Consider the following 261,161-nt stretch of genomic DNA (forward strand, 5'->3'; position numbering starts at 1 on the left):
AAAGCAAGAGAGACAACCAAGATGGAAGCATACGTAAACCCCTGAACTTGCTGCCACACACAACCATATCAAAACTACAACTAAAAGACAAAATATATATCATCCAGAACCATGGGAAAGCTGGCTGAGTGGAAATTCTACAACTAGAAGGAAAGAGAAAAGCGCATTGAGTCTGGTAGGAGGTACGGAGGTGTGGAAGTGTGGAGGTTCAGAGGTACATGCAAAAGGGGATGGCAACTAGGTACACTGTTGTTTTTTTCAATCAGGAGGGAGATACAAGCTCCCAACTGTGCTGAACTCCAGTTCCAGGTAAGACTCTGGGGACCCTGACTCATACAGAGAGAAACTGGAGTGTCTGTCATCAGGCCAGAACACAAGGGTGGCTTTCTCTCAGAGGTGCTTACAGCGATCATTGCTCCTGCATGGTGCCATGGGACACAGAGACCCGGGGGCCTCTTCTGGGCAGGGCTGATGGGAAGCCATTGCTGTTTGTTCTGCCATGGTGATTCCCTGAGACCCCACCCCACCCAACTTACAACCCCACCCAAGCCGTCCCCACAGGCTTTTGCATATGAATGGCCAGGCCTTTTGCAATATAAAACCTAACAAACTGCAGCTGGGTCAGAGAGCTCCAGAGCTTCCAAAAGAAGGCTCAAGACTCCACAGCAGCTTGCATTGCTTCACAGCTGGGCCTCATTTGGGCACATCCAAACCCAAAACCAAGAGGAGAAAACTGCAGATCTCTCTGTAGCTCCTGCTGGGTGGCCTCAGGCAGTGGCTGATTTTGCACCTCCTTGGAGAGCCAGTGTACCCAGTGGTCAGAGTGAGACCATTCAGATTACAACTCTTCACATTCATAAGAAACACACTCTGGGCCCACTGAAGCAAGTTTTGCCCCTTAAGGGTGTCTCCAGCACAGAAGTTATCCCATTGTAGACACAAGTTATCCTCACAGCCAGTTGGCCTGAAGGTCAATTCAATGATACCAACAGCAAGCAAGGCTTAACTACAACAAGACTGTACACAGAGCCCACAAAGGGGTGCCCAAGAATGTCAACTTCAGGTAACTGGGGAGGCTGAGCCACTGGGCCATATAAGATACCTAGCACACAAAGCCACTCTATCAACACTGGGAAGCAGCCAAAATGTGGAGACAAAGAAACAGGTCACAAATGACAGAAATGGAAGAAAGCAAACTATTAGATATAGAATTCAAAACAACGGTTATAAGATTACTCAATAGTCTAGAAATCTCCAAGAAATATAGTGAGACCCTCAAGGATATGAAAAAGGACCAATCAGAAATTAAGCATACACTGACTGGAATAAAGAATAATATACAGAGATCCAATAGCAGACTGGAGGATAGAAAGAATCAAGTCAAAGATTTGAAATACAAAGAAGCAAAAAACACCCAACCAGAAAAGCACAAAGAAAAAAGAATCCAAAACTATGAAGATAGTGTAAGGAGCCTGTGGGACAACTTCAAGTGTATCAACATCTGAATTATAGGGGTGCCAGAAGAAGAGAGAAAGCAATATATTGAAAACCTAATTGAAGAAATATGACAGAAAACTTCCCCTACCGGGTGAAAGAAATAGACCTACAAGTCCAGGAAGCACACAGAACCCCAAACAAAGGGAATCCAAAGAGAACCACACTAAGACACATCATAATTAAAATTCCAAGAGCAAAAGACAAAGAAAGAATATTAAAAGCATCAAGAAAAAAACAGTTACCTACAAGGGAGTACCCATACAACTATCAGCTGATTTCTCAACAAAAACTATGCAGGCCAGATAGGAGTGGCAAGAAATATTCAAAGTGATGAATAGCAAGAACCTACAACCAAGATTACTCTACCCAGCAAAGCTATCATTTAGAATTGAAGGTCAGATAAAGAGCTTCACAAATCAGAAAAAGCTAAAGGAGTTCATCACCACCAAACCAGTATTATATGAAATGCTGAAAGGTATTCTTGAAAAAGAAGAAGAAGAAGAAGAAGAAGAAGAAGAAGAAGAAGAAGAAGAAGAAGAAGAAGAAGAAGAAGAAGAAGAAGAAGAAGAAGAAGAAGAAGAAGAAGAAGAAGTAGAAGAAGAAGAAGAAGAAGAAGAAGAAGAAGATGGAGAGTCAAGGAAGCAGAATAAGGTCAAAAAGCTGCAGAGGAACTGCAGGATGGCCTGTGGACTGGGGAGCCTTTGCAAAAACTCTGAGTCTTGCCCCAAATGCGATAGGACCCACTGAAAGGCATGAGTGAAGGGATGGCATAACCTGATTTTTACTTTAAAGGAAGCCTTTGGCCACCTGGTTACAAAAGGACTTAGAGGGCCAAGGTCAAAGCAGAAAAGCGGATTAGGATAATCTGGGTGGGAGTCTGTGGGGACCTGGACCAGTGGCAACTGTGGAGGCAGAGCCTGGGGAAATGGTTGGCTTTAAATGTATGTAGAAGCACAGCTCTGGGAGTCCCCACAGGTGGTGGGAACAGCCGAGGAAGGACCCAGGAGGTGCTGATTGATGGCTTGTACAAACTGGAAGGCCAGTCGCTGTCAGGAGTGGCTGACAGAATGATTTTTGAGCGAAAATCAAAATAGGTTTTTGAGAGATCATTTGCTTTGGAAATGTTTCATTGGACATGAGTCTAGGACATGCAAGTGCTGATTTGTGAAAGCTGCTGGCTACAGAGGGGAGAGGTCTGGAGAGGTTGGCTGGCAGGAGCTGGAGACTTGACAAATTAGCAGCCTGTGGGTGGTATCAAAAACTGGGAGACCTGCCAAAACTGGTTTGGCTCAGTGGATAGAGCATTCGCCTACGAACTGAAAGGTCCAGGTTTGATTCTGGTCAAGGGCATATACTTTGGTTGCAGACACATCCCCAGTAAGGGGTGTGCAGGAGGCAGCTGATTGATGTTTCTAACTCTCTCTATCCCTCTCTCTTCCTCTCTGTAAAAAAATCAATAAAATATATATTTTTTTAAAAAATGGGAGACCTGACCCATTGCCAACGCGTGAAAGTGGTCCCAGGACTGATGTCTAGGGCAAGTCAAGGATAAGTCAGGGAAATGGGGAGGGGATGCAAAGTAAGAGGAAAACTAGGGGTGTTCTGGAAACCAGTTGAAGAGAGATGTCAGGAAGGAGGGAGCTATCAGTAATGAGCAGGGTCAGATCCTTCCGGGCCAGGAAGCATGAAGACTAAGGATTTACCTGTGAATGCAGCAACAAAGTTACCAGTGACCTGCAAGGAGCCTGGGAGTAAATGGGGGAGAGGACATCAAGAGAGAATGAGACAGAAGAAATGAAAACACTGAGTATAGATAATTTTTGAGAAGCTTTGTAGTAAAACAGGTACATAAAAATGGGCAAAGATAGGGAAAGTGCAAAGAAAAGTAATACATGTGACTTTTTAACCTACGGGAAGAAGCTAACTTCACAATCTAATAAATGTGCATGTAAACGACAAAGAGGTGTCTGTTTTCAGCTATCACATCAGGGGAGATTAGAATGTTGGTACCACACTGCCAGAAAGGAGAGAATCAACTTGTGGCCGCTGTTCTTAGCAGTTTATTCACAAGCCTTTCTGGTCAGTAAAAAGGCGAATACACTTCAGCCCAGTAATTCTAGTCCTCAGAAGTTGTCCCAATGGACAGAGGCACACATGTAGTCAGTGACCATATGCAGGACATTCACAGCATTCTGTGTGTATCGGCAAAGTCCTGGAAAAAAATCCGGGTGTCCACACGGTGCAGCCAAAAATGGAACAAAGCTACTGTGGGGACAGATGTGGCACAAATGGGCAAACTGGTCAACAAAGAAAGCAAGTGCATACCCTCTCTCCTGGTGTGCTACCAGAAGAGACACCTATGTGTATGCCTGGGTAGGTCTGGGGGTTTCTGGGAGCACACACTAGCAACTTAAAACAGGGATGACCTAGCAGGGAGGACTGAGGTTCAAAGGTGGGAAGCACATTTTATTTCTTATCCTTTGCACTGTTCAAAATTTTAATCATGAACATGTAATGTTAAATTTAAAATAAAAACTTATGCAGGAGTGTTATACCATGGAGAGTTGGAGGGAACTTTCAGTTCATCCAACCCAGTGGTTCCCACAAGGACTGATGTGCAGGTTCCACCCCTGTTTCCAGGCTGGGGAGCAGATGGCCGCTCTGAAACATGGGCAGGAGAAGGCACTGGGCACCGCGCTCTGCAACACTCAAGTCCCTGGAGCAATTGAGGGCCTCCCAGGTGTCACTTTGCTCGAGGCTTTCCCCACAGTGAAGAACAAGGAGTTCCCCTGCTATCAGAAGAGATGGCTGATAAAATTATTTAATAGCTCAAATTAACAATTTTATAGAAAATAATTAATACTCCCAATGGCCCTAAGAAAGCATACCATTGTTATGAGTAACAGAGCCACAGAAAACTCACACAGTAGTAAGTGGTTGAGGTAAGATTTGAACAATAGCAGTCTATCTCTTAAGATTAGACATACAAAACAAAACAAACAAAAATGGTGGTGGAATAAGTGGAAGCTGCACTGACACTCTTCCAGGACCAAACTGGAAATAAAACTAAAATACAGAAAAATCACCATGAAAAATCAACTGAAGACTAGCTGGAGAGTCTGACAACCAAGGATGGAACGTGGAGACCACATAGAGACTGAAAGAAAGTGCAGAGGTGTGAAAGGCTGGTCAGGCTCCCACAGACAGCAGCTGGAGTTCCAGAGAGATATCTCAGCTGTGAGGGGTTTCCACTCAGAGTTCTCTCCAGTCCAGAGCACCAGAACTGAGAAAGGTGCCCACAAAATATCTGGCTGCAAAAAGCAGCAGGGTTGCTATCTGCCAGAGAGAGATGGCTGGAAATGCAGGCACCCTCTTAAAGGGCCAATACACAAAATTTGGTGTGCAGCCACTCACCTAGGGCTCCAACAGAGGGACGGAGTGGATTGGAGTTGTGTGAGCAAAAGTCAGGTTTGGGGTCTCTGGGGTGGGAGCTTGGAGTATAGCCACCCTGGTTTCCTGTGCTGAGCACTCTCTCACACTGCACAGGACATCTTTCTCCAATGAACCTTTCTATTTAGGCAGTTTTGGCTAGAGAAAGGCAGTTGTTCCATGTTGTTGGAAGACTTCTCACCCACCTTGTGGTTGATATCCCGAGGCTAATCAAAACTGAGTGTCAATAGGACTGCAAGCAGAGGCATAACTCTGGAGGCTTTAAATCTTTGTCTAATCTAATCCAGAGTCTGGGGCTAGGAAAAGCAGACCTTGGTACAAATCATGGTCCTTCCCAAAGGCACCCAGCCCCAGGAGAAGGAACCACAAGCTGTGAATTGCTGATAGTGCCAAACAGGGTACTCTGAGCCAGTTACAAAAGTGTCTGACATGTTCTTGCACTAGAGATTGGAATTCATAGCAGATCTCCCTAATACAGAGACATAAACCCAAATAGGCAGCCAAAATGGGGAAAGACAAAGAACAAGCCCTACATGAAAGAACAAGAGAATTCTCCAGAAGAAGAGCTAAACAAAATGGAGATAATAAATTTATCAGGCTTAGAGTTCAAAATAATGATGGCAAAGATGTTCAATAGCTTGAGAAAAAATAGACTAACTATGAAGAACGAAATAGCACTAATAGAGAACACAGTGAAAGGAATAAACAGCAGATTATGGGAAGCCAAGGATCAGATCAGTGAATTAGAAGACTAGTTAGAAAAAACAAACAAAAAAAAAAAAACAACAACGCTCAATCAGAGAACCCAAAAGAAAAAACAATTAAAAAAAAAATAGGACAGCTTAAGAGAACTGTGAGACAACATGAAACATAACAATAATCACATAATAAGAGGGCCAGAATTGGGGAAAGGGGAGCAAGGGATAGAAAATGCTTTTGAAGAAATAATGGCAGAAAACTTCCCTAACCTGGTGAAGGGAAAAGTCACACAACATAGATTCAGAGACATAGAAGTTCAGGAGGCATAGAGAGTCCCAAGCAAGAACCCAAACAGACCCACACCCAGACACATCATAATTAGAATGTCAAAAATTAATGACAAAGAGAGAATCTTAAGTCCAGCAAGAGAAAAGCAATTTGTTACCTATAAAAGTGCTCCCATAAGGCTTTTAGCTGATTTTTCACCAGAAACTCTACAGGCCAGAAGGAAATGGCATGAAGTATTCAAGGTAATGAAAAGCAAGGAGCTGAAACCAAAACTACTATATCCAGCAAGGCTATCATTCAAAATAGATGGTGAAATAAAGAGCTTCTCAGGCAAAAACCAAAAAAACAAAACAAAAACTAAAGTAATGCAAGTAATGCTAAAGGGACTGCTGTAATGGGAAGAAGAAATAGAGAGAAACAAATGAGACTACATCAAAATAAAAAGCTTCTGGACAGAAAAACAAAAGAAAACAAAAAACCATCAACAAAAATGAAAAGGGAGCCCACTGTATTAGAGAATATATTTGGCAATGATACATCTGATAAAGGGTTAATATCCAAAATATATAAGGAACTCATACAACTTAACAAAAGAAAGATAAACAATCCAATAACAAAAATGGGCAAAGGACCTATCACTTCTCCAAAGGGAACAGACAGATGGCCAACAGACATATGAAAAAAGTGCTCAGTCACTGGTCCTCAGAGAGATGCAAATGAAAATGACAATGAGGTATCACCTCACACCTGTCAGAATGGCTACTATCAACAAATCAACAAATGACAAGTGCTGGTGAGGATGTAGAGAAAAGGGAACCCTAGTACACTGCTGCTGGGAAGGCAGACTGGTGCAGCCATTATGGAAAACATATGGAGTTTTCTCAAAAAACTAAATTTGGAACTGCCATTTGACACAGTGATCCTACTTCTAGGAATATATCCTAAGAAACCCAAAACACCAATCGGAACGAATGTATGCACCAATATGTTCATAGCAACACAATTTACCATAGGTAAGATCTGGAAACAGCCTAAGTGCCCATCTTGGTACTTTTATACCATGAAATACTATGTAGCTGTAAAAAAAAAAAAAAAAAAAAAAAAAAAAAAAAAAAAAAAAAAAAAAAAGGAAGGATCTATTACCCTTTGAGACAGCATGGAGGGACCTGGAAAATATTATGCTAAGGGAAATTAGCCATTCAGAGAAAGACAAGTATCACATGATCTCACTCATATATAGACTCTAATGAACAAGTAAACTGATAAACAACATAGATTCAGAGACATAGAAGGCTGGAACACACTGTCAAATCACAGAGAGAAGGCAGAGGTGGGTGAGGGAATGGGTGGATGGAGGAGAGTTCAACCAAAGAACTTGCATGCAAATATGCATATCCACACAATTGTAAAACCACACAGAGTGGGGGTGGGCAATAAGGGGTCAATGGGAGAAAACAAAAGGGGACAAATGTAATACTTTCAGCAATAAATATTTTTTTTAAAAAAAATTAGAAATACAATGTCAATAAAAGGATTCAGACTGGCAAGTGTTGTAGGGCACTTCTGGGTCTGGTGGTCCTCTCTGAGACCCAGACTACAGGGGAAGCTCTGGAGGGAGAGACTACTGCCAAGCACAAGACCATCTGATGGAGAAGACAACTGGATGCTCATGAAACAGGAAGAAGACCAGTGTGCCAGCTGTGGGGATGGAGAATGAATAGTGGAAGGGCTGACTGAGTGGATGTCTGATCGTCTATGCTCTCATGGTGTGACTCCTTCCTCAGTGGCCAGGAGCACACTGCCTATTCCATTACATGACAGTTGTGCTCCTGAGGGATTCTTCCTTGGCTTGAGCTCTGCTGTATTTCCTGCAATGGCCATTCTGTCTTCCATACTAACAGAAATCCTCCTTTTCCAGCTGGGAATATGATTACATTTTGCAGCTTCCCTTGCATAAAACATGGTCATTTGACTAAGTTCCAGCCAATGGGCCATAAGCAGAGTTATATGTGTATCTTCCCTTTCTCAACCCTGCAGATTGGACAAGCCGTGAGCCAAGTTGGATCTTGTGGTTGGGATGACAAGAGAGAGAAAGGCTAAATTCCTGAGTGGAGAGCAGCAGCCATAGTAGCTCTGGAATGTCCCATGGCAGAGAAGTAAACCATCAACAGGTCTCAACCTTGACTGTACATTATAATCACCGGGGGAACATTAAAAAACTATTGATGACTGCCTTGGACAGGTACCTCAGTTGGTTAGAGCATCATCTCAATACATCAAGGTTGCAGGTTCAACCTCTGGTCAGGGCATAAGCAAAAATCAGCCAATGAATGCATAATAAATGGAACAAAAAATGAGATTTCTCTCTCTCTCCTTTCCTCATCTCTAAAATCAATCAATAAAAAACAAAATATTGATGACTGCTCCTCCTCCTCAATTTCTGATGTAATTGGTGTGGAGTACTGTCTGAGCACTAAATATTTTAAAGTTCTTCAGCAGGGATTGAGAGCCATTGGTTTATGACATTATTGATTGGGGTTTGTGTTACATACACCTAAGCTTGTGTCCTAATTGGTCCAAGTTCAGGTGGGCTTGACTCTTAAATGTGGTGCTCAGGGAACAGTCATACTCCTCTCACTGGACAGTTCTTCAAATCGAAAGTCAGGTGGCACTCCTCCTCCGATGGCATTTCACTGGGATGAGGGATGATCAGTAGGTGATTCACCATAATCTTGACAGTTAACCTGGGATGGACAATTTCCAGGGGATGAAGATTATCATGGGCACAGGGAGTAGAGATAGGGTGACAGAGAAGCTCAGGAGCATGGCAGCTTGGGGAAAGGTCAGTGGTTCAGTCATTATTCCTGAACAGAAAGTGGGAGGTAATCAAGAACTGAGGTTTAGCTGGGTTTGTTGGTAGAAGGACTTGAATTTAAGCTCATGTTGAAGAAAAAGGGATACTGTAATAATTTAATCAAAAGTGATCTGATCGTAAACTCCAAACTGGGAAGATTATAGTGGGTCATCATGCCCCAGGCATATAACTTCTTCTTAAAAGACTTGACTTTGCCTTAAGCAAGCCCTGTTCATTGTTTTTTGCATTTAGGTTATCCCTCCTTTGAAATGCCTCTTTTTCAGACCCCTTTGAAATGTAACCATTCTCAGAGCTCACTTTTGTTAACTATCTTATAATGCAATACCTGTCCTGTTTTCTCCCACCTTCATGTAATCTTTATGTTCCTTCCTTAATTACCAATGTATTGATATATAAGAAACAGCAAAACTGTCATTCGGCATTTGAGATCTTCCTTCTTGTCATGCTGTCATTTGGCTCAAATAAAATTTTCTAAAAATTCTCTACACCCCGAAACCGGTTTGGCTCAGTGGGTAGAGCGTCGGCCTGTGGACTGAAGGGTTCCAGGTTCGATTCCGGTCAAGGGCATGTACCTTGGTTTCGGGCACATCCGCAGTAGGGGTGTGCAGGAGGCAGCTGATCGATGATTCTCTCTCATCGATGTTTCCAACTCTCTATCCCTCTCTCTTCATCTCTGCAAAAAATCAATAAAACATTAAAAAAATAATTCTCTACAGGTTTGGACATTTCTTACGTTGACATTTACTTAGTGTAGCCAGTAGGATGCTGAGGAAGCCCACCCAGGATCACCCCAGCAGGGGTGCCTGTGCTCCACCGACTCCCTGCTTCGCATAAGGCAAACTTGAGGGAGCTTTCTCTTGGAATTCCGGGCCTTCCTGCTTTAAGTAGCAGGTCTTGATTTTATTTGAGCTATTCTTAGAAAATCCTCAGGTGAATAACAGTTGTGGTAACCCTGGGAAAGAAAGATAAAAGGGGTTGCTGCTTTTAATTTTGTTTTTTATTGGATTGCTTATGGAGAGTCTGAACAAAATCTTTGTGGTTAAATTAAAAGCTGAACTCTCTTTAGCTGCAAAAAGAAAGGACATTTGCTTACCCAACCCAAATCTTGGGTATTCTTAGGTAACTAAGGGTCTTTGTGGGGATGCCTGAGGGAAAATTTCCTCTAGTGTATGAAGTGCTCTTATAAGGATATACACCATATCTGGTTCATTTGGAGACATGAACATAAGGCAGCATAGAGATTTGTTTAGACTCTACAGATCTCAAAGGAGAAACCAAAATTAACATGGAAATCATGCTGCCAAAACCAACAAGTCCCAGGACAGTCAGCCTCCCATTAACTTTAGCCACCATTCCAGGGAAAAGCAGACCCTGTGCTTGGAAGGTAGTAGATAGTATAGACCCAACACTGGCTATGCTGAACAGATTTCCCATTTGGGCAGACTTTTGCTGAGATATCTTGCCCAATACATTCATTGGGCCTCCCAGAGTTTTGCAGTGTATCTATAGTCTTTGAATGGAGCACTCAGGTCATTAAGGAGGAGCCACAGATGAACAACTACCTTTAGTGCATTACAAAAATAGAGGTTTATGTGTAACTGGAGGAAAAGATAAAAGAATGGAAGTGGACACAGATGGATGATGGACACATCACTCCCCATGTTTGCTTGTGTTGCAGGTACATCTTCCTCTCAGTGGCTCACTTTATGTCTGGTACAGGTAGTGGATTTTCATTACTTTCCTAATAAAATCAAAAGGAAATATCAAGTAAATATTCCTTCAAAAAATCCCCTACAGTTACAAAAGACTTTCTGAAGAGAGCGAGTGGTAAAGGAACCTTGAGGCAAAGCAGTACCTTTGTCCCAGCAGACAGGCACTGCCCCATGGTGGCTCCATGAGAAATGGCAAGAGAGCTGTCAGGAATCGCAGCCAAAACAGTGAGCCATTTCCCCAAGCTTTCCTTTAAACGAATTACAGTTTGTAAAATTCAATGTTTGTTGAGTGCATTTTAGTGCAAGTCAACATCTTGGCGTTTCTCACTGTGAAAACATAGGCTGGTTCCCAGGTGCAGTATTTCAGGGAGCACTTATTGTGCATCTGAGCCAGACCCTGGGTCCCAACATAGCAAATAGAGAGGGAAAGAGTTGGGAATAACCTGTCTACCTCACAGCTTTGTATGTCTGCTTTAAAATACATACATACAGCCGAAACCGGTTTGGCTCAGTGGTAGAGCATCCATCTGCGGACTGAAAGGTCCCAGTTTCGATTCCGGTCAAGGGCATGTACATTGGTTGCGGGCACATCCCCAGTAGGGAGTGTGCAAGAGGCAGCTGGTCGATGTTTCTCTTCATCGACGTTTCTAGCTCTCTCTCTCTCTCTCTCTCTCTCTCTCTCTCTCTCTCTCTCTCCCTTCCTCCAGAGTTTTGCAGTGTATCTATAGTCTTTGAATGGAGCACTCAGGTCATTAAGGAGGAGCCACAGATGAACAACTACCTTTAGTGCATTACCTGTCGGGGAAAAAACTGTCTACCTCACAGCTTTGTATGTCTGCTTTAAAATACATACATACAGCCAAAACCGGTTTGGCTCAGTGGTAGAACATCCGTCTGCGGACTGAAAGGTCCCAGTTTCGATTCCAGTCAAGGGCATGTACATTGGTTGCGGGCACATCCCCAGTAGGGAGTGTGCAAGAGGCAGCTGGTCAATGTTTCTCTCTCATCGACGTTTCTAGCTCTCTCTCTCTCTCTCTCTCCCTTCCTCTCTGTAAAAAATCAATAATATATATATAGTTTTAAAATACATACATACATACATACATACATATATATTTGTTAAATCTTCTTGATCATATCAACAATAAAATATTTTTAAATGGTAAAGACTACAACTCAACATATCTGTATAATGCCATCTAACTTCATAAAGAGTTTTTTAAAAAATGGGATCACTATATCTTCAGTTTTTCACTCTATATAAGCAATTATCTCATTCCTTTCAATTTCTATAAAATATGTTTCATTGTTGCATAGTATTCCTTCTAAACTCTTGTACATGAATGACCTGCTTCTATCATTCCTGTGTTCATCTTCCTCCAGCCATCAAGTTCCTTTTTCTCTGAAAGTAGACCTCGCCTGCAGTCATCTCCAGTCACCTTCACCATCTAGAATTATTCACTGAACTTGCAGAGTCTTCCCACTTGTTTGCTTTCTCCCAGGATGCCAGGCATGTCACACCATGCCTTACTGTCTTTGTGCCATATGGAGCTTCTCCAGGCCAACTGCTGCTCAATCAAAACATACTTAAGCCCTTAGTACAGCACTTGGCATATTGTAAATGCTCATGATTGGTTTAAAACACACTAGGAACCTAAATGAGTTACTCACTGTGGCAGAGAACATTAGTTCTCCATCAAAATCCATTCTCTTCTTGCCCAATCAACGTGGTTCAGTGGTTGAGCATTGACCTATGAGCTAGAAGGTCACAGTTTGATTCCCAGTTGGGCCACATGTTTGGGTTGTGGGCTCGATCCCCAGTGTGGGGCTTGCAGGAGGCAGCCAATCAAAGGTTCTCTTTCATCATTAATGTTTCTATCTTTCTCTCCCTCTCCCTTTCTCTCATGAAATCAATAAAATATATATATTTTAAAATTCATTCTCTTCTCTCGGGGCCTACAACAGGACTGTCTTTCCCAGACTCATGGACACATGACAGTGTTATTCTTTGCCAATGCAAGAGGAAAGCAACTGCATTACAGACCTGGCTTGTGAAAACCTCCCGCATGCATTTCCCATGATCTCCCACTTCTGATGGATGCTGAAGGCATGGAGAGGTCACATTGTTGGAAAAGTCTGGTTTCCTGAATGACCATGTGAAAAAGTGCAATCTCTCCAAGCTTAATGCCCATGCAGCATTGGTATTTGCAATCATATGTGGTGATGTCCTGCTGAAATTGTGGAAGTTATGTGCTTGGAAGGTAGTAGATAGTATAGACCCAACACTGGCTATGCTGCATAACTTAAAAGGTAGAGTGGTTCAGGTGACTGCTCCAGTAGACTTCTGGCACCAACAGACAGTCTTGAGAAAAGACAACAGCTAATAAATTCTGGGGTAGAAAGACAGAAGGCCTCCTGTTAAGATGGACAGTCAACTCTCAGTAGGGATGGTCCATGGCCATAATTATCTTCCATGACAAGCACAGGATTCTCCCTCTTGTCTGAGTTTTTGGCTCTGTGTAGGGAAATACAATATTAAGAAAAGTTCTATCTTTACCCTGAAGAACTGTGTGAACCTGGATGAGTCACTTCTCATCTCTGGGATACAACCTTATATTGACCATGGCAGATGCAGGGGTGACATTGCCCATAGAATTCTGAAGACCCAGTTTTCACCAGTTCCACATTCATTTCATCTACCAGTAGTTCCTGACTCTGTTTCTTTTTGGGAAACTATGCCTCCTTCCTTGGTCCACACAGTAAAGCGAAACTGAAACCTTTTCTTGGCTGCAGGACAGAAAGTCCTGCTGAGCCATGGGAGCAACTCTACCCTTGAGGAAGGCCAGAGGGTGCTATTGATGCCCCTGCAACATCAGTCACAGGGAGCTGGGACCTTGGACTGCATCCATATTGAATGCAGGTTTAGCAGTTCTTTGTCCAACTCACCACTATCCAATTAGGAAACTGAGGCCTTGAGAGATGCATGACAGGCCAAGGCCACACAGGGGCAGAATTTTTAGATGGAGAATATGAGTCTTCAGGCCAGGGTTGAACTTCACCCATGCAATTAGCTTTGGAATGAGAGCTGTCAGGACTGTAGCCCCCTCATCCCCACCCAGATAGGCTCTTTCATACTAGAGAACCATATTGGCACACACACTACACTCAACCACTCACATCAGAAGAGGGGAAATTAAGGCATGGGGTCAGAGGAGGTGTGAGGCTTTGGCAGGTGACTAAGCCAAAAGAAGAAAAAAGTTGTAAACAGCTCTGCCATGGGACAGCAGTATCTGGTCTCCCAGAACATGACAGGGCCCAAAGCACGGGGCGGGAGGATGTCAGGATGATGGGTATAAGGAACCCCAAGGTGTTGTGGTCTGCCTGGGCAAGGACCATGCCCAGGACATGCAGAAGAAAAGTGGGTCTAAAATCCACCACTCCGGATAATCTATGTTTTTGAAAACCACATTTCTATATAAAGCCTGTTTAAAAAATGTAGAACCAATGTAAATCACATATATTTGCAGAGTTCAAGTACACATTTAATTTTGTTAAGGAATACCATTAATAAAAACAGATGAGAAGAGATATAAATATGCATACTAATAAAGTATTCAGTAAATACACTCTGGTCTTATTAATACAAGAGAAAAGTTTTTTCTTCAATTATTATGTGAATTATGAACATTGTCATATATAAATTATAGGAATAGAGAGGTAAAGATAACTAATTAAATGGGACAAAGGTAGATAGATGCTTGACCAAGTTTTTTTTTTTTAATATATTTTATTGATTTTTTTAAAAAAATATCTTTTATTGATTTTTTACAGAGGAAAGGAGAGAGATAGAGAGCTAGAAAAGTCGATGAGAGAGAAACATCGACCAGCTGCCTCCTGCACACCCCCTACTGGGGATGTGCCCGATGTACATGCCCTTGACCAGAATCGAACCTGGGACCTTTCAGTCCACAGACCGATGCTCTACCACTGACCAAACCGCTTTCGGCCCAAGTTTTATTTTTACTTGATTTGTTTGAGCAGAATGGGTTACTGTTAATATTCTATTCAAAAAGTACAGCATAAAACACACAAGGAAAAAAGAAATGAAGATGGAAAGGGAAGCAAGATGATATCCTAGGTAAACAAGGTTCTTGCTGACTCACATCAAAATTTACAATTTAGCCCCACTGGTGTGGCTCAGTGGTTGAACATCGACCTATGATCCAAGTGGTCTCAGTTTGATTCCCAGACAGGGCACATGCCCCAGTTGTGGGCTTGATTCCCAATAGGGGGTGTGCAGGAGGCAGCCAATCATTCTTTCATCATTGATGTTTCTATCTCTCTCTCTCCTTTTTTCTCTGAAATCAATAAAAAATATATATATATTAAAAATTTAAACTAGAAGGAGAAACCAAGATGGTGGCAAAAGTAAACGCCTAAACTGCCACCTCGCACAACAATTTTAAAACTACAACTAAAAGACAAAATGTCTATCACCCAGAACCATGGAAAAGCTGACTTAGCAGAAGTTCTACAACTAAGAAGGAAAGAGGAAAGAGCACAAGTGCTGAAAAACTGAGTTACAGAGGAACGCGAATCAGGTTGGTGGCGGGCAACTGGATGTGCTGCTTTTTTTCAACTCTGAAATCCAGTTTCTGGGGAGACACGGGGGACTCAGATGCCTACGGGGAGAAGCTGGTCTGTCCGGCATCGGGTCAGAAGAGAGGATAACTATTTTGCAGAGGTGCTTGCAGCAATCATTGTTTACTGAGCTGGGTCGCTGGGACGAGGAGACTTGGAAATTCGGGAACTTGAAAAGGCAAAAAGGCAGAGAAGGCTGGCTGGCAGCCATCGTTGTTTGCCATGCCCTAGCTTAGGGACACCCTGAGATCCCACCCGGCACAATCTACAAACACACCCAAGCTCTGTGAAGGCTTTTGCATATAAATGGTCTGCCCTGTGGCAGCTTAGCCAAATAAACTACAGCTCCAATCAGACAGCTCCAAAATCTCCAAATTCCAAGCAAAGAGAAAACTGCAGTTCTCACAGTAGCTCCTGTGAGGTGGCCTCAGACAGTAGCTGACTTGCATCCAATTGGGAATCCAAAAACTAGTGTATCTAGTGGTCTGTGTGAGATGACACCAGATTTCAACTATTCTCAAAAGGGACACTTCAAGAGGCAGACTCAGTGAGCACCAAAGCCCCACTAGAACAAGTCCTGTCCCATAAATGTGTCTCCAGCACATCAATTCTTCAGTTTTAGACACAGTAGGTCCTCACAGCCAATTGGCCTGGAGGTTAATTCTTCCCAGTGACACCAACAACAATCTAGACTTAATTACAGCAAGGCTGTACACACAGTCCACAAAGGGGTTCACCAACAGTGTCCACCTCAGGCAACTGGGAGGCTGACCCACTGAACCATATAGGACACCCAGGCCCGCAAAGCTACTCTACCAACTCAGGGAAACAGCGAAAATGAGACAAGGAAACAGATCACAAACAAAAGAAATGGTGGAGAACAAGTGACTGGATATAGAGTTCAAAACCACAGTTAAAAGGTTTTTCAAGAATTTCCTAGAAAAGGCCAATAAATTTAATGAGACCCTTAAGGATATGAAAAAGAACCAACTAGAAATTAAACATACACTGACTGAAATAAAAAATATTATACAGAGACCCAACAGCAAACTAGAGGAACACAAGAATCAAGTCAAAGATTTGGAATACAAAGAGGCAAAGGACACTCCTCTGGAGAAGTAAGAAGAGAAGAGAATTCAGAAAGTTGAATATAGTGTAAAAAGCCTCTGGGACAACCAAGTGTACCAACATCAGAATTATGGGATGCCAAAAAAAGAAAGCAAGATACTGAGAACCTATTTGAAGAAATAATGACAGAAAACTTCCCCCGCCTGGTCAAAGAAATAGACTTACAAGTCCAGGAAGCGCAGAGAACCCCAAACAAAAGGAATCCACAGAGGACCACAACAAGACACATCATAATTAAAATGCCAAGGGCAAAAGACAAAGAGAGAATCTTACAAGCAGCAAGAGAAAACACAGTTACTTACAAGGGAGCACCTATATGATTATCGGCTGATTTCCCAACAAAAACTATTATATGCAAGCCAGATGGGAGTGGCAAGAAATATTCAAAGTGATGAATAGCAAGAACCTACAACTAAGATTACTCTACCCAGTAAAGTTATCATTCAGAATTGAAATAAAGATAAGAAAAAGCTAAAAGAGTTCATCACCACCAAACCAGTATTATATGAAATGCTGAAAGGTATTTTGTAAGAAGAGGAAGAAGAAGAAAAAAGTAAAGATAAAAATTATGAAGAACAAATACATAACTATCAAGTGAATCTAAAAGTCAAGTGAATTAAAAATCTCAGGAACAGAATAAACTGGTGAATATAATAGAATCAGAGGCATAGAATGGAAGTGAATTGATAATTCCCAGGGGGAAAGGGGTTTCTGTATGGAGGGTATGGGAAGAGACTGGATAAAAATCATACACCTATGGATGAGGACTGTGGGGGGAGGTAAGGGCAGAGGGTGGGGTGACCGGGTGGAGGGGAGCTATGGGGGAAAAAATGAGAAACAATTGTAATAATCTGAACAATAAAGATTTATCATAAATAAATAAATGCTTATATGCGTGCATACAGGTCCTACGGTTGATCTCTTTCCCTCCTCCTCTGCCTTCCCTCTGAAGTCTGACAGTCTGTTTGATGCTTCTCTGCCTCTGGATCTGTTTTTGTTCATCAGTTTATATTGTTCATTATATTCCACAAATGAGTGAGATCATGTGATATTTATCTTTCTCTGACTGGCCTATTTCACTTAACATTATGCTCTCTATGTCCATCCATGTTGTTGAGAATGTTAGAGTCCTTTCTTTTTTACAGGAGCATAGTATTCCATCAGTAGATGTACCACTGTGTGTGTTTTTTTCTTTATTGATTAAAGTATTACATGTGTCCTTTTTCCCATATTATCCTCCCACCCACCCCACTCCTGCCTTCACCTCCCTGATGTCTGTGTCCATTGGTTAGGCTTATATGCATGCATACAAATCATTTTGTTGATCTTTCCCCATTATCCCCCCCTCCCCACTTTCCCTCTGAGGTCTCATCAGTGCTTCTCTGTCTCTGGATCTGTTTTTGTTAATCAATTTATATTGGTCATTATATTCCACAAATGAGTAAGATCATGTGATATTTATCTTTCTCTGATTGGCTTATTTTGCTTAGCATAATACTCTCCAATTCCATCCATGATGTTGCAAATGGTAATAATTCCTTCTTTTTTACAGCAGCATAGTATTCCATTGTGTAGATGTACCACAGTTTTTTAATCCCCTCATCTGCTGATGGGCACTTAGGCTGTTTCCAAATCTTAGTTATGGCAAATTGTGCTGCTATGAACACATATCCTTTCTAATTGGTGTTTCTGATTTCTTGGGATATATTCCTAGAAGTGGGATTATTGGCTCAAGTGGGAATTCTACTTTTCACTTTAAAATATATATATATTCTATTGATTTTTTTTTTTTTTTTTTTTTTGCAGAGAGGAAGGGAGAGATAGCGTTAGAAACATCAATGAGAGAGAAACATCAATCAGCCGCCTCCCGCAGACCCCCCACTGAGGATGTGCCCGCAACCAAGGTACATGTCCCTGACCAGAATCGACCCCGGGGACCCTTAAGTACACAGGCCAACGCTCCATCCATTGAGCCAAACCAACTTACACTTTATCCCACTGAGTCAGGGATATTTTTCACTTTTTGAGGAAACTCCATACTGGGGGTTTTGTTTGTTTGTTTGTTTGTTTTTGTTTTTATTTTTTAAATATATTTTATTGATTTTTCACAGAGAGGAAGAGAGAGGGATAGAGAGTAAGAAACATCGATGAGAGAGAATCATCGATCAGCTGCCTCTTGCACACACCCCACTGCGGATGTGCCTGCAACCAAGGTACGTGCCCTTGCCCGGAATCGAACCTGGGAACCTTCAGTCCCCAGGCCGACGCTCTATCCACTGAGCCAAACCGGTCCCAGCTCCATACTGTTTTTAATAATGGCTGCACCAGTCTGCATTCCCACCAGCAGTGCACAAGGGTTTCTTTTTTTCGCCAGCACTTGTCATTTGTTGATTTGTTGATAATACCCATTCTGGCAGGTGTGAGATGGTACCTCATTGTTTTTTGAATTTGCATCTCTTGGAAGATTAGTGACTTTAAGCATGCTTTCACATGTCTCTTGGCTTTCTGTGTATTCACTTTTAAAAAGAGTCTATTTAGCCGAAACCGGTTTGGCTCAATGGATAGAGCGTCGGCTTGGGGACTGAAAGGTCCTGGGTTCGATTCCGATCAAGGGCATGTACCTTGGTTGCGGGCACATCCCCAGTAGGGGGTGTGCAAGAGGCAGCTGATCAATGACTCTCTCTCATTGATGTTTCTAACTCTCTATCTCTCTCCCTTCCTCTCTGTACAAAATCAATAAAATATATTTTTTTAAAAAAAGTCTATTTAGGTCCTCTGCCCATTTTCTTTTTTTATTATTGGATTGTTTGTCTTCCTTTTGTTAAGTTGTATGAGTTCCCTATAAATTTTGGGGATTAAACCCTTATTGGAGATAACATTGGAAAATATGTTCTCCCATGCAGTGGGCTTTCTTATTGTTTTGTTGATGGTTTCTTTTGCTGTGCAGTAGCTTTTTATTTTGATGTAGTTCCATTTTTTTTTTTTTTTTCTCCTTAGGTTTTTATTGCCCTAAGAGCTGTACTGGTAAAAATATTGCTGATATGACATATGTCTGATATTTTGAAGCCTATGGCTTCTTCTAATATTTTTATGGTTTCCCATCTTACATTTAAATCCTTTAATCATTTTGAGTTTATTTTTGTGTATAGTGTAAGTTGGTGGTCTAGTTTCATATTTTTGCATGTATCTGTCCAGTTTTCCCAACACCATTTATTGGAGAAACTGTATTGACTCCATTGTATGCTCTTGTCTCCTTTGTCAAATATTAATTGAGGATAATCACTTGGGTCGATTTCTGGGTTCTCTGTTCTGTTCCATTGGTCTGAGAGGATCTTGCTATGATTTCAATCTTCTTTAATTTGGAGAGATTTTGCCTGTGTCCTAATATGTGGTCTATCTTGGAAAATGTGCCACCAGGCAGTTTCTCTTAAAGGGCACATGCACTGACTTACTCTGACACACTCCACTCTGAGCTACAGCACTGGGGCAGTAGCTTGAAAGGAACCTGGGACATCTAGGGAGGAACTAACTTGTCTGGAATCAGGGCAAGTGCTGGAAGGGCAGCTTTCTCCCAGAGAGAATTGCTGGCAGAAGCCAGTATTCCTTTGCTTACCCCTCCCTGCCACAGAGCCAGCTAGCATGGTACCATATCTGAATTTCCATCAACCTAACTCACACTTTTCGCCTATCCTGGTGATTCCCTGAGACTCTGCTTCTCTCTATTTATAGACTTATCCAAGCCATTTCCAATGGTTTTTCCATACAACTGACCTCTCTTGCCTCATGCTTTGGACTTTCCTAAAATCTCTCATACATCAGTGTGTCCTGTATTTCCCAATAAGTGGCCCCAGGCCCAGAACTAGCGGCAGCTCATCCTGATTCACAGCTTGGCCTATCCTTGGCACCTCCAAGCACAACACAGGTAGTAGCCATCTACAGATTGCTTTGTAACTTCTGCTGGGTGACCCTGGGAAGGGCTCAGGAAGAGGCTGACTTTGCACCTCCTGGGAGGCCCCAGAGTCAGTGCATTCGTGGTCAACTTTGACCATACCAGATTATAACCCTACCACCTCCATGAGTGACACACTCAAGAGGAGGATTCATTGAATATTAAAGCCCCACTGAAGCAAGTCCTGCTCTATTGGGGTGTCTCCTGCACAGCAGATCTTCCCCTATAGTTAGTCCTACCATCCAGTGATGCCAACAGCAATCAAGGATTAACTACAACAAGACTGTGCACACAGCCCAACAGGGACATACCTAGGGGCAGGTCTTGCACTGCTGACAATAAATGTGCCTCAGTGTCTAATGAGAACTCCTAAACATGCCTAATTTATATTTTTATTCTTGAAATTTGCTTCTTATGTTTATAGAACCTAAAGTAGAATTTTATCTTTCACTTTAGGCGATTTAGAAATTGCATATTCTAACATGTAGGCTAAATATTTTCAGTTTTAAATAGTATATTATAGCCTAGTATTAGTTGTATTAAAATTGTAGATTATAATTTGAAAGTTTTACTAGTGAGCAAAAAGGATGCTATTTCTAGCATAGAGACAATTCTTCCTAATACTCCATTTTATCTTTTGCTTAGTACTGATTACTAAATTATTGGTTAATTGTTGGCAATTTAGAAAATATAAAATTATAAAAAACAAAGCATTCATTAGTCTATCATGCATAAACATTATTTCTTTTACTTCCTTTTAATTTTTTAACATATTTTTATTGATTTCAGTGAGGAAGGAAGGGGGAGATAGAAACATCAATATGAGAATCATTGATTGGCTGACTCCTGCATGCCTCCTACTGGCCCCCTACTAGGGATGGAGCTCACAACCTGGCCATGTGTCCTTGACCATAATTGAACCTGGAACCTTTCAGTTGTCAACACTCTGTCTACTGATCCAAACTAGTTAGAGCTCCTTTTAATTTTTTTTAAAAAGCACAGTTTTAGATAGTTGAGATCAGACTGGATATACAATTTTATATCTTGATTATTTTTTTCTTATTAGATTATAAACAATTTCCTCAGTGTTTTTTTGTTTTTTTAAAGATTTTTTTTAAGGGTGTCAAAAAACAGATCTGATTTTTGGCTTTTATTCAGTAGTTGTATGCTTTTGGGTAAGTTAATTGCCTTCATTTCCTCATCTGTAATGGATGAAGATAAAAATAGTACTTTTCTCACAGTGAAATCATGCACATAAATTTTTTAGTTCTGTTTGGTTCATGTAAAAGTAATGAACCCATTTTTTAAAATGGTGATTGGTTCACTTTTGGAGTGTCATAGTATTTCCAACTATTTCCCTATTGCAGGACATTTAGATATATATATATTTTTTAATCACGGTTGTTGTTGTTGTTGTTGTTTTTAAATATATATTTTATTGATTTTCTTACAGAGAGGAAGGGAGAGAGATAGAGCTAGAAACATCGATGAAAGAGAAACATCGACCAGCTGCCTCTTGCACACTCCCTACCGGGGATGTGCCAGCAACCAATGTACATGCCCTTGACCGGAATCGAACCTGGGACCTTTCAGTCTGCAGACCAATGCTCTTCCACTGAGCCAAACCGGTTTCGGCACATTTAGATATTTTAAATCTTATTCTTATCACTACTACGATAAATATTTCTAAGCTCTTTTGCTAATTTTGAGTAGTACTACCCTGTTTCCCCGAAAATAAGACAGTGTCTTATATTAATTTTTTCTCCCAAAGTTGCGCTAGGTCTTATTTTCAGGGAATGTCTTATCTTTCCAAGCGCTAGGTCTTATTTTCTGAGGATGTCTTATTTTCGGGGAAACACGGTAGAAGAGCATTACAAAGTCAAAAAGAAAGACATTTTCAAAATTCCTTGATGATAGATAGATAGATAGATAGATAGATAGATAGATAGAATATAGTCAAATTCCTTCATAGAGAAAATTGCACCCAAATATAGCTCCATCAACAGTATATGAAGGTGCCTATCTCCTGTCTTCACAAACATGCAATATTATAAAATTCTAAGAGATTTTCTAATCTAAAAAAGCAAAAATAACCTTTTAACCTGCATAATTATTACCACTGTAGTACATCTTCCATATAATAACCATAAATGTTTTCCTATGGTGAATTTATTATTTCATGGTTCCATGAAAATTTTTGTAATATTAGTTCTAGTTCTGTGAAGTATGCCATTGGTACCTTGATAGGAATTGCATTGAATATACAGATTGCTTTGGATATTATGGACATTTGAATGATGCTATTTCTTCCTATCAATGAACATGGTATAAGTTTCCACTTGTTTATATCTTCTTCAATTTCTTTCTTCAGGGTCTTATAATTTTCTAAGTACAAGTCTTTTACATCCTTGGTTGAATTTATTCCTAGGTATTTTTTTAAAACAACTGTACATGGGATTTTTTTTACTTTTAGTTTTTAGTTTCCCTTTCTGATAGCTCATTATTGGTGTATAAAAATGCAACTTATTTATGGATATTTACTTTTATCCCGCTATTTTACTGAATTCATTTATTATAGTAGTTTCTTGATGGAATCTTTAGGGTTCTCTATATACAGTGTCATGTTATAAAGCAAATAAAAACAGCTTTACCTCTTTCCAATTTAAATGCCATTTATTTCTTCTTCTTTTTTATGTTAGCCCTCACCCAAGGATATTTTTCCATTGATTTTTAGAGAGAGTGGAAGGGAGGGGGAGAGGCAGAGAGAAACATTGATGTGAGAAAGACACATCAATTGATTGCCTCTCACATGCGCCCTGTCCAGGGCCAAGGATTGAGCCTGGAACCTGGGTATGTGCCCTTGACTGGAATCGAATTTGGAACCCTTCAGTCCACAAACCAATGCTATATCCACTGAGCCAAACTGGCTAGGGCTATCTAGTATTTCTTTTCCTTATCTGATTGCTGTGGTAAGGACTTCCAGTACTATGGTGAGAAGTGTGGTAAAAGTGGACATCCCTGTCTAATTCCTGATTTTAAGGATAATGCTTGTACTATTTGTCCATTGAATATGATGTTGGCTGTGGGTTTGTTATATATGTATGGCCTTTATTACATTGAGGTATGTTCCCTCTATTCCTACTTTGCTGAGTTTTTAGTCTAAATGGATGCTGGGTTTTATCAAATGCTTTCTCTGCATCTATTGAATGATCATGTGGGGGGTTTTTTGTTTTTTTTTCCCCCCGGACTTCTTTTTTTAATTTTAATTTTATTTATTTTATTTTATTTTTTTTTACATATTTTATTGATTTTTCCCCCCTCCCTCCCTCCTACACATCCCCTCCCTCCCCAGAGTTCCATGTCCATTGGTTGTACTTATATGCATGTATACAAGTCCTTCAGTTGATCTATTATCTCCCCCAGATCCTCCTCCCCTCCCCGCTGAAATTTGACAATCTGCTTGTTGCTTTACTGTCTCTGTATCTATCTTTTGGTTCATCAGTTTATAATGATCTTTATTATCCACAAATGAGTGAGGTCATGTGGTGTTTCTCTTTCATTGATTGGCTTATTTCACTCAGCATGATGTTCTCCAATTCCATCCAGGTTGCTGCAAATGATGAGAATTCCTTCTTTTTTATGGCAGCATAGTATTCCATTGTGTAGATGTACCATAGTTTTTGGATCCAATCATCTGCTGACAGGCACCTAGGCTGTTTCCAAATTCTGGCTATTGTAGATTGTGCTGCTATGAACATAGGGGTGCATATATCCTTTCTGATTGGTTTTTCTAGTTTCTTGGGATATATTCCTAGGAGTGGGATTACTGGATCAAATGGGAGTTCCATTTTCAGTTTTTTGAGGAAATTCCACACTGTTCTCCACAGTGGTTGCACCAGTCTGCATTCCCACCAGCAGTGCACGAGGGTTCCTTTTTCTCCGCAACCTCGCCAACACTTGTCGTTTGTTGATTTGTTGATGGTGGCCATTCTGACAGGTGTGAGATGGTACCGCATTGTTGTTTTGATTTGCATCTCTCTGATCATGAGGTTTTTATGCTTCATTTTGTTTATGTGGTGTATCACATTTATTGTTTTGTGGATATTGTACCACATTTGCATCCCAAGAATAACTCCCACTTGATCATGGTGTATAATTTTTTAAAAATTATTGCTGGATTTGGCTTGTTAATATTTTGTTGGAGTTTAGCATCTATGTTCATCAGGGATATTGGCCTATAATTTCCTGTAATCCAATTCCCTTCTTGCTTTTTCCCACCTCCATGTAATCTTCTTTACATTCTTCCTTAATTTCAAATGAATAAAAGAAGTTGCAAAACTGTCGTTCTCTGTAGTATCTGAGATCTTGCTTCTGGCATTGTTGTCAGTTTGACTCTAAACTCATAAAAAATTTCCTATTGATTTGGACATTTCCTGTGTCAACCCTCATGAGTTTGACTTTTAACTTGAGGATGACCAGGAGCTTTCAGAAGATAGTAAACAGAATAAATACTAGCATGGCCAGCTTTGTGCAGTAAAATATTCTTTTTCATGTCAGCATGAGTGGTTTAAGACTAGAGGTGGGAAGACCGGAGATGGAGACCAATGAGTACAACCTATTGGATTCTAAAGTTTTACCAGATGCCTCACATTGTTGATTTGCTTTCAGCATCTAATCCACCTGGAGTTCTGATAAGTCTGCATTTGAACTGTTCTCAGGCCAGTTCTCCCTCAACCTGAGTCTGCCCGGATTTTAGGGATGTGAAAGAAGAGCTATAGCTTCCTCTAGAACTGCCCCTTTCCCACAGGAGTTGCTCAGGAGATAGGAGTAAATTGTCCATGGGCCAGCTGCAATAGTGGCAGGAGGCTGGGGCGAGGCTGAAATGAAACCTCCTATCCAGCAGATCTGGGGTGGGACCTGAGAATCTGTGTTTCTGCCAGTGCTCCTGGTCCAGCAGCCACACTAAGGTGGCAAGGCCTGTGGCTCTTAGTCTTGACTGCAACCTGGGCATCACCTGGGAGCTTTACAAAAAGCTGATGCCTGGGTCCCATGCTCAGAGATTGTGATAAATAGGGCTGGAGTGTAGTGTGGATATTGTAATTTTTTAAAAGGCCCAGTAGTCTCATATTCTATCAAGATAGAAAAGTTGTGTTTTAGAATCATGAAGGGAGCTTTTAAAATGTAGATTCTAGTGCAAACACCCTTAAAGTTTTTTTCACTCTTCAAATCTGGGGGGGGGGGGGGGGGGGGGAAAGCCCCTCTCCTGTGCATTTTAGCCAGCACCCCTGCAGATTCTGCATGTAAACAGTACTCACCTGCAGCCTTCCCCTCAGAAGACACCCTGGGGCAGTGATCACCTGAGTCAGAGTGGATAGCCCCCTCCTCCCCATTCGGCTGCTGCAGGGTAACAGAACACACTTAAAGAAATAATCCCTTTACTTGCCATTCCCACTAAGGTTAACACTTGTGTGATTATTTCTGAAGAATTTATTCCAAAAAAGGAATTGTTGTGTCAAGAGGAGTTAGCTTTCAAATTTAGACAGATACTGGCCAAAAAGTTCATGGAAATGCATGCCTATCTGCATTCCTCATGATATGTAGAAGAGGTTTTCTTCTTTTTTTCATTTTTCTTTTTTTTTCTAAAAGTACGTTTTATTAATAAGGTCTAGCACCTGGCAAAATTCAGATCCTGTGTGCAGAATAAGAAACTGTATTTTATTCCCCTTTTCTCTGATCTAATCGGGTGCTTTCATAATTATTAAACTTTAGGTATATAAATAGAAAAAGAGTTACTCAAATTTCATTGTTCATAAACTCATGAATATTCAGGATTAAGGTGATGGTTTAACTGGTACTACAATAGATAAAAAGTATTCTCTACCCTAGAGTATCATATAAATTCAACTATAAATTAGAAAGTTTTGTTAGCAGCAAAATGGTGATATTCATTAACTTAAGATTTTTAGCTTTTCTTTAGTCTTAACAACTGTTTTCCCCCCAGATTTCTGAGTCACAGACCTTTACTCTAAAGACTATTCTCATTTTTTACATTACTGCTTACATTGTGTAAAAACTACACTAACTGATTTTATTTTTTAAAATATATTTTATTGATTATTTTACAGAGAGGAAGAGAGAGGGATAGAGAGCTATAATAGAAACATCAATGAGAGAGAAACATCGATCAGCCGCCTTTTGCACATCGATCAGCAGCCTCTTGCACACCTGCAACTAAGGTACACTCCCTTGACCGGAATTGAACCTGGGACCTTTCAGTCCGCAGGCCAACGCTCTAGCCACTGAGCCAAACCAGTTTCGGCTACACTAACTGATTTTAATACACTTGGCAAAATCTAAAAATATTTTGGGAAAAGAATAATGTATCACTGCCATATGGAATTTTTATAAACAATATTAACTGGGTTAAGAATGTAGCCTTAACATAATTTTTTATTTTGTCTAAAACAGCACAATAAAAGCATCCATAAACAATACATAAACTTACATATAAAATATAGAATATCTCCAATATTTTTTCCATTATATAGTATCATGACCGTATATGCAGGAGAAAGTATTGTGAATGGGACAAGAGGAAACTAATTTAGGCAGTGACCTAATTAGTCAGACATTAACATTCAAAGATCAGGTGGACAACTTCAGCCAGAAAAGTAGTATTAAAGAGCTCCTATGAAATTGGAATTTACATACTACATTCTCCATTCCTGGTCACTTCATGCATAGCTGGATTATTCTCAATCATGGTTTTTGCCTTCTTTTGTAGAAGAAAGGTAAGATTATTTGGAGGACTGATTCTATAAAGATACAGGGAATGCCTATCCCAGCATCAAATTTCCACCATGAGAAATCAGAATAGAAAGGACAAAGCTTAAAAAAGAAACAACAACAGAAAAAACGGGCCCAGATGACATGGCTCCACCTATGGGGTAAATCTTCCGTGAGCCTGAGTTTCTTCTCTATAAAATGGGGTGATAATATCCAAGTTGTTGTGAGGTCTAGATGAGAGTCCATGGACATACAGTGCTTAGTATAGGACTTGGTATGCAGCGGGCCATCCATGAATGTTTGCCTCCCACGGAGGAGTCTAATCCACAGAGAGGTTGGGGGGGAGGGGCGTAATTGATGACCGGAGGGCGCGGCTCCTCCCTTCCACCTACTCCTCCTGGGGTGCAGGGTTGCACACCCCAGCACCACACCTCCATTATCCCTGGCACTCACTGCCTCTGTCCCAGGGAACTGTGATACAAAGTCCCCTCAAAGTCCAGGGCACCCCAGTCTTTCTTCAGTGTCTTGTCACCCCCATATGGCCAGTCTAAGCTCTTCCTCTTGGCCAGGTCTCTGCACCAATTCTTGGCGGGGCTCCCAGTGGCCCAGGAACCAGGAGCTGGATTCCCCGCCCCAGCTGCATAGCTTTGATCCCCAAACCCTTTGGCCCTGCTGTGCCTGAAACCCTCCAAGTCAAAACGGGGCTGATTTTCAGGCTGCCAGTTGACAGACAGCTTAGGGTTAAAGCCCTAGAAGAAAGGAGAAGTTCCCAGCACACAGACACACACACACACACACACACACACACACACACACACACACCTCCACGGGAGCTCCAATCCCCTCAGTATAACATAGGACATTTCTAGATTACTTTACCTTCATATCAGCATAACACTTTTCCACACATATCAAATGCCAGCCTTGTCATATGTCTAGTCAATGTCTACATTTTCACAGTAACATAAGGCTTCATATATTGTACTTATATTGCATATACTTGCATTATTTTACTATGACATTGTTTTTCTTTCCTTCTTCACCTCTTGTTTCCTTCCTTTCCATTTATTGAGTGCCCAATAGTAACAGCCAGGGATTCTTTCTATTTCCCCCCATCTTATAATCATAGAATCTTATAATCATTTGCTTACATTTTTGTCTAACTTTAAACCACATTATGTCATTTAATCCCCAGAATAACTCTTGACCAATTATGCCTATTTTAGAGTTGAAGAAACTAAGTTTATGAGTTAATTTTAAACCTCTATTTATTACTTAGTACTTACCACCTTCTATGCTAAACATTTCCTATCTTATCCCTTGATCTTCAACCGAGGTATCTGCTGTGCGGAGATCACTGAGTTCAGGGAAAGCTGTAAACAGAGCAGCAGGCTGTAATTGCAGAGCCAGGGTGATCTCCCCACCCCTCCCTCCTTCCTCCAAAATGCCCTCTGGACTGAAGGGAATTCAAAGCGAAAATTGTTATGCAAAGAGAGTGATGGAATAAGTGGATTATTACAAGTGTCCTATTTTGCTATTCTAGTTCCTTTAATAATTGTATTGTTTCCTCAATATAAAAACAGCAGTAAAAATTTCTGAATTGCAAAGGTCCTAGTAGAATTAAATGAGACCATTAAACTATAAAGCAGGATACAAAGAAGAGATCATTTAAAACATTGTAGATGCGGTTTATTCGTTTCCTTTCTCCTTTTATTAATAGTACTAATCCCCAAGTTGGAAGAAGTCAAACAATGACTGAGCTGCATTTGAAGTTAACCTTCATCTCCCGTATGGCCCTCTCCCAATTCTACTCTCTTACGGCAACCAGTATGGGGTTTGGTGTGGATACTTGTAAACGTTCTATGCCCATGCAAATATTTCATTTAAACACAGAGAGACGCTGTCTCCTTTGGCTGCAGTCATGCTAGTCAAGTTCCTCTGTAACTTGCAGATTTGCCATTTAGTGGACAATCAATCCACTTATACTGTCACTCATTTGCATAATATCCATTGTACAAATGCCCTTCATTTACTCAGTCATTACCCTGATTTTTCTTCAAAAAAATTCTTTTGGAGAGAGAACACCCTTTCCCCCTTCATTACTTCTCAGTATCAAACCCTCTCAACCCTTCTCTAGGCAGCTTTGTGACCTTTTTGGGGAGTGAACATTCTGCTGCCAGGCTCCTCCCTGGGCCCCTGAGCTATTTCCAATCCTCTTCCCACCCACATTCCCCTGCCCGTTTCTGACAAAGTCTCTGGGTGCCTTCTGAAAGCTCACGTCATTTCAGAAGGCAGCATGTGCCCAGCCACGCAGCCCTGAAGAAATCTTTCAGAAGTCTGCACTAGCCCTGGCCGGCAGCTCAGTTGGTTGGAGCCTCACTTCAATTCACTTGGGTTTCAGGTTCAGTCCCTGGTCAGAGCACATACTAGTACAAGAATCAGCCAATGAATGAAGAAATAAGTGGTACAACAAATCAATGCCTCTCTCTCTCTCAGAAAAAAATAAAAAATATTTTTTTAAATTTAATTTTTAAAACTTGCACACTAGAAGGCAATAACAGAGGGTGGCCTCTGGCTGTTGAGGACCAGCATACCTTTAGCCACGGGTCCCGGGATGTCTCTGGGCTCCCAACGACGTGGCTGGGTCCTCTGACCTCTACCTGGACAGAGGCCTCTGCCAGGTTCTGTCCTGGCTCCTCTCTCCCGTTACCCCCTCCTCACTTGCCGCAGTGATCTCAGCATCTCATATCCTTCCTCAGCCCACAGACTTTCAAGGGCTTCACATTCTGTCCAGTAAAACCCCAACTTTTCTTCACAGTTCTGTGAACTCACCGTTTTCACAAGACCGCCTGTCCTCTATCAAAGGTCAAGCCACAAAGCAGGAGCCATTTCCCCTCCTTCACCTGTATCCAGTTAATTCCAGAGTCCCAGCCTCTCTCCTCAAAAATATTCTCAAATTGATCCATTTCTCTGTGCTGGCACTATTGAGAAAGTTTTCCTAACTCCTCAAACCTTCCCGAGGGAGTAGGGACCCACAACTCTTGGAAGTACTGAGCACACTGCTCCCATGTTTATCATTTTAAGTCACTGCCCATTTGAGGAACTTAAAGGCAGTTCACGGCAAAAACATTGTGGGACTTGGTAGGTATGTTTAGGTCAGTCACCTTTAATCATGATTGTCATGCTATCCTTGTGTTTGGAGGAGGGGACTATCCTGACAGGTGGAAGTAAGGTTTTTATTTCAGCCCTCAACTATTTACTTCTTGTGGGAAAGGTGGAAATGAGCCATCTAGTGGCAGCTACTTCTCAATTGGGGCAGAGTCCAGGAGGGGGAAGTCTCCTTAAGCAACGCCCTGCATTATCTAGTTGTGGGAAGAGCAGGGCCCCAGAGGTGGGCCAGGAAGCATCCCGAGTTCCGGCTCAGCCCTTGGTGGTTGTTACACTGGAAGCTCCTCCACTTCTTTGGAGAAACAATAGCTTTTGGTGTAAATGCACCCAAAGTATCAATGAGAAATCACATGGAAAAAGGAAACCACCCAAACATAACACATTTCAATTTTTCTGTCGGCTACTAGGAGGCAAAGAGCAGGGTAGGTAGCTAATTTTCAGACAGACCTCCTAGTCTTTCTGATCTGGAGACCAGTACTCACATCAGTACTGTCACCTCCCTGAAAGGCAGAACATGGACCCTGGGGGATGTGTGTAGGCCCAGATGGAGGTGGGGTGTGATACCCTCCAGTGGAAGAGGAAGAAAGGGGACAGAGCTATGTGGGTGCTAAGTGTCCCAGGTCATTTCTCCCCTCATTTAAATTAAAGCATAAGGGCCCTGGCTGGTGTGGCTGAGTGACAGAGCATTGGCCTGTGCACTGAAGGGTTTCCGGTTTGATTCTCAGTCAAGGATGTAGTACCTGGGTTGCAGTTTCCATCCCCTGTGCGGTCAGAGCACGTGGGGGAGGTAACCAACAGATGTGATTCTCTCACATCAATGTTTCTCTCTCTCTTTCTCTCCACCCCCCCCCCCAAATCAATGGAAAAATATCCTCAAGTGAGGATTAACAAAAATAAAACACACACACACACAAAATTAAAGCATAAGATCTCCTTCCTTTAGAAAACATTCACAATTTGAGCCTTTATCTGTTTTTAGCATTGGAATTGTTCAAACACCTTTTCTCCTTAAACCTTTGCCAAATATTTATTGCAGTGACTGGCACATTCCTCATTTGGCTATTTCCTGCAGCTATGTCAGAGTTATGTTCTTCAAATTCAATTCCACAAATATATAATCCAGGACTAGGTTTTATGCTATGCCTTGCTGGCATCACAAGGTATGCCCCTAGCCCTGGGACCAATTACTGTGGCCATGACCATGGTAAGTGCTGTTAGGCACAAAGTGCTTAAAGGAGAGGCAAGTGTGAAGGGAAGGGCTCAGAAAGATGTCAGAAAAGCAATGACTTGAGAGGAGAGTAGGTCTGGAGTCAGCAGAAAGGGCTCTGGATGAGAACACACTGTTCTGTCTGCCATCAAAGACTCGCGAGGTTCTGCTGGTCCAGTCCTGAACTTCCTGTGCCTCCTTTCCTCCTGAGGCCAGTGAAGGCATAAACAGAATGAAAATGAAGGCAGGACTGATTATATTGTGCAAAAATTTTGCAAATGATTAAGACAGTGTGGGACAGGGAGTAGGCAAAATTCTGACTGGAAGTCAGAATAATAGTGGTTTGGTCCCAGTTCTGCTCTTGCTGGCTTTGTGATCTGGAGCAAGCTCAACACCTTTCTGGACCTGAGCTTCCCCACAGGTAGAACATCTATCCTAAAACCTGCCAAGGACAGCCCTCAGGGTACCTGTAAGGATTGCAGGATCTGCAGCTGTAACTGTGGGGTGAAGAAGAAAAGAAGTAGGGGAGGAGCAATGGAAGCAGTCTGACCAAGAGAAGAGAGGTGGGATGGAGCCTGGGGACAAAGACGATGGTCAGGCTGCACTAAGGAATTGAGGTCTGAATAGAGGCCATCTAATGCCAGACATTGGGTGCCATTAAACAATGGTGGTCTTGATCTGGCATCTAGAAGGGTTCAGCAAACCTGGAGAAGGGGCTGTGCATAAATTAATAAAGAGTCCAGAGACAAAACATAATTTTAAAAGGCATACTGGGCGGGTGGGCAAAGAAGCTTGGCTGAGGAAACCAAGTTCTTCTGGTCTCATGACTCCTTGCTTTTTATTAACACAAATTGTCCTAAGGCCAGGTGGAGATATACACTTCAAAGGGTAGGGTTTAGTACAGAAGCATTGTCAGATTGGGGAACTGTCTTTGGCTGTTCATGTGTTGGCCAACAGGAGGCAATAACATGTAGATTAAGATGCCCTGAGCTGTCTGGCAGCAAACAATCAATTTAATGCATCCTTTTCATGTTTGGGGAAATGCCTTTAGCCATTCCCAATAGGCGATAAAATATGTGACTCAGCCCTTGTTGAGTCCCCAAGTTCTATCAACCGTTCGATGAAACTCTTGCAATTAGGACATGCTGAAATTGGCTTTTCGCAGCCATCCATGTCTGTGATGTGATTTCCAGCTTGCAAACTGCTCATAACTTTGTGGGACAGACATTACCTGTCTGAGAAATGGAAGTAAGCATGCACCTTGACCTTAAAGGTTATCTGGCCAGAATGTACTAATCACTCAGCATGTCACGAGCCTTCGCGTGGCACACAGCAGACACACAGTGGCATCAGTAAAGCCAGCAAGGCCCTGCCCTGGCCTTGAGGTCTCCCTCCCGGGCAGGGTCCTCTTCAGTGCCCAGGCCAGCTGAGTGGGGCTGAGCTCATGTCTCTGGACTCAGCCCTTGGTTTCTGAAAAGGATAAGGCCCTGGTCAAATCTTTGGAAAAGAACAGAGAAGTCACGTGTTTGGAACAGGTTGGGGGTGAGTTTGAAGGTAATGACCCTTCTTAGATGCAGGATCACATTTTATAAATTTGAAAAACTACCATTTGGGGCTAATTCCCCCAAATCAGAGTCAACTATAAGTAATTAATAAAAGTTTTATTAAATCATTTAGACTTGAAAGAAGTCACAATAGTTAACACACTTAAGTGTGTTCTATGTACCACCAATCCAAACGGATTGAGTTCAGAATTTTTATAAATAAAAAATAAACTTATTTACAGTGAAAATAAAAAAACAAGTTAGATGATTAAACTGTTTTCTATAATCAGTTTTGGGAAACTACCTGTCTATAGAATTACATATAAGACACTTAAGATTTTACTTGGTTTAAAGTCCATAAGTAAAAAAGTTAAGCATAAAATGTGATTAATTTCTTGCTATGGCCTTTTTTCATCCCCAAACCAGAACTTCTGACAATTTACATAAAAGCTTCATTCCCTTTTTTGGAGGTAAAGTACAGAGCTCTTACACCCTCCCAAAACCATCTGAGAAACACAGCTATAATGCTACAAAGGCCACTACAGGACTAGCTATGGACATAAACCATTGTGCAGTTTGTGCTACTTGTCCTCCTAAATAGTGCAGATTCCCAATTTACCCACCAGGGACAAAAATGGAGTCAGCTTTTTGGAAATCAGTCTTAAAATCAGCAATATCTCTAGAAAGTATATTTCTAGAACAATATAGCTACCATATGTAGGGATTTTCATGATTCTGTGATAAATGGGTCAGATGAAGAACTCTAAACAGTCCCTTAGTTCAAGAATCAGCAAAATTTTTCTGTAAATATATTGTTTGCAAGCCAGTTTCTGCTGCAACTTCTTGCTCTCCCACTGCAGTACAAAAGCAGCCATAAACAGTATAAAAATATCTCTCTATTAATTTTAGGGATTGCTTGACCTCTCCAGGCAACAGGTGAGGGCTACAGAGTATCACCAGCCAGTGTCAAGCAAGAGATCCACTAAGAAAAAGGACCACACGTGATTTAGTGGTAGTTCTCTCCTCAAGGACAGCAAAAATCAAGAGTTGGCTCAAATTAGGTTATGCCCCAAAGTTCAGTTTAAATTTGACTTAGAAAAAGTAGTTCAAAATAAAACTGAGCAAAAAACAAAGTTCTCAAGTCTAGAATTTTGGAAGGTCACATCCTAAGCAGAGACTATTCTGTGTCACCTGTGAGGGCACAGGCACAACCTAAGGTGAGCTGCTTGGCAAAGGGCTATGGGAGTCGCTGGAGTGTCTTGACTGTTTTGTTCCTGATGAACTCACGGAGCGGGACCTCTGCCTGAGCACAGTTTTTCCTGGAAACTCCAAGTCCTCAAATACAGTATTTTCAATGATGTGTGCAGCTTCAGGCCGCTCCACAGGAGATGGAGAGAGCATGTCTTGAACCATCATATACTGAAACATAAAAATTGTTTTGTGATAAATGGGTCAGATGTAGAACACTAAACAGTCCCCTAGTTCAAGAGTCAGCAAAATTTTTCTGTAAATATATTAAGTTTGCAAGCCAGTTTCTGCTGCAACTTCTCAGCTCTGCCACTACAGTACAAAAGCAGCCACAGACAGTATGCAAACAAATGGGCATTGCTGGGTCCCAAAACTTTATTCCAAAAACTAGAGGCCCAGTGCACAAAATTCATGCACAAGTAGGGTCTCCAGTGGCTGCTGGCTGCCAGCCGGGGCCTTCCTTTGTTCTGGGCTGCCCTCTGGTGGTCAGCGCACGTCATAGTGAGAGATTAAACTCCTGGTCTGTCAAACTCCAGAGAGGACACTTTGCATATTAGGCTTTTAGATAGGCAGCAGGCTAGGTTTAGCCAACTCCTGCTCCAAGTAAATATGGGCCATTGTGGGTAATTGCTTGTTATCTAACATGTAATAAAGAGTCCTAAATCACATCATTGAAACACAGACATAATCTGACTTTAAAAACAAATTCATTACAACTGCACATGAATATACAATCTCAATATTCAATTCAAATATAACTACACCATAGATCAACACCTGACACCTTTAAGAATTTTCTGAACCCCTATTTATGTAACATATTCTCATGAGCCACCTTTGGAATTGAGTCATTAAATCTGTGAAATATATAGCAAAATGATTTTTAGTAAAAATATATTTCAGCCAAAACCAGTTTGGCTCAGTGGATAGAGTGTCGGCCTGCAGACTGAAAGGTCCCGGGTTCGATTCTGGTCAAGGGCATGTACCCTGGTTGCGGGCACATTCCCCAGTAGGGGGTGTACAAGAGGCAGCTGGTCGATGATTCTCTCTCATCGATGTTTCTAACTCCATATGTTTCTAACTCTATTCCTCTCTCCTCCTCTCTGTAAAAAAATTAATAAAATAAAAAAATATTTAAAAAAAGATATTTAATATATATGTATATTTCATTTAGGTTAGTGTATCTATTATAAAATTCATTTAATGCAATCCTTTATTATACTTATAATACTGAAAGATAACTTTAAACTTCAATCTGTGATAAGTCTAATTTATTCAACTTAATTAAGAAAATTCAAGAGTAATCAATGTATAAATTTTAAAGTGTATGTGGAAAAACATTTTATGAAATAAAAATTTAAAAAGCTGAAAAAATAAACTGTCAAAGGTTCATCACATATAACTTTCACCATCCAAGACTAGCTTATGTCCCAGCCCCTTTCCTGACATTCTCCTGTGGCATTCTGAGCCGTCTGACTCCAACACACAATCAGTAGGACCTAGTGTCCCCCACCCCAAAGAAGCCAGTGTTTAAGATGGATCCCCAAATTCACAAAGATAAAGCAATTAATGGCATGGTAACAACAGCAACTCTGTCCTGCTGGAAAGGAAAGGTGGCCACAATCCACAGGCAGAATGCCAGCAGCTTGGGAGCACAGACCAGGCCCCCGGCCCTGACGAGCTCCAGTCTTGTTTTAAGTCTTGCTCTTGGAATCAGGTTCCTGTCCTCCCCACACCTGTAGCTTCATCAGTAAAATGGGGCAATTGACGAACTGACCGCTAAGGACTCTTTAAGTTCTAAATATGTTTCTAAAGAAAAGATGAGAATTATACAAACCTCACGAGGATATTTCTGAGTAAACAGTGGTGGAAATCTGAGATTTCTTACATCAGTTAAGACCTAAAAAAGAAAGAAAAGGTGTTACTTACCTTTAAATCTATTTTGATATATACAATAGATCTATTTAACATGAAGTACTTTTGATACTTTAGAGGAATAACCAAGGAGAGAGGGTGAATATTAACGGGTGGAGAACTCACAGTAGCTTTTCCAGATGATAGCCTACACATCAATGTTTCCTGGACCCAGGTGCACACACCATCCAATCACCAAAACCAGAGACTCACTCAGCTGTAATCACACTTGAACTCTGCGCATGATGCCAAGACCTGGCCTGCGGCTGAGCACAGGCTGATGAGTACCAAAGTGACTCAGCTCTCAGGAACCCGGTGACCTTCAGTGGGTAACCTTTCTTGTTAGCTCCTAACATCTCTGCACTTGATTAAAAGAAAAAAGCATATTCTTTTCCTTTTTATTTTTTTGAGTGATGGAAACCAAACAATTATGCTAAATACAGAGTATAAAACTAAGCTTTTTAAAGCTGTCTGAGAATTTTTCAGATAAATTATTACTCTTCATGTTCCAGTTTCCTCGTTTACAAAACAAAAACAATAGGGCCCGTCCTATACAACTGTGAGAATTAAATGAGGTTAATTTAAGTCAGCACTTGCACAGTACCTGGCACTTTTTTTTTTCTTTTTCATCTTAACTTAAAAAAAATCTTTATGGTTGAAAGTATTACATAGGTCCTCCTTTCTCTCCCATTAACCTAGTACTTCTGTAATGAGGACAAAACCAGTTTTGTTGCTGTTTTATTTTTTAATAATTATTTATTGTTGAAAGTATTACATATGTCCCCTTTAGACAAAACTAATTTTTAGAAATGAAATAAAGCAAATAAGTGTTTATATTTCTTAAGAAATAAGCTGAAACAGGAGTGTGTGGAGGTAGAAGAAGAGGGTAAAGGGAGGATAAATGGTAGTGGAGGAAGACATTAATTGGGGTGGTAAACACTATACAATATACAGATGATGTATTGTAGAAATGTACATATGAAACCTGCAAAATTTTATTAATGTCACCGCAATAAATTTAATAAAAATAAAAAATTAAAATTAGAGAGAGAGAAAGAGAGAGAGAAGAGAGAGAGAGAGAGAGAGAGAGAGAGAGAGAGAGAGAGAGAGAGAGAGAAGCTGGAGTGTACTTAAAAAAAAAAAAAAAAGTGGAACTAGGTTGTCATTTGTTACTTCCCCTTGAAGAAAACAGAAACTTAACCAGACGAGCCTGTGCCACAGGCCCGAGGAAGAGAGTTCCATGTGCTAACAGATGGTTCACACCAAACTGAGTGCAGGTAACGCTGGAGAGTGAACTCACTGAACAACTTTTAATTATACAATATTTTAAAACAAAGGTTTTTATTTAAAACTTAGAATTGAAAAAAAGACAACTATCTAATTCCAGAACTGAAACATATGTGCTGGCAAGGATGTTAAAGGACCAGAACTCTCCTACACTGGTGTGGGAATGTAAAATGGCACTTGCTTATGACTTTAAACCACTTCACACACAGCTTATCAATCCTTCCTAGGTCAAGTACAAAAGACTTGTTCACAAATATTCACGGTATCTTTATTCATAAGTGTTCTCAACAGGTAAATGGATAGATGAACTGTGGTATACATACAATGGAATTTTACTAATAAAAATTAATGAACTACTGATACACTGAGTAACATGAATGAGTCTCAAAAACTTTTTGGTGAGTCAAAAAAGGGAGACACAAAAGAGTATGTTTTGAAAGACTCCATTTATATGAAGCTTTAGAAAAAAAATAGGAAATAGATGAGCAGATGTCTGGGATGATTGGGAAAGAGCAAAGGAAACCTTCTGGGGTGATAGAAATGGACTGTTTTGAATGTAGTGGAATATAAACTTGTCAAAACTCATCAAACTGTACACATAAAGTGGGTACACTTTACTGTATGTAAATTGTGCTTCAATAACACTTATTTAAAAAGGACCTTGTTCAAATCATCAAATGGTCTGTTTCACATGCACTAGAGAATTCCGGAGAGATTCTGGCTCAACATGGCATATTTCCTACCACATGTTCAGTAGACATTTGCACTAAAAAAGTGTAACAGAATGTAAAATGTATACTAAATCTATAAGGATGAGTGCACTTGGAGAAAAGTCAAATTTCTGTAAGATAGAAAGTGGATGGCGCATAGCAACTACCTCAGCAGAAGAGAGGAAGGTAGGCCAAGCTGCCTAGAGGGATAATGCCAATGAACTGGGAGTGGACGACCTGAAAGTATGTACACAGAGTGACACATCTGCATGCAAACATATGAGGCTTATTCTCTGGAGAAACTGAACCAAGAAAGTCCCGATTTGGAATACTCAGTAGAAAGGAGGCATACGTTGTGGTGGGCACAGAACAGCAGGATGAGGTGCACACAACCCCAACACCCACACTTTCTCCTCAGGAGAACGAGACACTGCTCCGGAGAAAACGGTTCTAGAGGAAAGCCTACAGAAGTGGATGTGGGAGTTCTCCACTACACCCAAGATAAGCACTGAATTGTAGCCCTACAGTGAAGTCCTGCCAGTCTCCACCTGAGAGCCCTCTCCCTAAATATGAATGAACAGGTAAAGATTATCAACATGATAAGAAAATCATTAAAAACCCAAGTTAGCGATTTTAGCAGGGTGGGAAGTGTGACTATGAGGGGAGCAGGAGGGAGTTTCTGTGGTGATGGAACAGTTCTGTGTCTACATTGCAGTGGTGGTTTCACAAATCTATACCTGAGGCAAAATAACACGGAGCTATACACATACGTTGTACCCAGGTGAAATTCCTGGTTTTGTTATTGTGCTGTAATTTATGTGAGATGTAACCATTAGGAGACATTGGGTGAGGGGCACATTGAATCTCTCTGTATTACCTTTGCAACTTCCTGTGGCTCTGTATTAATTTTAAAAAATTAAAAAAAATTAAAAACCCAGAGGAAAGAGACAATACAGGGAGAAGAAAACTTAGAACACATACACACACACACACACACACACACACACACACACACACACCTGAAGTGGTCAGAAATAAGTAAAGATACAAAAATCTATGTAAAAAGAGTAAAGTGTGATTAAAAAGGAACAATCTTGAACAATAAAAACTGGATGGTCAAAATTAAAATTAAAAAGTTATTAGAAAAGTTGAAATAACAAGTTAAAGAATTATTTTTTAATGTACCGTATTTTTCGGACCATAAGACGCACCGGACCATAAGACGCACCAGTTTTTAGAGAAGGGAAATGAAGAAAAAAAGATTCTGAAACAAATAGTGTCCTAAAATATTTTATGTGCATTAAAACCCAACATCACAGTCATAAACACATGTAATCAACCCTGTAAAGTAAACAGCAGCATTTAGAACCATTTAGAACCATTATTAACAAATACAGTCAGCAAAAGACAAAATGTACTGTAGAACACAATAACGAGAGACTTCAGTAATAAATTAGAATAAAGTTGAAGATTTATGGTAAAGGTTCTGCTGAGATCTACAGTACGCCTACCCAGTAGTCAAGCATGGCAACAGAGGGTGGAGAGGAATGATTGGGGGAATAGACGCGGCATTCTTCCGGGCACAGAGTACGGGCCAGCAAGGGGCACAGGCGATGATTACGGTTTGGATTACACAGTTACCGTACACCGCACCTGGGCTGACATGGAGATATGGCTGCAGCGAGGGCATGGAGGCTGACTACCATACATGGGAACTCCTCTACCACTCGGGGTTTACAGAGTGGGGCAGACACTCTGGGCACGGAGGAATGGACAGTGGCTGCAGCAAGCACACAGAGCCGGGCAAGTAAAAAAACTTTTTTTAAAAAGTATATGTGTAGGCTATATTTGGACCATAAGACGCAGGGACTTTTTCCCCCCACTTCTGGGGGGAAAAAAGTGCGTCTTATGGTCCGAAAAATACGGTCATTTTATTGATTTCAGAGAGTAAGAAATAGAAACATCAATGATGAGAAAGAATTCCTAACATTGATTCTCTGACTGAGAATTGAACCAGTGACCTCCTGTTTCCTAGGTCGATGCTCAACCGCTGAGACACACCAGCTGGGCAAGTTAAGGAATGCTTGCAAAGAACAATATTAAAAGACAAAAAGATGAAAATAGGAGAAAAAATTAATAAGTGTTTAAGACTATTTCAGGTATTTCAGGAAAAGGAAACAAAAATTAGAGAATTTATTTTTGAAAAATTTATTAGACCTGAAGGTTTCATATCGTTTAACTGAAAGGACCTACCAAGTGTCAAGCTCTGTAAGGGAGCAGGGAGGGAAAAGGTCAATGAGGACTAAATTTCATAACAACACTGTTAAAGGTAAAGCCCTAAAACTTCAACAAAGAGAAAAATAAAACAGGTCAAACACCCCAGATAAATAATTCAGGTATCAGCTTCTGGACGCTACATGGAAGCTACATGAGTTGATCAATGCCCTCAACATTCTGAGGGAAATTCCAATCTAGAATTGGAACCTGGCCAATTTATTTATCAATTATGTGTGAAGATGAAACACACACACACACACATTTTCACATCCTTGAGGATTCTAAAAATGTATCTCTCATATATTCCTTCTGAGGAATTTATTGCAGAATATACTCTAGCAAAATAAGCAAGTGATGCAAGAAAAAAAGGAAAACTTGGAATCCAGGAAACAAGGGGTGGGGGTGGGGCAGGCTAGGAAGGTAAGAAAGTATGTCCTTGGCTGATGACTTATAGAAAGTCTAGGGGCGATCAGAACAGAGTGAAGGACAAAGGCTTTGAGAAGAAGACTACAGAAAAAGAAGAAAAAAAAATCTAGCTAGCTAGCTAGCTATCATCTATCTGTCTGCTTACCTACTTACCCACTTTCCCGACTGATAGGTAAGTAAATAAGCTATATTGAAATACAGAGAAAATATTGTGCTAACTGAAAGATGCCAGACACAAAAGACCAATATTGTATGAATTCATTTATATGAAATATACAGAACAGACAAATCTGTATATTTGACATATTTTAAACACTTGTTAAAAATTACAACCAAGGTTCATAGGAAACTACGTAATTGAGAAAAGGCAATTCTGGGAAAAAGGATTGCATCAAAAAGAAATAGTCAGAGTATACTTGATCTAACCAGAACAATATTTGCATGGTCAAGAGAAATACTAACTTCACTTAACCAAAACTTTTTTGCACAGCTAAATGTTTTTTATTTACATGTTTAAACTGAAATAAAACTCACCTTTTAAACCATTTAAAAGTATATAACCCAGTGCTTTTTATTCTATTCACATGTACAGCCATCACCACTAATTCCAGAACATTTCCTTTCCATCTCCCAAAAGAAACCCCATACCCATAACCAGTCACTCTCTACCCCTTCCACCTCCAACTCCTGGGAACCATTAATCTACTTTGTCTTTATAGATTTGTCTGTTCTGTATATTTCATATAAATGAATTCATACAATATTGGTCTTTTGTGTCTGGCATCTTTCAGTTAGCACGTTTTCAAGGTTCATTTGTGTTGTGGCATAGATCAATATTTTATTCCTTTTTTTTGTTGTTGAATAATATTCCATTGGGCATACCAAATTTTGTTTTGCCATTCATTAGCTGGTTGGGTTGTTTCTACTTTCTGGCTATTAAAAAAATGCTTCTATGAACATCTTTGTACACATTTTTTGTGTGAATATGTTTTCACTTCTCCTGGGTGTATACCTCGGAGTAAAAATGCTGGTCATTTGTAACTCTATTTAACTATTTAACTCTGAGTAACTATTAAACGGTTTTCCACAGCAGCTGTACAATTTTAAATGAATGAAGGCTCTAATTTATCCACATCCTTGCCAACACTTGTTATATTTTTTATTATTATTATTATATCCATCAATATGGTATGGATTAGTATTTCATTGTGGCTTAATGAGCTTATTGGACATTTGTAAAACTTCTTTGGAGAAATGTGTAAGTCCTTTCCTCATTTTTAAATTGAATTGTCTTTTTGTTGTCGAATTGAATAGTTCTTTATATATTCGGGATACTAGAACCTTATCAGATATACCATTTCCCCGAAAATAAGACAGTGTCTTATATTAATTTTTGCTCCCAAAGATGTGCTAGGTCTTATTTTCAGGGGATGTCTTATTTTTCCATGAAGAAGAATACGGTACACATTTATTGTTAAATGAAAATAAAGGAAATTTATACCTGTATACGGTACGGTAGTAAGGTAGTTGTCAAAACAAACCAGACAAACTGTGAATCCTACAGTATCAAGAATTTACTCATTTATTCAATGACAATCATGTCATCATCTTCTGGAACATCATCATAACAATCCAATTCCTGAATTTCCTAGTGAATTTCTTGTGACTCCATTTCTTTCAGAATCAGTGGACCAAATCTCTCATGTTTAGCCTGGGGGGGTCTTATTTTCGGGGGATGCCTTATATTTCACTCAGAAGGAAACCTGTAAGTAGGTCTTATTTTCGGAGGATGTCTTATTTTTGGGGAAACAAGGTATGATTCACAAACATCTTCTCCCATTTTATAGACTGTATTTTTACATTCTTAGTAGGGTCCTTTGACGCCATATGATTCCTGATCCTTTTCATAGGTTGGGCCTGTTTAATATCCCTTTCTGGAGGCTTTTAGGATGTTCTGAAATTGACTCATTTTGACAGGTCCTAATGGTTAGAAGATCTGAGTCCTTTGGCAATCTGTGAGACCTACATCCTCTTCTACCATGGCCGGGAGTCAATAAGTAAGGTCTAAAACTGATGAAGAAATGGTGATAATAGCTTAAGTTTTGGAAATAGCTTAAGTTTAAGTTAAGTGCCAGGGACAGCAGCTACAAAAGCTGAGGATGACCATTTAATGAAGGATGGGGAAGACAGGGACAGAGGTACTTGTAAACACTTTCACTACTGTCTTCCTTAAAAGCCATGGCTGTGGTTTGAAAGGGGAAAAAATAAGTATGCTTAGTTTGCCAGCTTTTAAGTGTATGAGTAAGTGGCAATTTGTCCTCAGAACAGGCCCCTGTGACCACCCACTGCTGCCACCACTCCCTTCACCACTCCCATCCCATGGGTCCCCTCACTCTGCACTTACTACACAGACACTCAGTATTAAATACTGTTAAGTTAGGATCAATTTTAGTAACAACAAGGAACTAAAATATTCAACTAAATAATTTGTTTAAATTGAGCTTTAAATGGAAGCAAACTGTCTACAAATCCTCCCTTATAGCTCACATCACCTCCTTCACTTGTAGTTAAGCAATCTGCTGGTATTAAGAATAACTTACTGCCTGCCCCCCCCCCCCCCCCAAAAAAAAGAATAACTTATTCTCCGTTTAAATTCTTTTATAAATTTAAGAGTATTTTATTTTTCCACCATTTTTGAGGCGGGGAGAACTTACCCTGACTCTCTCCATCTGAGTGCCAAATGGGTACAACAACTCAAACAGAATGAGGCCTAAAGAAAAGATGTCCACTTTATGAGAGTAGTTGTTTCCATGAATCTGAAATCCCACATAAACAAGAAATGTTAGAAAAACATTAACAGAGATAATACAATCGATAATATGACATTGGTAAATCCCCAAATTGACTTAGTCACTCCTTAGTTTAAATGTACTTGTAAGTACAAAAATGTTAGCAAAGAGTTAATTAGCTCACAAGCCTCTTTTCTTCAGCTCTTTATAGCAGAGTAATTAACCTAGTCAGCATCACAGAAGGGAAGCCAGGACAACTCAGAGATATGCATCAGTAAAACAGGCCTGGCAGGACCCTGGAGCCTCTGGATGCTGGAAAGGTTTGTGAGAGTAGTAAAAACTACTCCACTACCCTGAGGTGAGGTTTTTCAAAGTGAACACTATCTAAAGCAGATCTCTCATTCCTACCCATCTTAGTCCTCACCCATTTTTATGAGAAAATCTTCATTACTCCAAACCACTAATCAACGATGGTTAGCCCTCATTAGGGCACTTAACTATGGACCACTCTGCATTCCTAGTTGTATGTTTCATGTGCATATTTCCTATTCACAACTAGAGATGAAGTCCTGCAGGGAAGGGACCTGCCTCTTTTGTATGCCCACCACCCAGCACTGGGTTAAGTACAGAGAAGGCTCTCAATAAACACTTGTTAAAATGAAGTCATGAATTACAACCCAAGCACTCTTAAACTAAGCCTCATTCAAATTAAGGTGACCTTGGGGAACTGAATTGAACGCTTTTATTTGAGAAATTTACTCTGAGCCCCTAACTTGACATTTGTCAAACTAAGAAGGTGTTACTCTGGGACCCACATAGCATTTCCTCCTGGGGAGTCACAGGGAGCAGCCTGGATGATAAACTCTCACAGACTTCTCTCTCAACAGCACTTGCTGCCTGTCTCCCTGTGTGCTCTCACAGGCCACCTGCCCCTGTGCTTACAGAACACAGAGCGTCAGGTGGGAAGTCTCCACTTCCACACCAGCTGTATCACCTTCTGCTCATCCCTTACCTCTTATCCCTGGGATTCAACAACAGAGCTCACAGGGGACAGAGAAAAAGACATTCTCATACAATATTGAGAGAATATATACTAACACACCTTCATGAAAAGCAACTGGCAATAATTGTTTGCTCCCACTTGATGGCCATAATTAATCCCATCAACCCTAGGGAAGATGGAAATGTGGACAGAGTCTGTGCACAAGGGATGTTATCTAAGAAATATTCCCAACAGCAAAATTTACAAGTAACTAAAATGTCCAAAACAAATGTTGAATAAATTGCTTAAAATAGAGAATACTATATAGCCCAAAGGTTTTCCAGGAACACTCAATAATGTGGGAAATGCTCACATTTTACTATTATATTCAAATATTTGCAGATGAGAATCCCAATTTTGTTTTCTAAAATTAGGTAAAAATGTTATAAAATATATATACACACATGCATCTTGTGCATGTATTATAAAAAAGGAAATGACTGTTTCAGAATGTTCATTAGTAGTTTTTAATTTTTCTTTATACCTTCCTGTATTTCCATATTCCATACATAAAGAATAGATTAACATATAATGAGGAAAAGCCTCCTGTGGCTCAGTGATTGAGCGTTGACCTATGAGTCAGGAGGTCACGTTCAATTCCCAGTCAAGACACAGGCTGGGCTCAAAGGAAGGGGGTCTACACAGGAGGCAGCCAATTGATGATTCTTTCTTCTACCTCTCTTTCCCTCTCCCTTTCTCTCTCTGAAATCAATAAAAAACATAATAGGAGGAAAATGCATTGAATACATTTAAAAAACAAATACGGTTCATGAACACACACAAAGTGATCTTTACAAAACATGTAAAAAAATAAGAAATTAAGTGTAATTTTGAAGGGGTGCAGAATAAAAGACATCCTTTCAGAGTTTAACTAATTAACACTGTGTAATACTACAACATGACCTGCATTTCCTGCTAATTACAACAGGAACAAAGTAACTGTGGTATCTGTTCCTTAGAAAGAAACTAGAAAGAAAATTAAGAATTTTGTTAAAAAATAGTTTAAAACAATGTACAGCCTCAGAGGCTTGAATAAGAAGATTCATATAGTGTTCTGAGAGACTTTTCAAAGCAATCCTATATAATAAAAGCCTAATATGCAAATTGTCCCCTCGGGCGGTCGTTTGAGAGACAGAGAGGTCAACCTGTCTCTATGACGTGCACTGACCACCAGAGGGTGGTGTGAAACACGGCAGGTGTCGGCGATGTGCTGTGCCCTCTTGCTGGGAGCAGGAGTGATGGGGACAGAGGTGTAGTGAGAATGAGGAGTGTCTACTGAGCTCATTCTCACACCCCCTGCAACGCTCCCCTGGGACACCAGGGCTCACGCACCAGGAAAGCCCATGTGCTCAGGTGCGTGAGGAGCCCACCCCCCACCTGTGCAGCCTCTTCTGGGTGACCCAGGCTGCAACTGTCAGTCAGGCTCCCTTTGGGTTCTCACAGGAGCTGGTCTACGAGGCCAGTTGGGAAAGAGCGTGCTTCCCACCTGGCTTCCAGAGGCCCAGGCTGCACCCCGGTGTGAGGTGTCTGAACGCGCTCACCACATCTCTGATGGGAACTCGGGCACTGTGACTCAGGCAGAAGGAAGGGGGAGTGCAGGGGCTGGGGGGTCCAGGTGCTGCCCAGGGCCCGGAGGTCAGCTGCACCGCCCTTCCTCACTAGATGCTCACACTTCACTGGCCAGGTCTAGAAACTATACCCATTCACAGATTTCATGCACCGGGCCTCTAGTATTTTGTAAAGTGACAGCTTCTTTATTTAAAAATACTGAAAAATAGCCCTGGCTGCTGTGGTTCAATGGTTAGAGCGTTGGCCCAAGCACTGAAGGGTGTGGGTTCAATTATGGTCAAAGGCATGCACCTGGGTTTTATGTTTGATTCCCAATCCCAGTTGAGGTGCGGGTGGTAGCAACCAATCGATGTGTCTCTCTCCCATTGGGAAATGCAAGGGCATGAGATTTGGGATATTTAATCCTCTGACAAAAGGAATTTTCTCTCTTGCTCTCTTGTGCTATTGGTATGTTGTGCTTAAGTCCTGGCTTGTGTGGCTCTCCCCCCTGAATTCTGAGCCCAACTCCTGCTCCCCTGAATTTGCCTCAAGGCCCATGGCTATGTTGTAACTGCCGCCCCCACTCCCCAATCCACTCCCAGATACAAACACTCAATGGAATAATGGACTAGCCTGATGCTGAACCCAACTTGGCTGCAACATGAAACAGAAACTCTGGACACTGGCTTTGCTTCTAGCTCTACTGAAACCCCAGATACAGTTCTTCTATAATTGGACACTGAGAACTAATTCCACACAAACAAAAAGTGCTCATCCTCCCGCGCAAGTCTCAGAAAAGTCTTTTTCTCAAGATATCATAAAAACCCCACCCTCAGCACCCAGTAGGGAAGAGGCTACCCCAATTTCCCCAATAAAAAAGTATATCTTATTTTAATTTACTTATTAGTAAATGTTCAAATACCAACTATAAATAAAGCCTAGTATATTTTTCATCTAGCTTCCCTGCATTGGTAAAAGATCCAATCGGAGGACAAAATAAGCACTGACCAGTGTGGCTCAGTTGGTTGGAGCATCATCCCATGCACCGAAAGGTCATGGGTTCAATTCCCAGTCAGGGCTCATAGTTCGATCCTCAGTCAGGGCATGCATAGGAGGAAACTGATCTATGTTTCTCTTCACATCAGTCTCTCTCTCTCTCTCTTTCTCTCTCTCTCTCTCTCTCTCTCTCTCTCTCTCTCTCTCTTTCCCCACCCCCCTCATTTCCTGTCTCTCTAAATCCCCAGTTGAGGATTTTTTAAAAAGTGCAAAATGAACTAAGGATATTAAATTAACTGAGTAAAAAACGCTCAATGATATAGTTTTAGACTCCATAGGGCAAATGACTTTTAAGAAACTATCACTTATTGAATTCTGATATACTATACAGAAATACCCAGAGTTCCCTGAAAATGCTATTAAAACATCCCTCCCTTTCCAACTACATATTATCTTTATGGGATCAGATTTTCTTCATTCACTTCACAAAATATAATATATTGCAACAAACTGAATGCAAAGCAGATAGGAAAATTTAGCTCTTTTAAGTCAGATATTAAAGAGATCTATTAAAATGTAAACAAATGTCACTCTTCTCAACAATGCTTTTTTGTTTTGGGAAATATCATAAAATTATCTTGGGGATAAGATAGGTTTAATATTATTAAATTAATAAGTTTTTTAGTTTTAATCTTCAATATAGCAAATACTGATAAATAAAATCCCATTAAGAAAAACTCTTGGGTTTTCAATCATATTTACATGTATAAACAGGTACTGATGTTACCATCATTAGCTAGTTATTAATAGGAAGAGAGCAAGCGAAGTCAAACATTGGTAAGCATGATCAGCTGGGAAGCATAAGCCTGTTTGCCTCACTAGGAAGCTACAGCTTCACAACCCAAGGAATTGTAGCATTGTCCCTCCAAAGAGATTAACATCCCTCCCTTCTCTCCTCCCGTACTGGATTGTGTATGGAAGTGGACCAGAGGGAGGTAAGCACATATGCAATAAAGTCAAAATGGTGCAGGGGAAGATGCTTGACCCTAGAGGCCTGTCAGTCTAACCTGGGAAAGGGATCAATGGACCCATCAGAAGCCTGAAAACCTTGGCAAATTGAAAAAGCTCCTGGTTAAAAATCCCAAGAGAACAAAGCACGTGACCCTGTTTCCTGTTCCTCTCTCTCTCTCTCTCTCTCTCTCTCTCTCTCTCTCTCTCTCTCTCTCTCTCTCTCTCTCAGACCTACACTCACCTCATTTTGTTTGCATCTCTCCTGCCAGAGATTATGCAACTATGCGTTTCTAGTGGCCACCTGGAGCCTGCTGCAGACTGCTCAGGCTCCAAAGGGCTCTGAAGCAGAAACTCTGGGCACTGGGTTTTGTTTTGGCCCTGATGAAGAGATGGTGGGACTTATGCCATGGCAGGATGGAGGCAGGTAGGACATGGGAAGCCAGGAGGAGAACTCCTTTGATTTTGCATCAGACTTGCCACAATACAATCTTCTCTGCATGGGTCTTTAAAATGCTTTTCTTGAAATCCCTGGAAGGGCCTGTTTCCCACCCACAACACTGAGACCAGAAAATGTGAGAATGGCTGATCTAAGCATAAATAAGCTTGTGAACATCATTATCCTGATGGTGACTGGGCATGCTATTCTGAAGCTCCCAGCACAGTCTGTTCCCACCACTTTTCCAGGCTGTGGGAGACTCAGCATCCACGGACAAGATATTCCAACCTTTATCTCCTGTCACAGTACGTTCTGGAAGTTGCCTGTGAATTACTATAGACAATAGCTCAATACTGTACCTCTGGCTCTAATTTCTTTGATAACAGTTCCTACACCATTTACACAAGGTGAACTGGAGTTAAGTATGGGAGGGGTTCAAAGTCTATAAATTTCTGGTTGCTGTTAGGTTATGGTTGAAAGAGTGAGCATGTTTTATGCACTGGGTATGTTTTTAACCCATCCCCAATGCAAGTTGTAGAAACTGTCCCCTAGCTGTACTACATGTAGAAAACTACTACCAGTTTTCATACTTTTCAGATTTCATTTTATTGGGTATTTTAAGTAGAACATAGATGGAGATTCATGGGACATATCTAGCTTGCTGTCACCCTAACTAAAAATCTGTGGGGGTGGGGGGTTTGTTTTGTTTTTATATTTTGTTGATTTTTTTATAGAGAGGAAGGGAGAGGGATAGAGAGCTAGAAACATCTATGAGAGAGAAACATCGACCAGCTGACTCCTGCACACCTCCCACTGGGGGTGTGCCCGCAACCAATGTACATGCCCTTGACCAGCATCAAACCTGGGACCTTTCAGTCCTGAGCCAAACCAGTTTCGGCTAAAAATCTGTTTTTAATTAAGAAAGAAAACAAAAATACTCACCTGTTCTGGGCTCATATAAAGTTTGGTCCCTACTTGTCCCGTGTGCCGAGCATATGCTGGCATTGGGGTCAGAACCATTGGCTCTTCCTCATCCTGGTCCATTGCTGTCACTAATCCAAAGTCTCCAACTTTGACCACGTCATCCATTGTAAAGAATATGTTGGAAGGCTAGAAAAAAATAAAACAGACAAAAGCACAATGGATGTATACAGAAAAAGAAAGTGAAGGGAATTTATTAAAATGACAACAGAAAATAAATACAAGAAACTAGATATCCTCAGGTATGAGTTAATATGAAAATACCACTAATCCTTCTATGCTGGACAAGTGCTGTGAGTCAAGAAAAGCTAGCACAGGGGTCAGCATTTTCCTTAGCCATTTACCACATGAATGAGCAAACAGCATCTACTTAAACCCTTAGAGACTCACATTACCTAGGGCCCAAGGTATTTAATGCTCAGTCTTATTATTCTATATATTCTCCCCCCGGGCAAGCTTCTCTACATTTATAACTGAAGTGATGAATATAATAATAGTAACAATACTATCAAATGCATAAATAGCACTTAAAATATGCCAGAAGCCAGTCTAAGTTGGTTACTACTATTAACTCATGCAATACTCACTTAGTTCTATTAGTCTTTCATTTACAAATGTGCAAACTGAGGCCCAGAGAAGTTAGGTAAACTGCCCAATGTTATCCAGGTAGTAGTAAGTGATGGAGCAGAAATTCAAACTCAGGCAGTCTGGCTCCATGAGAAGAGGATGTCTGCTTCAATACCACAGGTCCAGCATTCAGTATAGCATGTGCCTTACTAATCACTATTGTTTGATGAATGAATAAAACAGACTGATTTTGGGTTTATGTCCGAGAGGGGGAAAGCAGGCTATTACAGAGAACAAGAGCTCTTAACTGCAACCAATGCTGCCTCTCTAATATCCATATGCTCTCATGTATTCCAAGGCCGCTGGTCCAAATTATAAATGCTCACATGCAACTGTTTGAGAGAGCTAACCAAATTTCTCAAAGTCCACCACATGAACTATATCATCTTCCTTCAGAGCCTACTCTAACCCCTGCTAACAGGATCACCATTTATAGCCCTTAAAATTAGGAAAAAGAAATCCATTTAGCTCAGGAAATTGTATTTCATCAGGCTTGAAATCCTACCAGAGAAATAATATTTTATTCCCAAACTCTAAAATGGCATTATACAATTGTGACTTTTGCACATAACCAAAATCTATGGTAATAATAACCTTTTTGCTCTCCCACAAATAACCTTGGAGAAAGCTGCCTTAAATTTTACTGCTCCTGTCCTCCCATCATCTGGTGTTATTACTGAACACTGTAATATACTTTCTTTTTTAATTTTTTTTTAATTTTTAGGCTCTCCAGCATCTACTCCCCTATACTTCACCAGAAGCATCCTGACTGGACTTTGGGAACCCTTCTTCTCAGCTGTGCAGCAACCCATGGCTGCACATCCTGAGGATGCATAAACCATCAGTGTAATCCTATCCCCTGGCCAGGATACTGGTTTAGGGATGGGTATGTGTCCTTGACTTTTCAGTTAGGAGGAAACTCAGGGCTTCTGGTCAATGGTAGGGAAGAGGGATACTTTCCTCCCACGCCCTATCTCATCACTCCAAAAGACTTAAAACGCGCAGCCCTGCACATAACTAACAGCGGTCCTTAAACTGTGAAGGGAGAGCCTGCCTGAAACTGGAACAAGAAACAGGGCAAGGAGAGACCATGTTCTGGCCACATCACTGAATCTTTCCTTGAATCTTGGACAATTCAGTTACTTCAGCCAATATATTTCATTTCTGATTAAATTATTATAAGTGCTTTTGATTGCAAACAAGAGAATAAAAAAAAGTTATATGAGTATATAGAATGTATCAGACATTGTGCTTCTGCCCTGTGGAAACCAGGGGATAAATAATAGAACTGTAATGAGAATTATGAAAAAGAACCACCAGGTTCTATGAGAACACTGAGAAACACCCAGTGCAGCTTGAGTAAAGAGAGGATTAGAAGTCAGTCTGAAGAATTTGACCAAAATATAAAAAGGAGAGAGTGTTTAGGAGGTTTCACATTGAGCTCAAAGATTTAGGTCAGAATGGACAGGACACACAGCTTTTTGACTAAGAATAAAATTATTGGGAGAATTTCTTTCTGGTTCACTAGAAATCTTTAAGAGAAGTTCATTTTTACAAAATAATACTTTTTTTGATATCTACAAAAACTAAAGAAATTAATTTTCTTGACATTTTTTTTGATGCACAGAGAAATACAAGACAAACTTTTAGACAACATTGTAACATTAAACAAATATTCACCAATCCTATATAATAAAAGGCTAATATGTAAATCAACGGTGGAACGGCTACTCGCTATGATGCACATTGACCATCAGGGGACAGATGCTCAACATCTGCACTCCCACAGGGGGAGCGATGCTCAGCCAGAAACCAGGTTCACAGCTGGCGAGTACAGCAATGATGGCAGGAGCCTCTCTTGCCTCCACAGCCCTAAGGATGTCCAACTACCGGGTTAGGCCCACAAGCAGGCCTAAGCCATCAGTCAGACATCCCTCAAGGACTCCCTGACTGCAAGAGGGTGCAGACCAGGCTGAGGGCTCCCCACAACCAAGTGCACGAGTTTTGTGCACCTGGCCTTTAGCATCTTATAAACACTGTAAAATCAGCAGAATGTTCAAAAATAGTAAGAACATAATTACATGGCTTTCAACATAACATTTTGGTTGTACAGTAAGGGTTCAGTACAAGAAGAATGTGCACATTGGATAACTGTTCCTACCAAATGATAAAACTGTACCCATATTCCAATAGCCAACACTCACTTGGGTTAGGGGCATCTGAACTCATGGAAGTTGTCTTCTCCCTTCCGACCAAAACCAACCATCTCTGAACTTCTCACTCATGCAGAATGACTCCTGGCAATTAGTTCTGGCCACATCCAGAATGTGGTTATTAGGTATATATAATTCAATAACTATTACTTGGGAAAATAGGAATTATTTCTAATTTTAGTTCCTATTATTCCAAACTCTTAAAAAAACAAAACAAAAACCCACTGCTGACTTTATAAAGAAAATTATTCGTACAAATAGCTACTTTGGTGCCTGAAACAAGTTTTTGGTTACATAAAACAAAACTGAAAATACCTAAAATGAGTCCAAATCTCTCAAAGAATTTAACCAACTTCCATCAGAAAAATATTTATGATTTCACTAAATATCTATGTTTACTATGATAATCACTATGAGCATATGGAATATGTCAGAAATTAGTTACTAAAAGTTCCATAGAGGTATTTCAGAAGCACACACTGAAGACACACTACATGTTCTAGTAGGAATCTTAGGTAATGCAGCATATTGCATGGCTACAATATTCATTACTGAAATAGAATCAAAGGTGTTAGAGCTGCAAACATCACGTGGCTAACCATTTGTCACCTTTTATCATCCGGCTTCTCACCTCCTTCCCCAAAACCTGAACAGCTCAGGAATAGGGGCAAAAGAATGGCAACTGGCTCTAATTCAGAGCTGGCTAATGAAGGTAGGAACTGTTATCCAATGTGCACATGTCTCTCCTTCCACTTGAGCCCTTTCAGTATGCTACTGAGGACTCTCTGGGAACCTGTGCCAACGTTACTGAAAGCCATAGAAAATGGTATTGAATTTTACGTAAGATTTTTTTTTTTCCAGATTGGGAATGCTTTTTACTGAAAAAACAAACATAAACATATTATAAAGGATAATTCATGATTTGCCTGAGATCTTTATTTTTTTAAATATGTTTTTATTTATTTCAGGGAGGAAGGGAGAGGGAGAGAGAGATAAGAGATCAAGCTTGCAACCTGGACATGTTTATAGGTTGATGCTCAACCATGGGGCCTACCTGAGTTTTTTAAATCATTACATTCCCAGATCTCTGCTCTCAATGCCTACACTCTCCTTCACTCTTAGGGTACTTCCATTAAAAAGTGACAAATACTGCAAGTACTGCATAAAACATCAGCTTGAAACCCATGGGTGAGGTTCCACAGTACCAACCTTGAGGTCCCTATGCATGAGCCCCTTACTGTGCAGGAACTCCACAGCCTCTGCGATCTGCAGGAAGATGTGCAGGCACGTGGCCCACCCTCTCTCCTCCATGCTGCACCGGCTGTTCATCCAGTCCTTTAGATTCTCTTTTCTGCACAGCTGCATCTGAATGTAAAGATACACTTTTGGGGAACTGGGCTGCAGCTTTTCTGCAGTGTTTTTAGTGAGATCTAGACTTAAAGTGGTTGGTCTTGGAAGAGAAATAGACAAACTAGGTTCCGAAGATTTGCTACTGGAATGCTTGGCAGCAGTTAGTTTATTAGCATAATGGTTGCTAACATGCAGTTGGTTAGCTTTGGGCCCTTCTTTACTGGATGCATTATCACAGCCTGAATCTTCAAACACTATGGAAGAGGAGGTTCTCTCCCTGGACTTTACATAAGAAGAAGTTTCAGAGGGACAAAGTTCAAAGGAGTGCCCCTCTTCACTGCCTTCCATGGTGCCATCTTCCACTTCACAGTCTGTAAGGCAGCTGTCCTGAAGGTTGTGCACTGCACCCACTGACGCACTGGTATCTCCATGGCCTAGTCCTGAAAATTCCAGTGGAGAAAAGTTGCTCTCAGATGAACTTGTCTGGCCACAGGAAATCCCTACAGAAAAAGACCTGCTTCTTTGTGGTGAAGGAGCTATGATTTCAATACGTTCTTTTGTAGAGAAAGGATCCATTCTGCATATTTTAACCGATGGTGCATCTACTGGACTGGGAGAGCTGAGTGGCCAGTCTGTGCTAAAAGTGGAAGAAGTATAAAAGAATGAGCGTAAACAAGTGTTGATTGAATTATGTGAAATATACCCTTTGTTTTAAAAGCTTCAACTATAATAAAGCCAGTTACCAAAATACAAGCCACATACAAATTAAAATAAAAATATGCTATGAGACAAAGAATATCACATCACACTCATTCCTTCTAAAAAGCTTAATTTAAGACATTAATTTATATTTGGAACCATTATCTGGGATTGTCACACGGAAGCAGCCACGGCCTTTATGTACAACACAAAACAGTGAACGAAAAACAAGGACAGGAACCCTCAATGGCCGTGACTCTGAAGCTCCGGTCCCTTCAGGGCCGAAGCTCACAGGCCTGGAGACAAGAGGCCACCTCATGGGATCCTTCCATGGACTGGCTGTAACACTTGTCACTGTAACAAGGGTTGTGTCCTACTTTAAGGCAGGAACTTTACTCCACCTGATTGGTAAACAGTCTATTTGCAATTAGCTTCGTCTTCGTTTTCATTTAATAGTTTTTAAAAGGCCCTTCCCTCTTCCACAGCATATTTTACATAAGAATTATCTTCAGGTTACACCAGTTTATGTATTTTTAACTGCAAACAATTAAAAACTACTTTAAAAAAGAGTCGCAAATTATAAGTACTAAGAAATGACATAAAAATGTTAAATATGTAGACAGCCTAGCTGGTGTGGCTCAGTAGCTGAGCATCAACCCATGAACCAGGAGGTCACAGTTCGATTCCAATGCCTATGTCTGGGTTGCGAGCTCGCTCCCCAGCAGGGAGCATGCAGCTAATAAATGTTTTTCTCTTATCATTAATGTTTCTCTCTCTCTTTCTCTCTCACTCTCCCTTCATCTCAGAAACCAATAAAAACATATAAAAAATAAAATAAGTAGACCTAATTGAGAAAAGCCACTGTAAATCCCCTAGTGAATTACAATTCATAGAGTCCTATGAAGTTACAACAGAATGGACAGCTGTAATCAACAAATGACCATTTCTCTATTCAACACATAAACACACCTGAGAGATACATGCATTGAGACATCTGGCCATAATGAGCCTATCAGGTGAACAGGAGAGACAGGATGGGGAAGGATAAAGATAAGAGTTGCAGACCCAATCAGGCACTGCAGGGCCCCAGCTGATACACTACCAGTGAAGGGTGATAGTGGGAGGGGTTACACAGAGCACACTGAAAAGGTAGAGACAGCAATGGAGGCTAGGCCTGCACACATGAGGATGATCTCAGGGCCGGGGCAGATAAACAGTGCAACAGGTGTCAGCACTCCAAACCCATCATCATCAGACAGAGGATTCCAGATTCAGGAACCTGCCCACTCGTCTTCCTCTGGCCTGCCAGCAGTAAAATCCTCTTGGCAGATCACCGAAAGTCAGGAAAAATTTTCCAGCCTAAGTGGTCTTATATTCATTGCAGCTAAACCTATCAAAAAGAAAAAAATCTATAGACACCCAAACCTGTTTCCCCCCCACTACTTGATACCCAGTAGGGGGCGTGCAGGAAGCAGTTGATCAATGATTCTCATCATTGATGTTTCTATCTCTCCTTCTCCCTTCCTCTCCAAAATCAATAAACAATATATTTTAAAAAATCCAAAACTGAGACACATAATGTAAAAAGATGGGAAACAGAGGGGAAAAATCATAGAATAACTGACAGGAACACAAGGATAAAAAAAATAATGGCGGCACAGAATCCCCCACACATCCTGTAGGCCTGGTAGTAGCCTTGTCAACTCAGACAGATGGGCTCTGCCTGCAACTTCTGGCTACCGGGAGAAGGCAGTGGAAATAAGGCCAAGAGACCCATAGAGACCCGTCACATCCCACCACCAGGGTGGTGCCTGTAGACCAGGGCAACCACTTCATAAGGGCATTGCCCACTTCCTAAGGAATATGGGCACAACCAAGGCCACATTACCCCATAGGTAACCCTAAAGCACATGTGTCAAACACAAGGCCCGCGGGCCAAATCCAGCCTGCCAGGCCTTGCAATGTGGCCCGCACCGCGCTGTCATCACTGCACTCCACTGTCAGTTTATGACATTGTCAGTTTATGACTGTTCAGTAAACCATTCGGCCCGCGATTTAGGCTGGATTTTAGATTTTGGCCCCTTCTCTGATTGAGTTCGACATCCCTACTAAAGTCAGGTAAGAAAAAATTAAAACTTGTGCTTCAGCACCACCTTCTGGAAAACAAAAGAAAGACATCTACTTATTAACCTGCTAAACAGTGAAGAGTAAAATACTTTTAAAAAAATATTTCATTACCATAAATTCCCAGGCAGAAAAATAATCTATCAATGACAACAAATAACCAAGGTAACAAAGAAGTTCAGAAAGAAAATGAAAAATCTCCAGAAAATAAATTTAAAGACTTGGAAGACTATGATTTAAATGACAGAGAACTCAAGATTGTTGTTCTGAAAAAACTCAATGAGATATAAGAAAAGTCCGAGGAGTAATTCAAAGAGCACAGAAATAAAGACAAGAGATAAAAAGAGTCCCTTGCCAAAGACACTGAAACTATAAAAAAAAAAAAAAAAAAAAAAAAAAAAAAAAAATAGAAATTTTGAAGATTAAGAAATTAGTAAAAATCTAGAACTTAGCTCTAGCTGGTTTGGCTCAGTGAATAGAGAGTATCAGCCTATAGATTGAAGGGTCCCAGGTTTAATTCCGGTCAAGGGGACATGCCCGGGTTGTGGGCTTGATACCCAGTAGGGGGCGTGCAGGAAGCTGTTGATCAATGATTCTCATCATTGATGTTTCTATCTCTCCCTCTCCCTTCCTCTCCAAAATCAATAAAAAATATATTTTAAAAAATCCAAAACTGAGACACATAATGTAAAAAGATGGGAAACAGAGGGAAAAAATCATAGAATAATTGACAGGAACACAAGGATAAAAAAAATAATGGCAGCACAGAACTATCAGAAAACAAAAGATAAAATGGAGATAGGACAGCCTTATATATCCATAATCACCTTAAATGTAAATGAACTGAATTCACCAATTAAAAGGCACAGAGTAGTGGGATGTTTGTTTTGTTTTTGTTTTAAAAAAAACCCAACTATATATGCTTGCTGTTTTTAGGAAAAACATTTCAACTGCAAAGACAAACATGGATTCAAAGAGAAGGGGTGCAAGGTTATACTCCAAGCAAATGGCATCCAGAAGAAAGCAGGAGTAGTCATAATTATATCATACAAAATAGATTTCAAGATAAAAAAGGTAACAAGAGACAAAGATGGCCATTTTATAAAGATGAAGGAGACAATACATCAGTAAATCATAATATTTATTAAGAAATATGTATTCAGCCTGGAGGCACCAAAATATTCAAAACAACTACTAACAGAACTAAAGGGAGAAACTGACAAAAAACTACATTAATAAAAGAGAAAGATGCAAATTGACCGTATCTTCACAACACCTACCAGCCAATCAGGAGTGAGTATGCAAATCAACCCAACAAAGATTGCGGGTTAATTTGCATACACAGGCATCGAGTGGCCAGGGGCAGGATGCTTGCACCATCACCACAGCAATGATGCCAGTGTTCCACACTGTCCTAGCAGCTCTGGGTAGCGTGGGAAGGCAGAAAGGCTGCTCCAGCTGGAGTGAATGTGGTGCTGGCAGCCAGGGAAGGCCCATTCTTGCATGAATCTTCATGCATCAGGCCTCTAGTACAATTATAATAGGGGAACTCAATACCCCATTGAGAACAATGGATAGATCATCCAAACAGAAAATCAAAACAGCTTTAAATAACACATTAAACCAAATGAACATAATATTTACAGAGCTTTTAATCCCAGAACACCATTTTATACATTCTTTTCTAGTACACAGGGAACATTTTCAAGGCTAACCCATATTATGTAGGAGCACAAAACTAGTTTCAACAATTTAAGAAGATTGAAACGATACCAAGCATATTCTTTGATAACAACAATTTAAACCTAAAAATCAACTGCTAAAAGAAAGCTGAAAAAAACCACAAACATGTGGATATTAAACAACATGATACCAAACAACTACTGGGTAACAGGAGAAATAAAAGGAGAGTTCAAAAGATACACAGAGTCAAATGAGAATGACAATAGGAAATATCAAAATTTGGGGGATGGAGCAAAAGCAGTAGTAAAAGAAAAGTTTACAGCATTTCAGGCCTACCACAAGAAACAAGGAAAAGGAAAATAACAAATGAAGCTGAAACCCAGTAGAAGGAAAGAAATAAAAATTAGAGAATTAAATTAAACAGAAAACAATAGAAAAAATAATGCAACAAAGAGCTGGTTCTTTAAAAGAATTAATAAAATTAACAAACCTCTAGCTAAAGATGCAAAAATCACCAATAAAAGTCTCAAATAAACAAAATTATAAATAAAAGAGAAGTTACAACAGACACTACAGAAATACAAAAGACTATACAAGCATATCACGAAAAGCTGTACGTCATCAAATTCAATAACCTAGAATAAATGAACAAGTTCTTAGGACTACTAGTATATAAACTTCCTAGACGAATCATGAAGAACTGGAAAATCTACAGACTTAATTAAAACAGTCATCAAAAATTGTCCAAAAATAAAAGTCTAGGCAAAGCCGGTTTGGCTCAGTGGTAGAGTGTCAGTCTGAGGACTGAAAGGTCCCAGGTTTAATTCCGGTTAAGGGCATGTACATTGATTGCGGGCACATCCCCGATAGGGGGTGTGCAAGAGGCAGCTGGCCGATGTTTCTCTCTCATCGATGTTTCTAGCTCTCTATCCCTCTACCTTCCTCTCTGTAAAAAATCAATAAAATATATATATTTTAAAATAAAAACATAAAAATAAAAAATAAAAGTCTAGGAACAGATGGCTTCACTATTGAATTCCACGAAACATTTAAAGAAGACTTAATACAGATTCTCCTTATACTCTTCCAAAAATTTGGAAAAGAGGCAATAATTCCTACTTCATTTTATGAAGCTAATATTACCCTGATTCCAAAATCTGACAAGGATACCATACATACAAATTACAGACAAATATCTCTGATGAATATACATGCAAAAATCCTAAACAAAACACTAGCAAATCAAATATAATACATTAAAAGAATCATAGTTCACAATCAAGTGGGGTTCATTCCAGGGGCAAAAGGATGGAATGCAAATCAATAAATGTTAATACACCACATTAACAACTAAAGGAGAGTATTAAAAATGGTGGTAGAGTAAGTGAATGTTGCACGAACATGCTCCCAGAACAAACTGGAATTTACAATTAAAATACAGAAAAACTTCCTGAATGATCAACCAAAAACTCACAGGAGAGAACCTGATACCTGAGTACCAAATGTGGAGACTGGTAGGAGGGGCGAAGGTGCCAAAGGGCTAGCTGGACACCCACAGACAGCAACTGAAGTCCTGGAGAGATATCTCAGCTGTGGGGGGTTGCCACTGAGAACTCTGGGATCTAATCCCAAGCTAGACCCCCAGCAGAGAGCACCAAAACTGAGAAGGGTACCCACATAACATTTGGCTGTGAAAAGCAGCAGGGTGTTATCTGCCAGGGAGTGACAGCTAAAAATTCAGGCACCCTCTTAAAGGGCCAACATACAAAATTCCCTGTGGAGCCACCCACCTTGTGCTCTGCCAAAGAAAAGGTGAAGTGGATTGGATCTGTGAAAGCAGAACCCAGAACTGGGGGTTATAGCTCAGAAGGCAGACACCCCAAGTTTTCTGGGCTGAGGCATTCCCTCACACAGCAGAGGACATCTTTCCCACACAGACATTTGCCTTGCCTGGGGGGAAGACAGTTGACAGACCCTACTGAAAAACCCTTGCCCTGAGGCCACTTAAGAGATTAAAAATAACAATTAGTCTCCAGGCAAAAGCAACTACCCCACCCAGTTGAAATAAACTCTCCCCACACCTACAGATTGTTAGGTGGTCTCCGGAGGCATTGTGCCTTTGCCTGATCTAATTACTCAGAAACAGCCTTTAACACTGTTGGACACTAGAAATTGAGAGGTGTAAAGGAGTTACCTAATATGTAGTCACAGACCAAAACAGACAGCTAAAATGAAGAGACAAAGAACCTCCAAATGAAGAAACTAGAGAATTTTCCAGAAGAAAAGATAAATGAAGCAGAGATAAGAAATTCATCTGAAACAGAGTTCAGAGTAATGATGGTAAACATGCTCAACAGCATGAAAAAAGATATAGTAACGATGAAAAAAAAAAAAAAACAGTCAGAGATAAAGAATGACATAACACAAATGAATAACACATTGGAAGGAATACACAGCAGATTAGGGAAAGCTGAGGATCGAATTGATGAATTAGAAGACAGAGTTGAAAATATCAATCAATCAGAGAATAAAAAAAAATCAATTAAGAAAACAGGAGGACAGCTTAAGGGAGCTGTGGGAAATATGAAATGTTACAACATTATAATAGCAGGTATGCCAGAAGAGGCAGAAAGGAATAGAGAATGTGTTTGAAGAAATAATGGTAAAACCTATCCTAACCTAGTAAAGGAAAAAGTCACACAAGTTAAGGAGGCAAATAGAACCCAAGCAAGACTGCAAACAGGTCCACAACCAGACACATCATAATTAAAATGCCAAAAATTAAAGACAAAGAGAGAATGTTAAAGGCAGCAAGAGAAAAGTTACCTACAGAGGAATTCCCATAAGGCTGACACCTGATTTCTTATCAGAAACTCTACAGGCCAGAAGAGAATAGCATGAAGTAAAGTACTCAAGGTAATGGAAGGCAAGGATCTGAGACCAAGATTACTATATCCAGCAAGGCTATCATTCAAAATAGATAATCAAATAAAAAGCTTACCAGAAAAAAAAAAGATAAAGAAATACATCACCACCAAGCCAGCATTACAAGTAATGCTAAAAGGACTGCTGAAATGAGAAAAAACAGAGAGAGAAACCTAGCCATACATAATTAAAATGGAAAATAAATAAGTACCTATCAATAATAACCCTAAATATAAATGGATTAAATGCTCCAATCAAAAGGTGTAGGATACCTGAATGGATAAAAAAACATGACCCAACTATATGCTGTTTACAAGAGAAGCACCTCAAAAGACACACAGTTGATGAGAGTGAAGGGATGGGGGGGAAAATTTCCATACAAATGGAAAAGAAAAAAAAAGCTGGAGTAGCAATACTCATATCTGAAAAATAGACTTTAAAATGAAGGTCATCATGCCAAAACTGGTTTGGCTCAGTAGATAGAGAGTCGGCCTGCAGACTCAAGGATCCCAGGTTCAATTCCGGTCAAGGGCATGTACCTTGGTTGCAGGCACATCCCCAGTAGGAGGTGTGCAGGAGGCAGCTGGTCAGTGTTTCTCTCTCATCGATGTTTCTAACTCTCTACCCCTCTCCCTTTCTCTCTGTAAAAAATAATCAATAAAATATATTTTTAAAATATCAAGGAGAGATATTTAAAAAAATAAAATGAAGGCCATCACAGGAGACAACAAAGGTCACTACATAATACTAAAGGGATTATTCAAAAAGAGGATATAACCCTGGTAAAAACAAATATGCAACCAATATAGGAGCACCTAAATATATATTTTTTAAAAACTTCTAGGGAACTTTAACAAAGACATCAACAACAATACAGTCATAGTAGGGAACTTTAACATTCCTCTGACAGCATTGGATAGATTTCTAGACAAAGACCTAGTAAGGTAACAGAGACTCTAAAGGACACACTGGATCAGACAGATTTAATTGACATTTATAGAACATATCACCCCAACACAACAGAATATACCTTTCCCACTGCACATGGATCATCCACAAAGATAGACCACATGTTAGGACACAAAACAAGTCTCTACAAATAAAAGAACATTGAAATCACATCAGCATCTTCTCAGATAACAGTGAAATTAAATTCGAAAACAACTACAGTAAAAATACCCAAAAACATTCAAACATATGAAGGCTAAATAGCATGTTATTAAAAAATGAATGAATTACCAATGAGATCAAGAAAGAAATCAAAAACTTTCTGGAAACAAATGAAAATGAACACACAACAACCCAAAATGTCTGGGTCAGAGCAAAAGCAGTCCTGAGAGGGAAATTCATAGAACTACAGGCATATCTCAAAAAACAAGAAAAATCAGCAATAAACTATTTAACCCTACAACTTAAAGAATTAGAAAGAGAAAAACAAGAAAAGTCCAGAGTAAGTAGAAGGAAAAAATAAAGCTTAGAGCAGAAATAAATAACAGAGACTAAAAAAAAAAAAAAATCAATGAGACCAAGAGCTGGTTCTTTGAAAGGATAAACAAAACTGATGAACCATTAGCCAGATTCATCAAGAAACAAAGAAGGTACAAATAAATAAAATCAGAAACAAAAGTGGGGAAGTATTTACTAACACCATAGAAATACAAAGAATTGTAAGAAAAATACAACAAACAACTAGTATATGCCAACAAGCTGGACAATGTGGATGAAACAAATTCCCAGAAAAATATAATCTCCCAAAACTGAATCAGGAGAAATTAGAAAACCTAAATAGGCAATAACAACTGCTGAACTAGAAGCAGTAATCAAAACACTCCCACCAAACAAAGCCCAGGTCCAGACGGCTTCAAAGGGGAGTTTTACCAAATATTCAAAGAAGAACTAATACCTATATTCCTCAAACTATTTCAGAAAATCCAAGAGGAAGGTATAATTCCAAACTCTATTTATGAGGCCAACATTATCCTAATTCCAAAAACAGATAAAGATACTACAAAGAAAGAGAATTACAGGCCAATATCCCTGATGAACACAGATGCTAAAATCCTCAACAAAATAGCAAATTGCATCCAGCAATCCTAAATAATAAAATCCTAATATGCAATTCTACCATACTTCGGAATGACCGGCCACTATGATATACACTGACCACAAGGGGGCAGACGCTCAACACAGGAGCTGCCCCGGGTGGTCACTGCACTCCCATAGGGGGAGTGCCACTCAGCCAGAAGCTGGGCTCATGGCTGGCAAGCACAATGGCAGTGGTGGGAGCATCTCCCGCCTTCTGCTGCAGGCAGGTGGTAAAGAGCGAGGAGTCCTGGACTGCAAGAGCCCCAGACCGCTAGAGGGATATCTGACTGCCAGCTTAGGCCCGATAGGGAGGGGGCCTAAGCCAGAAAGCAGACATCCCCCAAGGGGTCCCAGACTGTGAAAGGGTGTAGGCCAGGCTGAGGGGCCTCTAGTATATTAAAAAGATCATACACCATGACCAAGTGGTATTTATTCCAGGGATGCAGAGCTGGTACAACATTCACAAATCAATAAACATGATAGATTACATAAACAAATTCAAAGACAAATATCACATGATCAGCTCAATAGATGCAGAGAAAGCATTAGAAAAAATCCAACACCCATCCTACCTAATAAAAGAGTAAAAATCCTAATAAATCCTATCTAATAAAAGAGCAATATGCAAATTAACCCAACCAAGATGGCAACAGCCACAGAGAGCAGGAGGGAGGCATTTCCCCAGCAACGAAGGAAGCCAAGCTTTCCGCCTGCCCTTCCGGCCTAAGCCTCCACTCAAGGCTACAAAGTGTCAATTATAGAAGGTAAACAAATCCAAACAGAAATGGCTGCCGCCACAGGGTGAGCAGGAGGCTTGGCTCCACTCCAGGCTATAAAGTTTCAATTGTAGAAGATAAATAAATCCCAGACACCAGGGCCTCTGCTTGGGTCACTGGGGGGAGTAGCCGGCCTGCAAACCACCAGAGGCCTCTTACTCAGGCTGCCCCATATCCCAAGGGAACTCCCACCCTGATCTGGGACACGCTCCAAGGCAAACCAACTGGTCCTCACCCGTGCACCAGGCCTCTATTCTATCTAATAAAAGAGTAATATGCAGATTGATCATCACTCCAACACACAATATGGCTGCCCCAATATGGTCAAAGATCCTGCCCCTATGTGGACACAAGATAGCCAGCAGGGGAGGGAAGTTAGGGGTGACCAGGCCAGCTTGGGGGCAAACGGGCTGGCAGGGGAGCAGTTAGACATCAATTAGGCTGGCAGTGGAGTGGTTAGGGGGTGATTAGGCTGGCAGGAAGAAGCGGTTAGGGGCAATCAGGAAGGCAGGCAGGCAAGCAGCTGGGAGCCAGCAGTCCTGGATTGTGAGAGGGATGTCCGACTGCCCATTTAGGCCCGATCCCACCGGGCAGTCAGACGTCACTCGAGGGGTCCCAGATTAGAGAGGGTGCAGGCTGGGCTGAGGGACAACCCCCCCCTCCGTGCACAAATTTCACGCACCGGGTCTCTAGCATATAAATAAGTAGATGAATATACATGTTCCTGGAATGGTAAAATTAATATCATCAAAATATCCATATTATCCAAGGCAATCTACAAATTCAATGCAATTCCTATTAAAATACCAACAGCATATTTCCCAGATCTAGAACAAATACTCCAAAAATTTATATGAAACCAAAAAAGATACTGAATAGCTGCAGTAATCTTGAGAAAGAAGAAATTATAGGGATCATAATAACAGATATAAAGTTTTATTACAAAGCCACTGTAATCAAAAGAGCCTAGTACTGGCACAAGAACAGACATACAGATCAATAGAACAGAACAGAGATCCTGGAAATCCACTCACACATTGCATTCAATATTTGACAAAGGAGGCAAGAGAATACAATGGAGTCAAAATAGTCTCTTTAATAAATGGTGTTGGGAAAAATTGAACAGGTACATGCAAAAATATGAAACTAGATCACCAACCTATACCTTACATAAGAATAAACTCAAAATGGATAAAATACTTAAATGTAAGTCAGGAAACCATAAAAATCCTAGAAGAAACCATAGATCACAAAATCTCTGGCCTCTTTTGTAGCAATGTATTTACAGATACATCTTGGAGGGCAAAGGAAACTAAGGAAAAAATAAACAAGTGGGACTACGTCAAAATAAAAAGTTTCTGCACAACAAAAGAAACCATTCACAAAATGAAAAGTGAGCCCACTGTATAGGAGAACATATTTTTGGCCATGATACTGGTACATCTCATAAAAGTTTAATTACACAGATATTAATACATGCAAAAATATGTATAAGGAGTATACAAGGAACTCATACAACTTCACAAAAGGAAGATAAACACTCCTATTAAAAAGTGGGCAAAGGACCTAAATAAACACTAATCCAAAGAGGACATACAGATGGCCAAGGGACATGAAAAAGTGCTCAAAGTCACTGATCATCAAAGGTGCAAATTAAAATGACAATGAGGTATCACCTTACACCTGTCATAATGGCTACCATCAACACATCAACAAATGACAAGTGCTTGTGAGGATGTGGAGAAAGGGAACATTAGTACACTGCTGGTGGGAATGCAGACTGTGCAGCCATTATGGAAAACAATATGGAGTTTCCTCAAAAAATTAAATATGGAACTACCATTTGACCCCATAATCCCACTTCTAGGAAAACACACTGAGTGGCCAGATTATTATGACCTCTGAATGCACAATAATCTGACCACTCAGCATATATATATGCACACACACACACACACACACACACACACACATATTAGAGGCGTGGTGCATGAATTCGTGCATGGGTGGAGTCTGGCCAGCCTGGCCAGGGGGAAGGGACATGGGACATGGGTGGTTGGCCAGCCTGCCTGCTGGTCGAACTCCTGGTCAAGGGGACAATTTGCATATTAGCCTTTTATTATATAGGATATACACTGAGTGGTCAGATTGTTATGCATTCAGAGATCATAATAATCTAGCTACTCAGTGTATACTAAGAAACCTGAAACACCAATTGGAAAGAATGTATGCACTCCTATGTTCATAACAGCACAATTTATAATAGCTAAGATCTGGAAACAACCCAAGTGTCCATCAGTAGATGAATGGATAAAAAATTATGGTACATTTACACCATGGAATATTATGCAGCAGTAAAAGAGAAGAATCTCTTACCCTTTGAGACAGCATGGGAGGGACCTGGAGAGTATTATGCTAAGTGAAATAAGCCAGTCAGAGAAAGACAAGTATCACCTGATCTCACTCATATGTGAAATCTAATTAATAAAATAAACATATTAACAAAATAGATTTAGAGACATAGAAGCATGGAACAGAAAGAATGTCAAATCTCAGACAGAAAGTGGAGGTAGGTGGGAAGAACTTGTATGTGCATATACATAACTCTAGGACACAGACAATAGAGTGGTGAAGGCCAAGGAGGGAACAGCAGGGTGGGTGTGGCCTAGAAGGGTCAATGGCAGAAAAAAGGGGACATGTGTAATACTTTCAACAATAAAGACTGTGGGGGGAAAAAAAAACCCATGAAAACGAATGAACAAACAAAAGCATACAACTTAACAAGCAAATAATCCAATTAAAGATGGGCACAGGACCCAAGAAGACATACAAATGGCCAACACACATATGAAAAGATGCTCAACTTCACTAGCTATAAGGGAAATTCAAATAAAATCCAAAATAAATTACCATCTCATAGCTGTTTGGATGGTTACTATCAATAAGATAAGAAATAAAAAGAGTTGGAGAGGATGTGGAGAAAAAGAAACCTTTATATATGGCTGGTGGGAATGTATCTATTCTAGAAATAGATAAGATATCCAAAAAATTAAGATTAGGCATGATTATCTAACTATCATGCTGTACATCTAAAACTAATACAGAATAATATTGAATGTAAACTATAATTAAACAATTTTTTCAAAATTTAAAAACAGAGGTACCATACTCAATAATCCCTCTTTTGTGTATCTACCTGAAAAATTTGAAAACACTTATTCATAAAGATATATGTACCCTTATGTTCATTGTACAATTATTTACGGTGTCCAAAACATGAAAACATCTAGTAAGTGCCCTTCAATGGATGCTTGGATAAAGACAATGTGGTACATATATACAATGGAATACTACTCAGCCACAAGAAAGGATGAAATGCTGCCATTTGCTATAACATAGATGAATCTTGAAAATATCACACTAAGCAAAATAAGTCAGATGAGAAAAGACCATATTATTTCACTCATATCTGGAGTTATAAAATAAATCTACAAACAAACAAAAAAATTAATAAACTCATAAACACAGAAAAACAGAAGGATGATTATTCAGAGGGGAAGAGGAGGATGAAGAGAGCAAAGGGGGCAAGTATATGATGAACAGAGGAAGAACTGACCTTGGGTGGGGAGCACAAAATGCAATTTATAGATTCTGTATTATAGAATTACACACTTTAAACTTGTATAATGTTATCAACCAATGTTAGCCCAATAAATTTAGTAAGAAACTCATGTTCTGGACAAAAAAAGGAAAAAAAATCATGTTTAAATACTAAATGAACTTTCACCTAACAAGTGACTAGAGAATGTTTCAAAACATGATGAGAGAGAATAATAATCTGTTATTTTTCTTTTTTATAAAATCATCTATAAGTTACAGAAATATCTTGTTTGCATAAGCAAAAAACTAACCTGAAAGGATATACTAGCTTTTAAGTCTATGTCTAACAATGTTACCTTTCATCTTTCAGCCAAATTTCATCCATTTTTTCTTGCCATTTCTCTGGTGGTGCTTCCAACCAAGCATTGAAATATCTGACAATGCCTGGGTGTTCCAGCTTGGCTAAGGCTTTAACTTCTCGCATTACCTTCTCCCGAGCCAATTCCCTTTAAAAAAAATAAAGAAAGAAAGAAGATATGTTTAGAGTTTTGTTTTGTTTTTTGCTATAAGCATATCTATTGCTTCATTTAATTTTTTTTTTTTAAAGCTGTCCTGGCTCACTAAAAATGGATGACTACAGACCTTTAAAGATTATTGCTTAATGTTTTTTAATGAATAGGAGGGTGATTAGGAACAAAGTCAAGTATTCAGAAAACAGAGCTCAGGAGGATGGAGAACGACCACCCAACAGGGAGCATATTACAATCCAAAAAGCTTGTCCAAGCATGTTTGTTTAAAGCAAGCCTCAACCACTAACTATCACGGCATGAAGTTTAACTTAAAAGCATCTGGATTTAAAATTTGCTGGGACAGCTTTTCAGATAGTTGTAATCTCACATTTCTAAGGATCCTACTCTCACCTGAAACAATGTAAATACAAATTATATTCTATTCCTGCCCCAGGAGGTGGTCAGCTACTCCCACTTTTCTCCTGTGCTTTGTGATTGCTGTCCTAACTCTGAGAATCCTGGTATGCCTCTGAATTCAACTTCTAGGTCCTCACATTCAGCTAGTTATCAAATTCGATTAGCTCCTCCTTTTCAATTCTTTACACTCATTCCTTTCTCATCTGTCCCCACTGCTGTTGTACTAATGTTCTATATCTTAAGACTAAACTTTTGCAAAAATAAATCTCCTAACATTCTCATCTATGAACTTTTCCTCATGTCAACTATCTACACACCCTCTCCAGAGTCACCTCCACTTTGAGCACGTCATTCTTCTGTTCAAAGACACAACTGTCTATGAAATGAAATCTAAACTCCTTTGCTTGACATTTAAGGTGCTCCAAACCATCTTTTCTATCTTCTCTTCCACCCCACTTCTTACCTTTTGTTCCACCCTTGCCAGAACACTCCCTGGTCCTTTACCACCTAAGTCCCAGCCTACAGCCTTTGCTCAGGCCTCTTCATGTACAATACTTGGCCATCCCTCCCCTATACATCTGGCTACTGAGGGACAGACTACTCTTTTCTTTTTTTAATACATACATATGTATACATACATACATATATATATGTATATATCGCTTATCTAATAAAAGAAACATGCAAATTGCCATATCTCCATTATACCCATACTAAGCCAAAACCGGTTTGGCTCAGTGGATAGAGCGTTGGGCTGCGGACTGAAAGGTCCCAGGTTCGATTCCGGTCAAGGGCATGTACATTGGTTGCAGGCACATCCCCAGTAAGGGGTGTGCAACAGGCAGCTGGTCGATGATTCTCTCTCATCGATGTTTCTAGTTATCTATCCCTCTCCCTTCCTCTCTGTGAAAAATCAATAAAATATAAATAAGGAAAAAAATGTAAAAAAAAAAAAAAAAAAAAAAAAAAGAATCCATACTAAGTGAAATAAGCCAGTCAGAGAAAGATAAGCACCATATGATTTCACTCATATATGGAATCTAAAGAATGAAATAAGCTAACAAACAAAACAGAAACAGACTCATAGATACAGGACTGACAACTGTTAGAGGGGAAGGGGTTTGGGGGCTGGGTGAAAAAGGTGAACGAACTAAGAAACAAACAGGAATCAACAACTCACAGATAGAGACAACAGTATGGTGATTATCAAAGGGAGGTTTGGGGAAGGTAGAAGACAGTAAAAGGGGATAAATGGTGATGGAAGGAGACTTGACCTGGGGTAGTGAACACACAATATATAGATAATGTATTATGGAACTGTACACCTAAAACCTATATAATTCTATTAGCCAATGTCACCCCAATAAAAATTTTTTTAAAAAGAAAAGGGGAAAAATCTATAGGAGCCTTCTATAATATGTGGAAAGGAAGGCATTTCTGAAAGATCATCATCTTAAGTATAACACTGTTCTGAGTCAGAAATTTTACTTCTAGGAATCTGTCCCAAGGAAACAGATGTGACCAAATCCTATATAATGAAAACCTAATATGCTAAGTGTTCAGTCATCCATTCAACCAATCAAAGTGCAATATGATAACGATATGCTAAGGCCACTCAACTGCTCGATATGACGTGCACTGACTACCAGGGGACAGACAGGTGACCAGTCCCTATGACATGTACTGACCACCAGGGGAGCAGACAGTCAACTGGTCAACCAGTCACTATGATGTGCACTGATCACCAGGGGACAGACACTCTGACTGTAGGTTAGCTTGCTGCTGGGGTCCGGCTGATAGGAACAGGCTGGACATGTCCTAGAGTCCTCCTGCGGTCCTTCCCCAGCTGGCCAACCTCTCACATCCCTCCCCACCCCTGATCATGCATCGATGGGGTCCCTCAGCCTGGCCTGCACCTTCTTGCAATCCAAGATCCCTTGGGGAATGTCAGAGAGCCAGTTTCCACCCTATCCTGCAGGCATGCCAGGCTGAGAGACCTCACTGGTACACCAGGCCTCTAATATTTATATAAAAGATGAACACTGAAAAGTTATTTTTAATTGCACAAATTGGAAACTTAAATGCTGAACAATAACAAATGGTTAAACATAATATGGCACATGTATTAACTGGACTATTATCCAGCGTTAAAATACTTTTAACGTATTTTAACATTTTACTAAAATACTAGTACTCTCTTTTTTTTTTTTTTTAATATATTTTATTGATTTTTTACAGAGAGGAAGGGAGAGAGATAGAGAGCTAGAAACATCGATAAGAGAGTAACATCGACCAGCTGCCTCTTGCACACCCCCTTCCGGGGATGTGCCCACAACCAAGGTACATGCCCTTGACCGGAATCGAACCCGGGACCCTTCAGTCCGCAGACCAACGCTCTACCATTGAGCCAAACCGGTTTCCGCACTAGTACTCTTATTAACATGAAAAATGCTAAGGATACAAAGATTAAACTATTCTGGATTGATAATTAGGAAAAAAATCAAAAGGAAATACTTTTAAATTTAATAAATGATATTGCTGAGTAGAAAAAAATAGAATTTTTTTATTTTAATACTTTTCCTAATTTTCCACAATAAATGATATTTTAAAATGATGCCATGTATTAAAATTATAGTCACTATAATTCACTATAGGAAAATTATGAGTTGTTAAAAATAAAAAAGGGGGCACATTTTAGAAAGCAGATTCAAAACAACCAAAGTAGATCACATTTTTAGACAACTGGTTACATCAGTGTTTCCCAAACTTCTCTCATGATGAGAATCACCTGGTGGAGTTGTTAAAACACAGATTCCTGAATCCCAACTAAGAAGTGCTAAACTATAATAGAATTTTTGGGAACATATAGGTAAAATTGTATACTTAACTAGTGCTCTAAGACAGATTTTATATACAGAGCACTAAGTTAGGTATGCAATTTTACCTATATGTTCTCAAAAATTCTAGTTTAGCACTTCTTAGTTGGGATTCAGGAATCTGTGTTTTAACAACTCCACCAGGTGATTCTCATCATGAGAGAAGTTTGGGAAACACTGGGTTACATGGTAGCACTTAAAACATAAGATTCAGTAGTTTAGAAACTGTTTTCTATAGTCTCTCTGGAGTATAGAAAGGACATACTGCCTACAGATTAGGTCATACAGCTCTAACCCCAAGTTGACTAAAAGTACCATTCATTACCTGTTGGGGAGACGGATTCTCTTGATAGCATAATTGCAGTCATCTACTTTGTTTCTAGCTTCAAAGACAACTCCAAACCCACCACGACCCAAGCACTGAATTGGTTCAAAATCTGTTAGATATCTAAAAAAAAAATTAATTAAGTAGTTTTACATTTTATAGTACGGTAATAATCAGTTCAATCTAACTTTGTGATATTTAAAATGTATAAATTCAGTAAATCTGCCAGAACATATTAATAAAAATTACAAATTCTACTAAATGCATTCTTTGTTCTTATGTTTGTATAAATTAAGCAAAAACATTCTAATTCTTTCCTCAGGAAACTTATAAAAATATAAAAGCTTCTGCTTCATTGGGAATACTTGTTAAGCCCTTGTTCTTAAAGCAACTGTAGTACTGTTCTGTCTTATCCAATATTTTATCATTTACCAAAATATTCTATCCTTACTTCTCTAACCTTTTATTTCCTGTAGTATTCTGTATTCAATTAAAAAATGTATCTTATTCTTACGTCAGTACCTGATAGTTTTATGAACAAATCTAATCAATCCTATTACAATTAAGTACTTTTCAAGCCAGAAATTGCTCTAGGAACCAAAACAATCTATAATTGGCGGGGTTGCCTCATGAGCTGATATATGCTCATAGCTAAGAGTATTCAGACAGAAGCTAACTCACCATCAGTTACTTACAGATGGACCTCCATACTGTAGCCTATTTCCCTTTTGGTGCCCGATCTCACTTACCTGCACTGTATATTCCAACCAACTTTTGCACCATGTCCTCTCACAATATCAGAGCTTTTCCTTATGCTATTTGTTCCACTGGGATGGCCTAATTCTTTGTATTCTTCCTTCATTCTGCTAATCTTCCTACACCCCAGTCTTAATGTTCTTCTAGCACTTTGCATAGAGTACTTTGAACTATTTAAACTTAATCCCAACATTTTGCAGTTATTTGTATGCAGTTCACTCTCCCACTGCCACTGGGAGGACCTTGAACGCAGGAGCACATTCTCATTTCTCTTTGTATTTTCAGAGCATGGGCTTACCTGGCAAATAGAAGGTCTAGCAAATATCTACTGAATAATGCATGAATTAATAAGTGAATGAATGAATGCATGCATGCCTGCTATGGTAGTTATCCTTCCAGCCACATGGAGGAAGAATTGAATTAGGTCATATTTGATATCTCTTATAAGGCTAAATTTATGATTTAGCACACTCAAGTTAATTTAGTAGTTGGCTCAGCTGGTTAGAATATGGAGTTCATGAGTAAAGGTAATGGATTCCAACCCTCCATGGACCAATTACTTTCGCAGAGAATGAAGAATAAAAATATGTACCCCTAAGAATAGCTGGTCAAGGTATTTCAGTACAAATCCATCTCCCCAACTGCAAAAGCCCATAAAGTTCATGTCCTGCTCTTGGAGGGCCAATTGGATTACCTTCCTATGTTAGAGAAAACACCCAAATGGAAATGTTTTCTGAAAAGAAAAACATCTTATATATGCTTATAGACCCTATAAATATATGTAACAGCTTGCCTAAGGTCCCAACTGACAAATGAAAAGTTGGGACTCAGACTCAGGACTGAATCCAGAACACTGAATCTTAATAATGTAATATACACGCAGCATACATTAGGTATTATTACAGAACTCCTACATTTAAAAAAAAATCAGCTCTATTCTTCAAAATGAATAACACTAAAGGAAAATTAAGTCATTCAACTTAGGAATACATTATTCTAATTCTCTTCACAGCAGCCTTGAAAATATATTTATTCATCATATCTCACTCCTACTCCTGTTTCTTAACTACCTAACTTTTACTTATATATGATTTAAGCTTCAATTAAAATGTGGCCTCACAGCCTATCAATGATTTTCTCTCATCATTTATGTTTCTATCTCTCCATCTCCCTTCCTCTCTAAAATAAATAAAATAAAATAAAATAAAATAAAATAAAATAAAAATATATATTTAAAACTAGAGGCCTGCTGCATGAAAATTCATACACTGGAGGGGGGCACTCAGCCCGGCCTGCCCCCTCTCACTGTCTGGGAGACCTCTGGAGTGGGAGGTGACCCAGCGATCAGGGGAAGGCGAGGCCCCATCACACCTCTGCCGCTGCCACTGCCAGCAGCACAAGCCTCGGCCAGCCCTGGTTACCTGAGCCTTGGGCAGCCCTGGGCAGCTGGACAGCCATCATCCAAGACTTGCCTGCACCTTGGGCATCGGCTGGGCAGCCACCATTCAAGACTTGCCTGTGCTTTGGGCCGGCCCTGGGCGGCTGGGGGCTGAGAATACTGGGGGATTTATGGAGGCAGGCGGGGCTGAAGGAACTGGGCACTGCCATCTTGTGGCTGTGGGCACCACCATCTTTGAGGACATGGCAGTCAATTAGCATATTCCCTCCTTAATGGCTGTGGGCGCTGCCATCTTTGCAACAGCGTGAGGTTTAATTAGCATATTCCCTCTTTAGGAGATAGGATATGGCCTCATTTATGGTGTCCTCTTGAATCATCACAACCAGAGTTAGTCACTTAGTTCATGGCTTTTTCTCATATGTTTGTTTTTTTACCCAGTATTACCTCCCCCATAGACTTTTAAGTTCCTCCAGGACAGGCTCTGTCTTTCTCTTTCTCTCAAAGCCTGAAATACTTTCCTGCACAGTGTTCAAAGTAAATGCTAAATAAACAATGAATGGCTTCATGGCAGATTACCCATCAGGAGTTACTGGATCTCTTCTCTCGCTGTCCTTTTCTCACTGCCTACTGGTATTGCTGGCCACTGACAAAATAATCAGCATCTTCATTAGCAAGGGTCTTAAAATCCTTACCATTTGTTAGGCACTTAGTAAATTCTGCTTCAAGAAACTAGCAGTAAGCCTGGCTAGCGTAGCTCAGTGGTTGAGCGTCAACCTATGAACCAGGACACATGCCTGGGTTGGGGGGTTATTCCCCAGTGTGGGGTCTGTAGGAGGCAGCCGATCAATGATTCTCTCTCATCATTGGTGTTGCTATCTTTCACTCCCTCTCCTCTCTGAAATCAATTAAAAAGTTTTTTTTTTTTAAGTAACTGGCAGTTAAACTTCTGTAACACTCTATTTCTATCCATTTTAGGGTATATCCCACTTTGTTTTTGTTTTTAAATATATATTTTTATTGATTTCAAAGAGGAAAGGAGAAGGGGAGAGAGATAGAAACATCAATGATGAGACAGAATCATTGATCAGCTGCCTTCTGCACACCCCCTATTGGCATGTGCCCTGAACGGAATTGAACCGTGACCTCCTAGTTCATAGGTCAATGCTCGTTTGAATAAGTTTAAGTGACAGGAAGGTTGAGTCTACATTTTATTTACCTATTCACACATTTAAAAAATAGATAAGCAAGATCTTACTTTGTAGGTCATTTCTTAGATCTAAATAGTCGCCACCAGAAGCTACAGCATCCATACATATTTTATGACAAGATTCTTACCGTGATATATATCCAGAATTTTTTATGTCATTCCAGCTACTATCATTAGCTTCTCCACTTACAGAATCATATTTATTTTCAGTTTGACATTGAGTTTCAGATTCCTTTCTTTGCTGATAAAATGGGAGGAGAGGGGAAATCACTATTAGTACAAATCTGAATTAAAGCTAGCTAATTACCTTAAGCTATAAAATAACATTAAAAAACAAATAATATTGAGAAAAAGAAAAGCATTATAAGAACACAAAATACCACCTGTCCTTTGTGAAAGGAAGGGGAATAATAGGGTGGGAGCCATACTGCAATGGTTAAAGAGTAAACAAAAGATAAGAAAGTGGAAACAGCATGTGGGCAACAATGACTTCACAGTAAAACTTAAGTAAATGTACTTCTCAAATACACACACTTTGGTTTTGAAACTCACAACACTGACATAAATGAGATTTTAAAATATGTCTTACTCTGTGAGGATGAGGATGGAAAAGTCTGCGCACAATAAAAGTTGTTGTAATGATACAGAACAGAATAGTCCCAGCTATTTCTTTCCACCAGTGTAGGAGGAGAACAGGGTCCTTTCTGCGGACATTCTTGCTGTAGTCCGGGCTCTCCAGAACTCGGACTGTGATTTGGGTGCTCCCTATGCTCCGTCTGCTCCTCTCCCTCTGGTAGTATGGTAGATAATAACCATTATCTGCAAAAACAAATATTAAAAGATAATATTTAAAGTTGTATTAATTTTTAAAAAGATAAACCAAAGTAGATTCATCTTTATTAAAAATTATCAATGTTCCGCCGAAACCGGTTTGGCTCAGTGGTAGAGCGTCAGTCTGCGGACTGAAGGGTCCCGGGTTCGATTCCAGTCAGGGGCATGTACGTTGGTTACGGGCACATCCCCGGAAGGGGGTGTGCAAGAGGCAGCTGGTCGATGTTTCTCTCTCATCGACATTTCTAGCTCTCTATTTCTCTCCCTTCCTCTTTGTAAAAAATCAATAAAAAATATTTTTAAAAAATTATCAATTTTCCTATGACTTATAACATAACATTTCTTCCTTTGGTAAAAGTCTCATCTCTTCCTTAAGACATTTGATAGCCTCATTTATTTGATTTTTTTCTTTTTTATTATGCAAATATATTTTTTGCATAATATATTTATTCCATGAGTATCATTAATTTTCCTTATATTTAATAATAAAACTAGAAATAATGTAAGGAGCATCCCACTGATTAACTCATTAATAACTCATTAACTCATTAAAGGATTAATTCATTAATCCTTTAAATGCAAGAAAAGAATTAGACAGCACTCAACTTCCTTGAAGGATTTTAAACTTTGCTTTCATTTAGGGTCAATCAAATGCCAGATTTTACCATGAATCATTCTTCACAGGCTGAAAGGAAAACATCTCTATCATACTCCCTGGTTCATTCCACACTAAGTGAGTTTGTCTCCTTTACTGAATTTTGTGGGCAGATTACACAGTTCTCTATTACCCAGAATTTTGGTCAAATCAGATAAAGGCTGCTGTTTCTAGTTCAGAGCCCTCTGTTTTATTTTGTTTTTATCAATTTAAGTTCTACAATCATTTCCCAGTCCTAGCATCTAAGGTTACTGATGAGGAACCTGTTTTGTCTAATGCAGATGTGAGGACTTTTTTATATCTAACTGTTCAAAAGACTTTTGTATATAAATATATCCTAACTTTTGCCGAAACCGGTTTGGCTCAGTGGTAGAGCGTCGGTCTGCGGACTGAAAGGTCCCAGGTTCGATTCCCGTCAAGGGCATGTACCTGGGCTGCGGGCACATCCCCAGTAGGGGATGTGTAAGAGGCAGCTGGTCGATGTTTCTCTCTCATCGACATTTCTAGCTCTCTATATCTCTCCCTTCCTCTCTGTTAAAAATCAATAAAATATATTTAAAAAAAAAAAAAAAAATATATATATATATATATATATATATATATATATATATATATCCTAACTTTAAATATATATGAATGTATTTCATGACAGGGTTCACTTATTTTTTTAAAAAAATGTATTTTATTAATTTTGTACAGAGAGGAAGGGAGAGAGATAGAGAGTTAGAAACATAGATGAGAGAGAGTCATCGATCAGCTGCCTCTTACACACCCCCTACTGGGGATATGCCTGCAACCAAGGTACATGCTTTTGACCGGAATCGAACCCGGGACCCTTCAGTCCCCAAGACGACACTCTATCCATTGAGCCAAACCAGTCCCGGCAGGGTTCACCTATTCTTGACTTTTGCAATAATTTATCTTGTCTGCGAACAAAATTAAAACCTCATTTTACAGCATTTTCACATAGCTCTATGGAAACACCTGTTTTCTTCATTATACTGTCTGATTTTATTTTGACTACATTATATATGCTGATAACTGAATAAGAACTAGTAAGAATAGCTAATGCCTACTGAACACTTACTTGCCAGGCACAATGTTAACACTGTATGCGCATTATCTCACCTAGATCTCACAACACCCCAAGAAACAGACACAAGGGTCACCATCCTTGTTTTACAAATGAAGGAACCAAGACAGTAAAATTAAGTTCCCATCTCAGTATGTGGCAAAACTAATTTGAACTCTGGCAATCTGACTTTGGAGTTTGCAACTTGGCTGACATTCACAATATTGCCTTTCACAGTATTTTATTTTCTAACCCCACCCCCAAATAACTACTTTTCATTTGAATTACATAATTAATTTCAAATCAATACATAAATTAGAAACAAAACAGCATTTTCAATCCAAGCGTAATCATACTTACCATATGGATACTGCAAGATTGAAAGTGCGCCATTACTGTACTCTTCATGAGAAAACTTATCATTACTAAGACATTTGTCAAATTCATCAGACCCTACCAAGATAGGCGTTCTTGAAGGAGAATCTAAAAGAAAATATAAAAAGCTTAACTGCAATGACTTTCATGAAAACACATGTACCGCATTCATTAAAAAAACAGCTATTCAACTACAGTTTAGTTCAAACATGGAAGTCAAACAAATGGCTCAAGGTTCTTTCCCTTAAAAAGCAGTCTTGTAGAGAAGACGAATCCTATAAACAAATTAAAAGCATGTGATAAAAAATATACAAAAGGGACAAAAAGATAACTGAAGAAAGTAGGTAGCCTAGTATTTTATTTTAACTCATTAAATGTTTCAAAAAATTTGATATGACCAGATAATTTTTTCATAAATATTGTTGATATAGGTAGGTTAAGAGCTGACACACAGGCATGGTTGGTGAATGGTTAAAAGTTTTTCTAAATTGTAGAGAGAAATATTTTATTAACATTGCATTCTAGTGAAGCAACTGCTATTTTAATGAAACCATGTTCTAAATGCTAATTAAAATTCATTGCCCAGTCATAGTGACTCAGTGGTTGAGCACTGACTATAAACAGGAGGTCTCAATTCAATTCCCATTAGGGCACATGCCTAGGTTTCAGGCTCGATCCCCCATTAGGGGGGTGTAGAATCTTATCAAAGATTCTCTCTTATCACTGATGTTGCTAGCTCTCTCTTCCTCTTTGAAATCAATAAAAATATATATTTAAAAATAATAAAATAAAATAAAAAATTCTTTAACAATTGCCCAGCTGGAGTGACTCAGTTGGTTGAGTGTCATACTGTATACCGAAAGGTTGCCAGTTCGATTCCTGGTCAGGGTACATACCTGGGTTACAGGTTTGATCCCAGTTGGGGTGTGTAGGGAAGGCAACTGATCAATGTTTCCCTCTCCTGCCACCTCCTTCCTCTCTGTAAACATGTGCTCAGGTGAGGATTTTAAAAAATGCATAACATCTGAAATATCTTTCTAGTTTATCAGAGAATATAATGTTGTAATTTCTGTGACAGTCAAAACTAGGAATAGACATCATCATCAGCCCTGTGAACATGTTAATAAACTTTTAAGAAGTTTACAACTCACGTATTAAGGGTTTCCATTTGATTGTTGGCAAAGGAATAATTTCATTTTTATTATTAACAGATTCCAAGGCCTTGGGATTTGTAGGAAACTTTTCTGAAATTCTGACAGATGTCTGCAGATATGGCTGGCCTCTGTACGTTCCTGAATCAACCAGAACATTATCAATTATGTTTGGAATCAAACACCAATAATTCTTTTTCAAAAAGGCTCACTTTGATTTAATAATATTAGGTTAATTATAGTTATCTTTCATGTATTACATAACTCTTCTCAGAGAAGATCATGCTTGATGCACTCAAAGGACCCAAAGGCTATTCAATAAAAATATGGGAAGAAAGTTATACATAAGGTCCAATCAATGTTTCTCACTGAATAACAACTTTCAGTCATTACTGGAAAACTCAGTAGGAAAATTTGAAGAAGTCATTGTACTCTTATGAGGTTAATAATTTAGATGAAGTAACATTCTCCTTAAGGAAACTTAAATATCTATAATTCCAGAGACATTGCTAACAATTCAGTTAAATATTACCATAAAACATATGTGACACGTTAATCTTTCAAATTCATGCATTTCATTGAGAAGAGTGGTGAGCTTAAAGAAATTTGTATCTGACCACCAACACTAGTTCAAAAATTAGATTCAGGGTTTTTTAAAGTTATTATACTAAAGGCCTTCAATTGCCTAGAAGCACTTCAAAATTTTATTTTTATTTTTCAGATAAGTTGTATAGATGCAAAAAAAAAAAAAAAAAGCCCTAGCTGGTTTGGCTCAGTGGATAGAGCGTTGGCATGCAGACTGAAGGGTTCCAGGTTTGATTCCAGTCAAGGTCACATGCCTGGATTGCAGACTCAATCCCAGGTGGGGGATGTGCAGAAGACAGTCGATCAATGATTCTCTCTCATTATTGATGTTTCTTATCTCTCTTTCCCTCTCCTTTCCTCTCAGAAATAAATAAAAATATATTTTTAAAAAATTCATCCATGTCTTTTAAAAAAAATCAATAAACATAATCTTCAAGGGAGGAACAAATTGTAAGTACAAATACAAATGTAAGAAGTTTTAGACTTTAAAGACATATCAGTAATTTGAAATCATCCTATATAATAAAGAGCTGATATGCAAATGGTCATCAGGCCCTCATGTCATCATGCCATAAGGACTGAGACACTCAACACTGGGAAGAGAGGAATGGGGACCAGCCAGACTGTGGCCTGCGAGAGGAACAAGCCACCCACCCCATAGTCCTGGGTACTAGTGGCTATGCCTGCAGCTGCAGCCCAGGAGAGGGACAAACCGCCCCTTCCACAGTCCCCTACAGCTGTGGCCGGCCTAGGCGAAGCTGGCCCGGGTCCTGGGTGCCTGCTGTAGGCCAGAGAGAGGGACACCTGGGTCCCGGGTACCTATGAGTGGCCAGAAGAGGGAATCCTGGGTCCCGGGTGTGGGGAGATGCAGAGGCAGTTAGGGGTGATCAGGCCAGCAGGGGAGCAGTTAGGGGTAATCAAGTAGGCAGGCAGAGGTGGTTAGGGATGATCAGGTAAGCAGGCAGAGGGGTTAGGGGCGATCAGGTAGGTAGGCAGAGGGGTTAGTGTTGATCAAGCAGGCGAGCAGTTAGGAGCCAGTGGTTAAGCCAGCCGTCCCAGATTGCAAGAGTCAGTCGAGCATCCCCTGAGGGGTCCAGGATTAGAAAGGGTGCAAGCTGGGCTGAGGGACACTCCCCCCCCCCTCAGTGCATATCATAGCAACCAGTCATTCTGCTGTCCGGTTGATTTGCATATTAGCCTTTTATTATATAGGATATATATAATGGCAACATTTCTAAGCCTTCCTAATACAGGTCTCAGAGAGTAAAAAAGCTATAGTAATTGAAAGTTTCAGAATTGGTTAAATGAAACAAAATAGCATGAATGGAAACCAAAGTATAAATCTCAGTGCAATCTAAGGCAGAGAACGTACTTAGGAATTAAAATTATTATCAGCACTGTGTAGAAATCAAATCTAGATGTTAATTTGTATTATCATTAGATAAGAGACACTCACCCAAGTAAACACTACTTTCTGTGGCTCCTCGGGCAGCTTCTACAATATCTTCTTCATTTTCTAAAACACCATCATTAGATGTATAAGTTGTATCATCAAAAAGACTGATGGGAATGACTTTGCCATCCTTCACCAACCAGGCAGATGCAATGGGAGTACAAAACTAAACAAAAGTGGAAAAAAAGTTTAAAATCATTCTTTATGTATTCCAGCTTATAAAATGCTACTTAACATCACAAATTTATTTTAATTTTTTTATTTTTCTAGATTTATTAAGGTATAATTGACAAAAATGTATATATAAAGCAAAATGTGATATGTTGATATATGTATACATTGTGGAATTATTAGCATAATTAAGCTAATTAACATACTTATCACCTCACACAGTTACTGTGTATGTATGGTAAGAATTTCACAATGTGTATATACATCAAATCAGCACAATGTACAAACCAAATAGATACAATTTTTACTTGTCAATTTTACTCAATAAAGCTAGAAAGTTTTTTTTTTTTTAAAAAGATCTTTACTCATGCAAATTTCAAGTATACAAACAGAATTACCAACTACACTCGTCACTATGCTATACATTACATCTCCAGAATTTAGTCATCCTGCATAACTGAAACTCTGTACCCCTGACCAACATCTCCCCATTTCTCCTTTTTCCTAACCACCTACCCTCTGCTTCTATAATCTCAACTTTTTTTAGATTCCACATATAGGTGAAATGATGCAATATTTAAATTTTTGTGCCTGGCTCATTTCACTTGGCATAATGTCCTCCAGGTTCATCAATGTTGCAAATGACAGTATTCCCTTTATTAAGGCTGGATAATATTCTACTATAAAAAGATACACCACATTTCCTTTAACCATTCATCCAATAATGGACACTTAGACTGATTCCATATTTGGGCTACTGTGAATAATGCTATAGTGAACATGGGAGTGAAAATATTTCCTTGAGATACTAATTTCACTTCCTTTGCTAATTTACCCAGAAGTGGGATTGCTGGATCATATGGAAGGTCTATTTTTAATTTTTTAAGGAAGCTCATACTGTTTTCCACAGTGGCTGCACCAATTCACCTACATTCCCACCAACAGTGCACATAGATACACTATTATACACCATTCATCAACAACTCTCTTTCGTCTTTTTCATAATAACCATTCTAACAGGCATAAAACCACAAATTTCTTAATGCATAGAGAACAAGTTAAAAATCCAAATTGGGATCACTTCCCAATATTCAATATGTTTGGTCAAACTGAAAAAGGAAGAAACAGTTCATAAATTCTCAGTGGTTTCAGTTACCTGATATTCCCATTCTAGATGTCCTCCCTTTTTATTAAAGGCCTTAACTTTCCAATCCGCAACAGAGATTTTTATCACTGTGTCCACTATGGCAGCTTCCTGTTCTTCCACATCTGAGGTAATTTCAGACTCTTTGTTCTGACTGGGTTTTACAGTGCTTTCAATAAATCCGGCTCTAGTTTCCATGTCTGGAATATACTGAAGTTCAAAGTGGCCAACACTGAAATTCCACCTTAAATTTACAAATGCATGTTTTAGAAATTTACACTTGAAAAGAGGGGACCAAATAAATAACTTTTCTAGAGGGAAATTGCAAACATTAAGATTTGGTGATGAAAAAAAGAAAACATAATCTTCAAGAAAGAAGCACTGCTAATTTATGCCACTAGAGGGCATAACTTTGTCCTGACTCTTTAGAGCACAGGTTCCCAAACTTGTTTGTGCCGTAGACCCCCTGCCATGTTTTTCGGTTTCGGGTAGACCCCCTACTTACCTGATATTGATTTTTTTGTAAATTTCTAACTGTAGTGAAGTTTAGTGTTAAAATTTAATAAAAAATAATGTACCTACTTTTCTCCCGCATTCTCAAACAAAATAACACTGATTCACTATAATTTGTATGATAAACTACCAGTTTATATTTTTTTAAATATTTTCTCAGCACTTTCCTATTCAAGATTCAGGAAACGAATGAACGTATTTTTCTCACATTCATATTTATAGAGTGACGAATTGAACAAGTCGGTGCAAGTTCGCGAAGCTTTGAGATAAAAATTGGCAAGAATGTTTACTGCGCGTATGCTTGTAACAAGATGATACTGGTATATCATTATGTGCAGGTTTTTATCCTACAACTTACACAATTTTATAAACATATATAATAAATTTTTTACTTCATAGGTACTTTTATAAATAATTTATATGTTTTTATATTATAAGATAATATGATGTAAGTAAATAGGTACTATCAGTGTATGTTGAGATCCACTATCGTGGACCCCCATTTTCATTTCATGGACCCCCAAATTTTTTTTTCGCTGATGCAGACCCCTTGCAGGTTGTCATAGACCCCTGGGGGTCGATATAGACCACTTTGGGAATCACTGCTTTAGAGCCAGGTTTTGGAAAGTTGTGAGCTGACATCAGCTATGGGACAGATTTTCTCTCAAAAATTAACAAATGTTTACAATTCCAAATCAGGATGATTAAAAAAACAACAACACATAAAAGTCATATTAAAATGAGATAGCATGCAGTCAGACTTACTTCTTAATTCAAGTCTGGCCATATTTCATTCAAGTGCAAAGAAATTAGTATCTCCCAATAAACCAATGTAAAAGGCAAGATGGATACATCAATTTTAAAATTATGTGGAAACACGTCCTGAATGGCAATGTGACCAGGTATATCCTGAAGGTCACACACCTTACCTCCAATCTCTATTGACTGAGAGCTGGCAAGTCATGTACCCTTTTCTGAGTTTTGATGTCCTTATTCATAAAGTGATAATAATAATATTCCCTCCATATTTAATTTACAGAAAAATCAACTATTAACAGTATAATATCTTGTCACTTACATATAAAATGGCCTTAAAATTACATCTACTAAAAAATATATACTTAAGAAACATGAGTCTTAGACCTTAGACCACAGACTCTTCCTTTATAGTGACTCAAAATTCTAATTAATTTGAACATCTGTTCCTATGGTGGCTGAGCAACGGGCAAGCACTCAAACACTTAAAAAATAAACAAAAAAGCAAATTCCTATCAAGGATACAAAAGTTTAGGTTGCCAGCAGATACAAAATGTTACTCACAGTCCAATAAATGTAAGAAAATAAAAATTTTAAAAATGCATTCTTAACAGAGTTAGAGAAAACAATTTTTAGGAAAAGAAAATGAATTAATACTGCATCATATATAACTAAATTTGAAAGACTGGATTAGCCCTAGTTGGTTTGGTTCAGTGGATATAGCGTTGGTCTGCGGGTTGGTCCCGGGTTCGATTCCTTACAAGGGCATATACCTTGGTTACAGACTCCTCCCCAACCCGAGCCCTGGTCAGGGCTAGTGCAGGAGGCAACCAATTGATGTTTCACGTTGATGTTTCTCTCTGTCTTTCCCTCTCTCTTCCACACTCCCTAAAAATCAATGGGAAAATATCCTCAGGTGAAGATAAACAACAACAACAAAAATGAAAATCTGGTTTACTTTCCAAAGATAAAGATAGGATCGAAAATTATTATTACTACAAAGGCAATTTAACATTTAAATATTAGGTTTTTAGGCCTAGCTGATTTGGCTCAGGAGATAGAGTCCCAGGTTCGATTCCAGTCAAGGGCACATGCCCAAGTTGTGGGCTCAATTCCCAGTGGGAGTGTGAAGGAGGCAGGTGATTAATGATTCTCTCTCATCATTCATGTTTCTTTCTCTCTCTCTCTCTCTCTCTCTCTCTCTCTCTCTCTCTCTCTCTCTCTCTCTCCCCCTGCCTCTCTAAAATCAATTAAAAAAATATTTTAAAATAAATAAAAATAAATGCTAGGTTTTTAAAAATCACACATGTATATAATTTAAGAACAGCATATCTTATCCAACCATCTTATTTTTAATCATATATTTAAAAGTAAAAATTATGTAAGAATTTATTATTTGAAAAAAAATTTGACCAAATAAATTGTATCTTCATACTTTAAGAAGAAAATAGACTAAATTATTATTTTAAAATCAGGGTAATCAGAAAAACTATAAAACTACTACATAACAGAGAGAACTCAAAGTCAAAACAGTCCAAGCTGAAATAAAGCACATTAACTTTCTCTTGAGAGATTTTTGTATTGAAAAAATGTTGATCAGTAAGCTTGCTCTGAAAAATATCATTATCCTAAGACTAAACTCATATATCAACATTGTATGAGACTCCTTCTAGTTACCAAATCCTGAGCATATGGATAGAAACCCAGTACAGAATTTGTTAATAATCATGAGGCCATTTTTAATTTAGGGCTTACATTTTTCTTTAAAGAATAGTATGCTTCTAGGGAAGCAAAAGAATTCAGAAAATCTGCAAAGAAAAATCTGAATAGTTTCAGTCTTGGTGTGATTCTAAATAATACTAGCAGCAACATGATCTGAATACACACTTCTCATTGCCCTTGCGAGGCCCAACAGCTCTAACAGTTTTCTGGGTGCGTTGCAGAAGCAGGATGTCTTCTTGTTCCATTTCATCATTATCCCATCGGCGACAACCCAACGCTGAACAGATGTACCTCACCTGAAAAAACATATAAAATTAGTTTAGCCCTAGCTGGTTTTGTTCAGGTGATAGCGTGTCAGCCTATGGACTGGAGTGTCCCAGGTTTGATTCCACTAAAGGGTACGTGTCCAGGTTGCAGGCTCAATCCCCATCCCCAGCAAGGGACATGCAGGATGCAGCCGATTAATGATCTCTCTCATCATTGATGTCTCTCTCTCTCTCTCCCTCTCCCTTCCTCTCTAAAATTAATAAAAATATATTTTTAATTAGTTTTTAAAAATACAAGTTACAGGAGGCCAGGGCTATTAAAAGAATCTATCATTTATATTTTTAAAAAAGAAAAGTATGGATGAAGCACCCAACTATTAAGAAGCATCTTAGATTACCAACCCCTAAAATTAGTTATTTTGAACCATAAAAGCAGCAATGAATATTCCAGGGACTTAGATCATTTTAGTCTTACTTTGAGCATTCCATAGAAGATACAAAAAGAAATGGGTAACCAATCTTGATATCTTAACAAGATCAATATAATTTCTGATGAATTAAAAACATAATCAACCTCAGAGTTTCCACATTACAGAAGTAGTTGGTTTTTAAAAATGTGAACCTCTTCTAATAGCTGTAGTATTTCAAAGTACTTCCTTCAAATCTTCATTAAAAGAAAAAGGAAAACTCTTAATATGAACCAAACTAAAATCCTAACAGAAAGAAGCATATTTACTAGAATACCAGAATTTTGCAGAAGCACATCAAATCAGGGACCTGAGGATCTGGTTCATGGCTGTGTTTAAAAAAAATTCTGAAATACACAGAGGACTTGAGGCCTCCTCAGTGCACTGCAGTATCAGGAGGTGGAGAAGTAGAAGGATCTGCAGCAAGTGCTACGGACCTAACACTTACACAGGGAATTGCCCAAGTATGAAAAACTCAGGTTCAAAAGGTAATTTTTCTATTTTTCCTTGTTTTAGTCTTAAATCTATATATAAGATAGTCAAATAACAGGTGTTAGGAATTAAAAAAAGATTTTTACCTTTCTAAAAAATGTTTTTAATTAGTTATTCCTAATGATGGATTTTAATTGCAAGATGCAATTTTATTTTTTATTTATTTTTTAAATATATATATATATTTTTATTTCAGACAGGAAGGGAGAGGAACAGAGAGATAGAAACATCAATAATGAGAAAGAATCACTGCCTCCTGCATGCCCCCTACTGGGAATCAAGCCCGGAACTGGGCATGTGACCTTTCCAGAATAGAACCCGGGATCCTTCAGTCCGCAGGCGGATCCTCTATCACTGAGTCAAACCCACTAGGGCACAAAATGCAAATTTAGAAGATTATGATCACATCATAAGAACTAATAATGGACGAAGTCTAGGGCTTATCAGCACGACTGTCACCAGACAGATCAAGTCAAATCTGACCTTGGAAACTTCTGACTCTTTTAAAGTCTCAGTTTCCTCAACTTTAACATAAGTACAACTTTCTTCTTGAATCCTCTTATTATAAGATCAAACTACTAGTAGATAAAGAAATAAGCGGTATATTATTCTCAGAATAGTTATTAATCTTTGGAGGGCTCTTCATCTGTCCAAATGCAAACAAAAATATGTAACCCTTAGGAATAATGTGAGGATTTCAAAATAATGTGCAATAAATGCACCACCACAGAGAAGAACCTCTTGTCTTGCTCCTGCTGTCCTGGCTCTGCTGTTCATTGTTATCTTGGATAAATCTAGTTTCTTTTAGTAATATTTCCCTGTTCTACTTTATAGTTCTTTTATTATACCAAATGATATCCTTGGGGGAAATTTTAATAAACCTCAACCAGAAATAGAATAGTTTAAGAAATTACTTCTATTACTATTTATTCTGATTTCTCCCCAAATAAATTCAGTATTTTCACTCACCTTTCCACTATATGCACTGAGTCCATATGTAGTGAGAGTCTGTCCTCCAACCAAAACAACATCATCTCCAAACTTGTAAGACGATTCAAGAAGTGATTCAACTGTAAAAGGGACTATTTCCATGCTCTGACGGTCTTGGTCCAACTGGAAGAGGTCTCCATCCAGGGAAGGAATGATTATCTTATTCCCGAAAACCTAAAATAAAAGCTACATTTGAAAAGGACCTTTGCTGTAAGAGGAATAACTACGAGCTGGAGGGACTCCAGCTTCCTTCTCAGCAGCACAGGTCACCATTGTGCTGGTGGTATTTTGTATCATCATAGTAAAAACAGAAGTAATTAAAAAGAACTGCCACCTCTCCAGGGGCCTCCATGAAGTTCTCCTGTTTGCTTTTTCTCAAATTGTTTGCCAGGAGTGTCCCATATGATATGTGAGTTACCAAAGAGAGTTCTGTGATCAAGTGAGTTCAAGAAGAGGTTACTATTAATACAGGGGTTCTTATAGTGATTAACATGCTAATGTAGATTTTTCTAGCAGGGGACAGCATATGCAGTACTTTCCAGGCCTATTTTATCCAGGCCAATTGCAGTCATAGACTCAGATCCAAGAACACAAGTTGATTCATGCAGTAGCCCATCCTTTCTTGTACTTACTTTCTCAAGTCAGCTGTGTATTAAAAGCCTAGAAACCAACTGGTAACTTAGTGATTTTATGTTCTCAGTTATCCTTCCTCCTTAACAATGTTTACTGAGGGCCTACTATGTGCCAGATACTATTCTATTGCTTAGGACAAACTAATGAGCAAAATAAATATAATAAAATAAAAACAATTTCTGCCACTCTGGAGCTCAAACTCTAGTGTCTGCAGACAAATTAATGAATAATTATAGGGTAAGTTAGGTGATAAATGCCAGAGGGGGAAAAATAGAACAAGATAAAGGGGACTGGAAAATATGCATGTGGTAGGGGAAGAGCCAGTCAGTGGGGTGTTAAGGGTAGACCCTGCTGAGAATGCAATATTTGAGCAAAACCTAAACCTGAAAGTTAACCATGCTTACTTTTGGAGAACACCTTTTACCAAGAAGGACTTAAGGTTCAAGTGTGCCCATCATAAGGAAAGCAAACTGTATTTAAAGTATTGCTGTCCTATAAACTGAGACACCATTATATCCTCAAGAAGTGCTTATTGTAAGTCTAAGAAATATTTACCAGTTATGCTAATGATCTTACATTTGTTTATAAAATGGGTATAACAATAATGCACTCAAATCTAGTGCCCAGATTTTGTTATTTAATTCCAGTCCTCACCAAAGGCAACAAGGCTTCCCAGACAAGTGGTTGATACCAAGACTGACAGGGTAGGTATAAGTTCAGCCTTTAACATCGGATTAATTATTCTAGAAAGAACAGATGTAATTTTTTTAACAAAAAAAGAACAACAACAACAAAAAAAAGATAGGAATATGCCACCAACAACATTTGGAAGAGTTTAAGTACCAAAATAATTAAGTACCGAATTATAAATCATTAGGGAAAATAAAGGAATTCATGAGTCATACTGATAATAAATAGATAAAATAAATAACATATAGAGGAAAGGGAAGACTCTTATTGCAATAAAATGCCAAGTTTCTACCAGTAAATATGAAGGGAGAGGTGCAGTTGTAAAAATTAGCATTTTGTATTATCATAATAAAGATTGAATCAGGTCAAAAATCAGCTATGTTAATCAGCTTAACAATAACCCACAACCTTCGGACCAACTAAAATCAGCTATGGTGTTAAATCTAGGTGAAAATTTAATGAGAAGCAGGATATTTGAATGGTCTTAAAGTATTCCCCACACACTTCTTATTTACAAGAATTTTTAAAAAAGTAATTATATAGGGAAGAATTCAGACAATACCTTGACTAGTGACCAAAATTAATAGCATCCCTGAATGATAAACTGATGCCCTAAGGGAGGACACATCACCTATGTAGAATCCTCACCAAGTATGCACAAACTGCATCTGAGCACAAGAAACACCAGACAAGCACAGAAGGAAATTTCAATTCTTAAATAAAAGGGCAGAGAGACTGTATTCTTAAAAAATGTCAATATCATAAAGGACAAAGTCTGGATGACAAGATGTACTGAGATGGAGAATGCTACAATAGACATACATTATTAGGTCAACTGATTAAATTGGAATATGAATGGTAAATTAAAATATCAATATAATTTTATGAAGTTGATAACTGTACTGTGATTATGTAAGAGAATGTCTCTATTAGGAAGTATTTAATGGTACAGGGCCATGATGAAGATTTAATATATCTTCAAATGTTTCAAGAAAAAGGTGTATGAGGGATAAGGGGAAGGGGAAGAGAGAGGCACTCAGATGATAACGCAAGCAGGAGGTTTGGGCAGATAAATTTGGGTATATAAGGGTTAGGTTAGGGAGAGATCATTTTTGTTTGGGCAAGTTTTTGAAGTTTGAAATTACCAAGATGGTTGCACTCACAGTGGAGGCAGGGATTCTGTAACACAAGATGGCTGTACCCACAATGGAGGCCGAGTTCCTCTTAAAGTTCCCCTTAAAGAGCCTTAATGAGCAGCGTCCAGTCCCGGTGGGGCTTGACAGGGGACCTCAGGCCACGAACCCGCCCAACAAAGCTTGACTGGAACCTCGGGCAGCACTCCTACCGGAAGACAGGCCCCGGGACCTGAGGCAGTGCCTCCCACTATTCAGGGCTTGATGGGGGACCTCAGCCTGTGTGCCCCGCCCATGGGGCTTGATGGGGTGGGTCCAATATTTAAGCAAGGTTATGTGTTAAGTGCTGTTACATGTCAGATGGCTATTGAATATTTGACAAAAGTCCTGAACTACAAAGGAAGAGCATATGCAAATGTCACAGACTAAGGGAATGTAATATCTAGCAGGTTTATCTAGTAGTGCTATTTTCCTTCATTATATCCACAATACACTTGCTACAACAGGTCGCGATGGATTTGTAAATATTTGGGGCCCAGTTACCATTCCATTGACATGCCCTTCACCATGATGTCACTTTCCTTTAGCAATGAGGGGACCACACTTACAGCAGGTATGTATGAGAGGATGAGATAGGTGACACGGGCAGGCATCCTGAAGATGTTGTCGGCGTGCACTAAGGATCAGAACCCATGTCCACCCACTATCCAGTAAGAGTAGAAATTACCACTGCGGAAAGCTATGTCCACTTCCTCAAACATGTGCATATCCCAGAAGGGACTAATATGGACACATTATTAGGCACCTGGGTGTTCTCTCTCTCTCTCTCTCTCTCTCTCTCTCTCTCTCTCTCTCTCATACCTTATTAGGAATTTATACACTGAGTGGCCAGATTATTATGATCTCTGAATGCATAATAATCTCGCCATTCAGTGTAGACTGACCACATAATTGGGATTTTAAAAATCATGTTTTTTCCATGTATAAATACTGCTTTGTGGGTAGTTTGAAAGAAGCAGAGGACTTACTAGCCAGAGGCTGGGGGCATTATCTCCTAGTCCCTTGATATATCAAGATTTGCAAGCTTTCCCTTATACATAAGCATATTGAGTGGCCAGATTATTATGTGTTCAGAGATCATAATAATCTGGCCACTTGGTGCATATAACAAGGGTGCTTATGTTGCTTAGAGTTGTGCTGGAACCTGAAAAATTTTTTTTCTTTGGAAATTGCTTTTCCAGCAATTAGTCAATGTGCTTTGACTATATTTATTCTATACAAGCAGTTTGAGCTCATATACCTTGTTTTTAAAATCTTTTTCCTCAGATATCTTATTTTAAACTATTATATCTGTACTGTCCTTTAAATCATAGATTTAAAACTTAAAAATAACTAATGTTTTTAACTACTGGCTGTGCCCTGGATACAATTCTAGTCCCTGTATACAAGTGGGCAAGGAGGAGGTTATTTGCTACATCAAAAGCTAGGAAACCGGAGGTGAGCTGTAGTATTAGAAAATGGATTCCCTCTGTGGGGCCTCATACTGGGGGCCTCCTACATAGTTCTGGACAGGACTGAAATAAAGCAAACTATAGTGGAACTGGAAACTTCTACTTTCAAAGCTGAACTATTTTTTATTTTTGTTATTTAAAAAACTTCACAAATTTATCTCTTTGTCAGTTGTATTGTGATGAATTGGCATTGCAGGGTATAAATTTAAAGTGTATAATGTGTTGATTTCATACATTCATATATTGCAAAATGATTATCACCACAGCATTAGCTAACACCTCCATTACACAACCATTTTCTATTTGTGTTGAGAATATTTGAGATCTACTATCTTAGCAACTCTCAAATACTGGTATATAATCACCATGCTGCACATTAGATCCCCAGAACTTGTTATTCTTGTAACTAGAAATTTGGCCAGTATATTCCATTTCCCCACCCTTAGCCCCTGGTAACTACCACTCTTTTTTTCTCTATGTAAAGCTGAATGATTTCTCTATGAATTATACATTCCCTTTTGCTTGGTACTATTTTTATATATATCTATACTTATATTATTATATTATAACCTTAATAACAATATTATTACATATTATTATTTATATTGTATATTTAAATATATTTAAATACTTATATATATAACCCTATCTAATAAAACAATAATATGCAAATTAACCATCACTCAACTATACCCAAAAGCCATGCCCACAAGCCAATCAGGAGCAAATATGCAAATAAACCCAACCAAGATGGCTATGCCACAGAGAGCAGGAGGGATGCTTGGGTTTCCCCAGCTATGCAGGAAGCCAAGCTTTCCACTGCCCTTTCTGGCCTAGGCCTCCACTCAAGGCTATAAAATTTCAATGATAGAAACACATGAATCCAAACAGAAATGGCAGCAGCCACAGAGCTGGAAAGAGCAGAAGGCTAAGATTGACCCCAGCAATGGAGGAAACCAAGCTTTCTGCACACCCTGGGCAGCCCAGGCCTCTGCTTAAGACTACAAAGTTCCAATTATAGAAGTTACATAAATCCCAACAGAAATGGCAGCAGCCCAGGCTGGGAGCGGCCAGGCCCGGAGCAGCAGCAGCCAGGCTGGGAGCGGCCAGGTCCGGAGCAGCCGAGCCCGGAGCAGCCAGGTTGGGTGCGGCCAGGCCCGGAGCAGCAGCAGCGACGCCCGGAGCAGCCAGGTCGGGAGCGGCAGTGGCCAGACCCGGAGCAACTGGTTGTGGAACAAACCAGAGCAACAGAGGCCAGGCCCGGAGCAGCCAGGCCCGGAACAGCACGCTCCTCGCCTGCCTCAGCCCCAAGGCTGCCTCTCAGACATGGCTGGAAACTTTTGGGGGAACTTGAGGGTCTGCTGAATCAAATGACGAAGGCTTAGATCTGGATGTGTTGAGTTAGTATAGTGCTGGGGTGTTGATCTGTGAGTGCCTGGTGTGGGGCCTGGATGAGGTTGGTTGACCTATTTGGAAATGTCTTTTGTGTGAAGTGTATCCTTGGGCATGTGGAGGTATTATTGATTTGAGAAAATGCTAAGTAACTGATTTACTATCTGAAAAATTTAAAGTTCTGAAAGTTTAAGGTCTCTTGCCAAAAAGAGGTTTTAAAGCTAACACCTTAATTTTAATGGAGAAAGGGAATGACAAGCCCTTCCCACCCAGGACAGGTAATCCAATTCCAACCAGCAGCTATGTTTAAACAATGTGTCCATTTACACTTAAATGGCTATACCTTTTGATAGCCTAAGGGCAAGTTTACATGTAAACAAGTTTGCTCTCAATTCCCAGGGCAGAAAAAAAATTAAAATTATTAGATTTTAAAATTTATTCTTAGAAGTGTAAAAGTTTATTAATTAAACAAAACAAAACAAAAAAAAACAACAACAAAAAAAGGAGATTGAAAATCCTGATGAACAATAATAGCGGTTCATTGTAGTAGAGTCCGAGATATGGGAGGGGAGTGGACTGATATGGGGGGGGGGGGGGGGCGGGGAAGGGAGGGAGGAAGAGACTGAACATAAACTGTAAACCTATGGATGAGGACAATGAGGGGTGGGGAGGGGGGGGAGGGGGGGGTGGGGACCTGGTGGAAGGGAGAAGAAATGAGGAACCTTTGTAATAATAGGAACAATAAAGATTGATATAAAAAATTAAAAAAATTAAAAAAAATTTTTTAAAAAGGATTAAAAAAAATAAAAAAGAAATGGCAGCAGCCACAGAGCAATCAGAAGGCCTGGCTCCACTCCAGGATACAAAGTTTCAATTGTAGAGGAAAACAAATCCCAGATACCAGGGCCTCCACTTGGGTCATCCACGGGGCATGGCCAGCCTGCAAATTGCCACAGGCCCCTCGCCCAGGCTGCCCCACACCCAAGGAAACCTCCACCCTGATCCAGGACACCCTTTAGGGCAAACCAGCCAGCCTCCACTCCTGCAACAGGCCTCTATCCTATCTAATAGAAGAAGAATATGCAGATTGACCATCACTCCAACATACAATATGGCTGCCCCCATGTGGTCAAAGATGGCTTCCCGCATATGGATACAAGATGGCCACTACAAGATGACTAGCAGGGGAGGGCAGTTGGGAGAGACCAGGCCTGCAGAGGAGGGAAGTTGGGGGCAAACAGGCTGGCAGGGAGCAGTTAGACACCAATCAGGCTGGTAGGGGAGTGGTTAAGGGGTGATCAGGCTGGCAGGCAGAAGTGGTTAGGGGCAATCAGGAAGGCAGGCAGGTGAGTAGTTGGGAGACAGCAGTCCTGGATTGTGAGAGGGATGTACGACTGCCTGCTTAGACCTGATCCCAGGTAGTCGACATCCCTCAAAGGATCCCAGATTGGAGAGGGTGCAGGCTGAGCACCCCCCTCCTGTGCATGAATTTTGTGCCCCAGGCTTCTAGTATATAGATAACATTCTATGAAATCAGAAAAGAGCCCTTCAGTCCCAAACTCACTGAACACATGTGCTCCTCCTGGGGCCCTCCCTGCACCTGGGTCTTGGGGGCGGGCCTTCACAGGTTACCTTTCAGGTGCTGAGAGGGGCTGGGAGACCCAGCCCGTCCTCTGCTCATGGGTGCCAGCAGAATCTGCTCCTATGGGACCATTCTGTCCCATGTCTCTGCCTAAGCCACTGCCAGCTGCCAGAGGCCTCCAGAAAACCTTGGTCTGTGATCCCTTTCTCTAGCCTCAAAGCCAGCAATGCATGTTGAGTCCCTCCCATGGCATCTCTGACCCACCCTCCTGCCCACTTCCCACTTTCAAGAACACCTGGTCACTGAGGGCCAGGACCTCAGAGTGGGGCCACAACTTCAGCACGTTCAGTACAGGGTCTGGGATTTGGTGCTCAATAAATGTACAATCACTGATTTAAACACAAAGAAACACCTGGTTAACTTCACCACCTGCCTAACCCAAGACAGTTGCCAGGTTACCTCTGTAACCTGTCTTATCATTGTGACCTGTCTTAGTTCTGTGACCTGTTGCCACATGACACCCCACAAGGCTGTTTAGACCTGATCCCAGGTAGTCAGACTCCCTTGCAGGCTCAGGAAGAGCTCCCCAAGATCTTGTCATATTTAAACTCAGACTTGGCTGTTGAGACAGAGCTGGCCACATGGAGAAAGGGGAAGCCACCACCAAAGGAGCAGCAAGTGCCCCCAGGGCAGGGAGAACCAGGCTGGCTGGGTGCAGGAGAGGACGGGTGAGTAAAGGGCCCTTGTGTGGGGAATTACATGATCAGGTTTATATTTTTTAAAGGTCATTCTGTGATTTGGCATTTAAAATTACATTTGAGGGCGTAGAATCCATACAAATGAAGAGGGTGAGATGTGCTTCAGGTACAGAAAGTGGGAACATGGCCTGGAGGTAGGAGAGATGAACACTGGAGACCTGAGCACACACCTCTCAGAGGCCAATAAGTGAGGGACAGGGCAGGGCAACAGAAGACCCTCCATTGAGGGTGCAGGGCAGGGGGGACAGAGGACCCTCCATGGGGGGTATAAGGCAGGGGGATAGCGGACCCTCCATTGAGGGTACAGGACAGGGGGGAGGGACCCTCCATGGAGGGGGCAGAGCAGGGAGGATAGGAGAGGAGGGAGGGATGACATGGGACACTGCCCCTTCCAAGGAGCGTCCCCTTTCCCCCCAAGAACTTTCCCTGTTCCCCCAGCCCTGCCCCTTCCCATAGTCCCCTGTTCTTCCTGCCTTCCCATGGAGGACCCACAATCTCCCTTGTTTGACCACTCTATGGTTGGTTCCTTTTCTCCTCAGCCTTGCCCCTTCCATGGAGGGTCTTCTGTTTCCCTCTCAGGTCCCCTCACTGACAGGCATCTGAGGGGCATGTGCTCTGGTCTTTCCGGTCTTCATCTCTCCTGCCTCCAGGCCACGTGCTCACTCTCTGTACCTGAAGCACATTCTCACCCTCTTCAACTATCTAAATCCTACCTGTGCTCTCAAGGCACATCTCAAATGTCATTTCAAATGTCAAATCATAAAGTGATCTCCACAGGGGATGGGGATGGGGGAAAGTAGGAGATAGCCAAGGGGGGACAGATTGTGATGGAAGGAGACTTGCCTTGGTGTGGTGAACACACAATACAATCCTACCTAATAAAGGAGTAATATGCAATTAACCACCACTCTGCTACACTCACCAGCCACCCCCACCAGCCACGCTCACCAGCCACACCCACCAGCCAATCAGAGAGAGTATACAAATTAACCCTAACCAAGATGGATGCAGCCACAAAGAACAAGAGAGAGGCTTGGGTTTCCCTGGCAATGGAGGAAGCCAAGCTTTCCACACACTCCAGGTGGATCCAGGCCTCCACTCAAGAGTACAAAGTTTCAATTATAGAAGGTAAGTAAATTCCAACAGAAATGGCAGCAGGCACCGAGCTGAAAGAGCAGGAGGCTAGAGTAATGGAGGAAGCCAAGCTTCTGCCGCTCTGGCTGGCTCAGGCCTTCATTCCAGGCTACAAAGTTTCAATTGTAGAAGATAAATAAATTCCAGATACCAGGGCCTCTGCTTGGGTCACTGGGGAGCATGGCCGGCCTGCAAACCACCACTGGCCCATCTCCCAAACCACCCCATACCCTAAGGGAATTCCCACCCTGATCCGGGACACCCTTCAGTGCAAACCAGCTGGTCTCCACCCATGCACCAGGCCTCTATCCTATCTAATAAAAGAGTAATATGCAGATTGACCATCACTCCAACACACAAGATCAAGATCCTGCCCCCAGTTGGACACAAGATGGCCACCACAAGATGGCCAGCAGGTGAGGGCAGTTGGGAGGGGCCAGGCCTGCACGGAAGGGCAGTTGTGGGCGATTAAGCCAGCAGGGAAGGGCAGTTGAGCGGAACCAGGCCTACAAGGGAGGGCAGTTGGGGGCAATCAAGCCTGCAGGGGAGAGCAGTTGGGGGCAATCAGGCTGGCAGAGGAGCAGTTAGACATCAATCAGGCTGGCAGGGGAGTGGTTAGGGAGTGATCAGGCTGGCAGGCAGAAGCAGTTAGGGGCAATCAGGAAGGCAGGCAGGTCACCAGTTGGGAGTCAGCAGTCCTGGATTGTGAGAGGAATGTCCCAGATTGGAGAGGGTGCAGGCTAGGCTGAGGAATACACACCCCTGTGCATGAATTTTGTGCACCAGGCCTCAAGTTTTTTGTATGATAAGCTATAATGTGAAAAATTGACTTGTTTAAAAACTTAAATCAATGAGAAAAGTAGAATACCCAAATCAACAACAGAAAAGCATTATAATTCAATGCTGATTCATCATGTATTTCTGGGTTATGATTTTAAAACTTCACCCTTAAAGCCCTGCTCTTCGCTGAGACCGGTTTGGCTCAGTGGATAGAGCGTCGGCCTGAGGACTGAAAGGTCCCGGGTTCGATTCCAGTCAAGGGCATATACCATGGTTGTGGGCACATCCCCAGAAGGGGTGGTGCAAGAGGCAGCTGATCGATGATTCTCTCTCATCGATGTTTCTAACTCTCTATTCCTCTCTCTCCCTCTCTGTAAAAAAATCTATTAAAAAAAAAAAAAAGCCCTGCTCTTCACTAATTGGACACTTATAAGTTATACACATGTATGCTAACCTTTGCACCACTGTGAATTTTGCAGACTACATATGTGAAAGCAGATGGTGCTTTTCCTTGAGAGCCACAGGAAGCAGTACATGTATTCAGTTCAGGTGGAGAGATGACATCAACCCTCACAAGAGCATTACCTCACTTTCCAGCAGAGGAATGAGTCACCCAGATAGTCAGCAGCAAATCTCTTGGAGGAAGAAAATGTAGGTTACCCTGATGCATTTTCATATTCCACAGACTGGTCCCTGTAAGCAGCTATTTGCTCTGATTTGCTGCTCTGCATCTCAAACTAATTATGCAACTTGCTTCCCCACTTCAGTCATTTTATAAACATAAATTCTTGTTTTCTGTGTGTTTTCCCCCATTTGCTTTTTCTTTCATAATTTTAAAGTAAGAGGTTTGTCAGATTGGCTAGCAAACTAGTACCAAAGGTCCAACAAGGTCTTCATGCAATCACAAATCAACTTGGTAAAGAAACTCAATTTGTTTCTGAACAAGATCTACATGGCACAATGAATAGTCTCATGTAACCAGAGACTGCTATTTGAAATCAGAATGTGAAAATAACTCTTATTTTCCAGTGGCAGAAGGAACTTCAACTGAGAAAATGTAGAAAGTACTACTAGTAAAATGAACATAACCAGCAATAAAAACAAAAATTCCTTTAACCATGCAACCCACCACCTCCCACCCACGTATCATCCACACATACATTTTTCAGGGTATAGGCAACTTCATGTTAACTTATATAAAAATTTTTAAACATATAAAATATAAAATACATATTTTACTTATTTCTTTTCCTTATCCGAGGTCATTTTTTCATTGATTTTTAGAGACGGGAAGGGAGGGAGAGAGACTCAGAGAAACATGGATTGGCTGCCTCTGGTAAGCACCAGGACTGGTACCGGGAATGAAACCCATGACATTTTGGTGTATGGGATTACATTCCTGCCAGCTGAGCCACACCAGATGAGGCATAATAAATATTTTAATAAAACTAACAATATAATAAACCCCTATGAATCTATCACACAGTTTCAACGATTATCAACATTCCATATATTTGTTTACTAAATTATTTTATTTAAAGTTACAGACATCATGTTATTTTCCTATAAATACTTCATTGCTAAGAAATAATTATCATACCAACATTACATAATAGAATTAACATTAATTTTCCCCTTAAGAGCACTTTCCACTCCCTTTTTTGTGCACTGATTTACTTGAGAAAAGATATTCAGTCTTCCTCTACAATGTCCTACAGTCTAGATTTTGAACTGGTTCCTTTATCCCAGTATTTGTTGAAAAGTAAAATCCACCCTGGAGCTTTGATCTGATGCAGGTTCAATTTTTTTTTTTACAAGACTACTTCATATATGGTGCTATAAACTTCTTACTAAATTAGAGGTCAGCAAACTATAGCTCATGGACCAAAACCAACTATGTGTTTTGGTAAATAAAGTTTCATTGCCACACAGTCTATATCTATAACTGCTTTCCCACTACCCCTACAGAGATCAAGCGGCCCACAAAGCCCAAGATGTTTACTATCTAGCCCTTTATAGAAAAGTTTGCCAACCCCTGTGTTAGGTCATATTTGTTAATCAATGGATTCAGAGGAGTCAGTCTGCTCCCTGTTTTAAAGTGTCCCATCAGCCAAAACTGGTTTGGCTCAGTGGATAGAGCATCGGCCTGCGGACTGAAAGGTCCCAGGTTTGATTTCGGTCAAGAGCATGTACCTGGGTTGTGGGCACATCCCCAGTAGAGGGTATGCAAGAGGCAGCTGATCGATGATTCTCTCTCATTGATGTTTCTAACTCTCTATCCCTCTCTCTTCCTCACTGTAAAAAAATCAATAAAATATATTTTTTTAATAAAAAAATAAAGTGTCCCATCAACTTTTTACCATTTTAGTATCAATTGATATTACTAGTTCAATAAAGAGGATAAAGTAATGATTTCTAATTCTATCATTCTTTCTACATTTATTAGCTAGAATTTTTCTATAAAGAACTTCCCCTCATTCACTTTGGAAGCTGGATTTGCATTTTCTCAAGAAGTGACTCAACATTCTCAAATCCAAAAAGTTGTATCCAATGTATTCCCTAACCAAGAAGGAGGGAAAAGCAATGCACTGTCCTGGTGGTTATAAAAGCCAAATCTCAAGTATAAGCTAAGAAGCAGTAAGAGTTAAAAGGTTTTGAAAATCGAGGTGGTGAGGCAACAGCAGGGATCCAACACATGAAATGGAAACATGTCCACAGCGAGATGATCACCTCACAGCCCCCTCCTCCCACCCCACTTCTGGGTCCCCTCCCCGACTCCACCAGCCACTATGTAACCTTGGAATAAAACTAACACTTTACCATTTTACAAAATTCTTCACATTAATTTACTATACTTGATCCTCAAAATCAATCTCCACAACTTTTTAAAAAGGTTATGTCATTTGGTCCCAAAATTACTGATTAATGTTTCTGCCACTTTGGTGATATGTTAGCCTGCTGCTTATCCCCCATCTTTTTCCTGCTCCCCCAACACCTCCACAGCCAAAGCAGCTCTAGCTGGTTTGGCTCAGTGGCTTGAGTGTCCACCTGCGGACTGAAGGGTCCAAGGTTCATTTCCAATCATGTGCCCACGTTTCAGGCTTTATCCCCAGTGGGAGGCCAGCAGAAGGTAGGCGATCAAAGATTCTCTCTCATCATTGATGTTTCTATCTCTCCTTCTCCTTCCTCTCTAAATTATGAAAACAAAACAAGATACAAAAAAAAGTTTTTTACATTCTCTTTTACTGTGAGACTTTCAAGGAGACAGATGAATGAATCAAAGGGTCGTTTCAGTGAGGCATTTTCATTATAAGCCAGTTATTTCTAATTATGGAAGTATTTCTATGTATTAAATATTCACACACCAACGTGCTATCTACATGATGTATTTGAGAAGGTATTCTTGATAAAGTACATTAAGAATTATAATTATTAGTATAGGTAATACAAATACATTGGTAAGTATTGAGATATTTCAAAAAAATAAAATATTGAAAAGAAAACAATAAATAAGTCCAAAGATCAGTGAGTCTCACCTTTACTACATCAGACAAATTTCTGAACAATTTTGAGTCTAATTTTCTGGGGGGGAAATGGGAGCTAATAAGAATATCTTATAAGCCTATGTTAAGGATTAAATAAGAATTGATTTGCGAGGGGCGGAGCTTGAAGATGGCGACCGAACAGTCGGACTTGTTCTGACTCTGGTCCCAGAACGGATAAAAGTAACATCTGAGTCGCTCAGGGAGGGTTGATTGGCAGCTGAGGGGCAGCAGAGGTTTCAAGGAAGCTAGGCAGCGATCCGCTGGACAGGATTTCCAGCCAGTGGCCAGCACTGCCACAGCGGCGGCCGCGGCGGCTGCGGCGGCGGCAGAAGCAGCGGCGGCGGCGCTGTGAGAAAGGAGTGGCTTCTCTGAGGCCGGGAAAGCCCACAGCGGAGAGGTCCATCCAGTAGCTGAGACGCCCGAGTTGGCGCTGGCGCGTGGATTCAAAGGAGTTCTTCGGTCACCCACGGAAAGGTCAGAATTTGCGGGGAAAGCCTGAGAGATCGCGGTCCCGCGGTGCCGGCAGCCACGGTAGCCGGGGAGTTCCGGCCCCGCCTCCATGGAGCGCCCGCAAAGCTGAGCCCTAAGAAGGCTGCAGCGACATCTAGTGCTGGGTTTGGCATAAGCTTCCCCAGAAGCGGGAATTTTTTTTATTTTATTTTAAAAAAAAGCCAGGGGACACGGGACAGATTGTTAAGAATCGCGGCTGTCCCGCCAAGGGCGGAACATCTGGACACCTCGGCGCCTGATCCCCTTCACCCCCTAGCTTCAGAATACTAGGGAAGGACAGCCTAGTTGGGCATATCCGGGGAATTTGCAGTGAGAAAGTGCCTCCCTGGAAACAAGGGATCGGAGCCAGAAGAGATAGTCTGGGAGCCAGCTGGCACCCTGCCAGCTAGAGCCATAGAGAAAGAAGGCCGGAGCAACCAAAAAGACTGGGAGGTCAAACCGGAAACACTGACACCTAAGAGCTGAATTACAAACTGCCCTTTTTTTTTTTTTTTTTTCTCTTTTTTTTTCTTTCTTTTCTTTTGTCTTTTAATTAATCAAAAATAAATGGACACAAATAACTAAGATATAGTCTACTAAAAATTAAGGATTATCTTACAAAACTGAGGTGCAGTGGAAAGCTGGGAACTGCAAGACTGTCTGGTCCGAGAATCAGAAGTGCCAAATACATTAACTGAGGAAGTGAGTGACCAGTACTGGTCATTTTTATGCTAATTTTGCTATTCTTTATTTTATTTTCATTTTTTACATCTTTTATTTAATTTTCATTTTTCATATCTTTTACTTAAGAAACAATTTTTTTTTCTTTTTTCCTTACTTGATTTTACCTTTTCAATTATTACATTTTTCAATCTCCATCATCACTATTACTACTGCTATTTTGCAATTTTTTAAAAAAAAATTTTATTTATTTTTTTTTCTTTTCTTTTTTTTCTCTCTCTAGTACCATTTTATTTTTTCATTATTTTACATTGGGAGTAACCTTCATTCTATTTTAATCTCTACTATAGCATCATTCAACCCTATCTCAACTCAACCTTTACACTATCACTCTCTTACTAAACTTTACCCTTTAGTCTACAGTTTATCCTATCCCTTTCCGGCTTTAGTTTTTCCTCTATTCTCTCTGTATATCCCCTGCTAAAGCTCTCACTATACTTATAGACCTAAGTTCCAACCCCTGATCCAAGTGTATAAATACCAATCTCTGCACTGTATTAACTAGTTAAAAAAAAAAAATCCATTCTCCCCTCTATCCTTTTCGCATTATATGTGTGAAGGTTGATTATTGTAAATTTTTATGCCTTTTAGTGAAATTGTTATGCTTATTCCTGTATTGTTATTGTTGCTTTGTATTTTTTTTTAAATCCTCTGTTTTTGTTTGTTTCTTTTACTTCTGTATATCATAGCCTTACTTAATAATAGTGGATATTGTAGTTTGTATTAATCTCCAAGTATTGTTACTGGCATTGGCTGGGTCCAGAGGTTTTTCTATGGCAATATTCTCGACATATATATAGTTTGTTTCCCATTTCTCTTTTAGTTTGCTTCTTCTCTCTCTTTCTCTCTCTCTCTCTCTCCCTCTTCTTTTTTTCCCTGTTTTACAACTTCATTTTGTCATTACTTTTTTTTTCTTCTTCTTTTTCTATCTCTTTATCCCTCTTTTTTTTTTAATTTACTTAATTTTTTTTTAATTTTAATTTAATTTTTTTTTTAATTTTTCTTTATTTTATTTTTACCTTTATTCCTTCTCTCCTATCCCCTAAGTTGCCTTTCTCTAGTGCTCACCTTTATTAGAGGTTATTAATATTGTAAATACATTCCTGTTAAGTGCCTCTTGTGTTGTACCTGGTAGTGTTGTATTTTGTACCTCAAAATCAACGCAGGAGAAGGAATACCACATAACCAGACATCCTGAAAAGAGAGGCCATGGGGAGACAAAAACATAGTCCGCACGTGAAAGAAAAGCAGGCATCACCAGAAAAGGAAGTAAACGAGCCAGAGGTAAGCAGCCTGCCAGAGCAAGAATTCAGAATAATGATCATAGCATGGCTAAAAAGAATGGAAGAGAAATTTGACAAAAGCCAAGAAGAAATGAGAAAGAACCATGAGGAAATGAAGAAGAGCCATGAGGAACTGAAGAAGAACCGAGAAGAAATGAAAAGTGACATCGCTACCATGAAGAACTCAATAGAAAGCATCAAGAGTAGACTAGATGAAGCAGAGGACCGCATCAGTGAGCTAGAAGATACGATGGGAAAAAATATCCAAGTAGAGCAACTTCTAGAAAAAAAGATTAAAAAGCAGGAGGAGAGCCTACGGGAGCTTTGGGACAAAACAAAACAAAATAATATTCGAATAATAGGGGTTCCAGAAGGAAAGGAAACTGAGGTAGACATGGAAAAAGTATTTCAAGAAATAATGTCAGAAAACTTTCCTGAAATAGAAAAGAAAAAACCCACACAAATCCAAGATGCCCGCAGAGTCCCAAGCAAAATGAATCCCAGAAGACAGACTCCAAGGCACATTATAATTAAATTGGCAAACAACAACGACAAAGTAAGAATCTTAAAAGCAGCCAGAGAGAGACAGAAAGTTACATACAAAGGAACCCCCATCAGACTAGCAACTGATTTCTCAACAGAAACTTATCAGGCCAGAAGGGAATGGGATGAAATATACAAAGTCATGCAAAGGAAGGGTCTGAATCCAAGAATACTGTACCCAGCAAGGCTATCAATCAGAATTGAAGGGGAAATCAGGAGCTTCACAGACAAAAAAAGACTGAAGGAATTTATCTCCACCAAACCAGCAATGCAAGAAATGCTAAAGGGTCTACTGTAAAAATAAAGAAATAAGAAGTGAAGAAGCAACACGGGTATAGAATAAAAATGGCGTCAAATGAGTACCTATCAATAATAACCTTAAATGTAAATGGATTAAATGCTCCAATCAAAAGACATAGGGTAACAGATTGGATAAGAAAACAAGACCCATACATCTGTTGTCTACAGGAAACCCACCTCAGAAAAAGAGATGCACACAGACTGAGGGTGAAGGGATGGAAAAAAGTTTTCCAGGCAAATGGAAATGAAAAAAAAGCTGGGGTAGCAATACTTATATCTGACAAATTAGATCTCAGAGTGAAGGACATAACAAGAGATAATGAAGGCCACTTCATAATACTAAAGGGAACAATCCAACAAGAAGAAATAACCCTGGTAAATATATATGCACCCAATACAGGAGCAACCAAATACATTAAAAAACTCCTGGAGGACATTAAGGGAGAGATTAATAGCAATACAATCATAGTAGGAGATTTTAATACCCCACTGTCACCCTTCGACAAATCATCTAAACAAAAAATCAGCAAAGAAATATCAATCCTAAATGACTCACTAGACCAGATGGAATTAATTGACATCTTCAGGACAATCCACCCCAAAGCCACAGAATATACATTCTTCTCAAGTGCACATGGGACATTCTCAAAGATAGACCACATTTTGGGACATAGGCAAAGTCTCTTCAAATTCAAGAAGATAGAAATCATATCAAGTATCTTCTCAGACCATAATGGCATAAAACTGGAAATTAACTACAATAAAAATAATCCAAAGAAATCAAACACATGGAGACTAAACAGCATGCTATTAAACAAGGACTGGGTTACCAGAGAAATCAAGGAAGAAATTAAAAACATCCTGGAAACAAATGACAATGAAAGCACAACAATCCAAAATCTTTGGGACACAGCAAAAGCAGTTTTGAGAGGGAAGTTCATATCCTTACAAGCCTACTGCAAAAAACTAGAAAAAATAGTAACAGATGATCTAACTCTACAACTCAAAGAGTTAGAAAAGGAGCAACAAGAAAAACCCAGTGTAAGCAGAAGGAAGGAAATAACAAAAATCAGAGCAGAGATAAACGACATAGAGACCAAAAAAACAATACATAAGATCAACAAAACCAAGAGCTGGTTCTTTGAAAGAATAAACAAGATAGATGGACCTCTAGCCAGGCTAACCAAGAAACAAAGAGAGAGGACCCAAATAAACAAAATCAGAAATGAAAGAGGTGAAATAACAACAGACCCCACCGAAATACAATGGATTGTTACAAAATACTACGAACAACTCTATTCCAACAAACTGAACAACCTGGAGGAAATGGACATATTCCTAGAAAAATACAAACTTCCAAAACTCAATCAGGAAGAATCTAAAAATCTCAATAGACCAGTGACTTGGGAAGAAATTGAAACAGTCATCAAAAATCTTCCAGCAAACAAAAGCCCAGGGCCAGATGGCTTCACAGGAGAGTTTTACCAAACATTCAAGGAAGAACTAAAACCTATCCTCCTCAGACTATTCCTAAAAATTCAAGAGGAAGGAACACTTCCAAACTCCTTCTATGAAGCCAGCATCATCCTAATACCAAAACCCGATAAAGACAACTCAATGAAAGAGAATTACAGGCCAATATCCCTCATGAACATAGATGCCAAAATCCTCAACAAAATTCTAGCAAATCGGCTCCAGCAGAGCATCACAAAGATCATACACCATGACCAAGTAGGATTTATTCCAGGAATGCAAGGTTGGTACAATATCCGCAAATCAATAAACGTGATACATAACATAAACAAGTTGAAAGATAAAAATCATATAGTCATATCAATTGATGCAGAAAAAGCATTTGATAAAATCCAACACCCTTTCCTGATAAAAACTCTTAACAAGGTGGGAGTACAAGGATCATACCTCAACGTAATAAAAGCTATATATGATAAACCCACAGCCAACATCATACTCAATGGGCAAAAACTAAAACCATTCCCTCTAAGAACAGGAACAAGACAGGGATGCCCACTATCGCCACTCCTCTTTGACATAGTACTGGAAGTACTAGCCATTGCAATTAGACAAGAGGAGGAAATAAAAGGCATCCAAATTGGAAAAGAAGAAGTAAAGTTATCCTTATTTGCAGACGACATGATATTGTATATAAAAAACCCAAAAGACTCCATTAAAAAACTAATTGGCTTAATAAATGAATTTGGCAATGTAGCAGGATACAAAATTAACACCAAGAAATCTATGGCATTTCTATACACCAACAGTGAAACTACAGAAACAGAGACTAAAAAAGCAATTCCATTTACCATCGCACCAAAAAAATTAAGATACCTAGGAATAAACTTAACTAAGGAAGTAAAGGACCTATACGCGGAAAACTACACGACACTGAAAAAAGAAATAGAGGAAGATGTAAACAGATGGAAGAACATACCATGTTCATGGATTGGTAGAATCAACATCATCAAAATGTCCATACTTCCTAAAGCAATCTATAAGTTCAATGCACTCCCCATTAAAATACCAACGGCATATTTCACTGACCTAGAAAGAACTCTCCAAAAGTTCATTTGGAACAATAAAAGACCCCGAATAGCCACAGCAATCCTGAGAAAGAAGAGTAAAGTAGGAGGTATCTCAATACCAGACTTCAAACTGTATTACAAAGCCACTGTTCTCAAAACAGCCTGGTACTGGCACAAAAACAGACATATAGATCAATGGAATCGAATCGAGAACCCAGATATCAACCCAAATCACTATGCTCAATTAATATTTGACAAAGGAGGCACTAATATACAATGGAGTCAAGACAGTCTCTTCAATAAATGGTGTTGGGAAAATTGGACAGATACATGCAAAAGAATGAAACTAGATCACCAACTTACACCATACACAAAAATAAACTCAAAATGGATACAGGACTTAAACATCAGACGGGAAACCATAAAAATACTTGAAGCATCCACAGGCAACAAAATCTCAGACGTATGCCAAAAAAACTTCTTCACTGATACTACCCCTAGTGCAATGGAAGCTAAAGAGAAAATAAACAAATGGGACTACATCAAAATAAAAAGCTTTTTTACAGCAAAAGAAACCATCAACAAAACAAGAAAGCCCACTGTTTGGGAGAACATATTTGCAAATGTTACCACTGATAAAGGTTTAATCTCCAACATCTACAAACAGCTTATACAACTAAATAAAAGGAAGATGAATGATCCAATTAAAAAATGGGCAATGGACCTAAATAGAATATTTTCAAAAGAAGACAGAAGGAAGGCCAAAAAGCACATGAAAACATGCTCAAAGTCACTAATTATCCAAGAGATGCAAATCAAAACAACAATGCGGTACCATCTCACACCTGTCAGAATGGCCAACATCAACAAATCAACAAACGACAAGTGTTGGCGAGGTTGCGGAGAAAAAGGAACCCTCGTGCACTGCTGGTGGGAATGTAGACTGGTGCAACCACTGTGGAGAACAGTGTGGAGTTTCCTCAAAAAACTGAAAATGGAACTCCCATTTGACCCAGTAATCCCACTGCTAGGAATATATCCCAAGAAACTAGAAACACCAATCAGAAAGGATATATGCACCCCTATGTTCATAGCAGCACAATCTACAATAGCCAGAATTTGGAAACAGCCTAAGTGTCCGTCAGCAGATGATTGGATCCAAAAACTATGGTACATCTACACAATGGAATACTATGCTGCCATAAAAAAGAAGGATTTCTCATCATTTGCAGCATCCTGGATGGAATTGGAGAACATCATGCTGAGTGAAATAAGCCAGTCAATGAAAGAGAAACACCACATGACCTCACTCATTTGTGGATAATAAAGAACATTATAAACTGATGAACCATAAGATAGATATAGAGACAGTATATCAACAAGTAGACTGTCAGTTACAGTGGGGACGGGAGGAAGATCTGGGGGAGATAATAGATCAACCGAAGGACTTGTATACATGCATATAAGTGCAACCAATGGACACAAAACTCTGGGGAGGGAGGGGATGTGTGGGAGGGAGGGAGGGGGTCAAAAAAAAATCAATAAAATATATAAAAAAAAAAATAAAAATAAATAAATAAAAATAAATAAAAAAAATAAAAAAAAGAAGCTGAGTAAAAGAGATTCTTTATCTCAAAAAAAAAAAAAAAAAAAAAAAAAAAAGAATTGATTTGCTATCACTCAGAAAACTATAGATGCTAATCAAACAATAGTTGTTATGTCATGTAATAATCCAGGGCTGTTATTTTGAACCTCTCACATACTTCATATGTGTGAGTATGTATGTGTATACCATATATGTATATATATGTCCATGGTGTGTGTGTGTGTGTGTGTGTGTGTGCATACACACATATATATACTTATTAAGAAAAAGTATTAATATATATCCATCCATCACAAGGCTTTTTTTATTTTCTGTAAGAAAACTTCAGCCAAAACCGGTTTGGCTCAGTGGATAGAGCGTCGGCCTGTGGACTAAAGAGTCCCAGGTTCGATTCTGGTCAAGGGCATGTACCTTGGTTGCGGGCACATCCACAGTAGGAGGTGTGCAAGAGGCAGCTGATGGATGTTTCTCTCTCATCGATGTTTCTAACTCTCTCTCTCCCTTCCTCTCGATAAAAAAATCAATAAAATATATTTTTTTAAAAAATTCAGAAAATAACTATGGATCATTAACACCAAATTTCAAACATTTCAAAAGAAGCTTATAGAATTTAAGTAGCTGCTGCAAAAGTAAATTCAAGGTGTAGGAAGCTTAACTATGCCATGTCAATTATTTCTTTCCCAACCCCGCATCCACAACATCCATTTAAAAACAAAGACTCAAGCCGAAACCAGTTTGGCTCAGTGGATAGAGCGTCAGCCTGCAGACTGAAGGGTCCCAGGTTCGATTCTGGTCAAGGGCATGTACATTGGTTCCAGGCACATCCCCAGTAAGGGGTGTGCAAGAGGCAGCAGATCGATGATTCTCTCTCATCGATGTTTCTATCTCTATTTCTCTCTCTTCCTCTCTATAAAAAATCAATAAAATATATTTTTTAAAAGACTCAAAACTAACCAAAGATGTAAGAATTAAATATATTGGGCCCTGGCTGGGTAGCTCATTTGGCTGAAACATCATCCTGATATACCAAGATTGAGGATTCAATTGCCAGTCAGGGCACATAAAAGAATCAACTAGTGAATGTATAAATATGTGGGACAACAAATTAATAATTCTCATCAATGTTTCTCTCTCTCTCTCTTTCAAACCAATTTTAAAAAATCAAACCTATAAAATTGTTACCAGAAATCTCTATCAGCCCTAAAATTCTCCTTTGATTATAATATAGACTAGAGGCCCAGTGCATGAAAATGCATGCACTGGAGGAGGGGGGTCCCCTCAGCTCAGCCTGTCTCCTCTCACAGTCCAGGAGCCTTCAGGGATGGAAGGCAATGTCCCATCACATTTCTGCTGCTGCCACTACTAGCAGCGCAAGCCTTGGCCGGCCCTAGTTACCTGTGCCTCAGGCAGCCCTGGTTGGCTGGGCAGCCACCATCTGAGGCTTGCCTGCGCCTCGGGACAGACCTGGGCAGCTGGGGGGTGGAAGGGACAGGGGGACTTCAGAGGCAGGCGTCTGGCAAGGCTGGGCCTACCTGGGGGCAGGCCCAGCCTTACTGCATGCCTGCTGCCCTGGCAGGGCACTGACATCTTGTGGCTGTGGGCACCACCATCTATGAGGGTGGGGCAGTCAATGACCATATTCCCTTCTTATTGGCTGTGGGCACTATCACCTTTTGGGATGGAGTAAGGGTCAATTGGCATATTCCCTCTTTATTAGATAGGATGTTCTGCCAGATTATAAAGTACTTTATCATAAAAATAAGCAACATGAAGTAAAATTAACAGGCATATTTTTTTATATTGTATTTCAGTTCTTCAAAAATTATGCACAATGTATACAACATAAAATGGTAAGTTATAATAAATCAAAATGAGAAACTGACCAGACTACTACATGCCAGAACTGACTATTTGTGAGTTTAAAAAAAGTTTAAAAACATTATTGTGTTGAGAAAATACTTTTTTTTTATTTCCCTGAAAACATTTAAATTACCATGATGGGGAGAGTAAGGGAGGCTTAATTGCTAAAAGAACAGTGTTCCTGGGAAATCATATCTCAAAGACTAAGAAAGATGATCTAATGTAAGAGTTTGTGAGATTTTAGCAGATCTGAACAATAGCTGCAGAAGTCACTCTGTGTGATGTGCATAAAAGAAAATGTAAATTTGAAATAGAAGTAATGGAGGAGAAAAAAATAAGTCATAAATGATTTAGTATTTATTATCTTCAAAAATTGTTAACTCATGCCCAAGAGCAGCGAAATACCAATTAAAAACTGTTTCATCCTTTCTTTCCTTAACCTAAACTTAACCTACAAAACAAAATCTGCAAGGAAAATTACCAGACTAATTTCTTAAGCATATTTTTCATATTCAGATTTTAGAAACATCTCTGACTTTACTTAGACTAATATACATTCATGAAGTACAAAAACAATGTGCATGAGAAGTCAATTTCTTAAAAAATTAGGTCAAATCAATTTTTCACTTGGTTATAGTTTAAATAAATTGGTTTGGTTCACAGCACTGCTTGCAGCCATGCTAAGGGATTAATAAAACAAAATTGAATCAAAGCAATACTTCATTCCTATAATTAAAAGAAAAGCAATTAACTGAAGCAATTATTTAAATGCTAAAGGCCAAGTGCACAAAATTCGTGCTCTGGATGGGGGGGAGGGGTGTCCCTCAGCCCAGCCTGCCCCCTCTCACAGTCCGGGAGCCCTCAGGGGATGTCCTACTGATGGGAGGCAACAGGGCTGATCAGGGGAAGGCACAGCCCCCATTATCCCTCTGCTGCTTCCACTGCCGGCCACTGCAGCCGCCAAAGTGTTTTCATCAACATGGACTCAGTCCCTTCACCACAAAAAAAATGAAAACTTTCTTTAGACATTTTCAAGAGTCTCTTTCATAGGATATGACATTTCTTTCTTTTTTTCTTTTTTTTTTTTTTTAATCCTTGCATGAAGATATTTTCCCATTGATTTTTAAAGAGCATGGAACAGAGATAAACATCAATGTGAGAGGCAAACTATGATTGGTTGCCTCCTGCATGAGTCCTGACCTGGGCCCCGGCCAGGGAGGAGCCTGCAACCAAGGTACATGCCCTTGTTCATAATCGAACCTGGCCCCCCTGCGGGTTGTTCTCTCCAGCTCCGGGGCTGGGCATAGACTGCCCTGTCTGTTGCTCTCTCAAGCTCTGGGCCTGTGCCAGACCCCTCCTCCTGAGCTGGTCATGATTGATACGGTGTCCCAGCCTAATCTGCGTATTACCTCTGTGTGTGTGTGTGTGTATGTGTGTGTGTATGTGTGTAGATGGGTTTGCTACATGGTTGACAGTGAGTTTTCACAATAAACCACCACATCCATGACACAGCCAGGCTGAATATATGCTAGTTAATGTACAAATAAAAACTCTAAAATGACCTGGCATTTTTCAATATAAGTTTGAGAATCATTCTTTTTAAAGATTTTTTAATTTATTTTTACAGAGAGAGAAAGGGAGAGGGACAAGGATAAACACTGATATGAGAGCGAAAGATGGATCAGCTGTCTCCTGCACACCCCCTCCTAGAGATTGAGCCCACAACCAGGCATGTGTGCTAACCGGGAATTAAACCAGTAATCTTTCGGTGCATGAGGAGATGTCCAATCAACTCAGCCACACTGGCCATAGCATAAGCTTGAGAATCTTTAAAAACTTCTTTTAATAAAGTAATACTCAAAAGGGTTTACTAATGGACTCTTTTGTGAACCATGAATCAGTAACCATAAAAAGTGTATTCTCTCCAAAGGCTCCCCCACCTGGGAAGACCCTTCTTTTTCTTTTTCTTAAATATATTTTATTGATTTTTAACAGAGAGGAAGAGAGAGGGATAGAGAGTTAAAAACATCGATGAGAGAGAATCATCGATCAGCTGCCTCTTACACACCCCTTACTGGGGATGTGCCTGCAACCAATGTACATGCCCTTGACCAGAATCGAACCTGGGACCCTTCAGTCTGCAGGCTGACGCTGTATCCTTCTGAGCCAAACCAGTTTTGGCAAGACCCTTCTTAATGAATGTAGTCTGAGTCAGTGGGCAGGCTGGAGAGCTCCAGCTTCATGGCTGTCTGTTTTGAAACTGTCTGAAACAGAAACGCAGTGTCCCTTGGGGAAGAACAAGTCTAAAATAAAACAAAACCCCAAACTCTAACTATAGACATGTTTGTTCTTTTTAAGAGAGGGGAAGGAAAAAAAACAAAACAAAGGCAATTTAACAGAAAACTGAAACAAAAAACAAATATATCTCTAAATAAAGGAAAATATAAAGCTATTCATCTAAGGACAAACTTGTTATATGCACACAATTATAATGTGCATTCTAAGTAAATATAAGATTTTTGTATTTATGAATGTGTTCCAAGACATAGACAAGTAAACAGTTCAAGGATATTGTACCTAATTAGATTTGGCAAAGTGTAGTCCAAATGCTACCCAAAGACCTAAAGAAAAACTATGCTGATATGTTACATATTTGGCTCTGTTGACTAATGAGTTTGCCGACCACTGTACTATAGCATTCAGGTTATTAGCACTACTTGCACCCTACTCTGTTCATACCAAGCAATTTATATTTCATGAATGTATATGTTTTACTTTGCAAACACATACATGCTTTGCAACCCTGCAGCACATTGTAATATTACCTCAGATATAAACAGCTTATAATCTTCTGATTTTGCTGATCCTCTTTTAGGTCTAGTTTAAAAATAAAACAAAATGTGCAGCCGAAACCAGTTTGGCTCAGTGGATAGAGTCACATGGCAGAGTAGTTTTGAAAGCAGGTCTCTTGTTGCAAATAACCAAATTTGTCTAAAATTACATTCTAAGAAAATTTCGGATGAATTATGCTTACAATAAGGATGCACACTGGAGGGAAAATGTACAGAAAGAATCATTTATGAAATTTTGCAGTATGTATAGGGTGGGGCAAAAGTAGGTTTACAGTTGTTTGGCTAGAAAATAATGCAATAATTAATAAATAATAGTACAAGAATTAACTCTTGCCCTGGCCAACGTGTCTAAGTGGTTAGAGCATCGACCCATGCACTGAAGGGTCTTGGGTTCGATTCCCAGTGTAAGGCACCTCCCTGGACTGCAGGTTCAATCCCCCTGATGAGGGTGCATGTGAGAGGCAACCAATCAATATACACTGATGTTTAAAAAAAGAAAAGAAGAAGAAACTTTTACATACTCACAACTGTAAACCTGCTTTTGCTCCACCCTCATATTTCTAACTATTAAAGCACAGTTAAGTTAATTACATTTATTTTATTATTTAGGGAAAATGTGACAATAACAAATGATCATGTTACAGCTTAAATAATAAGCTATACTGATATAGCAGATAGTATCCTTAGTTATTCATTTATATAATTATAGATAATTCATGTCCAAAACAACCCTAAAAAGTAAGTGATTAATATTATCTACCTCATTACAACAGGGGAACTGAGGAATAAAAAAAGTAATTGCCCCAAGGGGACATAGTAAGAGGCACACAGGCCTCACAGCTAGGCAATGGGGCCCTGAGCCCCAACTCTAAAAGCAAATAAATAGTACTAATATCAGCAATTGCTCATTACAGCTGAGTTTTTCTGTTAAATGAAAATTCTTACCTCTGGTTTGCTAAAGCTGGATGAAACCAAGGAGCCGGATCCCACATCCAAATCCCATTGCTTTTTACCATGATTCTCTGGATCCAAGGCAGCAATTCGCCCATCTAAAGTGCTGATAATCACTAATGATCTGTAAGTTTAAAAACAGAAAAAAGTTTAAAAGATATCTAAGATATTGAGGCCCTACTCCACACACTTGAAAGAAAACCAGCCCCTCCCAGGCTTCTACTTGCAGGAGAGAAGCAAGGCCCACCTCCTCATATCTCTTACTGTCCTGCCACTACTATCTGCCTTTAGCCTCCAAGACAATTGCACTGTGACCTTTATCTGTTTACGTCACTTATGAAAAGTCTCTGTCTACTACTAGGGCACCCCTCATTCCCACACTCTAATCCCAATATGAAACTCAACATTCTCTGCTCTGTCTCTTCTACCTTCCCCAATCCTGAAGTCTTCCCTGAATGCTCACTTTCCTTCTTGCTCTAATGAAATCTGACTTTCCCTGAGAACACTGCTCTGGAAGCAATAACTGTTTTCTCCATACCCTTGACTGCAGGGTCTAGTGATAAGGTAGGTGCATTCCTTGTATCTTGTCACTGTCCCCAGACTACTTTCTTTCTCTCCCCTCTAAAAATCCTCAGGATCAGACTATTCCAACTATTATCCCTCTAGCAATTGTTTACTGACCCTCAGGTCACTAGCCCCATTCCATGCGCATTTTAGGTCCTGGTTTACTGTCACCATTAACAAATTCTTTCAGTTACCATGATCTGTCTACCTTGCCTCAATCACTCACAAGTTCAGATCCTTGTCCTTGTTATTGTCAAGCACAACTTCCTGTCCCACTGAAATTTCAAGCATCCTACCCCGAGCCCACAACCCCTTTCCAGCTCACCTCCTCTATCTTCCTGACTCCTACAAACCACTGACCACACCAAACCTACAAACTATTACCTATCTTTGATACCATTATTCTTTCACTTCTTTCTCATCCAGTCCTTCATTTTGAGCACTTCCTTTCTTACACCTTCAACCCCTATTCCTCTTTTGCATGTCACACCTGACTGGCAGAACTCCAAACCTAGTTAAATTTAACTTTGACTTTTTTTTTTTCATTCTTGCATCTGTGCAGTTGGATATGGCTAAAGAAAACTGTAACCATGCTAACTGATCTCACTTTAATTATTACCACCAAACCTCAAAGGGACTATCAACAATCATATGCTCAACAATCATATGACACTTCCCTAGTCTATCCACTTGCCCAGTGTCCTAGGTTGACTATCAAATTTTTCATTTTTCCTCAAATTTCTGACACCAGCTCTTCCAAGCTCATGCACCTCAGGGATTATGCTACCTATTTCTCGGAGAAAATCAGAAATAATCCAACAAGACTGTTTCCCACCATCACATCTATTCATTTATCTGCACCTGGACCCATGTATTCTTCTCCTCCTGTTTCTGTGGGGAAAGTCCACATCCCACCCCCACCACCATTTCCACATAGGCATACACGAGGAATCACACCTGCAAATCTCTCCTCTTGCCCCAGACCAATTATTCTCCTCTACCAGACCATTCCTCTTAGTATTCCAATCTGCTATGATTTCTCCCAACATAAAAACCAACCCAGATTGCACAGAAATAACCTCTAGCTTCCAATTCATTCCTTGCCCCTTTTGGAGCAAATTTCTTGAAAGAGCTGTTATATACTCTATATCTCCAAATCTAACTATTTCTAATCAACTTTTTGTCTCTACCACTCCAATGAAACGGTTTTTGCTGGAGTCACCTGTCCCCTTCATATTGATAGCCCCATGGTCAGGTCTCAGTTCACTTGACCTCTGATCAGCTACTTCTCCTGCCCACCACAAAACACACTCTTAACTTGGTTTCCAGAACACCGCCTTCTCCTGATTATGACTTGCTTACAAATGTTCCTCACTTTATTGCAGTGGTCTGGAACCAAATCCGTAAAATCTCCCAGGGCTGCCTGTATGGCTAGCTCACCTAGCTCAGAGGAACGCAAATACCCCTGATCATAAAAGTCAGGTGGAATGCCTGTACAAACCAGTAAAGGTTCACAGGTTCCAGACCCACAGGGTCTTAACAAGTACCCCAGGTGAGTCTCATATTAAGGCCGGTTTTGGCAAACATGATTTAACTAAAAGGACTATTTCCTTATAGTGATATTATTATTATTATTATTATTATTATTATTATTATTATTATTACCTGAAAGAAGGCCTATTGATCAATTCTGTCAGTAAACTCTATCTCTTACCTAACCTTGCTTTAGTTTCCTAAGGCAATGTTTGGATGACTGAACAACAAGCACTACTAGCTCCTCTCCAGAAAGGTCATCAGCAACCTCATCTTCCAATGGCCAGATCCATTCTCCTAGTCAGGTGTCTCCCTGTGGCAGAAGGTGACAATGTGTGGCTCTTATTCTGGGCATTCCTCTTTCCCTGGCTTCCACAGCACCAGCCCTGCATCCACCCTCATTTGCATTCCTGCTCTCAATCATGAACAAGCAGGCATGGAGTTCTAGCTTTCTCCAATGCCCACAGCTTCACCTATTACATGACAGCTCCTCCCTCTCCCAACTCTGCTATGGCATTTTCAGCAGGACATACTTGTTCTTTGCCACAAAGCATGCAGAAAACTTAACTTTTTCCCACAAATTCCACACATTTCTCTATCCACCCTGTCTCTTGTCAACTCTACCTGCTCCCTCACACTCAACATTTAAACAACAATCATGTACTCTTGATTCTATAACTTTAGCCTCTTCTAAATCTTTCCCTTCTAGTTCATTACCACTGCCCTTCCCCTTGAACAGTCTCATTAATTATTAGAACACTATAAAAGCCTTTCTGACATATTCTCTTTCCCTTCTGCTCTTCCAACAGTTTTGTTTCCACAAAAGAAACCATGTAAACTTCTGACGCTCCATGTGCCCATTAAATAAAGTCCACATGCTTAGGTATGGCCCACATCTCTGCCTGCCCTCCCCACACACAGACAGACACACACACACACACACTCATTTCTAACCTTTTCAACAAAGTTCCCTGTTAATTCATTTTGTCTCAAGTCTTAAATGATTCCATTTGCCCAATAAACACCACTTCTAATGAATTCCCATACTTTAGGGGAAATATTTAACTACCAAACAAAATATTCAAGATTTCTGGAAAGAAGTAACTAAAATTACTATATTAAGTTTGATATAATTCTAGCTCAAAGCAAATGAAAATTGACTTTTAATTTTTTTCCTGGTGATATATATTTTAAAATTTTGCCGAAACCGGTTTGGCTCAGTGGTAGAGCGTCGGTCTGCGGACTGAAAGGTCCCAGGTTCGATTCCGGTCAGGGGCATGTACATTGGTTGCGGGCACATCCCCGGTAGGGGTTGTGCAGGAGGCAGCTGGTCGATGTTTCTCTCTCATCGACGTTTCTAACTCTCTCTCCCTCTCCCTTCCTCTCTGTAAAAAATCAATAAAATATATTTAAAAAAAGAAAAAAAGAAAAAATAAATAAAATAAAATAAAATTTTATTTTTAGCCCTAGCCAGTTTGGCTCAGTGGATAGAGCGTCAGCCTGCAGACCAAGAGGTCCCAGGTTCAATTCTGGTCAAGGGCATGTACTTTGGTTGCAGGTTCCTCCCTGGCCTGGGCCATGGTTGGGGCTTCTGCAGGAAGTAACAGTTAATGTGTTTCTCTCAGATCAATTTTTCTCTCTGACTTCCCCTCCCTCTTCCACTCTCTCTAAAAATAAATAAATAATAATAATGGGAAAATCCTCGGAGCATTAACAAAACAATTAAAATTTTTATTTTTAATTACATTCAATATTATTTTGTATTAGTTTCAGCTGTTCAGCATAGTGGTTGAACAGTCATATACTTCACAAAATGCTCCCCCGATATTTTCAGTGCCCACCTGGCACCATACATACTTATTACAATACTAGTGTCCAGGTGCATGGATTTGTGCACAATGAAAGGAAATTAATTGGAAGAAATATTTTAATATTGCTATTTGTCCTTTCTCTATAATAGAAGTGATAACCAAATTCACGATCGACAATGACAGATCGAAACACACACATGTGATTGGCACCAGCAAGAACTTTATATGTATCGTGTATGCGAGAGTCAACTTAGCATTTTATAGATACAGAATAATCTTGCTTAATTAGACCTGCTTTCTAATTGAGCTAAACTTTTTCCAGCCCAGTGAAGCACCCTAACTTCTCTTTTAGGTAATTGTCAGAAACACAGCAGTAAATGTCAGCACAAAGCAGATTATTATTATAGATCATGCAGGGAGAACAAAGGGTAAAATATTTAACTGTAGCAGTGTTTTACTATATTCTGCACATTGAGAAAACCTGAAGTAATTTTCAAGGTCCACCATTATTTACTTCTTTTCAGTTGGGTCAAGTTTCTAAGCTTTCTAAATTTGTTTCTGGCTAATGAAAAAAAAAAGGATTTCACACCTACTCCAGTACTCCAGGACTTCTATCAGGATCAAATGAGATGAGGCATGGGAAAACACTTCACAGACATTTGGTTAAAGTGTAAAATGTTTGCACCTGAATATAAAGCCAGCCGTGTTCCTGGGCTCAAGAAACTCCAAGAAGGGTAGTCGCCAGGAAGAGGAAGCTGGGCATTGCTATGTGACGTCATTACCCGGCACCCACAGCAATCGTTTTCGGGATGGGCTGTGGGTCACATTTTGCGCCATGGGGTCTTGGCAGCATTGGCTGAGATTTGGTGGGGTGTCACTCGGGGGTGGTGGCAGGGCCTGTGTCCCACTTGGAGGAAGCCAATGTCCCTTTGTCGGCACCAGGTGCGTGATGCTGTTTATTTTTAAACTAGAGGCCAGTGCACTCAGTTGTCAGCTTCAGACCACATTAAAGCACCACTCAACCACCTCTACAAAATGATGCACTCAAGGGCCCTGCTGAAGGAAGGCCTGCTCTATGTGGTTGGCCCCTACACAACTGAACCTCCTGGATGGTAGGAGTCCATCTTGCAGCCTATTGGCCTAAGGGTAAATCCCTCTCACTGATATGCCAATAGCAATCAAGGTTCAATTACACCAGAATACACAGCCCTCAGTTGTGTGTGTGTGGAGGGGGGAGGGTTGCACCTGGAGCTCCCAGTTTGGGTGACTGGAGAAACTGTGCCACTGGGCCCTACAAGACACCTAATACAAAAGGCCACTCTACCAAGTCTGGTAGATGTAGAAGCTCCACCTAACACGTGGATACCAACACAAGGAGGCTGCCAAAAGAGGAGACAAAAAGACACGTCCCTAGCTTTGCACAGTGGCAGTATCGTAGCCAATGAGGTATATCCGAGGCGCGATTATTGCTAATTGAAAACAAAAAGACATGTCCCTAATGAAAGAACAGAACAAACTCCAGAAAAAGAACTACACAAAATGGAGACAAGCAATTGACCGGATGCAGAGCTCAAAACACTGATTACAAGGATCCTCAATGATCTCAGTGAATATGTCAATAAAGTGATAAGAAAATAGCCCAGGCTGGTGTTTCTCAATGGTTAGAGCATTGGGGATCACACCCTAGGGTCATGGTTTTGATTCCCAATCCAGAGCACTTAGCTGGGTTGAGAGTTCACTCCCAACCCCCAGTGTGCAAGGAAACCAATCAAAGTGTCTCTCTCACATTGATATTTCTCTCTCTCCCTCACCCTCACTCCCTTGCACACTCTCTCTGAAAAGCAAATGGAAAAAATATTCTCCGGTGAGGATTAGCAAAAACAAAAAAGACAGGAAAAAGCCCTGGCCATTATGTCTCAGTTGGTTGGTAATTGTATCATGCACTGAAAAGTTGCTGGTTCAATTCCTGGTTGGGGCCCATGACCAGGTTGTAGGTTCGATCCTGTGAGGAGCATACAGGAGGCACGTTCACATCGACATTTCTCTCTCTGTCTCTCTCTCTCCTCTCTCTAAAAATCAATAAAAATATTTTTTAAATAGAAAACATAAAAATGAAACTAGAAAACATAAAAAGGACTAGTCAGAAATTAAGCATACACTGACTGAAATAAAGAATAATACACAGAAATTTAACAGTAGAGGATTTTGAGAATCAAATCAACAATTTGAAATATGAGGAAGCAGAAAACACCCAATCAGAGGAACAAAAAAAAAAAAAGAATCGAATTTTGGGGAGGAAACCAAGATGGCTGCATAGGTAAACGCCTAACTGCAGCCTCACACAACAATTTCAAAAAATACAACTAGAATATAAAGTGGACATTATCCAGAACTACAGGAAAGTTGGCTGACTGAAAATTCTACAACTAGAAAAAAAGAGAAATACAGAAGGAAAATCAGAGGAGCTGTAAAAGCCTAAGGTACGGAGACACAGTGCACACGGGGAGAGGACGGAGCCGGAGAGGAGGGGTGGCTGAGTGCCGGGCTGGCGTTCCCTAGCGGGAAGGAGATAAAAGCTCCAGACTGTGCTGAATCCCAGTTCTGACAGCACTGAACCCCAGTTCTGGGCGAGACCCTGGGGTCCTAGACTCATACAGAGGGATTCTAGGCTGTAAGGCAGAAACTCAGGGGAGCTGCGAAAGGCAGAGCCCCAGAGTCACACACATTGCCCGCAGAGGAGGGACTGCTGACTGTGCCGCTAGATTGCCCTAGCGGGAAGGAGACAAAAGCTCCGGACTGTGCGGAGCCCCAGTTCCGACTGCACTGAACCCCAGTTCTAGACCAGACCCTGGGGACCCAAGCTCATATGGAGGGAATCTGGGCTGTAAGATGGAAACTCAGGAGAGCGGCGAAAGGCAGAGCCCCGGAGTCGTGCACATTGAGCACAGAGGACTGACGGTTGACTGTGCCACTGGATTGCCCTAGCGGGAAAGACAAAAGCTCCGGACTGCACTGAACCCCACTTCCAACTGCACTGAACCCCAGTTCCGGGCTCATTGGGGGAGAGACTAGACTTTCCGGTAGTGGGCGAAACTTGAGGGCACCTTTCTGTCAGAGGGGCTTGCAGTGAGTACCAAAGGACACTGAGGAACACTGAGACTCAGGAACCTCATAGGGCGGGGCTGACAGGAACCCAAGGCTACAGGCTCCACACTGAAACTCCTCCCCATCCAAGCTGAGCACAGAGGCTTTTGAATAAGGTGTCTCCTGGCATAGACACAGCTGATCCTCACAGCCAATTGGCCTGGAGGTCAGTTCCTCCCAGTGATACTAACAACAATTAAGACTTAACTACCGTGTTTCCCTGAAAATAAGACATCTTCCGAAAATAAGACCTAGCGCATGGAAAGATAAGACATCCTCTGAAAATAAGACCTAGCGCAACTTTGGGAGAAAAAATTAATATAAGACACTGTCTTATTTTTGGGGAAACAGGGTACAAAAGACTGTACACACAGTCCACAAAGGGGTGCACCAAGAGTGCCCACCTCAGATAACTAGGAGGCTGACCCACTAAACCATATAGGACACCTTAACACACAAAGCCACCCTACCAACTCAGAGAAACAGCAAAAATGCCGAGACAAGGAAACAGATCACACAAAAAAAAGTAATGGAGGACAACAAGCGACTGGATATAGAGTTCAAAACCATGCTTATAAGGTTTTTCAAGAATTTCCTAGAAAAGGCCAATAAAATAAATGAGACTTATGAGGATATGAAAAGGGATCAACTAGAAATAAATAATACATTGTCTGAGCCGAAGCCAGTTTGGCTCAGTGGTAGAGCGTCAGTCTGTAAACTGAAAGAATACATTGTCTGAAATAAAAAATATTATACAGAGTCCTAAAAACAGAATGGAAGATCACAAGAATCAAGTAAAAGATTTGGAACACAAAGAGCCAGCGGAAACTCCTCCGCAGAAGCAAGAAGAAAAGAGAATCCAGAAAGTTGAAGATAGTGTAAAAAACCTCTGGGACAACTTTAAGTGAACCAACATTAGAATTATAGGGGTCCCAGAAGATGAGAGAGCGCAAGATACCGAAAACATATTTAAAGAAATAGTGACAGAAAACTTCCCCCACCTGGTGAAAGAATTAGACTTACAAGTCCAGGAAGCGCACAGAACTCCTAACAAAAGGAATCCAAAGAGGACCACACCAAGACAAATCATAATTAAAATTCCAAGAGCAAAAGACAAAGAGAGAATATTAAAAGCAGCAAGAGCAAAGCAGGTAGTTACCTATAAAGGAGCACCCATACAATTGTCAGCTGATTTCTCAACAGAAACCATGCAGGCCAGACGTGAATGGCAAGAAATATTCAAGGTGATGAATAACAAGAACCTACAGCCAAAAATACTCTACCCAGCAAAGCTATCACTCAGAATCGAAGGCCAGATAAAGAGCTTCACAAATAAAAAAAAGCTAAAGGAGTTCATCACCGCCAAACCAGAATTATATGAATTGCTGAAAGGGGTTCTTTAGGAAGAGGAAGAAGATAAAGATAAAAATTATGTACAACAAATATGTAACTGTCAACAAGTGAATCTAAAAACCAAGGGAATTAAAAAACCTGATGAACAATATGAACTGTTGAATATAATAGAATCAGAGGTATGGAAGGGGATTGGACTGACGATTTCGGAGAAAAGAGGAGTGGGGGCGTGTGGGAAGAGACTGAACATAAACTGTGCACCTATGGATGAGGACAATGGGTGGTGGGGAAAGGGCAGAGGGTGGGGTGGAAACCTGTTGGAGGAGGGGAAAATGAGGAACTTTTGTAACAATATGAACAATAAAGATTTATTTAAAAAAAAAAAAAAGAATCAAAAAAATAAGAAGATAGTGTAAGGAGCCTCTGAGACAACTTCAAGTGTGCCAACATTCGCATTATGGGGGTGCCAGAAAGAGAAGAGAGCAAAATATTGAAAACTAATTTGAAGAAATAATGAAACTTTTCCTACCTGGTGAAAGAAATAGACTTACAAGTTCAGGAAGCACAGAAAGTCCCAAACAAGAAGACTCCAAAGAGGCCCACACTAAGACCCTCATAATTAAAATGCCAAAAATTAAAGACAAAGAGAGAATTTTTTTAATAATAAATCTTTATTGTTCAGATTGTTACAGGTGTTCCTTTTTCCCCCTCCTCCCCATATCTCCCCCCTTCCCCTGATTCCCAGCTCCACCCCATGCCCTTACCCCCACCCGTCTTCATCCATAGGTGTAAGATTTTTGTTCAATTTCTTCCCGCACCCCTCAGACCCCTATCCCCCTGAGAATTGTTAGTCCAATCGCTTTCTATGTCCCTGATTCTATTATATTCACCAGTCCATTTTGTTCTTCAGATTTTTTATTCACTTGATTTTTAGATTCACTTGTTGGTAGGTATGTATTTGATGTCTTTTTGTTGTTCATAGTTTTTATCTGTACCTTTTTCTTCTTCTTCTTCCTCTTCTTAAAGAATACCCTTCAGCATTTCATGTAATCCTGGTTTGGTGTTGATGAACTCCTTTAACTTTTTCTTGTCTGTGAAGCTCTTTATCTGACCTTCAATTCTGAATGATAGTTTTGCTGGGTAGAGTAATCTTCGTTGTAGGTTCTTGTTGTTCATCATTTTGAATATTTCTTGCCACTCCCTTCTGGCCTGCATAGTTTCTGTTAAGAAATCAGCTGACAGTCGTATGGGTACACCCTTGTAGGTAACTAGCTGTTTTTCTCTTGCTGCTTGTAAGATTCTCTCTTTGTCTTTTGCCCTTGACATTTTAATTATGATGTGTCTTGGTGTGGTCCTCTTTGGATTCTTCTTGTTTGGGTTTCTGTGTGCTTCCTGAACTTGTAAGTGTATTTTTTTTTTTTTTTAACCCGGTAGGAAAAGTTTTCTGTCATCATTTCTTTCAATAGGCCCTCAATATCCTGCTCGCTCTCTTCTGGCACCCCAATAATCCGGATGTTGGTACGCTTTAAGCCATCCCAGAGGCTCCTTACACTATCCTCACACTTTTGGATTCTTCTTTCTTTCTGCCTCTCTGCTTGGGTGATTTTTTTCTTCCTTACATTCCAGATCTTTGGTTTGATTCTTGGGGTATGTTGACCTATAGTTGAGCTTCTGTATATTCTTTATTTTAGACATTGTATGCTTAATTTCTGATTAGTCCTTTTTCATTTTTTTGGTATTCTCATTAAGGTCCTTGAAGGTCTCACAAAGCTTCTTGGAGGTCTCATCAAGTTTCTCAGCGGTGTTTAGAAGATTCTTGAGTAACCTTATAAATGTGATTTTGAACTCTGTGTCGTCCAGTAGTTTACTTTCCTCCATCTCTCCCATTCATGACATCTTTCTGTGTCTCCTCATTTTGGCTGCTTCCCTGTGTTGATGGAGTGGCTTTGTGTGGTAGGTGACCTATAGGAGCCAGTAGTTCAACTTCCCCAATCACCTGAGGTGGTCCCTTTTGGTATATCCCTTTGTGGGCTGAGTGCAAAGTCTTGGTATAATTAAGTCTTGTTTGCTGTTGGTACTCTGGGAGGAATTGATCTCCAGGCCAATTGTCTGTGAGGACCCGCTCTGTCTATAAAGGAAGAACTGCTGCACTGGAGACACGCTTTGTTTCAGTGGGGCTTTGGTGCTCACTGAGCCCGTCTCCCGAATATGTCACTTATGGGTGTGAGTTGTTGAAATTGACCAGTAGGAATACTGACTTCTGGATCTCCAATGGGGTGCAGTTCAGTTACTGTTTGAGGCCACCCTGCAGGAGCTACCGTAAGAACTAGTTTTCTCCTGTTTGCTTGGGACTTGGCAGTCTTATTGCTGGAGCCACAGTTTATATCATTAAGCTGCCACAATACAGGCCATTTATATGTAAAAGCAGTTGTGTGGTGCCTGGACGGGTCTGTAGAATGTGTGGGTGGGGCCTCAGGGCAGGGCCTCAGGGTGGGGAGGGGTCTCAGGATGTCACTAGGTTGGAGTGTGGCTAACAGCGATGGCTGCTGTCAGCCCTCCCTGCCCTTCCATGTTCCCAAGTCCCCAGGTTTCCAAGTTCCTGCTTCCCTGCGATCCAGCTCAGTAAACAGTGATTGCTTCGCGCACCTCTCTAAGAGAGTCACCCTCACTTTCGGACCGGATGGCCGACAGATCAGCTTCTCCCCATAGGCGTCTGGGTCCCCCACGTGGCCCCAGAAACTGGATTTCAAAGTGATCGGGAGCTTGTTTCCTTTTGGGTTGAACAAAAAAAGCCACCTGCCCAGTCGCCCCACACCAGCCCAATTCGCATGCCTTCGTACCTAGGCTCCTCAGCTTCTCAGAGCTTGTGCTCCTTTCTCTTTCAGCCAGTCTCCCCGTGGTTTTGGGTGATAGGTGTCCTTTATATTAGTTTTAATTTTTAAAATTGTTGTGTGAGGCGGCAGACAAGTTGTTTACCTACGCCGCCATCTTAGTTTCCCAAAGAGAATTTTTTTTTTATTTCTTATTTTTTTATATATTTTATTGATTTTTTACAGAGAGGAAGAGAGAGGGATAGAGAATTAGAAACATTGATGATAGAGAAACATCGATTAGTTGCCTTTTGCACACCCCTTACTGGGGATGTGCCCGCAACCAAGGTACATGCCCTTGACCGAAATCAAACCTGGGACCTTTCAGTCCACAGGCCGACGCTCTACCCACTGAGCCAAACCAGTTTCGGCCCAAAGAGAATTTTTAAAGCAGCAAGAGAAAAGCAGTTAGTTACCTACAAAAGAGCTCCCATATGACTGTCAGCTGATTTCTCAAAAGAAACTTTGCAGGCCAGAAGGGACTGGCATGAAATATCCTATCCTATATAATAAAAAGCTAATATACAAATCAACCAAACAGCAGAACGACCAGTCGCTATGATGCGCCCTGACCACCAGGAGGCAGACACTCAATGAAGGAGCTGCCCCCTGGTGGTCAGTACGTTCCCACAGGGGGAGTGCCACTCAGCCAGAAAGGCTAATGACTGGCGAGTGCAGCGGCAGTGGGGGGAACCTCGCCTGCCTCCTTGGCAGTGCTAAGGATGTCTGACTGATGGCTTAGGCCGGCTCCCTGGAGAAATCCTCTGAGAGCTCCCAGACTGTGTAAGGGCGCAGGCCAGGCTGAAGGACGGCCGCCCCCCTGAGTGCATGAATTTCATACACCAGACGTCATGTTCAAAATAATGAAAAATAGCCGAAACTGGTTTGGCTCAGTGGTAGAGCGTCGGTCTGCAGACTGAAAGGTCCCAGGTTCAATTCCGGTCAAGGGCATGTACATTGGTTGCGGGCACATCCCCAGTAGGGGGCGTGCAAGAGGCAGCTGATCGATGACTCTCTCATCGATGTTTCTAACTCTATCTCTCTCCTTTATCTCTGTAAAAAATCAATAAAATATATATTTAAAAAAATAAATAAATAATGAAAAATAAGATTAGCCAGTAAAGCTATCATTTAGAATACAAGAACAGAAAGTTAAAGGAGTTTATCACCATCAAACCAGTATTACATGATATGTTAAAGGAAAAGATAAAAAAATATGAACACCGTCAAATTCAGAGGGAAGGTAGGGGAGCAGAGATCAACCAAAGGGCTTGTATGCATGTATATAAGCATAACCAATGGACACAGACGCAAGGGGGATGAGGGGATGAGCAGGGGGTAGGGAGAGCAAAGAGGGAATAAGGACACATATGTAATACCTTAATCAATAAAAAAGTAAATATATAAAAAATAAAAAATATGAACAATAAATGGCAATAACACATATCTAAAACAACTGAATCTAAAAAGACAAAAACAAAACAAAAACAAAATAAATAAGCAGAAGAGAAACAGATTCATAGATACAAAAAACATTGGGACATTTTCCAGACAGGAGGGGGTTTGAAGCTGGGTGAAAAAGGTGAGGGGATTAAGAATTACCAAGTGGTTGTTACCAATAGTCATGGGGATGTAAAGTACAGCAAAAGAAATGTAGTCAATAACAGTCTAATAACTATGTATGGTGTCAAATGAGTGAGAAATTTATTGGGATTACCACTTAGTAAGTTGTATAATGTCTAATCACTGGGCTGTACACCTGAAACTAATAGTGTATCTCAACTATAATTGAACAATAAAAAATGATTTAAAAATAAACATGTTCTTGTTCAAAAACAAACTAATACTCACTGTACTTTACTTCTTAGTCCCCACCTACTAAGTAAATATTCAAATCAAACCTCCTTTATTTAAACATATCACAAGACTATCCAGGTCCCAAATGAAAACAAATATAATGTCAAAAGTTACCAACAAGCCCTACCCGGTTTGGCTCAGTGGATAAGAGCATCGGCCTATGGACTGAAGGGTCACAGGTTCGATTTTGGTCAAGGGTATATGCCCAGGTTGTGGGCTCAATACACAGTAGTGCAGGAGGCAGCCAATCAATGATTAGCTCTCATCATTGATGTTTCTATCCCTCTGTCCCTCTCCCTTTCTCTCTGAAATCAATAAAAATATATTTTAAAAAAATTAAAAGTTATCAACTATACTTTATAACTTTGACATATCTACTAGATATGTCAAAGTGGTCGGCAAACTCATTAGTCAACAGAGCCAAATATCAACAGTACGACGACTGAAATTTCTTTTGAGAGCCAAATTTTTTAAATTTAAACTATATAGGTAGGTACATTGTTATTAATTTAATTAGGGTACGTGGTATTTTGTAGAAGAGACACATTCAAGGGGCCAAAGAGCTGCATGTGGCTTACGAGCTGCAGTTTGCCGACCATGGCACTAGACCTTAAAGAAACACAATCTAAGTTTTCAGTGTTATAAACAACATGCAAGTGACAAATATCCTTTTCCTACTAGATTAAGACATTTTTGGAAGCACATTTTTTTTACTTTAAGAAACATTTTTAATCAAAATGGTTATTTACAAATAGAACAGGGTGAAAAAATAAAAGTAACATTACCCTCTCATATTTAGTCCTGTAACCTACAAGTTGTCCTCTTTGTATTTTAAAACATTTTCTAATAAAAATATAAAGTAGCCCCTCTCTTACAAAAAAAAAAGGAAAGGGAAAAATAAAACAGATGGAATTCCTAGGCAGTAAAGCATGAAGAGCCACGTCCAAGCTACAGATTACAGCAGCTGACAAAGACAGGACGCCCTGTACAAATTAAGTAGAGTCCCCTCAATCCTGGCACATATCATATCCAGAGTTCAGATGTCAATAAAACTAAAAAGACAATTGTAGACAGGAAGGCTTGTCCATTGCTTGCATAAAGTCTGTTTATTTTGTTACGCATAAGTTCTTCTTTAAATGTGCATTTTAGTCAATGTTAAAAGTCTAGAGTTGAAAAAGTTTCAACACTGCATTCTGAGATTCCATCATTCTATGGTCATATTTTTTTAAAGCATGACTATGAATCTGAAAACCTATACAATTTCTGGTTCACAAAATCTATACCACTGGTTCACATCAGATCCGTTTGTGAAAGGACAGAGAGAGGAATAAAGAAGAACAAAATCATCTGGCAGAGTATTTTCATGCTATCTCCTTAAATTTAAAAAATCAAATTAAATATGCACAAATTGAAGGAGCACCATAGATTATCAAATTTTGTAACTTTTGTTATAGGGGAATTAGAGGCAGAAAAAAAGGAAACAAATACTTTACAAATTAGAGTGACTGTTAAAATAAAACTAGTTCTTGACAATTTCTGAGTTTGTCAGATGTCCTCAATAGGAAGATGCCCATCCCATCCCAAGAACCACCACCAGTAACACTTTTAAATTGCTATTTCTGTTGGAGTCAGAAAACTGGTATCTCAAATTATGCCAACTTGTATAAAACCTAACAATGAGGTGATTGTCACTTTCTTCCCAACTTTGTGCAATGGCCATCCCATTTAAATTTCAAATAAATGTAATATTTAATAAACATACGTTAGCACTAACAAGACTGCTATCAGAAAACTACCTTTATTTTAGCTACTTTAAAAAAAAGTTTTTAAGTTATTCATTCACATGCTTGAGGTGCAGAATAAGCATTTAGAATGAAGCCAATGAAAATGCCATCAAAAGAAAAAAATGGCTGGCCTTGTAGCTCAGTTGATTAGAGTGTCATCAAGATACACAAGATTTTGGATTCAATCCCTGGTAAAGGCGCATATCAGAATCAACCAATGAATGCACAAGTGGAACAACAAATTGACCTTTCTGTTTCTCTTTCTCACCCCTTTCCTCCCTTCTTTTCTCTCTCTCTCTAAAATCAAAAGAAAGGAAGAAAGGAAAGAAGGAAGGAAGGAAGGAGAGAAGGAGGGAGGGAGAGAGGGAGGGAGGGAGGGAGGAATGGAGGGAGGGAGGGGAAGAAAGGAAGGAAGGAAGGAAGGAAGGAAGGAAGGAAGGAAGGAAGGAAGGAAGGAAGGAAGGAAGGAAGGAAGGAAGGAAGGAAGGAAGGAAAAAGAAAAGAAAAAGAAAAAGAAAAGGAAAAAGAAAAGGAAAAGGAAAGGAATTAGTGACCCTTATATTGCTTCTTGGGCATCAAGACAACATGCAAAAATGACCATCTTTGCCCTGACTGGTTTGGCTCAGGGGATAGACTGAAGGACTGGATGGTCCCAGGTTCGGTTCTGGTCAAGGGCATGGTCAAGGGCATGTACCATGGTTGTGGGCACATCCCCAGTAGGGGGTGTGCAGGAGGCAGCTGATGGATGTTTCTCTCCCATCCATGTTTCTAACTCTCTATCCCTTCCTCTCTGTAAAAATCAATAAAATATATATTTTTTGCTGAAACCGGTTTGGCTCAGTGGATAGAGCGTCAGCCTGCGGACTGAAAGGTCCCCGGTTTGATTCCAGTAGAGGGCATGTACCTTGGTTGCGGGCACATCCCCGGTAGGGGATGTGCAGGAAGCAGCGGGTCGATGTTTCTCTCTCATCGATATTTCTAGCTCTCTATCCCTTGCCCTTCCTCTCTGTAAAAAATCAATAAAATATATTTAAAATAAAATAAAAATATATATATATTTTTAAATGATCATCTTAATTCCCTACCTCCCTCTTTTTAAAAGTTTGCAAGTGGCAAAATTCTTCATAGCTGTTTGTAATAAACACTTGGTTAATTCAAATCTTTCTCCTAATTCTCCTCTTGAAACATAATATTAGCCTATTATTATGAATTGATATTCTCTCTCTCTTTTTTTTTTTAAGAAAATCTAGAAAAAAAAGTTCTATAAACACTGCATACTTACCTCCTGATGACTCTATCAATTTACTTATCCAAAGTTTCTCAAACTTCCCACGTTATCTTAAACTACCAGGCAGACTCCTGAATCTGGGCCTATGTCTTCCTAGACAATTGTTTGCCAAAAGTCACTCACATTCTGCCAGGCAAAATTCCTCTATTTTCATTTTGTTTCTGAGAAAAGTGAACCTCCTGCTTGCCAAGTAGTATCTTCCCAACTACCTTCACCTCCTCCTCCAATCTTCTTTATCAACCTGTGCAAATAGGCTCTCTCCTCTGTGTGTGTAATTAAGATCAGAGGTCCCTGTTCCTAAAACTGTGAGGGAAGAAGGAGCTGGGAATGAAAAGGAGGAATTTTTAACCCCCCTCTTGCTATCTGAGTACCCTATTGCTTTAATAAACCCTTTAAGTGCACTCATCACCAAATCCCTCAGTCTTCTCAGTCCTTACTCTACACCACCAACTTAGCCAGTAGTAGTTGTCTCCTTTGCTGTCATGTCTCTTCTAAAAATAGAGCATTTTCTGAGGATTTATTATGAGCCTCATTTTCTCACAGCTTCAACTATTTATTAAACTTCAGTCACTCATTTCCACTTGCCTACCCAAATATCTTCCGCTAGACCAGTGGTTCTCAACCTTGCTAATGCCTCGACCCTTTAATACAGTTTCTCATGTCGTGGTGACCCCCAACCATAAAACTGTTTTCGTTGCTACTTCAGAACTGTAATTTTGCTACTGTTATGGATCTGAATGTAAATATCTGTGTTTTCCGATGGTCTTAGGCTCTACAGTCTAATACTGCTTCCTGGGCATCAACCTGTGAGTTGCCTAAGACCATCGGAAAACACAGATATTTACATTACGATTCATAACAGTAGCAAAATTAGTTATGAAGTAGCAACGAAAACAATTTTATGGTTGGGGGTCACCACGACATGAGGAACTGCATTAAAGGGTGGAGCATTAGAAAGGTTGAGAACCACTGCTCTAGAGCCTAGAGTCTTGCCTGAACCTACAAGTCACCATGTCCATCATCAAACCCCTTCTCTTTTCTTCCCTGCTCCCCTAATCCTCTCACTTTCTGGCCACCCAGTCCCAATCTTTGGATGGGAGTACCAAGGTAGGTAGAACTGATTCATTTGCTAGGAACCAAGACGCTACCTCAAACATATTCCCCCTGTTCTACATCCATTTAACAGCAAACCTCTCCTCTGAACTGTTACAACACTGTCCTTGTGGTATCACATCAAGCTTTCAGTACATGTTATTGCTGGAGAAACATTTCTTAAGTACAAACTTTAATCAGGACTGGCACTTAAGATACTTCACACATCTCTTATCCAACTGTAATGTGCATGTGAAGCACACGGTAATCTTATTAAAACACAGATACTTCCTCAGTAGGTCTGAGTAGTGCCTGATTCTGGACTTCTAACATGCTTCCTAGCGATGGCCATGCTGTTAGTGTGAAGCTAGATCTATACAATATGGCCCCAGCTATTTTTCTAGTCTCATTTTTTACTCCTCCTTGCCCAGCACTCCTGAATGTCTGTCTATATCTCTCACATACACACAGGTCTCACACAGATGTATATGAATAAGAGATTCCCTAGCCCAGCCAATGTGGGGTGTGGGTGTGGGATGTGGCTCAATGGTTGAGCACTGACCTAAGAACCAGGAGGTCACAATTCAACTCCAGGTCGGGAGCACATGCCCAGGTTTCAGGCTAGATCCCCAGTGGAGGATGTGCGGGAGGCAGCAGATCCATGATTTTCTCTCATCCACTGATGTTTCTGTCTCTCCCTTTCCCTTCTTCTCTAAAACCAATTAAAATATATATATATATTTTTTTTTTTTTAAGTTTCCCTAAACGTATTTTCCAGCTTTTGTGCCTTTTGCTGTTTCCCCAAGTTTTGTGTCTGCCCATCATAATTCTAACCACTTTTCAGGAACCACCTCATTCTTCCTCAGCCTTTTCTTATCTTTTCATCTATCTCATCGCCTATACCCCACCAAATGAAAATCACAAATACCTCCAGACACTGGTGGCACTTAATTTGCACTGCTTCTGCTTTGTAATGTCATGGATCACCTCACATAATCCTAGGGGCTAGACTCCACACTCTTCCAGGAGGGCTGGATCTGCACATCCGTCGGAACCCCATAGCATCATGCAGGCCTTTGTAAGTGCCCACAATAACCTGCTTCAGTGGATTTGTAATCTAAGAAAAATTAAACATCTTAATTCATGGAACTTACTTTGAGTAGGCACTTCAGAAGTTTCAAGATAAAACACTCTTCCAGGGAAGTTAATTAATTAGCAAAGCCTATGAAAATTGTCAAGCATTTGCTATTTAAAAAAAAAAATCCTATATAATAAAGAGCTAATATGCTAATTAGACCAAACAGCAGAATGACTGTCTGGATGACAAGCAGGGGCTGTGAGGGCAGAGCCCCTTGCACAATTTCATGCATCGGGCCTCTAGTTTACATATAAGCATTCAAGTGGTGAGACTTTTATTACTTACTATCCTATTTATAGTTTGCAGGTACATAGATCAAGGTTCCAATATTTAACGAAAATCAAATCTATTTGTTATGATCTTCTAATCAGTATGTTATAAACCTACAATACTTTGTGACCTACAATTGTAGCCAACCCCTGTTTTAATTTACCTAACACTGCTTTTATCATCCCATTTGTTAAATGGGACATCACTTTCTCTCCAGGTGTGTTAAGACAGCTGTCTGAAAAATACTTTACCATTAAAATGCTTTACATTTGTGACCAGACTTAGAAAAGTGCTTTAAAACATGTATCTTTAAGTACCATTTTCAAGGAGGCTAATCAACTCAACCAAGACAGTCCTATATTTAACGTTTATATGGTAAATTCTCTACATATCAAAACTGCCAAAATTCAAGAACCTACCTATAGCTCTTAAACTTTATCTAGTGTGCTCAAAAATTGTCTGGTTTGCTTGTTAAATTTGCAGATTCGAGGTTCTTACCTAGAAAAAGTCTGATTCAGTGGATCTGGAGTGGAGTTTACTAGCATCCCCAGGTATTCTGATGCAGGTTTTCCCAGATCTCAATCTGAGAAGTACTGACATTACCCCCTGCTCCGGGGCACGACAGGGTTGTGTTTAAAGGGGAATGTAAAGCCCGGTAGGCTTGGCTCAGTGGTTGAGCGTGGACCTAACAACCAGGAGGCCAAGGTTGGAATCTCAGGAAGGGCTTATGCCCGGTTGCGGGTTCCATCCCCAGTGTGGGCGTGCAGGAGGCAGTCGAGCAGTGATTTTTTTTTCTCTCTCTCCTTCTACCTTCCTCTCTAAAATAAAAAAAAAATAATATATATATATATATATATATATATATATATATATATTAACAAATAAAAACGGGAATGTAAAAATCTCTCCGTAAAGTCCTCTCCCAAAACAGCTGTCACACCAGCACAGAAAACTGGTGACTCACAGAAGAAAAGAGGGTGGGGTGGGGCTGAAAGTTCCTTGGAGTAAGAAAAAAGCCCAAAACAATCGAGCGGGGGAAACGTTTCTTTCCCATCTCTGCGCTCTTCTGAGATCATCCCCAAAGCACCCTCCGGACAGACGGGAAGGCGGCTCGCGCTCGCCCCGTCTCCTCCGGTTCTCCGCCGGGGAGAGGTCGGAGCCTGAGGACCCGGTCCCCCAACCCTCGCGGCGCGCGCAAACCAGCTGCTCCCCGAGCCGGCGCCCCTCACCTGCCATGCGGCTGCAGCTCTGGCTCTTGGTCGGGCTCGGACTCCCATGGCTCCCGCTCGCCCGAGGCCGCCGGCAACGCCTCTGCATCCTCCACCGTCACCTCAGCCGTCAGCGCCGCAGGAGGCACCCGCGCGGCCCAGGTGGGAGCCGCCGCGGCCCCCAGGCCAAACGCCGCCTCCACCGTCGGGGCGGGCAGGTCTTGGGCGCGCCCCGCAGCTTCCGTCAGCGCCCAGAGCCCCAGCAGCAGCAGCAGCAACGGCCGCGGCCCCGCGAACGGCCCCGAGCGGGCAGCGCGTTCCATCAGCGGCCCGCCCGGCGCGCGCGCATGGAGGTGAAGTCGCCGCAGACCCCGCGCAGCTGAGCTGGGATCCCAGCAGCCTGACAGCCAGCCCGGTCCTCCCGCCACGTCTCACCTCGGTCTCTGCCACCGCCCCTTGAGTGACAGTCGTCCTCGGACTTCACTCATTGAGCAAACTTTCCGCGCGTCTCCTCTCCGATTGGCCGCGGTCACTGCCACTCTGGGAACCCGAGCTAGTCCTGTTGGAGAAGGTGGGCTTTCCCCGATTGTCAACATCACGCCTGCCAATCAACTCTCACTGTCCCCTCCGAGGCCCCGCCCTGTTCCGGAAGCGGTTACCCGTAGAAGGCTAGAAGTTCATTGGTGGAAGCGGATGCCCACAAAGCTCTGAGATAACTTCTTCCTGATTGGTTGGAAGAGGCACTTAATACGTGGCCAATTCTGACTGCGGAAAGGTTGGTCCCTAGTGACAGGAAGACTTGGAGGCGAGTCCTGGGTGCTCCAGGGGCGGAAGCCCTTAAAGGAGCTGCCACAGGGGCTCTTCTACAGCCTGCTGTGTTTAGAAAGGCAAAAGCAAAGCGAGAAACATAAGTGACTGCATAAGCCAGCCATGTGGTTGGAAGTGAAAGGGATGAAGTGGTTTTAGAACACCATATCGCGTGCAGTCCCTATGGTGCTGAGAGGTGAGGCTTCTTAGAAATGCCTGCGATCTAACAGGAGATCCTGTCTACTCCACAACCCTACCCCTTCGGAATTTGTCCAAAGTCACTGAACAGAACCGCGACTTTAGCCTGAGCCTTCTGACCCTGCTGTGGCATGCTTTATACCTCATATCGGACTTTGGAGAAGAAAGAGATAAAACTGCAAAAGTCAAAACTGGAGATTTGAATATTCAGCTAAGGAATTGGAGCCTCATGCAGCAGTTAAGGACACCCTGAAGGTTTTTTAGCAGAGGCATGACAGAATGAGAGTTATGGTTTAGGAAGATGCATCAGTCAGCGGTGTATTCAAAAGAGTAGCATCAAAGATGAGAGTAATGGGTAGCTATTGTTCCATCAAAACTGTGAAGGGGCAGTAGGGGATAAGAAAACTGTGAAGATTTTTTAAAGATAATGGCATAAACATGCTGTAATTTCTTAATATCCAAAAGCAAAACCGAAAAAAGCCTACTCCCCCCCTCCATCTTCCACCACATTTTCTTGCTCCTACAAATATAGCAAAACTTACAAGTTGCTCTAAACAACTTGCCGTCAGTTTTTCTCTAACACATGAGTCAGGCTTTCATGCCCAGACTCCCACCAGATTGTTCTTGCTGAGGCCACCATTGCTCATTCAAACAACAGTTCTCGGTCTTCATTATATATATGGGTAATATGCAAAGTGTCCCCTCGGGAGTTCGACCAGGAGACCAGAAGTTTGCTCACTATGACATGTGTTTGACCACCAAAGGGCGGCTCAGAATGAAGGAAGGCCCCTGCAAACAGCCAGAAAGCCCCAATCGGCCCTGATCGCTGGCCAGGCCTAGGAACCCCACCCATGCCCACATTTCATGCACAGGGCCTCTAGTCTATATATTATATATAAAAAGCTAATATGCCAAGTGTCCCTCCACTCAACGGACTGGTCACTATGACATGCACTGGCCACAGAGGCCAGACACTCAATGCAGGATTGCCAAGACTCACACTTGTCATTTACAGAGAAATGGCAGTGCAGACTTGATGCCAACAAAGCAATACTCACCCAATTGGGACACAGAACCCACCACCACCTTAGGGCGACACCCTACCAAATCTCAGCCAATGCTGCCATGGCACAAAATGCAGCCCACAGCTCAGCCCAGCACAGCCCGAAAACAGTTGCTGTGGGCACTGGGTAATGATGTCATGTAGCAATACCTGGCTTCGTTTCCCTAGCAACGACTAGCCTCCTTGCAATTTCTTCAGCCCAGGAACACGACTTGCTGTATAGCCAGGTGCAAACATTTTACACTTTAACCAAATATCTGTGAAGCATTTTCCCATGCCTCATCTCATTGGATCCTGACAGAAGTCCTGGAGTAGGTAGATAGGAGATTCTGTATGAAATCCTTTTATATATATATTCATATATATATATATATATATATATATATATATATATGTGTGTGTGTGTGTGTGTGTGTGTGTGTGTGTATTCCTATTGATTTTCCACAGAGAGGAAAGGAGAGGGACAGAGATTCAGAAACATCGATGAGAGAGAAACATCGACCAGCTGCCTCCTGCACACCCCCACCAGGGATGTGCCCACAACCAATGCACATGCCCTTGACTGGAACCAAATCTGAGACCCTTGAGTCCGCAGGCCGATGCTCTACCACTGAGCCAAACCAGTTTCAGCCCTATTTTTTTTTTTTTATTAGCCAGAAACTAAGATTTAGAAGCTTAGAAACTTGACCCGACTGAAAAGATGTAAGAAATGGTGGACCTTGAAAATGACTTCTACTCCACGCGCCCCTTCCCCTTCGGAATATAGTCAAACACTGCTGCAGTTAAATATTTTACCCTTTGTTCTCCCTGCATGATCTACAATAATAATCTGCTTTGTGTTAATATTTATTGCTGTGTTGCTGACAATTTCCTAAAAGAGAAGTTGGGGTGTTTCACTGGGCTGGAAATAGTTTAGCTAAATTAGAAAGCAGGTCTAATTAAGCAAGGTTATTCTATACATATATAAAATGCTAAGTTGACTCTCGCATGCGCCAATCACACATGTGTGTTTCAATCTGTCATTGTCGATCATGAATTTGGGAGACACTTCTATTATAGAGAAAAGGCAAATAGCAATATTAAAATATTTCTTCTAGTTAATTTCCTTTAAATGTGCATGGATTCATGCACTGGGGCAACAGTCAACTATATTTAAACCAGCAACTCAATCTTGTCTTGCTTCCCATAAACCAGGTCACACTTTCTAGGTTTCATTTCAATTTAATCGTCTTGGTAAAAGCCTTATTTCCAGTATGGGTAAATTCTGAAGTATGTGTGGGAGATGAGGTGGGGTGGAGGGGGCAGGTAAGGACTTCATATGAATTTGAAAGTGAAGGAGACACAGTCAGTCCATAGCCCATAACCCCAGATAGATACTCACAAAGCTTGTTCCTTCAGTTTCTTCAAAGCTCACCGAAGCTTTCCTGAGCAATTATTTTTTTCAATTGCAGTTTACATTCAGTAATATTTTGTATTAATTTTAGGTGTTGACCATAGTGGTGAGACAGTTATATACTTTATAAAGTGTCCACCCTCCAACCCCCCTCCCTGAAGTTTTTAGTATCAACCAGCACCATAGACAGTTATTAATAATATTAATATTAATAGTTATTAATATAAGAGGCCCAATGCACAAAATTCGTGCATGGGGGGGGGGGAGGCGGGAGTGACCCCCAGCCCAGCCTGCACCCTCTTCAATCTGGACAACCCACTCCCCCCCCCAGTGGGATTGGGCCTAAACGGGCAGTCGAACATCCCTCTCACAATCCAGGACTGCTGGCTCCCAATTGCTTGACTGCCTGCCTTCATGATTGCCCCTAACCGCTTCTGCCTGCCAGCCTGATCATGCCCTAATCACTCCCTGCCAGGCTGATCACCCCCTAACCACTCCCCAGCCAGCCGGACTGATGTCTAACTGCTTCCCTGCCAGCCTGTTTGCCCCCAACTTCCCTCCTCTACCGGCCTGGTTACCCTAACTGCCCTCCTCTGCTGGGTTGATCACCTCCAACTGCCCTCCCTTGCAGGCCTGTTCCCTCTCAACTGCCCTCCCCTGCTGGCCATCTTGTGGTGGCCATCTTATGTCCACATGGGGGCAGGATCTTTGACCACATGGGGGCAACCACCTTGTGTATTGGAGTGATGGTCAATCTGCATATTACTCTTTTATTAGATAGGATAGAGACCTGGTGCACAGGTGGGGGCCAGCTGGTTTGCCCTGAAGGGTGCCCCAGATCAGGGTGGGGGTTCATTCCCTTGGGGAATGGGGCGGCCTGGGAGAAGGGCCTGTGATGGTTTTCAGGCCAGCCACACCCCCGGTGATCCAAGTGGAAACCCTGGTATCTGGAATTTATCTTATACAATTGAAACTTTGCAGCCTGGAGCAGAGCCAAACCTTGTGCTGGCTCTGTGGTGGCAAGGGATTTATGTATCTTCTATAATTGAAACTTTGTAGCCATAAGTGGAGGCCTAGGCTGGCCAGGGTGTGTGGAAAGCTTGGCTTCTACTATCGCCTGGGAAACCCAAGCCTCCCTCCTGCTTTCTCTGTGGCTGCAGCCATCATGATTGGGTTAATTTGCATACTTGCTCTGATTGGCTAGTGGGCGTAGATTGTGGGCATGGCTTGTTAGTGTAGTGTGGTGATGGTTAATTTGCATATTACTCTTTTATTAGATAGGATTATTGACTATATTTCCTATGATGTAGATTTTATATGGAATAGGAAAATGGGGGGAGGGAGGCTTGCAACCTAATTCAGTATCTGGTTAAAACTGTAGTCTTACTTCCCCACTCTGATTGACTTGGGCAGAACTGCAGAGCCTAACCCCAGGGCCCCGTCTCAGCTGACTTGGGCAGAGCTGTGGAGCACACCCCCAAGACTGACTTGGGTGGAGCTATGGGGACCCTCAGGGGCCCACCACTGGAAGAGATATATAGGTCAGAGCCTCCCCCCAAGTTCAGTTCAGGCTTTGGATCTAGAATTCCCCTGGACTAGCAGATCTGTGAAATAAAGGTTAAACTTTCTTCTCTCAGAGTGTTGGCTGATGGTTCTCCCATGCATTCATTCTGCCACAACAATATCACAATGACTATTTTGTAACTATCCATCTGTACTTCTCTATCCCTTAACCTTTTCCACCCAATCTCCCAACCCCCATCCCCACTGGCAACCATCAATTTGTTCTCTGTATCTGTCTGTTTCTGTTTTGTTTGTTCATTTATTTTGTCCTTTACTAGTAGATGCTACATATAAGTGAAATCATATGGTATTTGTTGTCCTTTGACTAACTAATTTCATTTATCATAATACCCTCTATTCTAACCACCCTTTTAAAAATTGAAACCCTCTTGCATCTCAGTCTCTGAACTCCTGCCCCACTTTATTTATCTCCTTATGAAGTATCCATCTTATATAAAAACTGCTGTTTGAAAATTTAACCCTGCTATTTTGGCATCTGTAAATGCTTGCTTGCTTAAGTAATAAGGAAATAAGACTACTCCCTGTTCCAAAGAGGCCATAAACCTTCCTCAGATGAAATGATCAGTGCTGGGGCCAAGCCAAGACTTTGGTTGGGGTCTCAAAGCCCCAGCACATAAGGCCATTTAAGAACTTGCAAAGGTGACCAGAAAAATCCTTATTTGGGAGACAAAGAAGGTAAAAACATATAAATAAGGAAAGTTCCTGTGACGTAGCCCAGAATTTGACATTTTCCTCTGGGCCCATGCATGATAATAATAATAATAATAAGTGTAACTCCATCTCTCTAAGTGTTTATTGGTTCTTCTCTGGTTTTCTATAACATTTAGACCTTAAATACTGTAATTTATATAGTATTTTTGATTGTTGTTTGTATCCCTCCACTTCTATATAAGTTCTATGAGGATTTGCTCAGTAATATAGGGTGTCTCAAAAACATGTATACACATTGTGCACGAAAGGGGCCACATGCTAACCTGGCAAGCTCAGAGAAGGCCTGCATGCCAAACTCAGAGACCTAAAATAACCACAAAGGATGCTCTGAAACTAAACTTTAACTAAAAGTTATGGTGGGTAGTTGCATCCTAGGCCAGTATCTTCACTGACAAGGTCAACCTTTACCTTAACTGAGCCTATCTGTCTTTTTTGCATCTATGATAACATACCCCTGAAATGCCTGGGTAACTTGCAACTTCACTTTTTCTGGACCCCTTAAGGCACAACCTAATGTGTCTGGGCACCAGGACACATGCCACAAATTCAGTCATTGTTATTATGTTAACTAGAGGTCTGGTGCATGACATTTGTGGAGGGGGGGGTTGGAGGGTGCCTCAGCCCAGCCTGAGCCCTCTCACAGTCTGGGACCTCTTGAGGGATGTCTGCCTGTTTGGTGGTGATGAATTCCTTTAACTTTTTCTTATCTGTGAAGCTCTTTATCTGACCTTCAATTCTGAATGATAGCTTTCTAGGAAGAGTATTCTTGGTTGTGCTATTCATCACTTTGACTATTTCTTGTCACTCCCATCTGGCCTGCATAATTTTTATTGAGAAATCAGCTGACAATCGTATGGGTACTCCCTTGTAGGTAACTATTTTTCTCTTGCTGCTTTTAATAGTCTCTCTTTGTCTTTTGCTCTTGGCATTTTAATTATGATGTGTCTTGGTGTGGTCCTCTTTGGATTCTTTTTGTTTGGGATTCTCTGTGTTTCCTGGACTTGTAAGTCTATTTCTTTCATCAGGAGGGGAAGTTTTCAGTCATTTTTTTCTTCAAATAGATTTTTGGTATCTTACTCTCTCTCTTCTTCTGGCACCCCCATAAGCCAGATGTTGGTATGATCTCCCTGGTGGTCTAGTGGTTAGGATTCGGCGCTCTCAGATGTTGGTATGCTTGAAGGTGTCCTACAGGCTCCTTACACTATCTTCATATTTTTGGATTTTTTTTTCTTTTTTCTTTTCTGGTTGAGTGTTTTTTGCTTCTTTGTATTTCAAATCTTTGACTTGATTCTTGTGATCCTCTAGTCTGCTGTTAGGTCTCTGTATAATATTTTTTATTTTAGTCATGTATGCTTGATTTCTAGTTGGTCCTTTTTCATATCCTCGAGAATCTCACTAATTTATTGGCCTTTTCTAGAAAATTCTTGAAAAACCTATAACCATGGTTTTCCACTATATATCCAGAAGTTCGCTTTCCTCTATTGCTTTCATTTGTGACCTGTGTTTTGTTTGTTTGTTTGTTTCTCCACATTTAGCTGCTTCCTTGAGTTGATAGAGTGTTTTTGTGTGCTAGGTGTCCTATAGGGCCCAGTGGTTCAGCCTCCCCAGTTACCTGAGGTGGACACTCTTGGTGCACCCCTTGTGGGTTGTGTGCACAGTCTTGTTGTAATTAAGCCTTGATAGTTGTTGGTATCACTGGGAGGAATTGACTTCCATGCCAGTTGACTGTGAGGATCAGCTGTGTCTACAATAAGAGAACTTCTGTGCTGGAGATACCCATGTGAGAAAAGACTTGTTCCAGTGGGGTTTTGGTGCTCACTGAGTCTGCCCCCTGAGTATATCCCTTATGGATCTGAGGAGTTGTAATCTGGATGGTCCCCCTCTGATCCCTGGGTACACTGGCTCTGGAATCTTTTTTTTTTTTTTTTAATATATTTTATTGATTTTTACAGAGAGGAAGGAAGAGGGATAGAGAGCTAGAAACGTCGATGAGAGAGAAACATCGACCAGCTGCCTCTTGCACACTCCCTACTGGGGATGTGCCCCCAGCCAAGGTACATGCCCTTGACTGGAATCGAACCCGGAACCCTTCAGTCCACAGGCCGATGCTCTATCCACTGAGCCAAACCGGTTTTGGTGGCTCTGGAATCTTTAAGGAGGTGCTAATTTAGTTTTTGCCTGAGGCCACCTAGCAGGAGCTACAGAGAGATCTGCAGGTTCCTCTTCTTTGTTTGGGTTTTGGAGGTGCCCAGATGAGTCCCAGCTGTGAAGCAATGCAAGCTGCTGCAGGGCCTTGGGCCTTCTTTTAGATGTTCTGGGTCTCACTGTCTTAGCTGCAGTTTTTTTGGTAAGTTTAAAATTCAAAGAACCATACCATTCATATGCAAAAGCCTCTGTGTTCAGCTTGAATGGGGCTGAGTCTCAGGGCAGAGCCATCAGCAATGGCTTCGTGGGACAGGATCTCAGGGCAGAGCAAACAGTAATGGTTTCCCATCAGCCCTGCCCTAAGAGGCCCCCGGGTCTCAGTGTCCTTGGTAATCGCTGCAAGCACCTCTGAGAGAAAGCTGCCTTCGAGTTTTGCCCACTGCCAGACAGTCAAGTTTCTCCCCATGAGTCTGAGTCCACAGAGTCTTGCCCAGAACTGGAGTTCAGAGCAGTCGGAAGCTTTTGTCTCCCTCCCAATTGAGAAAGCCAACCATGTACTCAGTTGCCAGCCCTCTCCACACTTGCAAGTGCCTCTGTACCTCTGCCTTCCGCAGCTCCTTTAAGTCTCAGTGTGTTTTTCTCTTTCCTTCTAGTTGTAGAATTTCCCCTCAGCCTTCCTGTGGTTCTGGATGATGTCCGTTTTGTCTTTTGGTTGTAGTTTTGAAATTGTTGTGCAAGGCAGCAGTTTAGGTGTTTACCTATACTGCCATCTTGGTTTTCTCAGGAGACAGACTTTTAAGTGTAATTTTTATGTCTAATTCTTTTGAATTAGAAACCATGATAGTATATCAATGATTACAATATAAATAGATAAATAAATAAATAAATAAAATTAACAACAAAAAAGTTGCTATTACCCTTGTGATTTAGCATACAATTAGGTTGGATACATGTGAACTGATTCAGTGTTTTCCACTTGTATCATATATTGCAATTCTTCAACAAACATTTTATTTTGTTACCAGTGGCCCAGTGCGTGAATTCTTGCACATCGGAAGAAAATTAATTAGAGGAAATATTTTTTTTATTATATTTTATTGATTTTTTACAGAGAAGAAGGGAGAGATATAGAGAGCTAGAAACGTCAATGAGAGAGAAACATCGACCAGCTGCCTCTTTCACACCCCCTACTGGGGATGTGCCCACAACTCAGGTACATGCCTTTGACCGGAATCGAACCTGGGACCCTTCAGTTCGCAGACCGAAGCTCTACCACTGAGCCAAACCGGTTTCGGCAGAAGAAATATTTTAATATCGCTATTTGCCCTTCCTCTATGATAGAAGTATCAAGCAAATTCACAATTGACAATGACAGATCGAAACACATGCACGTGATTGGTGCCAGCAAGAGCTTTATACTAGTATGTGTCATGCATGCTTGAGTCAACTTAGCCATATATATATGTTCAACACTCAACCACTGAGTCACTCCAGCCAGGCTTGATGCCTATACACCAATGAAGTTGAAGGTTTGATTTCAGTAAGGGCACATTCCTAGATTTTAAGTTCGATCTCCCATTAGTAGGTAACCAATTAATATTTCTCTCTCTCTCTCTTTCTCTCTCTCTCTCTCTGTCTCATCTTCCATTCTTTCCTTCCTTCCTCTCTCTCTAAAGTCAGTAAACAGATCTTCAGATGAGGATTAAAAAATAATAATAAATAAATAAATAATACAGCTGTGATTAAAAAAAACAAAAAACAGCCGAGACCGGTTTGGTTCAATGGATAGAGCGTCGGCTTGGGGACTGAAGGGTCCCAGGTTCGATTCCGGTCAAGGGCATGTACCTTGGTTGCGGGCATATCCCCAGTAGGAGGTGTGCAAGAGGCAGCTGACTGACGATTCTCTCTCATCGATGTTTCTAACTATCTCTCTTCCTTCCTCTCTGTATAAAATCAATAAAATATATTAAAAAAAAAACAGAGAGAAAAAAATCCTGCATCAGAATACAGTAATTCACCTATTCAACCATCTTGACTATCATATCAATTATATGCCAGGCAGAGCACTAGGCTATGGGGATGATTGATACCACCCTTGCCCTCAGGAAGTTCACAGCTTTTGCATCTTGGCCATTTACATGCCATCCAGGCTGAAGCATACCTAGGAACTTTGGGGCCACATAATCCATGGCCACGGCTTCATAGGCAAGCACAGGAAGCACCCAGTTGGCCAAAGTCGTGCTGTTAGCTTGGATCATCACATGATCAGTTTTAATAAATATCACTCAGGTGACTTTGGGAAAGTTGCTATGAGGTATTACCACTTAAAGAGGAACCAGTGCTTTTATCCAACTGTCAATGTTGCCAAACTGTGGATCTTGGTAAGTGAGCAGACATGGCTAAATGCTGCCAAAAGCAAGACTGGAGCTGCTGCTATCATTGATGTGGTGTGATTGAGCTACTGCAAAATTCTGGGGAAGGGAGAACTCCCAAAGCAGTTTGTCATTGTGAAGGCCAAGTTCTTCAGGAGAAGAGCTGAGGAGAAGATGAAGGGTATTGGTGGAGCCTCTGTCCTGGTAGCTTGAAGCTACATGGAGGAAAATTAAAGTGAAAAATTAAAAAAGGAATCTCACAGTTGAGCCTGGGAGATGTACAAATATAATGGTGACCAGATACAGTGGTAAAAGTATCAGGATGGAATATTTCAACTAGGCCCATATTGAAAGTGACAGTGGCCTATCAATAAAGAGAAAGATTCAGTCACATATCCTTCATTTCTTACATAAACTTAATCTCAGACTGACCAAAGAGTAGGCAAGCAAAGGTTTATATTTATAGACTAGAGGTCTGGTGCATGACATTCATGCATGGGGGAGGGAAGGGCATGTCCCCCAGCTAGCCTGCACCCACCAATCTGGGATCCCTCTCACAATTCAGGACTGCTGGCTCCCAACTGCTCACCTGCCTGCCTTCCTGATTGCCCCTAACTGCTTCTGCCTGCCAGCCTGATCACCTCCTAATCACTCTCCTGCCAGCCTGATTGTTGACTAACTGCCCTCCCCTATAGGCCTAGTCCCTCCCAACTGTTCTCCCCTATAGGTCTGGGTCCCTCCCAACTGCCCTTCCCTATAGGCCTGGTCACCCCCAACTTCCCTCCTCTGCTGGCTTGATCACCTCTAACTGCCCTCCCCTGCAGGCTTGATCGCCCCCAACTGCCCTCCTTTGCAAGTTTTGGCCCTCCTAACTGCCCTCCCCTGCTGGCCTGATCACCCACAACTGTGCTCCCTTGCAGGCCTGGTCCCTCCCAACTGCCCTCCCCTGCTGGCCATCTTGTGGTGGCCATCTTGTGTCCACATGGGGGCAGGATCTTGATCTTGTGTGTTGGAGTGATGGTCAATCTGCATATTACTCTTTTATTAGATAGGATAGAGGCCTGTTGCATGGGTGGGGGCTGGTTGGTTTGTCCTGAAGGATGTTCGGGATCAGGGTGGGGGTTCCCTTGGGGTGTGGGGCGGCCTGGGTGAGGGGCCTGTGGTGGTTTGCAGGCTGTTCATGCACCCTGGTGACCCAAGCAGAGGTCTTGGTATCTGGGGTTTATTTATCTTCTATAATTGAAACTTTGTAGCCTGGAGTGGAGGCGTAGGCTACCAAGGGCAGGTGGAAAGCTTGGCTTCCTCATTGCCAGGGAAACCCAAGTCTCCCTCCAACTCATCTTGGTTGGGTTCATTTACATATTCACTCCAGTCTGATTGACTGGTGGGCATGGATGGTGGCCATGGCTTGTAGGTGTAATGGAGTGAGGGTTAATTTGAATATTACTCTTTTATTAGATAGAATGTCTTTATATTTTCCTCAGAGCTGAAGTATTACACATGAAATGACTGTACCCACTGAGGGTGGAGGAGAGAACACTGGCCCACAATGCCTTGTGATTAGTCAGGCTAGATTTAGGTTCTCAGAAAGGTAATTGGATGGCAGCTCACCTACCTTCCCAGGTGCTGCCATTCTCATATGTCCCCATTCTCAGGCCCTGTCAATAGCACAGCTATGAGTTATTATCACGAGATGCCTGCTGCTCCCACCCTGGTCCTGCCAGATTAAACAAGCTGGCCACAGAGGCAAATGGCCATAGATCCTGAGCTTTGTTCACCTTGAAAATTTGGCAGTGTCTCCAGCACACCTATTATTGATTTACAGCTGTGTGTGGACACAGCTTGCCGGCTCCACACTGGGGCCTACTTGTCAGCCCTATTGTCCCTCTGTTCCCAGCAGTATTCATTCAAGTGACAAGTGATCCACCTTTGTGCAATTTCCTAACTTACATTAAGCATTTACCCATTTGGTGGCTGCTCTTAACTATGTTTAACCAAATGCTTTTGATAGCAGAGTAAAGAGCTGTGTGATCCACACACTGCTTGGCCATGGGAGTATGAGTGGGGCATTGCTGAAGACCAACATCGTGTGGTTGAGTGCTATTCTTAACATCAACTAACCATTCATCGCTTCTGATGTTTCTCCCAAGTTTTGTTCTTGAATCACGTCTGTATGCTCATGCCCAGTCCAAAGGTGAAATGAAGTCCATAAAAGAGCAGGCAGCATGACCATTTGGGCCACCTAAAATAGTTTGCTCTCTCCCTCTCAGTGTTCTTGCCTTTGCCACCAAAAATCTCACCCATGTTCCATAGCTGGAGTAACCACTGGCATTTCTCCACTCCTCTTTGAGCCTGACCATCCAGGGGTCTGGCCCCCAAGGGGCATGCGAATGCAGGACCAGCCTCCCCACCAGCAGTTGTATCCTGAGATTCAGCAAGAAACTTGAGAGTAGTTTTCTGTTGGGCTCTGTCATCAGACTGGGCAGAGGGAGAACTGGTGGGTTTGCCATCAGCAGTGAGTTGCCTTTTAGGACATAGAGCACTACATAGTGTCCACCATTTTCCCATTTCTCCCATTTTTCTATCTACCACATCTCTTCACTCATCTCTCCTCACTCTATCTGCTTGGTGGGAAAGCCCTGTGGACAGCGGGGTCCTAAGAGCCGGGTGCCTATCTTTGGGGTCACCCTGGGCCCACTCCACAGACTGCCAGGCCCCAGGCTGAGCGGCTGCGCTGCTTCTTGGCTGCAAAGTGGGACGTGGAAGTGGGAAGTTCAGGCTGAGGAGCTGCGGCGCCCTCTCTCCTTGCACCTGGCCTTGCACCTTCAGGTGGTGACCTGCTGTCTTACCATTCACCCGGCGGGCACTTCCCAATGGTCTTTATTCCTAACAGTTTCTTTGTTCACACTTGCTCCCTTACAGTCCATTCTCCTCACAGCAGCCAGGGCGATCGGTTTACAACATAAACTGGATGGTGTCCTTCCATATATATATATATATATATATATATATATATATATATATATATATATATACTTTTTTAAATTAATGTTTTACAAAGAGGAAGGGAGAGGGATAGACAGTTAGAAACATCAATGAGAGAGAAACATCAATCAGCTGCCTCCTGCACACACCCCTCCGGGGATGTGCCTGCAACCAAGGTACATGCCCTTGACCGGAATCGAACCTGGAACCCTTCAGTCTGCAGGCCAATGTTCCACTGAGCCAAATCAGTTAGGGTTCCTTCCCCTTCTTACGCTTTCTCTTTTCTGCAAACAAATTCCAAACTCCTTGCAAAGACCCACAAGACCACATCCAAACTGGCCCCTGCTGAACCTTCCCCTGAGACTCATCCTCACCCTTCTTCTCCGGTGTTCTGTTCAGCCATACTGAGCCTAGTTTGGTTCCCCTGTACTGGGTTCCTCCCTTTCTCGGGGTCTTAGGACTTGCTAGTCCCTCTGTCCACAGCTTCCTCAGAACTCAGAGGGCTGCCTCCTCGATTTCACTCAGGGCTCAGCCCAGATGGCACTTCCTCAGTGGCCATCTTCTGACCTTCCTGCACTTTCACATGTTTTTCTGTCTCAGATTTCTGTGGGGACTGTCCCAGGATTCAAAAGGTGGGTTTAGGTCTGCTTGACAGACACTGGGCGGGGCCCTGACTCGAAGACCCTGTGACAAGAAAGGCTTAGTGACAACCCATAAGAGGTTATTCTTGAATCCACTCTCGTTTCTCGATATGAAATCCCCTCAGACTGGGAGGAAGAGAAAAACCATCCCCATGTGCCTGGGACTGAGGGGGTCTCACCGGATGTAAGATCTTTATATTCTAAAACTAAGAAACACCAGGAAAACTGAGACAAGTTGATTAGGGTTACTTATGATTCCAGATGTCTTGAGAAGGTGCAACAGTTGGCCTGAAATCCAATAGCATCACTTTTGCCCACTTTGGTTTGTTTGTTTATTTGTTTATTGATTTACTTATTTTATATTTGCCCAGGTCATATGTGTAGGTACCAAAGAAGAACAAATACTTTTTGCAATATCTTGTATAAATTTATATAGGAGGATTTTATAGGAAAATACCTTGAAGTACACACACACACACACATACACACACACACATACACACACACACACAACTTAGAAACAAATGTGCCATCCATCCTGAACACTTAACATGGCTCAGTTCCCAGCCCTATGCATAGTATCTGTCATATGAACTTGATAAGTACTTGATAAACTGTTGAACTAAGTTTAGCTGAGTATATTATTGGATCACATCCAAAACCTCAGGGGCAGACAATCTTGGTTGTTCCAGAAATTCCTCACAGCAGGAAACAGAGAAAGACTTCATTCTATATAATAGAAAGGTAATATGCAAATTTACCGTTCACACCCTCACAAGGTGGCTGCCTACGACCAGGCTGGCAGGGGGGGTTAGTGAGGGAGAACCAAACGACTAAACAAGCAGGCTACATGGGGCGACCAGACTGGCAGGGGGGGGAGGGGCAGTTGGGGATGACCAGGCCAGCAGGGGGGGCAGTTGGAGGTGACCAAACCAGTGGGGATGGCAGTTAGGAGTGACCAGGCCAGAAGGGGGTGGGGGTGCAATTGGGAGTGACCAGGCCAGCAGTGGGGGCAGTTGGGGGTGACTAGGCTGGCGGGGGGGGTGGGGGGGCAGTAAGAGGTGACCAGGCTAGCATGGGGGGCAGTTAGGGGTGACCAGGCTGGTAGAGGAGGGCAGTTGGGGGCGACCAGGCCAGCAGAGGAGGCAGTTCGGAGAGACCAGGCCAGAAGCGAGGGGGGCAGTTAGGGGTGACCAGTCAGGCAGGCAGGTGTGCAATTAGGAGCCAGCAGTCCAAGATTGTAAGAGAGATGTCCGACTGCCAGTTTAGGCCCAACATCCCCCAAGGGGTCCTGGATTGGAGAGGGTGCAGGCTGGGCTGAGGGGACCTCTTCCCCTGCCCTCCCCATCATGCACGAATTTCCTGCACCGGGCCTCTAGTAATCTAAATATAGCTGGTTACCATTCATTACCTCTGTGACTAAATTGATCCTTAAATAGAGAGACTGGCCTGCCATCTAGTGGTAGCTGTTAGCATTGCTCCCTGGTAAACCACAATTCCTGTGCTGGGTGATTGATTTATTAGGCACAGAATCATCAAATGTAAAGGGTTGGAAGAATCCCCATGCTAAAACTATATTTCTACCACTAATATAAAGAAGTCAGACTTTAAAATATTTTAAATAATTTATGAATTCGGCTGGAGCCATCCAGGCTCAGCCACCTGGTGTGTGGATGATTGAATAAATTAGTGATCCCTCATACACACACACACACTAATAATAATAATAATAATAATAATAATAATAATAATAATAATTTATGAATTCATTTATATGATAAATCTCATAATGGGTAAGAGAATAGAAAAAAAAAGTAAAATCTGTGGAATGCTTACTAAAACTAGGTACTCTATATAGATTTTTTTCCCCCTCACAGCAACCTTGTAATATGGATAGTATTATATCTATTCTACAGATGATAAAACAAATAATCAGAGAGGTTACAACTTTTCTCTGACATTAAACAAGAAAATAAAAGGGTCTTATGCAATTCTTTCTGGTTCCAAAGAATGAACTCAGGCTGTTAAACTGCATTTTGCCAAACATTTAACAAATTAAAATAGGAGTTTTTAAGGGTGAAATAGGCACGTTTAGGGAATTTTTTTTAAAAAATCAATCTTTATTGTTCATATTATTACAAAGGTTCCTCGTTTCTTCCCCCCTCCACCAGGTTCCCACCCCACCCTCCACCCCCTCCCCATCCCCCATTGTCCTCATCCATAGGTGGACAGTTTATGTTCAGTCTCTTCCTCCCTCCCTTTCCCCGATAGTAAATCCCTTTTCAGATAGTAAATCAGTTACTTAGCATTTTCTCAGATCAATAATACCTCCACATGCAAAAGACATTTCCAAATAGGTCAACCAGCCTCATCCAGGCCCCACCCAAGGCACTCACAGATGAACACCCCAGCCCTATACTAACTCAACACATCCAGATCTAAGCCTTCATCACTTGATTCAGCAGACCCTCAAGTTCCCCCAAAAGTTTCCAGCCATGTCTGAGAGGCAGCCGTGGGGCAGGGGCAGGTGAGGAGCAAGCTGTTCCGGGCCTGGCTGCTCCGGGCCTGGCCTCTGTTGCTCTGGTTCGTTCCACAACCAGCTGCTCCAGGTCTGGTCACTGCCGCTCCCGACCTAGTTGCTCTGGACTTGGCTGCTGCTGCTCCGGACCTGGCCGCACCCGACCCGGCTGCTCTGGGCCCGGCTGCTCCCAGCCTGGCAGCCGCTGCTCCTGGCCTGACCGCACCCGACCCGGCTGCTCCGGGCCTGGCCGCTCCCAGCCTGGCAGCTGCTGCTCCGGGCCTGGCCGCACCCGATCCGGCTGCTCCGGGCCTGGCCGCTCCCAGCCTGGCAGCTGCTGCTCCAGGCCTGGCCACACCAGACCCAGCTGCTCCGGGCCTGGCCGCTCCCAGCCTGGCAACTGCTGCTTCAGGCCTGGCCGCACCCGACCCGGCTGTTCCGGGCCTGGCCACTCCCAGCCTGGCAACCGCTGCTCCAGGCCTGGCTGCACCTCACCCGGCTGCTCCAGGCCTGGCCGCTCCCAGCCTGGCAGCTGCTGCTCCGGGCCTGGCCGCATCCGACCCGGCTGCTCCGGGCCTGGCCGCTCCCAGCCTGGCAGCCACTGCTCCGGGCCTGGCCACTCCCAGCCTGGCAGCCGCTGCTCCGGGCCTGGCCACACCAGACCCAGCTGCTCCGGGCCTGGCCGCTCCCAGCCTGGCAGCCGCTGTTTCAGGCCTGGCCGCACCAGACCCGGCTGCTCCGGGCCTGGCCGCTCAGGTTTAGGGAATTTTTTAAATTAAGTGGGTCCATGGAAAAAGCACAGGCTGCAGAGCTGCAGAAAATTACATTTCCATAAGACAAGGGAGTTGGGAGAGGCAATATTACATTTCCATAAGATAAGGGAACTGGGAGTAGCAAAAGGTACACATCTATAGAGAAAGGGAAGGAGGAAGAAAACCCAGAGAGAATAGGAGAACAGTGAGGAAGGAGGGCCTCACACCTCCCACGTGAGGTTTTGACCTTTGAGCTCAGCAGTTACTATAGTAACCAAAACAAAAAGGAATAGCTACCAATCAGAGGGAATATTGAGGCACAAAAAACAGTCCCATGGTGGGACTCTTTCCCTCTCCCCACGTGGGAGCCTGCACTTATTCAATATACCATCCTTTGTCTGTGGTTTCATTCTTCAACTCCAATGGACAAAGAGCCTGGGACAAGCCATCCCACCCAGGGGAATACCTTGAGTTCCAGTCTAAAAATCCTGTGTCAAAATCACTTTTAAAAATTAACTTTATTACAGTATAGTTTACAAACAATATAGCTGTTTCTTAAACATTTTAATAGAAAATTTCAGATATTTTACCTCTTACACAACTACAGTACAATATCAAAACCAGGAAATTAATATTGGTACAGTGTAGACACCTACACATTGTAAATTCATGTAACCTCTGCTACAATCAAGAAGCAGAAGTGGTCCATCACCACAAAGACCCCCTTTTCATCACACTGCTCTGTGCTGTGAGCTGGAAATGCCTGGGGCACTCCCTGGAGCCTTTACTTCTGGTGTGAACCCCATAAAACAGGAATTTTGGGGGAATGTAGACAGTTTTAGGGAATTTTTAGAATTGGGGTCCAGGAAAAAAAAAATAGGGATACAGACATGGAGAAGGTATATTTCCATAACACAATGAAGCCAGGTGCAGTTATATTTTCATAAGACAAGGGAACAGCAACAGTTGCATTTACATAAGATAAGGGAAGTGGAAGTAGCCAAAAAAAAAAAAAGAAAAGAAAAAAAAAAAGGTCTATATTTACAAAATAAAGAAGGAAGAAAGCCCAGAAGGAACAGGAGGACAATGAGGGAGGAGGGCCTCACGAGTGAGTCACTCTAGTAACCAATTCGAAAGGGAATATTGTCCAATCAGAGGGGACATCAGGACACAGGAACTGCAGCCTTTATAAGCCATGGAAACAGGAAGTCAGTGGGACCCTTTCCCCTTCCCAAGTGAGAGTCCATTCTGTGGGACTCTTTCCCCCTCCCCACATGGGAGTCTGTACTTGTTCTTCAATAAATCTCCACCTTTGCTATACTACCCTCTGTCCGTGGATTCATTCTTTGACTGTGACAGACAAAGAATCTGGTTCCAGTCCAAAAATCCCTTATCACCCAGACATTTCTCCTCTCAGAACCAGTGTTGTGGCTGAACTGGCCATGTGGTTCTTCTTATAACATACCACACACCAATCAAAAAGGATATATGCACTCCTGTGTTCATAGCAGCACAATTTACAATAGCTAGGATTTGGAAAACAGCCTAGGTGCCTGTCAGCAGATGACTGGATCAAAAAACTATGGTACTTCTAAACAATGGAATACTATGCTGCCATAAAAAAGAAGAAATTCTTGTTATTTGCAGCAACCTGGATGGAATTGGAGAACATTATGCTGAGAGAAATAAGCCAGTCAATGAAATAAAAACATCACATGATCTCACTCATTTACGGATAATAAAGAACATTATAAACTGATGAACAAAAAGATAGATACAGAGACAGTAAAGCAACAAACAGGCTGTCAAATTACAGCAGAGAGGATAGGGAGATATGGGGGAGATAAGAGATCAACTGAAGGACTTGTATGCTTGCATAACCAATGGATGCAAAACTCTGGGGAGGGAGGGCATGTATGGGAGTGAGGGGAGGGGGCAATGGTAAGATATGTACACATATAATACCTAAAAAAATAAAATAAAAAAAAGACACTACAGCTCAACAATAACCACCAGGAAACTTTGAAAAGACCAGGTTTATTACTCACTAGTCCTAGAGGCTACAAGGCACACCCAGGGCTACTTCTCAGGGAGATAGAGGGAGGGTGAGAGGAATGATCTGGGGTTCTATCTTTCCTGGGTCCAGGGTGTAGTGCCTACGTTTTCTCAGGGTCACTCTTTCAGGAATTAATGGGATGAAAGGGAAAAGCAGGGCCACTCAGGTGGTCAATTATTTAGGTCAACCAAAGCTTTCTACAAGGGAAACTTCACGGGTAGGAAGCCTGGCTCTTCATCTAGTTGTGTAGCTGGCAATGTGTTTATTCTAGATTTGAAGTGGATGCCTTAGCAATAAAAAGCTTAATTTCAGCCACTGACATTAAAATCAGAAAAGCTAATTGTCAGGCCTTATACACACCCACACCTGTCTCTCCCACCATTCCTAAATACAGTGACCATTATTCTGTCCTCCATCTCTACAATGTTTTAATTGGAATCAGTTCGTGTTCTTTGAGATTGCCTTTTATTTCACTCAGTATAATGCTCTGAAGTCCACTGATGCTGCTGTATGTATCAATAATTCATTCTTCTCTATTGATGAGTGGAGTTCCATGGAATGGATGTACCATAATTTGTTTATCTCTTTACCCACTGAAAGATATTTTCGTTTTCCCAGTTTTGATTATGACAAATAAAGCTTTTATAAACACTTATACAAAGGGTTTTGTGTGGAAGTGAAATTCCATTTTTCTGGATTAAATGTTCAGTAGTATCACTGCTGAGTCACATTGTAGTTGCGTGTTTAATTTTTAATTAAATTAGTTTGCCAAAGACCTTTCCAGAGTGGTATACCATTTGACATTTCCACCAACAATGTAAGAGACATCCACTTCCTCTACATCCTTGCCAGCTGTTAGAGAGTGGGATTTTTTTTTTTAAATGTATTTTATTGATTTTTTTTACAGAGAGGAAGGGAGACAGATAGAGAGCTAGAAACATCAATGAGAGAGAAACATCGACCAGCTGCCTCTTGCACACCCCCTACAGGGGATGTGCCCGCAACCAATGTACATGCCCTTGACCGGAATCGAACCTGGGACCTTTCAGTCCGCAGACCGACGCTCTACCGCTGAGCCAAACCGGCTTTGGCAGAGAGTGGGAATTTTTGAGTATGTTTTCTCCTAGTCGACTTGGCCATAAATCCCAGCTACAATTAACAAAATAGCTTCACAAGATAGATCACTGTCAATTTTCCTGATAACGGGATGCAGTACTCCACCAGGACCTTATAAGTGACATGTTGACTTTCCTAAGAAAAACTGCTTTGCCTAAATTTTTAAAAATTGTTTGCTCTGCAAAAACAGGAGGCAGTGAATGGGTATAAAAAGGTCGGACCAAAGGGTTGGGGCTGCTCTCTGGGCTGCGTGGAGAGAGAGCAGTCAGCCGGCTGGTTATTAAAAGGCTCCCTACATTTTAATTTGGTCTGGGCTCCGGTGGTCGTTTGCTTGCATTCGCTCCCCAACACCAGTGTTGGGTATTTTCACTCATTTTTATTTTACAATAGTTGTGTGTTGTTGTTGTTTTTAATGAAAGCAGGTTCTGCATCTTTTACTTGACTTGTATAAAAGAAACATAATATTGAAGAAGAGTGCTCATTTATAATACAATTTCATGAAAATGAAAGTTACAGGTTGCCATGATGGGAGACAGTTCCCGAGGGGGCCATCATGGTTCTGTTTGTCTTGTAAGGGGGCACTGCTTGCTCTTGTTCCTTTTTGTGTATGGGAAACATCCTTGGAAGACGTGCCTGCCTCTGGACTGAAGGGCAGGCTTGCTTACAGCCTTAGAAGATGGAGATGATGTCTCCCTTTGAGCAAAGGGCAGACGTCCTTACTGCCCATTTTTAAAGATGTTATGGCAGAAATCAGGTTGGCAGGAAGCCATATGCACTTGGAGCTTCAGAAAAGGACTATTCCTATACTGCCAGCAGTATGAGAGAGCAGCAGGTCATCCACAAAAATCTGCTCTGCCACCCCCCATAAGCCAGCTGCTTATATAGAGTAGGACAAAGATTTTACAGGGAAATTGGATTATAGGCATGGGCAAGTAGGAGGCTGGAGTGGGACTCCATTGTTTGGGCAACAAGGGTATTAATCTTTCCATGAGAATGTACCTCATTCCAAGGTTGACTCCCAGGACCTGGGACATACACCTCCCAGCCAGGTCAGAATGTCCCCTCTTTAAACAACACAAGGCAACTAAGGTTAACAGAGCATGATCAATCTTTCCCACAACCATAGCCAGTCCCCAATATTCCTTTCTTGCCCCTAACAATGTGGTTCCTAAGCTCACTGTTCCTTTTCTGTGATACTACCTGGTGTGTGTACAGATGTCATATGGCCTTCTTCACATCACATCTCTGGGAATTGGGGCTCAGAGAACTGGCACAACAATGGGAATACCATGCTGCTATTTTATAAGTAATGAATTCTCCTTTCTGACCTAGTAGTTTGCCAGAGTCTGTGAACCTCTATGAAACTGTGGCAGGCAGGCAAGGTAAAATCCCAGACTCTTCAGAGTTCTGGAAAAACAATCAAGGATGCTGTATAGCACATGTATGTGACTGCTGATGGGAACAAAATTAAATGGACCACAGACTTTAATGTAAAACACAAAACTATAAAACTCCAAGATGATAATGCAGGGGAAAATCTAGATAATCTTGGGTTTAGTGGTGGCTTTTTAAATATAACATCAAGGCACAATGCACAAAAAGAAAGAATTGATAAACTGGATTTGATTAAAATTAAATTTTTCTTCTCTGTGAATAACACTGTTGAGAGAATTATAAAAAAAAGCCACAGCCTGGGAAAAATACTTGCAAAAAATATTCTATCTATTGATAATAAAGTGGGAATATGCTAATTGACTATCAATCCATTGCAAAGATGGCTGCACCCACAGCTGAGGCCAAGTTCCCATAAGGAGCCTTAATGAGCAGTCAGCAGGGACCTGAGGCTATGCCCTCCCCAACCCGGCAGGGCTTGACAGGGGACCTCAAGGTGCGCTTCCCGTCTGGTGCTGGGCTAGGGGACCTCAGACTGCTCCCCTAACCCCAGCGCCAAGCCAGGGGACCTCAGGCTGCACCCTCCACCAGGTGGGGCTTGTCAGGGGACTTCTTGACGGGGAACCTCAAGGTGTGCTTCCCATCCTGGTGCTGGGCTAGGGGACCTCAGGCTGCTTCCCCCCGCAACCCCCACCCCACCCCTGCACCAGGCCCGGGAACCTCAGGCTGTGCCCCAGACCCAGCAGGACTTGACAGGGAACCTCAGAAAATGATGGAATATCCATTTATATATCTATCTATATAAGATGCCAATATGCTAAGTCCACCCAGCGGGGCTTGACAGGGGACTTCAAGGTGCACTCTCAGTGCTGGGTTGGGGGAACTCAGGCCATGCCTCCATCCAGGGGGCCTTGACAGAGGATCTGAGGCTGCACCCCTCTGCCTGGTGGGGCTTGACAGGGGACCTCAGGCCATGCCCTCACCCAGCAGGGTTTGACAGGGGATCTCAGGCTGTGTCCCCCACCTGACAGGGCTTGATGGAGGACCTCAAGGCATGCCCTTTGCTCCAGTTTGGGCTGGGGAAATTCAGGTCACACCCCCTGTCCTGGTGCCAGGCCAGGAGACCTAGGCCATGCCCACTGCCTGGCAGGGTTTGACAAGGATGGGACTGGTCAGGTCTGGATATAGCCCAATTGGGGGGGGGGGGGGGGGAGTAGAGGTGGCCGGGTCTGGATCTCACATGATTTTGAGACATGTGGGTGGGTAGGGACTTGACTCTGGGTCCTGTGGTGAGCCCCAGACTCTGACAGGAGGAAGGTTTTCATATACATTTTACTAATTTTCTTTCATCTCTGTCATTAATATTATAGAGAAAGGGCAAATAGCAATATTAAATTATTTCCTCTAATCCCCTTTTAATGTGCACAAATTTTGTGCACCGGGTCACTAGTATCAGATAAAGGACTGTTATCCAAAATATACAAAGAAATCATAAAACTCAACAAAAACACAAACACTCCAATTAAAAAATAGCCAAAATATCTTTTTTTTTAAATATATATTTTATCGATTTTTTTTTTTACAGAAAGGAAGGGAGAGGCATAGAGAACTAGAAACATCAATGAGAGAGAAACATTGATCAGCTGCCTCCTGCACACTCCTCACTGGGGAGGTGCCTGCAACCAAGGTACTTGCCCTTGACTGGAATCGAACCTGGGACCTTTTAGTCCTCAGGCTGACACTTTATCCACTGAGCCAAACCGGTTTTGGCTAGCCCAAATATCTTAAGAGAAACTTCACCAACAATATATAGATAGCAAATAAGCACATGAGAAGATGCTCCACATCCTATGTCCACACAGAAATGCAGTTAAAACAACCATGAGATAGCACTACAGACCTATTACACAGTTTGGTGGTTTATTTTTTTATTTTTTTATTTCTGAGAGGAAGGGAGAGGAAGAAATGGATAGAAACATCAATGATGAGAGAGAATCACTGATTGGCTGCCTCTTGCACACCCCACACTGGGAATTGAGGCTGCAACCTGGGCATGTGCCCTGGCTGGGAATCAAACCGTGACCTCTTGCTTCATAGATCAACACTCAACCACTCAGCCACACCAGCTGGGCTCTTTTAAAACTAAACCTCCTGCCGAAACCAGTTTGGCTCAATGGATAGAGCGTCGGCTTGGGGACTGAAGGGACCAGTCAAGGGCATGTACCTTGGTTGCGGGCATATCCCCAGTAGGGGGTGTGCAAGAGGCAGTTGATCGATGACTCTCTCTCACCGATGTTTCTAACTCTCTATCTCTCTCCCTTCCTCTCTGTACAAAATCAATAAAATATATTTTAAAAATAAATAAAACTAAACCTCCTCTTAACATATGATCTAGCAATTGTGCTCCTTGTAATATACCGAAATGAGTTTAAAAGTAATGTCCACACTGAAACCTGCACATGAATGTTTATAGCAGCTTTACATAAAATTGCAAAAACCTGAAAGCAATGAAGATGTCCTTCTGTAGCTGAGTGGATAAACTGTGGTACATCAGACAATGGACTGCTACTCAGAAAAAAAAGAAATGAGCTACCCTAGCTGTTTGGCTCACTGGATAGAGCGTTGGCCTGTGGACTGAGTGTCCCAAATTTGATTTCGGTCAAGGGCACAAGCCTGGATTGCGGGCTTGATCCCCAGTACGGGGTGTGCAGGAGGCAGCCAATTGATAATTCTTTCTCATCATTGATGTTTCTATCTCTTTTTCCCTCTCCCTTCCTCTCTGAAATCAATAAAAATATATTAAAAAATAATCCTATCTAATAAAGGGGTGATATGCAAATTAACCATCACTCCATCACTAAGATGGCAATGCAATAGGCACAAGGTAGTGGAGCCCAGTCCTTTCAGCCCTGCTGGAGTCATCCAATCCAAGAGGAGTGGCCACTGAGGGCAGGCAGTGTGAATGGCCTGGCAGAATGCTTGCTTTGTAGCCATGGCAAAGAGGCAAGCGTTCTGCATCCGTCTGTGGATGGGCCTCTGGACCTCAGAGAGCCTCTGGGCAGCAAGCATGGAGCGGCCAGGCCCCACAGAGAGCTACTATATATAAAAGCCTAATATGCAAAGTGTCCCCTTGGGAGTTTGACAGGCTGGGAGTTCAATCTCTTGCTATGATGTGTGCTGACCACCAGAGGGCGGTGTGGAATGAAGGAAGGCCCCAGCCAGCAGCCAGCAGCCAGCAGCCAGCAGCCAGCAGCCAGTAGCAGCTAGGGACCCTACCCATGCACGAATTTCATGCACTGGGCCTCTATTAAAAAATAAAAAAGAAATTAACTATCAGATCATGAAAAGACATGGAGGAAACTGAAATGCATATTACTAAGTGGAAGAAACCAATCTAACAAGGCTATATATTAGTAGTATATGATTCAACTATATGACATTCTGGAAAAGGCAAAACTATGGACACAGAAGCTTGTAGTTGCCAGTGATTAAGGAAAAAGGAGAGATGAACAGACAGTGCAGAGAAGATTCTTAGGGCAGTGAAATTATTCTGTATGATACTATAGTGGTGAATACATGTCATTATGCATTTGTTTAAACCATAGAATGTGCAACAGCAAGAGTGAACCCTAATGCAAACTATGGACTCTAAGTGATAATGATGTGTCAATATTGATTCATTCGTTGTAATAAGCGTGTCACTCGGGTAGGGATGTTGATAGTTGGGGAAGCTGTGCATGGGTAGGGACAGGGAGTATAGGGATATCTCTGTACCTTCTGCTCAATTTTTTTTTTTTTGAACTGCTCAATTTTTTAAAAAAAATTGGTTTCAGAGAGAAAGGAAGAGGGAAAGAGAGATAAGAAACAACAATGGCCGAAACCAGTTTGGCTCAGCGGTAGAGCGTTGGTCTGCAGACTGAAAGGTCCCAGGTTCGATTCCGGTCAAGGGCATGTACATTGGTTGCGGGCACATCCCCGGTGGGGGGTGTGCAGGAGGCAGCTGGTTGATGTTTCTCGCTCTCTATCCCTCTCCCTTCCTCAAAATCAATAAAATATATTTTTAAAAAAACTAAAAAAAAAAAAAAACCTTCCAGTTCATGGGTCAATGACACTCAACCACTTAGTCACACCAACTGGGGCCTTCTGCTCAATTTTGCTATAGGCATAAACTTGCTTTAAAAAGAAGCCTATTTAAAAATCATAGTAAAAACATGAGTCATAATTCACTATATATTTAGATTATAATTTAGGAGTAAAATGAAGCCTGGGAGGGACTGGACTTTCCAATTACCTAAAAAACATGCTGAGAAAATCAACAACTTTTTTTGCTTTTATCCTCCCAGTAATAATACAAACAATGCTCATTTACTGCTATTTTCTCCCCAACAATACAACTTCATGTCCAATACTTGTCCGTCCTGCTTTTCTTGTGGGGAGAACAAATGCGGTTGACCTCAGCTTCTGTTTCCCTCCTTCTGGAACCCATAGGTTGTGGAGGCCCCGGCCCAGCAGCCTCTACCTGAAGTCCCTCCCCTCTAAATTTGTCAGTGCGTTGACTCAGAGAAAATAGCAAAAAAAATAAAAATAAAAATAAAAATGTTGCTATAAATTACAACAGTTGCTTTTCTGAGCACCCAATAGTGCATACTATGTGCTACATGGTAAACAGCTGTAGGGATGCAGACAAATATTTGAGACAATTATCTTGAATTATAGTTTTATCATAATTCCTTGGATAACAACTTATTAATCTGAAACCACTTGTAAACTAATAAAGAGGGAGGTTAGTCTATACTATGCCTGAGGCCAAGTCAGGGTGAAGGTGGGGAATTGGAGGATGAGGGGAAGGAGGAGCCAAGGACTGGTGCCAGGTATTCATTCATTCTGCAAATGTGGGGTTCCAGAGTGAAAAGATCAGTTCTCTCATATCTGAGTAGTGGGGACACAGGCAATGAAGGAAAAAAAATTACTTATCAAGATGATGGTAGAGCACAACCAGATGATATAAAGGGCATGAGGTGGAGATTGCAGGGAGATTGATGTAATGGTACTTTATAAAGTGATTGGGCAGGTAAGACCTCTGTGCTGGCAGAGACCTGAAGGAGGTGAGGAAACTGGCAGGTGAAGGTCCATGGCTAAAATGCGTGGTCCTGTCTCAGAAATCACCCCTTCTTACTCTCTGGAAAACTCAGTTATCCACCGAAGTGGCAAAACCGGCTATCTTCTTTCTCTCTCCCCACTTCTTGAAGTAGGACACAACAAATTCCTTCTGGGAGGTGGGTACATGGTAAATCAGACAGATGCTGCTCAAGCTGAACAGAGGTGGGCTCTTGAGGTTAATGATGCAGGTGTTAGCCAGAGTAGACCCTCTGACATGGAAAGGATGGACCTTCGGAGGTTTTAAAATAGCAGCAGAGTAGATGGATTGTTCTTACACCTCCTTCCAGAAACAAACTGGAAATAAAACTAAACTGAGGAACACCGCCCTTCCTGGTGTGGCTCAGTTGAGCATTGTCCCATGTACTGAAAGATCGCCAATTAGATTCCCTGTCAGGGCACCTGCCATGGTTGTGATTTGGTCCCTGGTCAGGATTCAGGTGGGATGCAAATAATCAATGTTTTCCTCCCCTATCCAAGTTTCTCTCTCTCCCTTCCTCCCTCTCTCTTCAAAAGTCAATAAAAACATTTAAATTGGGGAACATTCATCCTGATTGACAATCTGAAGACTAGCTGAAGAGACTTTTAAACAAGGAAGGGCAGAAACCACTTTGAGACTTGTAGAAAGAATGGGGTCATGAGAGAGAATGGCCCTGTCTTTAGAGGCAGCAGGTGGAGGGTAAGAAGGGATATCTTAATTACAGCGGGGAGGAGATCCTTTTGACTCAGTGATCCCACTCTGGGTATATATTTTAAGAATTCTAAAACAGCAATCAGAAAGAATATATGTACCCCTTTGTTCATTAACTGTTATTTATAATAGCTAAGATCTGGATATAGTCCAAGTGCCCAACAGTATATGAGTAGATAAAAAGCTGTGGTACATTTGCATAATGGAATACTGTGAGGCTGTAAAAAACAAAAAGAGGGTATTCTTAATCTTTGCTATAGCATGGATGGACCTAGATATTATTATGCTAGGTAAAATAAGCAAGTGAGAGAGAGAAAAATACCATACAATTTTACTAATATGTAAAATCTAACAAAATAAACAGATAAATAAAATAGAACCAGAGGCATGGATACATGGAACAGACTGACAAACGTCAGCAGTGAAGGGTGTGAAGGTATTAGCTAAAGAACATGTATGCATACACCATGGACACAAACAATATTGTGATGAGGGGCAAGGGAGGCGGGCATCTCGGGATTGGGTTGGGGGGGGGGTAAAGGGAGGGAAATGGGGAACGTCTGCAGTAGTGTCAACAATGAAGAATTTAAATAAAAAGAAAGGATGGACCTTCTTGTGGGTGGTCCTCCCTGTGTCTGCCAGGCAAAGCTTGATTTCCTCTATCCTCCTCCTTCTCCATCCTCATGGATCAGAACCCTATTCTAGCTCCCTCCAGAGGAAAAAAAAATTGATAGAAATGAGTGATAACCTTGACCAAAGAGAAGAGGTGGGCGATTGGGAACAAATATCAGCGGTGGTGGTGGTGGGAGGAGGGAGTTCCTTGGTGATAGGATAGGACTGGAGAAGGCCGACCATGTAGGAGTTCTGAGTGTGAATGAAGCAGGTGAAACAAGCTGCATAGGATAGACAAGCCATCCCTGAATCCCAACTTAAGGATTCTCAACCTCTGCACGATTGACACTTAGGGTGGAGAACTTCTTTGTGTGGCTGTCTGTGCTCATAGGATGTTTTGCAGCACCCCTGGCCTCTACCAACTAGATGCTAAGAGCATCCTCCAGTCATGACAATGTCTCTAGACATTGCCATACATTCCTTTGGGGACAAAATCACTCCAAGCTGACAAATACTTCTGTAAAGACTTTGAAAGGCAGCTTAGTCCTTAAGCAAGAAATGATTTACACAGCAATAAGGAGCTATACATTTTCCCCCCAGAACCATGCAGTCAACCAGCAGGAAGACTTGGTTTTGGTAAATAGATTGCTGGTTTACCTTCCAATGTTAAATGTACATCAGGATAGTAACATGATGTATTAACCATGGCTCACTTTAATCAATAGACTATCAGAAATAATAAGGTCTCTTTGTCTTCCAAGGCCTTTTCTGTCAATCAAAAATGATTAGTAGACAATAAACCTGCCCTCAGGAAAGGGGATGAAGCAATGCAGGCCACAGGTTAAGACTCCAAAAGACCCCTTAAAATTGTGTGAGAGTTGGATGTCAGCTAATACCTATTTCTAAATTAGTCTAACTGTTGGATAAAACTAGCCTGTATTTGAGGTGTATTTGAGCCAGCACCACTTGCCTCTGGCAGGATCCTCAAATTCATTCATGTCAGCTTTGTAGCTCTGTACAGCCACCCCTGGGAGTCTCCTTCCAAATGACCACACTGCAGGAAAAGAGAGGGAAAGGAGGTGTGAAGTGGGGAGAGTTTTTCTTGCTCCACTGAGCCCAGTAAGGGACCCAGTGGTGCTGTGTATCTCCCTGGGGAAGCCTTCACCCCAGATTAAGGGAAGTGATATAGTGCTCCGTTGCCCTTATTCCTCTCAGACTGTTCCACACTGGAGTCATCAAGGGGTGAGGTGCCTAAGGCCCTCTCACAACCAGCAACAGTGCAGGATAGGCTCTCTGCCTTCCCCCACCCCTGCCTCATGAACCTTCATTCCGGCCCTGAAACCTCTGTTCCAAGGATGTTTGTTAGGTTCCACAAAAGATGAAAAAAATGAGCCCTAAGTGGTGGTTCTTCCCAGTGTAAGTTAGGAAAATACATTAAAGTTTTGGTAGGTTAAGTACTTTATTCAGTATGTCCTCATAGTTTTTTCATTCTTTTCCCCCTTATTATCCATTCTGTCTCAGAGCTATTGCTATTACTTGTGACTTGAAAGAGTAAAGGTATGAGTTGTGTGGTTTACACATGTCAAAGTTTAGGGCTATATTGGTGGTGGTATTGGGGCAATTAATAAATCTCCATCTGGGTGATTCTATGAGATCAAAGTTTGGTCCTGGAGTCACTGAAGGTTTGCATCTCAGCTTCACTTATGAGCAGTGGGACCTTAAGTGAGGACTTCTGTCATGCCTCATCTGTGTAATGGGGATAATAATACCCACTTCTTGGAGGATTAAGTGTGATAGCATCTTAAAAGCATTTGGCATGGTGTTTGGCATGATTATAAATAAACTAGAAGCCCAGTGCACAAAATTCATGCACAGATATGGTCCCTAAGCCTGGCCTGTGATCAGGGCCATTTTCCCCAGCTGCCCACAGCTGGCCCATCCCGCCGCCGCCACCCACCCCGTTTCCCATTTGCTATTGGTGATTGGAGCCTGGTGGCCAGGAAAAGGACTGAGAGGTTGGCTGTTCCCGCTTGCTTGTCAGCATCCCCTTCCCCCACCCCACTTTCCAGTTTGCCATTGGGCAATCTGTGCCTGAGAGGTGGTCAGTGTGCCTCATAGTGACTGGTCGAGCGGTCATTCTGCCATTAGGGTCAATTTGCATATTACCCTTTTGCAATATAGGATAGAGACCTGGTGCATGGATGGGGGTCCGCACTGGTGTGTGGGGCCGGCCGGGGTGAGGGGCCATGGTCTTTCTGGTCTTGGGTCATTTTGCCATTTCAGTCACTGGGCTTTTATTATATAGGATATACAAAGCAGAAGTGTCACAGGAACACAGTAACATATCATTTGAAGGGTTGGTATACTTTTCAGCCCCAAGTGTTGCCAGTAGGATTTCATGAGTCACTGAAGATCACTGGCAAACCTAAGGAGAATGATTAAGTGGACAGAGACTGAAATTTTGTCTGGCTGAAGTTGGACTGTGAGGTTGAGGCACCAAATCTGTTATCCAATCCTGCTCTAGGTGTTTGTTGTGGACCATCTATATGACAGACACATGGAGGTTGCTGTAGGGGTAAAGTCCCTCTTCTCAAAAATATTATTTTCTAGAGAAGATAGATGAAAAACAAGTGCAAGGGTAAGTAAATAAATACTTGAGAGGTCTATGATGAAAATGAACAATAGATAAAGTGGTAGAGGATGAGTGGATGGGAACCTAGTTTAGACTAGGTGATCAGGAAGACTGAGGAGGTGGCATTTCAGCTGGATAAAGCTGGCAGTGCAGATGGGCAGAGCATTTAATGTGGTGAGAAACCCAAGTGAAAATGCTCTGAGGCTAGAGGAGTAAAGTAGATATTGGCTACTAAGAGTTGCTTCAACCTGCGGGTAGTCAGTACTGAGGAGCCAGAATGGGAGAAAAGACTGCCCCCCCCCCCCCCCCCAAGGGATGCAGAAGTGGTCATAAATTTGACTCAAGTAGCTGAAACCGGTTTGGCTCAGTGGATAGAGTCAGTCTGTTGAAAGGTCCCGGGTTCGATTCCGGTCAAGGGCATGTACCTTGGTTGTGGGCACATCTCCAATAGGGGTTGTGCAAGAGGCAGCTGTTCGATGATTCTCTCTCAACGATGTTTCTAACTCTCTATTCCTCTCTGTAAAAAAAATCAATAAAATATATTAAATAAATAAATAAAAATTAAAAAAAAATTGACTCAGGTAGTCTTCAAAGGTGCAGAGACCAACAATAGTGGGAGTCTCAAATATTTTGTTTTGCATCTTAACCAGAACTTGGTGCTAATTTCCAAATTCTGTCTAAAACCTAGGATCCAAATATCACCTCAAATAACTTTTCCTTCTCAGACTAAATGGAGAGGTCAAGGGACTGACAACCTCAGTGGACACAGCAAAGAGAATCTGTGATGAGGGTGAATACATCGGCCCATACTGGAGCTTTGTACACAGAAGAGGGAGAAGGCCCAGAGAGTTTCAAGATGACTTCGTGGGCAGACAGGGAATTCCACCAACATGGGTGAGAAGCACACAGGCTTTGTAAGGACCTCCCAAGTAGTAGGTGTGGCTGGGATTATTAGCATTAACTTCCTTGCCTGTAAAACAGGGACAATAAAAATTTCCCGTCCTTACTATTCCCTACAGGAGGACACCTTACAGAGAGAAGAGAAAGCTTTTATGTTCAGTGAAAGTCCTTGTATTTAAGAACTGCAGGGTCTCTGCAGGGTACACTCGGTGCAGGACAAGGCTCCATCCGGAGGAAGCAGGCCATCCAGGACCGCAGAGTTCAGGACAATGTTTAGGGCAAGGAGACCTTAACTTGTTATTCTTGGGCCTCCGCAGGTCTAGGGAGATTCAAAGGGCGCGGGGGTCCCGTGCGCGTTTCTCTTGGGACTGAGGCTAGAGAAAACACTTTCAAGCGGACGTCTCCATAAGAGCGACTCTCTGCCCTAAGGTCTCGTCCACAGCCACACTGTCACTGCTGGGAAGAACAACAGGTCAGGTGGAACACCCCCTCCTCAGAAACACAAGAGGACAGAAAAACCCCTAAGAAACCGGTTATTCCCGCCACACTGGCCAAACCGGTAGCCGGGATTTGCGTGCCCTTGGAGGAGCATTGTGGGACTGGTAGTCCAGGCTGAGGCGCAGCTCAGGACTTCGAAAGCCACAGAACTACATTTCCCAGGAAGCTCCGCGCGGGCGCCGTACATGCGCGTGACGACTAGACTTCCGGAAGAACCTGGGGCGGGACCGTGGCTGTGGCTGGAGCTAGGCTTCGGGATGCAGCGTCCTGGGCCCTTCAGCACCCTCTACGGGCGGGTCCTGGCCCCGCTGCCAGGACGGGCCGGGGGCGCGGCCTCTGGAGGAGGCGGGAACAGGTGGGGTGCCCCGGGCTCCCTTGTGCAGCCGCCGGTGTGCGCTCATTCCGGTACCGGCGGCGCGGGCCAGACAAGCCCCAACGTCAAGGAAGCCAGCAGTGCCTTCCCAGCCCCCTCCACGATGTCCAAGGCGGAGGAGGCCAAGAAGCTTGCGGGCCACGCGGCAGTGGAGAATCACGTGAGGGTGAGCAGCCCGGGCTGCGGGCTGGGCTCCTGGTGGGCTCCGCTGGGACGCCCTTGTTCCTGGAAGGGCGTGGGCTGCCGGAGCAGGGAGAGGGCGCGCCTTGCCCGGGTTACTTCCCTGCTCCTTAACGGCCGTTTTGATGTGGGGTCTGCGGGGGGCGAGCTTCCCAAAGACTCTGTGTGGCCCGACAACAGGTTTGCAAAGCGGAGCCCCGGTGGTGTCATGTTGAGTGGGGCTGGAAGAGACTTGCCCTCTGGTTTCCTTACCAACAAAGGGAAACTGATGAGTTCCGGGCTGCGGACAGGTCCTCTCTTCACATTCCTGGAAAGCCGGTGGAGAACTGGCTTGAAAATTGCCTTGGCACTTGACTCCAAGTAGGCTTTAGCTTGGCGCGTCCGCTCCCGAGAGTACTCGCCAGGGGGTTGGAGGGACAGAGTGTGAGCGAAAGACCTGATCGCTGAACGCCCCTTCGACGGGGCGGGGTGGACACTGCAAGCCTGGAGGATGCTGTTCCGAGATGTTAAACTGTTAGTGGTGAGGTCCTGGCCCCACTTGTTTGTTAAGCGGGTGTGATTCTTGCTGTTAGTGGAGTCTTTTAACCCGAGTGAATTTGTTGTTGCTTACCAAGTTAATTATCTTAATTAAAATATTTGGGTAGCCAGGTGGAGTATCTTTTTCCTTAGGTGGAGTTTCTTAGACTTTATTGGCTTTTTGTCTTTTCTACTTAAAAAATGGTATTATCTTCTAATACTAGTGCTTGAGAATACATTAACTTACAAAGTTATTTTGCACATAGATGATGTTTGATCCCCACACAGCCTGTCTAAGTGCAGTAAGCTGGCTCAGCATGTTCTGTAGAAGGAATGGCCAAGGATCATCCAAAACCTAGTGAGTCCTGTGAGGTAGCACCCTTCCACCAGGTCCTCGCTGCCCTGCCCTGGAGTCACTTGTTACAAGTCTGGTTAGCAATAGGGTTTTCTATGGTAATTCACAGAGTTAATGTAAAATGTGTATTTTGGCTCTACTTTTGGGATTCAGTGCCTCAGCTGCAAAATTGGGACAATAAGCTGAGATTTCAAAATGCCTGGATAAAGTGAATAGCTAATGGACAGGTAAATAAAAAGAAATCAATACACTTAGAAAAGCCCCGTACCTTAATTTTCCTGTTAACCTGTTTGCATTAATATTTGGTGGTGCATGTCTTCCTGACCTTTGTTTTATAATTATGTATTTGCTTAAATAAAATTTGTAAGCCCTCACCTCAGGCTAAAGCCCCCAAACACTGGATTCCAGCTATATTATTCCAAAAGTTGCCAGGTAATTCTGTGGAGATCTCCACTGCCTTTGGGGGGCACCTCACCCAATGCCAGTGGCACCCACTTTCCTACCAGCATTGTTTCCTGAGATTCCAACACTACTTGAATTCTGTATTTTCTGCTGTTTAATGGTGATTTATTCTTTCCTTTGTTTACCAGGTATTTATTAAGTGTCCAGCAGTGTCAGTTGGTATGGTTATCAGAAGTGGGTTAGAACTCGAAGGAGAAGAGTCTGGTCTTGGATCCTTTGCAAGTGGGATAACTAATTCAAATAACATTTACTGAGCATATCCATGTACTTAATTGTCATGTACTTTATTGCTCTCTCCAGTGGGTATCTTTTACTCCATCTAAGGCCATCTTGTCCTCTATTTTGTGACTTGGATTCCTTTATTCACTGTGTAAGATTATCAGGGTAGTTTATATGCTAAGTCCTATTGGTTCCACTTTTGGGTTGTTCTTAGAGCTGACCTTTTCCCTTGATCTACCAGCCCCATTTAGACTTTCCCCAGGGCCAGATGTTAGTGGTTGCCTTTATCTTCTCCCCTCTATCAGCTTCCCAGCATTATCCTCTGAAGCTCTCTTCTGCTCTTGTCACAGTGGTCCTTGCGGGGCTTCTTCCTGACCTGTAACACACTGGAGAATCTATTGTAAGCTTAAGTACTCAGCATGGTGGGAAGGATCCATAGACAAAAGGATTATCAGGTTAGGGAATTGCCTTGAGCTACCACTATCTCAACATTCTCCGTGCTTAGGGAACCAGGTGCTTAGAGTCTGCCCAAGGTCTTTCTGCCTTCAGTGTTCCTTGGTATATTCTCATGATAGTATAGGCAAGGGATGGCTTCCAGCACTCTGCCTTTATGTTAAAATCATGTACGTCCTTCAGGATTTGCTGCAAATGCCATTTCTTCCTTTCAGTTTTTCCTTCGCCTCATAAGGGGGGAGTGCATATTGTCTTTGATTTTGTAGCACTTTATACAATATCTCTTAGGAGTCTTATGTTCTGGTCATCTCTGTGTTTGTGTCTCCCAGTCCCAAAAAGGTTACGTTTCTTATCTTCATGCAGTGTTGGTATAGTGGGGCCTTCCTAGTTAATGTTCAATGAATCTTGTGAAGTGTGGACATAAATATGGAGGTTGTGGAATTGTTGGTGGGTTGAATCTGGGGGTGTAGATCCAATTCATAGTCCACTGGTATTCTATTGGTGTTCCATGTGGTAACCATCTCCACATCTGGATGGATGGAGAACTTGGAGATAGCCACCCTGAGCTCAAATCTGCCAGTTTATGGGATTATAGCTACCCTTGTTGGGAAGTCACCCAAGCTTGGAATGGAAAATTCTGCAAGCTGGCCTTTTTCAAAAAGATCCCCCATTTGTCCCCAGCTTATAAAAATAATCAAGCAAAGCCAGCCCCTGAGCCTGTTCAGAGGACCTTCCTTTCCTCTGTGCTGCCTCCTTTGAGCTCCAGCATAAGCTTGATAAAATCTGTCTGGATATGTCTGTGGGGTATTCTCTCCATTTCTTGTGGAGAAACCAAGAACCACAAGGAGGGGTCTCCACTGATTGATTGGTTGGTGCCAGGGTAGGGGGTCATCATTCAATGCTGCTGGTCCCGAAGTGAGCTGTAGCGTCACTTGTTTGGTTTTGCTGCTTTTCTGGGCGTGGACCTGAAATACAATTGAGACATTTTGCCTTAGACTGGCAGATTGCTCCCAGGAAATTGCTGAGGAATTGAGCTCCATATTAGTTCCTGAGTGTTTGTGCCCTGACCTAGTGCTGTTTGTGGTTTAACTGTCCTCTGCTGGGCCCCAGCTCTGCCCCTGCTCCTAGGCACCTTCCCCTTTGTTAAGGAGGAAGGCTCAGAAGTGTGATGGCTGTTTTTTGTCCTTTGCACTCAGGAAGTGTTCTATATCTTTACAAGACCTTCCTATTGCAGATGAAGACTTTTTCTCATGTACCTAATTAAGCCTGCCATCTTTGCAGATTCTCTGAGGCAGGATTGCATCACCTGGACAGAAACTGATACAATTTGCTGTTTTGAGGTTACTTCAGACTCTTTCCTCTTCTGTCAACTCTGGGGGATCTCTAGATTGTGGGCTGGATATGCCCCTCTGGTTCCCTGTGATGCTACCAAAGTGAGGTATCTGTGGTCAATCCCCTGCCTTCTAGATCTTAAGCTCATCTGAAAAGGCACTGAAGCCATAAACCTTGACTTATTAATGCCCAGAGCTTTTCCTTTCTGATCACCTGGCCCAGGGGTTGGTCAGGGTTATTTCAGTGCTCATCTGCTGGCCACTATTAGGACAACTTCAGTTATTCTATGTGGAAAGTGAGCCAAGTCTTTTGTCTGACCGGATGTAGGGAGGGTTAACAGGCCCAAAATGGAGTCACATATGCTAAGCCCCACGTCACCAAACCAAGACTTAATGACAGTTTTGGCTCTCCCAGAAATGGAATCGTAATCCAGTCAGACAGCCGGACAGACACTGCCATCCCTTAGGGAAGTCTGTGAAAGTCTTCTTAGAGGGAAGTGTGTGAAAGTCTTTCATTTTGGACAGTCCTGGAGCCTCCTCTCTGTCTGCTAGATTGGATGCTGCCCAATTTGAACCAGATTTTGCTCAAATCAACTCTTGACATTTGTAAACTTGCCCAGTATGTCTTTCCTCAGGAGGAGATGGTGATGTCAGTGTCAGATGAAAGGAGAAGGGCTCGGCTGATGAACTGCCCCCGGGCACTGTAATAAAGACCAGTTGATGTTCCTGTAAAATGAGCACAGTGCTTGCCTGTAATCTCGTTAATGAATTACTGTTCATAATTTATTGCTCTAGGAAGCAAGCAGGCTGGAGAGGGAATAAAAGATGGTATTAATAAGTTTTGTTTTTTTCCTCCTTTTTTTTTTTTTTGTCAGAATAACCAAGTGCTGGGAATTGGAAGTGGTTCTACAATTGTCCATGCTGTGCAGCGAATAGGTATGTCCTTGGGCTGTTTCCTGTATGTTTTGTCAGTAATGGACGCTATGGGTGGTAGAAGCGGGGAGCAGGATTGGGGCATAGAAAACACCTGCTGGGTATGGCTCCAGCATTGGAGCTGCTTGTCTGTCAGCTTATGTGTTCCTGCTTTTCCCTGAGAGAGATTCTTGGGTCTCTTCAGCCATCTCTGGGGGTTGCCCCAGCTTACCCAGCTGGAGGGGAGGAACACACTTAGAGTGAGATCTCAAAAGAATTTTATTCTCATTAATGTGTGTGTGTGTGTGTGTGTGTGTGTAATCCTCATTAAAGCTCGTGTGCGCTTGGTCTCAGGGACCCTGAGCTGAGGCAAGCTTTCTGACCCTCAGACAATCTCAGGCAAACAAATCAAGGTCAGTGCAGGCTTGACCTGAAGTGAATTTGAGGTCCCTGCAGTTGCTGCCTGGTTCCCGCCGGTGCTGGCTTTTCTGATTAGGGTGTCTCTGTGCTTAGGAAGGCGCAGGAATTCCCAGCCCCTGTGGCTGCTCCACAGGCTTTACTGCCTGCTTTTGTTTGTAAGAACAAAGCCCAGAGGAGAGGCTTGCTAGAGTGCTGGCCTCTTCTAGTTCCAGGGCAAAGTGCTCAGGAGACAAAGTCCAGCACCACCCGGTCTTTAAGGAGTGGCCGTGGTGCTGGTGTGTTGGCTTCTGGAAGCGCCTCATGGGCCGAACAGGGGCCTTAGCACTGAGTGAGGGGAGAATTTTATTTTTTATTTATTTATTTTTAAAATATATTTTATTGATTTTGTACAGAGAGGAAGGGAGAGAGATAGAGAGTTAGAAACATCGATGAGAGAGAGTCATCGATCAGTTGCCTCTTGCACACCCCCTACTGGGGATATGCCCGCAACCAAGGTACATGCCCTTGACCGGAATTGAACCCGGGTCCCTTCAGTCCCCAAGCCGACGCTCTATCCATTGAGCTAAACCGGTCCCGGCGTGAGGGGAGAATTTTAAGTTCAAGAATTAACTGTGGGTTTTGTAATAGTGACATCTCAACCTCACAATATGCAACCCAGTAATGAAAAAAACGTAAGCTTTAACAAGGCAGTGTTTTTTTTAAGACCTTTTTAAAAAAATCAAGTTTTCCTGAAAGGTAGAAACCCCAAATGCATGAATGAACCCACTCTAACAACCCACTGGGGCTACAAATGATTATATATTTTTGTATTAAATGTAAAAGGCAGTATAGGGAAGATTTTAACTGAAGCTAGACTGCCAGGGGTCATATTCCAGTTCTGCCCCTTGTTAGCTGTGTAACTACCTCTGCTTTAGTTTCCTCTTCTGTAAAATGGAGGTAATAATTGTACCTTTTCCTTTGGGTTATAACTGACCTTCAGGATTAAAAGAGTTCACAGGCACACACAGTTCCTTGACTATTGCCAGGCACATAATAGCAGACACTGGCGTTGCTCTTCCACAGTTAGTACTTACTACTGCCTTAGGCTTTCTACTGTCCTGTCTTGTGATGTGGGATGTATGTTCACCAACTTTGTCAAAAAGGGGGGCATGGTATGAAAGGCAGACTTTACTTTTCAGTTGGATTTGAGCAAACGTGTCCAAGACAAGAAAAGTGAAGTGAGAGAGTGAAGACCCACCGCCATGGTTTCTCTCTCCACAGCTGAACGAGTGAAGCAGGAGAACCTGAACCTCGTCTGTGTTCCCACGTCCTTCCAGGTGGGCCTGCTTTCCATTCTGCTGAACCTTCCGGGTCCCTGAGCACAGGGCGGTGTGGCTGTGGGGTGTGCACCAGGCTGTTCCCTGTGAGAGGGCCGGGAGCAGGAGAGTGTATTTACTGAAATCATGTGTCTTATGTAGCTTGCTCTCTACCAAGCCATGCCAACCCTTGTGGAGGTGCTGACCAAAGAGCACAGAATACAACATGACACAAAAGGAACCACATGAATATACAATACATAAGACAGCGTTCTCCAGGCGACCTTTCCTTGTTGATAATTGTCTCCTCAGCTGTGTCTAATTTGTTAATTCCTGTGCCCCATCTTTAAACAAAGTAAACCAGACACAAAGAGACACAAAACAACAATCAACAGAGACACTCTATGTACAATATTTATAGGTGTGCACAACCAACAAACAAGAACTTCACACCATGCTCCTTGTCTGTCCAGCCACAGAAACCTCTCCTTGGTTAGTACTTACTGCCATGGGCTTTCTACTGTCCCCGTCTTGTGATGTGTGAGGAATGTTCATTAACTTTGTCAAAAACGTGGGGACATGGTATGAAAGGCAGACAAATGCCTGCATTTAAAACTGACCGAAGCAGAGCAATGTCTCTTGTCCCAGAGTGGATCAGACTAAGGGCTTGGAGACCACGCTGGAGGTCCCTTGCCACCCGAGCTGATCAGGCGCTCCCAGACAAGAGGTAGTGAAATGTCTCCCATGCAGTACACAGTACTGCAATACACAGTGCATGCTTCCTTACAAGGAAGCCCAGATGAGAGGCAGCAAGTGCTTCTCATGCCATATGAAATGCTTGATTCCTTCTACAAAAACCCTTGATTCAACTTAAGTCTCAGAAGAGACGGGGATTGCTGAGTCTGTGGCTGGGACTCTGAACAGGAAAATTCCTGGTAGCGCTGCAAATAAGAGTCCAGGCCTCAGCCCCAGGAACTCCCAGTCCAGGCAGCAAGTGAGGTCCCTGGTACTCACCCTAGAGGAATCTCGAATAGGTTCCTTCGTGGTTGCCAGATTATATAACCAGACAATCAATGGGTCCATGCTTCCTGTCACTACTTGAGCCATTTAAGCAGAGGCAGGGTTGAATCATATATGAGTGTTTATTCCAGTACTGGTGGCAGTAAGGGAGAGCAGCAGGTCATCCACAAAAATCTTCCCTGTAACACACACCCCCCCCCCCCCCCCCCATAAGCCAGCTGCTTATATAGGAGAGGACAAAGATCACTGGAGAAGTAGGGATTACTTCTCCACGTGATCTTCAGGGAAGTTTGGATTACAGGCGTGGGGAAGCAGGCTATGAAGGCTGGAATGGGACTCTATTGTTTGGGCAACAAGGTTGTCAATCTTTCCATGATAATAGGCAGTTCTTGAATGAGAATGGACTCCATTCCAAGGTTGACTCCCAAGGTCCTGGAGGCATACAACTTCCATAGCCATAGCCTCGTTAAAATATCCTTTCTTTAACCAGATATAGGCAGTCATGGTTAACAGTATGATTAGTATTTCCCATAACCATAACCAGTCCCCAATATTCTATTTTTGCCCCTAATATAAGAACCCTCTCTCCAAATAAGTTACACGGAGGTATTGGTGGCTAGAATGACAACATATCTTTCTTGGGGGAGCATAGTTCCATCCCTAACACTCAGATCATTTGTGAGCATGACTTCTCTGTGTGTGTAGGGTACTCACATGGGCCTCTAGCAGAGATGGGAGAAGGGAGGGTTGGAGGATTTGCTGATGGGAGCAAGCTCAGAGGCTTCCAGCCCAGGGAATCTGAGGTCCTAGTAAGGGTCTTCCATATGTGAATGGGGTGCACACTGTTTACAAAAAGTACAGATTCTATGCTCATATATTGCTTATTATCTGGGGAAATACAGTAGGTGTGGGGCAGGGGTGTTAGTTTCAGGCCTCCCAGCTACACAGCATGGATAGCACTTACTTCCTATCCCTGATGTGCTGGATTCTGGACCGGTGTGGGAGTGAGTGGGTGACTAGTGCTGGGATGGTGAGGGAGCAGAGTTAGTTGAACATAGTGATTATTGAGGGTGTATATATTTTTATCAGGGATATGGGACTCCCTGTGTATGCAAGGTGTTATTTGCTATCTCCATAATCCTAGTGTTGTGCCTGGCTCTTAGGCACTCTGCAAGTGTTGTTGGTTGAATTTGTGTGTGTCATTTGTCACAAATATATAGTAGAGAAAAAAGTAGAGATGTGTCTTTTAGGAGCAGGAAAGAGCCTACTCTTTGCCAGGGGTTTGGGGAAGGCTTCCTAGAAAGGCTGGTCTTTGAATTGAAAATGAGTGCTGGAGTCTGGGAGAGGGCAGGGCATTTTAGGCAGAGGAGGAATGACAAGAGCACAAAGACTCCTTTTAAGTTGCTACTGTTTATAGCATTATTAGTAGCATTTTACTTTGTAAAATAACTTCATCCATTTATAAGCAGGGTTGTCCTCCTTTTTTCCTTCTATTCTCACCATTTCCCTTCTCTTCTAACCCATTCTTAGTTCCTACACAGGACAGGAACAGATGACAGAAATTCTGGTCCTTGGTCTGTTCTTAACTTATCACTGTGTGACCTCCCCGGGCTTACACTAAATAACTCCTTTTGGATTGAATTCACAAGGATCAGTTATTCACTCAGCTGTTGGCTCAATGTGGCGCCAACTGCTGAAGGGTAACAGGTGTTTGAAATGTGTTCTTTCTACTCTGCTGCAGCCTAGATGGACAGACAGGACATCTTCATCAAATAGTACCACAGTCAAGTAGAGCTTTGAACTTAAGAAAAGTTAAATAAAATGATATATTTACACGGGACTCTTCCCCTAGGAATCGTGATAGAACATTTTTCTTGCATCCATTTTTCATGAAATGTATTTGAATATAGTTTGGTACTGTTTCTAAAGTATATAAAGTTAATAGGAAATCATAGTATATCACATTTTTATTTGCATGATAAATTATTACCTGAACTATTTGCAGTTTTTGTCAATTTTCTAACACTGTAATAAGTACTTGTTGCCATGGCACAAATACCCCCAAACTTAGCAGTTTCAAACAACATTTATTATTATCTAGATGATTTGGTTGGGTGGAATCTGGATGGTTCTGGCTTCAGATCTCTCGTAAGGTTGCATCCGAGCTGTTGGTCAGGGTTGCAGTCCTCTCAAGACTCAACATGGTTGAAGGATCTGCTTCCAGGCTCAGTCACATAGGGGTTTGCAGGCCTCAGTTCTTCATAGGCTGTTGGGTAGAAGGCCTGTGCTCAGGCTGTCTCAGTGTCTTAAGGACATAGAGTGTGTTATAAGAGAGGGAAGAAAGGAGGGAGCGAAGGAGAAGAGGAGGCTTCAGCATGTCACACCCCAAGCCTCCTTTGCCTACCCCACTATAACACTCTGTATAAACTTGCCTCAGCAGTGTCATGCCATGTGGCATTGGTCACACAGACCAGCCCTGAGACATTGTGGGAAGGAATTACCCAATGGCATGAATACCAAGAGGGAGTAATTGGGGGTCATCTTGGAGGCTGCCTTCGAGGTATTCCCAATATGTTTATAGTCTTTTTTTTTTTAAGTTTCTTTTTTTTTCTTTCTATTTTTTTTTTATTAAGGTATTATATGTGTACATACCTTACCACCCCCCCCACACACACACACTCCCATACATGCCCTCCCTCCCCAGAGTTTTTCGTCCATTGGTTATGCTTATATGCATGCATACAAGATTTCTTATCTCCCCCATATCTCCCTACCCTCCCTGCTGTAATTTGTGTTTATAGTCTTGAGTTCTGGAACTAGGATTTCTCCAGTACTACTTTGGAGAAATCTAGGTACTTGGAAATAATTAAGGAATATCATTTTTATTATTGTTTTCTCCTGTCAATATATGTTTCTCTCTAATTCGAATAAAATTGCCCTATCTGGTTTGGTTGGATAGAGCATCAGCCTGCAAACTGAAGGGTCTTGGTTTGGATTCCAGGCAAGGGCACATGCCTGGGTTTCGGGCTCTCTCCTCAGTGAGGGACGTGCAGGCAGCAGCCGATCAATTATTTTCTCTCATCATTGATGTTTCCATCTCTCTCTCTCCCTTTTTCTTCCTCTCTGAAATCAATAAGTATATATTTTTAAAAATTTATCTTGTTTTTTTAAACTTTCATTTTTTTTTTTCAGTCAGCATTTTATTTTTGCCTTTTATTATGGAAAACTTCAAACTTCAGAAAGGCTAAAGAACAATATAATGAATTTCCATATACCCATTACCCAGTTTGAACAATTATCAGTTCGTGGCCAATTTATTTTCATCTGTACTCCATTCTCCTCCACCTTGACTATTTTGAAACATCTCAGTCATAGTGTCAATTCATTGTATATATTTCATTATGTCTGTCTGAAAACTAGGGAGGCTTATAAACATCTCCACAATACTTTAAAAATGTAACAGTAATCTTTAATAGCATCAAATATAAATCCAGCTTTCAAAATTCCCCTCTTGTCTTATCTTTATCAATATTTTTTTTATAGTTTGAACCAGGATCCAAATAAAATCCACACATTGCAAATTCCAGGGTCTTTGTATTTTATTCTTAAATTTTGGATGTGAAGATTTATGTTGGTCATTTCATGCATCCCCATCTTTTTATAGATGAGAAAGTTTGCCAGGGGTTACATAGTTGGTTTATTTAAGATTAAAACCTAGACCTGATTCTTAATCTCAGGTGCTTTTCACTTTAAGCAGAAAATATTTCAAGGCATGCCTTTGAAAGGAACTTTCCGTCCTTTGGTTTGTTTGCAGGTTTGTGAGAAATGATGTGAACGTGAGTCCTCCTAGACTTGGGTGGTCGATGTTCACGTGCAGTTATTCCATCTGTGAGTCCCGCACAGGGCCGTGTGGTCGCGGCCACTCTCTGTCAGCCTCTTAAAGGCTAACCACAGGCATGTCTAAAAAGTCAGTGGTGCTGATTTTCCCCACAAACATCCTGTCTCTCTCAGGCTGGCCTCTCAATTTGCTGAGCCACTTAGCAATTTCAGAAGTCCTTCCTTTATGCACTCTTCCGAGGATATGTTCTTTGCTTATTTTTACTCAATAGTATGGCCTGGAAATCAGTCCATATCAATTTTTAGTCATCTTCAGTCTCTTTTCCACATTGTTCGATTTTTGTTTTTCATTTTTATTTTACCGTGTTTCCCCGAAAATAAGACATCCTCCGAAAATAAGACCTACTTACAGGTTTCCTACTGAGTGAAATATAAGGCATCCCCCGAAAATAAGGCCCCTCAAGGCTCTGTCTCAGAATGCTATTGCTAAACATGAGAGATTTGGTCCACTGATTCTGAAAGAAATGGAGTCACAAGAAATTCACCAGGAAATTCAGGAATTGGATTGTTATGATGATGTTCCAGAAGATGATGACATGATTGTCATTGAATAAATGAGTAAATTCTTGATACTGTAGGATTCAGTTTGTCTGGTTTGTGTTGACAACTACCATACTACCATACCATATACAGGTAATAAATTTCCTTTATTTCCATTTAACAATAAATGTGTACCATATTCTTCTTCATGGAAAAATAAGACATACCCTGAAAATAAGACCTAGCGCATCTTTGGGAGAAAAAATTAATATAAGACACTGTCTTATTTTCGGGGAAACAGGGTATTTATTTATTTGTAAACATATTTTTATTAATTTTAGAGATGAAGGAAGAGTGAGAGATAGAGAAACACCAATGATGAGAATTACTTATCAGTTGCCTTCTGCATGCCCCCTACTGGGGAATGAGACAGCAACCTAGTGATGTGTCCTGACTGGGAATCGAACCCTGACCTCCTGGTTCATAGGTTGATGCTCAAGCACTGAGCCACACCACTATTAAGAATTTAAAACATTTTTTCTAATATTTTAATAGATTTGGTTCTTATTTTAGAAAGTTTTTAAAAAATACTCCATTGCTTTAAGAGGCATTGTCTTAAATAGGTCACTGAGAAAGCTATGAGTTGGCACTGGATAGAAGCTCAGGGCTGGATTGCTGCCTTGTAGCTCTAGGATGAAGTAGCTTAGCTTTGCATTTCATAGGTCTAGATCTCCTGTCTCCTGGTTAGCCAGGTTTGGATTTGATTTGGGAGGGTGCCTTGGTCAGGACTCAGTGTTTGACACTGAAATCCAACAGAATTTTGCAAATCCTTGCCATGTGCTCTAAGTAAATGATTATGGGTGCTTTTCCCTGTTCTCTGCAGGCTCGTCAGCTGATCCTACAGTATGGCTTAACACTCAGTGACCTGGACCGACACCCAGAGGTAAGAGACATCTATCTTTCTGCTCCTTTTTGTGGCTGTCGCTTGTCTATGGGTCAGGGTATCTGCTCCGGGTAGGTGAGAGGTCAGTTCATCATATCAGCTTTTCTCTGGAGACCTTGAGTATTAATCCTGGCTAAGGTAACAAGCAGAGCGGTGTTTGGTTTCTAGTACCTTCTCTTTGGTTTAACTGAGAGCTCAGTTTGAGTGTCATGAAGAGGGTTAAATGAGCCCTGATTGCACCTAGGGCTTCTTCCTTCAGTCCTTGGACAGATGTATGATAGTGAGCCCATAGGGCTTACCATAATGTGGAGAAGAGAAGTGATCGTCTGAGGTGCCACGCTCATATGGAAATGGGTTACAGTGTGCTTATGGTCAAGATGATTACACACCTGGTCAATCAGGAGGCTGAAGTTGAGAAGGTGAGTAGCATGCTCATAGTTAGCAGTTACTGAGTCCTTACTGAATACCAGATACTTTGCTTAGTGCTGTACCGTGCTAAGTTATTTAAACTCCAGTAGTCTTGATGGTGGGTACCATTATGTACCCACCTTTTCCAAGGCTATGAAAAAGGCACAGAGAGGGCAAGCTGCTTGCCCAAGCCCATGCTTTTTGTAAGTAGTGGAGCCTCAGTATGAATCAGGTGCCTCCAGCTTTAGAGTGATGCTACTTAGAAGGGTTTTGTGGGAAGAGGTAAAGGTGAGTGGAGCTGTGAAGGCTAAGTGACAAGAGCCAGAGAGAACATTCTGGAGAGGGATCGATAGGCACTGCAGGAGCCATTCTGGGCAGGCACATGGGTGTAATGTGGACAGTGCCCAGGCTGGCTGGGTGATTAGGATCGAGAGGTGGAATGCACTGATGTAGTGAGGGAAGGGAGAGAGGACAAGGCTGCATTGGCGGAGTCAGGCAGGATTATGACAGTCCAAAACCAGACTGGTGGTTGGAGCTTGGTGGTGGTCTAGTTGTCATGATGCATATGGGCTTCAGAGGGCTTAGTAAGAACCACAGAAGGGCTCATTTGGAGAAATCTGTGGGCAGAGTCGGCACAGGTGGAATTAGCTGTTGAATACTGTTAGAAGAGGAGGCTAGCCTGAATACGTGCCTGCCATCCCAACAGGAAGGGCTGCCACCTTCCAGGCCCTGGAGAGTCAGTTGCCCAGGCAAAGCCCGGCCCAGGGACTAGGCAGGGCCAGGGAGGAGCAACACAGGCCATGACTTTAGAATAAAGGGCACATTGGTAAGAGATGGCAGCAAGGGTCTACGCCTGAAACTTTGTGGGCCTTCCTCTTATGCCCCAGCAGCTGCACCAAGCACCTTTCAACTATAGCTTGAACTGAAACTGCACCCTGAGGTTTCCTATTGCTATTTAAAAAAACCAAACTCTCACATTGTCCATGCAGAGTACCAGGAGTGATGGGAAATACAAATATACTAGAGGCCCGGTGCACAAAATTCATGCACAGGGAGCAGGGGTTGTCCCTCAGCCCAGCCTGCACCCTCTCCAATCTGAGACCCCTTGAGGGATGTCCGACTGCCTGTTTAGGCCAGATCCCGGTAGTCAGACATCCCTCTCACAATCCAGGACTGCTGGCTCCCAACTGCTCGCTTGCCTGGCTTCCTGATTACCCCTAACCGCCTCTGTCTGCCAGCCTGATCACCCTCTAACCACTTCCCTGCCAGCCTGATTGATGTCTAACTGCTCCCCTGCAGACCTGGTCACTCCTAACTGCCCTCCTCTGCGGGCCTGGTCCCCTCCAATTGCTCTCCCTTGCAGTCCTGGGTGCCTTCCCCCCCCCGCCCCCCCCACCAACTGCCCTTTCCTAAAGGCTCGGTCGCCCCCAACTTCCCTCCTCTGCTGGCCTGGTCACCCCTAACTGCCTTCCCCTACAGGCTTGATTGCCCCCAACTACCCTTCCTTGCAGGCCTGGTCCTTCCCAAAGGCCCTCCTCTGCTGGCCATCTTGTGGTAGCCATCTTGTGTGTTGGAGTGATGGTCAATCTGCATATTACTCTTTTATTAGATAGGATAGAGGCCTGGTGCATGGCCAGCTGGTTTGCCCTGAAGGGTGTCCTGGATCAGGGTGGGGGTCCCCTTGGAGTGTGGGGTGGCCTGGGTGAGGGACCTGTGGTGGTTTGCAGGCCGGCCACTCCCCCTGGCGACCCAAGTGGAGGCCCTGGTATCTGAGATTTATTTATCTTCTATAATTGAAACTTTGTAGCCTTGAGTGGAGTTAAGCTTCCTGCTATATCTGTGGCTGCAGCCATTTTTGTTGGGATTTATTTATCTTCTATCATTGAAACTTTGTCACCTTAAGCAGAGGCCAAGGCAGGCCAGGGCAGGTGGAAAGCTTGGCTTCCTCCATCTCCAGGAGGCAACTCAAGCCTCCTGCTCTTTCCAGCTCTGTGGATGCCACCATTTTTTGTTGGGGTTTATTTATCTTCTATCATTGAAACTTTGTAGCATTGAGTGGAGGCCTGGGCCAGCAAGGGCAGGCGGAAAGCTTGGCTTCCTCCATTGCCAGGGAAACCCAAGCCTCCCTCCTGCTCTCTGTGGCTGCAGCCATCTTGGTTGGGTTTATTTGCATTTTTGCTCCTGATTGGCTGTGGAGCTTTCTAATGAAAGAGTGGGCAAGCCCAGAAAGGCACTTTGGCAGGACCATACGGTACCTCTGATAATTTCCAATTCTGGATCACAGCAGCTGTGTGTCAGCTTTATAACTCTTTATGGGTCTTCTTTGTCCACTCGAAATGGCCGTGTTTGCCACACTAGTATGGAGACTTTTGGGTCAGTATTTCTCAGCCTCTTTTTCTATGATCTCCCTTCATGACATTTCAATACCACAGATACAGTGTGCTTATGGTCAAGATGATTACACACCTGGTATATATGTTTCTATACTTGGGGTGATGTCACCCATATTGAGGTTGCATGATCCCCATAATTCCAATTTGTCCACAGAGAAGCCCTTCAATGAGAAAAGGGAGTGTGTAAGAGCTGGGTCCAGGGGTGGTTCCCAGGCCTCATGCTTGTTTCTCGGTGACTCTAGGAGAACAGTTTAGCCTCTCAGAGCTTTAAGGTCTTGATTGGTTAAAAGGAGATAACTGTACCTAGCTAGTTGGGAAGGCTGCTGAGGCCTGATAAAGCTATTGCATGCTCAACTTTGGTACAAAACTTTCCCTTCAAAGACATAGTGGCTGTTCTATCTTCCCTTCTCCCAATACAGATCGACCTTGCCATTGATGGTGCTGATGAAGTAGATGCTGATCTCAATCTCATCAAGGGTGGTGGGTGAGTATTGTGGTGACTTTCTTGCTAAGGAGTATCTGCCGGTTAATTCTTAGCAAAGCAAAATGGATTGCAGAAGAAGCAAATTGCCACTGTGATGTACCTGAGTTTGTCTTTCTACTAGGATGCCAAGAGCTATGGCTGGAGAGCTGAATTGGCATTTCTGGTCATTAGTTGCAGAATTTGGTGACTAGGAACCTGGGCCAATTCAATGAGATTATTCATCCTAATAGGTTCTCCGTGTCCACATTCTTCTGTGATTTCAAGCTTTAAAATTATGCGAGCTAAACAAGCATGTTACTGGGGCTAGATTATTATATCTGTGGGCATCAGTGTGTGATCTTTGCTTTAAAGCTGCTCTTACCTCTGAGTACTTAGTGATGGGTACTCAGAGGTAAGAGCACTCAGAGTTTTCATTCATTTAGAAAACATCAGGTGTTTCTTAAGTGGTGATTTGGGGTTTAGGGAAGGGTGAGTTGCAGAATTTCCTGTTCTGCTGGTTCTTATAATCAAGTAGACTGAAATGACACAAAATTTATTTAAAAGCTCATTGTGCTTTCACTGTTTCATCACCCTGACTGTCAAATAGCCTATAAGCCAGATTGTTCCAAGCTTACCTTTCTTAAGCTATAGACGCCTCCCCATGCTCAGATATTTCCCTAAGCTTGGGATTTCCTCACATACGCATCTTAGATGGCATTTGGCCTGGTCTAACTGGGAACCATTGTCTCATTTTTGGGTTTCTCCCAGACACAAGCTAAGGTTTTCCATAGTCCATGTGGTGAAAAGACCGTGTCTTAGCTTTGGCTGCTGTAACAAAACACCAAGCCTGCCTGGGTGGCTGAAACAACAGACATTTCTTAGTTTTGAAGGCTCTTTAACCGAAGGTGGCTGACTTTTCACTGTGTCTTCACATGGTGAGGGGAGAGAGTAAGTAACTCTCTGGTCATTAAGACTTTCATCTTACCGGACCAGGGCTGTACCCATATGATCTCATTTAACTATAATTACTTCCTTAGAGGCCCCACCTCCAAATTCAGTCATACTGCAGGTTAGAGATTCAACTTTAGAATTTGGGTGGGACACAATTCAATTCATTGCATAGCAGGATGGGTCATGTCCTTTAAGAATTAAAAAGTGGGGTTCTCTTTAAGTACCAGTATTGAGTGAATTTGGATTTTCTGTATCTGACTAGTTCTCAAATCAAGTTTTTGTCTTAGCCCTGTGTTTATTTTCTTCTTCCCATTTCCAGAGGCTGCCTGACCCAGGAGAAGATTGTGGCGGGCTATGCCAGTCACTTCATCGTGATTGCTGACTTTAGGTATAGTGTTCTGAACTGTCCACGAAGGAGGAAGTCAGACTTGGGCCTCATCTGCATTTTACAGAGGATGAACTAGAGACCTGGAGGGACTGTGGGACTTTGAGACTCCTGCCTGGGACTTAGGCAGTGTCGAGGAGTTTTACGATCTGCTTTCATGCTGAAGGGAGACATTGCTCTTTAAGTGTCCTTTGGAAGGAGGAGTAGCTTGTCTCCCTGGTCAGCAGAGCATGTCATGTGTCACTCATTTGATCCTCCTAGGGAGCCTCAGAGGAAGCTAGGCAAGCACTGCCCAAGGACAGTGACTCAGCACACTGTTTTCCTCTAGGGTCACGTGTGACTCCTGTTGTGGATTGTCTGACCTGTCTCTCAGGTTCTCCTTTAAGGAGTCTGTGAGAGGACTTACGCGGAGGCTGTTATTTTTTTTTTTCTAAGTACTTACTTGTGAAATATAGTTGTGGGAAGAACCTAAATAATAAACACCTGTATACCACACAAAGCTAGTCATAATTAAATTTCCACATTTTTGTTACTGTTACTTCAGATGCATTTAAAACCTCTGTATTATCCCTGTTTGCCTCCTGTGCCATTTCATCATATAAATTAACACCATTCTTGAATTTGGTGTTATATGTACCATTGAGCTTATTTATATTTATTGTAGTTTTTTACTCTATTTCCAGGAAAGATTCAAAGAACCTTGGGGATCAGTGGCACAAGGGAATCCCCATCGAGGTCATCCCCATGGCTTATGTCCCAGTGAGCCGAGCTGTGACTCAGAAGTTTGGGGGTGTGGTTGAACTTCGAATGGCCGTCAACAAGGCGGTAAGTGGTGGTGAGGTTTCTTGAGGACAGTCCAGGGTCTCAGTACTGTGTCTGCATCAGTGATGGGAAAGTCCTTGTGTTCCCAGGCTCTCAGTGTACTCCTGTTTCATTAGGTCCTCTGGGCCTGACCAGACAGCAAGCCTTTATTTACTTTAAGTTGATGTCTTTATTTGTAGAGTGCTTCTTTATTAGTTCCTATATTCAGACTTGTAGATAAGACTTAATGCAGTGTTATCTTCTGTACAAGAGGGGAAATGATTCTTTCTGTTTCTTGTTGGGGCTGATGTTCCTCAGGTGATTTGACCTTTGTACCTGAATCCTGGACCACCCTGATTAACATCTGCCAAACTGGGCTTTGGGGAAGCCCCTGGAGCAGGGGTCTTCAAACTACGGCCCGCGGGCCACATGCGGCCCGCGGAGGAGTCTGATCCGGCCCGCCAGGTTTTTTGGGCAGTGAGCGCAGCCAAGGTGTTACAGTAGGAATTAGTAGTTCATATAGTCCGGCCCTCCAGCTCTCTGAGGGACCGTGATCTGGCCCCCACTTTAAAAAGTTTGAGGACCCCTGCCCTGGAGCATAAAGTTTTTCAGGGTTCTGCATGCTCCCCACTGGGGACTGAGCCTGCAACCTGGGCATGTGCCCTGACTGAAATCGAGCCATGACCTCCTGGTTCATAGGTTGATGCTCAACCACTGAGCCATGCTAGCTGGGCCATTTTTATTTTGATGTGTTTTCTTCCTGGTTTTTGTGACTTAAAAATCATTGTCCTAATCAAAGTGGTTGCATAGAGATCTGATCAGGCTCCCTTTCTAGCTGAAAGGCCAGGAAGAGATTCTTAGAGGTTCTCCTTCATAGCTGGGGTTATTCCAGACAAGATCCTCAGCATCTTGCCTTTATGGACATCTTAACTAAGCACCCACCCCTTCTCCAGTCTGCAGGGGAGTCCTAGTTTCTTTGTCTTTGTAGTGATCTATCAGCATTTGTGGTCCTAAACATTTTCTTGTGCCTAAACCTATTGAGGAATTCTGGACTAACTGAAACTACCCCCTATCTATTTGACCTCAGAACCCATCTCTGCTTCTTTTTGTTGGGACTCCCTAATTCAGGGGTCCTCAAACTTTTCAAAGTGGGGGCCAGATCACGGTCCCTCAGAGAGCTGGAGGGCCGGACTATATGAACTACTAATTCCTACTGTAACACCTCGGCTGCGCTCACTGCCCAAAAAACCTGGCGGGCCGGATCAGACTCCTCTGCGGGCCGCATGTGGCCCGCGGGCCGTAGTTTGAAGACCCCTGCTAGTTGAATTGTGAAATAACATTGTCTCATTTTATATTATTGCTGGCACTTAATGGGAAGCTCTGAGAATATCATACCATGTTGGAAACTAAGAAATATTGAACTCTCACTGTGAGCATTCACTGTGGCAAATGCTTACCCATGTGGTTTATACCTAAGCAGCCTTGTGAAGTATGGCATGCTCCCTTTCTACAGTTGAGGAATCTGAGGCTCACAGGAGTCAGTGGCTCCTCTGAGGTCTACACTCAAGTCCTGACCTCAAAGCTTTTGCTCGGTATTGCTTCACAGCACTTCCTTCTAGAAAGCATGAGGTGGAAGTACTGCTTGGAGTGGGTTAGTTAGGATAAGTGTCTTTGGTTATTGCTTCCACTTTTCTGTGCCTCTGTATCTACCTGTATCTTCATCCTTGGAAAATTACTTTCTAGGGTCCCGTGGTGACAGATAATGGGAATTTTATCTTGGACTGGAAGTTTGACCAGGTGCACAAATGGAGTGAAGTGAACACAGCTATCAAAATGACCCCAGGTAATATGGGTGGTGGTCACCCCCCCACATAGAGCCTTTCCTCCCAAGACCTTTGCTTAAGCAGTAGGGGAAAAGGACTCCATTCACCCACATTCATTAATACAGACCACAGGCAAGATATTGTGCCACATGTTATAGGAGTGCTCCCATTTACAGCATATGGAATAAACCAGAGGAAAACTTTGTGGTTGGATAGAGTCATACCTGCAAATAAGGTGGCATGTGCTAAATTCTGCTAGAGGAATACCAAGAGTCTATAGTGTACAAGATTGTGTCTTTTGGGGAGTGTGGGGAGATTCTATGAATAGAAGTAGTTTTTGAGCTGTGCCTCAGCATAGTGTAAGCTGGACCCTGAACTGAGTGTTTACAGTTATCTCTTTCGACTCCCACTTAGATTGCATAGTTATAGAATGGACACAGATTGAGGAAGGTTAAAGGATGTGCCCAAAGGCCAGAGTACCAAAGTGGGAGTACCAAAATGGGAATCCCTCTAGGCCTGAACTTTTAGTCCTTATTTCTTTGAGAGCCAGGTCACAGAGGGGCTGTTGACATGAACATTTGGAGCAGTGAAGAACCATGGGTCTGGGGCCCTGGGTAAGGCTGGATGGGCAGTGTAGAGGTGAGTTATGAGTGTGTATTGGAGGAGCTATTAAGGGGATCAAAAGAATGAGGGAGAGCTGGGAAATATTAGTCTTACATATTGAGAGACTAAGATCCTAGCTGCCAATATTCCATGACATGGATTATTCTAGGCCCAGAACTAGCTAATGTGGCAGAGAAGGTCAGTTTAGCAGATGATAATGGCTGATAGATCTTGAATCAGACTACTAGAGCACAGGCCCTGACCCAGCCCTGCTCCATCCAGTATGGCCTTGGTGCTGTTAGTTACTGTCCCTTCCTCTGTAAAAGGCTCATTCTAATACCTACCTCATAGGATTGTTGGGAGGATTGAGTAAAACACAAGTCGATGTTTAATGAATGAAAGAAAAGATATTCACCATTAATTAATACTAAATTCTAAGGTATCCATGGTATTTAGGATTGAAAATGGTGTGAGTATATGCCATGTAATAAAGAGCTAATTCTTCCACCCTTACTTCAGTTCACTATTTTAGGCTTCCATTGAGTATTATTTTTTTTTACCAGATTTTATTTATTTATTTATATATATATATATATATATATATATATATATATATATATATATATAAAATGTGTTTCCCCGAAAATAAGACATCCTCCAAAAATAAGACCTACTTACAGGTTTCCTTCTGAGTGAAATATAAGGCATCCCCCAAAAATAAGGCTCCCCCTAGGCTAAACATGAGAGATTTGGTCCACTGATTCTGAAAGAAATGGAGTCACAAGAAATTCACCAGGAAATTCAGGAATTGGATTGTTATGATGATGTTCCAGAAGATGATGACATGATTGTCATTGAATAAATGAGTAAATTCTTGATACTGTAGGATTCACAATTTGTCTGGTTTGTGTTGACAACTACCGTACTACCATACCATATACAGGTAATAAATTTCCTTTATTTTCATTTAACAATAAATGTGTACCATATTCTTCTTCATGGAAAAATAAGACATCGCTGAAAATAAGACCTAGAGCATCTTTGGGAGAAAAAATTAATATAAGACACTGTCTTATTTTCGGGGAAATAGGGTATGTGTGTGTATATATGTTTCCTACCTGCCCCCTGGGTTGCTGTACTATCATTACAGCAACCGAAGGCTTGACTGAACACTGGAAGTCAGTCCTGCAGTCAGGGAGTTGCATATTAGGCCTGGAGAGAGAAGCAGGGTCTGATCCATAGCCTCTGTGGCAGCTGTTGATCAGCTCTTGCCTTTCTCTTTCTCTCCGGGTCTGTCTAGCAGCGCACCTCTATTTCTCTCTGGGTCTCCGCTGGGACTGCTGATCAGCCCCACCTCTCTGATCAGACCCAGAGATAGGCCTGTAGATGCTGACTGGCATAGAAACTGACCAATCAGAACCAAATCTGGGTGACCTGTGAAGAGCCAATGGCTGCTTAGGAGGCGGAGCTTTTGACGCTGACTGACATAGAAACCAGCCAATCAGAACTAATCTGGGTGAACTGCAAAGGCAGAACCTAAGATGGGGGCCGTGGAGGAATTGTGAGGAGCCAATGGCTGCCTAGGAGACGGAGCTTTTGACGCTGACTGACAGAAACCGACCAATCAACCAAATCTGGGTGAACTGTGAGGAGCCAATGGTTGCCTAGGAGGTGGAGCTTTTGATGCTGACTGGAATAGAAAACAACCAATCAGAACCTAATCTGTGTGAATTGTGAAGGCAGAACCTAATGTGGGGGCTGAGGAGAGGTTTAAAGGCAGTTGGGGAGAGATCAGGTCAGCAGGGAAGGGCAATTTGGGGAGAGAGACTGGCAGGGGAGAGCCATTGGGGGTGAAATCAGGTCAGCAGGGGAGGGCAGTTGGGAGCGAGATCATGTCAGTAGGGGAGGTCAGTTGGGGGCGATCAGGCAGGCAGGTGAGCACTTAGGAGCCAGTGGTCCCAGATTGCCAGAAGGATGTCCCAATCCTTTAGTGGGATTGGGCCCAAACCAGCAGTTAGACATCCTCCAAGGGGTTCCTGATTGGAGAGTGTGCAGGCTTGGCTAAGGAACTCCCCAACCCCTGTGCATGAATTTTGGGCACCAGGCCACTAGTTTTTAAATTAAAAAATGTGTTGAATTATGCTTATTCTCTCATTTATGTTTTTAGTGGAAGAACTAAAGAGCCAAGAAGCAGGAGGAAGATAAGATATAGAGGTCACTGTTAGTACAGTAAGAGGATTTACCTTAATGATAGTACAGCAACCCAGGGGGCAGGTAGGAAACAGCTCACCACTGTCAGCCCTGCTCCTCTGTGGAAAGGTCTCTCATTCCCACTGTGTGTCTCTGCTGCTCCTGCTCAGACCTTTGTTGGCTTATTGAGGCATTGAGATGTCCTTTGTGAGAAAATTTCTTTCGTACTTTGCTCTTCACCTCAAGTACAAGTCACAACCTAGAGATGGTTAAAATTTTAAGAACTTAAAGTGAAGAAAATGGGGGGAAAAAAAAAAAAAAAGGCTAGATATGAAATTATTAGTACATTGCGACCAGGGTCATCTGTGTGATTTTATTTTTTCCTCTTCCCAATTTGGCCCATTGTAATACTTGCTGCTGGACCAAGATCAAGGTAGGAAAAGCAGGGCAAGTTTCCCTTTCTGTCCCTGTCACCTATCTTGTCCCATGTGATATCATAAGGTCACTTAGAGGATAGCTGAACCATGCATCCCCTTGGATATTTCATTGGGTTATACTTAGAGAAAACAGGCTCTCTAGAAGGGTCAGAGCTACTGGGGTTCTTTCCCCATGTCAATTCTGAGCCACCTCTTCGCTTCATACGTGAGGAGACCTTAAACTATTGCCATTCATCTCTGCTCTTTTTTTTTTTTTTTGAAACATTTTCTGAACCTGGTATGACTTTCTTTTTGGTCACCTTGTATTACAGAAATTTGAAAAGGATGGGTCTTGAGTCACCACTTGGCTTATCTTTGTGAGGCTCCAGTCATGTTCACATAGTTCAGTGCCAGGGAACTTTGTGTTTCAGCAGATTTATTCTCCAACTGGTGGCTTTTTATTGAAAATAACTGGTTTTATTGGGGGTGTCTTTATTGTTTAAAATTTTTTTGGTTAATTCTCATCTGAGGATATTTTTCCATTAATTTTTATTTTTTTAAAAAAATATATTTTATTGATTTTTTACAGAGAGGAGGAGAGAGGGATAGAGAGCTATCGAATAGAAACGTCGATGAGAGAGAAACGTCGACCAGCTACCTCTTGCACACTCCCTACCGGGGATGTGCCCGCAACCAATGTACATGCCCTTGACCGGAATCGAACCTGGGACCTTTCAATCCGCAGACCAACGCTCTACCACTGAGCCAAACCAGTTTCGGCTCCATTGATTTTTAGAGAGAGTGGAAGGGAGTGGGAGACACACACACAGAGAAACATTGATGTGAACACATCGATTGGTTGCCTCCCACAGGCACCCTGAACAGGGCCAGGGATTGAACCTGCAAATGAGGTACGTGCCCTGGAATTGAACCTGGGACCCTTTATCCCTCAGGCTGAGTCTCTACCCACTGAGCAAACAGGCTAGGGCTTGGGGGTGTTTTTAGAAGTTTAATATTATTTACTCTTTTGAATTTACATAGTTTAATATTACAAGAGTAAACAGCGAAGAATCTCTTCCTTCTACCTCTCCAACTTTCATTCTCTGCAGGCAGCCAGTGTTACCAAAATTGTGTCCCTGAGTCATTCTTCAGTGAACAAATCAGTTTGATGAAGCAGATGATTAAATCCCTGGCTTCAGCCCTTTTACACAAGTGGAAGCATGCTAGATATAGGTTTTGCTTCCTAGTTTTTCCTGTCTTAGAGATTAATACAGAACAGTCAATTGAGCTTCCTTATTCTTTTTAAAATAACTGCATGACTAGCCTCACTCTCCTGACTCTGTGGCCCCACCCTCCCAAGCTCACACCTTGCTGGCTGCAGCCAGCCTGGGCTCCTGCTGCAGTCTTTCATGAGGGACTCTCAAGGAGGGCCCAAAGCCTCAGAAGGTGTCGGAGACACAGGGAGAGACTGAGCCATGTGGCTTTCAGGTGAAGACCATTATTCCTTGCACACACTGACTGGTCACTGTTCCTGTGCAGAACCCTCCCTTTGCATGAAAAAATCTTACTCTGTTTTAGCCTGATGAACTATGCTGATCTCACCCTGATGACTCCTTGAGACCCTGCCCTACAACTAAGGTTTGTGGGCATCTGACAGGTAGGCAGCTGTACTTGGATACCCTGACAGTTTCGCTGAGTTCCCTCAATTTCAGCACTGGCACTGATAGTGAAACCTGTGTAGATCTGGAGAATACCTATGGTTCCTACCTGATGACTCACTGAGAACCTGCCTCATGTAACTCATGCAGTGCATGCTCTTTTAGTGGCTGAGTTTAATGGGCAGCCAGCAGGTGGGGCAGGTCAGCTAAAGATGCAGCACCCAGGCTCAGGTATTCTGCCTCAGGCCCAGCGTGGCTTTTCCCACATGCACTGAGGCCCAGCAGAGGCAGCCACTAACTATGTATTGCTTTAGAGCTCTAAACAGGCAGGCAGAGGTAGCACCTGACATTGACCTGTATTAGTGTTTCTCCCAAGAGGCCCCAGAACCAGTACATCCATTGGCAGGCTTCATACATCTATACACAAGGAATTAGCTCTCAAGTGGCACACCCAAAGGGAGATCTTTGCAGATAACCAGCTCCTGCTGAGGCAAATTCTGCCTTGTGGGTCAGCCCCCACACAGTACTTCATATACTATGGTCGGGTTCAACCCTCAGTTAGCCAGCCCAAGGGCCATCTTTGCACACGGATGGGCCAACAGTAATCAAGATTCAACTATAGCAGGAGGGTTCATATAACCCACACAAGGGACATTCCTAGAGCACCTAACTCATATGATCAAGGAGACTGTGCTATTGAGCCCCACACCTACTACATAAGGCCATCTTTCCAAGACTGGGAGAGAGCAGTTCAGCCTAATACACAGAAACGAATACAACAAGGCAGCCAAAACGTGGAGACAAAGAAATATGCCCCAAATGAAAGAACAGGAGAAATATTCAGAAAAAGAACTAAATGAAATGGAGGCAAGCAATCTACCAGATAGAGAGTTCAAAACAATGGCTATACGGATGGTCCAGGAATTTAGGGGAAGAATGGATGAACTCAGTAAGAACTTAAAGAGATAGTAAGCATAAAAAATGGAAATTACAAAGAATCAGTGGAAATCACAGAGAATCAGTCTGAAATGAAGAATACAATAACAAATGAATACACTAGTAGGAACCAGCAGCAGATTAGATGAAGCAGAGGATTAAGTCAGCGATTTGGAAGACAAGGTAGCAGAAAACAAAAAGTAAATTAGAGGATAATTTAAGGGACTACTGGGACAACATGAAGCATAACAACATCCGTATCATATGAGTACTAGAAGAAAAGAGAATAAGGACGTGAGTATCTATTTGAAGAAATAATGACTGAAAACTTCTCTAACTTGGTGTAGGACATAGATACACAGCACAAAGAGTCCCAAACAAGATGACTCCCATGATGTAAAGATTAAAGACAAAGAGAAACTTTTTAAAAATATATTTTATTGATTTTTCACAGAGAGGAAGGTAGAGAGATAGAGAGCTAGAAACGTCGATGAGAGAGAAACTTCGACCAGCTGCCTATTGCACACCCCCTGCTGGGGATGTGTCCGCAACCAACGTACATGCCCCTGACCGGAATCGAACCTGGGACCTCCCAATCCGCAGACTGACACTCTTCCCACTGAGCCAAACCAGTTTTGGCAAAGACAAAGAGAAACTCTTAAAAACAGCAAGAGAAAAGCAGTTAGTTACCTACAAGGGAGCTCCCATCAAACTGTCAGCTGATTTTTCAACAGAAAATTTTCAGGCCAGAAGGGGTTAGCAAGAAATATTCAAAGTGATGAAAAGCAAGGACATTCAGCCAAAACAAGTCTATCCAGCAAGGCTATCATCTAAAATCAAAGGAGAAATAAAGAGATTTTTTTATTAGTGGAGTTTATCACCACTAAACCAGTGTTATAAAATAATGCATAACATTTCATTTTATAGCTATTCTATATTTTATTTACCCAGCTCTCCATTAGGGGATATTTGTTTCCAGTCCTTTGCTAGAAGGCAGTCACTAGATCAAAGGATATGTGTATCTTGTGTTCTAGATGGTGTTGAATTGCCCTGCATGGATTGTACCAATTTACCTAACAGCAACTTATGTAGGTGCCACTTTCCCCATTAAACTTTTTTCTGATACTTGAACACTATCATTTCATTGTAGCATATGTGCATATAGTTGACAAAGTGAATAACACAAGATTCAAACTGTGTGAGTCCACTTATATGCAGAATTTTCAGTTAACGTTTGTGGTTGAAATCCATGCTGCCCAAGGGTTAGTCCAGCTTATGTGGAGGGCCAATTTAGGTACTTCTTAAATAGTTATACTTAAGTTTTCTGCTCTAAGGGAGGTTGGTGCCCAGTTGATTAGGGTTAACTGAATGATGTAAATATTTTCAGTACAGGTTGCTCCCACTTGTAGGTAGTTCTTATTGCTGAATAGTATTCCATCATATTTATGTGTATGAAAGAAAGTTTGCATATTCATTCTCTCTCTTTTTTAATTTATTGAATTTTTACAGAGAGGAAGGGAGAGGGATAGAGAGTTAGAAACATTGATGAGAGAGAAACATCAATCAGCTGCCTCCTGCACACCCCCACTGGCAATGTGCCCGCAACCAAGGTACATGCCCTTGACCGGAATCAAACCTGGGACCTTTCAGTCCACAGGCCGATGCTCTATCCACCAAGCCAAACCAGCTAGGGCATTCATTCTGTTCTTGATGAGCAGAGGATTTGCGTGTTTCCAATTTTTAGCTACTAGGGAAAGTACTGCTGTGAACATTCTTGTACATGTTTCTTGATGACCATATGTATTCCCATCAGTTGCTTATATAACTAGAGTAGAATTGCTAGATCATTAGATATGGATATGTTTGGCTTTAGAGAATATATCAACAAACATTTTCCAAAGTGGTTTGCCAATTACTCCCTCTGTCCACGTGTAGAAATGTTTTTTTCATCCTCATCAAATTTCATTCTACTCTTCCTGGGGAGCAGTTGGTGGGGTCTCAGAGTTATAATTTGCATTTCTTTTTGTCTTGTCTGACCCCCATTTTTCATGCTTATTTGCCATTTTGGATAACCTCTTTTGTGGAGAACCTCTGAGTCTTTTGCCCATTTTTCTGCTAGGTTGTCTGTCTTCTGATGTAGTTAGAGAGTTGCTTATAGATTTTGATGGGGGTCTTTGGTTGGGTATTCACATTTCAAATATCCCCTTGGGCTCTGGGGAAACCTGTAAGGTTTGATTTAGAGTACCTGGGAATGGTTACGTAGAGTAGTCATGGGAGACCTTTCAACTGGAAAATGACGTGTCATATGGCATCTGGAGAACAGAGAAGAGGCAGTTTTGAAACTCTCAAAGAGACTAGTGCAGACAAAGGGAGCAGCATGAGCAAAGGCTCTGAGCAGGAGAGAGCTTGCTATATATGGGCGTAGAAAGGGAGCCAAGAAAGTAGGGAAGAAAGGAATTGTAAGAGGAAATAATGAGAATCAGAATCTCTTCATTTGTCCAGTGTTGCTGATGGTCACTGCTCCTACTGAACCTGAAATCCTTGATTCTTTTCTTGCCTTGGGAAGCTGAAACTTAATGTTCCCTTCTGTCCTTTGTCCTGCAGGTGTGGTGGACACAGGTCTGTTCATCAACATGGCTGAGAGGGTCTACTTCGGGATGCAGGACGGCTCAGTGAACATGCGGGAGAAGCCTTTCTGCTGATGCTACAGGTGTGCAGTGTGCTCACCTGGAATCCCTGCCCACAGCAGGTGGACACGCCTCTTCCGACCTTTGCCTTAATGTATCTGTGCCAAGGTCCTGCTGGCATGGTGGGGTGGGGTGGGGAGTGAAATCCAGCCTTCTTGTATTGTTATTAAGTGTCTTTTTTAAAAAGAGAAATATATTTTTACTATTAAAAATGCTGTGTTTTTAAAATACAACTTGATTTCATGTTTTATATAAAGCACTTACCAAAATAAAAAAGAGGGGGACTGTCTTTTAAACTTTTTGTTTTTAATCAGTCTTTATTCATATTATTACAAAGGTTCCTCATTTCTTCCCCCCTCCACCAGGTTCCCACCCTACCCTCCGCCCCCTCCCCACTCCCCATTGTCCTCATCCATAGGTGCACAGTTTATGTTCAGTCTCTTCCCGCATCCACCACTTCCCCATTTCCCCAAGAACTGTCAGTCCACTCCCCTCCCGTATCACCGACTCTACTATAATCAACAGCTAATATTGTTCATCAGGTTTTTCAATCTCCTTTTTTGTTGTTGTTGTGTTTTTTTTTAATTAATAAACTTTTACACTTCTAAGAATAAATTTTAAAATCTAATAATTTTAAACCTTGTTTTTTTCTGCCCTGGGAATTGAGAAGCAAACTTGTTTACATGTAAACTTGCCCTTAGGCTATCAAAAGGTGTAGCCATTCAAGTGTAAATGAACACATTGTTTAAAGATAGCTGCTGGCTGGAATTGGATTACCTGTTTTGGGTGGGAAGGGCTTGTCCTCCCCTTTCTCCATTAAAATTAAGGTGTTAGCTTTAAAACCTCTTTTTGCCAAGAGACCTTAAACTTTCAGAACTTTAAATTTTTCAGATAGTAAATCAGTTACTTAGCATTTTCTCAAATCAATAATACCTCCACATGTCCAAGGATACACTTCACACAAAAGACATTTCCAAATAGATCAACCAACCTCATCCAGACCACACACAAGGCACTCACAGATCAACACCCCTGCACTATACTAACTCAACACATCCAGATCTAAGACTTCATCACTTGATTCAGCAGACCCTCAAGTTCCCCCAAAAGTTTCCAGTCATGTCTGAGAGGCAGCCCTGGGGTGGGGGCAGGCGAGGAGCAAGCTGTTCTGAGCCTACCTGCTCCGGGCCTGGCCTCTGTTGCTCTGGTCCGCTCCACAACCAGCAGCTCCGGGTCTGACCACTGCCGCTCCCGGCCTGGCTGCTGCTGCTCCGGGCCAGGGTGCTCCCGACCCGGCTGCTCTGGGCCCGGCTGCTCCGGGCCCGGCCGCTCCGGGCCCGGCCGCTCCAGGCCTGGCCGCTCTTGGCTTGGTTGCTGCTGCTCTGGGCCTGGCTGCTCTGGGACTGTCAGCTCCCGACCTGGCTTCTCTGGGCCCGGCTGCTCCGGGCCCGGCTGCTATGGGCCTGGCCGCTCCTGACCTGGCTGCTCCAGGCTTGGTTGCTGCTGCTCTGGGCCTGGCTGCTCCCGACGGGGCTGCTCTGGGCCCGGCTGCTCTGGGCCCGGCTGCTCCGGGCCCAGCCGCTCCGGGCCTGCCCACTCCCGGCCTGGAAGCGGCTGCTCCGGGCCCGGCCTCTCCGGGCCTGGCTGCTACTGGCCTGGCAGCTGCTGCTCTGGGCCTGTCCGCTCCAGGCCGAGCCACTCGCGACCTGGCTGCTCCCGACCCGGCTGCTCTGGGCCCAGCTGCTTCGGGTCTGGCTGCTCCCAACCTGGCTGCTCCGGGCTTGGTTGCTGCTGCTCTGGTGCTGGCTGCTCCTGACCCAGCTGCTCTGGGTCCGGCCGCTCCAGGCCTGGCTGCTCCTGACCCGGCTGCTCCCGACCTGGCTGCTCTGGGCCTGGCTGCTGTGGGCCTGGCCGCTCCAGGCCTGGCCGCTCTTGGCCTGGCTGCTGCTGCGGGCCTGGCTGCTTCCAACCCGGCTGCTCTAGGCCTGGCTGCTCCAGGCCCGGCCGCTCCCGGCCTGGCTGCTGGTGCTCCGGGCCCGGCCACTCCGGGCCTGGTCGCTCCCGACCTGGCTTCTCCGGGCTTGGTAGCTGCTGCTCCGGGCCTGGCTGCTCCCGACCTGGCTGCTCTGGGCCCGGCTGCTTCGGGCCCGGTCGCTTCTAGCCTGGATGCTCCTGGCTTGGCTACTGCTGTTCTGGGGCTGGCTGCTCCCGACCCGGCTTCTCTGGGCCCGGCTTCTCCGGGCCTGGCCACTCCAGGCCTCGGTGCTCCTGGCCTGGCCACTCTTGGCTTGGCCGCCTCCCCCCCAGGCCTGGTTGCCACTGCCCCAGGTCTGGCTGCTCCGGGCCTGGCTGCTGCTGCTCTGGTTCTGGCTGCTGCTGCTCTGGGGCCTGATTGTTGCTGCTCCTGGCCTGGCTGCCACTGCCTTGTGCCTGGCCACTTTGGGCCTGGCCGCTGCCGTTCCAACATTCTTTCCTTTTTTTTTTTTTTTTTTTAAAACGCATTTAGGTTGCAATGTTGGCTGCTGAGTTGAGTTCTGACTTAGTCTTCGATTTTTCAAGATCTTCTTTTATTCTTTATTAAGTAATTTTACTATCTTTTGCTATAACTTGATTTCTTCATATTGAAAACTTCTTCGGTTTCTTCCTCCTTGTCCTGGAATCTCAGCAGGCTGGCCTGCAGCACCCCTTTGTTCTTCGTGGCCTCCTGCACGGCTTCAGCCTGTTGCCGGGGTTGGCGCCACCCAGGAAGCAGTCCCCGGCCTTGGCTCCGTGGCCCGCACTCAGCGGTCGAGGGCCCAGCGGCAACCCCCCCGCCTAGGGGCCTCGTAGCCCGGCTCCTTTCCAGTGCCCGGCTGGCCGGTGTCCGGCAACGGCTCCTGCTCCTCATCGAGTTCCTCCCAGTCTGGAGCTGTTTTTTCTCCTTCCCGCTAGGGGAGTCTAGCATCAGAGTCAACAGACTGTCCTCTGCGTGCAATGTGCATGACTCCGGAGGCTCTGCCCCTCACCATTCCCCTGGGACTCTGCCTCACAGCCCCGTCTCCCTCTGCTTGAGCCTGGGTCCCCAGGGATTGGCCTAGAACTGGGGTTCAGAGCAGTCGGGAGTGGGGCTCAGCACAGCTGGATGTTTTGTTTCCTTCCCTCCAGGGCAATCCAGCATCAGAGTCAACATTCTGTCCTCTGCGGGCAATGTGCGCGACTCCAGGGGCTCCGCTTTTTGCCGCTCCCCTGGGACTCCGCCTCACAGCCCCGTCTCCCCCTGCCCGAGCCTGGGTCCCCAGGGTCTGGCCCAGAACTGGGGCTCAGCGCTGCCGGTTCTAGGGTTCAGTCCAGGGCTTTTATTTCCTTCCTGCTAGGGAACGCCAGGCAGGCATCCAGCCTTCTCCTCCTCTCCGTCTCCATCTTCCCCGCGCGCGCGCTTGCGTGCGCACAACATGTCTCTGTACCTTAGGCTTTTTCAGCTCCTCTGATTTTCCTTCTGGTTTTCTCTTTCCTTCTTGTAGAATTTTCAGTCACTCGACTACCTGTAGCTCTGGGCAATGTCCATTTTATATTTTAGTTGTATTCCATTGAGATTGTTGTGTGCGGCTGCGGTTAGGTGTTTACCTGAGCAGCCATCTTGGATCCCCCTTCTGTCTTTTAAACTTTTAATGTAAGCCTGCTGTTTAAGCTTCTGAATATTGAGTTTGGTGAATTATGTTAAACAAAATTTTTCTTTAAACTGATAAAGGAAGGGCCCAGCAGTGGTGTTTCCCTGACACCTTACCGGAAGCATGGGAGCTCGTTTTTCTTCCTCGCTCCTTCCTGGGCTTCAGTTTTGTTGTGATTATGCCCAGTACCATGTACTTTTCAAGATGGGGTTTACAGAATAGGGTGTGGCATGCAGTGATTGTAAACTCCCAGGGAGAAACGGGTGGTTCTGGGAAGGCCAGGGCTTCACTCGGAGCCCTGCTGTTGGAAGCAGGTGGCCAGAAGCACTTGAAATGAGACGCTTTTAAATGCTTGTCTTTTTATTACTATTTTACCTGTTCCTTTATTTTACTTGCATGCCCCAGCATCAGAAGTTCTTACGTCTTTATATTGTTTGAGGGTTGGAATAAAAAATATGGTGCCATTCTCAGCAGTTTTGTGGTCAAGTAGAATTTGCAGCAGTTTTGTGGTCAAGTAGAAATCCATTTTGCTCACCCAGTTTACACTGGATCTCTGATAAGGGGTGGCATTTACTCAAGAAGTCTTGAGCCAAAGAGTAGGTAAATATTTCCTTTATTTCTGAGAGAGCTTGGTGTCCATTTTATTTTGTTAGTTGAGTGTAACACAGATAAACAAATCACAAATTATTTCCAAGGTTTACATTAGTGGAACTTTAGTCATGGCAGCTGACAAGTAGTGACATGAGTGACCTGAATTTCACCTTTATTTCCTCAACTATAGTCTTATTGTGTGCCCAGTGAGCAGTGATATGTTCAGACAGCCTCATAGACAGAAGAGGCTGTGAGCAATCAGTGGTAAGTCTCATGGGAAAGGGGGTCCCATCTGAGAACCCTGATCTGCCCATGCTGACTTTGCACAATTCTTGGGACAGTTGGCTTACTTTCTGTTTTGAAGATTGGATTATAGGTACAAACTGGTTGACATATAAATTTCTGCTAAATTAAATTGCAGAATAAAAGTTAATAAAAGTTAATAAAAGTTAATCAGGACTGAGTGTGGAAGAGGCTTTCTTTTCCTTGCCAAATTCCTTCTCTTTTTGTTCACACTCAAGGTGCTCTTTAACAATAGTTGCCTTGGCTGGTTTGGCTAAGTGGTTAGAGTGTTGACCCATGGACAGAAGGATCACGGGTTCCATTCTCGGTCAAGGGCATGTACCTTGGTTGCAGGTAACGAAGTGAGTCTCTCTTACATTGGTGTTTCTCTCCTTCCTTCCTCTCTTCCACTCTCTCTAAAAATCAATGGAAAAATATCCTTGAGTGAGGATTTAAAAAAAAAAAATAGTTGCATCACTCATTGCTGGGAAACCCGTTGTTAGGAATACTTTATTTTTCTTCGAGACTACTTCGGTCTGAATGAATGGGCACTAGATCTTACCTGAGAAAACTTGATAGAATTGATGTTTGAAAAGATCCCTTAAAGCTCTTGTGACATGGATTAAATTCGGGAATAAAGACAAACAACAAAGCTGCACTGGGTGTCTGCGCTCTGCCACGCACATTCTTAGCTGGTGTTGTAGACACTTGTACCTGTGACCACACTGCAGCTCCATTGAGGATTAATGTGAAGTGTTTTTTGTGAAGAAAATAAAACACTTGCTAGGCTTTAGACACATACACAGCAGTTTGTTTATGAGGTAATTAAAATATATATATATTTATTGATTTCAGAGTGGAAAGGAGAGGGAGAGAGAGAAACATCAATGATGAGAGAATCCTTGATAGGTTGTCTCCTGCACACCCACACTAGGGATTGAGCCCACAACTGGGCATGTGCTGTGACTGAGAATCTAACCGTGACCTCGTAGTCTATGTTCAACCACTGAGCCATGCTGACCAGGCTTGGGTAAATTTTTATTTAAGTTCCTTCAATAAAATTGTAATCTTGTAGGTGATGAGTTGGGTGAAAATAATTTGCAGGATGGTGATCAATTTGACAGGCTCAGGGCAAGCTGTAAGTCGGTGTTTGGGAAAGGTTATAACAAACTAAATGGCCCCATTTCTGGGAAAGATCAAAGAGGAAAAAGCACTTGGACATAAAACATTGAATTTTGGTTTCAGTTGTAGCTCATAAAGTTATTATACTCTTCCTTCATCAGACATTTCCTGAGTTCTCATCATGTGCAGATACCAGTGCTCCCCGTGCACTTGACCTCCAGATGCTCCAGCCTGCTGGACAGGACAGGCAGGTTCACCGGACGCCCCTGTGCAAAGGGAGTGCAGGGGAACCACTGTGGGCACAGTGCACAGGAGGTGGGCCGGAGACTGCTAGAGTCCTGCCTGCCCTCACTCCCTGAATGCTGGGTGCTGCTCAGGGCCTTCAGCCAGTTCTCACAGTAACGTTAGGCATTTGCTCTCTTAATTTGCGGAGTGAGAAACGAGCCGTGTACTGGAAAGCAGGCCAGACTTCTCTTGCTTGCTCCTAATTCCAGGGGTTGCCAATGCATGAGTTGGTTCCTTAACTGCTTGTGTCCATCACATGTAACTTGAGTCACAAGTAATTTGTAAAAGTATTGAAGTTAGTGAAATGGTTTAATTGTGCCTGTGTGTGTATCTATGCTCTTGGGTAATCCAATAATCTGTTTTCTGATGGGTTTTCTTTAGTGGTTTGACAATCGAAAATACCCTTTGTCAAATTCATCCTTGTCTGCAACCATTGAATTTTCTCATCTCTCCTGTGCTCATTTCCTTTTTCCCTTTCTCAGGCCTGGAGAAATAGGCACCATGGCATCCTAGGAAGGGATGTTTATGGCCAAGGGTTATTAGTTCCCTTTAGCCAGAGACCCTTCAGGAAGTGTAGTTCAGCACATGAGGGTTTTCTGACCATCAGGAGGGAAGCTCTGTGCCACAGGAGCCGCAGAGAGTCTCAGTCAGAGCAGGTTAGGATTTGGACTGCTGTGGGGGAGGGGAGCTTCCAGGGAGGCTTCAAGGAAGCAGGGCTCCGCTCTGGGTTGGATGTCAGGGAGCAGGAGAGTTCTGTGATTGGTTATCTTAACTTTAAGAAGGTGAGAGGAATGGAGTGAGGCTAATGATGGGTTGGGTGAGGTGGCAGCAGACACTCGAGGGGAGGTATGTCTGGTCCTTTGTGTGGTATAGACGATGTTCATGGTTTGTCTGTGTTGAGACATGATTACAGTTGTTGGTTTTCCCCCTTCATTTCTCAGTCTCAGAATGGCCTTTTCTGATGCTGTCCTGTGAAATGTTTGTTCCACAGGAGACCACAAGAGCCTCCCTGTGGGCATCAGGTTATCCTGACCGGAGCCGGGCCAGTGCCTGGCTGTCATTCCCCTTTCCCAGGGTCTAGAGGGCCCAAGCACCTTCTGATCAACACACCTTCTTTGCATTGATTCATAGGTATTGAGCATCTGCTGTGTACTAGGCACTGGGAGGAAGGATCAGGTGCCTGTGATGTAGCGCCAGCCTTCAAAGACTTGACTGGTGCCATGACAACCACTTCTACCTGGCTTTTCACTCACTTCAGGTCAGTCAGCAGTTGATGCAGCCAGATCAGATTTCATTAGCCTTCACTCTGCACTAACCTCATTATCAGGTGATGTTTCTACATAGGTTCAATGCTTGTGCTTTTTTAGTAACAGGGCTGTACTGCAGGTCAGCAGAACATGGCAGCGTAGTCCAGCATTCAGACGTGCCCAAGCAGTTCTTGTGTCCAAGCCATACACGTGCCCAAGCCATCCTCGGTAAGTCCTCATAAGTGAGCTCTGGAATGTGCTTTGAGGAGGGAGTGTGCTGTGAGTGGGCAGCGGGGTGGGTGGTGGGGGGGTGGAAGGGGCAGGTCTGCCCTGGAGAGGAACCCCAGTGTTCTACAGGCAGTGCATTCAGACTGATGAGTTTTGAAGCCCGTCTTCTGTGGTGGACCATTGAGAACACCCTGCTCAGCAGAGCGGCTTTATCTCCAAACGGAAGCCCTGGCTGCATCTCTTCCTGGTGACAGAACTGCACCGAAGGAGTGATCAGGTTGCAGGCTGTCCCAGCCCAAGTTTCAAATAGTGTGGTGCTCATCCTTATTTTATGAGTGAAGCTGTTTTCCATGGAGGGTGAGGCTGATGGTAGTCATCACGGAGCTCTGGGGTCCTGGAGCCCTGGTCTCCGAGTCAAGCTGCACCTGGCCAGCATCTTGTGCCAGCAGTGCTGCCTGCTTCTTTGCAAACCTGGGAGAAGAATTCATGAGGGCGAGCCCACAGGAGCTGGCATCAGGGCAGCACAGCCATAGTCAGGAACAGCTCTGCCCAGTGCACCTGTGAGCCACAAATATAACCTTAAATGTGCTAGTAGCCACACCAAAGAGGTACAAAGAAATAGGTGAGGTTAATTTCAATAAAATATTTTATGTAACCCAGCATATCTAAAGTACTCCTCGTTTATTGTAATGTTTTACATTCTTTTTTGTACTACGTCTTCAAAATACAATGAGGATTTTATTGCAGTGTGTCTCATTTTGAACTAGCCACTTCAAGTGCTCGGCAGGTACACTGGCATTGGAGAACAGTTCTAGAAGTTCAAGGGGTGCCGTTGTCATTCTAGCTTTTAAGGCTCTTGGTTTCCTGGAACAAGCCTGGTTCTGTAGAGCCCCAGAGGGTCAAGTCAAATGGAGGTACCCCAAGGGGTTCCACTTCAAACTGAGACCATCTGTACTTCAAGCATATGACCTTGACCTTCTAAGTGGCCTTAGGTCCAGAAAGAGAGCACCATTCTTTCACCTTCTAAGTTAACTATTTTAGTTGTTATATTATTTTTTATGATTAATATTAATTACTATCTTAAGATAGTAATCTCAGTTTGAAATTCCATTTTCCACTTAGTTTTGGAGAAGTTATTTCACCTCTAAGCCTTAATGTCCTCATTATGGGTATAATAATGTCACCTAACAGGGTTGTTTTGAGGATTAATGCTGGTATATTCCAAGTGCTAGTATATTCCAAGTGCTTTGGACAGCTATTGGCACATTGAGCACTTAGTAAATGACGACTCTTACTTTCTAGGTTCCTTGAGCCTCAAGAGCAAGGGCATTGGGATGTATAGAATGGCTCTGCTGAATGGAAACCACGAGTGAGTCACAAGTACATGGAGGTAGAGGCTCACTTTTCTCTATTTTTATATCATTTTCCATAATAGGATTTTTCTTAAAATGGCTTGCCAGCTTTCATTCTGGAATTTGCTGAAAGAAGTTATAATGATTTTCTGTGCCCATGTGAAGTGCTATACAGGTTCCCAGAGATGAGTGTGTGTGCTCTGCTTGGAAAGTTCAGAAAAGCCTTGTGGAGTATATACTCATTTAGCTGTATTTCTAAAACAGATTTTTTAATTAAAAATTTTTCATCAGCTTCAAAAACATTTTTATCAGCTTTATTGAGATACTAGAGACCTGGTGCATGAAATTCGTGCATGGGATGGGGGGTGTCCCTCAGCCCAGCCTGCACCCTCTCCAATCTGGGACATGTTGAGGGATGTCCGACTGCCCGTTTAGGCCTAATCCCACTGGATATCAGGCCTAAACGGGCAGTCGGACATCCCTCTCACAATCCAGGACTGCTGGCTCCCAACTGCTTGCCTGCCTGCCTTCCTGATTGCCCCTAACCACTTCTGCCTGCCAGCCAGATACCTGATAACCACTCCCATGCCAGAGTTATCGATGTCTAACTGCTCCCCTGCCAGCCTGTTTGCCCCCAACTTCCCTCCTTTGCTGGCCTGGTCACCCCTAACTGCCCACCCCCTGCAAGGTTGATCACCCCCAACTGCCCTCCTTTGCAGGCCTGGTGCCTCCCAACTGCCCTCCCCTGCTGGCCATCTTGTGTCCACATTGGGGCAGGATCTTTGACCACATGGGGACAGCCATCTTGTGTGTTGGAGTGATGGTCAATCTGCATATTACTCTTTGATTAGATAGGATAGAGGCCTGGTGCATGGGTGGGGGCCGGCTGGTTTTCCCCGAATGGTGTCCCAGATCAGGGTGGGGTTCTCTTGGGGTGTGAGATGGCCTGGGCAAGGGGCCTGTGGTACTTTGCAGGCTGGCCACATCCCCTGGTGACCCAAGCAGAGGCCCTGGTATCTGGAATTTATTTACCTTCTAAAATTGAAACTTTGTAGCCTGGAGCGGAGCCAAACCCTCTGCTTACTCCAGCTGCTGCCATTTCTGTTTGGATTTGTTTATCTTCTATAATTGAAACTTTGTATCATTGAGTGGAGGTCTAGGCCAGCCAGGGTACGTGGAAAGCTTTGCTTCCTCCGTTGCCAGGGGCAAACCTAGCCTGCTCTTTCCAGCTCTGTGGCTGCCACCATTTTTCTTGAGATTTATCTTCTATAATTAAAACTTTGTAGCCTTGAGTGGAGGTGTAGGCCAGCTAGAACGTGTGGAAAGCTTGGCTTCCATTGCCGGGGAAACCCAAGCCTCTCAACTGCTCTCTGTGGCTGCAGCCATCTTGGTTGGGGTTAATTTGCATACTCACTCTGATTGGCTTGTGGGCATGGCTTGAGCAGAGTAATGGTTAATTTGCATATTACTCTTTTATTAGGTAGGATAATTCACACATCACTGTTTAAACATTTAAAGTACATAATTCAGGGGGGAATAGGGACAAGATGGCGACTGAACAGACGGACTTGTTCTGACCCTGGCCCCAGAACAGATAAAAGCAGCATCTGAGTCACTCAGGGAATAATGATTGGCAGCTAAGGGGCAGCGGAACTCTAAAGGAAGGTAAGGAAGGGTCCACTGGACAGGATTTCCTGACCAAGCAGCCAGCACTACGGCAGCGGCGACCTCTCCCGGAGCTACGGGCTCAGGGGGAAGGCTGCGCCATCTTACCAGGAAAGGAGGATCTTCTCTGAGGCCTGGAAAACCCACAGCAGAGGAGTCCATTGAGCAGCTGTGACTCCCCAATCGGCGCAAACACGTGGATTCAAGGGAGTTCTTTAATCGCCCTCGGAAAGGAGAAGGAACACCACATAACCAGACATCCTGAAAAGAGAGACCATGGGGAGACAAAGAAATAGCCCGCACATGAAAGAAAAGCAGGCATCACCAGAAAAGGAAGTAAACGAGTTAGAGGCAAGCAAGCTACCAGAGCAAGAATTCAGAGTAATGATCATAGGATGGCAAAAAAGAATGGAAGAGAAATTTGATTATATGAATAAGAAACAAGAGGAAATGAAGAAGAACCAAGAGGAATTGAAGAATAACCAAGAGGAATTGAAGAAGAACCAAGAGGAAATGAAGATGAACCAAGAAGAAATGAAAAATGACATCGCTACTATGAAGAACTCAATAGAAAGCATCAAGAGTAGACTAGAAGAAGCAGAGGACCACATCAGTGAGCTAGAAGACAAGATGGAAAAAAATACCCAATTAGAGCAGCTTCTGGGGAAAAAAATTTAAAAAGTAGGAGGAGAGCTTAAGGGAACTTTGGGAAAATGCAAAACAAAACAATATTAGAATAATAGGAGTTCCAGAAGGAAAGGAAACTGGGGAAGACATGGAAAACGTATTTCAAGAAATAATGACAAGAAAACTTACCTGAGATAGAGAAGAAAAAACCCACACAAATCCAAGATGCTCGCAGAGTCCCAAGCAAAATGAATCCCAGAAGACCAACGCCAAGGCACATTATAATTAAATTGGCAAACACCAATGACAAGGTAAAAATCTTAAAAGCAGCCAGAGAGAGACAGAAAGTTACATATAAAGGAACCCCCATCAGACTAGCAACTGATTTCTCAACAGAAACTCATCAAGCCAGAAGGGAATGGGATGACATATACAAAGTCATGCAAAGGAAGGGTCTGAATCCAAGAATACTGTACCCAGCAAGGCTATCAATCAAAATTGAAGGTGTAATCAGGAGCTTCACAGACAAAAAAATCTAAAGGAATTTATCTCCACCAAACCAGCAATGCAAGAAATGCTAAAGAGTCTACTGTAAAAATAAAGAAATAGGAAGCGAAGAAGGAACACAGGGGTATAGAATAAAAATGGCATCAAATGAGTATCTATCAATAATATCTTTCAATGTAAATGGATTAAAAGCTCCAATCCAAGACATAGGGTAACAGATTGGATAAAAAAACAAGACCCATATATCTGTTGTCTACAAGAAACCCACTTCAGAAAAAAAGATGCACACAGACTGAGGGTGAAGGGATGGAAAAAGGTTTTCCAGGCAAATGGAAATAAAAAAAAAGCTGGGGTAGCAATACTTATATCTGACAAATTAGATCTCAGAGTGAAGGACATAACATGAGATAATGAAGTGAAGGCCACTTCATAGTACTAAAGGGAGCAATCCAACAAGAAGAAATAACCCTGGTAAATATATATGCACCCAATATGGGAGCACCCAAATACATTAAAAAACAAACAAACAAACAAACAAACAAACAAACAAAAACTCCTGGAGGACATTAAGGGAAAGATTAATAGCAATACAATCATAGTAGGAGATTTTAATACCCCACTGTCACCCTTGGACAAATCATCTAAAGAAAAAATCAGCAAAGAAATATCAATCCTAAATGACTCATTAGACCAGATGGAATTAATCGACATCTTCAGAACATTTCACCCCCAAAGTCACAGAATATACATTCTTCTCAAGTGCACATGGGACATTCTCAAAGATAGACCACATTTTGGGACATAGGCAAAGTCTCTTCAAGTTCAAGAAGATAGAGATCATATCAAGCATCTTCTCAGATCATAGTGGCATAAAACTGGAAATTAACTGCAATAAAAATAATCCAAAGAAACCAAACACATGGAGACTAAACAGCATGTTATTAAACAAGGATTGGGTTACCAGAGCAATCAAGAAAGAAATTAAAAACATCCTGGAAACAAATGAAAATGAAAACACAACAATACAAAATCTATGGGACACAGCGAAAGCAGTTTTGAGAGGGAAGTTCATATCCCTACAAGCCTATTGCAAAAAACAAGAAAAAATGGTAACGAATTATCTAACTCTACAACTCAAAGAGTTAGAAAAAGAGCAACAAGAAAAGCCCAGTGTAAAATAACAAAAATCAGAGCGGAGATAAACGACTAGAGACCAAAGAAACAATACATAAGATCAACAAAACCAAGAGCTGGTTCTTTGAAAGGATAAACAAGATAGATGAACCCCTAGCCAGGCTAACCAAGAAACAAAGAGAGAGGACTCATAAACAAAATCAGAAATGAAAGAGGTGAAATAACAACAGACCCCGCCAAAATACAAAGGATTGTTACAAAATACTACAAACAACTCTATTCCAACAAACTGAACAACCTGGAGGAAATGGACAATTCCTAGAAAAATACAAACTTCCAAAACTCAATCAGGAAGAATCTAAACATCTCAATAGACCAGTGACTTGGGAAGAAATTGAAACAGTCATCAAAAAGCTTCCAGCAAACAAAAGTCCAGGGCCAGATGGCTTCACAGGAGAGTTTTACCAAACATTCAAGGAAGAACTAAAACCTATCCTCCTCAGACTATTCCTAAAAATTCAAGAGGAAGGAACACTTCCAAATTCCTTCTCTGAAGCCAGCATCACCCTAATACCAAAACCAGATAAAGACAACTCAATGAAAGAGAATTACAGGCCAATATCCCTCATGAACAAAGATGCCAAAATCTTCAACAAAATTCTAGCAAATCGGCTCCAGAAGAACATCACAAAGATCATACACCATGACCAAGTAGAATTTATTCCAGGAAAGCAAGTATGGTACAATATCCACAAATCAATAAACGTGATACATCACATAAACAAATTGAAAGATAAAAATCATATAGTCATATCAATTGATTCAGAAAAAGCATTTGATAAAATCCAACACCCTTTCCTGATAAAAACTCTCAACAAGGTGGGAGTACAAGGATCATACCTCAACATAATAAAAGCTATATATGATAAACCCACAGCCAACATCATACTCAATGGGCAAAAACTAAAACCATTCCAAGAACAGGAACAAGACAGGAATGCCCACTTTCGCCACTCCTGTTTGACATAGTACTGGAAGTACTAGCCATTGCAATTAGACAAGAAGAAGAAATAAAAGGCATCCAAATTGGAAAAGAAGAAGTAAAGTTATCCATATTTGCAGATGACATGATATTGTACATAAAAAATCCAAAAGACTCCATTAAAAAACTAATTGACTTAATAAATAAATTTGGCAATGTAGCAGGATACAAAAGTAATGCCAAGAAATCCATGGCATTTCTATACACCAACAGTGAAATTACAGAAACAGAGACTAAAAAAGCAATTCCACTAACCATCGCACCAAAAAAATTAAGATACCTAGGAATAAATTTAACTAAGGAAGTAAAGGACCTATTTGCGGAAAACTACATGACACTGAAAAAAGAGAAAGAGGAAGATGTAAGAGATGGAAGAATATACCATATTCATGGATTGGTAGAATCAACATCATCAAAATGTCCATACTTCCTTAAGCAATCTATAGGTTCAATGCACTCCCCATTAAAATACCAATGGCATATTTCACTGACCTAGAAAAAACTCTCCAAAAGTTCATTTGGAACAATAAAAGACCCCAAATAGCCACAACAATCCTGAGAAAGAAGAGTAAAGTAGGAGGAATCTCAATACCAGGCTTCAAGCTGTATTACAAAGCCATTTTTCTCAAAACAGCCTGGTACTGGCACAAGAACAGACATATAGATCAATGGAATCGAATCAAGAACCTAGATATCAACCCAAATCACTATGCTCAGTTAATATTTGACAAAGGAGGCACGAATATACAATGGAGTCAAAACAGTCTCTTCAATAAATGGTGTTGGGAAAATTGGACAGATACATGCAAAAGAATGGAACTAGATTACTAACTTACACCATACACAAAAATAAACTCAAAATGGATACAGGACTTAAATATCAGATGGGAAACCATAAAAATACTGGAAGCCTCCACAGGCAGCAAAATCTCAGACATATGCCAAAAGAACTTCTTCATTGATACTGCCACTAGGGCAATGGAAGCTAAAGAGAACATAAACAAATGGGACTACATCAAAATAAAAAGCTTTTTTACAGCAAAAGAAACCATCAACAAAACAACAAGAAAGCCCACTGTTTGGGAGAACATATTTGCAAATGTTACCACTGATAAAGGTTTAATCTCCAACATCTACAAACAACTTATACAACTAAATAAAAGGAAGATGAATGATCCAATTAAAAAATGGGCAATGGACCTAAATAGAATCTTTTCAAAAGAAGACAGAAGGAAGGCCAAAAGGCACATGAATATATGCTCAAAGTCACTAATTATCCGAGAGATGCAAATCAAAACAACAATGTGGTACCATCTCACACCTGTCAGAATGGCCAACATCAACTAATCAGCAAACGACAAGTGTTGGTGAGGTTTCAGAGAAAAAGGAACCCCTGTGCACTGCTGGTGGGAATGCAGACTGGTGCAACCACTGTGGAGAACAGTGTGGAGTTTCCTCAAAAAACTAAAAATGGAACTTCCATTTGACCCAGTAATCCCACTTCTAGGAATATATCCCAAGAAACTAGAAACACTAATCAGAAAGGATATATGCACCCCTATGTTCATAGCAGCACAATCTACAATAGCCAGAATTTGGAAACAGCCTAGGTGCCCGTCAGCAGATGATTGGACCAAAAACTATGGTACATCTACACAATGGAATACTATGCTGCCATAAAAAAGAAGGCATTCTCATCATTTGCAGCAACTTGGATGGAATTGGAGAACATCATGCTGGGTGAAATAAGCCAGTCAATGAAAGAGAAACACCACATGACCTCACTCATTTATGGATAATAAATAACATTATAAACTGATGAACCAAAAGGTAGTTATAGAGACAGTAAAGCAACAAGTAGACTGTCAAATTACAGCAGGGAGGGTAGAGAGATCTGGCGAAGATAATAGGTCAACTGAAGGACTTGTATACATGCATATAAGTACAACCAATGGACACAAAACTCTGGGGAGGGGGGTATGTAGAGGAGGGGGGGCGATGTTAAAATATGTACACAGATAATAATTGAATTAAAAAAATGGGGGAAAAATAAAGTACATAATTCAGTGGCTTTTATTCTATTCACAGTTGTATAACCATCACCACAATGAATTCTAGAACATTTTCCTCAACTCAGAAACCCTCTTATTAGCAGTCAGTCCTTGTTTCTTGTAGTGCCCTGCCCCCCAGCCCCCAGCAATCATGAAATAAAAAATATTATACAGAGTCCTAAAAAAAGAATGGAAGATTGCAAGAATCAAGTCAAAGATTTGGAACACAAAGAGCCAGAGGACACTCCTCCGCAGAAGCAAGAATACAAGAGAATCCAGAAAGTTGGAGATAATGTAAGAAACCACTGGCACAACTTCAAGCGAGCCAACATCAGAATTATGGGGGTACCAGAAGATGAGAGAGAGCAAGATACCGAAAACATATTGAAAGAAATAGTGACAGAAAACTTCCCCCACCTGGTGAAAGAATTAGACTTACAAGTCCAGGAAGCGCACAGAACTCCAAACAAAAGGAATCCAAAGAGGATCACACCAAGACACATCATAATTAAAATTCCAAAAGCAAAAGACAAAGAGAGAATATTAAAAACAGCAAGAGCAAAGCAGGTAGTTACCTATAAGGGAGCACCCATACAATTGTCAGCTGATTTCTCAACAGAAACTATGCAGGGCAGCCGGAAATGGCAAGAAATATTCAAGGTGATGAATAGCAAGAACCTACAGCCAAAAATACTGAAAGCTATCACTCAGAATCAAAGCTATCACTCAGATCAAGAGCTTCACAAATAAAAAAACCTAAAAGAGTTCATCACTGCCAAACCAGAATTATATGAATTGCTGAAGGGGGTTCTTTAGGAAGAGGAAGAAGATAAAGATAAAAATTATGAACAACAAACCCATAACTATCGACAAGCGAATCTAAAAACCAAGAGAATTAAAAAACCTGATGAACAATATTAACTGTTGAATATAATAGAATCAGAAGATGGAAGGGGAGTGGACTGAGGATTCTCGGGGAAAAGGGGAGTGGGGGGTTCGGGAAGAGACTGAAAATAAACTGTGCACCTATGGATGAGGACAATGGGGGGTGGGGAAAGGGCAGTGGGTGGGGTGGAAACCTGGTGGAGGGGAGCAATGGAGGGGGAAAAAATGAGGAACATTTGTAATAATATGAACAATAAAGATTTATTAAAAAAAAAAATAAGAGTGGTGAACACACCTTAGCTAGTTTGGCTCAGTGAATAGTGTCAGCCCTCAGACTGAAGTGTCCCGGGTTTGATTCCAGTTCAGGGCATATACCTCAATTATAGGCTCAATCCCCAGTTTTGTTTGGGTGCGTGTACAGGAGGCAACCAAACAATATGTCTCTCTCATATCCATGTTTCTCTCTCTGTTTTTTACCTTTCTTTCCATCGTCTAAAAATCGATGGAAAAATATTTTTGGTGGAGGGTTAACTAAAAAACAAAAGAGCCCAAACCAGTTTGGCTCATTGGTAGAGCGTCGGTCTGTGGACTGAAAAGTCCTGGGTTCGATTCCGGTCAAGGGCATGTACCTTGGTTGCGGGCACATCCCTGGTAGGGGGTGTGCAATAGGCAACTGGTCGATGTTTCTCTCTCATCGACGTTTCTGGCTCTCTATCTCTCTCCCTTCCTCTCTGTAAAAAATCAATAAAATATATTTAATAAATAAATAAATAAATAAATAAATAAATAAATAAATAAAAAATAAAGCAGTGGTTCTCAACTTAAAAAAAGAAAAGAAAAGAAAACAAACAAAAACAGTGGTGAAAGTAGACATTTCTATCTAGTTCCTGTTCTGAAGAAAAATGCTTTCAGTTTTTACCAATTGAGTATTAGCTGTAGGTTTGTTATATATGGCCTTTATTTTTAAAATATATTTTATTAATTTTTTACAGAGAGGAAGACAGAGGGATAGAGAGTTAGAAACATCGATGAGAGAGAATCATCGATTAGCTGCCTCTTGCACACCTCCTACTGGGGATGTGCCCGTAACCTAGGTACGTGCCCTTGATCTGTATCGAACCTGGGACCCTTCAGTCTGCAGGCCAACGCTCTATCCACTGAGCCAGACCGGTTTCGGCTATATGGCCTTTATTATTGTGAAGTATGATCTGTCTATTTCCACTTTGTTGAGAATTTTTAATTATAAATGGGTGCTAGATTTTGTCAAATGCTTTTTCTTTGTCTATTTATATGATCATCTAATTTTTATCCTGCATTTTGTTTATGTGATGTATCACACTTATTGCTTTGTGTTGTACCAACCATGCATCCCAAGAATAAATCCCTCTTGGTCATGGTCCTTGATCTCTTTAATACAGGGATGGGGAACGTCTGGCCCTTAGGCCATGTGAAGAGTGCACAATCATTTGGTCTGGCCCTCCAAGGCATTAGGGATGAGTTAATTAAATGTTTGACCAAATATAGCAGGCAAATTTTTAAGTTGATGAATTTGTATGGCCCATAAATGTTATAAATATTCAAATGGCCCTCGGCAAAGAAAAGGTTTCCCACCTGCTTTAATGTGTTGCTGAATCTAGTTTGCTAATATTTTATTGCAGATTTTAGCATCTATGTTGATCAAGGATATTGGGCTGTAATTCTGTTCTTTTATAGTGTCTTTTTCTGGTTTTAGAATTGGTATAATGCTGTCCTCATAAAAAGAACTTGGACATCTTCCTTCCTCTTATATTTTTAAAACTAGTTTGAGGAAGATAGGTGTTAGTTCTCTGAATGTTTGGTCAACTATCCTGTGAAGCCATTTGTCCAGGACTTTTGTTTGTTGGGAGTTTTTATTTATTTTTATTACTGCTTTAATTTAATTAGTTGTTATCAGTCTATTCAGGTTTTCTGATTTTCCATGATTATTTTGGAAGACTGGAAGTTTCTAGGAATCTGTCCAGGCTGTCCAGTTTGTTGACATATAGGAGATAAAAGCCCAAGGCCTTCCATGCAGCAGGAGCAGCTGGTGAAATGGACCCCAAGAGTCTCCTCCCACCTTTTCCATCTCAGCCTCCTGGGCAGTGTTTGTTTCCCTTCTTGGTTTCCAGGCCCTGAGCTGGAGCAGGTTCTGTGCTCAGCTCGGTGCTTCTGTCTTTTTACCGCATCACTCTTGAGAAGGCTTGGCACACCTTGACAACCACCTCCACCCCCACCCATGGAGTCCAATCTCTCTCCATAAGTTCCCAGAATCCTGAGAAGTTCTGGCCACAACACAATGACACCCAGAGCTCTTGTTTGACTCAGCCTTTCACATAGGCGATGTGAGGTTCAGGCAGGACAGGATGTTTGTAAAGCCTTAAAAAGTGGCAATCATACATCCTTCAGCCAACTGCTAGTCCCACCTCAGAAGCTTACAGACATTGTAAGAAAGAGTGTTTAAACTGATTTATAACATATAGACATAGCCCTTGTGACATGCCAGATATTCCCACCATTTTTCAAACATAAATTCTTTAATACTCCCCATAATCTCAGAGGATATGTTTTTTATTATTGCCATGTGTCAAATGGGGAAACAGAGGCACAAACAACCCCCCTCAGACCTTGCACCTATAAAGTACAAATATTAACACCTCAGATCTGGGCACAGTTTGGTGGGTACCTCTGCCCCAAGGTCTCTATGAAGCAGATGTATTTCAACTGAGGCTCCACTAGTTTCCTTCTGTCTCTCCCCTGGTTTGTGTCGGGATGCAGGTTAGATGGAGGAGAGCTCCTGCCTGTTGGCCTGGGCACTCCCTTGGTTCACTCCAATGGGACCTCTATATAGGGCAGCTCAAAACATGGGCACTTCCTCTCCCATTTCCATGATATGACAGACAGACACAGAGACACACAGCTATCTCATCCACACCTGATGAGGTCCTTAGGAAATGGTGTCTAGCATCACTCTCATTGTGAAGTTTGGGAAACTGGAGAGGCCCAGAGAGGCACAAAGGCTTTCCCAGGGCACAGAACTGATAAGAAAAAGGAGGTGTGGACTCAGTTTTCTCCTCCAAGCTGGGGACCTGAGACATTCCCAGGGAGCTGGTGGAGGGCTGTTAGGTATCGGTGTACAGGTATGGAAATGCCATGGGTGAGGAGGGTGAGTGGTTAACAGCCAGAGAGGGCTTTGAGGGCTCTGATTGGAGGAAGGGATCCAAGTCATGGAACCTTGAGAGGTGACCTCACTTCCTTGGTGACAGACTGCCCAACAGAAATGAGAAATCTGGTAACCAGGGACCCACATTCTAGCTCACTTGATTGGAGACAGTCAGGAGAGTAGGATGTTTCTCTGTTGCTTTCCGACTTTCCGAGGCTCTGGGAAGAAGAAAGCCCAGAGTGGGAGATGTTTCTGTTGCTGTAGGTGTCTCCTTTGGCGCAAATGCCACCATGGGTGCCTCTCGCCCTATGGCAAGAGGCAACCTCAGGTAACTGAAGGCAGTCCAGAGCAGGCCCATCCAGGCCAGACCCTAACTGGGACCCCATTTGGCCAGCCCAACACACTCTTTACCTCTCATCCTCTATGTGTGTGTGTGTGTGTGTGTGTGTGTGTGTGTGTGTGTGTGTGTGTGTGTTGGGGCTGAAGAGGGAAATTGGGGGTGAGGGGCACTCATCCTGGGCAGGAACTGGTTGTTTGTTGGAGATTGGAAGCCTGGTGAGTCTGTGATGTTCATACCCCAAGGCATGGCTGGTGGGATGGAAACATGAGTTCTGGGAACCAAGCTCCTCTACACACTTGCTAACCTTGAGCCTTCAAGGTGTCATCTCATGCCTTCTGTGGCTGGAGATCTTTGAAGATGCTCCTTTGTACTTGATCTGGGGAGTGGAATTTGTGGTGGGCATTTCTCCCAGCTGGCAATGCCCAGGCTGGCCACGATGCCCCCTGGCCTGGCACCGGGCTCTGTCTTTGTAGAGCTCCGAGGAGGATGTCATTGAGGAGCTGGCTGATGGGTTTACTTACACTATCAACTGGAACAAGGGACTAGAGCACCAGGCCAGGAACAGTGTCCAGTGCAAGTCTGAGGTAAGAGCTGTCCCACCCCCATGACCTGAGATGACTGGGTTGGGACCAGAATCCAGACTCAAATCTGGGGCCCACTTCCAAAGACATCTGTACCTCCAATACTCCCGTCTGGGTTCCTGGTAGGGTAGGAATACGGTCTTCATGTATTTGTTGGACTCATAAAGTAAACACATTCTTGTTGTCTTTGCATTTGGCTGGTTTCCATGGTTTAATTTCCTGCCCCCGGTACCCTGTGGAGCATTCAGCTTGGCTGTCCTTGCACACCTCTAAGCCTTACATATCATCACACTTGATAGGTGGTTTTTACAAAAAAAAAAAAAAAAAAAAAAAAAAGGAAGAAAGGTAGGGAAGAAGAAAAAAAAGAAAGAAAGAAAGAAAGAAAGAAAGAAAGGAAGAAAGAAAGAAAGAAAGAAAGAAAGGAGAGGAAGGAAAAGAAAGGGAGTAAGGAAGGAAGAAAAATATGCAGAGGGATTAAGATATGGACACAATTCTCTGCAACTTGTCATCTCACAGAGCATAGCAAACCACTGTGGACCAGCCAGGGCAGGAGCTTTGGCTTTACTCATTGCCATATCATCCCATAAATGAGGTACATTTCCTCAGTGTTTCAGTGTTTCAATGCTGTGGGACCCTGACAGGATTCAATTCTGCTGCTAGTTCTGCAGGGCTGCTAGGAATATCTCCATTATGTCCTAATAGACTGTCTTATCTGCTAGGTCTGCTATAACATAGGACCACAGATTGGCTAGAAGGTTCCCAATGCCTATTGTCTCAGTACCCAACTTTGTTTTTGCAGAGCTCCAATGAGGATGTCGTCAAGGAGCTGGTTCATGGGCCCCACTACATCATCTGCAGGGTCAGGGTGCAGATGCACCAGGTGGACATTACTGGCCAGTGCCAGGCTGAGGTGAGAGCTGGCATAGGGGGAACTCCACACCTAAGACCCCAAGATGACTAGGGAGGGGCAAGAACCCAGATTCAAATCTGGGGACTGCTCTATGGCTCTCCCAGGGTGTTCCCACTAGTGTCCACAGTTCCATGCACAAAAGAATATGGACCTCCCCTTCTCCCTCCAGCTATATTCCTCACACATTTTAGGAATATTAGAGAATAAAATTATTATGTTTCATTTCACAGTAGACCATGAGCACATTTGCATTTTTCTCTTATTGTTGTTTCAACTCCCTGTCCCAGGTATCCTGTGGAACAGTCAGCCTGACTGTTCTTGCAGACTTTTGCCAAGCCTTATGCATCATCACACTTGGTAGGGGTGTGTACACAAAATGGGGAGGATATAAAATACAGGATACATTTCTCTGAAACTTGTCATCTCACAGAGCAGGACAAACCAATGTAGGCTGGCCATGGCAGGAGCTGTGGCTTACTCATATCCATATTATACCCATAAAGGGGGTAGTTTTCCTCAGCAATTCAGCCTTTCAGTGCTGTGGGACCTTGACATGATACAATTCTGTTGCTAGTTCAGCAGGGCTGCCGGGAACATCCTCCTTGTGTCCTAACAGACTGTCTGAGTTTTCAGGGCTGTTGTAAGATAGAACCGCAGATTGGGTGGAGAGTTCCTAATGCCTCCTGGCCCGGGCCGGGCTCTGTCTCTGTAGAGCTCCAATGAGGATGTCATCGAAGAGCTGGTTGGTGGGTTTAACTCCTATACTTTCCTACATCAAGGGAAGGTGTGCCAGGCTACAGACACCATCCAATGGCAGACAAAGGTGAGAGCTGGCCCAGGGGGGGTCTCCACACCCACAACCCCCAAGATGACCTGGCAGTGCTCAGAACTCAGACTCAACTCTGGGGACTCCCTGGGGGCTCTTCCAGGGCTTACCCTAAAGTGACCCACAGTCCCATGCCTGAAAGATTCTGGTCCTCCTCTTCTCCCTCCAGCTACACAGGAGGCTATAAAAACACTCCTCACACATTTATAGGAATATTAGAGATAAAAAAAATACCTTCTTTCATTTCACAATAGGCCATGAGCACATTTGTATTTCCTTGGTTATGTTTTCTAAACTACTGCCCCAGTAGCCTGTGGAGCAGTCAGCTCAGCTGTCCTTGCAGACTTCCTCCAATAACAGAGGAGGTCTGCCACTGTGATGCAGAGGGGGTCTGTCACTGGGCATGGCATAACTTCATTCATGTACCATGTCAGCAGTGCAGCTGGGAATACTTACCTGTGTCCAGATGGACTGTATGAGTTTCCTTGTGTTGCTATAACATCGAATCACACTGGTTGTTGTAAACAGCAGACATTTTCTCACAATTCCAGAGGCTACTAATTAGAGAGGTGGCTGTCGGCAGGGCTGTGCTTCCTGAGGGGTCTTTCCTTGGCATGTAGATGGATGTCTTCTCTCTCTGTGCCACATGGAGTCCTCGCTGTGATTCTCTGTGTTCTCCCCTCTTCAAAGGATATTGGTCATATTGGATTAAGACCTACACTGCTGCCAAAGCCGGTTTGGCTCAGTGGTAGAGCGTTGGTCTGCGGACTGAAAGGTCCCAGGTTCAATTCCGGTCAAAGGCATGTACCTTGGTTGTGGGCACATCCTCGGTAGGGGGTGTGCAAGAGGCAGCTGATCGATGATTCTTTCTCATTGATGTTTCTAACTCTCTATCCCTTTCCCTTCCTCTCTGTAAAAAATCAATAATATATATATATATATATATATATATATATATATATATATATATACCTACACTACTGACTCCCCTTAATCTTGATGGCTTGCTTAAAGAATCCAACTCAGAGACAGGCACTTCTGAAGTTCCAGGGGTTCCAAAGTCATAGAATTTGGATGATACAATTTAGACAATAATGTACATATGATTCCCAGCAGGATACAGATGCCCACTGCTGGTGGCAGGACACTCACTAGTAAGATGATAACAGTTGCAGTCAGATTCCAAATCAAAAGGCTATATCAGTGATGCTGCCAACATCAGTTTTGTGATGATGGCTGCTGCATCATGCCCAGTCTGGTCCAGGGATCTCTCACTCATTTCAATTTTGACCAATCCAGTGCCAGGTTGTCCAAGGCAATCACAGTGTTCCTTGACTGGCAATTGCCTCATGGGTATTTTTACTCATGTGACAGCTTTTCATCAGCCACATGGACTGGCTTCTTTCGGAGTCATCTGCTTAGACTCATGCCTGGTGATTGGCTTTTCTGGTCTGTAGTCTCCAGGCACTTGTCCCTTTGCTTACTCTAGGATCCCCATCTTGAAGGTCTCAAACTACCCTTTAATGTAGTAGGAAGAAACGTAAGTGTCTTTTGGAAGTCAATGGCTTCCAACTGGGGAAGGACAAGGTTCCCCAACCACATCAGGAGCAAATGAGTGTCAGGCAGCTAAGAGGGAATGTCATGCAGCCCTAGCTTGGGACAACTCTTAGTTCTGACCTGCAGGACTTTAAGCAACACCTGACATCCCTAAGCCTCTATGTTCTCCTCTCTATAAAGGAGATGTTTATTCAGGACTCCTGGGGACAATGCTCTCCATACAGACTACTAATACAGGGAGGTCTATTGCTCCTTAGTTTAAAAAAAATGCCTAGAAGGTAACAAGTGTATAAATACCCTACACCTCCTCCACCAAACGTAAGTGGTACATTTAAAACCTAGAACCTTGTTCAGCGTGGGTCCTCCAGTCCCTCCTCTTGCACATGCCCCTGAGGGGCTAGGAGTCCCTGGCTGAGCTCCAGATCAGTCCTTCAGGTGGTTCACAGGGAAGCCACTGATAGGATCTCTCCTTGTCCCACCCAGTGTGCAGCTGAGTTAACACTTAACCTACATGAGGCCCGCAGGATGCGAGCCCTCCAGGAAGGCACACTGGGAAGAGTGGCAGCATCGATGGTACCAGCTTTCCTGGCTGGAAACATCTCCCACATCACCACCTTTATGCCCAGTCACCCAGCCTTCTCTAGAGCCCAACAGTTCCTGGACCAGCTGTTTACAAGGTGAGCACGTGCCCCCTTCCTCTACACAGGGATGACTCTGCCCACTGCTAGCTGTGTGCTTTCTCTCTGAGCCTCAGTTTGCCCTCTGAAAAGTGGGGTGGTAGAGACTGTGGGGACAAGCCAGGGCAGCTGCTTACCTGCTGCCTGGCTCTGCAGAAAGGGCTACTGAATGTGCTGTGGTAATTTATGGCAATTATTTCTCTCAATTATTTCCCCAGGAAAGCTCACCCATCAGTGGCCTATGTCATTTGTGGGGTTTCATCTTTCTTTATTTTTTTAGTTTTTACATTTTTCTTGGCCTGTGGCATTTCTGAGATTGCAAAAGCACATGGAAAACAACCAGTCAACGAGTTTGAGAATCCACTTAGCTGACCCTGGTCATTATTTCTCGGAATAGGAGAGCCCCTAGGCCCACTCAGCCATTTGAGACAGTTTTGGTTGGCATTCATTTATTCGACAATGTGTATTAAGCACTTACTGTAAGTCATCACTTTTGAAGACACTTAGCATAACTCGGCCAATGAAGCAGACACAGTTCCTGGGCCTCCAGTCTACTCAGTGAATCAGTCACACTGTCCATCATTCGCAGGTCCTATCCCCCATCCATCAGATCTGATGCTGTCAAGGTCTTTTCCATGACTGGAGGCATACCTCCTTATAATGACCAGAGAGACACACTACAGGACCAAGTCAAAAAGTGAGTGGTCTTTGGGTCCAGAAGGAGGGCTTCCTGTATCTACAGGATGGAGGCTGTGGATGGGGAGGGCCTGGCAGAACTGTGACCTTACACATCATCTGATTCCCAATGGAGGCCTGAGCCCTGGTGGCTTCTATTCTGGAAGTAGAGGAGTCATAGAGGACTGTGGATGGGGCCCCCAGCCTCATAGAACTGAAGCAGAGGGTGGGTTGAGAAGTCCCTCAGAGTCCCAAACCCACCCCGATCCCATCCTGCTCTGCCTGCCCTTATTCACAGTAATCTCTCCTGATCAGTCACCAGGACATGTGGTGAGCAACCTGCTCACAAATCTGTCTCAATACTCAGTGCAGATGCCAGATGCATAGAGGGCTGGGCTGGACAGGGGACAGGACCTTCAGGACAAATGTCAGGGGGAAGAAGAGACTCACACAGACTCCATGTGAGCTGATCAATAACCAGGCCCACTACTCTCTAAACAGCTACACAAGGGTCAGGAATGGCATGAAGCTGCCCCCTGGATGGTCAGGGCAGGCACAGAGGCCCTGTGCCAAACAAGGGTGCCATGGAAGGGCAGTGTGCAAGCAAAGACCAGGACTCTGACACTGCTGTCCACCTGCCTTTCCCCAGGACTATTTCTTCTATGATGGGAACCTGGCCTGACAAGGTGCAGGGTTTTGGCAGGGCTCTCCACTTCCCCTGGTTCCAGCTGAAGCAGGCCTCAGTGCAGGTCCACTTCCCTACCTCACACCATGTGGCCCTCGCCCACCTTGTTTGGATCAAGCTGGAGCATCTAAAGCCCACAAAAGCCTCACCAGAAGGTGAGGGGACTGCAGTCTGGGAAGATGACCAGGGGAGGGGAGGTTCTCAGGCTGGAGTTCCCTTAAAGGCAGTGGCTTCTCTCCTGTCTTTGGAAAGGCCTGGGAAAGCAGGTGTGTGCAAGTGTGTGCTGTCTCTCTCTCCTGTTCCAGGTCCACATTCAGGGATCCAGAGCATCCCAGAGCCAAAGGAAGAGCCTGTGCATGGGCGAGCATCTGGCCCAGTCAGAGGTCCTGCACTGGCCTGGTCTGGGATGAAGCAATACCAGAAGCCGTCATGGAGGCGTCTTTTTGAGGCTTATTTCTTTCTTTCTTAAAATTCTAAGCAATTATCCTAAACAAATCCTATATAATAAAGGTTGATATGTTAAGTGCCAGTCAACCAGTCAGCCATTCAACCAATCAAAGTGTAATATGTTAATGGTATGCTAAGGCCACTGAACTGCTCACTATGACATGCACTGACCACCAGGGTGCAGACACTCTGACTGGTAGGTTAGCTTGCTGCTGAGGTTCAGCCAATCAGGACTGAGTGAGATGGGCCGGACATACCCTGGAGCACTCCTGCAGTTCCTCCCTGGATGGTCAACCTCCCTCATCTCTCTCCAGCCCTGATTATGCACCAGTGGGGTCTATAAGACTGGCCTGCACCCTTTTTAAATCAGGACCCTCTGGGGTATATCTGAGAGCCAGTTTTGGCCTGATCCTGCAGGTCAGGCTGAGGGATCCCACTGGTGCACAAATTTGTGCACCAGGCCTCTAGTAGACAAATAAGAAAATAAACCCAAATAATATGGTAGCTAAAAATAATAATTTCCATTAAATGAATTATGTCATTGAATGAAATATCCTGGAACAAATAGAAATAAAGTTGTTGATTAAAAATATGCATAGATAATACCTGCTCATATACATACATGTACATCATATCCTATCTAATAAAAGAGTAATATGCAAATTGATCACACCTAAGCTATACCCATAAGCCATGCCCACCAGCCAATCAGAAGTGAGTATGCAAATTTACCCAACCAAGATGGCTGCTGCCATGGAGAGAGCAGGAGGCTTTGGTTTCCCTGGCAATGGAGGAACCCTGCTTTCTGCCTGCTCTGGCACTGCCTTGGCATCTGCTCAAGGCTACAAAGTTTCAATTATAGAAGACCCAACAAAAATGGCTGTGGCCATGGAGTGAGCAGGAGGCTTGGCTCCCCTCAAGGCTACAAAGTTTCAATTATAGAAGGTAAATAAATCCCAGATACCAGGGCCTCTGTTTGGGAAGTAGGGGGTATAGCTGGCCTGAAAACCACCACAGGCTCCTTGCCCACGGTGCCCCATGCCCTAAGGTAGGGGTGTCGAACTCAATCAGAGAAGGGGCCAAAATCTAAAATCCAGCCTAAATCGCGGGCCGAATGGTTTACTGAACAGTCATAAACTGACAATGTCATAAACTGACAGCGGAGTGCAGTGATGACAGCGCAGTGCAGGCCACATTGCAAGGCCTGGTGGGCTGGATTTGGCCCGCGGGCCTTGTGTTTGACACATGTGCCCTAAGGGAACCCCCACCTTGATCTGGGACATCCTTTAGGGCAAACCAGCCAGCCCCCACCAGTGCACCAGGCCTCTATCCTATCCAATAAAAGAATAATATGCAAATTGACCATCACTCCAACACACAAGATGGCTGCCCCATGTGGTCAAAGATGACTGCCCCCATGTGGACACAAGATGGCTGCCACAGGATGGCCAGCAGGGGAGGGAAATTTGAAGGGACCAGGCCTGCAAGCGAGGGCAGTTATGGGTGATCAAGCCTGCAGGGAGGGCAGTTAGGGGTGGCCAGGTCGGCAGAGAAGGGAAGTTGGGGACAACCCAGGCCTGCAGGGAAGAGCAGTTGGGGGTGACAAGGCCTACAGGGGAGGGTAGTTAGGGGCAAAAAGGCTGGCAGAGGAGCAGTCAGACATCAATCAGGCTCATTTGGATCAGTGAGAGCATTGGTCCTAGGTCTGAAGGGTATGGGTTTGAGTCTGGTCAAAGGCATGTACCTCGGATACAGCCTCAATCCCCAGCCCTGGATGGGGCAAACGTGCGAGACAACCAATCAATGAATCTCTTTCACATTGATGTTTCTCTATCTATCTCTTCCCCTCTTTTCCACTCTCTTTAAAAATCAATGGAAGAATATTTTCAGATGAGGATTAACAACAACAACAACAACAACAACAACAACAACAAAAGACTGAAGGACAGTCTGACTTGGATCCACTAGGAAGGAGCCTGAAAGAATGGCTACAGATGGTGACAACATTGCTGTCTAAGACCCTCATATCCTTGGAAACAAACTAATCACTAAGTGGGGATTGTAATCTCTGCTTTGTTTGACAATCTATGTAGGTAAACTATGAAGAGGGGGAAAGGAGACTAGACTTTGGGTGGTGAACACATGATACAATGTACAGAAGATATAGAATTATGCACTTGAAACCTATATAATTTTATTAACCAATGAAACCCCAATAAAATCAATAAAAACTACAATTCCATAAACTGGAAGCACAATTTGAATGTAGGTATTATTACAAACAGCAGGTGTTACAGAACTTCAGTACAGCCAATCATCTTGTCAATTATAATTGAAACTTTGTAGCCTTGAGATGCTCAGCAGGCCACCCCACTGTTTTACACATTTTCATGACTTTTCACTGATCTTAGGTTAAAACTAGCAGCCCCAGCATGACTCACAGGCCAATATCTTCAAATAGTTAGCTCTGTGATTTACAGAAAATGCTCTGGGTTTTTGAGGAGGTTGATTCCAGAAACTTATTTGAAAGTTTCCTAAATGACATTCACAGCTAAGATCAAGTCACCTAAAGACTCTTGAAAGTTTTTTCTCTACAGAGTATTTACCTGGTCAACCAAAGGTCATCAAGAGAACAAATTATTCTCCTACCAGAGTATTAAACTTCAGCTCCTGTGGGGCAAGGTGAACAGTGACAACAAAATAACCCAGTGCATCCCCATTAAAATACCAATGGAATATTTCACAGACCTAGAAAGAACTCTCCAAAAATCCATCTGGAACAACAACAAAAAAAAACCCCGAACCTGAGCAAGAAGAATAAAGTAGGTGGGATCTCAATAGCAGATTTAAAGCTGTATTACAAAGCCACTGTTCTCAAAACAGCCTGGTACTGGCACAAGAATGGACATAAAGATCAATGGAATAGAATAGAGAATTTAGATATCAACCTAAACCATTATGCTCAATTAATATTTGACAAAGGAGTCATGAACATACAATGGAGTCAAGACAGTCTCTTTAATAAATGGTGTTGGGAAAATTGGACAGATATGTGCAAAGAAATGAAACTAGATCACCAATTTACACCATAATAAAAAAAACTCAAAATGGATACAGGACTTAAACATAAGACGGGAAACCATAAAAATACTAGAGGAATCCACAGTCAGCAAAATCTCAGACATATGCCAAAGAAATTTCTTCACTGATACTACCCCTAGAACAATGGAAGCTAAAGAGAAAATAAACAAATGGGATTACATCAAAATAAAGAGCTTCTGCCAGCAAAAGAAACCATCAACAAAACAACAAGAAAGCCAACTGTATGGGAGAACATATTTGCAAATGTTATCATTGATAAAGGTTTAATCTCCAACATCTACAGACAGCTTATACAACTTAATAAAAGGAAGATAAATGACCCAATTAAAAAATGGGCAATGGACCTAAATAGAATCTTTTCAAAAGAAGACAGAAGGAAGGCTAAGAGACATATGAAAATACACTCAAAGTCACTAATTATCTGAGAGACTCAAATCAAAATGACACCTGTCAGAATGGCTATCATCAACAAATCAACAAATGACAAGTGTTGGCAAGGATGTGGAGAAAAAGAAACACACTGCTGGTGGGGATGCACACTGGTGCAGCCACTGTGGAGAACAGTATGGAGTTTTCTCAAAAAAAAAAAAAAAAAAAAAATGGAACTCCCATTTAACCCAGTAATCCCACTCCTAGGAATATATCCTAAGAAACTAGAAACACCAATCAAAAAGGATATATGCACTCCTATGTTCATAGCAGCACAATTTACAATAGCTAGGATTTGGAAAACAGCCTAGGTGCCCATCAGCAGATGATTGGATTAGAAAACTATGGTACATCTACACAATGGAATATTATGCTGCCATAAAAAGGCAGGAATTCTTACCATTTGCAGCAACCTGGATGAAATTGGAGAACATTATGCTGAGTGAAATAAGCCAGTCAATGAAAGAAAAATTCCACATGCTCTCACTCATTTATGGATAATTAACATTATAAACTGATGAACAAAAAGATAGATGCAGAGATGTAGTAAAGCATCAAACAGATTGTCAAATTACAGTGGGAAAGTTAGGGAGAGGTGGGGGAGATAAAAGATCAACTGAAGGACTTGTATGTATGCATATAAGCATAACCAATGGAAGCAAAACATTGGTGGATAAGGGCATGTATGGAAGTGGAGTGGAGGGGGGGGGCAATGGTAAGATATGTACACATATAATACCTTAATAAAAATATGAAAAAATTAAAAAAAAATAACCCAGTTCAGGTATGTGAGAGAAAAGAGGTGTAGAAGAATCCAGACTGATTCTCTGACAAGTCTTCCTCATTTGAGAAACACCTGGTAGGCTGCCTGGCTCTGGGAAGCACTCCTGCCTGCTAGCAGCTGTGATATTAGCTGTGACACTAATTCTTTAGGCAGATGTTGCTACTTGCCCTCAGGCATGAATGGTGATGTTTCTGAAAAGAGGAGTGTGAGGAAGGTGGATCCTGTGTGTGCAGAGTAGGCTGACACGGGGTTAACTGAATAGATGAGGCCTTGCCGCATGCTTGCACAGTTCAGCTGTGGATATAAATCATACACACACGAAAATACAGCCACATAAGAAGATAAATAGGTGCCAGGAAGACCCCCTGAGAGGATGATGAAATGAAGAAAAGGGTCATAAAGGGGGCGAGGAGAAAGTGAGATCTGGGATTGATTTGACTGTTGACCTGGACCTGCTTTTGGATAAACATAAATCCATTTATTTAATTGGAGATGGGTTCTGGGAAAAGCCTCATGTGAGATAGTGGGAAAGTAGCCAAAGGCTTCCTTCTCCCAGCATTATGCTGTCCCTCCTTGAGGAAATATGATTTTCCTTGTCTCTGCCTATTAAGTCTTCTCAGAGATGACGCCAACTTTTCTGATGATTTGTCCAAAGCTGGTAAAAGATGTGCATCATTCTGATTCTCAAGGTATGACTCTGAATGTAGCAAGCTGTCAGATATTCTGTTAGGGCATAGAAAGAAGGTGATGGAGCATTTATTCCATGCATACAGAAGGATGTGGTAAAATATCTCTTGAAAGTTATAATATCACTTTCTTGGTGAGAGAGTAAAAACAATAAAACTAAAGATAGACTATGCAGGTGTGTCTTAGCAGAAAGGGCAGGCCCGTGAATGCCCAGTTTTCCATGGAGAGGCCCCCATCTCGTCTACCCCACAGCACACTGTGACACTGATGACAGTAGTCTTTGATTTCACCTGACCTAGGTGCTTCTCCTTCCCACTGCCTGAGAGTTTCTATGGAGCTAATTGTACACTATATTAAAGAAGCATAATTTGTTTCTGTACCTGAACACATGCATACTTGTCACCTGACCCGAATAGCACTGGTCTGAACTTCAGCCTCTCCTATAGCTGGAGGGATGTGTCACCTTTCTACGCCTTCCTAGTTCTACTTCTTCTTCCCCTCCCCCTTCTTTTCTTTTCCCTCTGCCTCCTTTTCCTCTTCTTCCCATGTCTTTCTTTCTTCTTTCTTTCTTTCTTTCTTTCTTTCTTTCTTTCTTTCTTTCTCTCAATATATTTTTATTGATTTCAGAGAGGAAGGGAGAGATAAATAGAAACATCAATGATGAGAGAGAATCATTGATTGGCTGCCTCTTGCACACCCCACAATGGGAACTGATCTTGCAACCCGGGCATGTGCCCTTGACTGGAATTGATCTCGGGACCCTTTAGACCTCAGGCCAATGCTCTATCCAACAACTAGGGCCCATTCTTTTCTTTTCCCTTGATTTTCAGGTGGAATTAAAATCTCCCACAGAGGAATTACTTCATAATTGGACAACTGAACCACAGGCTGTGTGAGGCTATAAGGCTGGCAGGGGGGTTAGTGAGGAACAACCAAATGACTGAACAAGCAGGTGTGTGGGGCAACCAGGTTGGTGGGAGGGCCATGAAGGGAAGTTGGGAGTTACCAGACTGGCAGACATGGGGCAGTGAGGAGGTGATCAGGCTGGCAGAGGGGGGCAGTTGGGGGCAACCTGGTTGGCATGGGGGTAGTTAGGGGCAACCAGGCTGGCAGGGGTGCAGTTAGGGATGATCAGGCCAATGGGCAGGGGCGGTTGGGCAATCAGGCAGGCTGGCAGGCAAGAAGTAGGAGCCAGTAGCCCCGGATTGTGAGAGGGATGTCCGACTGCTGGTTTAGGCCTGATCCTAGGGCCTAAACCAGCAGTTGGACATCCCCTGAGGGGTCCTGGATTCGAGAGGGTGAAGGTTGGGCTGAGGGTACACCCCACCCCCATGCATGAATTTCGTGCACTGGGCCTCTAGTTTTTATAATAATACAATAGAACAGTTATAACAATATTTACACCTATAAAAGAGAAAGATGCAAATTGACTGTACATTTGTGATGTCCACCAACCAATCAGGAGTGAGTATGCAAATCAACCCAACAAAGATGGTGGGTTAATTTGCATATGCAGGTGCTGAGTGGCCGGGGGCAGGGCAGGACACTTGCACTGTGCCATGGCAATGATGTAGGCATTCCACACCGCCCCAGGTGTTTTGGGCCTCTGGGCAGCGTGGGAAGGGGGAAAGGCAGCTCCTTGAGCAACTACCTCTAGTACAAGGGTGGCTATTAGGACAATAACCTCAGCACTGTGGGTCACCCCAGGATTATAGTTTTAATATTGGAGCATTTGTTTTAGCTTGAACTAACACTCAGAACCATACTATCTATCCAGAAGTGTTTCAAAGGAAATGAAAATACAATGGCAAATGCTTTAGGTAGGATATGCCAGTAAACGTAGTCCCCACCACTCCCTATGGCTTTGTACCTATGGCTCCTATCGTTTGGGTTCTGCAGTATCTTGACTTTGTGAGCACTGATGTGAAGGGTGAGAATGTGCGCATGGTAAGCCAGGTGAGGGAATTTAGACTTGACTCAATAATTGACATTGGAAGCCGTGATAAAAGTGGAACATAGGGGGAGCACATGGAAGTTCATCAGCTGCTCATTCCGGAGAGACGATTCATGTCTGAATTCCACTTTTACTTCGATGTGTAGATCTGCTTGCCATTTCATTTGGGGCTGCAGGGTCCTCATCTATAAAAAGCATAGGCTTGTTGAGATGTTTTGAAGGACTCTTCTAACTAAAAACATTACTAGTTATAGTCTGTGGACATAAACAGCATAGGGAATAGGCAAGAATTCTAGTTGGGAAACAGTAAGTACATTTAAAAGTTTTCAAATATATGTGCAATAATGCCACTTATGACAATTTCAAATATATGTGCAAAAATGCCACTTATGGAATGACTTATTGGTTTATTAAATCCTGCCCACAACTTTATGCTGTAAGAGACATTGATATGTGGTAAATTTCATCCCATTTATTTATTCACACACATTTTTTTTTTTTACTTTGTCCAGCTAAGATAGGATTTAAGGTGACATTTCTTCCACTCTCCCTATTTATAACTATTTTTAAATTTATATGCAGAGCACTAGGTGGCAGTGTTGTATTTTTAGAAGATACCAATGATGGCTGAGATACTTTAAAATAATAATGTTTTCAATTTTAACTCATTTTTGAGTCTCATTTCTTCAGTGCTCAAAATGTGACAAGAGGCATTGGGATTTTGTTGTTGCTGTGGTTCAAGATAATAATTTCAGTAGCTCAGTAAAATAAAATGAAATAAAATAAAGAAAAATGTATCCTAGGGTATAAAAGAAATTTGAATTTTTCCTTAAAAGGGAGTTTAGAATTCACCCTCAAAGTATTTAGAGAATTGACAGATTTTTTATTCTTTACAGAGGAGAGTGCCAAACCCATTATTAATTAGCCCTCTTTTTTCATTATATCTGTTTTTAGAGAGAAAAAAATGAAAAGATTATACTAAACAGCAAAGACCAGTTTAACTCATTACAACCATATAATTTGGGGAGAATAGAGAAGCTAATATATTTGAGAGATAACTCTTTACAAATAAGGAAAACCATCCAGGACATTGCTTTCTAGAGTGAGAGCAACTGTCAGAAAGAAAGAGAAGTACATTAGACAAGAATTTTATCTGGATGACAGTGAGAAGTGTGGACTCAGCTCTTCCACAGACACTGGTTCTAGAAATTGTCAATTTAGTGGAAAGTTGTTTGTTCATTGATCTAGGTTGTTTTTTGTCACCACATACTGTTCTATTGACATCGGGCAAATGGAGGCAGAAAAGGGGATGGATGATATGGTGCTAGTCTTATTTGTTCAGTAATTTATGTCACAAGTCATCACCTGCTGAGAAATTCACACCCTGCCAGAGCTGCAGACTGCCTGGGAGGTAGTTCAACATCTCTGTTGGGTCCCAGGCTCTGCAAGGACACCCGATTTCCAGGGCTTTGACTTGTGCATCTGTTAAATGGCGTCTCCAGTATTTCAAGATTGTTTTGAGGACCCAGTTAGTAAAGATTAAAACAAGTAAAGTACAGTGATTGGAACAGTAACTATTATCATGGTTCTCCCTCTTTTATTTTTTTCCTTGTTTAAAGTATTACATATAGTAATACATGTATCTCTTTTTTTTTTTTTTACTTGAAACAACCCTGTCACCCCACCTGAATGACTAACCAGTTAGTAGTTTAGATGCAAAAGTCAACTCAGATCTCTAAAATACTCATAATTATATTTTAATTAATGAACACATATATCTTTTTCTGTTTATAATTATTTTAATAGCAAATTCACAATTTTTTCTCACTCAGAATAAGTCACCATCCTTTTATAAAGCCATGTGAGCCTCTTCTTCACAAATAAAAAAAGCAGAACAAATAAATTAAAACCCCAACATGTGAAGCAACAGATTCCACAAATGACTTAATTTTGTAATAAATGCTCTTAAATGCTCAGGCTTAGATGTTCAAATATTCTTATAAGATAAGAATATAAATATAGAATTTAGTTTTGATTTGACTTCCCAGATATTAAATTTTTAGATGTAAATCCTAGGTAAGCATAAATAACTTTCATTTACTTTGTCTAATTGAACAGGTAAAGTTTGAAGTGACACCATAGTGTCTACTGTGCTAGAAACTATTTACGAAATATGTTTTGTAAATAGTGTCTATTGTATTTACAACTTTATTGTTTCATATATGCAAATTTGTATTTTTGCTAGATTTGTTAGCTTTTGTTTAGATATCATATTAAATTGTGACAAGAATCCTTAATTCTTAATGTCAGAAGCATTGGGTTTTGTTGTTGTTCAAGATAATAATCCCAATAGATTTCATATATACTTTCCTCTAAATGGATAGCTCCTTGTTCCTAGCACCAGTTTCTGTGAAAGGGGTAAGGCCCTTCACCGTCACACAAGAGAACACACACTCTAAGTCTTTGGTCTCATCTACTTCTCCTCCTTTCAATTTAGTGGAAAGTTGTTTGTTCATTGATCAAGGTGCTCACGTTTACTCTAGAAAGCAATGCCTTGGGTGTTTTCCCCTTGAGTTCAGAAGGTGTTTGCTTGTAAGCGTCACAAAAATGCTGGGAAGGTACTCAGCTCAAGCAGCTGGGATGGGAAGACGGGACCCTTTGTTACGGAAGAGTCTGGGAGCAATGCTACTGTGGTGAGGAGAAATGACGATGATGATGAATGCCAACTACTCTCCTGAAAGCCCTTCTAAATCAAAGGCTTACCGAATACCTAGCGTGTGCTGGACATCAGGTCTACATCAATGTTCCTGGGTCAGAGCAGTGGTTCTCAACAGGGAATAGTTTTTTGATGTTTTTATTTTTAAATTTTATTATTTTTTTAAATTTACCTTTATTGTTGAAAGTAATACAGATGTACACTCCCCCCCCCCCCCATTAATTCCTTCTTGCCTACCCTTCTACCCTGGGCTCTTCATCACACTATTATCTGTGTCCATGAGTTTGCATCTATGCATATAAATTCTTTGGTAAATCTCTTCCCACCCACCCACCCCCACCTTACCTCTGAGATTCATCAGTCTGTTCCATGCTTCTATGTCTCTGGATATATTTTGTTCACCAGTTTATCTTGTTCTTTAGATTTCACATATGAGTGAGATCATGTGATACTTGTCTTTCAGACTAGCTTATTTCACTTAGCATGATACTCTCCATGTCCCTCCATGCTATCTCAAAGGGTAAAAGATCCTTCTTTTATATTGCTGCATAGCTTTTTATGGCATAAATGTACCAGAGCTTTCTTTTTTATCCACTCATCTTTCTAATGGGCCCTTTGGGTATTTCCAGATCTCAGCTATTGTAATTTGTGCTACCATGAACATAGGGAGTGCATATATTCTTTCTGATTGGTATTTTGGGTTTCTTAGGATATATTCCTAAAAGTGGGATCACTGGATCAAATGTAAGTTCCATTGTTAATTTTCTGAGGAATGACTGCACCAGTCTGCATTCCCACCAGCAGTGTACTAGTGTTTCCTTTTCTCCACGTCCTTGCCAGCACTTGTCATCTGTTGATTTGTTGATATTCATTCTAACAGGTGTGAGGTAAAACCTCATTATTTTAATTTGCATTTCTCTGATGATTAGTGACTTTGAGCATCTTTTCATATGTCAATTGGCCACCTGTATGTCTACTTTGGAGAAGTGTCTATTTAGGTCCTTTGCCCATTTTTAAGAGGATTATTTGTCTTCCTTTTGTTAAATTGTATGGATATTATCCTTATATATTTTGGATATCTTTTATATGTCGTAAGTTGATGGTCTAGTTTCATTTTTTTTGCATGTACTTGTCCAATTTTCTCAACACCATTTATTAAAGGGACTATCTTGACTCTCCATTGTATGCTCTTGCCTCCTTTGTCAAATATTAATTGAGTGTAATGGTTTGGATCAATTTCTGGTGCCTCTGTTCCATTGCTGTATATGCCCATTTTTGTGCCAGTATCGGGCTGTTTTGATTACAGTGACTTTGTAATATAATTTGGCAATTATATTACAGTGACTTTATAATATAATTTGACTTATGTTATTGTGATCCCTCCAATTTTGTTCTTATTACTCAAGATTGCCTAGGCTATTCAGGGACTTTTTGGTTTAATATACATTTTTGGAGTATTTATTCTAATCTGTACAGTATGCTATTGATATTTTAATAGAGGTTGCATTAAATCTATAGATCGCTTTGGGTAGTATGAACATTTTAATTCTACCAATTCATGAACATGGTATATTCTTCCACTTATATCTTCTTCTATCTCTTTTTCCCTGTAGTTTTCTGAGTACAGGTCTTTTACTTCCTTTGTTAAGTTTATTATTATTTATCTTGACTTTTTGTTGCAATGGTAAATTATATTGCTTTTTAAGTTTCTCTTTCTGAGAGTTTATTATTGGTGGATAAAATGCCATGAATATATGAATGTTAATTTTATATTCTGCTACATTGTTGATTTTATTTATTAAGTATAGTAGTTTTTTGTTAAAGTCTTTAGGATTTTCTATGTAGAATATTGTGTCATCTACTAATAATGGCAGTTTTACTTTCTTCTTTCAAATTTGGATGCCTTTTATATTTTTTTCTTATCTGATTGCTGTGGCCAAGACTTAAAGTGCTATCTATATATATAAAAGCCTAATATGCAAAGTGTCCCCTCGGGAGTTTGATTACTTGCTATGATATGTGCTGACCACCAGGAGTGGTGCAGAATAAAGGGAGGCTCCAGCTGGCAGCCGGCAGCTGCTAGGGACCCTACCTGTGCATGAATTTCATGCACTGGGCCTCTACTGTTGAATAAGAGTGGTGAAAGTGGATATTCCTGTCTTGTTCCTGTTCTTAGAAGAAATGGTTTTAGCCTTTTCTCATTGAGTATGTTGTTGGCTATAGGTTTTAAACTGGAGCAATTTTGTCTTTCCTCTCCCCTGACCTTGTGGGACATTTGACAATGTCTGGAACCTTTTTAGTTGAGTTACTCTGTGGGGAGAGGAACTATTGACATCTAATACATACAGGTTAGGAATGATGCTAAACACCCTACAATGCACAGAGCAGTTTCCACAACAAAGAATTATATAGCCTCAAATGTCAATAGTGTTGTGGTAGAAAAACACTGGCTTAGAATGAGCACCACCACTGTGGATTCCAGACCCTGTTGTATGGGTTAAGACTGTGAAGTGATAATAATATACCTAGGCCTCAGGTAAGCACTTAAGAATGCTTATCTAAAAAATACACTTTTTTTTTTTTTTTTTTTTTACTTTTTTGCTCTTTTTATCATTGTGTGTATAAGAAATGAAAGCTCAGTACTTTTTAGGGCTTTTTAAAGGGCTATTTTGGAAGACTTCAATTATCTTCTAAAGAAAATTATACAGACGAAATGTTGTGTACTATTACCATTACATAATTACTCTAACATGGTCTGAGCTGTCATTCTGAATGAGCCTGTGAGAAATAATTGTGTTTTGTTAACAAATAAAACAAGAGAGAATGGTTTTCTAAAACCATTGTTCAGCTCTAGTTGGTTTGGGTCAGTAGATAGAGCATCGACCTGCGGACTGAAGGGTCCTGGGTTTGATTCCAGTCAAGAGCACATGTCCAGATTGTAGGCTTGATCCCTAGTAGGGGGCATGCAGGAGGCAGCCCACTAATGATTCTCTCTCATCATTGATGAATTTATTTATCTTTCCCTCTCCCTTCCTGTATGAAATCAATACAAATATATTAAAAATATTTTAAAACCAGCGTGCAATTGTGGATGTACTGCTAGGAATGCACTGGGGATATGCTGGTGAGGACAAAGCTAGAAGCAGTTGAATCAAATCATAATTTGAATCCGTGAAAAACTTGAGTGGGCTAAGCTCTGTGAGGAGTGCAGCCTGGTTTCTAGGAGCAGAAGGTAGAGAGGTAGAGATGGGCATGAGTCAGGTCAAGGAGGTCAAGAAGGCCCCCTTGGCTGGGGGGCCCATAGGAGGAGATACTGAAAAGTACAGATGGGGAGACAGGTGGGACCAGCCATGTTATAAATTTAGATCTTTATCATAAGGGCACTAAGAATCATTAAATTAATCAGAAGCATAAGGTACAGTTTTTCTGTTTTTTACATAATCACTCTGGTTGCAGAATGGAAAGTAGATTGGGGGAGGGGAGTAATTTTGTTGTTCTTATTCCCATTATATAAACGATAGCCCATGACTCCACAAACAGGTTTTTAAGATGAAGGAGAGGCCTGTCTATAGCATCCTGGGGTGTGAGGCGGGCTTCTTAATCAGATTGATGAAACCAATGTGAAAATTCTAATAGTGGTGTCCTGAGGATACAGTGAAGTCTGAATTGGGAAAAGTAGGCCAAACTCCCAAATCCATGGAATTAGATAAAAAGCATAAAAAGCACTAAAGCAGGGAATTCAGTGATGGAGAAATACGCACACGGCAGGAAGAAGGGCCTAGCACACTTTCTGGGACTCTCCATGGACACCCTTCTCGCAGTGCAAGCACCCTTCCTGCAGATGCCTTCTCTCTAAGGAATCAGAGTCTTCTTGGGTTTGATCAACAAATCCTCTTAACTAGTTCTTACAGATTTTCAGTGTGGGATGTGAATTTCCCAAATACCATTCTAGTTGGCATCATCCCCAATGTACCATTGCAGTTCCTGGCCATGGTGTCACCAGGATACCAGTATTTATTGTTTAAAATTCTCTAGATTTCCTGCTAAGGTAGGTTGCTGGGATACCTGCTGGAATATGGGGTATCAGTGTTGGGAGAAGTAGGCACTTGGAAAGACAAGCTGAGTACCTATGGAAGGGACAGCGGAATAGAAATGTCAGAGGGCTGACGATCTCATTACCCCAGAGGGATTTACTGAAACAAGAAGGAATTTTCCCACAACTGTGATTCAGCTTCACCCATGTTCCTCTGTTTCAGGGTTTCTTCTTCTATGCCATTCTGTCTGTCCAGTAATCCTGACCTCACACTCTGGTTTTGTTTGTTTTGAAGGAGGGCATTTAGAGTCCTCGGATATCAGTATGGGTGTCCTCACAAGCAGGGGCAGCATGCAAGATGCACAGGAAGCATCATGCCCATGACGTCTACATGAATGATGCTCCTGGGTGGTTCAGGCACAATCCACACAGCCACACACAGCAGCTCAATCCTGAGGCCTTCTGAGGGCTCTAAGTTCAACCGGAAGCACATCTGGGATCTTGCTGAATGGCCCACAGGGGTGTGCAGGCATATGTTGCTAACAGGCATCCCTCCTGCAGTGATAGGAAGAGTAGGGTCTGCATTTGAGTGATAACCTCAATGTAGGTGGAGAGCTGACTGGCTTGCCTGGGCGTGGTTTACTTCTGCTTCCTGGAGAGTGAGGTCAGGTAGCCTATCAGTGCTGGCTCCCATCTCTATCTGCTCCCCTAAGAGCTGTGTGCTTATTCCAGGCCCTAACATCTGCCCACGTGGTGCCCTCTCACCTGCTCCCTTACACAACCTCATCTCTTCTTCCTGGGAGGGGAGCTCCTGCTTCACCCTCTACCCATTGACTGATTTTGTGTACCTAGACTCTATTCCTCCTCTTTACCCTTTAATCATTTTTTATTATCACACCCTATGTCCCATGATCAAGATTCATATTTGGAAATTTAAAAGCAGAACAATAACTGCATCTCACTCTCTGCATTCCTTCTGTAATGCAGTGGTCTAGCTAATGAAGCAAATAGGAACAGGAAAGAACCAAAAGTAAAAAAATGAATGTGCCAGGAGGTTATCTGTCATCTAAATGTGTTCTTTGGCTCTCCTCCCCCCACCGTGAGCTCCTGAGGGTGGCAGCTGATCTACCTGTTCTCTGCAGTGTACATGGCTCCTGGCACAGTGCCCAACACAAATAGATACAGAGTAAATCTTTGTGGGATGAATGAAGACTTTTCATTTTTGTGGACATTGCTTACATCACTTAGAATTACTCTCAGCTGCTTGTAACAGAACAGTTCCTCAGAGGCTTAGTTATCCTCTGACTCTGAACAGTCCCTAGGCACCAGCCAAGTCCCAGGTGGCCAGGTCCCAGGTGCTTCACACCTGCACAGCTGCATTTGTGCAATGACCTTGTTGAAGTGCAACAGGCGCTGGAGCAGAGCAGTGCTCCAATCAGGAAGGTCTGAGCTCTCATGGAGCTGGCATTCTGGTGGCAGGTGGCAGAAAATAAACAAACACACAGTAGGAAAAGAACACCTTTTAAAGAGGAAAAGGTGCCTGAAAGAAAGAAAACAAGGCAATGGGTTAGCGTACAGGGAGCCCTTTAGAATCGGTGTTCAGGGAAGCCTTCCTGAGCTCAAGGGAGAAGAAGGAGCTGGCAGTGGGGAGAGGAGCGGGGAGGGCCTGAGGCAGAGAGGACAGCCAAGAGAAAACACTGACGTACAACACAGTAACTTAGTGGTCTGAGGAGAGGACACAGCCAGTGTGCTGAGACAGGAAGGGACTGTGGTACAAGATCACGAGGGATCAGACCATGTGGGGCCTGCAGGCCAGTGGAGTTTAGACTTCATCCTAAGTGAAAGGAGAGGTCACTGGAGTTTGATTGATTATGTACAACCTCTCATGATTGCTGTACATATACCCTTAAGGCTGGAGCGGTGGTGTAAGTGAGGGCCTTGGTGTGCAGGTACAGTGACAGTGGTGGGGTAGGTTTGGAAGGCAGAGCCATGGGATTTGCTATAACGCTACCTGGGATGGATCAGGGAAAAAGAATTAAGGGTCACTCCTATGTGGGGGGAATGAGGAATAAGGCACCACATTGTACCTGTTGTAGGCAGCCAGGCTGCCCTAGCCAAGGGCCACGAACTAGCAGGCTTGAACACCAGAGATTTATTTCTCTGAAGGCTGGAAGTCCAAGGTCAAGGTGTCAGCAGGTTTGGTGTCTCCTGGGGCCTCTCTCTTTTCTGGGTTTGAAGATGGCCACCTTCTTGCTGTGTCCTCTTTGGTCTTCCCTCTGTGCACAGGCATCCTTTATGTCTCTCTCTGTGTGTTTAAATTCCCTCTTCTTATAAGCACAGGAGTCAGATTGGATTAGGACACAAGGGCCCCTACCACCTCCATTTAACTTAATCACCTCTGTGACAATCTTGTTTCCAGATGCAGTCACATTCTGAGGTACGGGGGTTAGGACTACAACATGAATTCTGAGGGGGCATGACTTAGCTGGTAACATTGCCTGAGGAGCAGATCTCCAGGTAACCCAGCAAAAGAGCTGATTCTAGAACATTGAGGTGTGCCAGAAAAGTTCAAGATGCCATCAAGGTAAAGACTGCATCCTCTCTAATAAAAGAGAAACATGCAAATTACCACACCTTCGCTACACCCACAAACCACGTCCACCAGCCAATCAGGGCTAGTATGCAAATTAAGCCAACCAAGATGGTGGTTAATTTGCATATCCAGGCCAGAGCGAAGACTGAAGACAGTAGAAAGGAGCCAAGCACTGCAGAAGGGAGTGAAGCTGCAGAGAAGCAAGCAAGTGTGGTGGCAGAGAAGGGAAGCAGGCAGGGCAGCAGAGATGGCTGCAGGAAGCCCTATTGCAGGAATCTTCCTGCAAGGGGCATATAGTTACAAATAAAACCAGAATCTGAGATACTCTGTTGGTCAGAACAGTGTCACCAGGGTTAACAATACCAGCAAAGAAATTAAAAGGAGAAGGGTGAAGGGTGGGGAGAGGAGGAAGGAAGAGAATAGAAACGTTTTGAAATGACTCTGATTCTTTTGCTGAGTGAGAAACATTATCGTGAGCAACTATGTTTACTCAGACATGAACTTTTGCTCCAGAATATAAGAAGTTTTATGATTACAGATGAGCTTTGATGATAATAATTGCTCATTGTCTAGAGAGGGAGTTGGATAGAGATGACTTGTGATCTGAGACTGTGCGGGGAGCTGGTGAAGAAGAAAGACCCAGCTCAATGTCACAACTGGCAGCTACTTCCTTAGCACTTCAAAATAATGGCAATTCCAGTACAAGACCTCTCACAACGAAAAGACTTCATTGTTTCACCCGATAACATAAATGCTGTGTGATTATTCAGATTTCATTTGTTTAGGATTAAATGTCCAAACAATGCAGGGGATATAAAAGAAAGTGAAATAATCTGAAATCTGGAGAGGCCCTGGCCTGTGGCAGAGCCCACAGAAGTCTTGTGCTGGAGTTCACCCTTATAATATCTTACCCCAGGTGCCCAACCATCATGGGCCCTTGCTTTGGGAGCTCACCTTGAGGGACAGTGACCTGGGTGTCCGACACACTGCTGAGAGCTGGTCTCCTGCAGAGTTCCACACCTCCTTGCTCCCAGTGAGCCACAGGCGGGTGGACATGCAGCACTTCGTGTGCTTGCTCTTTGCTAAGTCTCATTTGGAAAAAGGGGGCTGAGGCCACAAGACTGTCTCTGGCAGTGCACCCTTTCCCAGGGCCATAATTATTGCAGAAGTTGCCACTTTATTTGGGGCCTAATTGCCTGTTATGGACCTTGGGTGTTCTCTGCCTTCTTGTTTGGATTGGTGTCTAAATATTGCCTACTGCAGATAATAAAACTGAGCTAATGCTTAAAAGTAATAAAATAAAACCAAAATTGGAATATATTCCCTTCATAACAGAAATGTTATAAAAGCTTGTTGGGTTCCAGAGAAGCTAATTAAGCTGTCATGTTTTGGGGACTAAAGACTCATTAAACCACGGGCCAGAATTAAGAGTTTTAACAAATCAAATTGCCCAGAAGTTGATCTCTGTTGACACAGTTTCTCTCTTCTCCTGGAAATCCTTGTGGGGTGGATTATTTGCTTTGGAAGAATGTAATAGGATGTTTTCAACACTGCAGCTCTGGCAGCGGGACTAAGAAGGAAGTCCATCTCTGGGTACATGTGGTAATTTCTCATTAGATGAGTGACCAAGTGCAAAAAAAGCCGTTATGAGAATAAGGAACAATGGAGGAATTGAAATGCAGGAAAATGATCTAAAACATGAAGAATAAAGAGTAAGACATTGAGGGGATTTCGGAAGCACCTATTTGTTTAGCCAGGAGGTGAAAAGATGCAGTTACTGAGGAAATAAGGTGTTTGGACTCAGTCAGAAGTCTTTCCAACAGAACATGGGAGCCACATGACTGTTTATATATTTTTTTGTTTTGTTTTGTTAATTCTTACCCAGGAATATTTTATCCTTTGTTTTTCAGAGAAAGTGGAAGGAAGGGAGGGAATGAAAAGAGAGAGAGAGACAGAAAGAGAGAAAAGCATCAATATGAGAGACACATACATTGGTTGTCTCCTGCAAGCACCCCGACTGACAGGGTGGGGAGTGATCCTGCATCCCTTGATGGGAAAATAACCCAGACCCTCTGTGTGTGGACCGAGGCTCTAACCACTGGGAACACCAGCCAGGGCTCATTTCTATGTTTGAATCCATGACTGGTAGAGTCATCAAATCTTATTAGATCAGTCTAAGACTATTGGGAGAAACAATTGTCAGTTTTTATGTACTGTGTGAAGTCTTTTTAAAAAAAAATATATTTTATTGATTTTTTTACAGAGAGGAAGAGAGAGGGACAGAGAGTTAGAAACATTGATGCGAGAGAATCATCAATCAGCTGCCTCTCGCACAGCCCCCACTGGAGATGTGCCCGCAGCCAAGGGACTCGAACCCTGGACCTTTCAGTCTGCAGGCCGATGCTCTATCCACTGAGCCAAACTGGTTTCAGTGTGTGTGAAGTCTTAACAAACCATAGTGTTTTTTGTCTCTAAATGCATTTGAGACACTTTCTTTCAGAGCCCACAATTACCAACACCAAGGTGCTTGGAGACTCCACTTCTTTTATATTTGGTTGTAGAAGACCTACCATATGATTGATTTGACCCACCAACAAAGTAATGAAATGAGTTGATTTTTGAATGGTTAAAACCTTTTAAGCTGAAATCAGTTTGGCTCAGTGGATAGAATGTCGGCCTGCAGACTGAAAGATCCCAGGTTCGATTCCGGGCAAGGGCATGTACCTTAGTTGCGGGTATATCCCCAGTAGGGGGTGTGCAGGAGGCAGCTGATCGATGATTCCCTCTCGATGTTTCTAACTCTCTATCCCTCTCTCTTCCTCTCTGTAAAAAATCAATAAAATATATATTAAAAAAACACACAAAAACCTTGTAAGAAGCCATCTACACTAATAAAAGAGAAACATGCAAATTGACTGTACCTCCGCTATGCCCACAAGCCACACCCACCAATCAATCAGGAGTGAGTATGCAAATTAACCTAACCAAGATGGCGGCAGCCATGGAGGTGGAGAGAGCAGGAAGCTTGGGTTTCCCCAGTGATGGAAGAAGCCAAGCTTCCGGCCCACCCTCGCTGGCCCTGGCCTCTGTTCAAGGTTATAAAATTTCAATTATAGAAGATAAATAAATCCCAGATATGTGCTTCCAGCTGGCCCTGGCCTCTGCTCAAGGAGGCACTGAAAAAAAAAAAAGGAAAAAACAGGAGGGGCTGGGAGCTTAGGTCACTGTGGGATGATCAGGCCAGGATGTTACAGCAGTTGTAGGTGATCAGGCTGTGTGACCAGGTGGGGCCGTTAAGGGTAAGCAGACCAGCAGGGGCACCAGTTGGGGGTAAGCAGGCCATCAGTGGGGGTCAGTTAGAGGTGATCAGGACACGGGGGGAGGGGAGTTTGGAGTGAGCAGGCCAGCAGGGGAACAGTTCAGGGTGAGAAGGCCTGTGGGGAGGAAGGGTGGGGCAAGCAGGCCAGCAGGGGGTCAGTTGGGGGTGATCAGGTGGGCGGGGGGACATTTGGAGGCAAGCAGGCTGGCACCAGGGGGCAGTTGGGGGCTGAGCAGGCTGACAGGAAGAGTGGTTAGGGGGAATCAGGTAGACAGGCAGGCAGGTGAGTGGCTGGAGCCAGCTGTCCCGGATTGTGAGAAGGATGTCTGACTGCAGGTTTAGGCCCGATCCCTGTAAACCAGCAGTAGGACATCCTTTGAGGGATCCTAGATTGGAGAGGGTGCAGGCCGGGCTGAGGGACACCCCCTGTATGAATTTTGTGTACCAGGCCACTAGTATGTATATGTGCTTCTGTATGGATACAGATGAACAAAATGGGGAAAATCAAATGCTTTGTTATGAGATTGGAATGTTGGGTTTATATTATCCTGATTATTCAGCAAGCAAGAGACTGTGGATTGAATAGCTGCTGATCAGCTTAGGTAATAAGCCTTGTAACTATCAATACTTATCTTACATCTCATGCTTCCAAATCAGAAGTAAACAGCAGTGCTGCACAGGATTGTAATCAAGAGCCCAAGACTCTGGTAAAAAAGAAAATAAATGACTAAATCTAACAACAACATAATTTTATATCCTCAGCTGACATTTGGAGAAGGCTGTGAAGCAAATTTCTTCAAACTCTTCTAGAATTGTAGAAATGTTATTGACACTTGGCCAATCATGTTTTTATAAACATTGGCTATTTGATGATATAAACACAGGTTTTGCTGTGTATGTTTTTTGGGAGTTGGATGAGGAATTGGTTAAAACTTAGTGGTCTTTAAGATATTGAAACAAAATGGAATCCCTGTTATATTTTGTGCTCTTTTTTTTCTTGAGACATAGTTGATATATATAGTTGACATTGTATAGGTTTAAGATGTATAGTGTGTTAATTTGATATACTTATCCAATATTTAAAGAGGTAATATGCAAATTGACTATCATGCCCTCACAAGATGGCTGCCTATGACTAGGCCAGCAGGGGGCTTAGTGAGGGATGACCAATGCTGACATGCTGCTTGGGGCAACCAGGCCAGTGGGGGGCGGCGGGGGGGGGGGGGGGGGGGGGGTGGGTGGGGTGGAGGAGAATGCTGCCCAGATCCACAAACCCCTGTGGCACGGGCAGGAGGACATCAATCTGGCCTCCACGATGGCACCTTCTGGGCCAGGAGGAGGGACTTGGGCTGCCAGTCCTTGGCACTGATGACCTGCCGGCAGGCTCCACTTGGTGCGCTCATTGCTGCTTGCCACCGCCACCATGCAGGGAGTACAGTTCGCCCTCTGCCAGCCCGCTCTCCAGCCCCGAGGCTCTCCCTGAGCGCTGCCCACAGGCCCAAAGGGTGCTGCCCAAGCCTGGAGCGCACTGCCCGAAGCCACGAATGCTGGCCTCTCGCCCCTTCCCACCCAACGGCCTCTCTGCGCCTCTGCACGCTGCCCACCCGCCTGGAGCCTGGCGCCTGACTTCTTTGCCTAGGGCAGTGTGCTCCAGCAGGTGGACAGACGTCCTGCTCCGCCGAGGCAGCCCCATGCCTCCACAGCTGCCCACTGGCCCAGAGCAGTTGGGGCGGGGCGAATGCCTGCCTTTGTTGCCTTGGTGACGAACCCAGATGTCCCACCCCACCCCCAGCTGCTTGTGGCCTGTGCCTATAAGCCTGGGGGCATTCTGGGACCCCTGCTGCTCAGGGCCTATGCGGCCATGCTTACCTCCAGAGTCCCCCAGTCCCCTCAGCCCTCCAGCTGCCTTGATTCTTGCATTCTTCTAGTCTGCTGTTGGGTCTCTGTATAATATTTTTTTATTTCAGTGTATGTTTAATTTCTAGTTGGTTTAATTTCTTTTTCATATCCTCGAGGGTCTCGTTAAATTTATTGGCCTTTTCTAGGAAATTCTTGAAAAACCTTTTAACCGTGGTTTTGGACTCTATATCCAGTCTTTTGTTCTCCTCTATTTCTTTTGTTTGAGATCTCCTTCCTTTTCTTGGCATTTTCACTGCTTATGCAAAAGCAGCTGTGTGGAGCCTGGGCGGGTTTGTAGAATGTGTGGGTCAGGGCCTCAGGGCAGGGCGAGGTCTCAGGACATCACTAGACTGGGGCATGGCAAACAGCGATGGCTGCCATCAGCCGTCTCTGCCTTTCAGTGTTTCCAAGTTCCCGCGCCCCAGTGCAGTCAGTAAACAATGATCGCTGCTCACACCTCTGCAAAAAAGTCACCTTCACTTTCGGACCCAATGGCCGACAGACCAGCTTCTCCCTGTAGGCATCTGGGTCCCCCACAGGACCCCAGAAACTGGATTTCAAAGTGATCAGGAATTTGTTTCCCTTCAGGTTGAAAAAAAGCCGCATGCCCAGTCCCCCGCCACCAGCCCGATTCGCGTGCCTCCGTACCTAGGCTTTTCAGCTTTCCAGCACCTGTGCTCCTTTCTCTTTCAGCCAGCTTTCCTGTGGTTTTGGGTGATATATGTTTTGTCTTTTAGCTGTAGTTTTGAAATTGTTGTGCGAGGTGGCAGATAAGTTGCTCACCTATGCTGCCATCTTGGTTTTCCATAGAATATACATTATTTTTGTGCACATTAAATATTTCCCAGAATAGACCACATATCAATATATTATATATAAAAAGCCAGAGACCAGAATGCCATGACACCCACTATAGCCAGCGAACCAGCCTGATCGGGGGTGGGGCTGGCTGGCCAATCTCCCATGGCCCCTTCCCCTGGCTGACCGCACCCCCATTGGCCATACCACCCCAAACGGCCCATAGCCCCTCCTGCTGGCTGGCCTCACCTCTGATCGCCCCCACTACCTCAAAAGAGGACAGGGCTGGCTGACCAACCTCCTGAAGCTCCCCCCACAGCCTGCCCCACTCCAGATGGGCCCCTACCACCTTATCAGGGGCAGGGCCAACCGGTCAACCACGTGCTCCACTCCTAATGAACCCCCAACACCTTAATTGGCCCTTGGACCCTCCCCCCAGCCAGCTCCACCTCTGATCATCCCCCTACTTCTATCAGGGGAAGGGTTAACCGTCCAACCACCCATGGCCCCTCCCCCAGGCTGCTGGCCCCTGATTGCCTCCCCTACCTCATTTAAGGGTAGGGCCAGCTTGGTCACGACCCACAGCCCCTCCTGATGGCTAGCCCCACCCACAATCGGCCACCCCACCCCAATCAGGGGCGATGCCTGCAGGCCATGCACGAATTCATGCACTGGGCCTCTAGTTAGGTCATAAAACAATACTCAATAAATTTAAGAAAGTTGAAATCATATCAAGCATGTTCTCCAACCATAATGATATGAAACTAAAAATCAATTATGAGAAAAAGTAACCACAGACAATAGAGGCTAAATAATGTAGTACTAAACTATAAATTAGTTAACAATGAGATCAAAGAAATGAAAATATACCTTGAGACAAATGAAAGTGAAAACAGAACAACCAAAAATTTATGGGACACAGCAAAAACAGTCCTAAGAGGGAAATTCATAGCCTAACTCAAGAAACAAGAAAAATCTCAAATAAAAAGTCAAATCTTACACATAAAAGAACTAGAAAAATAACAACAAACAAAGCCCAAAGGAGTATAAGGAAGGAAATAATAATTATCAGAGTGAAAAGAAAAAAGTGTGGTTTTAAGAGCTCTCCAAGAAGCCACTTCATTCTCAGGCACTTCTGGGAAGCTCCTGACACCTATCTCCACTGATAGGACAAACAAACAGAAACAGACTTATAGATGCAGAGAACAAACTGATGGTTTCCAGATGGAAGGGCAATTGGGGTCTGGGTAAAAATGACCCATTGAAGCAGGTAGATCTCAAGAGCCTACTGAGAAGCTGTGATGAATCACAGATATGTTTCAATTGCCTCCAATTGCCTTCAGAAACCAATGCCCCTTCATTCTCTTTCTCCTTTGCTATCACTCCTTATGCTCTCTGATTGACACAGTCTATTCAGAAACACATGGGGAAAGAATTTAGGGAAATGGAATGCACGGCTTCTCTTCAATGTTGTAGTTTGTGATAGTCAGCCCATGTAGACACTCCTGTGCAAGAATACCTCCTAGTTTTTCTCATAGAGGATAACTTTGGATTCAAATTTGGACAAATTTATGGGACAATAAAAACAGTGATTTGGACAAGGAGTTGTAGAATAATAGAGGGCTTATAATCAAGTCTAGTAAGTTTTTAATAGCCACAAGTTTTTCCCATTCCAAATGCATATCTTTTTGCAAGTGGCACATTTCCATTCATCCAATCAAGAAGTGTAGCCCATTTTCCACCCTCTTGTTTATTTATTTTTAGTCTGAATGCACCTTTATTTATTTATTTATTTATTTATTTATTTATTTATTTGCAGTTGACATTTTATATTATTTTATATTAGTTTCAGGTAATTATCATAGTGGTTAGACATTTAGATAATTTATGAAGTGATTCTCACTCAGCACCATATGTAGTTATTACAAAACTAGAGGTCCAGTGCACAAAATTCATGCACTTGGTGGAAGGGATGGGGGTCCCTCAGCCTGGCCTGTGCCTTCTTGCAGTCCAGGAGTCCTTAGGAGATGTCGACTTAGGCCTATGCTGTCCCTATGCTGTCAATTGGACATCCTCAGTGCTGCTGCAGCAGTGGCTCCCAGCATGAGCCCAGCTTCTGGCTGAGTGGTGCTCCCCCTGTGGGAGTGCACTGACCACCAGGGGGAAGCTTTTGCATCGAGTATCTGCCCCCTGGTGGTCAGTTCACATCATAGCGACCAGTTGTTCTGCTGTTTGATTGATTTGCATATTAGCCTTTTATTATATAGGATTGTTGACTACAATTTCTATGTTGCACTTAACATTCCCCATACTACAATATCTTGTAACTATAAATTTGTACTTAATCCCTTCACCATTTTTACTCAGTCCCCAGCTGCCCTCCCATCTGGCAACCATCAGTTTGTACTCTGCATCTGTAAGTCTGTTTCTGTTTGTTTGTTCACATATTTATTAGATTCCATGTATAAGTTAAATAGTATGGTAATAGTCTTTATTTTACAGACTTCTTTCACTTAGCATAACACTGTATAAGTCAATCCATGTTATCCCAAGTAGTAAGTTTTCAGAATTTTTTTTATGGCTGAGTAATAATTTATTGTATAAAACTTCTTTATCCAGATGTCTATTGATAGACATTTAGGTTGCTTCCATGTCTTGGCTATCCTATATAATAAAAGGCTAATATGCAAATAGACCAAACGGTGGAACAACTGAACAACCAGTCACTATGATAAGCACTGACCACCAGGGGGCACATGTGGAATACGGTGGTTGTTGGCTGTGGAGGATAGTGGGGCAGGTGAGCGGGGATGCCAGACCAAGGTGGGGCACCAGTTTCTGTCATCGGGACAAACCTCTGGTGGTTACCAAAAATTCTTTGCTTCTGCATGCTGTGGTTCAACCTGGTGCTTGCACCTGCTGCTGGTCCTGGCCCCGCTCACACCTGCTGCCAGTGCTGGAGCTGCTCCTTGCACCCACTGCCAGCAGCTGGCACAGGTTTTGATCACTTGGCACTGTCAGCGGGTATGAGGAGCAGCTGCCAGCCCTGATCACTCCTGAGGGCTTCTCCACCTCCCCCTGCTCCTGAGGGGCAATCAGGGCAGCAGTAGCTGCTTGCACCCACTGATGGTGGTGCAATTGCTCCACACTGTCAGCAGGTGCAGTGGCAGTGGGAGCAGGGCTGCCGGCAGAAAGGAGACTGGGGGCTGTGGTGGGAAGGGCCAGGCGAGAGTGAGGAGGATGGGCTGAGATCTGCCCTTGTGCCCACTGCAGCCTTGCAGCCCTCAGTTCCTTTCAAGGTGCATGAATTTGTGCACTGGGCCTCTAGTTGTAAATAATGCTGTCCTAAATATATGGATACACATTGTTCCAAATTAGTATTTCAGGTTTCTTTGGATATAAACCCAGGTGTGGAATTGCTGGGTCATAAGGTAGTTTTATTTTTTGAGGAACCTCCATACTGTTTTCCATAGTGATTCACCAATTTACATTCCCATCAGCAGTGCATGAGGGTTCCCTTTTCTCCACATCCTTTCTCCAATACTAGTTGTTCATTGATTTATTGATGATAGCCATTTTGATAGATGAATGGATAAAGACAATATTTATATATATATCGATACAATGGAACAGTACTCATTCATAAAAAGAATAAAATCTTGCGATTTGCAACAACATGAAGGACCTAGAAGGTATTTTGATATGTAAGATAAGCCAGACAAGAAAGACAAATACTTTCATGTGGAATCCAAAAAGCAAAATGAATGAACATACAAAACAGAAACAGGCTCATAGATATAGAGAACAAAGTGATGATTTCCAGATGGGAGGGGGTTGAGGAAATGGGTGAAAAGGTGAAGGTTTAAAAAGTACAAATTGGGCCCCAGCTGTTTGGCTCAGTGGATAGAGCATCAGACCACGGGCTGAACAGTCCTGGTTTCGATTCTGGTCAAGGGCATGTACCTCGGCTGCAGGCTTAATCCTGGCTTTGGTTGGGGAGTGCGTGCAGAGGCTAACAATCGATTGTCTCTCTCACTTCGATGTTTATCTCTCTTTGTATCTCCCTCTCTCTTCCACTCTCTCTAAAATAATCAATGATTGAAAATATGCTCAGGTGAAGATTAACCAACCAACCAACCAACCAAACAAACAAACAAATAAAAAAGTACAAATTTGCAGTTACAAAAATAGTCATGGGGACAACATAGGAAGTATAGTCAATAATATTGCAGTTACTATGTAAGGTGGCAGGTGGATATTAGATCTATTGAGTTGATCACTTTGTAAGTTAAATAAATGTCCAGTCACATACCTGAAACTAATATTGTATGTGAACTTTAATTGGAAAATTTAAAAGTTATTTAAAAAAATAAAAATCAATAATAGAATTTTAAGGGAATATGCTCCATGGTAGTCTGTGCCCTTTCATGTGATTCAGCTTAAAAAAGAACACTATTAATGGAAATTTAATTCAAGTGTTGTTAATTTGTGTTGAATTAAAAAAACGGTTTTGTTGAATAGTTGTATGAAAGCTGTAACCATGCAGAGCTTTTAGCTGGTAGTATATTGGAGCACATCACAGTGGAACATGGTGGTTGTTGGCTGTGGCGGGATATAAATCTCCTTATATTATTAAGGAGATTTTGAGTTAGCAGTGGGGTCCAGAACATTTTTCTTTGAAAGTGTTCTGTGCCTTTCTCCATATGGAAGATTCCAGGCATATTGCCCATAGGACCTCATGCCTCTGGTGCTGCTCAGTTTGGCAGTCACTCATTGACCTCCACGTGGTTAGTGCACACTTGCTGAGCCCCCAATGTCAGGGCACAGGATCTCTCCCTAGCGTATTTCCCTGAGCTCTCCGTTTGACCCAGAACTTCTTCATTGCTGGTTATTTCACTTGGCTCCTTAAGCCCATCGCATCTTCATAGTTTCTTTTCTGTCTGCTCTGCTTGGCCCTTTGGGTATAGTCAGTGTTTCATAAACTACATTTCTAAAATTATGATCCTCAAAAAACTGGTTGCCCAATTTAAATGAATTGCTGTGGAGGAAGAGAGATTGTGATGCCTCTCTTCTCTGGCTGGCACACAGTGAGGCCAAGTTTCCAGGCCCCAGATGCTGGGACTGTGGGCAGAAGTAACAGACAACATCTTGAAAAACGGCCCCTAAAATGCCCCATGTAATCCTGCAAGCCCTGTCCTCTCTCCCTGTGGGCACCAGAGAGCTGGTGGGAGGTTCTGAAACCCACAGAGAGCAGAAGGACTTCAAGTCGGCAGAGCCCTGACCATTTTTACAATGTGGAAGGCCATCAGCTAAACCTTGCGGAGTTAATCTGATATTTGTGAGTGGTTTCAGCAACAACCTGTTTTACTAATATCACAATCATTCCCTAATTTGCAAGGGAAACTGTGTTTATTGATAGACTTCTCTAAATGTAAAATGTGTCATCTCTATTTTTCTTTTAAACCTTTAGCACTGCGTATTGCTTGTCTGCTAATGATACAGCAAATGACAAAAGTAGCATAGGAAGGTAAATTGCAAACCTAAGGAATAAATTCTTGTTCTTAGCCCAGCAATTTGTTTTACTGTTCTTGAAGTATGCATACAGTTATAATTTTACATTGAATGCATATGAAAGGCAGAAAGAAAAAAAATTTTTAAGAATATGAGATGATATTACCATATCATTATTTTAAAGTTTCACAAAAACCTTCAGGTATGGAAGAACCATTAAATTAAAGCACAATGTAGATAAAGAGCAAGTGCCTAAACCAAGAGTTTCTGATTTGCTTCTTGCTCACAACTTGGCCAATTTGGTATGTGGTATGGATGCGAAGAAATTGTAATTTAAGGTTCTCCTCCCCATAATCCCTAATGCTCTTGGCTCTTTCCTCAGTTTAGGGAATTCAGACAAATTACCAACACTCCTTAGACAAAGAATCCTATATAATAAAAGGCTAATATGCAAATTGATTGAACAGTAGAATGACTGGTTGCTATGATGCACACTGACCACCAGGGGGCAGACGCTCAATACAGGAGACAACCCCGGTGGTCAGCGTGCTCCCACAGAGAGAGCGCTGCTCTGCCAGAAGCTGGGCTCATGCCTGGCAAGTGCAGCAGCAATGGTGGGAGCCTCTCCTGCCTCTGCAGCAGCACTAAGGATATCTAACTGATGGCTTAGGTCCACTCTCCAGGGCCTCAGTCGTCAGTCAGACATCCTCTGAGGGCTCTGGACTGTGAGAGGGGGCAGGTTGGGCTGAGGGACCCCTGACGTGCACAAATTTTGTGCACTGGGCCTCTAGTATAACTACAAAATACAAAGGTGGACTTTCATTGCCCATAGTTCAGTTTTAAGACAAATATTTGGAAGACTATGTGGCTATGTTATCTCCAAGATGGGGGTGAGAGAAAGCTGGAGAGGAATCAAGAGTTAGATGCTGGTGGACCCAGAACCACGAGCTCAGAACCACTTTGGGCTAAGTCCAAGGTCAGGGCAATGAGAGAACTCTCAGGTGGGTTTGAAGACCTTCAGGGAGAATGCACAACTTGCTTGTCCTGGGGAGCTGCAGGGGGCAGTGGGTGTCATCAGTGCCCACCACCAGGGGCACAGGCAGCAACCACGACTCCAAGCACCCAGCCAGGAGCCTGGGTCCCAGTGCCCCAGCAACACAGCCAGGGATGAGGAAGCAGTTTGTGGGAGAACCACACCCAAAGCCTCAAGACTTCAGGAAGCGAGGAAGCAGTGGATCTGCTGGATTGGCCTTAAGTTGGATCCTAATTGGCAACGAGGACATTTCAACCTGAATGGGCGATGGCTGAGGACCAGAGACCTCATCCTGGGGCCTCACACACCATAAGCAGCCACTCCTCTCATAGCCAAAGATTTTAATAACACTTTGGTTGCATTTGTTAGTATCAATACATTTGAGTATAATTTTTAGAAATAAAATTGAGTATGTTTATTTATACTTTGTTGAGCTGTGATTCACATACCACACAATTCATCCTTTAAGTGTACAATTCTTTGTTTTTGAATATTCACAGGCAAATATTCACTGTGCAACCGTTGCCACTGTCTAATTCCAGAACATCTCCATCATCCAAGAAGGAATCCCATACCTATGTGGCTAGACCCTATTTCTTCTCACCCCAGCCTCTAGGACCATTAATCTTCTTTCTGTCTATGGATTTGCCTAATTCTGGATATTTCATATACATGAAAACATACAATATTTATTATTCTGTGACTGATTTCTTTTACTTAACACATTGTTTTTAAGGTTCATCCATGTTGTAACATATATTATTTCATTCTTTTTTTGTGGCAAAAAATTTCCATTGTGTGAATCTACAACATTTTCTTCATTAATTTATCAGTATGAGTATTTGAATTATTTCTACTCTTTGGATGTTGTGAATAAGGTTGCTATGGTCATTCATGTACAAATTTTTGTGTAGATATATGTTTATAGTTATTTGGGGTGTTGCATTAGTTTTCTATGGCTGCTACAACAAATTACCATAACTAGTGACTTAAAGATGTATTGCCTTACAGTTCTGTAGTTTAGAAGTCTGAAATGGATCTCACTGGACCAAAATCAAGGTGTTCAAAGCTTTATTCCTCAGTGGACACCCCACTCCTGGGCCTGTCCAGCTTTAGAGGCTTCCCAGGTTCTCTGGCTCTTGGCTCTCTTCTTTCACCATCAGAGACAGAAACTTTGGACAGAGCTTTGCACATGGCTTCTCTCTGGTTCCCCTTGTTCATACCTTCCTCTAAATCTTTTAATCCCCCTGTGATTACATTATGCCCACCCTCAACTTCCAGGATAATCTTCCTATTTTAAGGTCAGCTGGTTAGTAATATTAATTTCATCTGCAATGCTGATACTTTTTGCCATTTAACAGAACATAATCACTAGTCACAAGTTCCAAATATTAAGATACAGATATCTTTAGAGACAATTCTTCAACCTACATAGGATGAAATTACTGAAGTCTTTGGGTCACTGTAGCTTTAATGGGAGGAATTGCTAAACTTTTCTTAAGCAGATATACCATTTTACATTCCCACTAGCACGGGTGAGGATTCCAATTCTGCTATGTTCTCACTAGCACATGTCTGTTTTTTGATGCTAGCCATTCTGATAGGTGAAGTGGTATCACACTGTGGTTTTGATCTGTATTTCCCTAGTGACTAATGATGTTCAGCATTTTTCATGGGCATAATTCCATTTATATATCTTTGTAGAAATAGCTATTCAAATCCTTTTTGTGGTTTGTCTTTTCACTTTCTTAGTGTCCATTGAAGCACAAAAGTTTTTGATTTGATGAAATCAAGTGTATATATTTTCAAATTCACTAATTATTTATTCTGCCTGTAAAAATCTGCTTTTAAGCCCCTTTAGCATTTTTTTTGCTTCAAGTATTATACTCCAAAAATTTTATATCTTTTTATAATATCTATATTTTTATTGCTATTCTCTAATTTGTGAAAAATTACTCTTACATTTTTATTATTTAGATATGGTTATCTTATCATTTTAAAATATATTTTTATTTATTTCAGAGAGGAAGGGAAAGGGAGAGATAGAAACATCAATGATGAGAGAAAATCATTGACTGGTTGCCTCCTATATGACCCCCACTGGGGATTAAGCGCAAAACCCGCGCATGTGTCTTGACCATGAATTGAACCATGACCTCCTGGTTCACAGGTAGACACTCAACCACTGGCCTAGCTAGACATGGTTATCTTTAGTTTTCTGAACATATTTATAATAACTGACAAAGATTTTATCTAGTAAGTCCAAAACCTGTCTTCCTCATGGATATTTTCTCCTGTATTTGCACTACAGTTTCACTTTATGTCTCATAATTTTTTATTGAAAATAGGACATTTTAAACAATATGGTGATTCTGGAAGTCAGATTCTCCCCCTTTTCCATGGGGACTTATTTTTGCTATTTGTGTGTTTAGTAAATTCTATGTTAATCATTATAAGTAACTCTCAAAGTTTCTACTCCATCAGCTTGGTGTCCAGCTGATGACTGAAGAGGGATTTCCTTAAAATGCCTTGACCAACCAGTCAGCTGGCTTTTGTGTAGGGTCCAGGTGTGTGACGAATGAAGCATGTCTTCAATATCCAACTCAGATGTGAGAGAGCCTGGCCTTCTGAGGAATTTCCTGGGCATGCACACATCTCTGTATGGCCTTCGGGATTCACAGGAATTATCAGAGCTTTTAAAGCCTGCTACAGACATCTCATTCCCAGTTTTTGCTTATAATCAGCCTCTTGTTAGCCCCAACTGATATGGTTGTCTCAAGCAGATCCAGGGTTAAACAATTGTTGGTTATTTTCAACAAACACCCTAAGGTTATCCCCAAGTGCTTCTGCAACAGGTAAAATAACTACAGGCTCCAGCAATGGAGCTATCAGTGAGCTCAGAAAGGTCAATAGTGATAGTTTTCTGAGGGTCTCAGGAAGCTCACTCGCCTTTTGGACCCCTCAGTGGCTGCCAGTAAGCACTGTGGGCTTCCAGCTGCCATATGTGTGTGGCTGTTGTCCTAGCCTCACTGGGGATAAAGATGAGAAGAGCATGTTAAAATGCCCAGTGCTCACTGATCTTCCTAAAAGTTAACCATTTACCAAAACAAACACTCCCTGGATTGTTGCAAGCCTTTAGTTAATGTGCTAATGTCTGAAAAAATGATTTCAATAATTTCTGCCAGTGTTCTTATTGCTTTCATGGAGGGGTGGCCTCTGGAAGCCCTTACTCTCTTATGTCAACAGGGTTTCTCTGCAGTTCAGAATTTAAATGCACCTCCAGAGGAAGAATTTCTTACACATTTCTTAGACATCCAAGCTAGATTAGAAATATCATTTTTCATTAAAACAAGATCTATTTTTTCTTCACATTTTATGACCTCTGAAGTTGAAATGCATGTTGCATTCACTATCTGCCAGTTAGCAGTCTGAGGAATTTATTACTGTCAAATAAAAAATTGCACAATGTGCCCTCTGCTTAAGAAAAAATCCTGGAGACAGCAGTAACAGCACTGTTTAAAGCACATGTGTCAAACACAAGGCCCGCGGGCCAAATCCGGCCGGCCTTGCAATGTGGCCCGCACCGCGCTGTCATCACTGCACTCCGCTGTCAGTTTCTGACATTGTCAGTTTATGACTGTTCAGTAAACCATTCGGCCCGCGATTTAGGCTGGATTTTAGATTTTGGCCCCTTCTCTGATTGAGTTCGACACCCCTAGTTTAAAGAGTGCTGTATCTCTATTGCTTCTGAGGGTGCAAGGGCAATTTTGGATGGGAAAAAACAGAAAAACTCACAAAAAAAGTGATTCAAAAGATTCACTGAATATGAATGTTTTAAAAATATCCTATATACAAGGGTGACATGTAATAACATTTTGTGTCTAAATAAATCTAAAAGCTATTTTTTAAAAAAATTATATTTTTATGTCACTATTGTTTACTAGAAATATATAAGCAAAGAAAACATTTTAAATCTTCTAGTAAACATGTTAAAAATGTAAAAAGTAATAGTTAGAATTAATTTTAATATTTTTATTTAAACCAATATATCTAAAATATAATTTCTACTTTTCATCAATGTAACAAAATGATGCAGATATTTTACATTCATCTTTTCATAATAGTTCCTAGAAATCCAGGGAGCACTTTTCCACTTCACATCTCAATTCTGAGGAGCCACTTTCCAAGTGTTTGATACCCACGTGTGGCTCGTGGCAGTGTGTTTGGTAGTGTGCCCCTAAGTGAGGTGTAAGACTCACATTACAGTTCAATTACAGCAGTTTTCTCTGTAATGATGCAAAAAGAAGAGTGCATCTTACAGCTGATGTCTTAGATTTGATGAACTAGGATATATTTTACCTCATGTTGGAAAGAGAATTCGAGATAAAAATTGTTTAATTATGGGAAAAAATGGAGTCACATTTCTTACACATCCTTGCTCTGTAGTGCATTTGATAGTCCTCTCGACACCAGCTCTGAGACTCACTCTGAGCTCTATCGGGGGCAGCAGCAGCAACTGCTGCTGGTTCTTCCCCTGCTGGGGCTCCAGGGCCGCCAGGGCCTCTGCAGGTCTTTCTCTAGTGTGTCCAGGGCCCTGGGCTCTCTCAAACAGCTCTTCTAAATGAGAATAAGAGAAGTTGGGAGAAAGCTCCCCAATCTTGTGTCAGCATTGTTTTCAAAATAGCCCTGGGGCAAGCTGCTGTTCTAAATCAATCTTGTGAATATTGGAAGTAAGCAATGACAAGGAGAAGATACATTTTTCGAAAAGTACTGATTTTTCTCTTACCTTAACTTTTGTGATCAGTTTCTCAGCTTGTGCTGCATTTTTCAACTTCAGCACTGTATTTTTCCTCCAGCATAATACCAGTTAGTGAGGACAGCAGCTGGGAGAGAGCTGATCAATATCCAAGGAGCCATGCCTGCTTTCTCTAAGCCATCTCAGCAGTACTGTACATTGGGCTGTGGCAAACAGTGACTGGCTTCCAGTAACAAAATAAAAATTGTACTTAACTGACACATGTAGTTCAGATACATTTCTATGTTCTTGGAATATAGAAAACTTGAAAACCCCTAGTCCTCTTTTAATTTCCATAAACTTCAGAACTTAAAAATATAAACATATGATTATCCTCCAAAACTGAGCTGGAGTATGGGATTTTTGAGTATTGGAGTACCTCAGGGAGGGGCTGTTTTTCAAAAGCCTAGTTTACTGGTTTCAAGAGTGAGCGCTGAAGGCAGCCGAGAACTGCAAGGTTGGCCCTGTCATTTCCCAGATGTGTGACCAACTGCAGGCTGATGATTAACTAACTTCTCTGAACCAACTTCCCTGGAGCTAAGATAGTTATTCACCAGGACAGAGGTTTGTGAGGTCTACACGCACACTACCTTAAAGCTTGCCTAAATGGCACTCAGCATTGGCACACCTTTTCTGTGAAGGGCCAGATAAATAAATATTTTAAGCTTGGCGGGCTCTAAGGTCTATGTCACCACAGCTGGACCATGCCTTTTATGTGGTAGTCATAGACAACATGGAAACAAATGAGTATGTACCAAAACAGGCTATGGGCCCTGATTTGCTGCCCCTGCAACAGGCAAAGAGGAGCCAGCGAAGGGTTAGTGCAATGTAAGACTCACATTGCAGTTCATTTAGAGCAGTTTTCTCGGTAATGACACAAAAAGAAGGGTGCATCTTATACCTTAGGTCCCCGCCAGGTCTGCATACCAGGGTTTATTGAGCACATACTTCAGTGTATAGAGCTGGGTAACAGATGATACTTTAGTATGAGGCAATTTGGTTTCTGAATTAATGAATTTGACATGTAAATGGAACTCATTTCTTACTTTTTCTCACTGCAGCCTTCCTTTTCTGTATCCCTTTTGAGAGGGCAGGGCGGGGCGAGGACAAACTCCTTATCCACTGTGGGGCAGGGCGGAGTTATCTTCCATTTTGTAACTGAACCCTAGCCTTCACCCAACCAATCAGGGTTAGCCAAGGCAGTGACATCACCACCGACTGGAGTAAAACCCCTAGGCTGGGTGAAATTTGCTCTCTCTTCCGCCATGCTGCCGGCGTGAGTGGGACAGAGCCCATGCTAGCATGGAAGAGGCTCTTTTGTTTATTGCATCGGACTCGGCTTCCTGGTGGTCCTTGGGGATCACGAAATCTGGGCTTAATACAATAGATGGGGGCTCGTCCGGGATCCCAGGACCATGAGGGAAGCCGATCCGAAGAGCCTGACTGGCCGCGGTAGGTGTGTGTTTGTCTGTGTCCTTGTGTGAGCGCTCTGGAGGGAACCTCCAGTAAAACCCCTCGTGGAATTGGTGCCTGAATATGTCTGGCAGACGTGCCATTAAGGCCACAGGCAGGAGGATTCAGAAGACGTTCTGACCTCCCAGGAGGGCCCCTCAGTCAGGAGAGATGTGGAATCCTCTCCTAGAGGGACCCTCATATGGGGAGAGGGATGGAAGCCTCTCCCAGGACGAGGTGAGCTGCGTGAGCCATTGCCTCACCTGCGGAAAGTGACGGGAACCTTTCCCAGGTCTGAGTTTGGTATCTGTGGGCGACATGGCGCCCCAGGATGGAGCCGGCGAAGTGTGGCCGGCATGGCAGTGTGGGGCCCCCTGGCGGCGTTTGGTTGGAGAGGGGGCTCCCGCGAGGCTCAGTCTGCATGTTGGAGCATGGCTGGGCAGTGGCGGCCTCGCTCGGGGAGCAGGCACCTGGGTTAATTTTGCTGGCTGCCTGGAGAAGGGGAGGCGGAGCTGGGAAGCCACTGGGGCAACCCGCGCTTCCTCCTCGGGGGCCGCCCGAGCAGCACCCGCTGGGGCGGCGGCAGCAGCAGCCTCGCTCTGGGGCCTGGGCTGGCATGGCGGCATCAGGCCTGGGAGAAGAGGCCTAGTGAGTGAATTTCTGTGCTCTTGTAAAGACGGGAGAGAAGTGGAACTCTCCCAAGTCTGTTTTTAAGATGAAATGTTGATGTTGGGCGCCCTCTTGTTGGTTGTTCTGATTTTCTGGGTTGTGGAGGTCCGGAATGGCCAATGGCAGACTCCTTCTAGTGGGTGGCCAGCTTTCAATGTTGGAGGGCCACTGGTTGGCATGAGGCCGTTTAGTTTGGCTTCCACAGAGTTGGAAGACTGTTCTCAGGAGCCCTCTGTCTGTTTCTGTGCTCTTTGTAAATTTGCTACTCTCTACCCCCAAAGCAGGCAGGAGGTGGGGGAGGGGAGACACGTGGCGAAGCCACTCCTTAAGAAAGTTTTTATGCATCTCGAATTTCTGTGCTCATGTAAAGGGAAAAGGCCAGTTCAAAACGAGTGCGCATAGTTTTGGGCTGTGCTTAAACTCTTTTCTGTGTACAGAATGAGTTTTAAAAATGGTGGAGATTAACTGGAAGATAAATTAAAGCTGGTTTCCCTAGGCATTGTAAGCAGCTTTTGAAATTTCCCGCCCTGAGGCAGGAACTAGATGGTAATGCTTGGAGTCTTCAGCTAAAGAATATGTTCATTTGCATTTGAATGGCTCCCTTTGTCCAATCCCTCCCCCAGTGATCTACAGGGAATGACCAGATCTGTTGCTGAAACTCCTCCCTAAAAAGCAGGATGTAAAAGAAAAAAAAAAAAAAAAAAAGACATAGGAAAGTAAAGTTTAGATTTGCCTCATCAAAAATCTAGAGAACAGAATTGAGACTCTTAATTGTTATGTCTTGTATTTTTCTTAGAAATGCAATGTTATTAATCTAAAAAATGCCTAGAATATGGCAGGCTGAACTGTATTACATGTGTTAAAAATATTCTCATTTGTCAGATGAGAAAGTATGTGATGCTTACACTTAAAAAAGTTATTTTAAGTCAGTGATGCAGTATTTTTTTGAAGTCAGTTTTTCTGAAGTAATGTTTTAATGTAACATATGAAACTTTTATATTTGATCTGTTTTGTTTTGCTTTATATGCCATTGTTGTCATTTGTAATCACATTGTAAGCTTGAATTTGGGATTGTACCTGCATCTTATATTTTGTAAACTTTGGGAGTCATTTTTGGTTTCACTTTATAGATTTAAGTAGATTTCATCACAAAGGTTTATAATTTATTTAGAATTGTGTTAAAACAATGTGAAAACAATTATTTGTATGATTTAACCCCCCGCGACTGCTTGGACAATTTTCACCGATGTTCTTCCGGGGGTGAGTAGAGGGGGGCTTAGAAATGCAGATAAATCTATATCTGTAGAAAAAATGTGGCATTTTAAATTTCAAGTGGCTGGAGGCCTGAGAACAGGATACTGGACCTGCTCCCTCCTCCCTTGCCTTTTGTTTAAAATTTGAGGCATGGTTATATATTTTTGAAGGATATAGAAAGAAAGTTTAGAAGTTAATTTGAAATTATAAAAGGCCAGCAACTAATAGGAAGGAATTAGTATGTTTATTGTAGAAAGCAGGGAGCCTCCTTGGACATTGAAAAAGGACTGTGGACCTCAGAAGGAACATGTACTGAAGCCTCTGGGACCATGTACTGAAGGAACACAGCTGCTGAACTGGACAATGGGTCTTTGAGGAGCTAAAGAAGGCTCTCGTCTCAGCACCTGCCCTAGCCTTGCCAGATGTCATGAAGCCCAGCTTCCACCTCTACATGAGTGGGGTAAGAGGCATTGCCAAAGGGGTTCTCACTCAGACTCTAGGTCCCTGGAAGAGACCTGTTGCCTATCTGTCTAAGAGACTGGACCCTGTGGCAGCAGGGTGGCCAGCATGCCTCTGGGCAGTGGCCACCACAGCATTGCTGGTGAAGGAGGCAGATAAGCAGACTCTGGGTCAGGAGCTAAGCTTTTCTCCTGGACCAGCCCTGTGTCCGGATTCTTAAGACTCTGGCAATCAACCCTGCCAGCCTGCTTCCAGATGATGATGGAGGAACCCATTCATGACTGCACAGAGGTAACAGATGACGAGGTACAGTTCACGGATGGGAGCAGTTACATTCAGGATGGGACCTGATATGCAGGGGCAGTGGTAGTCACCCTGGACCACACCATTTGGGCACAGTTCCAGAACTTTTGGCCTTAATCCAGGCCCTTTGATGGAGACACTGTGCTATCCACAGAGAAAAGAGGGTTACCAACTGCAACCGGAAGGAATTGGCTGAACAGAAGCAAGTCACCAAAGGACCAGATAATTGGTGGACCTTCCATATGCAAGACTGTTGGTCCCAGAGGCTCTAGGTCAGAGTTGCCCAGTGACACCAGGTTACCCACTTAAGTGTCACCAAGACTTCTGAACTTCTGTGAGGCAGAGTTGCTAGAGGTACTGTCTGTGCACAGTAAGTGCTAAGCAAGGTAAGGGGGTCCCCCTGGGAATTCGGGTCCCAGGGAACTTCCCCAGGAGAGTATTGGTAGGTGGATTTCAGAGATTAAGCCACCAGCAATAAGGTCTAGTTTTTGTAGACACTTCAGATTAGGTTGAAGTATACCCCACTAGGATGGAAACTGCCTCTATAGTGGTCAAGAGATTACTCCAGGAGATTATACCTAGATTCGGGCTGCCAGTATCAGATAACAGCCCCACCTTTGTAGCTAAGGTATCTCAAAGTACAGCTCTAGCCTTAGGACAGGTAAAATGAAACTCTGGTAAAGGGATTTAACTAAATGTGTCCTAGAATCAGTGAAAATTGGACCAACCCCCGTCCTTTGCCCTCTTAAGGGCCAGGTGTACCCCTTACTGGGACAAGTTTCCCCTTTTTTGGGGGGGCAGGGGGGGCATCATCTATGGTAACCATTCCCTTGCTCAAGTCCTTACAGGCTCTGCAGTTTGCTTGTTCCAGATGCACTGCCAGTTCCTGTAGCCCAGGAACTCAATGTGGGTAAAGAAATTCACTGCCCAAGGACTCAAAGGGACGCTACACTGTTATCCTGAGCACGCCCACTGCTGTTGAAGTAGATGACACCCAGACCTGACTACATGACTCCCAGCTCCTGCATGGCCTGGATCCTGGCAACTAGCGGCCTCACCTGTGAGATCCCCAGCCTGGGATCCACACAGGCCAGGAGGAGAACTGATGCCTGCAGGAGGGGAACTGGACTTCAGTGAGGACAATACTGATGGGAATTGTGGTACTAAGGGTCTTGGTAACTGTATTTGCTGTTTATGCTGAAAGGAAGAAGGCTGAGTCAATGATTTGACTCATGCACATAAGACAAGGGGGGGATGAGAGGGCAGGGTGGGGTGAGGATGGGCTCCTGACTCCACTGTGGGGCAGGGCGGAGTTATCCTCCATTTTGTAACTGAACCCTAACCCTCACCCAACCAATCAGGGTTAGCCAAGGCAGTGACATTACCACCGACTGCAGTAAAACCCCTGGGCTGGGCGAAATTTGCTCTCTCTTCCGCCATGCTGCCTGCGTGAGTGGGACAGAGCCCATGCTAGCATGAAAGAGGCTCTTTTGTTTATTGCATCGGACTCGGCTCCCTGGTGGCCCTTGGGGATCACAAAGTCTGGGCGTAACGCCTTTCCCCTCCATCTCCTTCCCCTTGCTCCTCCTTCATGTCTTTGAGTGCTGCCTCAGGTACATATTTTGAACACAGAGTCCTCCCAGTAACTGGCTGGTCTCCGAGTGAGGAGCAGCTTCCTTTGAGAGTTCCACCTTAGGTCCTTCCCTTAGCAGCCCAAGGAACCCTGGGTTTTAATTATGTAAATGCAAGCAGTCATCTTCCAGGAAAAGAAAGATGGCGATAATGAAAAGGTGGGGCAGTCCTCTGTGATTCTCTGAATTGCCAGCTGCTCACATCAGTCTTCACATCAAACACCCACGCTCCCCTTCAAGGATTCCTTCATATTTTAACCAAAAAAGCACAAATGCCAGGAATTTCTTTTTAGGAGCCTAATTAACTGATTTTCCACTCACATGGCAAGTATGAAAATAGCAACGCTA

At 42.3% G+C, this 261,161-nt stretch overlaps 3 protein-coding genes across 3 annotated transcripts; 2 read left to right on the top strand and 1 right to left on the bottom strand.

The window, feature by feature from the left end:
* Positions 1 to 33,044: 33,044 nt before the first annotated feature.
* On the bottom strand, positions 33,045 to 134,546 carry EIF2AK3 (eukaryotic translation initiation factor 2 alpha kinase 3). Its single transcript, XM_084872440.1, has 17 exons — positions 134,080 to 134,546; positions 114,141 to 114,270; positions 87,803 to 87,997; positions 85,774 to 85,904; positions 82,630 to 82,861; positions 81,306 to 81,468; positions 79,265 to 79,405; positions 78,099 to 78,221; positions 75,770 to 75,999; positions 75,309 to 75,421; positions 71,819 to 71,941; positions 68,048 to 68,197; positions 53,659 to 54,436; positions 49,571 to 49,738; positions 43,521 to 43,622; positions 36,030 to 36,092; positions 33,045 to 34,363 (listed from the first exon to the last, which is right to left on the bottom strand). Exons 1-17 carry the CDS (start codon positions 134,379 to 134,381, stop codon positions 34,157 to 34,159), a joined length of 3,351 nt encoding a protein of 1,116 aa, XP_084728566.1. The 5' UTR covers positions 134,382 to 134,546; the 3' UTR covers positions 33,045 to 34,156.
* Positions 134,547 to 166,493: 31,947 nt separating this feature from the next.
* RPIA (ribose 5-phosphate isomerase A) lies at positions 166,494 to 195,406 on the top strand. The gene is made up of 9 exons (XM_084872512.1): positions 166,494 to 166,820; positions 171,046 to 171,106; positions 172,763 to 172,818; positions 179,078 to 179,137; positions 182,358 to 182,422; positions 183,672 to 183,740; positions 184,421 to 184,562; positions 186,282 to 186,381; positions 194,769 to 195,406. Exons 1-9 carry the CDS (start codon positions 166,539 to 166,541, stop codon positions 194,864 to 194,866), a joined length of 933 nt encoding a protein of 310 aa, XP_084728638.1. The 5' UTR covers positions 166,494 to 166,538; the 3' UTR covers positions 194,867 to 195,406.
* Positions 195,407 to 215,288: 19,882 nt separating this feature from the next.
* Positions 215,289 to 221,437, top strand: LOC311616588 (ral guanine nucleotide dissociation stimulator-like). The gene is made up of 7 exons (XM_084872127.1): positions 215,289 to 215,618; positions 216,415 to 216,525; positions 217,238 to 217,348; positions 219,392 to 219,585; positions 220,175 to 220,282; positions 220,910 to 221,100; positions 221,251 to 221,437. The coding sequence occupies exons 2-7, from the start codon at positions 216,487 to 216,489 to the stop codon at positions 221,412 to 221,414; spliced, it is 807 nt and encodes a 268-aa protein (XP_084728253.1). The 5' UTR covers positions 215,289 to 215,618; positions 216,415 to 216,486; the 3' UTR covers positions 221,415 to 221,437.
* Positions 221,438 to 261,161: the final 39,724 nt, after the last annotated feature.

The sequence above is a fragment of the Pipistrellus hanaki genome (assembly GCF_964339955.1).
Source record: "Pipistrellus hanaki genome assembly, chromosome: 2".
NCBI classification, from domain to species: Eukaryota; Metazoa; Chordata; class Mammalia; order Chiroptera; family Vespertilionidae; genus Pipistrellus; species Pipistrellus hanaki.

Coding starts and splice junctions, on each gene's coding strand:
- EIF2AK3 (XM_084872440.1), bottom strand. CDS start 134,381: ATGGAACGCGCTGCCCGCTCGGGGCCGTTCGCGGGGCCGCGGCCGTTG. Junction 78,222..79,264: donor CAAATGGAAACCCTTAATAC/GTGAGTTGTAAA, acceptor ATTTTCTTTTAG/ATTCTCCTTCAAGAACGCCT. Junction 34,364..36,029: donor CTCAGAAATATCCTCGTGAG/GTTTGTATAATT, acceptor TTTATGTTTCAG/TATATGATGGTTCAAGACAT.
- LOC311616588 (XM_084872127.1), top strand. CDS start 216,487: ATGCACCAGGTGGACATTACTGGCCAGTGCCAGGCTGAG. Junction 216,526..217,237: donor CTGGCCAGTGCCAGGCTGAG/GTGAGAGCTGGC, acceptor CTGTCTCTGTAG/AGCTCCAATGAGGATGTCAT. Junction 220,283..220,909: donor CTACAGGACCAAGTCAAAAA/GTGAGTGGTCTT, acceptor GCCTTTCCCCAG/GACTATTTCTTCTATGATGG.
- RPIA (XM_084872512.1), top strand. CDS start 166,539: ATGCAGCGTCCTGGGCCCTTCAGCACCCTCTACGGGCGGGTCCTGGCC. Junction 171,107..172,762: donor CCATGCTGTGCAGCGAATAG/GTATGTCCTTGG, acceptor CTCTCTCCACAG/CTGAACGAGTGAAGCAGGAG. Junction 183,741..184,420: donor ATCGTGATTGCTGACTTTAG/GTATAGTGTTCT, acceptor CTCTATTTCCAG/GAAAGATTCAAAGAACCTTG.